The sequence below is a fragment of the Eublepharis macularius genome, chromosome 3 (assembly GCF_028583425.1).
Source record: "Eublepharis macularius isolate TG4126 chromosome 3, MPM_Emac_v1.0, whole genome shotgun sequence".
NCBI classification, from domain to species: domain Eukaryota; kingdom Metazoa; phylum Chordata; class Lepidosauria; order Squamata; family Eublepharidae; genus Eublepharis; species Eublepharis macularius.
In genome coordinates, this window is record NC_072792.1 from 49,787,176 (window position 1) to 50,075,533 (window position 288,358).

A 288,358-nucleotide genomic window follows, 5' to 3' on the forward strand; every position below is an offset into this window, starting at 1 on the left:
GCTCTAAAAATGCCTTTAGTGTGGAGTTGGATGAACCAGTAGGTTTAGCTTTGCCTTCTCTGATCTTGCCCATAATTTTAGAAGGCTTGCCGCTGCTTGGGAGTTTGAACTTGGCTGCGGCAGGGAATCAGGGCTCGGAGCAAGGCTCTCAGATGCCCACCACAGTTGCATGGCATCCTGCCCCCTCCATGCAATTCTTTACCTAAACTTTTGAAGCATTTCATATTTACTATCTCAGTAATTTTTATTACATGTAAAGTAAGTAAGAGTTCAAATGTTACCTTCAACAAAGGTAACATTAGAAGTAGGGAGGGACTACTCAGCTCTGTAGCTCATGCCTTTAATTCACTGCCCCTTGATCATAACAGCTTGATAGAAAACATTTAAGATTCTAAGTAATAAAGGCACATTGACCCATTCATACAACCTGACATAAAATCCCTTTGTTCATGACCCCAATGGTAGATAATTATAAGGATTATTACATAGATTGTCCATAAGAATTACAGTACCACCTCAGAAGCCCCCCTTCCTCTCTTTCCAACATCAACTAGACACAGTGGGTATACCTGTCCTGCACATACATACATACACTTTATAATGAGTCAAACCATTACTCTCTAAAGATCAGTCAGTACTGTGAACACTGACTGGCATTTGTTCTTCAAAGTGCATGGTGCAGGTCTTTCACATTACCTATTACCTGATACTTTAACTGGAAATTCTTGGGATTGAATCTGGGACCTTCTGTATATAAAGCAGAAGCTCTACCACTGAGCCAAGGTCTTAATCTCTCTACCATGACCTGTCCTTGCACCCAATCCACTCCTTCAAGTCAGGAGGCCCTCTGAAACTAAGGGTCTCTTTACATGTACATCAAACTTGAGATTGATTGGAGAAAACCCCAATCCAACTTCCATTTTATGGGTGACCTTTGAAATGGGGGGGGGGAGAAATCTGCACATGTGCAAACACAGAGATAGGAGGAACATTTTCATTCCCTCCGTTCCATCCTACGTGCTTTAACCAGCAGAAAAAGACTGCAGGGAGGGGGTTGTGTTACAGCTGGTTACATGCATCTGCCCTGTCGTGGATAGTATGGAAAGATCCTGGGCAGATGTGTGAAACCTGCAGTAAGACAAATAGCCCTTCCCCCATGGCTCTTCTCTGCTAGTCAAAACTCATAGGCTGGAAAGCAGGGAATTAAGATGGTCTTTTGCCTCTGTACTCACTTGGGAGCTGATCTGTCCCCCTCCCCCCCCACTGCCATAAAGGTAAGCTTCAGGTCACACATTAAACACAAGTTAAGTTGGGGTTTCCCCCAATCAAACTCGAGTTTGGTATACTTGTAAGGAGACCATATATGATTTGTTTTAGGCAGGGCTTTTTTTCTGGGGAAAGAGGGGGGAACTCTTACCAGGGGCAACTCCCAGCAGGAGGTGGTGCCCCTGTCACTAGATGTGTGCATGTGTGCAGTCCTGGGACCATGCAATGACATCACTTCTGGGAAGTGATGTCATCGTTCAGGGTGTGGCCGACACACTGGGAGAAAGAGAAAGGAAGGGAAATACAAAAAGAGAGAAAGAAAGACATGGAAAGATATGGAAAGAAGGAAAAAGGAAGGAAGGGAAGGAGAGAGGAAGGAAGGAAAGGAAGGAAAGAAAGACATGGAAAGTGGGAGGGAGGGAGGGAGAGAAGGAAAGAAAGAAGGAAAGATGAAAAGAAGGAAAGAGAAAGACAGGAAGGAAGGAAGGAAGGAAGGAAGGAAGGAAGGAAGGAAGGAAAAGACAGAAAGAAGGAAAGAGAAAGGAACGGAGGGAGGGAGGAAGGGAGGGAGGGAAGGAAAGAAATAAGGAACGAAGGAAAGACATGGAAAGAAAGAGACAGGAAGGGAGGGAGAAAGCGAGGAAGGAAGGAAAGAAAGAAAGAAGGAAAGAGAAAGGAAGAGGAGGAGGGAGGAAGGCTTCAGCTGGGAGGGGGGAAATCACCCTCCTCTCAGCTGAAGTTTAAAGCCCCTTCGGGGCTTCCCCCCACCAGCTGAAGAGCTGAAGAGCTCCTTTCCTGCAGCTCACAAGCTGGTCCGACAGTGACTACTTTGCAGAGCTTCCAGAACGTCGTTCTGGAATCTGGAGCATTCCAGAAGAAAAAAAGACCTGGGGCAATTGTACCTTGCCTTTCCAAGGCATGATAAATATAAATACATGATAAATATAATTAGCCACACCAAATACAATGGCATCACAATAATAAATAGTATCAAAACTTGCAAGTTTCCTAATTGTAACTTCAAGTTACAAAGTTAGAACTTAGAGGGGAAAAGTCTATTGCCACCTTGTCATACAAACAGCACAATTCAGTCAAATTAAAGCACTTTTTCCATAAAGGGAGATATGTTAAACACTTGTAATTTTTAAAATGTTATCAATAAAATTTAAATAACATTAGCACTTAGGTACAGTTAATACTGCAAATATATTGCTTGTAAACATTCTCTCTTCTCAAGTGCATAATTTAAACACGTCTACAGATACGTGATATTTCATGTAAGGCCTGAGAAAGGAAGTATCAGAAATCCTTTGGTCCTATGTACCTATAATAACCAGCAGGGCTTTTTTTCAGGGGGAACGCGGGGGAACGGAGTTCCGGAACCTCTTGAAAATGGTCACATGGCTGGTGGCCCCACCCCCTGATCTCCAGACAGAGGGGAGCTTAGATTGCCCTCCAAGCCGCTGAATGTGAAGGGGATTTTGGCTGTTTGAAAAGGTCTAGGATTCCTGCTCAGCATTTCTGATTGATGAATTAAGGGGTCATTGAAAATATCAAGTACAAACACGGCTTAAGTTATCTGCTCAAGGTCAACCAGGGAGTGCATGTCAAACTCATGAATCATACTTGAATAGCCCAAGGCTCATATTTTAGTACATCATCTCAGCCTAGTATCTTGAGCATCAGGACTGTCGCTTTCTGACAGTTACAGATTTAGCAAGCAATTTCAGACATCCTGTCAAAAAGAGGTAGTAGACGGGATCAGAAAGAGAAGTTGATTAAAGAACTGCATTTCCAATGTCAAAATTATAAGAGCTTTGGATCTCATAATATTGTTATACGATAGTTTTATATTTCCCAGTAGTGTATGTCTGGTGCTTGAGATGTTGCCACATGTTATTCCTTAGCAATTTTAGTCACTTGTTAAACATTGTTCATGTCATATGTAAAAATTACCCTACATGGCTCAATATAAGATGCATGCATTTGCAAGACAGGTTCTTCTTCCTGGGTGAAACAGTTGTCATGGTGTTTAACAAAATGAAGCAAGTTTGTCATTTCAGAGCCAACAGCATGTTACCATAGCAACCCTCTAGTACTGCACTCTCAGCTCCTATACTCGAGGATTCTTTGAGGAGCCAAGGAGTCCACATTAGGTAGATGATACCAAGTAATCTCACATGTTTTAAAAGCCCTGTATTTATGCTGGCCTTATCTTTCACTTGCCTCAGAGCAGAAAATATTGACCAAGCAGATTCAGATACCAGTGTCTATGAATTTATGGTGCAGTGTACATGTTCCATTCTTACAAATTCCCATAATTTCTTCCAGTGTTTCCCAGTAATAAGCACAAAGGTAACATGCTACTGAAGAAGGCTTGTCTCTTCAGCTGCAGCAATTCCGATCCAAAAGCAGAGAAGTTTTCTGGTTGTGCATGACATTTTCTCTTTGAATCCCAGCTGAAGAATTTAAGCAACGGAAATGTATATCTGGACCTGAACATATGAACTTGCTGTCAAGGCCATCGATTTATCTCCTGAGTTCATTCATTCAGTCAATCTTTAGAGATAAAAAAAAATTGGAAAGGACTAAAGCAGGTATGAAGCATAGTATTATGTTCATACAAACCAAGTTAGCTTCATCCTACCCTTATTTCCATCATCCTTATTCTCTGACCTTCATTGCCCAGCAGAGATGCATAGTATGCGCTTTTATTGGATAAAAGTCCCTGCCTTTGTCAGGTTGTGAGAAGATCAGTATAACATTTGCTCTAGGGCAAGAACAGAACACAATTGGTGTCTGACGTGCCAGCAGTCAGTAAAATTTAAGGGTCATGGAAAGGCACAAATCTGTCAGTGCTGATTTAGTTCCCAGAATAAACTGGAGTTCTACAAGGTTTTGGGGCTCAATTTATATAGCCAACAAACATAGCATATAGGATACACATACTACAACTGGAGAAGAGAGAACAATTTTTTTTCTAATAAAAGGAAACAAAGATCAGCAATAAACCATTTTCTGGTTTTGCATGAAACGTCATACTTCATATACATAATATTCTTCATACTTCATATACATAAAATTATGACAGTGAAGGCTCTCTCTCTTCAGGCTCTCAATCTTGATAACTGTAATGAAAATGAACCTTGGAGAAGGTAGGAACCCCAGATGAAAACATGCCATACGGTGATACTGCAATGCAAATTAGGATTCGAGTATTGTTGACCATTTTATAGAGATCTGTGTAGTGAATTTAATTAAGTATTTTACAGTGCAATCCTAACAGAGTGATATCCTTCTATGGATGGGCGAAAGTCTGCTTAAGATTGTGCTATTAGTCTTTTCTATGTTAACATTTTAATGGTAACGTTTACAGAAAGGATACAACAGATATAAAGCACGAAGCTGTTTCATTACCATTATTTTGTATTCACTATAATATCACATATTGCACAAAATGTTACAAAACTGCAAAATACATGAGGTAGGTTCTCTATCTGTAACTGATAAAGCATGTATTAAGATTTCAAATATGATCCTAGTGCTAAAAGTCCATACACCCCAGGGCTGAATATGTTCACTTGGAAGCGTGTCCCATAAGTTTAATTAAATCTTGTTTCTAAGTGAGTGTGTCCAGGAGTCCAGCCTAGAATGAAGAACACTTAGATCAGAAATTAAAGAATAATATAATAATAAATAGGGTTCCAGAGGCATTTTAAGGACTAATAGAATTTATTCCAGTTTAAACTTCTGTTAGAGCACCCTTCAGCAGATGAATGGAGTGTACATCCATCAGGCAGAGATACATTTATACTTAAAAAACTGCAAACAACTGAAAGACAAGGGGGGGATGTTACAAAGAGAATCCAGTTTAAAAGGAGGTCTAATCAAAAGACTAATCAATCTACTCAAAGTGAGTAAGGACTACTCCCAATTGTTATTAAAGAGACAAAGTAGGATTAACATAGAATCAGATCTAATCTAGGTGAGTGCAGGGTAAAAACTAGCTGGCAATATAACAATAAATGCTGCCTTCTTGCTGAACAGTCAGTAAGTAGCCACATAGCTTCTTTTTTCATACTTAACCTTTGCTTACTGTATTTGCAGCTGTGTTTTGCTATGTAAAACTTGATGAGAGTATATATTTCAAATTATCTGAGAAAAGAAAAACTGCAGTAGCAGACCTGAACACAGGGTGGCAGATCTGTTTCTGCATTCACGATGATACTTAATATGCTTGTCTTTTATAGCGGTCAGTATAAGCATAAAAGTCTGAATTGCCCATTTTAAACATCCACCCAGATGCTCAAATCAAATTGTTTGGGGCCAAACACTGGCCAGAGTTGGGAGGCTTTATTTCCAATCCGTTCCCTAGAAGAACCCTCTAAACACTCGGCAGCCTCAGCACATTGCTTAAGGAAATCATTAGGGATAAAGAAGCTTTCTTTCAGACGATCTTGTATGCCGCTATTGATCTTATTATGGAGGAACTGCCAATAAGCTTTCAAGGAATCAAGGAACATAGCTGGAAAACTACTTGTTAGAAAAATTCCCCCAAAGTTACCTATTATATCAATGATTATTCAGTGTATGTATCTCTATGTATTTGCTGCTACTAGCAACCTGTGGAAGGAACAGGGGAGTAGGAACAGGTGTGCTGCCATAAACCAGAAGCCATAGAGTTTGGGGTAAATCCTAGAGTTCTGCCCCTGTCACAACTCCTGTTCCAGACCCTTCACTTTTAATATTTTTAAACATCCTCAACAAGCACCTCAGGCTAGTAGGTCATGAACAGACCTTGGTATGGGTTTTAGGGGATGACGAGAACACAGGAGTAAAAGGTAATAAACACACTTAAGTTTACTAAATTTGTTAGCGTGACATTTAATGCACTCTAGTATGATAGATGACAGAAGTTACCAGGCCTGGGAGGTCCTCTATGCTTAGTATTTACAAAGTATGTCCTCTATAGGCTCAGACTGGTAAACAATAAGCTTTAACACGTCACTGCTTTTTAAAAATAGAAATAGCACCCAAACCTTGTTTAACAGCACTCTATTTTTTTAAAAAAATTTTTTTATTGGATTAGAACATTAATATTTTTACATTACATTCAATTTTCCCCCTAATTTTTCGTTTCTAACCCCCTCCCTTTCCCCCCCTTTTGTTGACTTCCAACAGCTTTCCCACCCTCTGTCCCTTTTCCCTTACTTCTATTAACTTCCTCTGTCTAAAACAAATATATATTCTTCATTATATTAAGCAGTACATCTTTAACTCTTTTACTTATTATACATCCAAACTATACTTCTTTAGATAAACAATTTATCCCATTTTCCAGTTTTGAATATTTCTATATATCATAAACCATAAAAATTTCCCACATTTAAATCAAGCAATTTGATTTGTTCTCTATATATTACCCATTTTTTCTTTTTATGGTATTTCTATATAACTCATCACATAATCGGTCGATTTAACTCTTCTATACATTCAGTTTGGTGCATATAAACCTTATCAAAAAAAGAAAATATTGTTAATTACTCTGTCCTCATGTTTAAACCATTAATTATTCTCTATTAATATTCTATCAATTAACCTTTGCATATCTATATATATCTCAATCAATTAATCTAACTGCTTATAAATTCACATTTCTCTTCCTCCCCCGGTAAAGTCACCCCTCTCTTTTATACTTTTATTGTACTTCAGTAGTTCTCAAACTGCCACAGTTTTCCTCCCACCTCCCACTTCTTCTCCAGATATTGTTTCAGCTTCTCCCAATCTGTGTTAAACTGCCCTGAGTCCAGATCTCTCAGTTTTCTTGTCATCTTGTCCATTTCAGCCATATACAGCAATTTGTAGATCCAATCTTCAATAGTTGGCACTTCTTGTACTTTCCATTTCTGCGCATACAAAAGTCTAGCTGCTGCAGTCATATAAAATATCAACGTCCTATGATGGGCTGGAATTCCCTCCAATCCCAAGTTTAGCAGCAGGAGTTCTGGGTTCTTATTTATTTGAAACTGTAAAATTTCACTCATTTCTCTTATTATTTTCCCCCAGAACTGCCTAGCTACCTCACACGACCACCACATATGATAGAGGGAGCCCTCATGCTTCCTACATTTCCAACATTTATTAGAAGTGTTCAAGTTCCCTAGCGCAATCTTCTTCGGTGTCATGTACCAACGATAGATCATTTTGTAAATGTTCTCTTTAATATTAATACATGTCGTTGTCTTCATTGTAGTTTTCCACAAGTATTCCCATGCCTCCATTGTTATTTCTTTATTGAAATTTATAGCCCATTTCACCATCTGTGTTTTAACTATCTCATCCTCTGTATACCATTTCAACAGTACTTGGTATACCTTGGATATTCTTTTCCTGTCTTCTTTAAGAAGGGTCTGCTCTAGTTCCGAGTTCTCTATTCGTATTCCCCCTTTTGCAGAGTCCGAGTTATATAAGTCTCTAATCTGTCTATACTGGAACCAATCATAATTTGGTGATAGTTCCTCTTGCGTCTTTATTCTAAGTTTAGATACTTCAATTTTAGTTATATCTTTGTATGTTAAACATTGTTGTTCATTATCAACAGCTCTCGGATCTATCACCTCGTATGGAACTACCCACAAGGGGGTTCCTTCTTGTAAGTAAATTCTGTACTTCTTCCAGATTGTATATAAACTTCTCCTTACAAAGTGATGCAGGAACATAGAGTTGACCTTTACTTTGTCGTGCCATAGGTATGCGTGCCATCCAAAAAAATTTTTGTATCCCTCTAGGGCTAATAATTTCTTATTCTTTAATAGGGGTGTGCAAGGAAAAAACTTTCGGCTTTCTTGTTTCGGGATTACCCGAAACAAGATTCTCTACCGTCATTAGCCGAAAGCCGAAACAAGAATCTCTTTCGGGATTCGGGATTCGGCATTATTTCGGCATTCTTTCGGGATTCTTTCGGGTTTTTTTGCTGGGAAAATGCCTCCGTCTTTCAGGACGCCTGGAGGAGACATTTTCCCACCAAATAAGCCCAAAATTGGTGGGGACCTTCCTCTAACCCTTCTCTAACAACTACCCAAGTTTCAGACAGATTGGACTTTGGGGGGCCATATTATGGCCCCCCAAAGCAGGTCCCCCCATCCTCCCCATAAGAAAGCAAAGGAGCAGCATATTGTTAGCATGCTGCTGCTGATCTCTCTTCATTATTTCCTATGGGGAAAAAATGAAGAGGCAGGCTTCCTTTGCCAGGGGTGGCATTTTGCATGCAAAATGCCCCCCAGCCCTCAGGGGCCCTTCTACCACCCCTCCTCCCACCCCCCACCAAGGCTCAGCCTGCTCCCACTTGGGGGGGCCATTTCATGGCCTCCCCAAGTAGGTGCTCTAATCTCTACCACTGACAGCTGGGGGAGGCTTGTGTTGCCAGGGGTGGCATTTTGCATGCAAAATGCCCCCCAACCCTCTGGGGCCCTTCTCCCACCCCTCCTCCCACCCCCCACCAAGGCTCAGCCTGCTCCCACTTGGGGGGGCCATTTCATGGCCTCCCCAAGTAGGTGCTCTCAGCCCCTAAAGTCCACCCCTCACAGCCCCACACAAACCCAGTTCCCCCACCCCAGCTGCCACACACAGACCCAAATCCCCCCAGTAGCCCCTCACAGACCCAAATCCACCCCCACCTGCCCCACACCCACCATAACCCCAGGAACAGGCTGGCCTGCCCTCCCCTTTTGGGAACCCCTAAACTCTCTTTCCCAGGGCAGTTCTGCACAGACAAGGGGTGCCACAATGGTGGCAGTGCCAAATCGTCCCTGGGAAAGAGCACCTGCCCTGGCACACAGACAACCACCCCCCTGACCCCCCCCCACCACCCGCAGAGAAGGCTGGCCAGCCTGCCCCATTGTTCCCTATGCTGGGAACCAACCTCCCATCAAAGAAGGGAACACAGACACACAATCATTAAGTTTAAAAAACCTTTATTTTCTCATTTTCAAATTACAAGTGGTCAACAAATCACAACATATTACACTTATTGTCCCTCATAGCACAACACAACACAATTAACTACACATCAGAGAATCTTAAACACAATTTTTTTTTTGAAATGGACAAACAGTAAAGTTTTGAACATTACAACAGGTCACATAGTGAGCGGGCACAACAGGGCATGGAAACAGAAGATGATCATAATAACTACCAGCCTAATACAACTCTCCCTCCATAACATGACTTAATGGGGGGGAACCACAGCAACAAAATCCCCCCCCCAACCCTCTGGGGCCCTTCTCCCACCCTTCCTCCCATCCCCCCACCAAGGCTCAGCCTGCTCCCACTTGGGGGGGCCATTTCATGGCCTCCCCAAGTGGGTGCTCTGCTCTCATCTCTACCACCGACAGCTGGGAGAGGCTTGTCTTGCCAGGGGTGGCATTTTGCATGCCAAATGCCACCCTCACCCTCAGGTGCCCTTCTCCCACCCTTCCCCCCTACCCCCCACCACATGCATTCCTTGACAATCAAGAAATCTGGAGTTAAATATAATGTGCATGTAAGTCCCTCAAAGACAGAAGCAATATGGAGGTAATGACCCATTTGATTTCCACAACCTCAGACACAATTAGGGATCCGTTTCCCCTTGGTGGGGGATCCCCCACTCTCACCTATCACCCCGAAGGGGGAAAGTCAGTGAATGAGCCTTCAAGGTACGCTCCAGGGGCTGCTGCCGTGATGTCACTGATGTCATCTGGCTGCCCTGAGAGTATGCCTGTGCTTTGCAGTGGGCTGATTTGGGCCCTACAGGCCAAAGCAGGATCCCTTGTGGCCCAAATCTGCCTGCTGTGAATTGTGCGTGCTCCCCAGCCTTGTGTGATGATCACATCACCTCCTAGAACAAACATCATCATGCCAGAGCATTGCCATTAAATGATCATGCGTGTGTGAACAGACCCTAAGTATCCTGTAGGCTTCAGTGATGGTATAGTAATGTTTTCACTCACATTATAGAGAGAGAGAGAGACAGAGAAGGGGGGGAGGCACTGAAGCTAGATTATTTCTTCTATTTTACTGTCCCCTTCCAAAGCCAGGGTGGCATTGGCACAATGCCCCCCTCCCCCCGGCCAGAGCCTTAGTACCAGTATGCATTGACAGGCCCATGCATCATAGTCCTTTTTGAGACCCAGCCAAGTTGTGCCTTTTGGAGAAAAATGTTCAAGTTGCTGGTGGGGGTATGAACAGTTTTTAGATATCCACTGTAGTGCAATGGCTAGAGAGTTGGTCTAGAATCTGGCAGACTCTGATTCTGTGCCTTGTAGGCTTGATGGATGTTCTTGGCTCAGCCTAAGTAAACAATTGTGTTGTGTTTTCCAGAGGCAGTCTAGGTGATTTTGGGGCCCTGGACAAATGTTCTGGACGGGGCCCCAGAACCAGTGCCGCCCCACCACTGGCTCCTTGCCAAGGCCAAGCAATTTTGTCACCTAGGCCCCAGATAGAGTGGGCAGGAGTGCGTTGTTTCCTTCCTCCCCCCCCTCCACCCCCTCCAACAACTAAGAAGGCCATCGGTGGAGTCACTCCAATGTGAGGCATGGAGCAGCTGTCTATTGTTAGCCTGGTTGTGATGAGGGTGAAACAAATCAAGGGAGAACAGCAATGTGTAAACCACTCTAGGTTCCCATGGGGGAGAAAACCGGGGCATAAGATAAACCTTTAATTTGGTGGGGAGGGGGTATATACATTTTATGTGTATGTGTCTGTATGTTTTATGCATTCAAATCACTTGTGGTGTACTTTAGAATTATATTGAGCTCCACAGTATCCCAAAAACCTTGTCCATGTATTGCAAACCGAAGTCAATCTACCACATCTAGGGTATTCTTCTTTTCCCTACTGCCTTCAATTTTTCTTAGCATTATTGTCTTTTCTAGTGAACCTTGTCTTCTCATGATGTGACATAAGCACTATCATCAATTGATATCTTCAAGGGAGAAAGCAGGCCTGATTTGGTCTGGATCCCACTTACATGTCTTTTTCGGAGTCCATGGTACATGTAAATTGAAACTTTCTTCCCACTTCACAGTGTGAATGCTTTTTCCTCCTATGAGCTTAGTCTAAATTTTACTGTACTGATACTGCTCATTTGGCCAAAAGGCCTGCCCTTGATCAATGCCACATTAAATACTTCATAATAAAAAAATGTTTTTAGAACCATTTAAAAGTGTCCTTAAGTGCCATACGCTGATTTAAAAAAACATAAGCTAAATGTTTGGGAACACAACCAGATATGTGAATGACTGAAATGCAGCCCAATCCCACTGCTACTTAAAATCCATTTTTGATGGAGGTCTGGATTGTCTTACATTGGTGTCATTGGGCTTGGAATCAGGAACCTGGAAGCGTTCCATGGGGGCTACAACTTTCATGCCAAGGCTAAGAGGGTGGGAACGGGATCTCTCTGGGGTGGCAAACTCTGGCCTTGGAAGTTACTGGCAATTTGGGGGTGGGACTTGTGGAAAGGAAAATCTGAGTAGGGATCTCCCCCAGAATCCATGGTCCGCATTTGCCCTCTAAAGAGATTGCCCTTGGAAGCAGCCAGTTTCTCTGTAGGGAACTACTCTCTCTAACCTGAACTCAAGCCCAACCAGGAGTTTGGCAGCCCTAGGAAAATTTCAGAAAAAGATGGCAAAGGAGGGCCAGCAACTGATGGAGGCATGGAAGCCCACACCAGGACAGTAGCAGGGGCCTACTTGGGCACAAGGGACAACCAGTGCTCTCATCCCCCATAGTCCACTCCTTACAGCCCCACACAAACCCAGTTCCCCCACCCCAGCTGCCACACACAGACCCAAATCCTCCACTCAGCCCGTCTCAGAACCAAAACCACCCTCAGCTGCCCCACACCCAGTACCCCAGGAACAGGCTGGCCAGCCTGCCCCATTGTTCCCTATGCTGGGAACCAACCTCCCATCAAAGAAGGGAACACAGACACACAATCATTAAGTTTAAAAAACCTTTATTTTCTCATTTTCAAATTACAAGTGGTCAACAAATCACAACATATTACACTTATTGTCCCTCATAGCACAACACAACACAATTAACTACACATCAGAGAATCTTAAACACAATTTTTCTTTTGAAATGGACAAACAGTAAAGTTTTGAACATTACAGCAGGTTACATAGTGAGCGGGCACAACAGGGCATGGAAACAGAAGATGATCATAACTACCAGCCTAATACAACTCTCCCTCCATAACATGACTAAATGGGGGGGGGAACCACTGCAACAGGGTCCAGCAGAACCTATGTCATTTCCTGTGGCTGTGCTTTCAGTTCAGACACACAAAGCTGAACTGGGCACTTCCAAGGCACTGGACAATGGTATTTCTGGAGCAGTTCTGCAGAGGTCTCCCCCCACCCCCACACCAGCCTCAGAATTTACCTGGGAACATCTGTGAGAGATCATCATTGGCCGGTGCCCATCCACCACTCTACCCGCATCCCCCAACCATGCAAACCCAACATTAACATCAAATTTTTTTTTTTTTAAACATGAACATTCAATCAACTTTTAAAAAACATAATCACAACATTTTTTTTTGGTTTTTTTTCCTTTTTTTTACATGAACGGAACATCAACTTTTAAAAAACATAATCACAACATTTTTTTGGGTTTTTTTTTTTATGAACATTCAATCAACTTTTAAAAAACATAATCACAACATTTTTTTTTGGTTTTTTTTCCTTTTTTTTACATGAACGGAACATCAACTTGCAAAAAACAGTACAACAATTCTTCTACAATTTTTTTTTACAAGGAGTTCATCTGATAAAAACACCTAAGCAATCCCTATCTAACCTGTTTCTCCCTCCAGTAGCAATCCATGTTTCTGGGGCATTATTTCTCATAATAAATTTGGTCCCACAGGGTATGTCTCAGTGATGGGAGATGTTTTGAATACCCTGGGGGGGGGGGCTTTCAAATTGCTGGGTGTTTTCCCTTTGCCACTGGTTCCTAACCACCCTCCCTCTACTGGCCGGTTTTAACTGTATATACAGGGTTTTATACAGGGGAGAGCGCGATTCCAAAGGATTGGACTCATAGAGGATGCAGGCCACAAGTTGGGCTCACCTCAGTCACTCTGGAAGTCCAGTCCTGAGAAATCGAAGAGGCGAGAGTTGACCTTCAGGAAGGTCAACTGCTCGACTCTCCATGGGAGAAGGCGAGTGCGATGTGGGCCGACAATGTCGCCCGCATGTGAAAAGACGCGCTCGCTCTCCACGCTCGTCGGAGGGCATGAGAGCAGCCGCTGCGCCTCGAGGGAGAGGTCCGGCCAGACCGACTCCTTCCTGGCCCAGTAGCTGAGCGGATCGGTGGAGAGCGACTCGCAGGGCTCCGCGAGGTAGTCCCTGACCATCGCCTCCGCCGGATCCTCTCTCACGGTCCTCACGACCCCAGAGGGGACGAGGGCCCACCGGAGCATCTCCATCTCCATCGGCACTCCGGTGGTGGCCTCGGGGGGGGCCTGCGCAGAGGGGGCGTCAGAGGGACCCGCACGGCAGGGCCCCTCTTGCGTCCCCCCTGTCGACAGGCGTCCCCTCTTGGCCTGCCTGCGCCTCACCCAAGAGCAGAGCCCGTCTCTGGCTTGGGTGAGGTTCCCGTCCCGCTCGGCGAAAGTGCCCTTTATGCGCGGGTCACACATGGTCGCCAACATGTATGACTCTTCCTTAGTGAGAGGAGTTAGCCTGGCAGCTATGCCCTGCTGCAGCCTTCTCACTAATGCGCGCACCGCTGGAACAAGGTCAGCACGGGGCGCGACCCGGTCTGCAAGGGTGGCCAGATTCCTCTGGAGCGTGTGCACCAGGGGAATGACCAGACCGAGGGTCGCCGTGTCTGACGAGACCGCCACAGTGAAGTCCTTGAAGGGCTTCAGGACCTCCACTGTCTGGGTGATGGTGAGCCAATCCTCCCGGTTGAACTCACCCACCTGACTCGCACCGCGGTGCTCGGAGAGCCACGCGTGGAGTGCGGCCTGCTGCTCCACCAAGCGCTCAAGCATGGCGCAGGTGGAGTTCCAGCGAGTGCTGACGTCAGTGATCAGAGCGTGCTCTGGCACACCTGTCCTGACCTGTGTCTGGCGCAGTTCGTGCGTGGCCTTCACGCTGCGCGAGAAGTGACCCGTGAGCCTCCGACATTTCTGGACAAGTAACTGGAGTTCACGGGTCCGGGTATCCACGGGTTCCTTCGAGGAGCCCAACCCCAGCGCATCTCTCACCACTAGGTGAAGCTTGTGAGCGGCACAGTAGACGCTCTCTCGGCTCACTAGATGCGCCGCTGCCCTCATGTTCTTGCCACCGTCCGTCACCATGCATCCCACGGTGGCGGGTCCCTGGCCTATCCACTCGTCCAACTGTCTCCTTAAGGTGGCAGCGATGTTCTCCGCCGTGTGGGACACGTCGAGCACCTCGGCGTGAAGCAAGGCCTTGCAGTAGCCGGCCTGGCGGTCTCGCATCCTTCCCTGTCTAGCTGTGCTAGGCACCTCCCCCCGGCCCCCACCCAGAACCGACTCGGGTTCCCACCAGTGAGCAGTAAGCGAGAGGTACGCTTGCTGCACACTTGGGCAGGTCCAGATGTCCGATGTGAAGTGCACAGTTCTCCCGGCAACCCGGGACAGCTGTGCCTTCACATGATCCCTGGCAGCCCTGTAAAACGAGGGCACCACCGATCTGCTCAACGACGTGCGAGCAGGGACGGCGTACCAGGGAAAGCAATCTTGGAGCAGCCCTGAGAAGCCGAAGTCTTCAACTACGGAATACGGTTGCCCATCCACTGCTATCATGTTGACGATGTGGCGCGTGATGCGCCTGCTCGCCCTCCGGATCCCCTCTCTGGGCACACTAGCGCCCTGCATACCAAGCATCTCCGGGAGAGAGGCTTGGCGTCCCTTTCCTGCAGGTACCCTTGGGGGGAGAGCACCAGAGGAGCCTGCCTCCTTCTGGCTAGCTGGCGGCCGTGCGGCGCCACTCGAACCCTCCTCCCGAAGAAGCACCGCCTGGTGGTGCCTCTTCATATGGTACCTCATCCCAGACGTGGAGAGATGCCACACATCTTTGCCACGGCTGACGCGCTGCCTACAATGCAGGCACAGGGCTGCTCGGGGATCCTCCGTTGTCTGGAAGTGCTTCCAGATTTCGGAGGAAAAGGGCATCCCACGCTTCCCAGGAGAAGCGCGTTCGGGACCACCCTGCGTGATCCGTGAGGATCTCACGGGCAGTTCCTCCAACATCCTCCGGGTTCCTGGGGTGAGCGGGAGCGCAGGGAAAGTCATGTGCTCCGCGCCCATCCCAGGAGACACCACATGCTGCCCCTCCTCCAGCAGCTGGCTCGCAACCACTGGAGGAGGAGGAGCCTCAGCAGCAGGCCCCTGCCCAGTGCCAGCCCCTGCCTCACGCACCCGGGTTGGGGGTGGCCCTCCAGCAGCTGCCTCAGGAAAGAGAGTCTTGCGAACCCTCTTCCTGTCACCAGAAGCCAGGCTGGTGAACGGCAGCAGCGCAGGGGAGGGCCTCCTCCGCTCAGATGGAGGGGCTGCCGCAGCAGTCCCCCTCCCCCTCCCCTCCTCCCCTCTAGATTTCTCCCTAGCCTTTCCCCCGGGTCCCCTCTCTGCTTTCCTCTCTGACATACTTTCCCCTCCCAAATTCAACCCTAACTAATCAGAAAAGATTTAGAAAACAAAGGTCAACTTTGTTTTCAAGACCTAACTAACCTGCTATAAATCTGTGTTTCTAGTGGCTCTGTGACTTGGAGATGAACAATCAAGTGCCTTTTTAAGCAACCCTATTTATGTCAGGGAACCTGAGCCTGCCAATCAGCTGAATTCCTCTGGAATTGAGCTGGCCCTAAACCCCAATAACAGGTGACAAAGCCTTAAACACTCACACACTAGTATGCCCGGGCCGGCCTGGCACCACCACGGGTGCCAGAGATGGGCAGTGGAACCCTAGTTATGGGGGCACTAATGGGAAGCCTATTGACAGCTATTACAAATTTTTTTATATATATATATATATATATATATAGAATTCGAACCTAACACTCACTCACTAATGCTTTCCCTGCTGAGTCCCTATTTAGTTTTTTAAAAAAAACTAGGCTCGGTTTCCCTAATAATTATGTTGAGGGCAATTATCCACTGATCACCTACCAACTGGCCTACCTACCTAAGAGACACTATTTAGCGGGACCGATGTATCTGTGGTATGTCGGTGTGGGGTGTGGATGTGGTGTTTTGAAGATGAGCCTCCCCCCTCCCAAGCTAGCAAGAACCCACCCCCAAGGCCACCCAAATGTGAACCCGGACTCGCTCACAGTAACACCAGTCCTGCAGTCCAGCGATGTTCAGGCGGTCTTGCAGCTGGTCCTCCTCTCCTCCACGATGCTGTCAAGAAAATTGGAAATGTTAGCAGAGTCAACACCACACGCCGCACACGCAACCCCAAAATTCAAGGCCCCGTTGCACAAGCCAAGTCAGCCCCCCCCCCTTAAAGGCTAGGGCCAACCAGCAGCAAAACAAAACACATCCACCCAGCAGAGCTTCTGGCCTGTGCAGGCCAGAAGCTGGCACACTCATTTTTTAGTCCTGTGAAACAGCAGTTCATGCCCACCCCACACTCAAACTTGAAAAATGAAACATGAAAGAAAGCAGGCACTGCGATCAATGCTGGCCCCCCTAACCCCCAAACAATATCCTCTTGCCCAACCAGAAAATGCCCCCCCCCCGGCCCAAGCCATAAAGACAGAGCCAAAGCATATGCACGCAGGTAGGCACAGCAGCAGACATAAGCTCAAAAACCAAATTTAACAACAACCCTACCAGTCCACCAGTGCAGATGTCCAGCAATGTTGATCCTCCACGCAGAGATCTGCAGGCCGATGTCAACCAAGTGCAGTCCAGTCCAGAAGAGGTCCACCAACGATAAACAACCTGAATGTGAAGCAAAACAGTGAGTGCCAGGCCAGCAAACGGGAAGGGTTACCAAAGCCGGAGCAGCAGGCCTGTGTGTGGGCCGAAGGCTGGCACAGTTGATCAGGACGGAGCCTGTTGGGAATCCTTGCAAGCAGGGGACCAGACACAGAAACGCAAGCCACACCATTCCAGATTGTGGAGCACAACTGTGAGTGCCAGGCCAGCAACCAAAAAGGGTTACCTTGGCCAAAGCAGCATACCTGTGTGTGGCCCACAGGCTGGCACAGTTGATCAGGACGGAGCCTGTTGGGAATCCTTGCAAGCAGGGGACCAGACACAGAAACGCAAGCCACACCATTCCAGATTGTGGAGCACAACTGTGAGTGCCAGGCCAGCAACCAAAAAGGGTTACCTTGGCCAAAGCAGCATACCTGTGTGTGGCCCACAGGCTGGCACAGTTGATCAGGACGGAGCCTGTTGGGAATCCTTGCAAGCAGGGGACCAGACACAGAAACGCAAGCCACACCATTCCAGATTGTGGAGCACAACTGTGAGTGCCAGGCCAGCAACCAAAAAGGGTTACCTTGGCCAAAGCAGCATACCTGTGTGTGGCCCACAGGCTGGCACAGTTGATCAGGACGGAGCCTGTTGGGAATCCTTGCAAGCAGGGGACCAGACACAGAAAAGCAAGCCACACCATTCCAGATTGTGAAGCACAACTGTGAGAGCCAGCCAGAAGAAAGGCTTCTGGCCTGTGTAGGCCCGAAGCTGGCACACTCTGGTTTTAATCTTAAAACAGTGGATCAAGCTTAAAGAAGGCAAGCACAACAACCAATGCTGAACCCCCCCCCACCATCAAAGATTGTCTGCCCAACCTGTCCCCCAGGCCATACCTGTGTGTGGCCCACAGGCTTGCACAGTTGATCAGGACGGAGCCTGTTGGGAATCCTTGCAAGCAGGGGACCAGACACAGAAAAGCAAGCCACACCATTCCAGATTGTGAAGCACAACTGTGAGAGCCAGCCAGAAGAAAGGCTTCTGGCCTGTGTAGGCCCGAAGCTGGCACACTCTTGTTTTAATCTTAAAACAGTGGATCAAGCTTAAAGAAGGCAAGCACAACAACCAATGCTGAACCCCCCCCCCCCCACCATCAAACATTGTCTGCCCAACCTGTCCCCCAGGCCATACCTGTGTGTGGCCCACAGGCTGGCACAGTTGATCAGGACGGAGCCTGTTGGGAATCCTTGCCAGCAGGGGACCAGACACAGAAAAGCAAGCCACACCATTCCAGATTGTGGAGCACAACTGTGAGAGCCAGCCAGAAGAAAGGCTTCTGGCCTGTGTAGGCCCAAAGCTGGCACACTCTTGTTTTAATCTTAAAACAGTGGATCAAGCTTAAAGAAGGCAAGCACAACAACCAATGCTGAACCCCCCCCCCCCCCACCATCAAACATTGTCTGCCCAACCTGTCCCCCAGGCCATACCTGTGTGTGGCCCACAGGCTGGCACAGTTGATCAGGACGGAGCCTGTTGGGAATCCTTGCAAGCAGGGGACCAGACACAGAAAGGCAAGCCACACCATTCCAGATTGTGAAGCACAACTGTGAGAGCCAGCCAGAAGAAAGGCTTCTGGCCTGTGTAGGCCCAAAGCTGGCACACTCTTGTTTTAATCTTAAAACAGTGGATCAAGCTTAAAGAAGGCAAGCACAACAACCAATGCTGAACCCCCCCCCCCACCATCAAACATTGTCTGCCCAACCTGTCCCCCAGGCCATACCTGTGTGTGGCCCACAGGCTGGCACAGTTGATCAGGACGGAGCCTGTTGGGAATCCTTGCAAGCAGGGGACCAGACACAGAAAGGCAAGCCACACCATTCCAGATTGTGAAGCACAACTGTGAGAGCCAGCCAGAAGAAAGGCTTCTGGCCTGTGTAGGCCCAAAGCTGGCACACTCTTGTTTTAATCTTAAAACAGTGGATCAAGCTTAAAGAAGGCAAGCACAACAACCAATGCTGAAACCCCCCCCCCACCATCAAACATTGTCTGCCCAACCTGTCCCCCAGGCCATACCTGTGTGTGGCCCACAGGCTGGCACAGTTGATCAGGACGGAGCCTGTTGGGAATCCTTGCCAGCAGGGGACCAGACACAGAAAAGCAAGCCACACCATTCCAGATTGTGGAGCACAACTGTGAGAGCCAGCCAGAAGAAAGGCTTCTGGCCTGTGTAGGCCCAAAGCTGGCACACTCTTGTTTTAATCTTAAAACAGTGGATCAAGCTTTAAGAAGGCAAGCACAACAACCAATGCTGAAACCCCCACCCCACCATCAAACATTGTCTGCCCAACCTGTCCCCCAGGCCATGCCAAGAATAAACTGCAACACCTTTTTGCAGAGGCAGGCCACAGCAGCACATTGCCCAGCATCAAAAAAATTTACAAAAATTTTAAAAAGGCCTACCAGGTGTCCTCTCAGGATGTCCAGCACAGTTGATCCTCCAGGCAGATGTCCTCCAGGCTCCAGGTGCAGTCTCTCTTCTTCTCCTCTCTCGGTCACAGCTCAGCAGCAGCAGCAACAGAAGTGTTCCAGACAGTCTTGCTCCAAATTTAAATCCCCTGCTGCAGCCTCAGCCAAAGATTTAAATCTATTGGCTGGCATGAGAATGCAGCAGTGGGATTGGTGACTCCTAAAGTCCCCAGTCCCCTGCCTTTCCCCACCCACACTCCAAGAGCCACCCTCCTCCTGCTCCCCCTCCCCTACCTGTTAGTTTTGGCGGGAATCTCTGCTGCTTTGCAAATGCAAAGTGCAATGCAATGCTTGCACCTTGCATTTGCAAGGCAAAGCAGGATTCCCTATCCTCCTTTGCAAGAGGGGTGGGGGGTGACAGAAGGAGTGAGTGATTCACTCCTTCTCCCCCCCTCCCCTCTTCTAAGAGCCTGCAGGAAGCCTTTGCTTCCAGCAGGATTTTGCTAGCCGCTTGCTAAGGCAAACGGCTAGCAAAATCAAAATGGCGATTCTCGAATGCCAAAAGAATGCCGAAAGAATCCCGAAACGTTTCGGGTTTTTCTTTCGGCAATCCCGAAACGTTTCGGCATTCCCCGAAACGTTTCGGGATTCTTGAAGAATGCCGAAACACTTTTGTTTCGGCATTCTTTCGGCATTCTGAATGCCGAAACGCACATCCCTATTCTTTAATGTCATCCACTCTTTTAACCAAACTAGGCAGATTGCATCATGATAAAGTCTCAGGTTGGGCAGTTGCATTCCGCCTCTTTCCTTTGCATCTTGTAGAACTTTTACTTTCACTCGAGGCTTCTTGCCTGCCCAAACAAAATCTGATATTTTCCTCTGCCATTTTTCAAATTGTTTAGAGTCTCTGATGATTGGTATTGTCTGTAGCAAAAACATTACTCTTGGTAACACATTCATCTTAACTGCTGCAATCCTGCCCAACCATGACAAGTTCAATCTGTTCCATTTGATCAAGTCTCTCTCTATCTGAGTCCATAATTTTTCATAATTATTCTTGAACAAATCTATATTTTTTGCAGTCAGCTCAACTCCCAAGTATTTCACCTTACTAGTTACTTCACAATCCGTTGTTTCCATTAACAATTGTTGTTTCTGCTTAGTCATGTTTTTGCATAATATCTTTGACTTCTTTTTGTTAATGAAGAAACCTGCCAAATCACCAAACTCCTTGATCTTATCTATCACTTTTGGCATGTTCTCCAATGGATCTTCTACAATTAACATTATGTCATCTGCAAATGCTCTGACCTTATATGAATAGTCCTTTATTTTTATTCCTCGTATCTCCTCATCTTGTCGTATTTGTATCATCAGGATCTCCAATACTAAAATGAACAACAATGGAGATAACGGGCAACCTTGTCTTGTTCCTTTACTAATCGTCAATTTCTTGGTCAGTTCATCATTCACTACAATTGCTGCAGTCTGGTCTCTATAAATTTCTTTAATTGCTCTGATGTATCTTTCTCCCAGTTGTAGCTTTTCCATAGTGGCAAACAAAAAATCCCAGTTTAAATTGTCAAACGCTTTTTCAGCATCTACAAAGAAGAAACCAACCTCTTTATCACAACGCTTGTCATAGTATTCAATAGCATTGATCACTGTCCTTAAGTTGCCTCTTATTTGTCTGTCTGGCAAAAAGCCTGCTTGTTCTTCCTCTATGACTTCCGAGAGCCACCCCTTCAATCTCTCCGCCAATATCTTCGCAAAAATTTTATAATCATTGTTAAGTAATGATATAGGCCTGTAATTTTTCACATTAGTCAGATCTTGGCCCTCTTTTGGGATCAATGATATATTCGCTTCACTCCAAGTGTCTGGAATCCTTTGATCCCTAAAAACTCCGTTCATCACCTCTTTTAGGAATGGTGCCAGTTCATTGGCCATTGTCTTATAAAATTTTGCCGTAAGTCCATCTGGCCCTGGCGCCTTTCCTAGATTTGCGGATTGTATTGCCTTACTTATTTCCTCATCAGTTACTTCACTGTTCAACTTATTTCTCCAAGCTTCCGAGATCTCTGGAAGTTTGGTTTTCTCCAAATATGATGCTATTGATTCTTTGTTTACTTCTTTTTTATTATACAGCTTAGCATAGAATTTATAAAAGGCTCTACTAATGGTAGTCTGCTCCAGATACGTTTTGTTTTCTTCACAGATTTTATTTATTATTTTCTTTTCCCTTTTCTTCTTCAATTGCCATGCCAAATATTTCCCAGGTTTATTAGCACCCTCAAACGCTTTTTGATTCAGTCTTTTAAGGTTCCACTCCAATTCTTTATTACTCATTGCTGTTAGCTGTTCTTGAAGAATTTTGATTTCCTGATGTATTTTCTTTTTCCCTGGTCTCTTTTTTAACTGTACTTCTTTGGCCTTTATTTTCTCCTCAATCTCTTGTCTTTTCTCCTCTTTCTTTTTCCTTGCTCTACCATTTAAGTCCATTAGTATGCCCCTTACAACCGCCTTATACGCGTCCCAAACTTTACTGGTTGGTACTTCTTTATTCACGTTATATTGTATAAAAAACTTTGTCTCTCTTCTCAATATTTCCATATTCTCACTTTCCTGTAACAAGTCCTCATTTATTCTCCAGGCTTTCCTTTTTCTCCTTTTTCCAAATTTCCACATAATTGGGTTGTGATCTGAGCCTACCATCGGCATTATTTCTGCCTCCTTAGTCCATAACGCTAAGTCCTTTGAGGCCCAGATCATATCAATTCTTGATAATGTAAGATGCCTTGCAGAATAAAAAGTAAACTGTCTGGTTTTAGGATATTCTCTCCTCCATACGTCTTCGAGAGTCTCTTGTTGAATCAACTCAAAAAAAAGCTTTGGCAATAGTCCTCTTTTCTTTTGTGCTGTTGTAGTCTTTTTGTCTAGTTCCAAATCTGTCACTCCATTGAAATCTCCAGCAAGAATTATCTGGTCATATACAAGATCGTCTAAGTGCTTCCTTAAATCCTCAAAGAAGCTTTCCTTTGCACCGTTAGGTGCATAAAGTCCGACTACCAACACTCTCTTTAAATTCCAATTACATTCCACTGCTACAAATCTAGCTTCCACATCTCTCATAACAAATTTTGGCTGCAGCTCCTCTTTTATGTACAACACCACTCCTCTTTTTTTCTTGTTGGAGGCCGCTACAAATTCTTTGCCCAATTTTCCAGATTTTAAATATTTTACATCCTGTTTTCCAATATGGGTCTCCTGCAAACAAACAATATCACATTTTTGTTTTAGTAGCCAATGAAAAATATTTTTCCTCTTATTCGGTGAGTTTAGTCCATTTACATTCCAAGATAATACTTTACACTCCATATTCATGGTTTTGTTGGTAAGTCTTTTTCATTGTCCTTAATAAATCTCTCCATCTCCCGCTCAGATCTGATGCGTTTTTTTTACCCCTCCAAACTCAAAGGACACTCCTTCCGGTAGCTCCCATCTGTACCTGATGTTCATGTCCTTCAAAGTCTGAATTAACACTCTATATTTTTTCCTGTCCAGTAACACTGATCTGGGCAATTCCTTCATTATGATAATCGTCTTGCCATCAATCTCCAATGGATCTTGAAATTGTTTTGTCACAATCCTCTCTTTCATGTTTCTAGTTGTAAACTGCACGATCACATCCCTTGGTAGTTTCCTCTGGGTTGCAATTCTCGAGTTCACACGGTACGCCACATCTAGGATAGCCACAATTTCCTCCTCCTCCTTCCCCAGGTATTCAGCCAACACCTCAGTCATCTGTTCTTGCGCTGACTTCCCTTCCACTTCTGGCAGACCACGAAAACGAAGCTGCTTCTCCATGTGTTTAGTTTCTGCAACTGACATCCTCCCCTTCACCAGTCTCATCTCTGTTTGTTGCGTGTCTATTAAATTCTCCATCGCGTCTTCTACTGTTTTGACTCTCTGCTTCGTTCCTTGTAATTCACTGCTAATCGTTTCCACGCCTTTTTTCACTTCTGACAGCTCCGACTTTACTGTCTGTGTAACTTCTTTAACCTCTTTAATAAGCTCCAATTTCGTGTCCTTAAGTTCTTTCATCATGTCTATAAGTTTTTTGTCCAAATTTTCTATTGCCGATTGCCACTCTTTTTTCGACATCGTGGGGCTTGCTTTAGCTCGCTCCCACGAATCTGCTCTCTTCCTTAGCTCCGTGGCGTATAATTAAACGTTTTCCTTTTTTTCAAATGTCCCAATCTTTGCCAAAATTATTTTTTTTGTATCCAAAATGTCGGGCGTCTTTTCTCTATGGTTTCTCTATGTTATTATAATCCAAGATGGCCTACTTCCTCTTCCGCTGAAGCCGCGACCCTTCCCCTTTCAAAAATGGCGATTCCCCACTTCCTGTCCGTCGGCAAGGGCCGCTTCCCTCCAGCCACTCTATTGTTGTTACGCACTTCCTGTCTCCCGTCTTCCCACAGCAGGTCTCGCGATGGTGTCTTTTTCCCACAGCTCCAAAACCACAGGTATTCAAAACAATAGTCCGATTTTTGTAATAACTTCTTTAAACTTAGTCTCTTTTAAAATACAACTCCTGCCGAGTCTTCACCTCCTTTTCACTAGTCTGTTGCAGTTTAAAAATCTACTTTCTTTCCTCTCTGTTTTTGTCAATCTGTCCCGTTTCAAGAGATAGCGATCTTTACCTTCTCTTCAACTTTCTCGGGTTGTAATCGCTGTTTCGATCTTAAATTCTCCTCTCGACTTCCCTCCCCGATCGAAGCTTGGGTATGTAGGTCTTATGCCAGCCGAATTGGCCCCAAAACTGCCGCAGAGATTATAGCCGACCCGTCGCAAGGTGGGACCTCAAGGATCGGGGGGAGACTCCTTGTGTAGAGCCCCCCCCTCGTCCGAGATCTAGCTCACCCTAGGGTTTTGAGCGTTCTTTGCCTGCTCCCCGCCTGAGAGCAGTCGGCCGCGGGTTATTTTCACCCCTCCGGCCGGTTTAAAATGGCAGTCTGGTCAGCTCCGCAAATGGAGCTGCGTTAGACCTCCATGAATCCCAAACCGGAAGTCCTTGTTTAACAGCACTCTAAAGTCCATATTGGACTCCCTGTGTACCCCAGCATACTTCTTATTCTTTCTCCCACCAAAATCCAAATCCCCTTTTCTCAATTGGTTTTTTTCCTCCACTACCACCCAGCGTTTCAAATCTGATTGACCCAAGCTGAATGGGCAGAATCTATTCCTGTCCATTACACCCCCAACATGATCATGTCAGGTTTTTGGCTGGAAGAAACTTGGTTGTTTTCATGCACCAATGCAACACTGGCACCCCCCCACCACACACACACGCAACAATCCCCCCCCTCACCAGAATGTGAAGCTCCAGCAGGGAAAGGTGGTAATCACTAGGAGGTCTCCTGCTATTGGGAGACCCGGACCTCCTAATCTGATTAATGGAATTATGGCCATTAAGTTGCCATTTTTGTTGATCTCGTTCTCTACCCTATTGCATCTTAGCTTTGTTGACTTTACAGAGCCCAGAGTTTTCAGCAGTGGGATCATTCACAGAATAAACAAGGTGAAACAACAGGAGAAAGAGGAAGGAAAGGAGACAGATCAGTATGCTCAGACATCCCCCTCCCCAGCTGCCATGTTAGGGGGAAACGTGATAAGGGAATCAGGCAGCCCAATCCTGGGGGGGGGGGAGTGGAAAGCGCTCAGGGAGAGGACTAAGGCTTATGCGTGTGTAACTTGCACTTACTCAGGCGTAACTCCCCCAAGGTGCGCTAATGCTGATGGGCTGCCATGCTTCGTGGATGGACGGAGGCATAAGTGTGGTACAAGTTCTTGTGCCGGCACCAGAGGGGGTGGGGTGGGGGTCAGGCCATGAGTTAGTTGGCTTCCAAAGCTGCCCCAGGCCCGAGAAAACCCCCTGCAGTGGTGGAAAGTTAAGCCATTAGAAAGGCAATATAGCCCATAGGCGCCCATTGAATGGGAAAACTCAGGCCCCCTCCTGGGGCCTAGCCCTGCGCACATGGCCCAACAGAGCATAGGATGGCAACTATCATGGGGACCAATCTGCGTGTGCCTGCATGGTGGCCAAGCCCTCCTCCGCATGCCCAACCAGCTCCCCAGGCACCCTACATAACCTCCAACTGCACTGCCCATGAACCCAGGTAAGTAGGGAGGTGGCTGGAGGCCCAGCAGCCCCCTGCCATGAGGACTTAGAGCACAAGGTGGGAGAGTGGGTGCTCACAGTGGTGGGTCACGAGTGCACTGGGGGGATTTAGTGGAAAATAGGGAGTACCGCACTCACTCAAGGGAAGAAGAGCAAAGTCCAGAATGTCTGACTAGCAACAACCACCCAAGTCCCCTTGCAGGTTATCTGACTCCAGAGTCCCAGCTTGGGAAGGGGCAAAGGAGCACTGACAGGTAAGAATGGGGGTGGTGGCTACCCGGCTCGCTGATTTGTGCCAGCTTCCCCCCTCACCTGAACCCTCCTGAAAACCAGCCTCTGCAGGTGAGGCTCACTGGTGGGGGGGGAGGGCAGCAGTAGCACCTGCCTGCCATGAAAACTGCTCTTGAAGCAGTCATTGGGGGGGGCACCAGCTACCCATTTGGGGGCTCGATTCAGACTCCCTCAGCCGGGGCTCCTCCTGGCAGAGGAGGAAGTGTGGCCACAGGTCGTGTTGACTGGGTGTTCGTAACGTCCTGTTGATGGAGGGTGCACAGCCCCTTGACTTTCCCTCACAGGATAAAACCATCCCAATGCAGAGTGCTTCCTCACCAGAGGGTCATCCATCATCTGGTTGCAGGCTGCATCTGTGACACTGGAGCTGCCGCTGCTGCTCCCAACCATGGACATCTTCCAGAACATTGCAGACTGGGCTTGGCGTTGGACTGGGCTGGGTCTCTTGCCACACATGTCTGTTTCCCTTGCAGGCAGGTTGCAAGTCGTTTGGGAGACCAAGGAGCAAGACTTCTCCTGCCCCCGGTGATCCTCCATGAGTGCCATTCAGGTTCAGCCCAGGGAGCAGTTCCCCAAGGCAGCCTGCATCTCAACCTCACCTCTGCAAGGGCAGGATGAAGGCTGGATTTTGCGGCTCTGACTGCTGCACAAACTGCCTTTGCTCTCTTTCCAGCTGAGGGACATTGGCAAGACACATGTCCAGACATCCTCTTCACTTTTTCCAGTATAATAAAATATGTGTTGAAAAACAACAAACTGCCTGTCTGTTTGCTTGCCGGTAGATGACAATAGCACCCTAGCCAACTCCCTGTAGGGATGTATTTTCACACATCCCAGAGAATGATTCCTGGCTCAGGGCTGGGATGGATGGGGTAGGCTCTGCTGCTAGAAGGAGCAGGTGTCCAGTGGTGCCTTGGGGCCCCGTCCAGCTACCCTTCCCCCTTCCCCCCTCAATGTAACTTTAGGCAGTGGAGTGGGAATTGTAGTGTGGCCCATGTATATCTGGTAGGGTGGCGGGGGGCTCCACTGAGGACTCATTCTCTGACAGACAAAGCTGCTGGCTTCTGATAAGCCAGGCAGATGACCACTACATGCAGGGGAAGGGGGGGTTGCTGCTGGGATGTGGGGGGTGTAGAGTGACATCTTAGGATCTCTGGAGTCCATCCATCTGGGGTGGATGGATCACCCTCCTTTTTGCTGTTTGCAGAGGCAGGGATGGACTTGGGAAATCTGGCATGGGGGGTGGTCGACAGCCCCTGGAGCAGTTTCTCTGGTCCCACAAGCTGTCAGTCCACTCTGGGGGGCTTCGTCTCAGGACTGGAGCATGGCTCTCAAGGTCTGATCCTCATTCACCTTGCATCTTTGTGATGCAGTGATGTGTTCAAATGGCACCACTGCAAGTCCGTGGGCGCTTGATGCTCCCTTCGCCTCCAGTGGGCCTTCTGGCTTGACTGGTTTCCAATGTGATTCCTGACATTCATTGATGAACCTGCCCCCGCCCCCCGCCTCTCCAGGACCTGTGAGTGCAGCCCTTGCCGGGTCCTGCTGCCTTTCTTGGCTCACTTTTCAGGGAGGGGGTGCATCATCCTTAGGGCAGCAGTGAGAGTGGTGATGGAGTTTGCAAGCAAGTGAAGTTTCCGCTGCCAGCCTGCCCCTTGTTGGGAACGGGCTTGGATGAGTGGGTGGGCAAGCACCCTGTCTGTACCATCAGTGTCCCATCCCCCAGGGCAGGGCTTCTTTGAGGGCAGGCACCTCTGTTAGGGTGCGGCAAGCCTGATCATGAGGATTTCCCCCTGCAGGGTAGCGTGGAAGCTGAGGATGTGAAATATGGCCCAGGAGAGGCTACACCTTCGCCTGCCACTCATGGCTCTGTCAACTGCTGCTGCCCTGCAATTGGTCGATCCTGGCGGCATTGCCTGGGCAATGATAGTGCATTCATTCCTGGCTGCGCCTTGCTAGCCTCGGCTGGCTGGCTCAACTCTCCCGTGAAAGTCCTTAGGAAGCAGACAAGTTGCGTTGCATTTATATTGACATGTGGCCGCAGGCACCAGACGGAGTCTTAGGATTGCACTCTTAATTGTTGCAGTTTTCCCCTTTTACCTCTCCCATAATGGAATGTACTATAGGACCCTTTAAGATGTTGCTAAATTGTGCAGATTTGAATCTTTCAAAAATGTGTTCTCAGCAAATGTAATGCAAATAATTCTGAGATATACTGTTGCTCCTTTGAAGGACACCAGACAATCCCATTTCCTTTCTTTCATAATAAAGGATATGTCTGAACTTGCTAGAAGAACTTTACCTCCCAGCTGCAAATTCCTTGGTTGGAATCCTGAAAACATCCTCTTCAGACAATTATTCGGAGCAAGAGTGTTTGCATGAACAATGCATGTGCTGTCTAGTTTAGTGCTTGTTGTTGTACTAACTAGTTTCCTTGCTATTTTAGTATTCTTCTAGAAGAGAAAAATGGCAATCTCCTGTGGGCCTGGATGAGGTGGAGCCATTTGGGCAACTGCAGGAAAAGGATGAATCTGCTGAGTGGCTGCTGGCTGATCCCCAGAGTTATACCTGGGTATCAGCTGTGACTGGCCTAAGGGTGAGGGAGGCCTGGGGGCCTGTAGAGGCTCTTGCAACTCAGGTACTGCCAGGGGGCATGCTACAGGGCCTGAAGATGGTGTCTGCTGCTGCAGGGCTGGTTGGGGGGGGGGACAGGACGGTGTCACCAGACAAGGGGCTAGGCATCATGCAACGCCATGTGATGTCACACGTTGCCATGACACTCTAGCAATCCCCAAGGTCACGTTTACAACTAGGAGTGACATCGCACCATTGCTACAAATCCCCCCCCCATTTTCTTCCCCTGCTGCATCAGGCAGTTGCAGGCAGCAGGATTTGCTAATATCATTCAGATATGAGCTAATGAAAATCCAAACGGAAAGTACCCCACGTATTAATATAATAATTGTAATCAATACACAATGAAATATTAACTATAGCTGACAATATTTGGAAAACCTCAGATATGCTGAAAAGAATGGAGCAGAGCAATAAGCCAGGGTTTAGCACCCTTCACTCGCACATTTTTTTATTAAACAGACTCTTACCTCTTCTTTCTGTTTGTTAATATATATTATTTTACCCACTAACTGCTGTGGCCACTCTGCAAGTGAGAATTTTAGTTGTTTATAAAACAGAGAGATTCCCCCTTCCCATCTTTCTGAAATTTGCCAGGGAGGATCAGTTGGCTGAGGGCTATAATTCCTGAGAATTTCATCCAAATTAGATGGGGAAACATTACAAATGAAAATGTGTTTCCTATTCAAACTGGTAGAAATGAGTGACTAAACTGAACTGACTAAAATTAATATATCAAGATTTTAAAAAAAGAAATAAACTGCAGTACAATAGTAGCCTTTCACCATACGTACTCACCATGTGACGCTAGTGGTACATTTGCATACCCAGTAAGCATAATTCTATTTCCTTGAAAAAAAGAGTCTCACAGGAACCACGTGAACACAAGTGTGCATATACATAAAATCCAAGTATATTGTTCATTATGGGAGCCTTGTAGGCAGTAGATTCTAGGCTCTGAATTTTAACGTATTCTTAGAATTGCTAACTCTGGTTTGGGAAATTTCCAGAGATTTGGATAGACCCTGGGGAAGATGGGGTTTGAAGAGAGACCTCAATGAGATATGATGTCACCCTCTAAAGCGGACTCTCTAGGGAAACTGATCTCTGTAGTCTGGAGATCAGTTGTGATTCTGGGAGCTCTCCAGGCCCCACCTGGAGGTTGGCAACTATAATATAGCTTTGGCCACTTTACAGATGCATTACAGCCAGAGTTGCCAGGACACCCCTGGCAACTGGCAGGGGCCACATGAGGGTGGTTGGGGGGATGAGACTTCGTGGCTACACAGCACACTCGCTATTGACATAATTATATCACTGGTGACGTGCTAACTTCACTTGTGGAAATGCCACCATCTCATTGCCAGCCCACCAGAACAGCTCTGTTATGTGGGCAAAACCTCTAAATGTGATACATACATCAATTGCATAGATGTTTTTGGAGGGAAATAATGTAAGACATCTTCAAGAGTAGTGAGGAATTTCAAGTCCCCTTGCAGAGATATAAGGGGAAGGGCATATCTCTGTGATATAAAGGGCTGGAGACTTACTTTTTGAAAAACTGAATGCTGGGGATTTAGAGAATCTGTTGCACATATTGTTATGACATTATCTGGATATAATAATATTAAATTGCTGGTTTTGAAAGAAATCAAAAAATTCCCAGTGGCTCAGAAGGGAAATGTCAATTCCTAGGGATTAGGGCAAGAAAACAACAAATTGAAATTGAACTCAGACAAGACCAAAGTGATGCTTGTTGGGAAAGCAGAGATCTTGAAGAACATTGTACTTCCCACTTTCGATGGAGTTTGTCTGACCCTCGCAGTTAAGAGCCTAGGGGTTATATTAGATCCAGCGTTATTACTAGAAAAACAAGTAAAGGCAGCAGCAAAAAATGCTTTCTACAACCTCACTCTAGCCTGGAAGATGGCTTCTTATCTTGACACAGCTGACCTGGCCACTTGGATCCATGCTATGGTAACATCAGGGCTTGACTATTGTAATGCTCTATACATAGGTCTCCCATCTAAGTTAACTAGAAGGCTACAACTAGTGCAAAATGCTGCAGCTCAACTGTCATCAGGAGTAGGGGTGTGCAAGGAAAAAACTTTCGGCTTTCTTGTTTCGGGATTACCCGAAACAAGATTCTCTACCGTTAAAGCCGAAAGCCGAAACAAGAATCTCTTTCGGGATTCGGGATTCGGGATTCTTTCGGCATTCTTTCGGCATTCTTTCGGGGGTTTTTTTGGGAAAATGCCTCCGTCTTTCAGGACACCTGGAGGAGGCATTTTCCCACCGAATAAGCCCAAAATTGGTGGGGACCTTCCTCTAACCCTTCTCTAACAACCACCCAAGTTTCAGACAGATTGGACGTTGGGGGGCCATGTTATGGCCCCCCAAAGCAGGTCCCCCCCATCCTCCCATAAGAAAGCGAAGGAGCAGCATATTGTTAGCATGCTGCTGCTGATCTTTCTTCATTATTTCCTATGGGGAAAAAATGAAGAGGCAGGCTTCCTTTGCCAGGGGTGGCATTTTGCATGCAAAATGCCCCCCAGCCCTCAGGGGCCCTTCTCCCACCCCTCCTCCCACCCCCCACCAAGGCTCAGCCTGCTCCCACTTGGGGGGGCCATTTCATGGCCTCCCCAAGTAGGTGCTCTAATCTCTACCACTGACAGCTGGGGGAGGCTTGTGTTGCCAGGGGTGGCATTTTGCATGCAAAATGCCCCCCAACCCTCTGGGGCCCTTCTCCCACCCCTCCTCCCACCCCCCACCAAGGCTCAGCCTGCTCCCACTTGGGGGGGCATTTCATGGCCTCCCCAAGTAGATGCTCTGCTCTCATCTCTACCACTGACAGCTGGGGGAGGCTTGTGTTGCCAGGGGTGGCATTTTGCATGCAAAATGCCCCCCAGCCCTCTGGGGCCCTTCTCCCACCCTTCCTCCCACCCCCCACCAAGGCTCAGACTGCTCCCACTTGGGGGGGCCATTTCATGGCATCCCCAAGTAGGTCCTCTCAGCCCCTAAAGTCCACCCCTTACAGCCCCACACAAACCCAATTCCCCCCCAGCTGCCACACACAGACCCAAATCCCCACATTAGCCCCTCACAGACCCAAATCCACCCCCACCTGCCCTACACCCATAACCCCAGGAACAGGCTGGCAAAGGCCAGCCCTCTCCCTTTGTTCCCTATGCTGGGAACTTCTAAACTCTCTTTCCCTAGGCAATTCTGCACAGCCCAGGGGTGCCACAATGGTGGGCACACTTCTGAGTGCCAGCTGGTCCCTGTGAAAGAGCACCTGAACCACAGACACCCTCCCTCAAATTCCCCCACCACCTACAGAGATGGCTGGCCAGCCAGCCCCATTGTTCCCTATGATGGGAACCAACTGCACAACAAAGAATAAAACAAGAACAACACAAAATAAAGTTTTAAAAAAATTATATTCTCCCTTCCAAAGTACAAGTAGGCAAAGCATTATGACACATTACACCAGCAGTCCCCCACACAGAAAAATTAAAACAAAACTCACTTAACATCAGAGATTCACAAAGCATGATTCCTGTCAAAAACACTTTATTTCTTGAACAGCTTTAGGTTACACAGCAGGGGGGAACACCAAAGGGCATGGCAGCACTATCTTACACAAAAATAACACAACTCGCTTCACATTAAAGAATCACCCCAAAAAATTGCTGTCAAAAGCACTTTATTTCTGTAACTGCTTTAGGAAGGCACCACAGAGCAGGAAAGCAGTGTACTACACAAAAATAACACAACTCACTTCACATCAGAGAATCACACAAACACAATTGCTGTCAAAAACGGTGAAGTGGGTTGTATTATTTTTTGCAGTACATTGCTATCATGCCCTGTTGTGCCCTCCTACTGTGTAACCTAAAGCTGTTCAAGAAATAAAGTGTTTTTGCCAGGAATTGTGTTTTTGTGATTCTCTGATGTGAAGTGAGTTGTGTTATTTTTGTGTAAGATAGTGCTGCCATGCCCTTTGGTGTTCCCCCCTGCTGTGTAACCTAAAGCTGTTCAAGAAATAAAGTGTTTTTAACAGGAATTGTGCTTTGTGATTCTCTGATGTGAAGTGAGTTGTGTTATTTTTGTGTAAGATAGTGCTGCCATGCCCTTTGGTGTTCCCCCCTGCTGTGTAACCTAAAGCTGTTCAAGAAATAAAGTGTTTTTGACAGGAATCATGCTTTGTGATTCTCTGATGTTAAGTGAGTTTTGTTTTAATTTTTCTGTGTGGGGGACTGCTGGTGTAATGTGTCATAATGCTTTGCCTACTTGTACTTTGGAAAGGAGAATATAATTTTTTTAAAACTTTATTTTGTGTTGTTCTTGTTTTATTCTTTGTTGTGCAGTTGGTTCCCATCATAGGGAACAATGGGGCTGGCTGGCCAGCCATCTCTGTAGGTGGTGGGGGAATTTGAGGGAGGGTGTCTGTGGTTCAGGTGCTCTTTCACAGGGACCAGCTGGCACTCAGAAGTGTGCCCACCATTGTGGCACCCCTGGGCTGTGCAGAATTGCCCAGGGAAAGAGAGTTTAGAAGTTCCCAGCATAGGGAACAAAGGGAGAGGGCTGGCCTTTGCCAGCCTGTTCCTGGGGTTATGGGTGTGGGGCAGGTGGGGGTGGATTTGGGTCTGTGAGGGGCTAATGTGGGGATTTGGGTCTGTGTGTGGCAGCTGGGGGGGAATTGGGTTTGTGTGGGGCTGTAAGGGGTGGACTTTAGGGGCTGAGAGGACCTACTTGGGGATGCCATGAAATGGCCCCCCCCAAGTGGGAGCAGTCTGAGCCTTGGTGGGGGGTGGGAGGAAGGGTGGGAGAAGGGCCCCAGAGGGCTGGGGGGCATTTTGCATGCAAAATGCCACCCCTGGCAACACAAGCCTCCCCCAGCTGTCAGTGGTAGAGATGAGAGCAGAGCACCTACTTGGGGAGGCCATGAAATGCCCCCCCAAGTGGGAGCAGGCTGAGCCTTGGTGGGGGGTGGGAGGAGGGGTGGGAGAAGGGCCCCAGAGGGTTGGGGGGCATTTTGCATGCAAAATGCCACCCCTGGCAACACAAGCCTCCCCCAGCTGTCAGTGGTAGAGATTAGAGCACCTACTTGGGGAGGCCATGAAATGGCCCCCCCAAGTGGGAGCAGGCTGAGCCTTGGTGGGGGGTGGGAGGAGGGGTGGGAGAAGGGCCCCTGAGGGCTGGGGGGCATTTTGCATGCAAAATGCCACCCCTGGCAAAGGAAGCCTGCCTCTTCATTTTTTCCCCATAGGAAATAATGAAGAAAGATCAGCAGCAGCATGCTAACAATATGCTGCTCCTTCGCTTTCTTATGGGAGGATGGGGGGACCTGCTTTGGGGGGCCATAACATGGCCCCCCAACGTCCAATCTGTCTGAAACTTGGGTGGTTGTTAGAGAAGGGTTAGAGGAAGGTCCCCACCAATTTTGGGCTTATTCGGTGGGAAAATGCCTCCTCCAGACGTCCTGGAAGACGGAGGCATTTTCCCATAGAAAAGCCGAAAGAAAGCCGAAAGAATCCCGAAACGTTTCGGCTTTTTTCTTTCGGCTACCCGAAACGTTTCGGCATTCCCCGAAACGTTTCGGCATTCCCCGAAAGAAGCCGAAACACTTTTGTTTCGGCATTCTTTCGGCATTCTGAATGCCGAAACGCACATCCCTAATCAGGAGTGAGCAGGAGCATGAACATCACTCCCATCCTACAGTCGCTCCATTGGCTACCCATCAGTTACCGTACTCAGTTCAAGGTATTAGATATTACTTACAAAGTTCTTCACAGCTTTGGTCCGGCATACCTATGGGACCGCCTCCCTCCCTATGTTCCTCCACGGCAGCTTCGCTCATCTGAACAGGGTCTCCTGCAGGTGCCAGGCTGCACACGACTCCACGAGTGAAGTCAGCAGCAGCTCATACACGGACTTTCTCTGTGGTGGTCCCTATCCTGTGGAATGACCTGCCTGAGGAAGTCAGAAGAGCCCCCACTCTCCTGGCTTTTCGTAAATGATACAAAACTGAACTATTAAAAAAGGCTTTTTACTCAAATGTAGACCTACTCCATAGATCTGGAACTCATAGGTCTCTCGACGGAAAACAATGGGAAAGGGATCTGGAACTTTCATTTCAGTCTCTTGTACTAGCTTGCTTCTTGTCCTTTCCAGAGCTGTATGTATCTGCATTACTTAAGATCACTTCAAAACCATTTGCTAACTCATTTCTTTCCCGCTGATATCTCTGACATAAACTATCTTTCCATTGAAGAAAATGTCACTTCATGTAATAACAACAACAGCAGCAGCATTCAATTTATATACTGCCCTTCAGGACAATGCCCACTGAGAGCAGTTTACAAAGTATGTTATTATTATCCCCCCAACAAACACCCTGTGAGGTGGGTGGGGCTGAGAGAGCTCGTAGAAGCTGTGACTGACCCAAGGTCACCCAGCTGGCTTCAAGTGGAGGAGTGGGGAATCGAACCCGATTCTCCAGATTAGAGTCCTGCTGCTCTTAACTACACTAGAGTCCTGCTGCTCTTAACTACACTAGAGTGGCTCCATTTGCTTTCATGTTACTAGGATGACCAAGTTAAGCCATGAGGTGCAGACTTCTTTACAAATGTTACCCAAAGCATCCATATGTATGGCTCTTCTAAGTTTAGAATACCTCAGAAAGGGAGTACATTGCAGAAACTGGGATGTCACATGTGTGTTTGAATCACACAGTTTTAGGTCACACAGACCCCCGGTGGGGGCGAGGGATCCCCCGCCCCCAACCTCCCACACCCGGCCCTACCTACCTGGCCAGCGGGGGGGGCGCACACCTTCCATGTGCGCCCCCCTGTGGCAATGTGCACCCCCGCGCACAGCATCCACCAGGCTCAGGCCTGTTTTGGCCTGGATTGGGGCCCCTGTGGAGTGCGGGAGCATTCCTGCGCTCCGCAGGGGCCCACAACGGATCCGATCCGCATCAAAACAGGCTCAATCCGCGCCAAAAAGAGCGCGGATTGGGCCCATTTTGGCGCGGATTGGGCCCGTTGTGGGCCCCTGCAGAGCGCAGGAATGCTCCTGTGCTCCACAGGGGCCCCAAACGGGCCCAATCCACATCAAAACGGGCCCAATCCATGCCCAAACAGGTGCGGATTGGGCCCGTTTTGGTGCAGATCGGGCCCATTGTGGGCCCCTGTGGAGCGCAGGAATGCTCCTGCGCTCCGAAGGCGCCCAAAACGGGCCCGATCCGCGCCCATTTTGGTGCGGATCGGGCCCATTTTGGGCTGCTGCGAAGTGCAGGAGCGTTCCTACACTCTGCAGCAGCCCCCAAGGCGCAATCCAGGGGCTGCGTGATGACGTCACTTCACAGGATCGGGGCCCCTGTGGAGCGCGGGAGCATTCCTGCACTCCGCAGGGGCCCACAACGGATCCGATCCACGTCAAAACAGGCTCAATCTTTGCCAAAAAGAGTGCGGATCAGGCCCATTTTGGCGCAGATTGGGCCCGTTGTGGGCCCCTGCGGAGCGCAGGAATGCTCCTGCTCTCTGAAGGAGCCCAAAACGGGCCCAATCCACACCAAAACGGGCCCGTTTTGGGCTGCTGAGAAGTGCAGGAGCATTCCTGCACTCCGCAGCAGCCCCCAACGGCGCAATCCAGGGGCTGCGTCATGACGTCACTTCACAGAAGTGATGTCATCACACTTGCAGGAGTGCGCGTACACACACACCCGCCCCCGGTAAGAGCCAGGCCCCAATCTCCTGCTGGGAGATTGAGGGGCCTGGCAACCCTACACAGTTTCCCATGGAATTGGAAGCAGGCCCAAACTCCATAACATGTTTGGTTAGAGTTCCCAGATACAATCAGGAGTTTTGACACATGACATAGGAATCACATTTAAATATACTACAGTGTATTCTTAACTGGAATTTCTGAAACATTTAAAAAATCAGGACAGTTTTCCTAATAAGATATTATGAGAGTTTATTCTTCATTGAAAATACTGTATCATTTTCACTGTTATTTCCTTTATAAATAGAACTTTCTGGGAATTCATAAAGTAAAGATTTCTAGGAACCTGTTTATCAGAAAGACATCCTAAATCCATAAGGCCTTCCAATTTGTTCCCTACAATTTTTGGGCAACAAGCAACTAACAGATGTTCTATCTTTTCAAGCTTCTTACTGTGTCAGATGATATAAATGAATATCCTTTTTAGATACAGTCAACTCTGATGACATCCTAGCAGAAGCAATACATGTTACTGCTCTTTGATCAGCATTGATGATACAGGAATTAATAGTGTTTTGAGGAAAATAAAATTTGAATTATTTGCTGTGGAGTGCTGAGGGGTAGGTTACATAATTAATTTTAAAAATAAGTGCCAATGTTCATATCTGCCAGTAAATGAAGTATTTTTTACACTTCCTGTTATGTTGGGAGGGCATGAAACAGGTTATGGTTTCTTAGAGAGGAGGAAAATGTTTTCTGGACCTGCTAAGAGAACTAGGCCTGCCAGCCTCCAAATGGGGCCTGGAGAGCTCCCGGAATTACAGCTGATCTCTAGATGACAGAGAGCAGCTCCCCTAGAGAAAGCAGCTGCTTTGGAAGGTGGACTGTATGGCAATATATCCTGCTAATGTTCCTCCCTTTCTTAAACCCTACCATCCCCGGGGCTCCGCCCCCAAATATTCACGAATTATCCAGAGTTGACAACCCTACACGAAACACTTTTCTGTACTGATGGGTTTCAAACTGGAGTATTTGGGAAATACCAAATTTTTTGCAAGCTAAAATTCAACTGAATTTTGGTTAAGCTCATAAATAAGCTCTAGGGTTGCCATTCCCCTGGTGGGGGCGGGGGATCCCCCACTCCTACTCTTCACCCCCCACACACACCACCACCACCACTCACCCCACTGGGAAGGTAAGGGGACTTGGCAACCCTAATAAGCTCAGATCATTTTGAGCTGCACCTCTCCTTTCCCAAACTTAGTTTTTATCATCAGTGGCAAGAAAGGCACAAAGGAGAAGGCCCAGTCCTTGTAAATTAATTAGGTCCAAAAATTTTATCAAGAGGAAATTCCCATTGCAAATATCCCTCGCAAATAGCTTGCCAAGGCTTAATAATGACCCAGAAGCTTTGGCAAACTACAATTCCCTGGGATCTTTAGGATGGAAATGTCTGTCAAAGATCCAAGGAACACGAAAAACAAGAAACATCTCTTTCTTTCACTTTCCCCTCATCACTACTGCATGAAGATAAATTTTGTTGAAGGGAGGTGGGTTGGGCTTGTTGGGAAAAGGGTTAAAGGTAGTTTAAATTCAGAGTTGCAATGGATCTTGAATCAATAGAGAGTCAGACACTTGTTTGCCTTTTAAGAAAAGTTTACTCTAAAGGGAAAAGGTACATGGGGTTCCTACAAAATAACGAAATATATCCCCTACATCTTGACACTATGGAGTACAAACCTAAACAGCATGAATAATGGAGATTCTTCTTCTTGAACTCAGGAGAGGAAATCACCTGACCTATTGACCAATAACAGTTTACAAACACATTTCAGTTTCCTGAGCTTTCAGATAGATAAGGCTATTGGCTCTCTGCCAGGTTTTTCTTCCAGGTCAATGCAAACAATAGAACTCTAGGTAAGCACATTAACCCCATAATGACTGAATGTCAGGCCTTGCAACCTATATTCCAACAGGGCTCATGGAAGAAGATAACTGGCTGTAGGGACAGCTTGGAGCAGTGAAGCCCAGGGAATTTTTTGAAAGAGGCAGCTCTTTAAGACAGGGCTTCCTCAAAATTATCTGGAAAAGTAGCTCAGAAAAAAACAAACCCACCCAAATGAACTGTGGAGGGGGCTGGGGCTCTTCACTCTACTTTCTTTATTACTATGCCACATATTCTTGTCTTAAAGTTCAAATTACCAGCAAAGCATTATGGAATTTATCGTGGATAGTTTTTCTATACTCTGTTGCTCTGGATGAAATATAAAAATATTTCCCACCTTTGAATGGACACCACCAAACCCCACAAAGGCATGGAATATCTCTGATTCGTGGTTTGTGGTTGTAGTTTAGTGAAGCTCTTTGACTCTACTGTATGATAAAAAAGCTGAAAAATATACGCAAAGTAAGTAGGGTGGCAGACAATCTTCCAGAAGTTTACCAATTTGCCTATTGGTCACTGACAACTGGCAGGAGGTTTTGGGCCACCCAGAGAACACCCACTACTGGCAGTCATCCCAGAAACATGCACATCATGTGCACTCCATGTGGACGTGACAATATGACTTCTGGAAATGATATCATTGTATCGACTATGGGAGTGCTCCTGTGCTTCATTTGGCCCCAAATGGGCCTATTCTCAAAGAATCAGCCCTTGTGGAATGCAGGAGCACTCCTGCGGCTGGTGTGACATCACTTCTGGAAGTGACATCATCACACAAGCGCTGAGAGTGCACACACATGTGACAAACACAAGGTAAATGCCAAGTCCTCTCCTCTCACCGGGCGGGGGCGGGGGGGATAGGGATCTGGCAACATAAAGAAGGAATTGATGCTAAAAATGGAATTCCTAATTATTTATGGATCAAGAAATCATTAAAATTATTCAAGATGGCTCCCATATTTTGAGGGACGAACTATTAAGAATTTGATTTCAATGTAGATACAGATTAAATCTCCCAATTTTGCCACTGTCATCACCAAGAGATGCTTATTATGATATTATTACAGGAAATAAAACTTATTATGTAAATTATGAATATATGATGGCTAAAGAAGGAAGAATAAAAACATGGCAAGAAATTCAAGATCAAGGAAAAAACATTTCATGGCTGATGCGTTATCAAATGGTGTCTAAACTTAAAGAACAACTATCCAAAGAACGTGGAATGTAAAATGCTGAATATAATGCATTTTAAGAAGAATAAGTATGTGGATGGGGGGGGGAGATATTCTATAGTTCATATATCCTGTTATATATATTTAGTCATTTTGATTTATATAATTATGTTGACCAGTTTTTACTTTCTGTATTTTTTTTAACATTATCTCAAATAAAAATATTTCAAAATGCAATCCTAAAAGGAAACAAATGTTTGTGTTTAATTTCCACAGCTTGCAATAGATGGCTTTTCTTTGCAGAAAGTACCTACACAGTGCTGGCAAATGTCTGCCAGCAATGGGAATATATAAAATGGTGTCATTTTTGCAAGTTGCACTCCTCTGTTCAAAGGAATTTTTTTTCAGACACCTTAACATCATAAAAATATTATGAATATATCATCACAACCATTGTTATCTTTCTGGTTTATGTTTGGAATCTGAAAGGGTTAGTATGCCCTACTCAGTTGTTCATTGCACTGTGAATATCTTGAAGAGGGCCCATCAACAGCCATTCATCACCTCTAAAGATGAAACAGCAAGCTGCCTAAAGAGAGAAAGAGTTCTCAGAATCTGCTTTCTCATAAAGGATAGTAATACAGAAAGGGAGCAGGACGCAAAGTGCAAATACGTGAGTGTAACACCTTGGCCAGCAGCTGTAGGAGTCAGGAATCATTCTCCAAATTAGGCACATGTCCAAATGTAACCCTGATAAGAAAGCCTGCTGCATATTGACTTAAAATGGGCAACAGCCAGCAAACAATGAAGGCTCACCTATTAAATAGGACTGCTTTAATCCATTGGTCCAATGGGAAAGTTGGCACCCACAAACGGTATGAATCATAACCATACATGGTTCTATCAGTCTCTCTCTTGTTTAAGATTTGGGCTAGTCTCATGTTGTAAATTAGCCTTGATTGTTGAGTGTGTCTTAAACGATAACCTGAAAGACACTTTCCTGAGAGTAAGACCTACTGAATAACATGAGATTAACTTCCAAATAGACCCTTTTAAAGGATTGCTGCTTCAATCAAACAGCATGCATGCAGTGTGATCCTAAGGAAGTCTACTCAGAGCCCTATTCTGGTCTATTCAGTGTAGCTTACTCCTAGGTCATTGTTCTTAAGATTGTACTCATAATCAACTAAACCTTGAGCACAAGATTAAAATTTTGTTACTGATTATTTAGCAGAGTTGAACAAGGAAACACTAGAAGGAACTACTGGTGTGCTGGTTATATTAATAACAAAACAACAAAATTTGATTTATATACAACTCTTCAGGACAACTTAACACCCATTGAGAGTGGTTTACAAAGTGTGTTATTATTATCCTCATGACAATCACCCTGTGAGGTGGGCGAGAGCAGAACCACAAGTGACAAAAGGCACAGATTGGACACTTGTCTGCTTCCCTCAAGTTTTGATGGGAAATGTAGGCAGCTTGGCAGAATGTTGGACAAGTGACAGTTGAAAAGTCCATTGGACAGCAGTCAGAGAGCGAAGCTGCGAGACCAGGATGCCTACATTTCCCATCAAAACTTGGGGGAAGCTGACAAGTGTCCAATCTGTGCCTTTTGTCACTTGTGGTTCTGCTTCCAAGAAGCTGTGACTGACCCAAGCCCATCCAGCTGGCTTCAAGCAGAAAAGTGGGGAATCAAACACAGCTCCCCAGATTATAGCTCTTAACCACTACAACAAACTGGCTCCAATAGGCATCTGTTCCATGTTGTATCCCAAACTGGCAGCTTTGAGGATAACGCTGTTGTGGCTTCCTTTTAAGTTGTATGAGCCACCGTATCAGTGTTCAGTTCAGTCACAGTAACTAATAAAGTTCAAAATATCACTTGACATGTCAATACTATCATACCTATGACATAACCTGAATTCAAGGGCTTCAGATTCAAACTGCAGCTTCTTGTGTTTTTGAGCATTATGTTTACATTGGTCCTCTAATCTTCAGCAGTTTCAGGGGGTTGTCACAATGGAGACATTAGTTAAGATCTGCTTGCTGGAGCTTCTTCTACTCATGCAAAGTTTGGATCTAGCTTCACATTTATCTGAGCAAATATTTTTTTGTTAAGCAAGGCCAAAAATAACCATGCTTCTGTCACTCAGATAGCTTCTAATCAGAAGGCCAAACTCTTCTGTTCTCAGGAACAAAGTATATGCCTCTTATTAATTATATATTTATATAATTATTTTTAAAAAGTGGTGTATTTTGTGTATGATACTCACTTATGTTTTTATAAGTTTGTACTGGTTATCCACTGTAAATAAATAATCAATGTTCAATGCCTCTTATAACTGGGCTGGGGAAAGGAGAAACTATAAGATTATGAGGGGAAAATTGTAGAAGAGATTTCTGCTGAGGTCACTGCGTAATATGGTTTCAGTAATTCTGCCACTTTCTTGGTCCACTGATCTGATTACTAAGGGGATGAAGGTTGTTGAAAAAGATTCCCAACAATGCAGCCCTCAGATTAATTACTTTAAAGGTGTCCCTTGGAAGATTCATTTTAAACAAACCTCCCACAGATCTTCCTCTCTGGGATTCAAGCTCCAGGCTCACTCAGAGGAAATTTAACATACATCTTGGTCTCCGTATAAAATGAAACATGCAGGCTACTACAGTCTCCATTAGCCTTGCACAGAAAAGGGTGTGTGTGTGGTGTGTGTGTGGGTGGGGGGGGGTGACTTTTCAGTCTGCATTCAGTTTTGCTATTTGAAACAAGCACTTCCATCATGAGGAGTCGGTCTCAAATACCAAGCGAAGATTAAAAGGTTAACCCCTCCTCTCCATTTCCTGATCAGCCTGAGGCAAATAGACGCTTTCAGGGTCTTCAGTAGGATTATTTGTCTTCACCTTCCTTTCCCCTTAATTCATGCTCAGCTGTTCTCAACATTCCAGGCTCCTGGAGCATATTCACTCCTCATCAAGCCTTCTTTGGGAGCCCCCTCCTCCCACTGCCCTTTTTCTTTGGGTTAATTTACAAAGTCATGTTTTTCTGCATACCAGGGATTTTTTTTTTGGTTTTAAATTTTATTTTTTATTAAAGAATTTAAAAACATATACAGATTAATAAAAGAAAAGAAAGTAAAAACTAAAGAGATACAGAAGGGGGAAAGGGGGGGAAGAAAAGAAAAAAAGAAAAGAAAAAAATATATCTAGGAAACACTTTCAATTTTTTCTATGACAGATATTGGCAAAGTTACAGAATTCGCAATTGTACTCTTTTTATCGACATAAATTTCTCAGTTTCCATAATCCCTCCTCCCTCTTTTATAATTCAAAGCCACAAATCATCAATTCATTTTTTGCACAAAGTTAATGAGGGGTTTCCATTTTGCTATAAATGTGGACAGTGTCTTCTCTCTAATTAAAGCCGTAAGTCTAGCCATCTCGGCTAACTCCATCATCTTTACAATCCATTCCTCTATTGAATGCAATATTGGGCTCTTCCATATAGTAGCCTTGCCACTGTTGTCATATATAAAAATAAGATACCATGTTTATAAGTGTCTTTTAGTCCCAACAAGAAAGCTTGTGGTTTAAACTGTATATAAATCTTCAAGATTTTCTGCATTAACGTATGAATTTGAGTCCAAAATTTTTTTGTTTGCATACCAGGGGATTCTTCTGAGTATGCGGAAACCCCTACTTTATCTATGAATCAACCAACTTTTGTCCTCTTATTACCATAACAGGAGCCATCTACTTTATTATTTGATACTGTGACAGTTTGTCAGGGAATTAGGAGAGGATTTCCATGTCAGTCTATGACCCCAAATCTTCCCTTCAGGATTCAAATTTCTCAGGGATTTCAGAGAGCCAAATTCTATTCTCCCCCTTTCCTTTTAACTGATACTTAGCACTCTCAACATTCCATTCCTTCTGAAACATTATCAAACCTCATCAGGGTTTAAAAATTGAGAGAGAGGGAATTGATTTCTGCATACCTAAGGAGTTCCTGAGTATGTAGAGACTCTTTCTTTGTGGGGTTACTTTGGGGGAGAGAAAATAATGCTGACAAACTTTGTTATTTAGTTGTCCTCACTGGAGAGGAGCACAAACCGGGAAAATTCCAAACAGTGCAGTTCATCATTTGTTGTGTTTCACGAACTACGAACTTTCATGAACTTGCCCTGGTTTGCAAACCAGTTCATTTGGTTTGTGAAAACATCACTTCTAGGTCAGCAGAAGGTCTGCAGAGAGCCCCCCCCCCCGTTGCCTAGGAAACTGATTGATCGGCGCCAGGCTGTCTGCAGTGACAAACCAAAATACGAACCAAATGAACTGGGCTAAAATTCATCATGGTTTGTGAGAAATTAGTTCCCACAAACTGCCAGTTCATGAACCATGAACTGGCCCAGGTTGTGACAAACGTTGGTTTGTATTTTGGTTCATGCCCGCCTCTAGTCCTCACCCAAGAAGGGAGAATGAGGAAGAAGAAAGGGCTAAAATGTTATTTTCCAGCACAGTGCAGAAGCATGCACATGTGCATTGCGCGTATGCCTCCCCCCGGTACCTTTCCCCCTTGCTATCCAGGTGAATAGAGGCAGGGGGCAGGGGCTAGAGGCAGGAGTCCTCTGCTCCTAGTGGAGGGCCTGCCTGTCCTAGGTCAGATTTTTTTTAAAAAATGGCTAGTTAGCCATAAATGTTATTCCTGAGAATGTCTTTTAAGAAGTTCAGTTTGATTAAATATTTCTACATAAATACTTGCTGCTGTGCATCTTGTTCATATGAAAATTGAAACAACAAGCAAGAATATAAATAATGAGATATGCAAAGACAATTTGAGAACAACAGCCCAAAGGAGGTGGACATAATTTTTTTGTTATAAATATTCTTTGTTGGGCTTTATCTGCAGTTATGGCAAAAGGAATGGAATAACTGCTGGTTTAGCTTATAACCATGCGTCACCAAAACCACAAGATACATTTTAAAATTTCCCCTTCCCCCTTCCTCTACAATTACTAATGTTCATAAATGCCCTTTTCAATGAAGTATGCAAATTTCTCAAATAGTTTTCTAGTATTTGAAAATATATTTAAACCAAAAAGAAATGCTGACTGAACATTATCAAAATATTCTAAGGAAGGGCTGGTAGATAAAAATACTTAAGTATCTGGAACTATGTTGCAGTTGGAATGTCAATGCAAGAAACTGATATGATTAGGAATTAGTTCTTGCATCAGGAATCATTTTAACAAGGTCCTTCAGGAAAGAGACTGATAGGATCTAATTGGAACTGGCTGCTTTTAATTAAATCTATGTCTCTGATAATAAAATTCCAAAACGATGGTGTGTTCAGCAAAGAATTTAGACTATCCGCAGGCTTCTATACAATGTGCAGATTTCTAGAATTCACTGGGCAGTTTTATAAAACTCCCTCATATCAGATCATATCTTTGTATATTTTAGGATCATCGTGCAGTGATTAACTATCTGGTTTTCCAAAAAAGCCAGAGCTATTACCTACTGGAGTTTTTGTATCAGCATTATATGAAAACATTGTGGGAGATATAATCTTATATTAGATATAAATATTTGCATTGCACTAGCCAAACAGTGACTATCTTGGCTATAAGTTTCCATATTGCCTGAATACCTTGCTTTAGGTGAAAAGACTGAGCCTAGTTGGAGCTGGAACTTCACACTCATGTTACTTTTCTATACTCAGCTGATTCCAGATTGTTTGCTCTTTGAGGTTCACCTACATATTAATCAAAAGACCTTGTGGAGAACCTCAAATAAATGTTCCATTTAGAATGTACAAATCACTCAACCTTTTCAAAGACAGGGAATAGTCTCTGCAGAAGCTTTATTTTTTATTTATAAGATTTTTACCCTGCCTTTATCTTGATTATCTTGATCTTGGTTCTCGGAGAGACATCTTTATCTTTAAGGATCTTATCTAGCTCCTTCACAGCTGCTCTTCCAAGTCTCAGTCTTCTTCTGAAGAAATAAGACTGAGGACCAAACTACGTGACGAATGACACAGGTTGGACACTTACCAGCTTTCCTCATGTTTTGATGAGAAATGTAGGCAGCTTGGAGGAATGTTGGACAAGTGACAGTTGAAAAGTCCATTGGACAGCAGTCAGAGAGCCAAGCTGCAAGACCAGGATGCCTACATTTCCCATCAAAACTTGAGGGAAGCTGACAAGTGTCCAACCTGTGTAAGGTGTCACTTGTAGCTTGGCCCTCAGACTTGGAAGAGCAGCTATGAGGGAGCTAAATAAGATCCTTAAAAATAAAGATGTCTCTCTGGGAACCAAGTTCAAGATAATCCAAACTATGGTACTCTCCATTGCTATGTATGGTTGTGGAAGGATAGTGAAAAAAGCTGACAGGAAGAAAATTGATTCATTTGAAATGCGGTGCTGGAGGAGAGTTTTGCGGATACCATGGACAGCCAAAAAGACAAATAAGTGGGTACTAGATCAAATCAAGCCTGAATTCTCCCTAGAAGCTAAAATGACAAGACTAAGACTGTTGTACTTTGAACACATCATGAGAAGACAAGATTCTCTGGAAAAGTCAATAATGCTGGGGAAAATGGAAGGCAGTAGGAAAAGAGAAAGACCTAAAACAAGATGGCTTGACTCAATAAAGGAATCCACATCTTCCAGTTTGCAGGACTTGAGCAAGTCTGTTAATGATAGGACATTTTGGAGGTCTTTCCTTCATAGGGTCGCCATAGGTTAGAGGCGAATGACGGCACATAACAGACACACACCCTGCCTTTATGCCCTCATAGGGCCACCAGGAAGCTAATAAATTAAAACATACAAATTAAAATCTCATCTTAAAAGCCATTAAAACCAGCACACGCAAATATATCATTAACACAATTTAAAACCAGAACATAAAATTAATATAAAAGATAAAAACAACCGTCAAAACACTGGGGAAGAAGGCAGGATTGTTGCGGGAATGCCAAGCTAAACAAAAAAACTTCATCTACTGGCAGAAGACAGCAACAGAAGAGGGCAGGTGGATGTCCCTGGGAAGAGAGCTCCAGAATCTTGGTGCCATGTCTTTGCCTTCAGCATTTACGCTGGGACAATGGGCTGGATCCAAGCTAAATTTTGTATCGGTAGAACTGAATTTTCCCGCCTCTCTCCTCCCACAACTGCCCACTGATCTTCACTACATTCTGCTTCTGGGGGATAGCAAACCCTGGAGAACAATGTGAGGAGGGCCTGCACCAGGAAGGGGGAATCCGTGGAAATTTCCAGTTTAGTCTGAGCCAACCCAGAATGGTGCTAGGAACATATTTATGGTACAGCATTTTCTTGAATGCACAGTTTTTCCTCAGTAAATGTATTCCTTGTTTAATAATAATCCCGAGCTTTGGCTTGAGGACTCAGAATAACTTCTCGCTTTCATCCATAAGCCTTTGTTCACCTGCTTTTCTGGATAAAGTTAGGAGGGTAAATGAGGGGAACGCACATGAAGCTGCCTTCTACCAAGTCAAGCTCAGCGTTGTCTACTCTGGCTGACAGCAGCCAGCTCTCAAAGATTTCAGTGAGATGTCTTTCACATCAGCCAGCCAAGCTGATGTTCTGCCACTGAGCCAAGATCTTGCAGGCAGAAAGTTCACAGCCTGTTGAAATTGGGAATGGCTGTGGTGGATCAGTGATAGAGCATCTGCCTTGCTTGCAGGAGGGTCTGGTTTTCATTCCTAACATCACCAGTTAAAAAAATCCAGTAGTAAGTGATGTGGAAGACCTCTGCCTGAAAACTTGGAGTGCCCCTGCCAGTTGGAGTAGACAGTATGGACCTTGATAGACCAATGGTCTGATTCAGTGTAAGGCAGCTGCATGTCTGAATGCCTCTTTCAAACCTCTTGGAATTAAGGACATTAACCAAAAAAACCCCCTGACCCTAGAAAAGGAACTAAATGAAGAACTTGTTTTGCCTGTTTTAAGACAAACAACTATAGTTGTACATTTTTGTAGCATTTCACAACAGAAAAAGGGAATTAAGAACTTAGACGACGCTACCCAACCTGCCTTTCTGGTTTTAAAGTACACTTTGGCTCATTACTTCATGTAGTTATCTATCCTCAAACTTTCCACATAGTTTGAATGCTACACTCAGACTTTTTTAAGGCTAAGAGTTTAATTAAATTATCCTTTGTTCCCATTCACGATATTTTTAGAACCATGTTTGGACGGTATTTAAAATATGCATGTCAGTCATCAAAATGTGGGTCTCGTATTTCAGGGGAGGCTGATCTACATGATCCTGCAAAGTACACCCCGTCCCTAACTAGATTACTTCTCTCTGCATAGTCCTTATGTGCCCTATTATATAGCATAAGCAACCGGCTTAGTCTGCGGTGATAACAATGCGTCCCAACATCCTGTTGTGATTTGTGCTCTGCTTCCAGAGGTTTTGCAGCATAAGACTTAGTACATCATACCACTGCATTCCTAAAGTTGCATCACATCCAGGAAAAAAAACAGTATGTATGTTCTATGCAACTAAAAGAAGAATGTGTGGCTGAGGCAACTGCATGTTTTCCACTGGGCGTATCATGTGTATATATATTTGCTTCTGAAAGCCAAGATGAACCACTTAGAAGCAAATATATTTGCAGTCACCTGAGATGTTAGCAACATTGTGCATTAACAGATTAGCGTGAATAAGAGTTTTTGGGGAGCAGTTTCATCTCTGATACTTCCTTGGCCACGGTCTTCATCCCACATCAGTATGTCATATTTTAATGTCTTTTTAAAATCAACATTTCACATCTCCACAATGAGATAACTCCTTGAAATATTTTGTTCCTTTCAAAACAAATTTGTACATCCTTCCAGGAGTTTGCCTGGAGCGATATGCAAACATTAGACTATGAACAACAATATGCACAATTAATATGGTAGAAAAAAATTATGAACTGCTGCCTCAACACTTCATGTATGTGAAGGAACAATAATGAGACAACACCTTGAAGATCCAATGGAAACAGCATTTTTATGTTTATTTCATATTAATAGACTAACCTTTTCCAGTGAATTCATTCCTTAAAGGTTAATATACCTGAGTTTTGCCTTGGAGATTTAGAAAGTTTGGCGTTCTTCATTCTGCTAGTTCTGAGCCCCAGCTACTTTATGTACTCATTTAAATTGATGGCACCCCAAACAACTCATTCCCAAACAAATTCAGATTTTCTTTATGTGTAGTTGTGGTGATATGGTGATCATATCTCTGGGGTATTCCAACTTTGACTATTGTTATTTTATCTGTTTTATAGCTAATGACTGCAGAGTGACTGGCACATGGACATCTTAGATAGGCCATTGGCTACAAGCTGCTAAAGAAGGGCGTACAAAGGCCAGAAATGGTTTTGTACTTTAGTTTAGGCAATAAAAGAGCATTCTTTTTGGCAGTGGGTTTGGTAGCTCTGGCTTCCCTCGTCTCTAATACCAGCTGTTGTTGCAGAAATAATAAATCTGATCTTTGCTTAGGTTATTTTCCCCAAGGGATGTTCCAGCTATATTCAGAAGTCGCCCTTATCCATAGATGCTGGACATGTCCTGTTGATTTATTGATTTGAATGAATGTTCCATTAAAAAATACTTCTTTAGAACATAGTGTTTTCCAAAGTATCCAGTGGGAGGGAGCAGCAACAGATGGAGTCATTTCTGTTTTTTGTTTTCAGAACTGTTCCAGAGCAATATCATGCATAGGAGCTGAGAAAGGAGAGTTTAAGCAAGATTATTCAAAGTCACAAATAAGATCGGTGACAGGGAAATTCACCAATGGGCCTGTAGCCTGCCAGACACACAAAAATTGACTGCTTTGTTTTCCCTACAACCAAGAAGCTTCAGAGAAGACTACAAACTATTGCCGGCATGTGCCAAGAAAGCCATTTTTTCTAACTATTTCTGGAACAGACAACTACCAACTGTCAAAGGAGGGACTAAGAAAACCAGCACTCCATTTTCCATCACTGCTGTCACTGTAAGACTTAACACAAGGAGCAATCTAAGTAGGTATGCTCGGAGGTCTCATTTTATTCAGTAGGGCTTACTCTCAGGAAAGCGTTCTTAAAATTGTAGCATTGTCAAGCTGGGACAGAAATCTAGCCTGCCAAGTTTCCATTAAGAATCACTTGCCATATGATTTCTTTTGTTCACCATGATTTTGCATTTACTTCTGAATTGATTTTTTTAAAATGATGAATATGATGTGACTTTATACTCTGTAAACCACTTCTGAACAATTTTTAGTTCTAGAGAAGAGGTGACTAAGAGATAGAATGCTTGAAATAGGCGATTGTTCTGTCATTTTCATCTTGGGGAACAGGAGATACCCTTGTCTCTTGAGTTCAACAATATTTAAAAATGCCTTTTTAGTGGGCACTGAGAGATAGGAGATCCTTGCTTGCTTGCTTGCTCATTTGTAACAGGCAATTACTATTAGTTCAATACTACTCGTCTTCTCAGGTGAGGGATGAATAAAATTTAGTCCTGCATTCCAGGAGCAAAGTGGCATTAAATATGTTTTTTTTTAATTTTTAATTTTTATTATTATAACATATGTACATAATCATACATTGAACCATATACATCTATGCATTAAATATGTTAAATAAGTAATAATAAAATGTAGCTTGGTGAATACATGCTGAAAGGAGAGAAGTCTGACGAAGCAATCTTCATCCTCAATTTACATTTAAGGAATAAGGTTTCTCCTAAATTACTCTACACTGTCAGAGCCTGGAGATTTTTCTTGGGGGTGTCCGCCAATTAGGGTTGCCAACCTCTAGTTAGTGGCTGGAGCACTCTCAGAATTACAACTGGTCTCCAGGCCACAGAGATCAGTTCACCTGGAGAAAATGGCTATTTTGGGGGTGGGCTCTATGGAATTATGCCATGCCAAGGTCTTTTCCCTCCCCAAACCCCACTTTCTCCAGGTTTCTCCCACCAGATCTTCAGTAATTTCCCAACTTGGACCTGGCAACCCTACTGCCAGTGGTAGAGCCCTTACAACAGAGCAAGTCTCCCAGTACAAGAGGGGATGGAGCAAGGCGAAGAAGGAGAAGAGCCTTGTTGGGATGCCATGCTCCCACCAGCCTCTCATCTCCTGCAAAGGAATAACATTGCATCTGCAGAAACATTCATGACGCACTTAATGAATAGCCCCGAATGACTGTTCCCACCTCCTCTCTGTCTGCACTCACAGCAACCATGGCTGGCTTCTTTACTTATGACTCAGTCATGCTGCTCAAGAGGATTCCATTTCTGCAAGCAGAATTTGCTTACTCACAGCACTATACAAATTCTCATTCAAATTAGCAATGCCCGTCCCTATGGACAAGATCCTATTAGGTTTACTTGGAACGCAAGTGAAGTAACAGTGCAGTTCTAGGCAGAGTTACACCCTTCAAAGTAATGGGCTTAGAAGGATGAAACTCTGCTTGGGATTGCAATATCAATATTCAAAAAGTTATGCTTTTCCCTGAACTGTTCCTTTAAATATTATTACTTCCCTCAACATAATAGATGCAAGTTGTTCTATACTCTGTGCTTGATTGATCACTTCCTTAGTGGCCATTGCAGTCCTGATTAGTTGCCATTTATTTTGCCTTTGCAGCCAAAGTCATTGTTTTTCAATTTCTTTTATTTTTCATGTTCATAAATGCACAATTGCAATCTTTAAAAAAAAACCCTGAACAGTTGCTGCAAAAACAAAAGCAGTAATAGGGCTTGCTGTATTTTCACACACACCCTCCCACCACTACCAGATCTGATTATGGACCATTCAGGAATGCTGCATAAATGAATTCGAAATAATTATTTTTAATTTATTTTTATTTTATGTTATTTATAATTTGACTTTCTCACTAAAACCCAAGGTGGATTACACAGTGCAAGTCAATAAGATCAAGAGTTAGGAGGACATTCACTGAACAAATACAATAGTGTATGAATTGCAGAAATTTGAAAACCAGCGTAAACCTGAACAGAGAGTTGAAATAAGCATAAGTAATTAAACACGACATCTTTATCTATGTGGAACCTACCTAGGAGGAGCATACCTACATCAACAGGCAGTTGATGTAGTATAGTCTACAGTCCCTGTCCCTTTACCAAGGCATTTCTCTGAGCTACTTCTTACAGCACAACCCTGTTACCTGAGTATAAAGCCCTCCTTAAAAATACAGTTTTGTACAGTTGTGGAAAGCTGGGAGAGCGGCTACTTTCCTGACCTCCTCAAATAGGATATTCCATAAATGTGGGGGTTACCACAGAGAAAGCTTGTACATGCAGCTGTAGATTTTGCTCAGCTGCAGGGTAGTATCTGTAGAAGGCCCTGTTCAGATGAGTAAAGTTGCTGCGGTAGAGAGGCGATGCTGCGGATCTGAGAAGCCAAGGCCAAGAAGGGCTTTGTATGTGATAGTCAAAACACTGAATTGAGTCCGGTAACATATGGGTAACCACTGGAGTGACTGTGGAATGGGAGTAATATGTATGCTCTGTCCAGATCTGATAGTAAACAAGCTGTGGCATTCTACTCCAGCTGGAGTCTCTGAGAGCAGAACCACAAGTGACAAAAGGCACAGATTGGACACTTGTCAGCTTCCCTCAAGTTTTGATGGGAAATGTAGGCCGCTTGGCGGAATGTTGGACAAGTGACAGTTGAAAAGGCGATTGAACAGCAGTCAGAGAGCAAAGCTGCGAGACCAGGATGCCTACATTTCCCATCAAAACTTGAGGGAAGCAGACAAGTGTCCAATCTGTGCCTTTTGTCACTTGTGGTTCTGCTCTATGTTGACTTTGAGGGGAGACCTACGTAGAGTGCCTTATAGTAGTCCATTCTCAATGTTACTGTGGCGTGAATCCAAATGACCAGATTAGAGATGTCAAGTTAGAGAGTCGTTTTCCAGGAAGCCGAAGCTGGTTGAAAATCATGGACAGAAGGAAGAAAATGTAAACAGACAGTAGTCTTGAGAATAGTTAATTGTGCTTTGTCCATCCATATGTGGATGACTAGTATGAGAATCAAATTTTAAGTAAAAACAAACAAGTTCTTTTATAAAGCGTGGGTGATCCATATATAATGCTAGAACGCAATGAATTTACAATGAATCTGAACTCTGTAAAAATTGAGTAAATTATTAAATAAATATCTATTCCAGAGACTAATAGTGCCATCCAAATCAGAGTCACACCCTTGTAAGTTATTTGAAGTCAGTAGGCTTTAAAATGTGTAACACTGCTTAAGATTGTGCAGTAAATGGTTAGTGTAGATACAGTCCTGCACTGTCAACACAATAAGCCAATGTGAAGTAAAAGTGAGAGTGGTGAAATAGCACTGGAGAGAACAGGGTTTAAATTTCAGTTCAGCTGTGAGTGAACTTGGGCCAGGTACCTACTGTTGGCCTAACCTACCTTGCAGGATTGTTGTGAGGATAAAATGAAAGAGAAGGGAGCCATACATGCTACTGAAACTCCATGGAAGAATAATAGTATACATAGATAGAAACCTAGATGGCCAAAGAGCACATTGTCCAAAGCCAAAGCTCTAAGCAAAATAAAAGGGCATATTGCTAACGTTTGTCTTTTCAGGTAAACATATGTGATACTGGTTTAAATATGTAGTGAGGCCTGAGTGCTGCTTGAGTGGAACCAGCTGTTGTTTAGGGTTTTCAGGAAACTCAAGAGTTATTACCATTTGAGCAGAAATCCCCAGACAAGCCTTCCAGGAAATAAACTCAAGGGTCCCATATTCTTCTGAAGGTGCTTTATCTTCCCCTCATAAATTAGGGATAGTAGCTATTTGGTAACATTTCATAGAGCTACTGTATTGCTTCGTTTTAAAAAATGCATTAGCTAAATTTAAAAGCAAGTAAGCACATTATAGGGTAATTCTTTTGGCCTCTAGAGCCACAGCGGTATAATGTGCTGGACTAGACTCTGGGAGACCCAAGTGTAAATCCTCATTCTGCCATGGAAGTCTGCTGGCTGGCCTTGGGTGAGTTACTCCCTCTCAGCCAAACCTACCTCACAAGCTTGTTGTAGAGAGGATAAAATGGAGGGAAGGAAGAATGTTGATGTAAACCACTTTGGGTCCCCACTGGGGAAAAAACTGGGGTATAAATATCTAAATAAATAAATGCACCTAGGCCCAAGCATAAATTAATTAAAGCAAACTCATGGATGTAGAAAGCTTAAGAGACCACTTGAGTGAAGCTTTCTGACATTTAAACCTTGTTTTTGTTTCTTCCAGTTATTCAGTTGCTTTGCTGTTGCAACCAACATGTAATTATATCTCAGCATGTTGCTAAATGAAAACCTGGCTACATTAATTGAGATTTAGACTGGTGGATTGTGAGGATGGATGTAGACTGATGTAATTTTAGCATGACCTCTGAACAGCAGCCATACAAGAATTTACGAACGTTGCAGCCAGCACGGGAAAGGCCAGGATGCAGTTACAAATCAGAAGCTTTTATAGAAGATCTTACAGTTTGCAGATGGAAAAAAATGCTGGAAGTAGGGCAATGGTTGTTAAAAACGTTGAACAGAAAAATTATTGATTCTCCTAAAGCACAAAAACAAACAAACAAACCACCCTACTCATAGCCATTCCATGAAATCAATAAATGATAAGCAGGTCTTTCCTTCATAGGGTTGCCATAGGTCGGAGGCGACTTGACGGCACATCGCGCACACAAACTGGTTGAAGAATGATGAAACAATGTACTTAAATTACAGAACATGTAATCAGCCTATGGAACCTCTCAGGACAGTGTGATGATAGTATAAATGGCTTCTGGCACATTTTGAAAGAAAGTTCAGTAGCGGAAAACTTCACAACACAAGCGGGCTTGCAGGCTGTGGCTCACTGGCAGAACATCTGCTTTGATTGCAGAAAGTACTAGGTCCAATCCTAAGCATCTCTAGTGTAAAGGATCGTTAGTGTTGGAAGAGGAGGATTCAGCGCTGTCCCTTTCCTCAGGTTTCAGAAGGGAAAAACCAAAGAGTTAGAAAGATAGAGAGGTCAGGGCACTCTGTTTACTGCTCTGACTATCCTTTGATATGTACACTGCTATTCTCAGGATTTCCTCCTCCTGACTTCCTCCCTCTCACCTCTTCCTGGTATTTTTCCAGGCAACACTTTCTCCTTCTCCTCCCCACATCTTGGAAGTATAGATACAGGACTTGTCCTGCCATCCATGCCCATCCTTAGAATAGATAGTTAGGATCTGTCTCTCCTCCTTTCCTGTCAGAGTATGGCATTCCTACAATAAAGAACTCTTATTTCTTTTCTAAGTATAAAGCAAATGTATGCTTTTATTTTCTCTTCTGCACACATACCAGCCAGCAGAACCAGCTCACAACCATGTTTCCTCTGCTAAACGATAGACTCTGCTAACAGCCCAAACATGGAATCCTTTAATTAAGTTTCCGGAACCAACATATGATTTATTTATCAGTTAGTTGGTGATGTAAAAGACCTCGACCTGAGACTCCAGAGAGCTACTGCAACTCAGACTAGACAACATAGACTTTTATAGAACAAATGGAACTTCATGTGCATTGTTATTTATTACATTTATATCTTATCATTCTGGCTTTGTGGACCTCAAGGTGGAAGGATAGATTCATTCTGTTAAAGAGAAAATATTGTATTTCATAACTTTTCCTTCAAAGAAGAATTCCTTTTGAGATTCTCATAATGGAATAAATCTCCATGCATCTATAGGCATTTTGGGTAGTTCACATGCAAGAATACAACTTTCTCTTTGTTTGATTAGACATGATAGCCAAAAGTGAAGGCTCCATTTTCAAACACATTATACTGATTACCTGATGTGTGCAAAGGGTAAAATGGAGTAAAAGCACTGAGCCTATTGTCAGAAGCCAGGCAATGGATTATTTGCGACAATTCCCCCAGGTATGGGTAAATTCACCTGCTCATGTGTAAAGCAGAACACAGAGGCAAGGGAGGAAAACACCGCCCCGTTCTCATTACTTAACTGTCCCAATTGCCTGGCTACTCGAAGCATTTTTTCCTTTCCTGCTCAAACTGCAAGTGAAAATGTTAATTACATCCAGAATGCTGGAGGCTTTCTCCCACCTAGTTGAAAGTTCGGAGGAAGCATACCTTGCATTAAAGGTAAGATCCCTGACATGCCAGTCAAGGAAGGACCGACTATTTAGTATACATGGAAAATTCCTGGTGGGCCACTGCCCTGGAGTGCTACTGGATGGCTGCGAACAAGCGGAGCCAAGCCTCCGCAGCTCTGTCAGCATGGCAAGGCCCAATTGGTTTGGACCGTTTGGTGGCAACAATGACTGGTGCCTGCTCACCAGCTGCCTTCTCTGGCTGATGGTGGAGTGGGAAGCAGCAACTGGTAACCTGATGAACATCGTTGGTGTCCAGTGGCGGCTCCTCCATAAGGCCAAATGGAAAGAAGAAAAAGAAAAGAAATTGTATTTAAAGCCTCAATTCTATTACATTAAAGGTTTCTGTGTGACCTAGGCTAATATCTAATTAATCCTGGTTTTCTTTTGATCATCCAGTCCCATAGCTTCTCTCTCATGTCTGAGTCCCTTGTTTCAAGATGGCGTTTCACACAGGCCTCACTGAGGCTGTCTGGTAGGGTTGCCAGGTCCCTTGGGGCCCAAACTGGGGGACGGGAAACAGGGAAGCGTGTGAGGGGAACTTGCCATGTCCATGCAAAAAGCATGCATTACTCCAGAGCCTTTGTTGTCGCATTGGGAATGGCGTCATTCCCGGTGCAACAATGAAGGGTTCCCCATACCTCCCCCCCTCACACCGGCCAGGTAAGAGGCTGGGAGCAGGGAATCTCCCATCCACCCCCACCACTGGCCTGGGAACCCTACTGTCAGAGCAAGCAGGAGGTACCTGAAGATTACAGACTCCCTTGCACTAGTTGTCAGTAAAGGGAGGGCCACTTGCTTTTTGCTTTCTGGCCCTTCTTCTGAGGGAACTCTCAAAGCTTTCAGCTAGTGATGGTGGCTGAGGCTGCCAGTGGTTGTGAGGCATGTTTTAGCCAATTTAATAAGTTGAGTGAACCTTGGGTAGGATCCGTAGGGAAGGCTCAGTTTGAACTTCTTGCTTGATTTTTCTCTCTTAGGACATGGAAGAAAAGGCTCAGTTCTAAAGATTTCCCTCCTCTCTTTGCAAGAGGCCTGGTTCCTGATGGGTGTAGTAGGCCCCAACCTAGGCTCTTATGTCCCCTCTCTCCCACCTATATACTACAGAGAAATTTGCCCAAGAATGCCAGGCAAACTTCCTGTATAAATAAAAACTGATCTGCTGCTGTTTCTTGGAGGTTTAGGGGCTGCTGTGAGGGAGGCTGGAGGCTGAATATTTACATCATCAAAGAATGTCTGCTAAAAGGTAAGATCATATCTATTGTTGTACAGTAGAAATGTGTCTGTGTGTTCTTATATTTATTTTGTAGGAAAGACTTCATGTTTGAGAACTATGGAAATTGGTACTGAGAACAGAGACTATAATAGTATTTGTATAATGTTTCTGCATGCTCAAAGTACTTCAATGGTATAAATTCATAAACCAGGATAAAAGAGTACAATATAACATTGAGTTCAGTGATATCAGGTTGGCTGCTTCTTCATCTTTTTTGGGAAGTCTGCAGTCTCAAAGGTCTGTTATAGCCTACCCTCAGAGTGCCTTGTCCGGGGTCAGCAGCCCAGCCCCCGGACTTGCTGACAGGCAGCGGCAGGGGGCAGCCGGGAGACAGCAGTTCAACCGCTCTGTCAGGCAAACAGAGCCAGAACCTGCCTACTCCAGGGGGAAGGGGCGAAAGGCCAAAGCCTCAGAAGGCTGGGGGGAGCAGGGAGAGGCCAGCTAGTCCCACCCCCCAGGGGGAAGAGAGGGGGCTAAGCAGGCTAGAGGAAAAGGGCCCAGGCAGGGGGAATAGGGACACAGCAACAGCCCAAACAGAGCCCTTACCTTCCAAGGAGGAGAAGCAGCCACTACAGCACAGAGCCACACCCTGGCTAGAGGACAGCAGCCTGGCTCAGGAGGTGCTAGGAGCCAAGCCCCTCCAGGTGGAGGTGCCACAGGCATTCTGGGGGAGGAGATGGGTAGCCCCGCCCGGCATCAAAGAACAGGCAGGCTCAGCAGCACAGAAGCCGGCTGGGGCAGCTCCTCGTGAGCAAGGCCAAGGAGACCTCAGCTGGGGATGGCTTGCATTCAATCCCACCCTGCCAGCAAGGCAGGGAAGCCAAGAGGGGATTAGTGGTAGGAGGGAAACACCTGAGGGAGAGGGAACAAGCCTAGGAGGAGGGCGGGGTGGAGAAAGGAAGCCCTATATAAGGTGGCTAGGAAGAGCTCTGAGGTGGTGGGTGTGAGTAAGGAGTGATGGTGTGGAGTGAGAGCAGAACAGTGTGAGAGTGGAGGCTTGGAGGAGAGTTCTGGGAGAAGGAGATAATGGGGGATGCAGAGGGTAAGCAGGCCAGGTTGAGCAGGCCAGCGAGTGGACTGAGAGGGAGTCTGGGTGATGTATACCGCCCCTCCTTCCACAGAGCAGGGTCCTGCAGTATCCCTGGCGCCCCTCTGATGTCAGGGCCGGCCCAGCTGGGGCCCTGCCCAGCGGCGGCAGCGACAAGCCCTGACATGCCTAACTTAATTTATAAAAATGTGAATACACATCAGAGCTATTGCGATAATGTAAAAAGTGGCAGTTGTCATTTGCTAGAGTGGCAGGTAATGGTTTTGAAAAATAGATTAAAGGGGGAAGTGTCATTGGAGGGCTTTTGTCTGGCATACAGTGGTTATCCAACTGTATGTGAGCACATACAAGAAAACTGTATATGTGTATTGAATACATGCACTACCTATAACAACAACAACCATAATAATAACATTATTATTTATATAATGATTTATATTATTTATTAAATAATTTATACTATTTATTTGATTTATATAATGCCCTTCAGGGCAACTTAATGCCCACTCAGAGCGGTTTACAAAGTATGTTATTATTACTCCCTCAGCAAAACACTCTGTGAGGTGGGTGGGGCTGAAAGAGCTCCTAGAAGCTGTGACTGACCCAAGGTCACCCAGCTGGCTTCGAATGGAAGAGTGGGGAATCAAACCCAGCTCTCCAGATTAGAGTCCCGCGCTCTTAACCACTACACCAAACTAGCTCTCTGTTGTAGTGATGGGTGCTATGTATGAGCAGAAGACATTGGCACCACTCATCCAACCTCACCAGCTGTCACTGTTGGCGTGGCTGGTGGGGCCTAAGTTAAGTGGCTCTTGTAGTGCTGACTTATAGTGTCATAGGGGCTGCTCAACTTGACTTGGCCCGGAGCCATTTTGACTTCCCAGACCACCCCAAGTGTCAATTGCGTAGGAGTCAAAAAGCTGTAGGCAGAAATGTGTTTCTCACTGAAACCAAGGGGAACATCCTCCAACTACAAAGACCTGAATATGGGTCACAATATTTAATTCTGCACAAAATTGTCTAATTAGCCATCCTATACACCCTCCTAAGTCCATTGAAGACAAGAGACTTAAAGGAGCGCAATGCTATCTAAGATTGCACTTTAAATGAACCAAATATGAACCAAATAAAAATTTCTCTGCAATTTCCTAAGCAGTAGAAGTCCAATTCTAAGTTTATTAACAGAACAAAGAGGTTGGGAGCCAGGAAAGAGGAGAACAGCCAGGCAGGTGCTATTGCAGAAATGTCAAAAGTATATTCAGGTAGGTCTGATTTACGTGGACCTTAAGGGTTTATACAGAGATCCCAAACAATCAGAATACTCCATATCTGAAATATCAAATGAACAGTAAAAGTGAGGGGAATGAGGGGGGTGGTGTATATTTCTTCCAAGTTCATTTAGGTTTCTGACTTCACATCCTAAGGACTGTGGTTCTAATTTCCTTGGGGATAGCACTATAAGTAGAAGGTGAATAAATAAACCTTGATGGTGAAAAATTAAACTGCTGGATGAAGGAAGCTGCTAGGAAGATCTCTTGAGGATGAAATACTGAGAACGAAAACTAAGATCCAAGATTACAAATTGATGAAGACAAAGCAATCTGGGGAATAAGCGTTGCTCTAATGAATTGAATTCCTCACTTCATCTTAGAAAAAGATTAATTTCCAAATTTCTCCAGCCAGGGCATGGGTTGTAACGTTTCAGTGTACATTCCCTTGCTAGCTACATTCCCTGATCCCTTGAAGTACCTATCACATACACAGCTGCTATTTTTTAAATCCACAAAATTAGATTAAAGGTTCTGCAGCATCGCAACGCAGAGTTTAATCAGCTGTGATTCTCATGAGTGGCAGGATAGTGACGTCAAAAGTCCTACAAATATCTCTTAAGCTCTCTTTCAAGATGGCAAAAATGTTATTCATCAATGGCATCAAATATAAAGACGTTCAAAAGCTACCCAGGTGAGACTGATCCTGTGTCTATGAAGCAGCAGGGGCGGGGCGGGGCGGGGTGGGGCGGGGCGATCAGCAGCTTGAACAAAAGTTCAGAGTAGATTTTTCTACTGAATACTAAGGTTGGGGCGTAACTTTACCTCTGATATTGAGAAATTCGTTTTTTTGTTATCTGATACTGATTCATTTGTCACTAGCAGCTTATCCCCGTTTGCCTTAGCTGCAAAAAAAGATTAGGGCCAAGATTGTTTCCTCAGAAACCTAACTTTTTTCATAACTATCTGGTATTTATTAACATCCAATTTTAATTGTATTTTATTTTTATTATTTTAATAACTGTATTTTATGCTTGTAAGATAGATTTCTATTTTTGCTGTCTTTAACTTTGTATTGTGACAGCCTTTGGCCATATACAATTAAACCTACTACTACTACTACTACTGAATACTAAGGAAAACTCTGAAGAAGATTTTGAGAGGTTTTTAAGGTTGAGACAGGACTTTCTTGTGGCAGTACTCACTGGTACTGTGTACCAGCGCCTTTGGGGGGGGGCTCTCCCAAGACCTGAGGAGGGGATTGGTGGAAATCACTGCAACCATATATATGAGTACTGGCACCTTTAAAAAAACAAAAAGCACTGGGTTGAGCAGAGCAGAAATGGATAGCAGTCAGTTTATACAAACAAATATTTAGGACCAAAGGGTTAGCATGACATATTGGTGAGGGCTAAAGGGTTAGTATAACATACTAATAAGAGCCAGCGTGATGTAGTGAATTAGGATTTGGGAGACTCAGGTTTGAATCCCCACTCTGCCATGGAAGTTTGCTGGATGACCTTGGGCCAGCCACACACTCTTAGCCCTAACCTGTCTCATAGGCTGTGATGATAAAATGAAAAAGGAGATCTCCATTGGGGAGAAAGGAGAGGTATAAATAAAATACATACATACATGGATGTCTGCAGGTGATGAGGGAGGCAAAGGCAGGTGGGGAAATGAGATGAGGTTGGAAATTTAAATTTAAAAATTGGGCTTTGATTGGAAAAGTGACCTCACAGGAAGAGGAGGAGTTAGAGAGCAGATCTTTGACTTGGACATGACATCACATCCCTGCTGAGCTCCCTTCCCAGGAACTGCCCCAAAATTTCCAAGAATTTTCCAAGACAAAGTTGTCAACACTAACTTTCACACAAGGCTTGAAGTAGTTCTAGCTTCAGTAGAGATTGTAGGGCAAATGTAAAAACCAGTGCTTAGAATGTTTATTCACATAAAAAGCGCCTCTCCTCTGCTTTCTCTCCCACAGTGTTACAATGTTATCAAGGGTAATTCTAAGACTCTAACAGTCCCTTTTTTTCCATAAATGGAACTTTGCTGTTGGACTTTGCTGGAAGACTACAGTCAGAAGACAGTAAACAGGGTGTGATCATGACTCAGCGGTACAGCATCTATACAATATAGTGGAGTTTGGGGCCATGGCTCAGTGGCAAAGCATCTGATTTTCATGCAGAAGGTATTAGGTTAAATCCCCAGCTTCTCTATTTAAAAGGATCAGGCAGTGGGTGACCTGAAAGAACTCAGCCTGAGATCCTCGCTGCCGGTCACAGTAGGTAGTCTTAATAGACTAATGGTCCAACTCCATATAAGGCAGTATTCTAGCAGAAGGATTTACCAGCATAGCCCCATCTCCTCAAGCCTTTTAGAGATGCTCGAGCATCTTTTTCAATGGAAATAGGACCCAGTGATGTTGATGGGACTCGCTAAGAAATCATAGCCTTAAAAGAGTTCCACTTGACCTAGAATTCAGTCCTGATCCCTGTTCCTAAGGTCTAAAGGCCAATCAATATTAATTGACAGTGGCATTGGTGCAAATGACCCACAGCAGGCGGTTTTTTCCCATTCTGGAGCTCCCTTGTGCCTACTAATTGAATGGAAGCAGTCTCCGGTTACTATGAAATTTTTGAACACATTGGCTGTTGTGGGTTTTCCGGGCTGTATTGCCGTGGGCTTTTGAACACATTCATTTGTAATATACAGCATCGTGACAATCGCCAACCCACAGGCTCAAAAGGTTAGCTACTTTATCTAGGGGCCAGATTCAAACATTCGCACCCTTTTGCCCACCCAAATGGCATTCACCAGTCTGGAAGAATGTGAGGACACACCTGGCACTTTTTAAATGTTACCTCTGTGCTGTGGAAGTGACTTCTCCACTAATTCATCAGCCTGGGCAATGATTTCATGTTCAGGGGATCTGTGGGCATTGTTGCAGCCGTTACAGCTTACAGCAGTGCCATGGCATGAACAGAAAAGCAGTTCTTGTGCCTGTATCATTTAAAAAGTACTGTTACAGTACAGTCCTAGAGCTGAGGTATACCCTTCGAAGCCCATTGACTTCAATGGATTTAGAGAATGTAATTTCATTTAGGATGTGCTTTTCATCTGCCTCCCCATGCTTGAGGAGTTAGAGGTTCACCAACCCACACCTCCACCCTTTTCTTCCCTTGTGTATGGTGGGCAGGGCACTACCTGGAATGCTGAAATCCATGTTGGTACTGAATTGTATTTTACTGGTTTTATTTGTTGTAATTTATCTATGATTGTGACCTGCCCTGAGCCTGCTTGCGGGGAGGGCAGGCTAGAAATCCAATCAATCAATCAATCAATCAATCAATCAATCAATCAATCAATCAATCAATCAATCAATCAATCTGCTTCTCAAGAGTCTATTGGAATGTGTGTTGAGTATCTATACCAGTTGTGCACCTGTCCAAGGGACAGTGATGCAGGCTGGGGTATTCACCATACAAGTCAACATACAGACACTAAACAGAAACTGAGGACTGCAGTTTATGTTGCTAAGGTCATTTCATAAAGGGGCTCAAAAGCATCTTTAGGTTCCCAAATACAAACTCCCTCCTTTAAATAAATCTTGGCACTGCAGCTCCAGTAGCTAATGGAGCAGAATGCCTGCAATTTATATAAGCACTTTCAAGATGTTTTTTAAATAAGCTGTGGTGGCAAATTGTGCAAAAAATTAAGAGTTTTAAGCAACTGAGCTATTTCTAACCAGTTATAACAATACTTTTCATATGAGGATTCTTGTTGAAACAATTTCTAGAAGCCTGATCTGATGCCTATTTACATGGATGTAAGACCCACTGTGTTCAGCTAGGTTTACTCTCAAGTAAACATACTTAAGTTTGCAGCTGTTCAGCCATTGGAAGTAAGTCCCACTGAGTTTCACTAGGCATTCTCCGAAATAAGTATGCTTAAGATTGCTGCCCAAGTGTATTATAAACTATATGGCTGAACTTTACAGGAAGCCAAGCCATCCTTTCTACTGTCAACCTGCACTCGTATTAGTGATGATTCCTTAAAAGGCAAGCTGTGCCGAGAGGCTGTAGCTCTTATCTCCGAGATTGGCTGCTTCTTTGGAGATACTGTATTTATAGCTCATCTGGCAAATGAACTCTTGATGTTCTAATTGCTAAATACATAGTTTGGGTAATCCAATAAAGCAGTGCTGTCTTTGTCTCCTCGTTTCTTGACTGGAACTCACAGCGGTTGCCCGGCAAGGTAAGAGCAAAGAGTCCCCTGCTGCCTTTTCGTGCCAGAACATGGGGGAAATGGGTTTTGGGGAGGCTTGGTATTTCTCTTCCTGCCCAAGGCACACAGCAACATGCTCAGTACTGTTTGGTTCTACTGAAAGTTCACTAGCAGAAACCAGGAGATTAAGAGTTTCTGTTGTGTTAGTTGTTTATATATTGCTGAAACGAAAATAACCTTTGCAGTTAACTCTTGTCAGTATCTTTGCTGAATGCTTGAATGACGTGGGGAGCAGTTTTGTAGTGCCATCCTCAGCAGCTTTACACCCTTCTAAGTCCATTGAAGTCAGTGGGCTTAGAAGGATGTAACTCTGTGTAGGAATGCCTTCTATTTTTTATTTTTATTTTATATTGCTCTTCTTAAATGCAATTCCTTCTCCAGCAATCAGAACAAAGAGGTTTTCCTGATTTGAAAATAATACTTCTAAAAAGAGACACTTCCCTTCTCATCGCTGAAAAATCCATTCTGTTCTATGTGGCTGTGGCAGGGAAAATAAAATAGAACCTCTGAAAAGAACTATATCTTATTTTAGAATGTTGGAACCCTAATGTATACTGTTCGTGTACGTTTGGCTACAATCTGTGCCTGCTTACTTGGGAATAAGGTTGTCCCATTGGACACAGAGTGACCCAAGTAAATAAGCCCATAATTGGGCTTTTTTTTTTTTACTACATTGGAAAGGACAAGATGTTCTTTTTTAATGTTTCTCCCTCTTTTAACAATGCATATTTAGAAACAGAGAAGTTTATAAGTGGCAACATTTCGGAATAACTTTTGGAATTTTTTTCTGACCCTTCTTTCTGATGGCCCTAGACAGTGTTTTCCAAACAGATTTCCACAGGACATTCTCAAGGGTTCCATGAGAAATCATGGAGTAACTAAATTAAAAAATTAAAATACTGTGAAAAATCCATATATTATTTATATTTATATATGAGATAGCTCTTTACAAATAAATTTTCTTGACAGTACTTTAGCAGTAACTGAATTGCACACCCTGCTATCAACTTTTTCTCACCTGTAAACATTGTCATAGGTTAATTAAAAATTAATTTGGGGATTCCTCCATGGAAAAAGGTTGGGAAATTGCCTTAGAAAGTTGTTCTGATTATATGTTCCATTAGAAGTAATGGAAGCTGTCCCAAAGAAGAAAATCTATAAGAATGTGAAGACACGCTTGGCACCTTTTAAATGTTACCTCCGTGCTGTGGAAGTGACTTCTCCACTAATTCATCTGCCTGGGCAATGATTTCATGTTAGGGGGATCTGTGGGCATTGTTGCAGCCATTACAGCTTACAGCAGCGTTCCTCCATGGAAAAAGGTTGGGAAACTGCCTTAGAAAGATGTCCTGATTATATGTTCCATTAGAAGTAATGGAAGCTGTCCCAAAGAAGAAAATCAAAGGCATGGATCTGTGGCCTATTCTTGTGACTGGAGGGGAATTCTTCATAATTGTTGCACAAAATAACACCAACAGCTGGTAAACACCCATTAAAAAGCTGAGTATTCAACAGCTGTTGATGTTATTGTGCATTGAACTGCCTTTTAAAGTTGTCTCAAGGGAACAATATTTTTCAAGCAGAGTTTGCAAAGCACGCTTGCATGGGAAAGCTAAATTGTGTAAATGAGCGTGCTTATTGCTTTGTTATAACAATAAGTATTACACTCCTGGGGCCAAGGTTTCCCGAGTGGGAAAAGATGTATTATCCCAGTTTCATGCATAAAGATTAAAACTGATTCTTTTTATAGTGGATCCAGATTTAAGCCAACTAATTTCAAAATAAAATTTTGAATTCACTAGAACTGTAGACAACTCACATATCAGGGGAGGGAACCCTACTTACATCAAACCTTTGTCTGAAAGGCTTGTAGGAGAGAAAACTGGCATGTCCGGCTGAATGGTTCTAACCAATCTCTCTCCCGAAGAGAGCTAATCACTCCACATGAAAGGCTTTCTCTGCCTTATGAAAAATCACACCTTTCTTAGTTATTTTTAAGTGAAACGAACTCCTGTTAGATGAACTATTCTGTCTCTAGGCTTGGTTTCACTTTGAGTTCCCGTGCTATAAAATCTAGATCCAGTTGAACAGAATCAATTCATCATACAGTGTTGATGGTGAGCTGAGCGAAACCTGGCTGAGCAGGTTTCACGGTTTGTGGACTTCATAAAACGAGTATGAATGACAAACGCTGCTTGCCTTCCAAAGGATCAGTCAGTTATAGTTTTGTAAAATCAGAGCCAAGCTGCAAGTGACTGGCTCTCAGAGGTCTGCACTTCATACTCCAAGTGCAAGGGGAACCACTGGGTTCACCTCAAAATTTTCTGCAAAAATTGTATATGATGTAGAAGTAAAATATGCATCTTGGAAACATGATGTGAACAGGTTTATTAGACAAACATTTCCATAGTTTTTACATTTTGCTGAGAAGCATCACTGGCTCACAGCAATTGTGCTGTGTAGGACTGTCAACAAAGAATAGTGTACTGTCATGCATTATCTTAAATCATGGTTAACTCTTTTCTTTGTACTTTTGAACGTGTGAAATAGAAAGCAGAGGAGAAGAAGTTATCATTTTCAGCCTCAGAATGCAGTCTGGTGAATTCTGTCATTGTCCGAGATCCACTAGAACAGAGGAGGAAGCTGGGATCCAAACAGCTACTTTAGACTCAACAAAGAGAGTTTTTGATGTTTTTTTTTGAAGAAATTAATTGCCCGTGTCATTTCCCCAAAGTGATTTGTCTTGCATCATGGGGAAGAATAGGAGGGCACTCAACAGTAGACATGGGCACGATCCAAAAAAAAATTCTGATCTAGCCGTTTGTGGATCTGGGCTGCCGCCGAACGCAGGTAGCCGATTCTAACCAATCAAGTTTCGTTTCCGGTCCGTAATCGGGAATCGGGGAGGCCAAAGCGGGAGGGCGCCCCTCTGTTTCCAGCGATATAGGAATGGTGGTTGGTGGCAGCAGCCACCAGGCCCGGTGGGCAGGGGGAGGCGGCAATGAGCCACCTCCCCTCAGGGAGGGAGGGGACATTCACACCCACCCACACACTTAGAGTAGAGGGGGGGGAAGTTTTTAACCCGGCAACGAGCCACCTCCCCTCAGAGAGGGGACATTCCCAGAGCCGGATCTACGTTGCCAGCGCCCAGGGCAACCGTAGTCAGGCTCTTGTGCGCATGCGCGTGCGCTCCTGGGTTGCTCCCCCCTGCCCACGCAGCAAGCCAGCTGTCCCGGTGCGCTGCGGAGCTGGCAGCAGCGGGAGTGGCTTGGAGGCTGCCCTCGCCGTTCACCTGCCCCGCAAGACAAGGGGCGGATGGCTTGCCCATGTGCCCCTTGTCCTGGGGAAAGACAAACGGCGCGGGCGGCCTCCCAGCCACTTGCACTGTCTTTTGCCTTTCCCCAGGACAAGGGGCGGCTGGCTTGCCCACGCACCCCTTGTCCAGGGGAAGACGAACGGTGCAGGCAGCCTCCCAGCCACCTGCACTGCCTTTTGCTTTTCCCGCAAGCCAGCCGCCCCTTGTCCTGGGGAAAGGCGAATGGCGTGGGTGGCCTCCCAGCCTCCCGCGCTGCCTTTTGCCTTTCCTTTGTGCCCATGGCTTCAGAACACCCCCTTTCCCCTCCCTCCCCTGGGTTGCTGCTCCGTGGTTGGAAGGAAGCCTTCTAATCAAGGAAAGCTGGGCTTCCATTTGTGTTTCGAGGGCGACAGAAGGAGGGCAAACACAGCTCATTCCCCTGACTCCGTTGCCCCGGAAATAAATTACTGGTGCCAGAGCGTCTGCAATTCCGAACAGAAACTGACCCATCCGATCAAGTCCCAAACAAGCAAACTCCCGACCGCTGGATCGGATGGCATGGACGGAACCAATTAGCTGAGTCACGATGGCGCAAATGCCAAAATCGAGGGGTTTTTGAAATCGTAATTCAGATCGGGCCCATCTCTACTCAACAGTCTAGCTGGTCTGAAGGAATATGATGGCCTTGGCCAGCTATCATGAACCATTTGTAAATGGTCTGCAGCAACTTCTAATTGGCTCTTGGAGAAATCACATAACCCAGGGAAGAAATAAATCCCTCTTTTCTCTCTGGAAATAAACCAATGGGATGGCTCTAGAATTCAAATCCAGCTGTTGGCTCTACTTCCTCCAATTAGACTTGTACTTACTCCACAATTCCACCTATGGCTTTGATGTCTAGTTCTAAACAAACTCCTTTTTAAAAATCTTGAATAAGTTATTGTTCCATTCTTTGAGCATCCAGCTCACCTCTTGACCTTGAGGAAGGAGAGGGTTGACTTTCTTTTGAGGTTCCTCACCCCTCAATTCATTACCAGATCCAATTTTAAGTGGAACAGCAATGCCTTTCTCAAATCAAATCATTCTGCTGTTGGCGGCAACTAAAGACTCCTTCTCTTTCTCTCTTTGTTTCCTCCTACCCCTTGCCAATCCCTGGAGTTTCCTAAGCCTTTCCCCTATATTACAACTGAGGACAGGCACTCTCTTTAGCATCTAATCAAGAACCGATCATCCCTATTTCTGACTGCATTCTGAAGGGAAAAATGAGGATGATTTTTGGATGAAGACTGTTGGAAAAGCGATTAAGATCTACTTTAGTATACCTTATTTTCATTAACTGTTGCGGTTAACTTTTGCTCTTAAAATTGTTTTTAGTATGCCAACTGATCATGTCACATCTAAAAACCGTTTTTTAATGGCATAGTCTAGATTTTTAACAAATAGACATTTTTTATATCTATATTCTGTGGTTATTTAATTATAGTACATCTTGGCTTACTGAAGATCACTGGATTGGATCTGAAGTACTGATTTATTTGGGTGCTCTACTTGTGTAGTTAATTTTATCTGTTCCTGTGGCATAGAAAATATAGACCTTTTTCATCTGATTGAAAATGCTTTCTGCAAATTCATACTCAAGAGGATTGGATTTTGTCCTTTGTTCCCTCCATTTTCAATAATGACAAGGGGTTTTTTTCCCAATGAAAAAAGAATACGCTAGTGCTTCTCTCCCCCCTCCTCTGAAATATGGTTCAAATGCATGCCAATCTGAGGAAAAAATGCTTTGGGGTTGCTATTTGGAGGGGGAGGGGAGTGTAAGTTTACAAGGGTTTGTGTGTGTGTGTTTATAGTTTGCTCTGTGTGTGGCAGAGCAGCAGAATGTGTATGAGAGAGAAAAAGAAAGCTTCCATGATAAACATTTTTTATGTAGCCATTTTTTCAATGGAATGATCATTTACTTGAAATTTTGCAGTGTTGATTTGAATAAACAATTCTAACTGTGAGTCATAAAAGAATGCATTTGAATTTAGAATTTAGAAAATTGCTGTATGCTGTAAGAAAATATCTGACTGACAAAAAAAATCAGGTGTCTTTGATCTGTTATCCTATAGTATTATTTTATGTGTGAACCAATGTAAGACACACAATTATTTATAAGACTGTGGTCTTTCTCTAGGACTGTCAGGTAGAACGTGATTTACTCTTGTTTATCTTCTTTCTGAGAAGCTAGACGTCTTTACAGTGCAATCCTAACAGTACCACAGGATTAAGCCCTGTTGAATAGGCCTGAGAAGGATTGTGGGTAGATCTACTTAGGAAGACTACATACTGTGTACACCTGGAGCCTCCAGGGTCAGATCGAGGGGGGCAGGGGGTAGCCTGCCCCTGGTATCGCCAAAGAGGGGGTGCTGGGCACAGCTGCCAGCCTCCGGGAGCCCACTGCGGCTTGCTGCGCGGGAGGCTGAGCACTGGGTTCGGAAGCCCTTGCCTGCCCTGCTGATGGGGCGGCTGGCTTGCTTCACGCGCAGGACCTCCCAGCCCTGCACTCAGCCACTTGCGCAGCAAGCCGGCTGCCCCAGCGCACAGAAGTGACGTCATCACCCAGTGCCGGGAGCGCATGTGTGCCGACGGCCAAAAAAGGGTTGCACCAGGTGCCGACAACCCTACATCCGGCCCTGGAAGCCTCTAAACGTGATTTAAAGCTGAAAGTAAATTTGTATGATGTGTTCTTATGTTGCACATTTTGTACTATGCTGTGTTTCAACTGACTGTTTTTTAACACAGGAATTTTATCAAAATACTGATAATTCCTAATAAATGAAGTTTACATTGAATTATCCTTTTATTTTCTATAGTGGAAGTTGTGTCTGTGAAGATTCTTATTAGATGCCTGAGCCAAAACTATGGCCACAATCCAGAGTACAGCTAAACCCATCGTTGCCATACTATGGACTTCTAAAAATGTTTTTATAGGACTGAACTCCATGAACTTTTTGTAGTACTGAACTCCATGAGTTCTGTATGAATGGAGATCTCAGTAGATTTTTTTCTGTAAAACTGAGGTACTAGGATGAGAGGCACCTGATTTCAGTCAGGATCACAGTGTGGCAGGAGGAGAGAGTTTTTAAGGTTTTCTTCTGCATCATCATGATCTGAAATAACCCTCAAAACTTCTGTTTGCTTCATTGAAGCAGACACACAGGCAGGGGCGGATCTACTTTTTTGAGGCCCTGAAGCTTGAACTGTTATGGGGACCCCTTCACAACCAGCAACAATGGGGCAACATCCAACAAGGTCCAAAGGGCCTCACTGACCTTGCAAGGACCTCAAGGCCCACATGGCAGAAAACAGGATGGTGGGATGGAGCCCTTGTGTAATGTATTGGTCGAACTGTAGCTGATAGAGAACTCAAGGCTTTGCTATCAGTGGCCACTAAATACGGGTGGCAGCAAATCAGGAGAGCCAGATAAAGACCAATCACTGAGCTGTAAATAAGTTACAATGTATGTGAGTTATGCAAACGAGGGTATTCTAAAGTACGTGTTCTCATTGGCTATAACTCTTTGGGAGGGAAAACTGGTATGTATATATATTGAGGGTTTCTGTCAGTTGTTGTTGTGTGTGGTTATACTGAATAAAGAGCTGTTGGTTTACTTCAAGTCTGAACCCACTATTTAATACTGGCGACGAGGATGGGATCTCTGATTGGGTATGCAGCCCCAATACCAGAGCGATATCACTAACAAGGTGCTTGGGTAGGCAGCCCCAAGACCTAAGCTGAAATCTTAAGCGTGAGGAATTGTCACCTCCGCCATCCGACATACGCTCGCGTCGTCCAGAAGGCAGACATGGCCGCTAAGGGCCACTTCGAACCGTTTGACTCAACAGCCGAGGACTGGGAATCCTACATTACCCGCTTCGCCTTCTACCTTGAGGCGAACAAGATTGAAGACACAGATATCGCGAGAGCAACGTTCTTCAGCGTGTGTGGGCGTTCCACGTTTGATATAGCGCGGGCACTAGTGGCGCCAGCCCAGCTTCAAACTACACCGTTCGACACAATAAAGAACAGACTCAAAGAACACTTCTCACCACAGCCATCAGAAATAGCCAGCAGACACGCGTTCTACAACCGCAACCAAGCCCAAGGGGAATCCATAGCGGCATTCGTCACAGCCCTCTGGCAGGCAGCCCGGCATTGCAATTTCCCTGACCTAGAGATGGCACTTCGGGACAGATTGGTGTGTGGGCTGCGAAATGAAAAACTCCAAAGACGACTCTTTGCGAAGAAAGAGCTGACTTTCAAAACAGCGCATGAGGAGGCACTCGCTGCTGAAGCAGCAGAACAATCCGCAAAAGAGGTCTGGCAGTCGCACACTCCCCCATCCTCCCGCAGGGCCGAACAGGTACATCAGGGGTGTGTAGAGGACGTGTCATCATCAGAGGATGACGAAGAAGAGGTCCTGAGAACTAAGTTCCACGGCAAGCAACCGGGGGGGGCGCAACAATTCAGGGCACCCCTTGCGCAAGCTGTGGAGGACCTCACTGGAGGAAGTCCTGCCGGTTCCGGGAAGCACAATGCCGAAACTGCGGAAAAATGGGACACATCGCTCGAGCCTGTCGCTCTACAAAGAACCAAGTCGGATCGCCCAAGTCCAGCCACAAGTCAGCACTGGGCTACAACAAGGCACCCAACTGCAAAAGCGACTGCCATACAGTCACTATACGCCACGCTAATGTAGCCCAGACTAGTGAGTCATCGGTGCAAGCATTACGACCTCCAAGCAGCAACAAAATAAAAGTAACCGTGAAAATCCAAAACATGCCCTGTGAAATGGAAGTCGACTCAGGGTCCGCGTTATCCATCATCTCTTCACACACCCTCAAGCTGATACGCAGAAAGTCATCCACACCTCATCTTGAATCAGCAAACATGGTGCTGAAAGACTTCCAAGGCCGCCGCGTGCCGATCATGGGCATCGGCACATTCCAAGTAAAGTACAAGGACTTTATTGGCCCACTACGATTAGTGATAGTTCAAGGCCGCCAACCTAGCTTACTCGGCCTCGACTGGTTCCGTCCTCTCGGCATCCAAATCGCAGGCGTGCAGCGGCTGCATCGTGATGAGGTAGCATCAGTATGCAGAGAGTTCTCAGCAGTCTTCGACGGGGCCCTTGGTAATTACACAGGACCGCCTGTCTCGTTTGACTTAGACCCAGCCGTGGCTCCCATCTGCCTGAAGCCTCGCAGGGTTCCATTTGCGCTCAAGCCAAAGATAGATGAGGAACTGGATCAGCTGATCAAACAGGGGATCCTGGAGCCAGTTTCTCACGCTAAATGGGAAACTCCCATAGTAACCCCACTGAAACCCAATGGAGCGGTCCGAATTTGCGCAGATTATAAATGCACAATCAACAAAGCACTACAGCAACATGCCAACCCAGTACCAGTCGTGAGCCATCTCCTGGCATCGCTTCAAGGGGGAAAGATTTTTGCCAAGCTTGATCTGGCACAGGCTTACCAACAACTACCTGTGGACGAGGCGACGGCAGAAGCCCAAACGATCGTGACACACCGAGGGGCGTTCAAGGTTAAGAGACTACAATTCGGCGTCAACGTCGCCCCAGGAATTTTCCAAGGCATCATGGAAGGACTTCTACGCGGAATTCCAGGCGTCATTCCGTACTTTGATGACGTCCTAATCGCGGGGGAGTCAGAAAGCGCACTTGCAGAGAGGCTTCGCTGTGTCCTTCGCAAACTACAGGACGCCGGCTTAAAGGTAAAGAGAGAGAAATGCCAATTCGCTGTTGAGAGTGTGGAGTTCTTGGGATTCCTCATTGACGCAGCCGGTATTCATCCCACACCAGCAAAGGTACGGGCCATTAAAAGTGCACCTCCTCCAGGATCAAAGAAGGAACTACAATCCTTCCTGGGCCTATTAAACTTCTACCACGCATTCTTGCCACATAAGGCCTCAATTGCAGAACCCCTGCACCGCCTTCTAGATTCCTCCGCCCCCTGGGGGTGGGGCAGAAGAGAAGCCGCGGCGTTTGAAGCAGTAAAAAAACTACTGTCGTCAGAGAGCGTGCTGACACACTTTGATGAGAAAAAACCACTAGTACTCGCCTGCGACGCCTCCCCATATGGTATCGGAGCCGTCTTAAGCCACAGTATGCATACCGGGCATGAAGCGCCCATCGCCTATTTTTCAAGAACCTTGTCGGCCGCAGAACGGAACTATGCCCAAATAGACAAGGAAGCTCTGGCAATCGTTGCTGGAGTGAAAAAATTCCATGATTACCTCTATGGCCGGAAGTTCCTCATCGCAACCGACCACAAACCACTCCTGGGACTACTTTCTCCAGACAAGCAAACACCTCAAATCCTTTCGCCCAGAATGCTGCGGTGGACGGTGTTCATGTCTGCCTACTCCTACGACTTACAGCACCGCCCCGGCAAAGCAATGGGACATGCCGACGCCCTGAGCCGCCTGCCACTTGCTGACCAGGGGACCGACCCATCTCCAGCTCATCACATCATGCTGCTGGAAGACTTGCCGAGTCCACCACTTAGAGCCTCCGACGTGGCGTCACACACTGCTAAGGATCGCACCCTCAGCCGCGTTCTCAACTGGGCGTGGAGGGGGTGGCCATCAGGCCAGCTGGCCGAAGAGTTTCGGCCGTTCCTCATTAGGCAGCACGAACTCTCAGTGCACAAGGGCTGTCTGCTATGGGGAAACAGAGTTGTAATCCCCAGCAAACTGAGACAACAGGTGCTGGAGGCACTACACAGCGGACACCCAGGCATAGTCCGCATGAAGGCAATGGCACGCAGCTATGTTTGGTGGCCAGGCATGGATAGGGCTATTGAGGAATGGGTCCGTACCTGTCAGCCATGCCAAGAAACACGCCCAGCTCCAGCGCAAGCCCCAGTACATCCTTGGGAGTCAGCGAGAGCACCCTGGTCGAGACTCCACATTGATTTTGCAGGGCCATTTCAGGGACAAACCTTCCTAATAGTTGTGGACTCTTATTCAAAATGGCTAGAAGTTGTTCCCGTCTCCACAATGACTACTGCTGTGGTCATTAGGGCCCTACGTCAGCTGTTTGCAACACACGGTTTGGCTGACACGGTAGTGTCAGATAACGGAACACAATTCATGTCAGCGGAGTTCCGGCAGTTCCTGGCCAACAACGGCATCAGGCAAGTCACGTCTGCTCCATTCCACCCTTCCACCAATGGGCAGGCAGAACGGATGGTGCGGACAACAAAGGACAGCCTTCGGCGAATCAGCCAAGGAGACTGGCAATCGCGATTGGCTGCGTTCCTGTTACAGCAACACGTCACGCCGCATTCTACGACAGGGCGTAGCCCCGCTGAACTACTAATGAACAGGAAGCTCACCGTGACTCTCGACAGGCTGCACCCCGACCTAGCGGATGAGGAAAGGCCCATGCCGGAAGGAGAGGTAAGGACCTTCCAGCCGGGGGATCTCGTATATGCCCGCGACTACAGCGGACGTCTGCCATGGGTGCCTGCGACCGTGGACACCACAACGGGACCAGTGTCATACGCCGTTGTCGCTGCGGATGGCAGGAAACTACGAAGACACGTGGACCAGCTACGACGCAGATGGCCGACCAGGACAACGGGAGCCGAGAGCTTACCAACGCCCAGTGAACAGGATACCATCCCTCCAGAAACGGACAGTGAAGCTATACCACAGCAGGCACCAACGGTCAGCTCACCGGCTGCAGAGGCAAGTACTACCCCCGAGAACCAAGCGGAACTAAGTAACGGGCTACCAACTGCCCAAACACCGGCTCAATTGTCGGACGCACTTTGTCCCTCGCCTCAAGTGACCTTACGAAGGTCCCAGCGGACTCGGACTACTCCCAGCCACCTGAAAGATTATATTTGTTAGGAGGTCAGTTCTGACTTAGGGGGGAGGAGTGTAATGTATTGGTCAAACTGTAGCTGATAGAGAACTCAAGGCTTTGCTATCAGTGGCCACTAAGTACGGGTGGCAGCAAATCAGGAGAGCCAGATAAAGACCAATCACTGAGCTGTAAATAAGTTACAATGTGTGTGAGTTATGCAAACGAGGGTATTCTAAAGTACGTGTTCTCATTGGCTATAACTCTTTGGGAGGGAAAACTGGTATGTATATATATTGAGGGTTTCTGTCAGTTGTTGTTGTGTGTGGTTATACTGAATAAAGAGCTGTTGGTTTACTTCAAGTCTGAACCCACTATTTAATACCTTGAAAATGGGCCATACAGTGAGCCCCTCCCCACCAGCAACGAGGTCGGGTAACCACTGTTATCTTCTTCAATGGGTTTTTTCCATGGCAGATCACCACAATTTTTAAAAAAGTTTAACCACTGTATCTCAGATTTTGATTAAAATTGCTCTACTGGGTTATCTCACATTTCAAAGTCACTTGTGTGAATAAAAATTTCCTAGGAAGTTTTCAAGCAGTAACTTGACTAATTTTCAAGAAGTAACCACCTTTGTTTTAAAAGAGCTCTAATAATTGCATAGATTACCAACATTTACCTGCAATAATCCAAAGCAGGCCTTGAAACAACGAGCTCTGTGCAGGCCTTTCCCCACCCTTACGGTGCTGTTGCTTCTTCCTGGGCCAGGCTGAACTGGTAGGCTGCTGGGAACAACCAGCCCACTTTAGGGGAAGCTACAACACTGAGCATGCTCCATTCTGAGGTCAATATTAAGTACTTCAACACATTGGCTTTTGATTCTGTCACTAAAATAGCCTTATTTTAATAACAAATACTTTTTAAAAACTTCATTAATTTTTGTTGAAAAAAATCACTTTTTATTAAAAAAGTTGCTTCAGGGGTCCTCTGGGATTAGGGGCCCTGAAGCTTAAGCGTCATTAGTTTCACAATAGATCCACCCCTGCACATGGGTAAATGATGCGCTCATAAGTCTAAGAGATGTGAAAGTTTGTAAAAGGGTCATATTTTGATACTGCACATTCTGAAACCTAAGACCTCATTAAAGTATTACCTCATCTTAACAAATATAGAAAACAAATATATTTAACTAAAAAAGAGAAAATGCACCACAAGCAGGACCAGTTGCTAAAAGGTTCCTCAAGTTCCTAGGCTCAAGACTCTTTGGAAAGTATTGTCATACGCAGTCAACTTCAGAAGTCAGAGTATTCATGGTTCCCAGAGGTCAATGGCTTTGGCATGTGGCCCAGAAGGCAGAAAGCACTGGCCCTGGTGAAAATGAAACAAGTTGGTCCTAGTGGATGGAGAAGATGAACTTGGCTGGCAGGTGATAGCCATCCCAGATTGTCCTCAGCAATGTCAAATGGTCATCTTCCCCAGTGTGATTACTATTTGAGGAGAGGTAGCAGAGAAAAGGGACTTATATGAGAGTAAACAGTTTGAAATAGTAATATTAGTTGATAACAATACAGTTTTTAGATGAGAAGAAACTTGGCATAACTTGCTGCTCCCCCCCACCAAAGGTAAAGCCTTCAGCATAATGTCAGAACAAATCAGAGCCCTGCCTAGACAAACAAAGCTCCTACATCCCAAAAGAAAAGCTCTTTTTCAACTTGACGCTTTCATTCCAGAATGGACACCCTTACTCCCACCGCTCTTTGAAGTCAGGGTAGCAGAGCACTATAGGAGCTCAGTAATAATGCTAACATTTTAGCTTTATCAGTTACACAAACATTTTAATAAAGCAAATAACTTTACTACTCCAAGAATGCAAATGAGATAGGTTTGCCTTAAATCTGCACTTCCTCATGCCCACTCAGCTATCATTTCCCCTATTGCTGTTTCCAGGTCCTGGTCCCCCCGTCCCACCCTCTTTGCTTTCCCACCCTTGCTGCCCCTGAAGTCTCTCCTTTCCTCTATCCCTCACTCACCTCTGTCCATTGCTGGGTATCATTTGGGGTTGCAACATCAACCCAAAATGCTACCCAAAGCTCTTCTTTTCCACATAATGTCTGAACATGCACAAACACTGCTGTTACTATTTTGAGATATTTTTAGTCTTACCAAATCTATTTTTAAACTTTTTGTATTTTTATACAAACCTGAGATTTCACTCAGATTTGGAGAAACAAATACGGTAGTTCTGTGTGGCCTGATTGTGCAGATGGTTTGACCTGAAAGGGAACAAGGCAGCTATTGCTGTAAGATACGTAACAGTTAAAGAAAAGACATATTAGCAGACCAAAGCAAAGTTACTCCACTTTAAGCTAATTGACTTCAATGTGCTTAGACTGGAGTAACTCTTCTTAGGATTGCAGTGTTAGTTCATCACCAGCAATGTGAGCACCATTATCCTCTGGCTTTGCAACTTAGGTGACCAGGCTGGATCACCAGTTACCCTTTCCCTTATTCTTCATATAGAGCCTTATCTGTATGTATAACATGTACGTTTATCTTCATTTAAATGCAACATGTATATATTTATGCTTATCCTTAAAAACTGGTTTTAATTTTATAAAAACAGTTGCAAAAGTAGTTGTTGTAGACTTTCCGGGCTGTATGGCTGTGGTCTTGGCATTGTAGTTCCTGACATTTCGCCAGCAGCTGTGACTGGCATCTTCAGAGGTGTAGCACCAAAAGACAGAGATCTCTCAGTGTCAATGTGTGGAGAGGATGTTCGCAGGTAATTTATATCTACTCAGGAAGGTGGGTTCGACAATATATAGTTGCAAAAGTACTCCAGGAATTAGTGACAGCATGGGCACAAGCCAAACACGGCCATTAACAATTGGCATTAGCTGCAAACCTGCATAATTTTTATCTTCAAAGTTCTTGCTGCTGCCAGATAAGCCACACTTTTCTGCATCTGAGTTCATTCTTAATTAATTACTAAATTTCAACTTTCTGCTTATAGAGGAAATATTTTGCTTGATACTAGGGCTGCCAATCCCCCGCCCGGGGTGGGGGATCCCCTGTTCCCACCTCCTCCCCCCTGACCCCACTTACCTGGCCAGCAGGGGGGGCGTGCCCCCTGGAGTCCTCCCCAGGGGCATGGCACGCCCAGGAGGTGTGGTGCACCCTGCGCTTCACCGCAGTGCACTCCCACACGTCGCAACGGGCTGAGTCAGGTCCATGAGGGGGGGCATTTAGCCCTTTGGCAAGAGCGGGAGTGCATGCCGGGCCACCCTTTGAGCCATGTGATGACATCACATACGTGAGAGAGAACATCAAACAGCACAGAGGGCGAGTGGTAGGTTCCCTGTCCCCCTGGGGGACTCAAGGGACCTGGCAACCCTACTTGATACTCAAGTAATACAGTTAACTCCAAATACCTTTTCATATGTGATACCAAGAGACCGGATTTTCTGTATCCTAGGTACATTTAGGCCACATTCCATTAAATGATTATTATGTCTCTGATATTCTGGAAAGTATTCCATATACATGCTCATAAACCTATGAACATAAACACAAACCTTTACACATAAATGTGATTCCAAGACTGACAGAATTTTTGGAATTTTTTTGTATACAAGGCTGTGTTTTGATGCTATTACATTATATTATGGTTGTCCGGGCAACATGTAAAGGTTCCTAGTTCATACTGAAATTCTTACAGTCTGTGGTGATTACAGCCAGAGCTCTTCTGCAGTGAGCTTGGACCCTTCTCCTCCCCCATCATACATGAGGGATTCTGAGAGTCTGTGAGCAGAACCACAAGTGACAAAAGGCACAGATTAGACACTTGTCAGCTTCCCTCCAGTTTTGATGGGAAATGTAGGCATCCTAGTCTTGCAGCTTGGCTCTCTGACTGCTGTCCAATGGACTTTTCAACTGTCACTTGTCCAACATTCCGCCAAGCTGCCTACATTTCCCATCAAAACTTGAGGGAAGCTGACAAGTGTCCAATCTGTGCCTTTTGTCACTTGTGGTTCTGCTCTGTCTGTCCTACTGCACCATCATCTCTAGCACATGGCATGCATTCCTCTTTGGAGCTGTAGAATCAAAGGAAAAAATGGTAGCTGGATTTGTTAAAATTATAGTTTTTCCCGCATAGTAATAATATGCAGTTGATTTAGAACTGAGTTCTGCTTCATAGGAGCAGGCTATACATGAAGTGGAGTCATGGATGGGTTCTTTTTAAAAAATATGAGAAGTACATTGTGACAGTTTTGAGCCATGGACAGCCGGGGGGGGGGGGGGTTGTATCACCTCTCCCCCTCTGAGTCTTCTTTCCCCTTCTCTGCTCAAGATCTGCCCAGCTGTTTTTCTTACCCTAAAGGACAATAGACAGCGACTACTGAGAAATGACCCTGAAACCTCCTAACCTTTGACCACTTTGGCTCGGCACAATAGGCCAATTTACAGCAGGCGATAGCAGGAGTACAAACATCATCACCCCATAACTTAACCAGGTGAAGAGACACAAGAGCAGGAGCCCAAGGGTGTGCGTGTGTCTGTGATGATGTGAGCAAATATTTACATTCTGACACATAGTTCCTGCAAGAGTTGTTTAGGCACAGTACAGAATTAAAACGTTTTCAAAAAAGGACACGTATAGGACTGAAACACTTGCTTGTTGGATTTATAAATAAAAATTAAGGACTGAACCAATAAAACAGTGACATAAGGATTGTTGGTGGGGGGGAGAGGTAAGTGTGGGGAAGATCTGCTGCCTTGGATAGTGCAGAATGCCAGCTGCACTGAGCCTCAAAGAGTTAGTGTCTCTGGTGCTTTTGTCTCCTTATATGGTAAAATGATACACAAGGATTTTCACTAGGCTGTGAAGGCAGACGCCTGTTTCCACACAACACAGACGGCGGAACAGAAATCCGGAGAGCTGCTTGCGCAGGCTGGAGGATTCCCCGGTTTGTGGCACATCTCAGCTCCTCTTCCCAGTTGCTAACGGATGGGATGCCCCATACCAACTCCAGAGAGTACCATTAACTGTGTGTAAGTAGACACCCCCTTTTTTGTCACCCTGCATCCAAGAAGAAACCATTGGAGGCTTTTCTGTAAATAACAAGGGACATGCTGTTAGGATAAGATGTGATGTTAGGTGAGGATATTAAAGAATAAGACCGGATTTGTTCAGGTTTTGTTTTTGATGGCTAATAGCTTTTGTGTGTGTGTGTGTGTGTGTGTGTGTGTGTGTGTGTGTGTGTATGCTGTGCTATAGATTAGAGCAGTAGATGTTAACCTTTTGTTTCTGCAAATGTGATATGCAGAATAGGTAGAAATAATGCTTTTACCTTCAGATAAAAAGCTCCATGGCTGAACATTATGTGTGAGGATGCATTGTTTCTATTCACCCTGCCCCCCATATGGATTTTAGTTACCCAGTGCCATAATGGATAAGCTGCCAAGAAGATCATAAATAAGCGAGAGTTTAGATTTTGGTTTCTTTACTCCTCTGTAAACACTTCCTGCTTCCTAGAGCAACAAAGGACCTCATTAATTTTTGCAGCAGCAAATGCAGAGGGGGGAAAACAGCCTTATCTGTTTGCTGTCACGCAGAGAATGGCCAAAAGAAAGGTGTCACTTAACCATGCAATATAATGCAGAGTTAGTCCAATCCAAGCCCCTTGATTTCAATGTATTTAGACTGGAGGAACTCTGCATTGGATTGCATTGTCAGATGCATGTATATGTTTTATGTCAACCTATTTTAAACAAAATGCATAGAGTTAAACATTTCTCACTTGCTTTGCATTTAATATTGATATCTGTAATGCTTCATCATACAGCTAAGAAAAGATATGCAAGTCAAGCTCAGTTTTCACGTTACATTTTATTTTCCTAGTGGGTTACTCTCTCCATCCCTCTTTCTGCCATAATGTCTGAAGTATAGTGTCTTGGGTTACTGCACATTCTGGTTAAAGACACGTTTGGGAGGTTGCTAAAATAAATGTATTATTTAACTGAGACCAAACAGTTACCATATTTATTGCCTAAAACACTTACATGGGACACCTGTTCCAGAGAACACAGGACTGGGACTGCAAGACACCCAAAGGTGATGGATAAGTACAGTTTCAATTTTTTAAAAACATATGCAATCTTTAGTCCCATTGTTCTCTATGAACTGTGGTCACACAACTCACTACATCATGCCCTTGATGTATGACAAATTAACTGTGTTTATTTCCACTACCAATCGCCTTTCAGTTTTAAAATTGCAAATTAAGATGTTTCTTAAAGTGAAAAGTTTAAACATTGAAAAAAATTAATAAGTGAACAGATGATACATTTTCAGAAACAACATGTAAAAAATGCACGTTTTAATGTTCAGTAGGGCCGATTCCAGATGACTAACCTTAAGTCGCTTCATGCCGCCCTCTTCCGGATCGCGACGGGGAAAATGCGAAATATCGCGTTTCCTCGCGCGAGTTTTCAGGTTCACAAGGTCATGATTGTGAACATACAGTACTCCTAAGGAACTTGTATTGATCTTCACCATGTTTTGGAACATTCTTTTAAGTAATTTATGCCAGTACCCCATTCTAGCCTGCTTTGGGATTCACTTCATAGAATCTATAGGCCATTCTTTGCTGAGAATTTGAAGTGCTGCTACCAAGTAGAGCATAAAATAATGAACTAAATAGACCAACGGTCTTATAATCTGGTATAAAACAACTTCAAACGTTCACCTTGTGAAGCAACATTACCTCTACTCACCCAAAGGTTCTGTTACTGGCTCCATTATAGCACTATCCTTCTGACAGAATGAACCTCCATTTTCAGGGCAACTTACATTTTATCAAGAAGAAGGGAAATTATTTTTCCTCATGGTTTACTTATAGAGGCATTTCACTTACACTGTTAGTTACAGAATGCTGAGCAGATGAATGTAACCCAAACAAGATACCAAACTCACTCACAGGTGAGTTCTCAGTCATATCAAAAAGTTAACAGTTGTTTGACCCAACTCTTGCTGCTGCTTCATCTGCCTTTCTGAAGGCAAATTAATGAGACTTGTCCAAGGCTGCAAACTGAACTATTGTTTATTTATTTTAGTGTGCATTTTATTCCTAAGAAGCTCAGGATGGCAGACACAGTTTTCTCCCTTTTCTGTTTTATCCTCAAAATACCCCTGAGAGAAAATTTCTGGCCCAAGGTCACCCAGTGAGTTTCATGGAAAGCATGGATTTGAACCCAGGCATTCCATGCCCTAGATCTAACTTTCTAACCACTTCACCACACTGTATATGGACCTTTGTAGATGATCTTCTAATATTATGTACAACAACCCATATAAATTATTATTCATCTGCCCCAGATGTACTGAAAATATTTTCTCAGGATTCATTTTGTCATAGATTTCTTACCCCCAAATAAATTCCTTCCTAGATAATTCTATCTTCAAAAATATTCCCCCAAATGACTCGTTTTCCTAGCCCTCAACAGAAGAAATAAAAACCAGAATTTTCCTCATCTCATTTATGCAAACTTTCCTTCATAAATATATGAACATTAGACTTCTAGGGTGCGAAACACAAAGACAGTTCTCAATTGGTTTCTGAACTGATGGCCGTTTTACAATGCTTGTTTGATAATAGCTTTAAAAAACAGTTTACAAACAAGGCTGAAAATGACTTCTTGGCGCTTCTGATTCTTCTGAGCTAGGGCGGTGTAAAAGAAGGTGTGCTGTAGTGGTTAAAGTGTCAGACTAGGATCCGGGAGACCCAGGTTCTAATTCCTCTCTGCTGTGGAGTGGACATTTGCTGGGTGATCTTGTGTCAGACACAATCTCAGCCTAACCTCCTTAACAATGTGAGGATAAAAAGGAGGAGAGGAGAAAGATATACACCCTCTTAAGGAAAAAGGGTAGGGTATAAACAAAGTAAAATTAAATTAAATTTTGGAAAACCCCATACATTCTTGGCAGTATGACAGTTTAGCCTTTCACGTACCCCAAATTACCCCACTTCTCTATCTCAGAGATGAGCCTCAAAGGCGTGTTGTATAAATGGAGAGCAGCCACCCATATCGATAATCTTTCTTTCCCCCCACACCCTTACTCTCTATCCGCAAGGAACAGCACAAGTGGCCATTATCTGTGGTGGTAACCCTGACCTGCATAGCCCAGGCATGCCTGATCTCATCAGATCTCAGAAGCTAAGCAGAGTTGGATTCATAATTGGATGGGAGACCTCCAAAGAAGACCAAAGTTGCTATGCAGAGGCAGGCAATGGCAAACTACCTCTCTTACCTTGAAAACTCCAGCAAAGGTTGCCATAAGTCAGCTATGACTTGATGGCACTTTCCTCCACCACCACCACCACCAAGGTGGCAGCAACCCTTGTGAGCTCCACCTGTGCACATGTACTGGCACCATCAACAGAGGCCTGGAACCTTTTAATTAGGTCCCTATGACCATCTTAAGGGAGGGGAAATCCCAGTATGACTCAGTGCATTCATTTTTATTGAAGGCAGGGGGAATCTGGGGGGTGGAACTATGTGGAGATGAGTCGGGCAGTGATCTAATCAAGTTCTATCAAGGTAGATATTCCTTATTAAAATTTATTATCAAACATTTACATTATCTTCAGTAGGTTTCAGAACTAACACCTCAAGCTCGACAGCCATTTTCTCTTTTTTGGTATTATGCTATACCAATGTCACATGGTTAATAACTGAACACTCAATAAGAGGTGGGGTTTAGTATAAGAAAATATCACTCCGATGGATTAGACCAAAGGTCCATCTACTCTAGCATGTTGATCCAAACAATGTGGCTTGATACATTTCTTCAAAAAGTTCTTGGGCAGGGTCTGAAAGCAAGAGCACTGATCTTGATGTGTCTGATACGCAGAAATACCCTAGAGATATTCTGTTTAGTTCTCGCAGCTAGTAGCCACTGAGAGATTTATCCTCCGTGAATCTGTCTAATCCTTTCCCATGTCAGGGCAAATCACTGAAAACCTGGCATGGCAAATACCAGTTCTCACCAAGTGAGTGTGCATTCTTTTGAAATATTTACCATGCAAAATATAGTTAGTAAAATCACTTTCTGGTAACTTTACCATGTTAAAATATAATGCAAGAACCAAGGCTTAATGAGTATTTATTTCCACAAGCAACTATTAACTACTGAAGGTTCTATAATAGTTTGATGGAATTCAGATATTTAATAAGAAATGGTGGAATCCCAGAAAGAAATTAGCTCCTTGCTATGGATGCTTGAGTTACGGGATAAGATGTAATGATACCTTTTGAACTGCAGTGCTGACAACTGTTCATCCCTTCATAAATTCCCACAATTACTATGCATATTTGTAGTGGTGAGTTCTGAAGAAGGTAATTACTGCTATGAATTGGGATTCAAAGAGTTTTGCAGGCGGTTCTGCATACTCAGGATGGCTTTGAGTTTATGATTCTTGGACAGCAGCACCTGTGCCACAAGGCAGACTTCTTGGATGGCAATTCATGTTCCCTGAAATGGCCATTTTTCCTCAAACCTTTTTTTAAAAAAGTGAGACAGTCCACTGTCTTTAGAAGTATACTGTAGGGGGCTACTTAATCCTTTTCCCCACTCAAAATCATCACCCACTTGGGCGCGGTGGCGCGCGCCTGTAATCCCAGTCTAAGCACGGGAGGCTGAGGCCGGCGGATCTCTTGAGGTCGGGAGTTCGGCAATGCAGTCAGCATATTACCCTCTAACTGTTTTTCTTCTAGTCAGAAAAAACCCATCTTTTCCCCAAATAGGAAAAATGCAACTTGAAAGGGCATTTTTTAATGGGGAGGTGGGGAATCCTGCCCCAAGGATAAGTGGGCAAACATGCCTTCTCACCTGCTAGTGTTCCACTCAAGAATGCAGCCTTCTGTAAAACTAGAATACAGCTGAAGTTGTACAGCATTGTGTGGAATGTGCAGTTTTCCCCTGAAATGAGATTTATGATATGTATGTATTTGTAGTCCATCTTTCTCACTGAAACACAAGGCAGATTACACAGTGTAAGTCAATGCAATCAACAGGATGAGACAGCTAATAAGTAATGTAATAGGACTGTGGTGGAGAGTGCCCTCAAGTCATAGCTGACTTATGGCGATCTTTGGTGGGGTTTTCAGGGCAAGAGACTAACAGAGGTGGGTTGCTATTGCCTGCCTTTGCAACCCTGGTCTTCACTAGAGGTCTCCCATCCAATTCCTAGCCAAGGCTGATCCTGCTTTGCTTCTGAGATCTGTTAAGATCAGGTTCACCTGGGCTATCCAGGTCAGAGCATACTATGATTATCGAAATTTGAAACAGTAAGCTAAATATGACATGTTAAACAATGTAGAAAATAGTATTGCATAAGGAGAAATACAGTGCACTTAGAGCAAGATGATGTGTACAACAAAAGATAATATGTACTATATACAGTAGTACAGGCTACACTCCCATTCCTTTTATTAGAGTATCTTCCTGAACCATTCTGTTATGACATAGCCCTGTTACCTTTATAAAAATGACCTCCTGAAAACTTCTGTTTTACACGGTTTGGCGAACACTAGAAACGTGGGTGCCTTTTTGACCTTGACGGACAGACCATTCCACAAATTATACATGATCTCCCCCAGGGGCTGGGAGGTGGGCAGCAGGGTACTTATCTGCTGTGCAAAGCACGCATGTACTCCCATGCTCCCCTGTCATGCTAGAAAATGATGGAAGAGCCGTGGGACATGCTGAAACGCAGTTCAATAAAACCTGCCCATTTGGAGGTGATTTTTACTCAACCAGGCTTCAGTGTGCACCATGGCTCCTCCGTCACTGGTGTGACTGGGGTGCACAAGAACACATGCACATGTTTCTTCCCCCCATGCCTTCCCACCTGCCGGCCAGGTCAGTGGGCTTGGGGAGACAACAGGTAGGGGTGGGAGATGGCAAGCCTATTAGACCCTCAAGAGGTCCTCAGCTTCCTGGCCATTGACTTTTTAGGACAGCATCACCTAAATAAAACAACCACATACCTTAGCCATCAGTATCTTTTACTGCAGTGCATAAATGTGAAATAATTTCTTAGGATCAAGTTAAACGAGGCCCCATTGTGGCTTTCCTCTTTCCCTTAAGAATATATCCAACGACACTTAAATTCAGCCTGTTTTTGCTTTTGCTTGGCTTACACAGGCCAAGTTTGTTAGGCTTTAATGGTATTATCTTTCTTTCTAGATGAATCACAATTTCAGTAATTTGATCTCAGATTTTTTTGTGATTTGTAGTGAAATATATTGATCATAAAATATGTTGATGAATAATTATTTACTGTATGAACTTTGACTGAAAAAATATCAGGCCCCAACATATTTACACCTTCCATGCCTTGTACATTTAGTAAGACATGTTTTTACAACTAACAACTGTAAAAATCTACAAGGAACAAAATGTTGGTTGATGGCCAACTGCAGCAAACCACAATGCCTAGAAGGGCCCCTTCCTCTTCTTATGATTGGGGCTTATTTTTTTAGCCAAGCAGGAAAAAAATTCCACCCAGATTCCTATAGTGACACTGCTGTATTCATTTCTCATGTCGCTCATGGTGGGGAGGCTATGGATAGGGTCGCCATCCCTGAGGTGGGGCCTGGAGATCTCCTGAAATTACATGCGATATCCAGGCTACAGAGATCTCAGTTCCTCAAAACGGGTGCTTTGGAGGGTAGACTCTGTGGTTTTATACCCTGCTGAGGCCCGTCCCCTTTAGGCTTGCCAGGATCCCACTATTGAGTCCTTCCCACTGCCACGCAGCTGGTCAGCTGAAGAAAAACAAAGGTGAAAAATGGGGTGTGTGCGCCAGCATCTCAGTGTGCTTATGTCACTTCCAGTTAAAGTGGAAATGATGTTTGCACATCACTGGTGACATCATTATGTCACCCATGAGTAGGGTTGCCAGGTCTGGGTTGGAAAATTCCTGGAGATTTGGGGGTGGAGCCTAGAGAGGTGGGGTTTGGGGAGTTGTCTCATTGAGGTATAATACCATAGACTCCACCTTCCAAGGCAGCCATCTTCTCCAGGGAAATTGGTCTCCATCACCTGGAGATCAGTTGTAATTCTGGGAGATCTCCAGTCACCACCTGGAGGCTGGCAACCCTACTTGTGAGGGCCTCAATGCCTCCACGAGTCTCCTGCTGGTTGCCATCCTTCTACTGGCAACCCTATTCCCCTCCCCCACCCACCCTCCACAGTCTCCACCTCAAAATCTTGGGGAATTTCCCAATCTGGCATTGGCAACCTCAGGAAAAATCCCAATCCAACATTTGAAGTTGCCTGATTCTTTCCCCCACTTTGTAATGAGTACTTGTCAGCGGAGAGTATTGGAAATAGTCATTTATATTAGTTTAGTGTAGTTCAGCAGAGTTACCTTGTCAGGGAAAGTATAAAACCAATGTACAGAAATCAATCTTCAGGCAATTAAATTGTAGAAAAGATACAACTTACATTTGTTTGTTTGTTTGTTTGTTTGTTTGTTTGTTTGTTTGTTTGTTTGTTTGTTTGTTTGTTTATACCCCGCCCTCCCCACAGATGGGCTCATTCTATTGAGGTAAATTCTATTCACTGTATTCTATTCTATTTCACACGGGTATGTGGATTAGACCTCCATGTCAGGAGAGAGATGTAGGTGTGTCCTGCACCTTTGAAAGCTCTGAGAAAGAGAATCGTTCACTAAGAAAACCGGAAGAGAAGGTGCTCAAGAGGCATTCTCAGCTTGGACATAGAGAGGTATCTTGCTAATCAGAAAAACAAAGCATACTGAGAGACACACATGCAGAACTCTGCAATGTCTGGGCATGCTGAGTCGCTCTTACAACAGCGAGAATGTCCTTGTGAAGCAGGGGTTAGGGGATAACATTAACAAGATGGGAAATGAATCCCAAAAATCCTTTTCCTCTTCCAGTTTCTGTTCCGTTTCCTTTCCTTGGCAATATATGGTACAAGTAGCCACTGTGGGGTCCCAAAATCAGTATATAAATAATTTAAAGAAATACCCACCACAGCAAAAGCATGTGCTATGAATATCGATGGGATGAATGTTACTTAACCCCTCACGCATGTAACAGTTTGCCCCTTTGCAAATACCTTCTCTCAGTTGGATTTTTTTTTCTGGATTTGGGTGGAGAAAAGAGTTAAAATGATTTAGCAAGCATTGGCAGGGAAGAATTAGTTGGGGGAGGGGGGCAGGATTCAAACTCTCCTATTGATCCATTTGTACAACAACTCCCCTGGCTTTACAGCAAAATCTCTGTTTCCTTTAGCCTGCATAATTCTGTCCTCAGCTGGAAACCACATACCCAGATAGACAGGAAAAGGAATGTTCAATACAGGAAACTATCCATCAACAAAGTAAAGCATTCCTCCCTGCAGCTGCTTTGAGCAGGGCCATGCCAAAATGGTCTGGCATTGGCAAAGTAACTGTACTCACACCAATCTATGAATTAACTCCCATTTTCTCGATTTGTCTCAATGCATAGTTGGTGTTGGGGGAAAATGTGACTCCCCGCAGCTTATGTGGTGCATAAGGGAAATAGAACATGGTGCAATGCTGGCTTTTTATGACAAGAGAATGCCCTACAATTCCCTCTTTCATTGAAAAATATTGCTCAGGAAGCATTAACAGAATTTGTTCCTTTGAAAGACAGCAGCATGCCAAACATCCAGGAACAATTGAGCAGTACTCATGGCTTTCTCCAAGGCAATAACTAGAAGTAACAGGTTCCTGGTGGGGGTGGGGGACTTAATGCCTCCAACTCCCATTTCTTGTTGCCACTCCAGTGGCTGGTGAGAGAATTTTTTTAAATAAAAAGCCATTGCACCAACAGCGCCCCCATTTCCCCGCCCACCAGACTCCCATTGGTAGGGTTGCCAACATCCAGGTGGTGCACTATAAATGATGGCTCTCCCAGTTCAGAACTTAAAGCAAAAGAAGGGAAACAAATCCCACAGGGAGAGAATGCCTTAATCACAATATTTCTTTGAGCAGTTTATAATATTTAAAGAGCCCAAGTGCTACACCATTAATAATTTCATATCAATTCTTTCATAGCAGCACACACACTGTAATGTATCGGACAACACTACACCCCCCCCCCCGGCACGGAATACAATCCAAAGCCATGCAAGGGAGGCAACCCCGGGAAACCTGAAAGATAAGCACTCAACAGAGTCTGGAAGTCTCTTATAAGTCAATTCTTCATTTCTCCTGTATTCATATAGTGCCGGTGGAGAGATGAAAATCCAAACGTTCCATGCCCGACCTGGGGCCGGCTATCAGCAATGTAGATTTCGTCCAGCAAACTTCCTCAAGGGCACAAGAACAATCCACTGCAACATAGAGATTATCTTTACAGAATGAATAAATCTATTATACAAGCCATGAATGCCATATGTTATTTTTACAGATAGTCTTACCCTGCTCAAATGAAAATCACTCCTAAAACCCGGAGGGTGATGGCAGTATCTTCATTCGCACACACCTCCATTCTGTAGACACACCTTTTTAACTTCTCCTCCCCTCATCCAATCTCGTAGTTTAAAGGGATCATCATGACCCGTTATATTTCCTTACACTCCTCACAAGAAACAACTTAAAGATAATTCGTTGTTAAGTCCCTGTGGTTGCATACTACCCAAAGTGTGGATCGATTGTGCCTCTTTACATAATAAGATCTTTTGAAGATTCCGCTGAAATCCCTTGTGCGCCACAAACAGGACAGCAACCCGAAAATCATTCTCCCGATGTTTGCATTCAATAAAATGCTGTGTGAGAGGGGCTTCGATCACTGCATTTCTCACCCTAGAAATATGTTCCAAAATACGGGCCTGGAGCGGTCTAATAGTATTACCCACATACAATTTGGGGCTTGGGCATCTGATCAGATAGACTACACCCGAGGTCTGACAGGTTGCAAAATGGTTAATGGTTAATCCCTGTGGGATTTGTTCCCCTTCTTTTGCTTTAACATCCAGATGGTGGCTGAAGATTTCCCAGAATTATAACTGATCTCCAGAGATCAGTCCCCCTGGAGGGAATGGCTATTTTTGGAGGGTGGGTTCTGTGGCATTACACCCTGATGAGGTTCCTCCCCTCTGAAACCCAACCCTCCTCAGGCTCAACCCTCAACGTCTCCAGGAATTTCACAACCCAGAGCTGGCAACCCTACCCACTGGTTGAGGGTGATGGCTGTTGACTAGCAACCCTAGCAATAACCCTTGCAGTGTTTGTAAACGTAAGAATGAATTGCATAGTCAAAATGAGCATTTCAGTGGCAGAAAGGCTTTCCTGATATTCTGTCCCTTTTTCCTATATCCGAACATCAAGGAAAAGTATGGCATGAAAAGTGCCATTAAGTTGCAGCTGACTTACGTCAATCCTGTAGGGTTTTCAGTGCAAAAGACGAGGTGGTTTCCCACTGCCTGTGTCCATATAACGATCCTGGACTTTCTTGGTGGTTTCCTATTAGTTCACTCTAGTACTAGCCAGGGCCGACCCTGCTTAGCTTCCAATATTTGATGAAACTGGGCTAGCCTGGACTATCTACATCAGGGCTAGAGAAAAGTTTATTGATAGTTGAAAGCATTCTTTTGACATCTCTAGAAACAATGTTGCATTACCTGGACCATTTGTCTGATTCAGCAGGTCTCTGCTGATGTTCTTATGGTCTCTGCATTTGGAGATGACACGAGTCTGGCAAATGTAACATGCCCGTAAGTTACAGTGAAAGATATTTGAAAAGTACACCCCAGAGTCTGATAGCTTTGCTACTTTGGCTTGGGATGTCAGAAGTGATTTCCAGAAAACCTGTTGTTGTTTAGTGATGTTCCAATGATGTATAAATCTCACCAAAAAGCAACTATTTTCTGTATGTCCCTCTAAACCTGTGATAACATACTTACTTAGAGAAATTTTTTTTTTCATATTTGTTATAAGTAGCCTGGTGTAACATTTAGGAGACAGGCCCGGATGAAACAGCTTTGGCTATCTGCTAGAGTCGCCAGCCTCCAGGTGGTAGCTGGAGATCTCCTGGAATTACAACTGATCTTCAGGTGACAGAGATCTGTTATCCCAGAGAAAATGGTTGCCTTGGAAGATGGACTTTATGGCATTATACCCTGCCGAGGCCCCTCTCCTCCCCAAATCTTGCCTTCTCCAAGCTCCACCTCCAAAATCTCCTGGAATTTCCAAACCTGGATCTGGCAACCCTAGTATTATTGCTAAAGCCCTGGAACAAAAAGTTAACAAATAAATAATATAACTGGTCCTTTTTTGTGTAGTATTTCAATAATGGATCATTATAACTGGTTGCTGGTAGAGACAATGCAAATCCTTAAGGGGATGAATGTATAGGAATTGGCCAAATAGGTAGGTCCTCCTAATCATGTACAAATTCTGTTGGTAGGCCCTTTTAGGATCTTACCAAACACTAATTCAGAGGTACAACAGCAAGATGCTTGAAACTCAAGTTCAAGTGACTTCTTATTAAACATGAATATTACCTGGTTGGTTTTTCACAAATTGTTATTTGCCTTAGAGTCCACCTCACAGAATAGTTGTATATGAGTATATTATATATATATGTGTATATTAAGTAATTTGTACATCAATGTTTTGTGTTACTGCTCTGCATTTGCTCCATTGTCATTTTAATCTTTCTCTTCCTCCAAGGAGATGAAGACAACATACATGGCTGTCTCTTCTTCCATTTTATTTTCACAACAACCGCGTGAGATTAGTTGGGCTGAGAGAGAGAGAGAGAGAGAGAGAGAGAGAGAGAGAGAGAGAGAGACTGGTTCAGGGCCACCTAGTGAAATTCAGGGCTGAGAAGGGATTTTAACCTAACTCTCCCAAGCCCTAAGTCCACTATTCAGTCACACTAGCACTGCCTGGAGAGAGACTGCCAACTACCTTGTTTAGATAATGACAATCTTCATTCCTTTCTTGCTTGCATGGATTTGTAATTTTGAATGGAAAATGGATTCCGGTATTCTCAGAAGAAATACATGAAGTTCTGAGAAACAATGATATATTGTGTTTGTGCCAAGTACTGGTAGCAGAGACGAAATTAATATATTCCTGGTAGCTCCATTTGCTAGACTATAACAAACAGAGACATTGTAAATCTTTGCATTTCTGTCTTTGAAGTAATAACAAAAATGCTTACTTCCTGTATGGATTTATGTCAACAGAAATTTCAGATACAAATCTTCATATCCTTCATGAAAGGAAACAAATGGATTATAAAATTGCACAGGGGCACAAACTTCAGTCTGATATGCATGCTGTCTGATGTGTAACTAAAAGCCCTGAACGACAACCAAATTCTTATATGGAATGGAGTGCTAGCATATCATCAACTATTTTCCCCAAAGGGAAATACAAAAAGAAGTTTCTAGACTACGGAGCGCAATAAACTTGCAGTTTTCAGTTCTCGGAGGAAACTGGTCCCTGACCCATATGTCCCCTGTGATATTTGATCCTAAGGTGTTAAATTGACCATTTGCTCTTGAAGGTTTTTTTGGCTCTGGTTTTGATCTATTTTTTAAACAAGTTCCATTTAGTGAGTAGATCCTTAGTTGTAAACTATGATATAATAAAAACCAAAAATGCATTCATTGTCTGGACTCTCATCATATTAACACATTCTTACTTGATTAGAGATGCAAAAGAGAATTATTTGCATGTGGTTTCCTAGACTTGTTTTTTTGCCCAAGCTAAAAGAATATTGCCATGGATTTTCTATATTCTCTTTTTGTTTTATTATGCTATTGGGAATATTGTGGGAGTTGAATGTATGACAGGTTACGTGATTTAATATTTTACTGCAATACTTCACAAAAAATCTTACAGCACTGGAAATTTTTCCTTAAAGTAATTAAATAATTGGGAATAGTTGGGTAAGCTTACAATGACAGCCAAGTTTAGCATGCAGAAAGAGCCTTTCCAGGACTGTCCTATTTCTCATTATGGGTGGGGAAATTGCATATTTTAGTGTTTCCCCCACCCGATAAAACCTTTCTGTACATGACTAGCTAGCTTCCAAGCAACAAGAGTTTTGGCCTAACTCCTTCCCTTAGTACACTGTTTCTTAGTATAACGGGGGGTTATGACATGGGGTAGCATGTGACTCCCCAAAATTGTTTATTTATTTACCTCATTTATATCCTATCTCCCCAGTGGGACCCAAAGTGGCTTACATTGTTATATCATCTATTCCATTTTATCCTCACAACAGGAAAGATATCAAAAGTTCGATTTTCAGCATATTTGAAATAGTGAGAACAGAAATAACAGGAAGGCAAAGAGAGGACAGGATAAAGAAATATCAGGCAGGCAGGACTGGATAAAGGAGGAAAGTTCAAGGGCAGGAGCTGCACTGGCTGCATACGTTCTGCTTATGGGTGAAGATCAGCTATTGACTCAGAGTGGGACCACAAGTGACGCCTGACACAGGTTGGACACTTGCCAGCTTCCCTCAAGTTTTGATGGGAAATGGAGGCAGCTTGGCGGAATGTTGGACAAGTGAGAGTTGAAAAGTCCATTGGACAGCAGTCAGAGAGCCAAGCTGCAAGACCAGGATGCCTACATTTCCCATCAAAACTTGAGGGAAGCTGACAAGTGTCCAACCTGTGTCAGGCGTCACTTGTGGTCCCGCTCTCTGAGCCAGACTTACAAGGGAATAACAGGATTCTGGTTCTCAACCCTGTATGTCCCCTGTGATGCTAATGAGAGTCCCATTTGCAAGAGAAAATCTACCTGCCAGAGACGGAGAGTGCTCTGTCTCTGCACGTTCCCTCCCCCATGTGATTCTCCTTACAAATGTAAATGAGATTAAAACCAAAATTGAAAATCAATAACCAATAGAGTGTTGGACTCTATTGCTACCCAGAATTGTGTATGTATAAAGTGCTATGCAGTCAACTTATGGCAATCCCTCATAGGTTCAAGGGAAGAGATGAACAGAAGTGGTTTGCCATTGCCTGCCTCTGCGTAGCAACGCTGGTGTTCTCCCATCCAAGTATTAACCAGGGCTGACCCTGCTTAGCTTCCAGGATCAGATATGGTTGAGCTAACCTGGGCCATCCCAGAACCACCTAAGTTCAAAATGCAATGAAGCACAGTGGAGGTGCAAGCAAGCCACTAATCTACCTTTTTCTGAAGTTGAAAACCTTATGCGAGCTCATTTTAGGGATGGAACAGTAAGTTACAAATATAAAAATAGTAATAATACTTCACCAAAAGCATGCTTAGCAAAATAACCCCAACCCATACATTTTCTCTATTGATATTTAAGGGAACACTATTGTAACCTGAAGCTGCTTGTTTTCTTGTTGTTAACAGGCCAGCAGAGGCTTCGATGTCAAAATGACAGAACGCTTTGACTGCCACTACTGCAAAGAGTCCTTGTTTGGCAAGAAGTACATCTTACGGGAGGAGAGCCCCTACTGCATTAAGTGCTATGAGAGCCTGTACTCCAACACCTGTGAGGAATGTAAAAAGCCAATTGGCTGTGATTGTAAGGTACCCTGGTCATACATTTCATTAATTCCTGCATAAATTTTCTGCATCATTCCCATGTTCTTTAAATGGTATCCTAAGGGCTCTGCAAAAAAGAGGGGATGGGGGTGGCTCTGGAAAACAAATGTTACTGAACAGTATGAACTCTGGGAATACATCTCCTGCCCTAATGGAGCTAACCTTCTTGTACAGACTAGACCGTGTGTTGTGTGTACTGAAGGGCAAGAGATCAATTTGTCCAGAAGAACATGGATTAAACTGCTTCTGGACCATGAAGTTCTCACACCAGACAAGAAGCTGGCCAAGCATATGTCATGCACAAAATTTCCCTTCCCGCTCATAGTAGACTTAGCCTGATTTAAATACACAGTAATGAATACACTTTCAGACATGTAAGGTTAAAATTGTCCGTGAACTTAAAAAAATCACAACAATAAAGCTCCATATTACTGTCATTTCTTCAATAACAAAGTGGTGTTTGTACAAAAACTTTATTTTCCTGACAATCCTGATAGTTTGAGTGGATAATGAAATCAAAGTATAATATAAAGATATTGTTTACAATATCTTTGAGATGCCCCTCAAGATCTTGTTCCTATAGGACAGGGTCCAATAGGAATAGGATTTCAGGGGAAATTTGACCTGAGGAGAGAAGGGGAGGAGGCAGATCATGATCCATGGAAGATCTTGGCGGGCCTGAGTGTCTTCCGACAGAGTTCCACCAGGTTGAGGCCAGGACCAAAAACACCCATATGAACCATTTTAAATTCTGTAGAAATCTGCCACATGGAATACTTTGGGCAGCGATGTGGGCTGCAGCATCTTAATTGGCCCAGATGTCACTGGGCAAACACTGCAGTATACATCCAGTTTGTTATCTCCAATTTCTGTGAAGAACATTGCTATCAGTCTGTGTATGCATGTGCTTGCAAATATATACATGCAAAAATGTTTTCCTAACCCTTCAAGAGGGGAAAAACCTACAATCTCCTGGCCTATAAAGGGAATCACATACTTCATCTGTCCCTGTAGAAAGTCTTGTTTAAGTGAAAGATCAGATAACTTTACTCCCCAAATCCATCAATCCAGGTTGAAAAGTTCAGTCAATTAATTCTTCACTGCTTGCCTTGAGATCTGTTGAAGATTGGCCAGGCTCAGAGATTCTTGAATGTTGACATGTACTAAGTGCCAAAGGGATTAAAAGGCTTTTGTCAAAAATAAATCCTGTAAAAATATTACTACCCCTATTTCTGTTTGAGACTTTGGATTCACTTCTGGATTTTTAAAATTTATGCTTCTAGTTGCAACTCTGAAATGGACTGTGTTATGCCGTCTCCCTTAGTGTTCCCAAATTATTTTTGCTGCCAACAAAGGCCTTACAAGTGACACTAGACACGTGTTTTTTTTTTAACATGTTGGAGTTGCAATTTTACCTGGGAACGTTAAAGTTGAAAACAGCTTTAGGTCCCTAGTACAGGGAGGCAGGGGACTGGAAGAGCTTTTCGAAGACATTTTTAAAAGACAGAGCCAAAAGAGATTGATGGGGGAAGAGGGATTTTGCAATTGTTTTCTTGCTATCTCAACAGAGAGATAAACTACCAGTTCTTCCTCTTACCTGCCTCCACACACTAAGAACAGAGTCCTGCATTCCTCTCTCACTGTCCTCTTCTAGTGGACACTGCCTGTATGTATTCATTATAGCTTAAGTTGACAGCATCACCTTTGGGTCTTCAGAGAATGTCCACACAGAATGGAAGTAGCAGCTGCCATCACAGAGGATTTCTTTAATAATTGCCCTCTCCCCAAACATATTGCAGCCATTTTGTGGTGGCACCCACTACATTTTCTCAAAATTCTAAAAGTGCTAATAGGCTCAACAAGATTGTGCTAATATACTTTTCTTGACAAAAGTCTTTTATTTATATTATTTATATTCTGCCTTTCTCACTGAGGCTCTAGGTGGATTACAAGTGTGAGTCAGTACAGTCAATTTCAAATACATTTTAATAACATTTAATAGGTATATACATACAAATTTGCAAAGATTTAAAACCAGCAGAAATCCAATGAAGAGTTGAAGAGATACTGAAACAGATCATAAGCCATTCTAAGACTGACATATTAAACAACATAGGAACTACCCAGTAAGATCATACACACAGCAATAGAAGAAAAATCTATAGACACTCCCTATCCCTGTGTAAGAGGGTTTATTTCAGAGTACTCTGTGTGCCAATTCAAACCCCCTTTCAACCAATAACCTCCCACAGAACTGACATCAAAACAGTGATATATAAAGAAAAATGATTATCTAAAACTCAGACACATATTGCCTCTTTTAGGCTCATATGTGTAAGACCAGTTACATCAGAGAATCTTATATATCCTTAGCACTAATTGTTTACAGAATAAAAGATTTAAAAGGTTAATATGAACATTCGATCAGAATGACACAAAATGACGCATTTCCCAGAATGCATGGCACCTGACAAGCTTGAGTGACAAATGAATTATACAAACATCTGAAAAGTTGGAGCTATATTTCTGTTATACTTCTGGGAAGAAGCTCATTCAAAGTTAAATCTAACACCCTGTAGCTGTTAGAATTAGAACTGACATCCACCTGCTTAGATTTGAATAATTCTAGGCAGACATGGCATGTCCCAGGAGTGCTTTTAAGGCCACCTTTTGTTCAGTTTTAATGCCAATAACTTCAAAGAACAATTGCTGGACCCTGAGTTTTTCATAGCACCTTAATTCTAATAATAGGATCACAGTGTATAGCATTATAAACACAGAATTAAAGAAATCAGATAATTTTTGAAGACTATTTAAATGTTTAATAATTTATTAAATTTTTAACAAAACCAAGCTTGTTCTTCCCTATAAAAAGACTCATTTGACACAATTGGTCAAATGTATTACCTTCTGACTGAACATATAACAAGCTTTAAATATTTCTGGATTCTCTTCCATGAACAGTTCCTTTGGAATCAACAGTTTAGTTGCCTTTAAAATATAGAATAAAAATCACTTTCAGGCCATATAATTTTTTCACAGAATAAAGGTGGTATTTTGGCTTCCCCAGCTACTAAGCTTTTCAAATAACATAGTCCTAAGAACACTTTCCTGGGAGTTAGCCCCATTAGACTTACTTGAGTAGATCTGCTTAGTATTGGTTCCCACATTATCTGTACTGCTAATTTCTGGAGCCCAGAAAACTAGAGATCTAGAGTAATCCAAAATTACTTCCTTCAATTGTTTTTGAACTTTCCTTGAAGAACTCCAACTGCTGTGTTGAAAATTAAACCTACTTTGCACTACAGCATGAATGATCATGTGTTTTTGCTTATAACTGCAAATAGATTTTATAACACACACACGATGAAACAATGTCTCTCTAACAGACTGAACATGTAGTGTAAAAATTTGATATTTATTTATGAAATTGTTTAGGATAATCTGGCAAATGTACAATGTAGTATCACTTCTAAATCCACTGAAGTCAATGGGTTAAGAAGGATGTATTTCTGCCTAGGATTGCACTGTTAGAATCTGTGCTATTTAGGATAATAATTAGTTCCTCCCCCAATTGTCTTTTGACTCTCAAACTGCTTTACAAATCATTCACATTCCTGCTTTTCTGTATAGCCCTGCATTATTAAGATCAATCATATTCAAATGCAAGATTTAATATCTGATCTGCGCCAAAAAAAATCTTTACAAGAATGTGGTTTTAGACCATGGTTTCTGCTTACTTAGAAAGCACTCTAAAAATCCATATATATTTTATGTTATAGTCTATATACTCCCAGAGCTGTTTATGAAAGAAAGCCTGGATTGTTACTCTAAACTGAGAGGAAAAGTTAAGATTTATCTGTTGCATTGTTCTATGTTAACCACTTAGTACAATTAATTATGTCAGATTTTGCCTAAATGGAGTTTAGCTCCCTGTTGTTGCTGATTGCACCTTTAAATTACTGGGTCTGTAGAATGTGGGGACCTTGGCTTTGAAGAAATGATTTTGATTGACTGACTTGTGAAGTTGAACTTGTCCCTCTTTACTGTCAACTATGTCCAATACACAGATGTGTAAACTACAGCAGGTTTTAAAAATTCCAACAAAGGCAACAGGAAAAGCTTTCCATAAGTAATAGGTATGCAGTTCTGGTTACAATGTAATGTTTAACATGATAAATAGCACATTTCAAGTATTTATGGTCTTCATATACATTGTCTTAGTAAATCATTCTAGTAGTTCAGGCAGTTCATTAAGCGTGCTTTGTGGTTTGGGATTTCTACAGGATCTGTCCTATAAGGACCGACATTGGCATGAAACCTGTTTCCACTGCTTCCAGTGCAAGAACTCACTGGTCGACAAACCTTTTGCTGCTAAAGAAGAGAACCTACTCTGTACTGAATGCTACTCCAATGAGTACTCTTCCAAATGTAGTGAGTGCAAGAAGACCATCATGCCAGGTTAGGACTTGAATGCTTTGGGCCAAGGGTGGGCTTCAGGAATCCGAAATGAAAGACTGGAAAATTTTAATCGAGGTTTCCAAAAAGAACAACACCAGAGCCTTTTGGAACTTAGTGTCAGAAAGTTTTGACAGGCAAGTACCATTGATTTATTGCATATCAGCCAACACCTGGGAGGACCACTTCTGTAAGATATTTAACATGCAGGTGGCAGATAACTATGAAATGACTGAAGAAGAATTTAGTTTATCAACATGGCCACCAGTGTTATCTGAGGTAGTGCTGATATTGATAAAACACTTGAAAGAGCATAACGCTCCAGGGATTGATCTGATACCAGCTGAAATATTTAAGAGCAATCCAGAATGGTGGAGCGCTTTGGTAGCACCTGTATTTTCCAGAATTAACCTGACGGGTAAAATTCCAGTGACATGGAAACGTGCTGTTAACCCTAGTAATTACAGGCCAATTAGTTTACTACCAGTAATCTGTAAATGATATACATCCTACCTGTATTACAAGTTAACTGATTGGATTTATTCCAAATCAGTGATAGGTCTAGAGCAAGCAGGTTTCATCCAGGGAGCATCATCTATTGACCACTGTATTGTTCTACACCATCTAGCTGGAAAATGTACTTGCTATACCACAGGAAATTTATGTGCTGCCTTTGTGGATTTGGAATCTGCCTTTGATTAAATCCCCAGGACTCGTTTGTGGCAAAAACAAATGAAAACCACAATTGATCGTAGATTGATATGCTGATTCAGATGCTATGTGATGATCCAATTGGTCAGGTTAGATGCGAGCCAGAGGGACAACTTTCAAGGACATTTATGATGAGATCTGGTGTTAAGCAGGGATGTCTAATGGCTCCACTCCTTTTTAACCTATATCTGAATGATCTGGTACCTGCTCTTAAACAAGATAAATTCTATCTGCCAATTTTGAGAGCTCTAGAAATTCCTATACTACTCTATGCTGACAATGCAGTTTTAATATCACAATCTCCTATGGGGCTTCAAAGAAAATACAATCTTTTCTCAACTATTATCGGGAGCATGGCCTGACAATTAATGTTGCTAAGTTGAAGATTCTTGTTTTTACAAAAAAGGAAGAGATTGCAAAAATAAATGGAGATTAGACGACAACAAACTGGAGCAGGTCAGATCTTTCAAGTATCTTGGAGTAACTTTTGATGATTACTTACCCTGGAAGCACCAGTGTAAGGCTGTTATAGCATCAGCTGCTTCTTCCAGGGCAGCAATAAAATGGAAAAGGTGGACAATATCTTCCAGCTGCAATTACATTTTTTAACACCAAAATGATACCCCAAATACTACATGGAGCAGCAGTTTGGATTCATAAAACAGATGAAACAATAGATTGACCACTAATACCGTTTTACGCCAGATATGTAGAATAGCAAATTATGTGGCAGTTACTGACTTCAGATTTGAATTCAGCCAACATCCTATCAAAACCAGAACTTGGATTCTGGCTCTGAAAAATGAAGCTTAAAATAATTTTATGAGGAGAATAATAGCTCACCATTTGCATGAAGTGTGATAGTGTGTGGAGCTAAGCAATCAAAGGAAAACGGAATGTTATACAATGTTCAGAGGATGTAATCACTGCTCTAGGATGGCCTTCAGCTCATAAAACCATCAAGAAACTAATTATGAAGAGAGACATCTGTAGAGCTAGGAGAGTTTGTTCTTCCTCTATATGGGGATTCCCCCAAGTTTTACAATTCCAATGTATTTATTTGGCTTAACAGTTCCAAAATACAGACAAGCAATTATGCTCACAATAAATGCACTAACTTCTGCAGTCTCTGAAGGCCGAATTTTGAGTATTCCTTTTTTAAACAGATATTGCAGCTGTGGTTTGGGTGCTATCAAATTTGTAACTCATGTTTTATTTGAATGTCCCTAATACAAGAAGGCAAGACAGAAATGGATTAAACCTCTGACATTATACTGGACAGGGTTTACCATAGATATTTTAGTTCCTAAACTGTTAGCAGACTCAGGAGTAGAAAATTACTCATTTTAACCAAATGTTTAGTCCAGACCATAAGAATTTGGCAATTTATAAGAAATCAGTCATTTTATAGTTTACATATTAACCCTCTCTGGTCTGAATTCTTCCTTTCTTCCTCATATTTTAGTTATGATGATTCTTTCTTCTGACTCATAGGTAGACATGGGCGATGAACAGAAAAAAACGAACATGGTGTTCATTATTCGTTGCCATCCACGAACAATGAACATTGATGAACATGATCCTTTTCACAAACATGTTCATTGTTTGTTGTTCATGGGGGCCAGCAGGCTCTCCTCCAGCCACCAAGATCCCTACTGCACCACTCCCAAAAACCCTACCTGAGCAGGCAGCAGGAAATGTACCAATAATAAATAATAGCTTGGCCCCAGAGCCTGGCAGCAGCCCTGGAACTTGAAGGGCTAGATCCCTACAGCACCACTCCCAGAAACCCTACCTGAGCAGGCAGCAGGAAAGGTACCAATAATAAATAATAGCTTGGCCCTAGAGCCTGGCAGCAGCCTGAAACCTGAAGGGGTAGATCTCTATCCCACCACACACCAAGAAAATTCAAGCTCCAATGCACTCACCCTGTCTCTCTAACAGCAGCTTTCTCTCCCTGAAAACCAGAGCTGGATCCCCCTCCCCCCGGGTCTTTTCCTCTGTAACAAATTTGGGAGCTCCAGTCCACACTTGGAAGGAAGACCTGCCTATCAAGCTAAATTGGACTTAGATTGGGGTTTCCAGGGCAACAGCAGGAGTTCAGACAGAGTTCAGACAATCCCTGCCTAAGTTGCCAAGGGAATTGGTTGCAGGTGCCAGACTGTCTGGCTTGACAAACAGCAATGAACGAGGCTTGCAATGACCACCTGTTCATTTCGAATGGGGCCTCACGAACAGCTTGTTCGCGAACAGCAGATTGGGCTGTTTGTGGGTTTTTTAAATTCGTATTGCTGGTTCCGGCCCATCTCTACTCATAGGTCAGAAGAAAGAAAGAAAGAAAGAAAGAAAGAAAGAAAGAAGAAAGAAAGAAAGAAAGAAAGAAAGAAAGAAAGAAAGAAAGAAAGAAAGAAAGAAAGAAAGAAAGAAAGAAAGAAAGAAAGAAAGAAAGAAAGAAAGAAAGAAAGAAAGGCTTCCAATAGCCTCCTCCATATTGGAGATATTAATTAATGCAGACAAAATCAGATTAGCTTTTACTGAGGCTGATTCACATTCACATGCACTTTTGCAAGTGAATGTAGTATCTGAAGAAGTGAGCTGTGGCTCACGAAAGTTATACCTATCACATATTTTGTTAGTCTTATAGGTGCTACTGGACTCTTGCTCTTTTCTGTTGCTACAGACAGACTATCTTGATCTACTTGTACTTTTGTAGCTGCAGAAGAAACACGGAAACATAGCCTGCTAATCTGGATGCACATGAGTGAGAGTATGGTTGTGCCTTGTGTAAACTTGCACAGGAGAGCTCCGCAGAACTGTCTTGCTTCTTGCAAGACCAACAGGAGAGACAGAGGTGGCAAAGAGAAAGTAGGACGACTCAGAAGCTTCTAGATGAAACAAAGAGAGGCATTGCACAAATCCACAGTCTGCTTCTAACATAAAGAGAAAAATAGCACATGCACACACTTCTATTCCAACAGTCCAAAGCCTTCTGGAACCAATGGGATGCGCTTCTGTGATTCTGTACCCTCCAACATTGCACAGAAGAAAATGGTAACATGCCCCAAGTCACATACCAAAGATTCTTGATCAAGCTCCTCTCTCAAATCCATATTGCTAAAGTCTCTACTCTGCTGCTATGTGCTTATTTAATTATGAAAATGCGTATGTTGTCTCCATCAAGAGACCTGCTTGAGGCAGTTGGTGCTGTATTCTTTTACTGTGCAATACCCCTCTTAGGAACCCCAAAAGATGACAATGTTAGCAATCCATTCTAATAACATTTAAACAAGACAAACCCCAAAGGCTAACAACAGGCACAAAAGAGAACTGTGATTTACAGAATAATTTATCATAGCTTACTGAAATATAACTTACTTGAGGCAGACAATATTCTCCATAGCTTTTTAAAAGAAGTGTTTTAGTATCAAAGACTATTTTTAAAATTAAGGAACACTTGTACACTGCTAGAAGAAGTAGAAGAAGTGGCTGAACTTGAGAGTACATTTGGCATCATAAGAATCTAAAGCTGCCCTACCCCCAATCAGCTTGCTCATCATCTTATCACTGTTTCATTCTCATCGTGACTAGAAAGCCTTTACAGTGTATTATCAATACCTAGAACGATAACAGAATGCAAATAGTTAAGTAACCTCCCCAAAGGGCAAGAAATAAACCCTTTCTGAAGCATTAATTGTGAATAGAGTTGATTCACTCAGGTTTTGCTGTCCCCAAGCTGCCCTCTTGACATCCTGAATCATGGCTTCAAAGCAATGGACCAATTAAACATGCTTTGATCTTGGTTACTGAAGAGGATGAAATGACTTAGAGATGCGACTGTTTTAACTGGCAGACTCTGATTGCAGGGCTGAATTTTTTAAAAAAGGTTTTTAGGACAGGAAATGAGTGTGTCACCAGCTGGTGATCCCTGGTGAGAAAAAAATGCATTTTGAATTGGCCTTCATCTCAATAATCTTCAGGTTAATTTTTACACTTGATGAGCTGTGACATTAAAATTAGAGGGCCTTTGGTTCCATAATAGGAAAATGTAAACTACATTATGCAAACATATTCAAAGCAGATGGCAAGTCACAGACAGTTCTGCAACTGATATGGGATCTTTGATTTTCCTTCTCCCATTCCACATAATGGCAAACATCCTAGGTTGTATATAGATGTCACATTAAAATGCTTACTGTGAATCACAAAGACATGATTGAGGGCTTAAATCAAACTGCACACCCTGCAGAAATGAGAGGAAACTAAACATTGTATCAAAAACTTGTACTAGACAACTTGATACTAGGTAATGTGAAAGACCTCCACCTGAGACCCTGGAAAGCAACTGCCAGTTTGAATAGACAATACTGACCTTGGTGTCTTCCACACTGGGATGGGATTTGTTGGTTTCCCCCATTACAGGTGCGACTGCAGGTAAAGCACAACAACAGGATTTCCATCTGGCAGGTTTCCCCACAGTTTCACTGCTCCAGTTCCCCAGAAGTGGTCACCCCCCCCCCACACCTCCTCTGTACCACCAGGGCTTTTGCAATTAAAAAAAAATCAGCATACCATACATATATTGTTATAATGATGTAGCATTGTAATAATAGGTGCAGCAGATTCTCTGAATTCTCAACCTTCATTTAAAAACAAAAAGTTTCTAGTCCCTTCTAGGGTTGCCAGGTTCCCGGTGGGAGGGAGGAACCTGGCACTTACCTCGTGCCGGAAGTGTGATCGTGTGCTCTGACACCTGTGCAATGACGTCGCTCCTGGAAGTGACATCGTGGTGCCAGCCACAGGAGCACTTCAGTGCTGCGTGCAGGGCTGATTTGACCCATTTGTGACCCAAATCGGCCCTAAATGAAGTGCAGGAATGCGCCTGTGGCTGGCACAATGGTGTCACTTCTGGGGGTGATGTTGTTGCGTCCCTTGGAAGCATATGCGCTGCACATGCTCTTAGTGTGCCTGCTGGTTGTGGGTGACCTCTGGGGGCTTTCCATTTCCTGCCGATCTCTGGCTTATTGGCAGGCAAGTGTGCAAACCCCAGGAGTTTGCCTACCACCAGCAAGCATGTAGGAAACCTAGTCTCTTTCCTTGCAAAGACACATCTTTTCCTTATATCTCTACAAGGGAAAAGGTTAGAGACTTTTTATAAAAATGAAATTTGAGGATTCAGGGAACCTGCTACGCCTATTTGTTGTTACAACACTATACTGATATAATGATATTCAGGTGCCATTTTTTAAAAATAAAAAACCTGTGGTAGCAGGGGGAAGAAATGGCTGCTGCTGGGACAGGATCAGGGAAAATGGCTGTCATCTAGGCCAGAAAATCCAAATTTACCCACCCACACAGTAACCATCTAGGTTTTACTGCAATCTTTCCCAAATCGTCTGAGCAAAGCAGGTTTGAAAAGATTGAAGAAAAGCTACAGAAACCCCTGGAGGTTGATGAATGTACCACAGTGCTTTAGGATAGCAGGGGAAAATGCACTTCCCCAAAAAATTTATTTGTGGCAGATAACCCACATGGAAGACCCTGCGGGGACTGGTGGTCTGATTCACTATAAGGCAGCTTCATGTGTACATAAGCATCCCCCACGAGGTGAGTTAGTTGTTGTCCAGGCTCGAGCTATTATTATAAAGATCCTACCACCCAGCTGGTAAGAAGAGCTTTTCCATCTCCTTCCCTGAGAAACACTCATTTTTCCCTGATGGACTGAACCGGTCTTGATATGAATAAGAAACCCAAGGGCACGATGTGGATGCAACATTAACTCTTTAGTCGTATGCAGTTACTTTAGTCTAAGTGTACTGAAGTCAATGGGTTTAAATTGTAGAAACTCTACATAGGACTGCACTGCATTGTCTTTTCCAAAGCTGCACAGGGTGACTGTGGTCTAAAGGGTGTAGGAAGAACATTATACTCTACCAGATAAACTGCACGGGGGTTTAATAAATTATTAAAAATATACACAAAGATGCTTTGAGATCCATCTACAGCAACAGCAATGGATGCATGTAGCAGCAGCAGCAATGCACCTTCACTACCTGATAGCCAGTGGGCATGTTATAAATGGGCAGCCACTGCATATGCCTTCCCCAGGGAGAAACTGAGATTTGCTGCAGCATCCCCAGTCTGTGTTCCTTTCTCACTGGGACGGCAAGCCAATACCTGGAGTGGTGGGCAGGCAGAGATGTTGGGTAGTATTCTGTTTTAGGTTAGAGAAGCCTTACTCAAAGTTGTGGCTCTTCCTCCAGTGAAAGAGACACTTAAGATCAAGTCTCCTTAGGCTGGAAGAATGCTTTAAACTTTGCTAAGTGGAGTGGTTAGGAAGGATACAGGCCTTTGTCATAATCTCTCACAAGGGGAGCCCAAATAGGATGCAGTGAAATCCTACTATGACAATGAGATAGAATATTAGCACTCAAAGACCTTCACTGATCCTGATCAATCACCAGTCATGCTGTTTAATAAAATGTCTTTTCAAGGAATGATATTTTATCTCTGCCTAATCCAAAAAAAAAGAACATTCACATGCATTAAATGTAGCACAAATGTGTCTTTATTAATTAACGCAGCACACTAATAAACCGGTAAACTCCAAGAAGGCATTTTAAAATGTCATAAAGCAAGATCATTGTGTGTTGCTAACACCCTCGCTACATTGAATAACGGGGAAGTTGGATTTGCTCAGTAGTAATGAGTGTTTGATGAGAAGGGATTGAGGAAGAACTGAGTTCCCTATCTGAGTCTCTATACCCCTTGAGGAATGCTGGGAGTAGCTGCTGAATCTATTCTCCATTGTAACTGTAGGGTAGAAAGGAAAAGACAAGACTGGCAGTTTTCTGGGATGGTATTTTGCTCCAGTGGGAGCATTTTAATTTATAAAACTTCTTATCTACATAATATCATTGTCAAGGGTAGGGGTGTCCCATGAGCATGGATTCTAACATCATACTTCCGACACACATTTTTCTTCTTAGCGCTGTTTGGGTATCCCCTTTATGGGTAGATTCCCACCATCTCAAGATTTTTTCCTGTCCCTCTGGCTCATTTTCTCCTGACTCCCAACTCTTCTATTACAGCTGAACACTGTATCAACAACACCCTGGAGGATGGTGATGGGACAGACTGTTGAGAGGGAAACCCACATGGTGTGAACGATTGTTCTTAGGAAGTAGATGCATAGAGAGGCAAACAGGAGATTGTCTTCCACTGGAAGTCAAAGTAGTGGGCAACAAAAATAGCAATGGAGACATGGGGAAAAGCACATTTGATAAAATGTGCCTACGAGTGTGGGAAATACATGAAAGGTACGGAGCAAGCTAAAGGTATTAGCAAAACAGAACTAGATTTCAAAAAGTGGTCACAAAAAGCCAGACTGATCCTCCATCTCTTGAGTTATGCCATAAAAAATTAGGAACTGTGGGGAGAAATAAAAGTAAACCAGAACTTGGAGAAAGGCCACATTAAAGAGGATCCTATTAGGCCCTCAAGTATTATTTTATAGCTGGTTCTAATAAGAGAGATTTTTGGATCATTCCAGCATTAACTCTACCATAAAGCTCATGTATTTCAAAAATAAGGCATCCCAGGGTCTGAGGGCAGTGGGAGAGGTATAGCATGATGTTACTGTCTCAGCTGTCTCAACCCAAACTTCTGATAACAGCCCAAGTTCTCATCACATATTAATAGAAAGATGGAGTGTGAATTTTAGCTATCCCCCCTATAGGAGCCTGAAAAAATAAGCTAAATCTAATTAGTAAGCCATGCAAGTACAAAGCATGAAAGCTGGAATTTTATTCTGTGGTCCTCTCTTAGGAACTCGCAAGATGGAATATAAAGGAAGTAGCTGGCATGAGACCTGCTTTATCTGCCATCGATGCCAACAGCCAATAGGAACGAAGAGTTTCATTCCCAAAGACAATCAGAATTTCTGTGTGCCATGCTATGAGAAGCAGTTCGCCATGCAGTGTGTCCAGTGCAAGAAGGTATTATTGTCTCTTGCCTTTTGTGATGTATTTTTAATACTGCTTTACACTGAAATGTGAACGAGGCAGCCAAAGGACAACACTCCCAATTCAGAAACATGTGACATTTTAGATTGGTCCAGTTCTGCAGAGGCAATATTTAAGATACTGCAGACTGCTGAAATGATGACCATATTGCACATTTCATCTACTTGAAATCAACTAGTTCTGTTATAGTGAAGGGGTCATCACAGAAGTCACCAGCCAAAAAGATACTTAATCCATATAAACCCGAGCAAAGCCAGAACTGGGATGAGAATGATGAAAGAAAGTGCATGGCCATGGGAAAAATTAAATAAGATTGTAAAAGGAGTGCTTTTTGACTACAGCATGGCAGATCATCTCCATTTGAGAACAGATCAAGGGCTCCCACCCTCCAGGTTTCAGACATGGGATTCTGCAGACCCTTTCTCTATCTGTTTTTGAATAGATGTAAAAACAAGCCAACACCCTGCCCCAAGAAGTTCAAATTGGTGTACTTGGTTTTCCCCTTTCCATTTTATCCATCCAATAACCCTGTGAGGTAGGTTAGGCTGAGGGACAGAGCTACTGTCCCAAGATCATCCAGTGAGCAAATCAGAAAGGGGTTTTAAACACGATTCCCTTTAGTTCTGCTCTGACACTGTTATACTACACCAATTTAGTAAAAGCTCTCAGTAATTTTTTATAGCGATATGATGTTTTTTACAGGACAATCAAAATGCTACAACACCGTGTGCAAGCTTTGTTCAGTATTTATTGCATGCCATTTTGGCTGGTTCTAATAAAAGGTACCACTTTGCTTTTGGATTTTGATTTAGACCAAAGTGGCTCCCTGCAACTTGCTCTCAGTAAGCAAGCCTTTCAATATTGAATGTATGCAAGAGCAGGCCTTCGGACTTTGCTGGGCACGTGCCTCCTTGCTGCAACCTGAAGCGGCATTTCTGTGAACAAACTTGTTTATAAATGGAAACTAAAATGCTTATCTTGCAAGAGCATGAGGCAACCTTGGTGGCCATAATGAAGCTGAAAAGGTGGGGTTATAAGTGCTATAAATAAATAATATCTCTCACATGAAATATCACCATTTCTTCTTTCTTAAAATTTGTTACGTCAAAGAATGGACTCACAACAAATCAGCAGAGTTTTTCTAGACAATTCTTTTCTTCTACTGCTAATTAACAGCCCATCACCACAGGAGGAATTACTTACCGGGAGCAGCCATGGCATAAGGAGTGTTTTGTGTGCACTGGATGCAAGAAACAGCTGTCTGGGCAACGCTTTACTTCCCGGGATGAGTTTGCGTATTGTCTGAACTGCTTCTGCAGCCTCTATGCTAAAAAATGTGCAGGATGCACCAATCCAATAAGTGGTAAGTACCTTGGTTACTATTCTTGAAAACAGACAGACTTAAACCCATCCTGCTTACCAACTCTACCAAAAAAATTGCAAACCATTTCAGGGTAGAGTTTGGTGCATACAACCAAGTGTTGTCGTTCACCTTGTGCATAACAGAGCTTCAGTTACAACCAGAGCAACCCAGAACACACATTGTTGCAGAATACATCAACAATACAGAGATTAAAAAAAAAACAAATGGGAAAACATTGCAAATATTTACTGAATCCAAACAAGCGTAAGCAGAAACAGCACTAGTGGTTTTCTCCTGCATAAGGGTTTGTACTTCACTGTAACAGAAAAGTTTCTGCTTGTATAAGACCCAACAAGCAGATCACCATCTTTGGGTGCTTCCCTTTTCTGGTGCGGTGTTCCCAGGCGAGGTGCCAAACAGCTCTTCTGGAAGCAAAAGGTACCTGGGGACCCAACTTTTCACACATATATGTGCTACTTCTTGAAAAAAGTTGACTGCCTGAAGAAATAAAGGGGTGGATCCTATGAAGTGTGAATGGAAAGAGTTCATGCAATGCTTCTCTTCCACTTTGCTCTTTATCCTTCCCCACTGAAAAGCTGCTCCTGTGGGTCAGGGAGTTTGGAAAGACAGGGATAAAACACTGGAATCAGCAGCAGGGAAAAAATGGGGGGGGCGCTCCCCCCTGATCCTTGCACTTTCTTTTTACCTTCTTCTGTTTCACAGAAGATCTAATGGAATACAGGAAAAGGTCCACAGAGATATGCTGAGGTTTAACATTTCCAATGCTTGGATTCTGACCTGAAGCAGGAGGATGTTGGGCGGGGGGGCGGGGGGGGGGCAAAGGCTGCTGTGAGGGTAGGTACGGAAATTGCCTTGCTCTAGAACAACTCTGTTCATGCTAAATCTAAGGCCAGTACCTGCATCCATGGAACACGCCTCATCAAAAACTACTATTGGGAATCTCTCCCAAATCACTGCAGCTGTTTCTTTCCCCATCATCTGCTTTTACAGGGCTTGGAGGAACCAAGTACATCTCCTTTGAGGAACGCCAATGGCATAACGATTGCTTCAACTGTACGAAGTGCTCCCTGTCCTTAGTGGGACGCGGCTTCCTCACAGAGAGGGATGACATCCTGTGCCCCGAGTGCGGGAAAGATATTTAAGACTTCAAAATGGAATAAAAATAAGCTGCATATGTTTTCTAAAACGAATACTGTGTGTATGAGCTTTGACAGATGTGAGAAATGTAGTGTCTTGTTTTTCAACATCATATACTCTCAGCAATTAACTTTTTATTTTCTAGCTTGTGAAAATGCACTGGAGGAGGAGAGGGGGAGATCAGGTGATTTCGACATCTGCTGTTATGCCATACATTTAATTTATAAACCAAGATCAGCCAAATCACCAAGTGTTCAGATGTTACTAAAAAGAAATTTCTTTTTCAGAACGTTTCATCCTAATATTAAATATGATTTTTGAAGCGAGGGCTTTGTAAAGGATTACATAAAACACTTTTTAATGTTGCTAGATTGAGGGACATATTTATGATGTGCGAGTTGGCAAACGTGCAAGTGATTCTATGTCAGGTATGTAGAGGATACCATTAATAGAAAAATTTGTGTCACACCTTAAAGTAAGGAATTAAAGCTGCAATTCTATGTATACTAACACTGGAGTAGGTTCATTAAATTTAGTGGGACTTGCTCTCAAGTAAAGGTATACAGGATCAGTTTCAGATAGATATACATAATACGAATTATTTGCACATATCACAAGACCATTGTACAAAGTACATTCAGCAACCAGTTTTTGAAATTTCATTGCACCTTGTATTTTATTAAGTAATAAATTTCTAACACAAACCTGCTGTATTTTGGTCAACTTTTGATATCTTAAAATTCACATTTAATATTAACATTCTGGATATGTTTGGATATAAACCCTTTGATCTTGAAGTGATGACATGATATAAAATGGCAGGTGGACTACGCAAAAATCACACGGTCTTGAAACCTAACACTCCGAAAATCTTCTTGGTCTCTAAGGTGCCACTGGACTCAAATAAGGTGGCTAAGATAGACCTTGTTGCCAGCTCCACCTAATTAAATCAAGTTTTATCACATCCTGAGTAAAGTAATGAAACTTTTCCCCTGCTCCCTCGTTTGTGTTTGTTGTTAACTTCCGTACATTGAAGTATCTTGACTAGTCCTGCCTGACTTCTGGATTTTTTTCTTTGGACAAATTTGGCTACCTGCAACCTCCAAGAAAAAGGGAGAAATCAACAGCTATCCAATACCAACAGCTTTGCAAGACCATTAACAAAAATTAACAAAAAGCACTGTATAGCTACACAAATATTTTGGTTATTCACCAAATGTTAACAATTTTCCTTACTCTTCTGAAAGATTTAAGAATATGGAATACTACCAAATACGGCCCAAGTTAAAATATTCCAGCCTGAAATAGTACTCCACCCCCACCAAGTTGTTCATGACAGGAGGGCATTTGGTGCTGTAGAAGAAGGGAGAAAAAAAGTTGCAGCTCATGAATTAAAATCCTTCTTTCTCTGGCAACGTGCCTGCGGAATGAAACTCAGGGAATGGATAACAAGCCTTTCCCTCTATGGGTAATGAAGGGAGAACTATACATGCCTGAAATTAACGCTGTCACATACAACCATAGTTTTGGACAGCAAGTTCTTTCTTTCCTAGCTAATGAATAACGTACTCAGGAGTAGTATCTGCTATTCTTGTTTGGACCTCTCACAAAGTAGTCAGCCTCTGCAGTCAGATGATTGTTCCAAACCTGGAAAAGACATTAATATGGCTAAACACACTTGGCACTCACATTTCAAGTCGTCCAAATTTATTGTCAACTTGTCCAATTTATCCAGACATTTTAGCTCAGCATTTCAAAATATGGGATTGGTTCCAAAAGGCAAAACAAAACAAACCCTAAAGGAATGTAACTTGGTATGTGCACCCAATGTGGTTTTGGGCTTTCTTGAATGGCAGCTCCTGAAACTGAGATAATCAAAAAGAGATATTATTCAACATGATGGCCTGCTGTGTGAAGTAGAAACAAAATCTCTGAGCACATCTTAATAGTTCTTTGGATCCTAGCCGTAGTTTTAATTTCTCATATCTCAGTCATGGAACATTTACAGAGACTGTGCTAATCTGCCAGTCATAAAATACATTTCAATTTGCTCAAAATGGTATAGAAAAATCTCAAGTGTTAATAATAACAGCTTGGAGTCTGCCTAGATTTCTGCAGATTCAAGGAGAAGAGATTTTTGCTAACCTCTCCCTCATTCAGAGACTTCCAATCCCCACAAGCTATTCCTGGGGATTCTGCAGGAGGAATTTGGGGGGGGGGGAGAATCAGCAAAGGTCTTCCTTGTACCTATGGAAATCTAGGCAGGATCCAACGCAATGTTAACTTTATCAGGCAAGAGAGCATTTTCTGGGAAGAACTACGGAAACCTTTCTGGATGTATGCTAGTTTCAACACGATGATATTTAATATTTATATTAACCACTACAGCATTTAAACACAAGACTTTTGAAAAATGTACACAAAATAGAAGATCAAGCAAAGTGATGTCTGCATCCAAGATGAATATGAAACACTGAGGCAGTAGATCTGCTTCAAATTATACTTATTTTCCTACAAATTATACTTATCAGAAGACATTGAACACATAACTACTGTTGCAAAGACTTGGGTAATGAACAAAGGTGCAGTCATGCAAGGACAATGTCAACTTGGTTTAAGGCGCATGCCTTGGTTTAAGGCGCACCAGAAATCTCTCACCAACTACTAAAGAATTGTTTCTGTATAAACACAACACACAACTTCAGCATAGTTCTTTAAAAATTCAAGGCAATGCAGTCACACGGATCACATAGGTTCATTTATCAAGCTAATATGTTCTGTTACCCATACATTATGAGAATGCATTTAATTCCCAGGTTGGAAATTTATGAAAGCTTAACTACACTGATCAATGAATATAATAAATAACATGATGGATTCCTCTGTCAGTCAAACTGCTTTGTATTAGTGATCAGCTTCATATTGGCCTCATTAGCATTCACTGCCTCTACTCCAAGCACTCATGTGTTGCACTTCAAATGCCAGTATCACAGTTGCCACCCAGGAAGATATTTACTTACTTCCCATCTGGGCCTACAAGATCTTCTAACGATTGGTCTCCAGACAGCGCAAAATATGGGAACTTTAACAGATAAAATGCTTTACAAGTCCATAATATGTATTACATCACCTGCATAAAACCTCCCCCCCCAACCATTCAGTTGTCACCATTATAACATGATGCCTATATACTTGGCAGTAGGGATGTGCTCTTCGGGTTTTGGCTCTAAGTTTTTAACCCGGATTGGGCCCAATTCGGGATGTTTGGCATTGCCAAATCAGCCTCAGCATTGCTGAAGCGATTTGAGAATGCCAAAGGAAAGCTTACTGAAGCGCTTTGGAATGCTTCATTAAGCGGAAGTAGTCTTTCCCTTGCTGTTCCTAAGGAACGCCAAGAGGAAACAGTGCTTCCACTGCTAGTGGGGCTTTCTAAGTGACTGGGGTGGCCTACCCCTACCAGTCCCCTCAAGATCCCCCAAGTTTCAGGGAGCTTGGACTTCAGTGGCCATGTTATGACCCTCCCCCAAAGAAGGTGCCCCTATCCACCACTGATTTCCATTATTCCCTATGGGGAAAATTTGCGGTGGGGATTCCTAGGTTGGTGGAGTGCCCCTGCAGGGGACCCTCTCCTAACCCTCTTCTCATGACACCCCCCCCAAGTTTTAGGTAGATTGGACTTCGGGGGGACATATACCCCCCAAAGAAGGTGCCCCTATCCACCACTTATCTCCATTGTTCCCTATGAGGACCAACCTTCACACCAGAGAATCACACTAAGAAAAATTTAGGGATACCTTCTTTGGGAGGTCCTAACATGCCCCCGAAGTCCAATTTCCCTGAAACTTGGGGAGTCTTGAGAGGACAGTAGATCCCCTGCTAATTTGGTGCATTTTACTTAAAAATGCCACCCCCAGCTACCTAGAAACCCCCTCCCCCCATTTTCCCCTAGGGAATAATGGAGATCGGCAGTGGATAGGAGCACCTTCTTCGGGGGCCATAATTTGGCTTCCCAAAGTCCAATCTTTCTGAAACTTGGACAGCCATGAGAGGAAGGTTAGGAGAAGATCCCCTGCAGGTTTGGTACATTTTCCTTAAAATTGCCACCCCTAGCCACCTAAGAATCTCCCCAATTTTCATCATAGAGAATAATGGAGGTCAACAGGGGCACCTTCTTTGAGGGGGCCATAACATGCCCCCCCAGTCCAATCTCCCTGAAACTTGGAGGGGGGGGGATCGTGAGAGGATGGTTAGCAGAGGGTTCCTTGCAAATTTGGATAAGGGAAGAAAATGGACCCCCAGGCCCCCAGATACCTGGAAGCGGCATTTCTCATTGGAAACAATGACCAAATCTCCCCTAATAATCCTGAAGCTGTTTAAATATGTGAATCCAAAGTGGTTCTTTAGGGTGCACCCCTATTTGGCAGGACTCTGACAGGTTCTTGCTATATTGAATTATCTGACCATATAAATGAAAGGAGCTTTTAGATGGCTGTAGCTCACAACTATATCGTGACCCTCATCACTAGAAATATGTCCGTAGCGGTTATGGGGTGAAAAGACCAATGTATTTTACAAATTTTGTACTCATGTTTAGGGCTCAGGTTATGCCATTTACAAAAAGGGATACTTGAAAGCCCCTGCTGGAACAAGGATTATGCTAGAAATAACCCGGTTGTGATTTATTAAAAGTATCTGTATGTACAGGCACATTTAACTATAAATGCACATATGAGCACGCAGACACATAATTCCCAAACGAATTAACCTCAAAGGCAAACAAAATTACAAAGATGATCTATACAATTTATGAGATTACTTTTAACTCAAATTTATTTAAGTTAGATAAGAGTACTAAAAAGACAGCTATTTAGATACAAAACGCACAATATTAAAACTGCTGTACCAAAGTACAAAACTCGCACAAGTATTCAATCATCCAGCCCAAATACACTTCAAACATATCATTTTTAAGTCCTCAGAATGGAGACGATCCAACTTAATGAGTCCCCCATGATATCAACAAGAGAGTTAAACAACATACTTAACTTTCCCGTTGCAAGAAATGACACTTAAGTTTAGTTAGTTTTGGCTGTTTTTGCTCTTTATTTTTATAAGTAAGTTGAAGATTCTTACGACAAACCAATTCTATTTAAAAAGATGTGAATGGTTTCAAATTGACACATCTAGAAACTAAACTGCCACAAAATATTCCACTGAGAGGTTGCCAGCATCTTCAGAGCATCTGAGTAAATAAACTTTTACATTTCCATCCAATGGCTGCCAGGATGTAATGATGTTTATGGGAATATGATTATAACACATCCAGTTTAGAAAGTTTTTACAACATACAAGGAGAATCCATGGAGTTTCAAAGAAATCCGTGTTTGCTCACAGAAAGGAAAGAGGGAAGATTTGTTTGCAAACTTCCACTACTTATTCCCAGTACGAGTCTCCCTCTCATTCCAAATATGTGTCTTCCACATATGTATTATGTAATATACTTATACATGTACTGTTTTAAAGCACAGTATTAACTCACACCCTACATTTCTCTCTGAAACATTTTATATACTACATACAGCCTACTAGACAGTGCTTTCTTCTGTTTATCTCCAATGATAAAAGAAATCCATTTATCGCTAATGACAACAAAAACTTCAATTTGAAGCAAAGACATCACATAGTTCAGCTGCTTTCCCTAAATCTGTTCAAAGCAATAACAGTCTCATAGGAGGCTGAACAATTCCCAGATGTCATCTAAATACTGGATACTAACACCCAAGGATTTGAATTATTTTTCTATTCCGTATCCTAAGGCCTATCAACAGAATTGCTTTGTATAAATCCAGTCAGTTGCCATGGGAAGTCCAGCGGAACACGGAAGCACTATCTTCCACATTTCCAAATACACATGTACAGGAATTTGTATATACTGAAATCACTGCTGCTGTACAGTTGAGTGTGAATGGTTATATAACCACACAGATTTTCCATATGATGTCATGCAGGGCTGACCTATAGTGCACTTGACAATTCCAAATGAAGACTGGTAGAACAATCTTGTTGTCCCCAAACCAACCATTAGAAGGGAAGTAAATAAATCAAGGTGCAATACAGGAAATACTCTTAAAATGACTGGAGAGAAGATAGTTCTGCTTTATATTGTGTAGCTGTTAACATTATGAAGAAATCCACTGCAATCTGCAACCCTGGTTAAATATGATTTAAGAGTTCAAAAATATTATTTACATCCCAAGCACCTTATGGATTCACGGCCATGTTACATGCTGGATCTTCTTTTTTGCTTCAGTAGGTCGTAGACCATTCTAGAGAGGGAAAGAATGAAATAATATTGGATTTGGTATATTTAACCATTTAAGCAGACATCTTATGACACAAAGCATGGTTTGTGTTGCCATCTTGTGGCTAAAGTCAAAATATAATCTAGCTGCAAGTAAAAGAAAAAAGTCTAATCCGGATCCTAATCTGAACACTGGAATATTTAGATTCTATAGAGAGTGAGAAATCTACTGAAAATATTGATAGATATGCTTATATCTCCAATGTAAGTGATTTAATTCTACTTTGAGGTCTCTTTTTAATAAAGTTTATCTTCCAAAAAACAAGGAAAGCAAAGTCAAAAGAAACCTGCCATACTTCCAAATAATGGCTTGGGGCCGCGGGCTGAATGCACTTCTGTCCATGGGGTCACCCCCTTCTTCTGGTCCCTTCAGTGAGGCTCCTGGGGGGCAGGTGAACCCCAGGAAGAAGCATGAGTGGAAAGTCAGAGGACTGCAGCTAGAATTGGTAAAAATCCACTAGAGGATGGAAATTCTCAGCAGAACCCAAACCACTAACTCTAACATTTCATAAAACTGGCATAGAGATAGCCCAATCTTGGAAACTAAGTAGGGCTGGCCATGGTCAGTATTTGGATAGAAGACCACCAAGGAATGCCAGGGTTGCTATGCAGAGGCAAACTACCTCTGAATGTCTCTTGCCTTGAAAACCCTATGGGGTTGCCATAAGTCAGCTGTGACTTTCCAACATGTTTCTGAGCATGCGCGCACACACACAAGATGATTCCAAGGGAAAGCATCAATTTTAATGCCTATTTACCTATTTAGACTGATAATAAAGTTGTACAGGGGAGCCTGCAAAAATTGTAGGGAGACTCAAGGGAGTCGTGATGGAGTCCCAACTCCCGCTCCAGCTTTGCTGTTACCAGGCCTGGCATGGATCCCAGGCTCAGCTGTTTGGGACACCCTTTCCCTTTCCTTAGCTGCTACTTTTGGGTAGATGGGTGTGTAGGGGCTTGCAGGGATAGTGTGCTGGCCAGGGGCAGCTCAGAGATGTGGTGTGCAGCTGCCAGGCTTGCAGGGGCTTGATCACATGGCTGCCAGGATGGAGAGAGGCAAGGCTTACTTCCAGAACAGGCCGTACTCCTTTAGCAGCAGCAGCATGACCCGAGCCAGGCATTTTTAAAATCAGCCAGGTTGTTGGAGTTCCCAGCTACCATGCATTTCCTGTAGGACTGTCCAGTCTCTCATGGGGGTGGAGGCAGCGGCTGCCTCAACAACCCTGTGTTCTCCTCACTCAACACTCCACCTGGACCGTGTGACTGCCTGGCTTCCTCAGAAACACGCACAAACATGTGGTACACTGTTTTGGGGGAGAAACTTCCCCCGCAATTCACTGCCCCATACCATTCGGGGGGGGGGGGAGATTTCCCAAACCTCAGCCCAGGCTGCTGCTACGGAAAGGGTAAAGATTTCTTTTGGAAACTCATTTAATTGATTCCAGCCTGTCAGAATCAAGGAAGCAATGTACAGAAGCCTACAGTGAACTTGTTCATACAACTTTTGACATATGTCACAATGAAAAACAGCACAAGTCTTCTAGAGTATATATGTTTTTTAAAGTTATAGAACGTTGAGAATATACTTACTGCTGCATCTGATTCTTCTTTTGGAGCAGTTCTCTTTAATTTTACAACAGTAGGTCCTGTAGCAGGCACTAAAGGTGTCATCTTCTGACTAGACGTCATATTGCTCTTATTAATTATAATATTGTTCTTCTTGGCCTCATTAACGTCCTGTGATAAAATAGAGGCTGATGCACTTGTAGACGAATCTGAAGGATCTGAAAGTCTTCTACAAGTAGTACTGGTGCTTCCAGATATAAGTAATTTTAGACGATCAACAGCTCCATTCTCTGTCTTCCTTATTTTTATACTTGTGCTTGTTGAACTACCATCAAACACAATGAGAGGCCGTTTCCTTAGATTCTCCACAGCAGCCGAGCTGAACAAAGACATTGAATGCATCTTAGGAAAATATTATAGATCACAAATAAGACCTATAAAGAAATATACTCTCACACCAAGCTTCTCCACATAATACTTGGAATCATTCCACTGATTTCAGTGGAACTTTCCTCAAGTTTTTGTCCTTAGACGGGAATCCTATATTTGCAGAGAATTAATCTAATACCACATGGCAATACTAGTCTAATTATCAGATACTCACTTATTTCAAATTTATCTCACTGTAATGAGAGCTGTGAAAATATCAAAGTATTCATTTCAAAAACATTCTTTGTATATGATCTTCATCAGTAAATAGATCAATTAGTGCTGAACCACCATATTTCACCTGCCTAATTATTTTAGCTCCAGAGTCATAGCTATGTTAGTCTATTGTAGCAAAAATCAACAACATTCTTATGGCACCTTAAAGGCTAACAACAACCTAAGCTTTCATGAACTACAGCCAACCTCATTAGATGGACCACAGTTCATCATAATGAGAGCTATTTTAGGCTTCACAGAATGCGTGAGGGATTGCTCCATCTGAAGTTTCATTAAGAATTCAACCCCCCCCCCCCAATAAACTGGACCTGCCTCCTCCCTCTATTTCTGCATTCAGACATTACACAATAAAACAGTACACTTAAAAAGAACCTGCTATTTATAGAGATAGATGATTAACAGCCAGAACAAATAGTGAAAGCAAAAAGACCCCAACCTAGAATACAGCTAAATTTTATGGATTTAAATTCAAGTTCAATAGAACCAGTTCTCTCCCTCCAGCAAAACAGCTTCATTCAGCTGATCTCCAGACCATTTTGAAGACTGTATGTTGCCTGTTGCACATTCCTGTCTTGTGTTAAGATCCCTAAGCTCTTCTTCCACATTGGTGCTGGCTCAGCTTGTTACAATCTGGACTCTGGGGAAAAGCCAGAACTGTGTTCAAGGGGCTTTTTCAGAATCCCTTACAAATGACTGTATCCCTATCCTAAACGTGATTGAGCCATCTCCCCATTCTGTTTATTGGCAAGCAGACCTGTCTACATTAATTTCTCCTGCTTCATATTGAGTTACAATGTATTTGTGATGCTACTACTGCATGCGGAAGGAGGTATAGTAGCAGTGAAACATGTAATTTATATAGGACGTCAGAGATTTTAAAAATGTTTACTCAGCTCATCAGCAGCAGACAGATATTCTGCTCTCCTTGTGCAAATGTATTACACAAACAGCCCCACTAAGGAACAGAGGCACACTCAAGTGATCTGATCTCAATGGGCAATTCTCTCCTACTGACTTCAAACTGTCCTTACTAATAATCTCTTAGGGCTACGACGTTACGACTGGTTATGCGACAAAAACAGCCTAGGTCACCATGGTGAATGACTTGAGATGGCCAGGATTGCGACTGTTGATTCTCCTGGACCTCTTGGCAGCTTTTGATACCATCGATCATGGTATCTTTCCAGGCTTGTTTGGGATGTACTGTTCTGCAGTGGTTCCGATCCTACTTGGAGGGTATATTTCATAAGGGGGAGGTGACAGACTGCTGCTTAGCTCCTTGCCCTTTGGTCTATGGGGTCCTGCAAAGTTCCATCTTATTCCCTATGCTCTTTCAACATCTTCATGAAACTTCTGGGTGAGGTTATCAGATTTGAACTGGGTTATTACCAATATGTGGATGACTCTCTGTTTAATCTTGTTCTTCCAGCTGATACAAGGGAGGCTGAAGAAACACGGAACCAGTGCCTAGAGGCAGGTTTCGAGTGGATGTGAGCTAATAAACCAAAGCATAACCCCAAGAAGATGGAAGCGCTACCGGTGAGTGAAAAGTCTGACCCGGGATTTAAAGTATCACCTGTTCTAGCTGCGGCTGCACTCCCCTTGAATGGACAAGTCCAGAATTTGGGGGTGTCCTTGGACCCGGCCTACTATTGAACAAGCAGGTGGCAGCTGTTACCAGGAGTGCCTTTTACCAGCTTCATCCAGTCAGCCACTTTTTTGCGCAGAAAAGATCTGGCTGCTGTGCTGCATGCCCTGGTTACATTTAGATTAGATTACCACAATGCGCTCTTCATGGGGCTGCCCTTGAGAAGTATTTGGAAACTTCAATTGGTGCAGAATGCTGCAGGCAGGGTTTTGACTGGACTGGGTCATAGGGACCATATCAGTCCATTCTTGGCCCATCTACACTGGCTTTAAATTCATTTCCAGGTACAATTCAAGGTACTGGGGCTGCCCTTCAAAGCCCTATATTGTTTGGGACTAAACATACCTGAAGGACCACCTACTCCCTTATGAACCTACCTGACCACTGTGGACATCTTCCAAGGCCCTGCTTTGGGTGCCCCCCCCCCACATTCTCAGATTAGGAAGATGGTGATCCAGGAGAGGCCCTTCTAAGTCATGGTGCCAAAACTCTGGAGTTCTCTCCCCAGGGATATTTGTCTGTCACCTTCTATTGCCATCTTCCACCAGGGGGTGAAGACTTTTTTGTTTCACTTGGTATTCCCTCAATGACCCCTCCTTCAAGCCCAATGTTTTGTTTTAAATGTTTTAATTATGGTTTTTTGGTCTTGTTTTTTTTAATTATGTGTTGTTATTTAGTTTTAATTGTTTTAAAATGTGGTTTTATTATGTATGTTTTAATTTTTTAGCCACCTTGGCAGCCCTCATTATGGCAGAAAAGTGGGATTAATATTGTGTTAAATAAAATAAATAAAACTTATTTATCACTGGGAGATACAAATAAAATACTTTCTGAAAGATTTCAGAGAAAATTCAAGAGCAACAACCAAAAAAGAATTACCTCTCACTGACATATTTCAACACCTTCTGACTTCTTTTCTTTTCCATCACTTTCCCCCATCTTGAGTTAGGCAAGTTCCGCTGAGGCAAGGGTATAACATGTTGAACATAAAGATCAGTAAGGCCTTCTTTACTGACCTTCACTTCTTCTTCAACTGGTATATTTTTCTGTTAAAAAAGCAGTCACATCTACAATGTTATATGAGTGAAAATCTCTTAACTGCAATAAATAAAAATATTTTCCCATGTTCATAAAAAAGTGAAGATTTTCATTAAAATAAAAAGGAATGCAGAAAGAATTGTTGACAAATTTTCTTCTCAAATGTTCGCTGTACCTATTCCACTTTCTCTTTTGGGACACAGAATTAACTTCACCCACAAAGGTACATTTCATCCTCCTTAAGGTTTATTAGATGAAAGCTATATGTAGAAACTTGGATTTGCCTCTTTGCCAAATTTAGTGGCTTCTGGGAACTGACAGAGGGCCTAACTAGGTAAAAGATATACTACATACAGGTAAAAGATATACTATATACATAGAGAAAATTAATTATAACTTTATACAGGAGAAAACCACCGGAGTTCAGAGGACATATCTAATTCATATATTATATACCATGGGTGGCCAAACAGTGGCTCGGGAGCCACATGTGGCTCTTCTAAACATACTGTGTGGCTCCCGGAGGTCTCTGAGTATCGCCATGGCCATACATTTTATTTATTTCCCTCCCTTTCCTTCCATGTCTTTCCCTCCTTTTCCTTCCTTCTTTCCATGTCTTTCATATTTTCAATAAAAATGTTGTGGTTGCTAGTTCTGACTCAGAAAATACCTGGGGACTTTGGGGGTGAAGCCTAGCAAGGATGTGACATCACTTTTGTGTTGTCACTTCCAAGTCAAAGGTCAGGTGATTGTTCTTTCCAAGCTCCACCCCTTCCAATGATGTCACTTCCAGCATACTGCAGCAAAACCCCACCCCTTCTTGTGATGTCACTTTTAGGACACTGTCCCAAACCCGCCTCTTCATCTTTAGTTACTTCAATGCATCATGTCTTGCAGCTCTCAAACATCTGACGTTTATTCTATGTTGATCTTACATTAAGCAAGTTTGACCACCCGTTATATACTCTAACTTTACCATAATATAAAAGGATATTGCACTGCTACATCCCTATGAACATAAAGGCTTCAGTAGCATGCTGCTGTTCTTAAACACTTCTTTGAAAGTAAATATGCTGGTTTTTTTTTAAAGAAACTGGCCTAATCCTAGCCTCACATGTAGATATATACCAGTCAAGTAGTTTTCTTGGCAAAAATATAAAATAATACAGAAAACTTAAGTTGATTAAGTTCTTCATGTCATGCTGTTGTTAATATAAACCATACTAAGACAGGACAAGATCAAAAACGGTGGCAACTCAAATAGATTTCACTGGAGAAGAGAGATTCAGACCTGGGACTCCCAGATCTAGTCGGACACTCTAACCACCACACTACATTGGTTCTCTCTACACTAGTGAAAGCTGCTTTGGGTCCCCATTAGGGAGAAATGCAGGGTATAAATGAAGCAAATTAATAAACACAGCAAAGATTCTAGAGCTGAAGATTTCCCAACTTTGGCAATGTACAGACTTCTTCACAATTACATCTTTTGCTGATGTTGTAAGCACACACTTAAGAAGTTTAAACATACTTATCTGTAAATACAGGTATGTTAGTGGAACATGTGTTAAGTAGTCAGTGAACCCTCTCCTTTCACAAAAATCCTATATAACATACAACACACCCCTGAAGAACTGTCCTAACAGAAGGGCTTCTGACAAGTTCTTGAGTTGCCAATTATTTAAACAGCACCTACTTCATTGTCTTTCAATAGTATCTTGATATGCAGACACGTGCAGGTGAGAACATTTACTTCTATGCCATAAGAATGTAAGAAGCAGCCCTGTGGGAGCAAAGCCTTCTGGCCGAGCAGTATTCTACATCCCACATGGTCCAAACAGACACACTGGAAAGACCCAAAAGCTGGGGTACAAAGGCCCTTGTTGCTACAACTAACTCACAGGCATACTGCTTCTGGACATGAGAGTTCCATTTAACCACCACTTTAGTGGAGCTCATGCCTGTGTAATTCCATTTTTTAAAAAAAAACTGTTAAAAGGGTAGCAAAAAAAGCTTCAAGCCTGCCACTCTTAGTGGATTAGGCTAACTCCAGGGGAGTCTTCCACAAAATTCCCTCAAGTCAGCTGGCCTGGCAACCAAAGGGCGCCCCTGAAAATAAGTGCAGCGCCATTACCCTTTGAGAAATGGCACTTTATCCTACTGAAGCCTCTGAGGGTCCAAAACTCGCAACACCTCAGGTGGGCCAGAATATGGCCCCAAACGACATCTCAGATTGCCCCAGGTTGGGGGGGGGGGGCAGGAGCACTAGCCCCGCCCCTTTCACAGAGCGCGCAGGCGCCTGCGCAAAGGAGAGCCCCCACTCACTGCATCGTGTCGCTACCTGCTCCAGCGTAAGCAGCAAAAATTCCTGCGAGAGCAGCTCCGGGTGCAGCAAAAGGTCCATGTCCGCGCGCGCTCGGCTGCCGCTGCCATTGCTACCTCCTTCCCTCACAGATTGCTCAAGGACCCCGCGCGCCGCCATCTTCCCGAGCACAAACCTGATTGGCTGCTTGAGCATTCCTTTTTTGACGTCACGTCGGGGCTTACTTCCGATCACTTCGGAATTCTTGCGACAGGGAGCTTGGGAAGAGGGCGGGGTGAACGAGGGAGAAAGAAGTCGAAGGCGCGCGTGTAAGTGACGTAGAGGAGAGGCGGTGTTTCTCGGTTAAATAGGGCGGGCTTACTGGTCGCACATGCGTTGTTAGGATCTAGTCGGAGTGTCTATTCTATGTGCTTTTGGGGAGGTTTCCCTTGAGGATCTGAGTATGGAGAACATACTGAGCAGAACTGCTTCTTGAATCCTGCACATAAAAAGTTGGGTTTTTTCCTCTTAATAAAGTTAACCACACTGCACTGATCCCACCCAGAATTATACACCCACGTGGAAAATGTAAGCCTTAATTCGTCTTAAAACTGGTGCGTTCCAGATTCAAATCTCCAGTCAGCCATTAAGATCTTCCAGTTACTCTCTCTCAGTCTAACCTACCTCACAGAGTTGTAAGGATAAAAAGAGGGAACGTGCTTATTTCCACTGGACTGTTAGAAGAAGAGAATAAAGATGCAGTTTGAAAACATCTTTGTGAATACATGACAGTATTTAGACAACTGGAGGGAAAGTTGTACTGTTTAACTTCCGCAGTTTGTATGATGATGCTGTATACATACAGGCTTAGGGACGAGGTGAATAATGAAATTACATTTTCTGAGTTGTTTGTACAACATTCTTAGGTAACTGGGAAACTACTGCATGACCGGTTCCTGAAACACCTGATTAACACTTAAGATTACATCCAGCAAATCCTAAACGGAGCCAATCCCTTCTAAGCACACTGACTTCAGTTGACTTTGAAGGGTGTAACTGATTAGTGACCTAGTATTCGCCCATGCCTGTTTATTTGTGCTATTTGCATCTGCTGTCATGATGGCTTTTATAAGATACTGCATGAAAAGGGATGGCACAGCTCCTTACAAGCATCTGAGATCTTTTCATATCTCCAGAATGTAATGAGAAATATTTCTGAATCTAACAAGTGGCTTCTTTCAAGAATCTGTACATGTTATGCTGGTGATTAATGGAACCAAGTAAAGTTTTATTTATTTAATTAAAACAGTTATATGCTGTTTTTCCACCCAAAATAGAGTTCCCAAGGCAGCAAACAATAAAAACATATAGACTTAAAAAGCAAACATGCACACAATTGGAAGGAGGGCCAATAAGAGTTTACTGCAGGGGACACCAAATGAAACATAAAAATGTTCACCTGGTGGCAGAAGAAAATGACAGAGGGAGACGAGAATATCTCTGGGGAGCCAGTTCCAAATTTTATATTGTAAGCTGCCTTGAGCACCTTTGGAGGAAAGGCAGCTAATAAATTTTCAAATAAATGAAAATTTTGGTGCCATGACCAAGAAGGCCCTTTCTGAAGTTGCCATCCATCTAGCCTCAGATTGGAGGAGTGGCCTGGAAGAGAAGCATTGGAGTGTGGATAGAGAGGCAGGCAGACAGACAGATAGAACAAAGGTTAATTGTACCTAACTCCACATAAAAGACGTCAAAGAACATCAATTAGCAGGTCGTATAATGAGGTTTACAGTATCACCCTAAGCAGTTATACCCTTTTAAGCCTATTGGCTTCAGTGGATTTAGAAGGCTGCAGTTTTGTTTAGGATGGCATTAATAGACTCCACAAGTTATTCATGGTGCTGTTGGATCCGAATTAATGGGAATGGGGGCACAGGCGTATTTTGATTAGGTCAGAGGTGCAAAACAGCTGCTTATTTTCTTGATTTCGTCCTTATCAAGTCAAAGTGTACAGGATAAAACATCTTTGTGAACGAGTACCTGGATGCAGTGTTCAGCATGCAATGGCCATGCTTGTGTTTCATCTGGTTGCTGTGGACTGTTAATGCGCAACCCAGTTCACAGAAAAGTTTATGTGAATAACCAAACCATTTGCTTCTGCTTGTCTTAGGTAATTTTTAAATTGTCTCCAGGATGTGTAAAGGCTGACGCATGCTAACAAAACCATAAATGTTTTAGTCTTTGATCTCTGAAGCCTAATTACAAATTGGTTGTTCACTATTATGCATAGAAATAAATTCCAACTTTGTTTCCAGCATCAGATTTAAAATGGGAGTTCCCACGGCTATAAATCTTAGCCCAGAAAATCAAACTTGAACACATGAAATCATCATGTATTACTCAGACTAGAATAGAATGAAGCTATACATTTTATTGTTTGTATATAGATTTTATATTTGTGTGTGGACCATGCTGTTAAGTTGATGTTGGTTGTAATAAATGTTGGTTGTAATAAATGTGATGAATGAATGAATACATGAACTTATAGGACACTCACTGGTTACAGGTCTCATTTTTTCTGTCCTGCAGAGGACACTAGACACACAACACATACTCACAAATAATTAACGAAGAAACTTTGCTGTACCGGTTAGTGATATTTGAGTGCTTTCTGATCTTATGTGACTAACAGTGCAATCCTAAACAGAGTTACTCCAGTCTAAACCCATTGTCTTCAATGGGTTTAAACTGGAGTAACTCTTCCTAGAATTGCACTGGAAGTCATTCTGGAGTAACTGAATTTGTACTAAATCAGCATAATGCATTTCCTGTTGTGGCTTTTGCAGAATTCTAAATCTGGACTATTTGCTCCTAAGCTGTTTTCTTAATAAAGCCTGCTTTTTTTGTTTCTTTGTGGTTCTTTGGACTTTCAAGCTTATTCTCATCCCATCCATTACAGTCTTAATCACTGCTAGAAGACGGACTGCAGAGATACACTGTTCTGATGACATCTGGTTACATCAGCAACAGCAATTCATTGAACCTTTGCTTGGGTTGGGTGAACACTGGAATATTTCTGTAAAACATGGTGCGTGTGTTGCGATCTAATGCACTCTAGTTAATACAGCCCTGATACCTCATTTCTTTGTTTCTTCCTTTCCACCAACCAAAGGATGCACACCATTCAAATTACTAACAATGCAACAATAAATACCATTTGCATGGACCTACCACTGATTTCAACTGCTTTAAACTTGTATATGTCTTTACACTTGTGTATGTGTTTACCTTATGGTATTGTATTGAAATGTACTTACTTGATCCTGATTGTATTAACCTCATACTGTGTAACCCGCCTTGAGTGTCAGTGAGAAAGACGGACTATAAATGACATAAATAAATTAGAAGATGTAAGAGCTGTTGATATCAACGGCACTTCCTCATAGTTTAGGATTTGGTATATGAAGCACCTGCAGAACGCCTTTCCTTTACGCAACAGTGCTTTTATTTTTTAGAAGATTCACTGCAACTATCAACATATTCCTTCTGAATACAACGCCACCCTATGCAGTTACTGCGGTCACAATAGACTTTATGGTCTGCTGCCATTTCTCTTTCACGCACGACTGTTTTAGGGTAAAAGGATTCCAGAAGCACCAAGCCGGCGTAGGGCCGTGAATGTCACACTCAATGCGCCTCGGGCTCCGGCTGCAGTCTGCACAGGCACGCCTCGCTGCCCGAGGAGGAAGGGGAGGCGGAAAAGGCTCCCTCGACAGCCGCCCTGCCTCGCCTCGCCTCTCCCCGGTGGATTTCCCGCCTGCCCTTTCCCTGCCCGGCCTCCCTTCCCCTCCCTCCGCCAGTTACCAGGAGGAGCCTGGCAGCGAATGGCGCCTGCCTTGTGACCGGAAGGGCCGGGGAGCCGCCCCCGGAGGAAGCCTCGGCTGCGCTGGCTCGCAACGGTGGCGGGAGAGCGGCGGAGACGGCCGGGCCTGAAGCGAGCCGGACCGGTCGGCCTTGCCTGGACCGAGGCGCTGGCTGATGAGCGGGTGAGTGTGGAGGGTGGGGCGGCAGCGTCCCTCTCCCCCTTCTCCTCCACCCCTGCCAGCCTAGGCCCCGGCTGTCCTCCCTCCGTGCCCCTGCCAAGGGGCAGCAGTCCGATGTTCTGCCCACCTCGGGGTGGGCGTGGCGGCGTGGCTTCGCCGGGGCTGGGGATGCCCAGCCCGGCTCGACTGGGGCTGCTGTGGAGAGGCAGCCATGTCAGGCCCCCTTCTCTGAGAAGAGCGGGGTGTGGGGGGCTTGGAACGGGAAGAAGGGTGGAGGGCTCGCCTGTGTGTGGAGCAGCCGCAGCCTCCTTCTGAGGAGGCGGGGAGGGGTTACCTGTCAGCGAGGCCTGTGCCATGTCCTCCATTAAGACCGACCAAGAGGACACAGAGTCATGGGCTAAATTCCAGATTTTGGGAGAGGAGGAAAAATAGCGTTTGTGTGGATGTGGTGGAGAAGCTTATATGATACGGTGTGGTAATCTATGTTTTGGGATATATATCTCCATCTCCTTTGAATATATTGCGCTATAGCAATCATGTAACTGGAGGATTTGAATCCAATGGCACTTCAGAGACCAACGAGATTTTCAGGGTATAACGGGGTATAAACTTTCGAGTTTAGATACATAACTGGATCTGTCTGGGTGGACAGGAGAATATAGTCACAGATGGTCACTATAGTGCAATGATAGAGCAGTATCCAAATAGTCTGTGGGTGCCTGGGATATACAGGATGTTCATGTGCTCCTCTATAGAAAACTAGAAAGCACAGTTTTAACCTAGCTCTCTCTGAGAAACCTACAGTGCACTGTATTGAAAGCCTTTTTAAGCCCACAGGATTTAGGTTTGCATTGCTCCTTTTTTATCATAGAGGGTGTGTGTATGTATGAATGAGCTTTCATTTATGAGGGTACTTAGAACTGTGTATCTGAAATTCATGTTTACTAATCCAGTTTTGAGACAGAAAGCCAGGGTAGTGATGTCTCTGTCTATAAAATAAAATAGTCACAACTTGCCTTTCTTACCATAAAAGAAGGTCCATGGCATCTATTAAGACGCAAGATGAGTAAATCTGGGTACAGCTCCCCAGAAACATTTAATAGCATTATAGGTGAATAGCATCTTCTCAGACTAAAGTAACAAAAAATATAAGAACAATTATAGTGCAGTTCTAAGCAGAGTTACTCTGGTCTAAGCCCATTGATTTCAGTGGGCTTAGACTGGAGTAACTGTTTAGGATTGCACTATCAGTCTTCTTGGAATACCGTTCTAATTTCAAAGGGGCTGCTGGAGAAAGAAAAACCTAATCTTGTTGAGACAAAAATGCAAACATTGGAAATGCTGTTAATACACCACCTTTGGAAATTTGAGTTGTCCCTAAAACTTCATAGTACTTTGAGTGTCATAGTCTTACACCTTGATTCAACATGTACTTAGGTTCTGTCCTGTGTTATGTTGCTGAATCTTTATAATGGTTCCTGTTGTTGTGAAGAAGTTGTGTAACCTAAAAAGAATAAGACTGTGTGCAGTTTCATTGTGGACAGAGAAAATTCAGTTGACTTAACAAACAGATGTGTTATGTTTTGCAATTTTTGATTAAACTACTTTGTTACTGGTGTGAGTGTTGTAATACTTAGTTGTTGTGGCTTCATGTTGCTGGCACTGTTCTTATTTAAGACTGGGTAGTGCTTTATTCTATTGGATAACAGAATAAAGGAAAGCATAATCAAGATCATATAAGTTACTCTTAGATATCTAATTTTGAAGTCATTTTAGAAAAATATTTTGCAAACATAAAAACGTTTGATACGTTGAAATTTTAAAAATGCAAATGCCTGGACCTTATTAAACTTCATTTACAAGTATATACAATTGTAGATATGGTACAGCAAGTTTCTGTACTCTAAGGTACCTTATTTATTGTTAGTTAGGAAAACGGCGAAAGAATAAGAGTTGGAAACAGAAAACAGAAACACTCAACACTATAGTAAACAAAAGTAGTATTATGTAGATTTGCAGTCAACTTTACATGTAATCAGCATTACCGAAGGAAAGACCTTCAACGTGTATTTATAGTGAGATTTGTGGTATTCATCACATGGATAATTTTGTCATGTGTCTTACTAATAGCTCAGTGAAACAGGGCTACCCACCTACATGGCACCACATATTCAGGGATTTTACAAGTTTAAAGAGAGAGCTTGGTCTGTGTAAAAATAAAAACAGTCCAACCAGGGCTGAGCATGTTCATTGAACTCTAGGACCACAGAGTGTTGAGAGCATTTGAGTGTTAGTTGAGGAAGGGGAAGGAAGGGAAGGGTGATTTTGGGATTTTTGAGTCCCTAAGAACTTATAGTATACTTGAGTGGGGAAGTTAGTTAGTAATGGCAGGTATCTCCTGACCCTGATTTACCCCCTGTAAACTTTCTATTTTATGGGTTTAGTTAACTAGGATCGGAGGACTTATCACTCACCCAAGAACTTTTTCAGCTGAGAAGGGGATAGAGCCTCTAAGAATCTATAATATCCTGGAACAGGTGGTGAAATTAGGATTTAGGTTGCATGCATCATCTTAATTCTCCTCCCCCCTGCCATTCCTCTCTAAGATGTGGGGAAAGGAAAAAATACCCCACGCTGCAGTTGTACTATTAAACATTTTCCTGATCCACCCACAGAGCTACAGGGCAGTTGTGCCATAGAGCTAGACTTCTACGTTCAGGTGAACAGGAAGCTGTTCCTCTAGTTCTAGGATCTGGTGCTGTGATGATAGGAAGGAACATTTTCTGATCATTTCATGCATATTCAGACATTTCTTGTGGACTTCCCCATTTGTTTTCCATAATATGGAAATTGATGACTGAGTGCTTATAGGTAGGACTGAGCATGCTTATTGCCTTCAAAGGAATCGTGAATATTCCGAGCTATTGAGCATCAGTAGAAATGGAGGTGGGTTTGGAAAAGAAAATTAGCCTATCCAGTACCTTAATAACAGATCATTGAGCAGGAGATTTGGGTGGGTGAATGGGTTGGTGAGGGGGATTTACCTAGACATACATGCTTAGCTCACAAAGGCTGTAGTAGTTTGCAGCTGTCTTATCTATGACTGAATATGATCACAATTTGGAAATTTCATCAATATGCCAGCACTTTATGCTGCTAAAGCTATGAAATAAGTTTAGATTAGGTAAAAAGGTCAGTAATGCATATATTTCTGTTTTATCCAAAATATGCATAATTTTCCAGGGAGGGGAGAATTTTTATGGCTTCAAAATTTCTGGTAACTTGCATTTATAATAAAAAATATCATGCATTTATGTGGCATGTTTCAAATGCTTAAAGTGTTTCATAAACATGATTAAAGTAATGCTTCCAATAGCCCCATAAGGTAGGTGGTTATTGTTATTTTTAATGTATTGCATGTCTGCTTTGACTGAAAAATAGTGGCTTGCTTAGAGCTCATGGCTGTGATATATGTAAATTGGGGGTGTTATGGATTGGGGAGTGGGTTCCTTCCTCTCCCTGATCCTGGGTAATTCAGTAGTGTGCCACCATCCCAGCCACAAACTAGGCTTTCCCCTTCCAGCTGCTGGGGAGAGCTGGTTAGCTAACTAGCATGTAAATGAGAACGGACACAACTTTTATCATAACCAAGGAAGGTTTACTACAGCAAACTACAAAAAGAGAAAGAGGACTCAAGTAAGGGAAAATAGGGTTGTCACCTGGGGTTTTGTAACTGTTTAAAATAAAAGAAGTATAGTTGTTCCTAATTAATTTACACAGTCAGAGTTACCACAATATATTTTATTCATCTCCTGTTTGAGATGGGCAGTCCAATGTCTAGGAAGGGGGAGAAGGCCTACCATCCATGACCATCTGTACTCTATCCTAGGAAACTGGAGCCAGCTAAATGGCTGTTTGCTCTTTTTGTACTCCCCCCCACACACACACACACACAAGGGGAAAAGGAGTCCCCTCCTCTGAAACCAGCCTCTTCCCTAGGTCTTCATGGCTAGGTGGCCCTCTGGTCATGCATCTCAGGTAGGACTTGTCTCACGGGTCTCTGGTTTTTATGACAGAGGCAGAAGGCTAAAACAACACACAATACATTTATCCCAAGTGTGTGACTTTTTTTCAGCATCTGGTGAGAGGTGCGGAGGGAAAGCACATGGCCATTCAGTTGCCCCCTTCACTCCCTGCCTCTCCAGCTTGATTATAGAAAGGCAAATTAGAGGTCAGTTTTGATATTTAAAAGGCTCAGGGCCTGATTCTCACAGGGGGCTTCTTGGATCACACTACCAGCTGAAACACTATATCAGCTCTCCATGTATATTTATTATGTCTGATTGAAGTAAGCACACACACGTTATGTTTTGGTGTGGAGTGGACAGCTGTTCAGGAGTGTGTGTGACATATATATATGCATATTGGCTTGGAGTGTGCAAGAAGTGTGACTTTGTTGCTTCTTCCCTTCTGCTGCAGCCCACAGTATCTTCCGATGTTCTGCCCCTGGGCTGTGGGACAACCAGGAACAGCATTTTGGGGTGCCTTTTGTGCTACAGCAGGAGGGGGGAAGAAAAAATGTCACCCTCTGTGGATGGAAATCTTCTCCCCACAGAAATGGTCTGATGGATTCAAGCCAATGTAAGTAAGGATAACACAGATTGTGTATTGTGGCATAACTCTTTAAAGAAATACTGAATGCAACATACACATTCAAACAATCTAGACAGTTGCTGGAAATTAATTTAGAACATGTGGTTTAAGGATACATATACTCTTTGGCAGTAAGGCTATATATAACTGTAGTAAATAAAAAAAATTGCAAGCTTACATAGAAGCAACAAAGTCTCATTGAAATCAATCATATGTTGAATTTTTCCAAGTAAGAGTTGGTGTTACGTATGCAAGTAATAAGTAAAACACCAGATGTTGGCCTGCGTCTTAGGGGTTTTTTTTAGCTGCTGAGATTTATCTGTTCAGACTGTACAGCCATCATTGACTCACTCAGGTGGTGTTACTCCAACAAGTACTTGAACCAGAAAAGTTTATTTACTTACTTCATTTATAGTCTGCCTTTTTTCTCTGAGATGTAAGGAGCATTGCAAAATTAAAAGCAGTGCAATAAAACTACCCATTTTTTCAGTCATTAGAACGGCAACCCTGTTCCTTTTATTAAAGATGCTCTCCATTTTACACATTCTTTCGGTTATTAAAAGTGGGAGTCTTCCTAAGAACGCTCAGGTATGGACCGTAGTTGTATATTGAACAAATTTGAATTTAGTTGGTTTGAGTCATAAGTGCAACGCATGTGTGGCGATACATTTCAGATTATTCATTCACAATTTACAGGCATAAGTAATCTCTCTCTCTCTCTCTCTCTCTCTCTCTCTCTCTCTCTCTCTCTCTCTCTCTCTCTCTCTCTCTCTCTCTCTCTCTCTCTCTGCGTTTCTACTGAGAGGTAACTAGTGGTGTTGATCACACCAATGTGACAGTGAAGGAAATATATTTCAGATGCTCTCTCTTCTTCATTACACCCACTATAGAAGTGTTACAAACATTAAACAAGGAGACTGAACTCTTTAAGTTTCTTGAATCAAATCAGAGACTTTGAGATTCAGTTTGGGAACCCGGATCCAGACCCCCCGATAAATTTGGGTAAATCGGAGAAACATGGCTTCAGCCTCTGGCCGGCTCCTTCCTGGCCTTCTTTCACGTTTTTTCCCAAGAGGGGAGTGGGAGGAGGGAGGCAGAGGGAGGAGAGACGGGCTTTGGTTTGGATGGAATTCTCTGTTTTGACATGATTTTCTGGTTTGATGTTGGTCCCCTTGATTCACTTTGGTTCTGGGGAGATTCTATCCATTCCCTTGCTTCAGTGTGGTTCTGTTGGGCTTCCTAATGCATGTAGGAGTGTGCCTTTGGCCACTGGCAGCCTTGTCCCTGGGTGTTTTGGACTGAGAGCCTGCTTGGAAATGCTTTCCCCATAGGAAACAACGGAGAGTGGCTGGAGGGCTCCTTCTTCCGGGGCCCATAGAACTGGGTCCGGAGTCCAATTTTCCTGACTTTAGAGGACAGTTAGGCTCTCTGCAAAATTGTTGGAATTTGCTTGAAAAGTGATTCCCCCCCCCCAGCCCTCCACATAGTCCCCCAGATAGTTTTCCCCATAGAGGATAATGGCTGAATAAATCTGGGATTCTCTGATCTTTCTTAACTGGATCAGAGAATCTTTCCTGGATTTCAGGAATCCTGGAGGTTTTTTTGTGGGACGGTGCACACCCCTAGTTGGAACCACATGTTGCATATTGCACTGTTTTCTCCTAGACAGGAAAATTCAGGAAGTGAAGGATTATAATAGTCCAGTAGATAACAGCCTGGATCCAGTTTGTGAGAGTAGCTTTAGATGATAATGAAATACCTGCTAGCACTTCAGTATTAGAACACTCATCTACTAAAGTGCAGAAATCTGTGCAAAGTCTCTCTTTCTCTTTGTTTTAATGCACCCTTCTCATGTTTTTTATGATCTGATTAAACCACTGTGACTTTTATATCCATATTATTTTTTCCAGTAAACTGCTAAATAGTTATGGGGAGTAATCCTGACCAGATCTACTCAGAAGTAAGTGTCATGTTGTTCAGGAAAGTGCCTTTAAGATTGAAGCCATAATATGTAATTAATTTGTGCACATACTAGATGAAAACAGGAAAGCATTTGCTATAGTTAGCAAGTCATAAGGCTGCTGCTTATATGGATGACATGTTATTCTGGGCAAAAAGTTCAGACCAATATGTACGTATGTATGAAAGGGGAATGTGGTGCAATTTGATCACTCTGGTGTTTGGAGACTGCAAAAAGCTCCGTTGTTATAAGGTATAGTTTGCAATTCATTGATGGCTCAGAATAGCAGCAGCAATATGTTTATCATGCACAGGCAATATCTAGCAGCAGCTCAAGAGCAATAAAGTGCAACATGCATTGGGACCCCTTATGAACTTCTGCTTTTTTGTTTTTGGGAAATGTTAGTGAACGGAAGGCCTGGACTGATTCATTTTAAATGTCATTTTTGTTACTGTGTGGCTGAGAGTAAAGATGTTCCTTCTCTCTTTTTACTTAGCAGACCATCTGGAAAGCGCAATGAGTGTCAAGGCCTTCAAACTGGTCCCTGCTGTTGAGCGGGAGATGCTAATGGGTGAGAAAACTCGTATCAATATTGAATGCATCGAATGCTGCGGAAAGAACCTTTACATCGGAACCAATGATGGTTCTATTTATCACTTCCTCTTGGAAGAAAGAAATTCTCCATCCGAAAAAACAAGTTTTTCTGTTACCAAGCAGCTACATAAATACTTGAGTGTGAGGAAGGCTGTGGGTGAGTTGAAAGCCGCTTCTGCGCTGAACAGACTCCTGGTGCTTTGCGACAGTACCATAACACTAGTGAACATGATGAACCTCGAACCCATCCCCACAGGGGCTCGAATCAAGGGAGCTGTGACGTTCACATTGAATGAGAACCCTGTAAATGGGGACCCGTTCTGTGTTGAGGTGTGTATCGTGTCAGTCAAACGGAGGACCATCCAGCTGTTCTTGGTATACGAGGACAGAGTCCAGATTGTGAAGGAGGTTTTTACTCAGGAGCAGCCCTGTGCTGTGGCTGTGGACGGCCACTACTTGTGTCTTGCCCTCACCACCCAGTACATTATATTGAATTACAATACTGGAGCCTCCCAAGATCTGTTTCCTTACTCTAGTGAAGAGAGACGACCAATTGTGAAAAGAATAGGCAGAGAAGAATTCCTGTTGGCTGGACCCGGTGGATTAGGTGAGGCTGAATGTGCATTGCATTGCATTTGAAGGGATCTTTTTGGCCTCATCTGTCTTTGGCAGTGGTGGGGGGAGGCACGTTTCTTCATGACTGATCAAAGCTTTTTTCAGTCAGATTGGGTCCTTTGTGCAAAAGTCTACGAAGCAAAGCATGACATCTCACCTCCACATAATGGATAAGCAGAACAAACGTTTCTGTTAAATATGTCAAGGGCAATGCTTTGTACGTTGGATCAGAATGCTAGTCATACTCCATCTCATGAGTAGTTGACTGAAGGAGGACTTGGCGTAATTTGAATGCTGCTATGACTTGGTTGACTCTAGAGCTAAAGTTGTGAAAAGAGATATATGCCTGGGCGTTTCTGCTACGAGAGAAAATCCTTGACCTTGATACTCTAGGCTGGCTTTATTGAAATGACCCTGGGGTGTATGTGGGACAGACTGCTTGAAATTCCTCACTTGTGTGGAGTTGAAGCTTACTTGATAATTCAGGCCTTCAGCAGCCGCCTGTTTCTGGCCTGCAGTATGTCTCTACTTGTTCACAGGTTGTAGAAATAAAGCTGTCTCTATCAGCAATGCCATTCATAAACATTTATAAAAAATTCTGGGTGGAAAATTAGATTCTTTGTTGAACTTTACTTATACTCTCTGGATGTTTGGTTTGTAAGATTAAATACATGTAAGGTCTTCAGTTGCCCCTGAAAAAAGAGCAATGACACATTGAGTAAACAGGCCAGTTACTGAGGTGAGAGTCCACTGTTGTCCTCCTACTTTGTATTAGGAAACTGAACCTGCTGTTTTTATGGTGAGCATCAGAAGCTGAGAACAAACAAGGAAAGGCCATTGTGGTCTTGCTAATGATCTTCCAGAGTTATTGAATTGGCTGCTACCAGAAATGGAACAGTAAATTAATTTATAAGTTACTTATCAGATCGTTTACAGTATATGTGGCTTTGATTAAGGTAGTCATAAGAAACTTGTAGCATGTTTCTGAGCTGCTGTGCAGCTTCATTTTTTCCTGTTCTTTACCTTCATTTTACTGATTATGATGTTGGCATCTGCTATTTATTTGCCCCAGAATATAATTAGCAAATTAAAATGTTGCCTTCATTTAATGACTTGACAAGCGAAGAGAATCATATTTGGGTTTGAAGAATCTACCATTTTTCAAGCTGAATGCATAGATGATATTTTCCACACATTAGTTGGGAAGACAAAGGACTTTAAATGTGGTTTGTTTGTTCGTTTTTACTTCCTTTTCAGGACTACCACATAGCTGGCTTCAGAGTGAAATTGGATAGAGCTTTCCTTCCATTGGTTAGAACAGGCAATGAAAGCACAGAACATGTCTTTTATTGGTTATTCCTGTATGGCCATGCATCTTAAACTTTTTGAAGAGTAATCTTCTTCTAAATTTACTGTACTTTTCAGAATCCACTTGCAAAGTCCTCCCTCCTGGTCTTGCAAGTCACCTGCAATAGAATCTCCACCCATTTTTGGGTCCTGATCCACAGTTTGAGAGCACTTTTGTTTGATACTGATGGTCTGTCCTCTATTGTGTGTGTCAGTAACCAGAAAGGCTCAGTTTTTTGGGGGGGAAAATCTTTTCATTCTAACAATAAGAGGGTTTTTATTAAATTGCTAGGTGTTTTAGACATAAGAGAAATCATTCCCCCTTTTCATCCTGCACTGAATCTCTGTAATATACAATCTGATCCATTTGATAATTTGACAGCCAGGTAGGTAATCAGCTAGCTATTCGATAACAACGTTCTCATTCATTATTCATGTTTAAAAAATTGCAGGTATGTTTGCAACTGTTGATGGCATTTCTCAGCGTGCTCCTGTCCACTGGTCGGAAAATGTGATTGGGGCTGCCCTCTGCTTTCCATATGTAGTTGCTCTGGATGAGGAGTTCATTACAGTTCATAGCATGCTGGACCAGCAGCAAAAGCAGACTCTGGCCTTTAAGGATGGTCACATCCTGCAAGACTTTGAAGGTATGATCAAGTTAGCCTTGGGCTGTGGCATAGGGAGAACACCTCAGTCTTAGTTTGATTTTAATCTGGAAATGCTAATGAAAATAGAGACTTACTTCTATGCTGTTTTTTTTTTAAATTCACACTTGAATGATTCATGTTATATTCTATAGCAGCTGCTAATCTGGGTGGACGCAGGACACCTACTATAAGAATCTCACTGCCTGAGTTTTTTACTGTGTATTTTCGGGACAGTCATAAGAGAACTCACAGTAAAATAGTAATTATGAGGTCTTGCAAATTTACATCGCAATAACTATTATGTAATGTGTAGTTTACGGAATTTGGCAGATGGTTTTATGTACTTGGAATGGGGGCAGGATGAGGAATCCTGTACCGTACTGTATATTGTAAGGGCAGGAGGCCCTATCTTCCATTGGAAAAAACACGCACAATTTTTAAATCACATTTTGTTGCCATCCTGATTTATGGTAAAGCACAGTTGATTAGGGCACTCTCAGATAAAAATTATTATTATTTTAAATTTTAATCCCTGATTGATTTTCTGTGTGAGACAAGAAAAAATGAACTGATGATTTGTGGATTCGATTTCTAAGAAGATAAATCTGGGAAAACTAAATAGAAGGGGGGCATTATTGAAAAGGTAAATTTTGGAGATATAATGTTTGTAAAGATATAAGTGTTGTAGAGAAAATGGAAAATGACTTCTTGTACATGTATTACTTTTCTGTTTTTTTCTTTAATTTTTGTCCTTTTTCTCTCTCTTCTTCATTTCTTTTTCTTTTCTTTCTCCTTTCTCTTACTTTTTTATTGGGATTTTAAACTTACCAATAAGATTAAAAGTAAGGATAGCAGAAATTTGAAAACAAGCAGAAATCTGATACAAAGCTGCAAAAAAGACTGAAAAAAGCGCAAGAAGACAGTTAAACAATGTGGAACTTTCCAGTAGGAGAATACTTACAGCAACAGACAGTACACAGTAGTATACCTATCCCTTTACCAATAAATCTCTCTGAACCATTTCTTTACAGCAAAGCTCTATTACCTGTGTAAGAAGACCTTCCTGAATAATTAAGTTTTGCACAGTTTGTAGAAAGCCAGGAGAGTGGGAGCTTTCCTGACCTCTTCAGACAGACCAGTCCATAAGTTGGGAGGGGCACTACAGAGAATGCACATGTATAGACAGCTCTTGATTTTACCCAGCCTGCAGAAGCTGCTGTGTGGAGCATAGAGGGAGAGGAGATCTTGCAGATAGGAAGGAACAAGGCCATGAAGGGCTTTGTATGTGATAGCCAGATGGACGGCCAGTGGAGTGACTGCAGAATGGGAGTGCTCCATCTAGCACATGCTCCATCTAGTGTTCTGCACCAACTGGAGTCTCCAACTTTACTTTGAGGGGAGACCTATGTAGAGTGCATTACATCAAGTCTCAGTGTTACCGTGCCATGGATCCAAGTGACTGGATTGGCTGTGTCAATGTAGGGGGCCATCTTTCAGACTAGACTGAGTTTATAGAAAGCATTTTTAGAGCTGTGTTACCTTTTCTAGCAGCAGTGCTGGATCCAGTATAACCCTCTCGGCTCTTAACCGAGTCTGCAAGGGTCAACTGAACCCCACTGATAGTGGGCAGCACAGTGTCCTTCAATTTCTCCACCTTCCCAGCTAGCATCACTTCTGTCTTGTCTGGGTTCAGTTTCAGTTTGTTTGCTTTCAGCTGACTACTGCTATCAGGCAGTGATTTAAAACTTCTACTGCATCACCAAGGGATTTGGAGAGAGAGAGCTGAGTGTCATCTGCATATTGATAACATTCAATTCCATAACTATGAATGAGTTCTCCTAAAGTCCTTACATAAAGTTGAATAACATGGGAGATAGGATTGTGCCCTCTGGAGCCCTGTAAGATAATTCTCACACTGAATATAGCTGGTCTTCACCAGCAGCAACCCTTTGATTCTGTGAGGAATGAGTTACACCAATCCAAAGCACATCCTCTTCTATTTCCTTCTGCCTACAAATGCCACAACAGGATGGCATGATCTACTGTGACAAAGGCTGCAGATATCTCTAGGAGGAGCAACAAAGAAGCATGGCCTTTGACTACATTCAGGTGGAAGTCATCCACTAAAACCACCAAAGCCATAGCCCAGCCTGAAAGCAAACTGAAAAGGGTCCAGAGCAGCACAGGAGTTATCCAAGGCGACTGTAGTTGGTCTGCTGTTGCTGTCTCAATCACTTTGCCTAGAAAGGGCAGATTAGAGATAATTAGCCACCTCATTTTTGTCTAGGGTTTTTTTTTTCAGTAGTGAGTGGATCACTGCTTCTTTGAGTGGTTGGGGAAGGCACCTTGACTTAGTGACTGATTTTTGATAGATATCAGGGGTTCATTTGTGCAGTATTTACATGATTTTAGCAGCCAATGTGGGCAAGGGTCCAGAGTACAAATAGTGGCCTTCGCAGATGACAGGTTCCTGTCAATATCCATCACTGTAACTGAGTCGAAACAGTCCATAAGTAGACCAAATTGAATTTGCAGTGATATATTTTACACTTGAAAATGTTCTTCAATTTAGGCATCTCAATAACTTTTATATTTTAATTTATTTAGCACTTCTCTGTTTTGGTATGAAATGTAAATTGGCATGTTTCTTTTTTTAATAATCTAGGCAAAGTTATTGTGGCGACCAGTAAAGGGGTATACATCTTGGTGCCGCTACCATTGGAAAGACAGATTCAGGATCTTTTGGCCAGCCACAGAGTCGAAGAAGCTCTGGTGTTAGCAAAGGGTGCTCGAAGAAATATTCCAAAAGAAAAATTTCAGGTCTGTCAAGTATTTTTAAATATATAAAACTGGCAGAGTAGAAAGCAAGCTGTGAAGGTGTAAAGATCTTATTGGAGATGCCTCTGAGAATCAGAGCCCGGAAATGTTGGTAATACAAAAGAGATCCTGTTCATAGTGTGGCTAGCAGGATGCATTCCAATGAGTCAGCTGATGAGCTGAGACTGGAGAGTGCAGTTAAGGAAAGAGACTGGAGAAACTTGAGAGAGGTGAGCAACTAAGAGCCAGTGATGTAGAGCGGTTAGAGTATCAGACTAGGATCTGGGAAACCCAGGTTCAAGTTCCCACTCTGCTATGGAAGCTTGCTTGGTAACATTGGGCTAGTCACACACTCGCTGCCTACCCTACCTCTCAAGGTTGTTGTAGGGATTAAATGGAGGAGAGGAGAACAATATGAGCAGCTTTGGGTCCCCATTTGGAAGAAACGCTGGGCATAAATTAAGTAAATAAGTATAAAAAATAAACCCTGAGCTGTGCTTCCTTCAAATAGTGCATAGTGATGCCACTTAGGTGAGAAACAAAGAATGGAAGCTCCTGTCATCTAATGCTGATCTGAATGTTACTGCCTGGAAGTCAGTCCCAGTGATTTTCAACAAGCCTTGCTTAGAAGACAGTAATCACGCAAGTTCAAGAGAAGATGATAATGAATATTTATCGATTGTTCAGTGTGCTTCGTGCCTGTAAAGTTCTGTCACATCACAGCCGATTTTTATGGCAGCTGCTCCTGGGGTTTAAGGCAAGAGGCAAGAGGTAAACCGAGGTGGTTTGCCATTGACTGCATTCATATAGCGACCCTGGTCTTCCTTGGAGGTCTTCCATCCAAGTACTATCAGAGCCGACCCTGCTTAGCTTCTAAGATCTGAACAGGTGGGCCATCCATGTCATGCTATATCATAATCCTGCAAAATAAGCTTATGTCTCTGTCCCCTCTCCCCCACAGAGGTTTTTCTATGGTTTAGGGCTAACCTGCACAGTTTTTCTCCAGACTTCCTTACATCCTTGCTTTCCATTTGTATTTTTTCCTTTGGTTTTCCCATTGTTTCTTCTCAGATCAAATGGCAAAAAAGGACATGAGAAAAAACCCAGAGAAAAATTGCTGTAGGTTAGTACCCAAACAGCAAGAAAACTTCTGTATGAACAGACCTTCAGTTGTACATGCAAGGCTTAGTGTAGGGCCTGAGCTCACAGAGTGGGTTTGTGGTTGAAGGGCAGCTACTTGGGGGCTTTCAGGCTAGAGATTCGCTCTGCGACCCCATGCTAAATTCAAGCTATCATGTATATTCCTTTAGTATTCCTCCAAAAAGTCTCCTGATCAACAGTTCTTGATTAAGCCGTTCAACTTGTTAAATGCTTTGTACTCCTCTGTCTTTCCTGAACTTTTTAATACCACAGTGCAGTTCTGGAAATCCTTCAGGTGCGGTTTTGAACAATTCTGTGTTAATTTTTTCATTCTTGTATAGAAGCAACAGTCTAGGAAATGTAACTGAATCTGATGTTCTGCTTGTATAGAAATTCTTTTGTTTTTGATGTTAACTTTCTCATTAGCTACTGCCTGATCCTATTCAGAGACAAATCCAATTCAGTCTAATGAGATATACTTCCTGGTAAGGCTGTTCAGGATTGTAGCATATAACTTCTTCACAGGCTGTACTGCCCTCATGTGGAAACAACCAATTCTTCCTATAAGAATTTATAAATGGAAACACTGGACTGGAGCAGGCCGAGGCTCTGAAATATACCTCTCCTCAAATTTAAAGATATTTTACATATGTCCACTGTGAAGTCAATTTCTATTTATTGGATTAAAATTATGAGTATGATGGTAGATTTGCTAATAGTTTTGTCTAAAAATGGTTTATGTTGCTCTGGTCAACCTTTTGGAGTTAAACTTGCTCGTGTGGATTCTCTTTAGAATACTTGGCTAGACTTGAATGTTTAGCATGAAGAACAGACTTTAAAAGGAGAACATGTTTATTCATTAGGATCTGTTTCTCCCGACTGAAGTAAAAACAGTAGCATACACGCTGCCTAAGTATAAGCATGGATTGGAGAATTATTTGATAGTTGTTTGAAACATTTGTTTAATAGTAGTACTCATTTGAGCAGTTCAGCCATTTCCTTCTTCAGTGTTGGATAGGAATGATCTTCGTTCACCTTACCAGTCTAAAGATTTTGTGGACGATGCAGTCCATTATCTGAGTATCCCATGAATGGAAAGGTTAGATTTAGATTTCTCTATTCCTTTTTGAAAGGTTATAAAATTAAAAAGGTTGATCCAGCAGAAATCAGCAAGGCTTCTGGCAAATAAAGATATTACTATGGCTGCATAGGCTCTGGCTGTTACAAGAGCCCAATGAAACTGTGTTGATAAGAATATTGTCTCTACAAAGAAAATTGGAATATAAGTGATATAAAAATAAGTCTGGATGCCTGTTTTGAATTTTTTCTGCCCTCCAGCTCAACAAATTAAGTTAGTTTTAATTATAATTGCTTAGAAAAGGTGTGTGTGTTTGTGTTATGTACAATCAAGTCACCTTCGATCTCTGGCAGCTCTATGAATGAAATTCCAACAAAACATCCTGTAATTAACAGACTTGTTCAAATCTTGCGAACTAGAGGACGTGACTTCCTTTATTGCGTCAAGCCATCTCATGCTGGATCTTCCTCTTTTCCTACTGCCTTTCACTTTTCTCAGCATTATTGACTTTTCCAGAGGGTCTTGTCTTCTCGTAATGTGACCAAAGTACGTAAAGAATCTTATTGTGGAAATGATGATAAAATGACTGCACTAAACCTAGCCTAGATATCTCTTGATGTTTCCATTCAGTTTTGTTCTTCTCAGAGTCTATGCAAATCTTTGTGTAGGGAGAGGCAGCATAATATAGGGATTGGGTGTCAGAGTGATCTGGGAAAACTGGGTCCAGATCCCCACTCTGCCATAAAACTCCCTGGGCAACCTTGGGTGAGTTGTACGTTCTCATCCTAGGTAGTTGTGAGAGTAAAACGGGAAAGGAAGAACAAGCAGCTCCTTGGTGGAAGGGCAGAACAAAAGTATACCAGATACTAACTTTCTCTTTTTAGAACTGTGTATTTTTTCCTCTGCTCACGACCTGAGTTCGATCCCGGCAGAAGCCAGGTTCAGGTAGCCAGCTCAAGGTTGACTCAGTCTTCCATCCTTCCGAGGTTGGTAAAATGAGTACCCAGTTTCCTGGGGGTAAAGTGTAGATGACTGGGGAAGGGCAATGGCAAACCACCCCATAACAGAAGTCTGCCAAGAAAACATTGTGATGCGACGTCCCCTCATGGGTCAGTAATGACTCAGTGCTTGCACAGGGGACTACCTTTACCTTTTTATTTTTTCCTTAATTAATGCTCTCTATGCATTCCTAAATTTTATGCATAGTCTTGAAATGGGTGGTGCTGAGACCTCGGGAGTTGGGAAGTGGAGATAGAAAAGCAGATCACTAAAGGTTCTGTTTAAATTCGTCAAATGAAGACATCCAGACAAAAATTATAAAGATTACACTACTGTGAATCCACAATGCATCTTGGCTCAGAGCACTTGTAAATTGAGTTTAGCTTCCAAGTAAATTCTGTTTCATGGATGACAAGCTTTTGGAAGGGATTTCTGTGTAGAGATAACTTGCATACCAGCAGTGTTTATGTATCATAGTTTTTACATTTTGCAGTGTGTATGTGCAAAGAAACCATGACCAATTTACTGCTTTCCATCACATGCATATGCTGCAAAATACAGGTGTGCACCTGTTTTAGACATGCAGGGCATTTGCTGCTTCATGTATGGAATTTCTTTCTCTGTAGGTTTGAAGCTGTGATCCTGGATATGCTTCTGTAAATTGCTTGAGACACCTGTAGCAATTTTCATTGCAGGCATACTTCTATACTTTTGTAGCTTACGACAGACTGAATGGAGGCTGCTGGGCAGATCGGCTTTGCAGTGTCAACTAGGTCTTTTATCATCTTCCAGCTCTTTGATTCTGCACGCTGTATAAAGCAATACAGGCGGAGAGTAAATTAAAAGCTGGATTGAAACTAATTAGCTATTGAACTGAAGTGCATTCCATGCATGAAGACTGTAATACATGGTTGCTTCTTCATGTAAACATGCCTGCCTTCTTATTTTCCTTTGCAGGTAATGTACAAGCGAATCCTGCAACAAGCAGGCTTTATACAGTTTGCACAGCTTCAGTTCCTAGAAGCGAAAGAACTTTTCAGGTAATCCTTAACTGGTGATGGTGAGCTCCTTTTGACCTGATTTAGAATCAGCTCAGTTTTGGAAGCTTCTTCAGCAAACATTCAGAAAAAAAGCGTTCGTTTTCTGCGCATTCTTTCCCAGCTCCCAGTGCATACAAACTGCTGGTGCCCAGCACTATAATTCCCTATGATACAGTGTGCACAACTGATACAGTGTGCACAATTAAAATTGCAGTAGGCCTGGATGCCATAACTTTATGGCTTATACATTTTCCTCAGTGTCCATGCATTACAATATATGTTGAATAAATTAACATTCCCAGTTTTAAAAAGTGTGTATTTAGAGATTAACATTAAAAACCTCAGCACATGTGCCTTTTAAGAAGCTGGTGTTGGGTGCCTGATCTTTGAACATTTGACATTCAACACGGCATAAAAACTTTCAGAGCAAATAATGTGCTGTTGAATTGTAAACACAGCACCATGAGATGAACATATTCATATTCTGCACCAGGGAGTTACAAACTTCAGCACTGCCTCTGAACATAAGTTGTGATTGTTGTGTGCACATACAGAATCCATTGTGCAAAGGCTCAGTAGCCTCTAGTCCGTATTTCTTTTGCATCCCTTTTCTTGCCAGTCATGGACCCTACATCATCTGGTTCACATTATACTACTCTTGGATTTCACATCACTCCTTTTACATGGCCACATAGGCATACACTCGTACAAACACAAAGAGGCACTTGAAAATGTTTAAAATACTTTTGAAAAATCAAGTACAACAGAAAAAACACTGTCTTGTGTGAGAATCATCTCGTTCTGTTTGAACTGCAGTGGGCTTTTCCAGTTTTTGATTCATAATGGTACTACTACCTGTTATGGAAACTCCCAGTGAATTTCCTGTTTTGTTCTCCTTGATTAAGTTATGTCTTATTCTTTGAGATCCATACATGGCATGGTAATTGATTATCCTGGCAGAAGTGGTTTCTCAAATTTTACTTGTATTGTAACATTTCTTATGATAAAGTTTTGTTTTAAGTTCAATTAGGACAGTGATAGAGTTGCCCAGTTATTTTATAGCCTGCATAAAATTTTGTGTGTGTGTGTGTGTGTGTGTGTGTGTGTGTGTGTGGTGTGCGCCTCTTGTATACTTTTTCTTTCTCTTTGCTTCATTTAGTTTGACACTGTAATTGCAGAAGCGGCCAGCTCGATGTCCGGGAGCTGATCTCTCTCTATCCCTTCCTGTTGCCTGCCTCCTCTTCCTTCATGCGGTCCCATCCTCCTCTCCATGAATATGCCGACTTAAACCAGCTGACCCAAGGGGACCACGAGAAGATGGCCAAATGCAAACGGTTTCTTATGAGCTACTTGAATGAAGTGCGCAGCACTGATGTTGCAAACGGCTACAAGGAAGATGTTGATACGGCTTTATTGAAACTTTATGCAGAAGCCAATCATGAGAGCCTTCTAGACTTGCTGGTCTCGGAGAATTTCTGTCTTCTCACAGATAGTGCTGCTTGGCTTGAAAAGCACAAAAAGTAAGTGTGTTGCCTGCGTTAATGATCCTTACTTTTTGGGGGAATCTCCTAGTGTTTTGTGACTTGCCCCAGCCCCAGTGGTAGCTGTTCTATAGTTGTCCAATCCTCTTGTGACACACATCTTGGCAGCCATTTTTAGTGGTGCCAACTACATGTTCTAAAATGTCAAAAGTGCCTACTGGATCAACAAGATTAGAGATCCCTGGCCTTCACCTGGTTGGATCAAGCCAACTTTTCTGCTGGTGAAAAAAGGAGGAGGGATCACTTTGATCACATTAAAAGACTATATTGAGGATTGTGGAACCTGCATGGACAAAAACCATGTGGGACAGGAGCTGTAGTAAAGATAAGAATTGGGCAAGACAAAGTGAAAAAACGGGCTGGACCCAACCTTTTATAAATTTCCTACCCTTAGAGCCTCACTGAAAGCTAGTGTGGTGTAGTGGTTAGAGTGTCAGTCTAGGAGCTGGAAATCCCCACTCTGTCATAGAAGCTTGTGGAGTAATCTTGGGCCAGCCACACACACACACACAGCCTAAAACCTAGCTCATAGGATTGTTGGGAGTATAAAATGGAGGAGAGGAGAACTATAGAAGGCACTTTGGATCCCTGTTGGGGGAAAAGGTGGGATTTAAATGAAGTAAATAAATAATTTTTGTGTGTGTTGATAAATTCTAAATAGTAATTCTCAGCATTTGCTGTTTCATGTCACTTTTTGTACAGGTATTTTGCACTTGGACTTCTATATCATTCAAATGGTCAAGATGCTGCGGCACTGCAGGTGAGACTGAAGCCATGCCTCTCATAACTCAAAGCATGGTGTTATTGTCTTCCGACCCACACACAAAACACTCTTAGCTGTTGCTTCAGTTCCAGATGTGTCCACTGGAATTAGCCATGTGCTTGTTTTTAAAGTCCATAATACTCGATAAACATAGTTGCTTAAGCTAAAACACACGGCTGTTTCTGTCCAGGTAAGGTGGATAAGCTAATCGAAATGAATGGAATCAGTCCTCTTTTTATGTTCTTCCCCTTGGTCAGTTTTAAAACTTCCTTGATCTTTCGGCATATAGATACCCAAACGCATCAGTTTAGCTCAGCCATGCTACTTGCATGCTACTTGACCCTGCCAGCCCTCTGATTTGTGTCTCTCCTTGTGTTGGTCATTGTCTGTCCTATCTTTATATTTTCATTCATGTTTATGGTATGGTAGGAGAACCAGGCCTGGGGCATGAAGTTTTTCTGTGTTCCTCTTCGTTCTGCAGTGTAATAGTTTCCTTTTTACATACCTCCTTTAAACTGCAGGAGGCTCCAGTTATGCTATCCTGTTGTATGGATTTAAAACAGTAGTAGCTTGGGGCCCTCAACACCCTTGAATTCAGCTTTGTAGCCAGGAATTGAGAGTGGTCTTTCTAAGTCAGTATGTAACAGCAGACATTTACATTCTGATAACAATAAGTGCTCAAGTGCTTGTCTCCAATTCTTTGCATTCGCTGATCCTGATAACAAAAACTGAATAGAATACATCCTGTATGTTTTTCCTCCTACCTCTGTAGTTAAAATACCTTAAAAAGGAGAGTGCCTTTCCTTCCTCCCCATCACCTGTACACGCTTTCCTTCTTGGTACAGGTAAGCCCGCTTGATTCTGGCTTACTGAAGCCACACGTAACAAGCGACGGTTGTTCAGCCTGGTTTCAAGAGGGTCTCCTGTATATATATTTGGTTGGCCTTTTTGTTGGAGAGATCTAAGACCAAGTGACTTAGAAAGGATGTAACTCTGCTAAGGATTGCAGCATAAACCTGAATATAGAATATTTGGCGACTGTTTCACTAAATATAGAAATGCCTTATATTGAATGACATTTCTTTGCAGTTTCCAACTTGTCCTGTGGATTGGAACAAAACTTCCTCATGAACGTTCTTGCAGGTTGCAAAGAGGTTGGGGGAAGCTACTCTCCCCCACATGCATTCCAAGAAGAGTTGGGATACGCACATGAATGGCCTAAATGTTGGAATACTATTCCATTTTAATTTTTATCACATCTGTTGTATGCTTCAGTTCAAGTCTAACCGACTAAAGCTGTTTGGAGACAATGGTCCATGTAGCCCTCAGTGAGAGTGGAGCTAGGCATTATGTTCAGCAGGGGAGCTGTCAAAACTGACAGCCCTCCCTACATTTAGGCACACTAGCTAAAAACTCTGAGCAGAGAAACTTGCGCTTTTAGGATGGCACAACTTGAGTCAGTGTCTTTAAACATTGGGTCCCACCTATTGAACATATCTGGTTCTCCACCAAGAGTTCTGTTGTCGATGGAAGGGAAGTAACTCCCTTCAGCACAGCAACTGGCAAACCCTTTCCGTTGGCTTTTACTGAGTCTGTGAAGGTTGGGTAAACTTAGGTTGACTGACGTATTTGATGAAAAACAGTATTACACACCTGCTTTAAAGTATGTGAATTGTCAAAGAGTGATACTGATACTTTTTCTTCTTCTCTCCTTCAGTTATGGATAAAAATTGTCAATGGAGATGTTCAGGATTCTACACGCACGGACCTCTATGAGTACATAGTGGATTTCCTTACTTCTTGCTCAGACCATGAACTGGTCTGGAAGTATGCCGAATGGTTGTTACAGCGAAATGAGGAGGTTTGTAACCGGATTCTTGAGAAATGGTTTGGAAACTGCTGTTGCTTGGATACTTGGTCCTGCACCATCTTGCTCTTCTCTTATTTCTTAAATGTTTCAGTCCATTCATACACAGCTCTAGCATCTTGTTGTCAGGACAGAAGTGAGGTAATACTACCAGTTGTGGAATCATGAATAGTCAGTAGATTGTCCACCAGATGGTAGGGACATTTGTGGAGAGGTTGTCCCAAAAAGGAGCTATAGACTCCACTTCCAGTAATTAGTGTTGAATTAAAAAGAGACTGTGGTTCAAATCTTCATTCGTGCAGCTCACAAAATGGCCTTTGGGCAATCTCTTTCGGTGTAATTTCAGAGTTGTTGAGAGAGTAAAGATGGAAATCCATGTATACTGTCTTGAGCTCCTTGGTGACAAGGTGGGGTAAAAATGTAATGGATAATCCCTTCAGCAAATTGAGAAATATGAGACAAAAAGTGCTAACTGGGCACCATCAGCTTGTGTATGTGATGTTTGTCACTTACACAGATATGATCTTTAATTCCTGAAATGTCTCGTTTCAGATTGGTGTACATGTTTTTACCAGAAGGCCGCAGGAAGAAGAACAGGAGAACAGCTTTAATCCAGATGATGTCATGAGCTGCCTTAACAAATACCCCAAATCACTAGTAAAATATTTAGAGTTTTTAGTTCTAGAAAGAAGAATACAGGTAATTTCTTTTTTCTTGGTGGTTTCTATAGAATACAAAAAGATGTTGTTGTGTGGAGCTTTCATACTGGTCTGATGTTTTACGTAGCTCAAAGGCCGGGTTGTTCTCTAGACTATGGAAGAAGCTTTGGCAAGCCTGGACATCTGTGGATAATGTGTCTTCCTCCTGTTAGTTCATTCAGACTTCCAGTACTCTGTTACTAAAGGGAGGAGGCTGGCAATAGTAAAGTTTTCAGGTAACGTTGTACATAGAAAGGAAACAAAAATGACATTTATAATTTATGTTATAACAGTATTTGCTTTTGGAGAAAGTAGCCCAGGCATAGCAAAATAGTCCATATCTTGTGCACATGTTCATTTTTTGTATTACTGTCTTTACTTTGGTTGCGAGTATTCTTTTTGTTGACATTCTTAGTGACATTGCCTTTGATGATTTGGAATTAATGGATTGCCTGTTTAATTCTGGCAGAAGGAAAAGTACCACACTCACCTAGCGGTGCTGTATCTAGAAAAAGTGCTACACCTGAAATCATTGGAGACAGAAAGGAGTGAAGAACTGGTTGATACACAGGCGAAGCTACAAAGTCTTCTGCGGAAATCTGACCTTTATAGAGCATACTTTATTTTAGGTAAGATAACCGAGTTTCACCTGCTCTGTACAGAAATGTACATGGATTTGCAGGCCATGTAGCAGTGGGATAATTTTAAATGGTTTGTATCAATGCTCTTTTCTGCTACATTTTCATTGATTCCCATTTTAAAATGATTAGTTCAGCATAGTGTACACAGCAGTTTCCTATATAATGTGGGCCCGGTGGCCACTACCAAACAATAATTAACATTTGCCTGAATCCCACAGTCCTTTGACTTCTTACTGAAATAGAAGGGTAATAGAAATTAGGTATCCTACATGATATGTTTTGGGGTCAAACATAGATCTGCATCCTACTGCACAGAGGTGACTGCAATCTCATTCTGTCACCTGAAAACTTTTCTAGGTACAGTTTTTCTACAGCTCCTTGTGACCTATAGCACATTATAGAGAGATGCAACTGGGAGGAGGGAATCAGCAAATACTTTGCCAGTATATGCACGGAAGTGTTTTTTTCTTATGTTGTGGGCTATTTGAGTTCTGCTTGTTGTATTTCTTTGTCTAACAAAACACCCAGAATTCTACATGCAGCTTACAAACTGCCAAGAAGGGGAAAAACTTTATCACAATTAACCTTTTCAGTTAGCTGTTAGTTTCTGGTTGTTCTTTTATTTATGATGGCTGGCTTACGGGAAGAGTTTAAAGTTCTTCTTCTTTGCATTGACCAGAACTTTGCTTAAAATCTGTTTCCATTTGGCAGATAAAATCAGTGGCTCAGATCTTCATATGGAGTGTGCAATATTGTATGGGAAACTGGAAGAGCACGACAAAGCTTTACATATCCTTGTCCATGTATTGAAGGACTTTGCTGCTGCCGAGGACTATTGTGTGTGGAATTCTGAAAACAAAGGCATTCCTTACCGACGGAAGCTGTTCCATATGCTGCTTATGGCATATCTAAATTCCAGCTCAGCCGAACGTGAACTGGTCATGGCAGCTGTGGATCTCCTAAACAGTCATGCGGCTGATTTTGATGCTGCCCTTGTTTTGCAGCTTCTCCCTGATAGCTGGTCAGTGCAGCTTCTCTCCTCATTTTTGACTGGAGCAATGAGGGAAAGTATCCATGCTCAGAGAATGTCTCAGATTGCACTAGGGCTAGCAAAAACCGAGAACTTAATTTACAAGCACGAGAAGGTGAGCATACCAGTTTTTCCATTGCATGAACATGCTGCGATGATCTCTTAATAGTCTCCATGACCTTTTGGTGCCCTGATGGAAGGACCATGTTCCAGTTTTCTGTGGCTCATATGCAAGTGATAAGCTGTTCGATGGCAGTTTCTGTTCTTCTGCTGTATATTAAGTATGCAAAAGGCAGTGAACACCACAACCCAGTGGTTCATGAAGTGAGACAGTTTAACTTGGTCGGTTAGCACCTTGCTTGGTATATTACATAGTCTACAGATTAGCTACAAAACTGCAAAAACTAGGATGTGGGGCAGAGTTTTAGTATCCAGTTGTTGGCTTGCCTCCATAGCATGGAAAGAGGATGAATCGTGCAACCCTTTTTGCTGCTTGTTGCATGTTGTATGCGGAGTAGGTCTGAGATTAAGACTGCAGAAGAAATCTTCAAAAACACGGAACAGAGATCTTGGGTAGACAGATATTAGAACACAGGACTTCTGTGCCATGCACAGCTGCTGATGCACTCCCTTGTCCACTGACAGTTACTTTAAAAAAAAAACTTTTAATGCCTACTTATCCCCATCACTTAGGTCCTTGTCCCAAATCCTATCTTGCTGATCTATTATTGCTCTACTTTTGGTCAAAAACAAGCATGTGATTTGAATATACGTACTCTCTTTCTCTGCAACACTAACTACTTTAGTAACAAGTATATATAAAGTAAACGTACCTGTTTACCGATTTTCTGTAACTAAAGTTTGCCAGAAGAATCTGGTTTTCTATCGCATTGGTTATAAAATGGCCATGCTCCAAATGAATGGAGTTTTGCACTGTGAATAGGAAAACCAGAAATTGATATCTTAGCCATGCTGGAAAGACCAAACATATACATGGCACAGGAAAACATGCCACAACCCACCCACCCCTGGTGCTCTTCTGTCAAATGTCTTATTGTTCAGGAAGTTACCAGAAGGCCTTGAGGCGGGGCATTTGTGTGTGAACATGGTGCTGATCTGTACATACAGATGTTGATGCAATTGATGTGATTGTTTGCAGAAATGTTGGGAAGAATTTCTGGGTTTGGACCAGAGTATGCGATAAACAGATCATATGGATAAATTACCATGTATTACCATCTGTTGACCAAGGGCTTATCACAACTATGTTACGCTAGACTGTATAGTACACTCCCTCTCATGGCTCATCTCAAGAATCTGCAGAATTGTTTGGGAAGAGTATTCCAGTGCGTTTGTGTGCCCCTTCCCTCTGTCTCAAGGTGTCGCAGGGGAAAGATGATGATTATTCAGTTTTGGCCAAGGGAAGATACTCCCCCAGACTACAGTACACCAAGAATAATGATGGACTTGGCAAAAAGTCTACCAGGCCAAACGCCTGTGATGGCGCATGTGTCAATTGGCAATGATATTTTTGTTTTTTCTCCTGCTTTATAGGTAAAACTAAAAGGACACACCACTGTTCTTTCAGACAGAAAACTTTGCCAGGTGTGCCAGACTCCCTTCTGTGAGCCTGCTTTTGTCAGGTATCCAAATGGCAGTGTGGTCCACACTCATTGTGCGGCGAACAGACTTGTGACTTCAAACACAAACCACCACTTCTCCAGCTCCAGCGGAAGGACATGAAATGAACTTCGAAGGGTGCCAGAGGGCTGGAGTGGTTGCTCGGTGTGGGAAACGAGGGAGAATCAGATGGATAAAAAGAACAAATGGAAGAGAAGAAATTGCCCTGGGGAATAACAGGAAGAGTCAGTGTGAAACATGGCCATTTAACCTGCTGATCCTTTTAATGAATGTAGATGGCGCAACAGAAATGACAAATCTGTTTCTATCAAGTAATAAGCAAGTACAGTAAAGATGTTAGGGAGGGGGAGGGAGACAAAATACCTTTTTAAAATTAGAACTTGCACTGAATTTGGTGATCAGCTGGCCTTGGGAGAAGAGGGGCTGATGAAGAAAGCTGATTTTGGGAGAGGTTCTGTCTCTTGAATAAATGGCATGAAACAGCACTTTCTTGAGAGTAGAGCAGACATGCAGTATGGTTCTACGTTTTGCCTACCGGGCAGCATCACAAATTTATTCTGTGCTCTTCATACTGTTGAGATTTTATGCACTTTGAGCCTCTGTACTCCATTTTTCTTTGCCATTTATTACAAACCATATGAAAGCACTGGCTTCTGGGTAATTCCTGCTCATTTTGGAAGTTAAAGGGAAACAGGACAGTGGCAGCACCATTGGGAGATGATGAGCCCCACCACTTCGTTCTGACACTAACAACAGGAAAGCCACCTGAATTCAGAGTCCTGTTATATGGAACCATAAACCATTGGTGGGAGGGGGGATGGGTTGAAGGATGATGCTTTAATAAATGTAATGATTTATTTATTATCATACAGATGTTCTGTAAATACAGTTGAATGAAATGTTTTTATATCTCAGAAGTTCTCAAGAGCAAAAATATGTAACCAGTGATTCCAGGTGTAGCTTTTGGTGTAGGTTTTTACACCTGACAACACAATTCATGATTTCCTGCAAGGGAAAAAATGGTGCCTCTGATTTGCTTTTCAGGAGTGCACCTTGGTTCATATAAAGGGGGTAATGGTGCTGTAAAGACATCAATAGTTGCATCCTGAATTGCTGATAAGCTTGATAATACTTAATAAATGCTCTATGAATTCTGAAGCTATCAGGCTGCTTTCTAACTTACCCTCTAGTGTAGCTTTACCTGCCTATGGCCTCTTCCCCATGGTGAACTTTACACTGGGCTTTCTGCATATTCAACCCATGAGGATTGGATCCACTTTATTCATCCATTTTGGCCCCATCCTGCTTCGATGCTTTAACTCTACACTTTGAGGGAGTTGAACCGAAGTGGTGTCTGTTTTTTATTTCTACACTGGAAAAATGTCTCGATTCTTCTGGCTTTGAGGACTTGTAAGTTTCCTCAGTTAATCGCTGAGGAAACTTACAAAGGTGTTTTGGTTTTTTTGCCTTTTTTTAATGGCACCAACTTTGCAACTTTGCCATTTAATTAAAAGAAATTCAGGAAAAAAAACATGATTGGTTGCTGTTCAACCATTCAAGATGCAGGGGAACAAAGAGGAGGGCAAAAAGCAGGGCCAGGCCTCACACCAAAGAAAGCATTCTGTGCTTCCAAAAATACCTGGTTTGACTTTGCTGGAAAAAAACATTGGGGTATGTGTGCAGGGAGAAAATCTGCAGAAAAGCCAGGAGAAAATAGATTCTGTGGCAGTGGCAGCCTTTATCCGTGGAATGCAAAGAAGTCTGGGAAGTAGTCTGAAGACAAATCGATGCAGTATGGGGCCAGATTTGAAGAAGCCCCGTGCAGAAAAGACCTATGTTATTTTCTGTGCCTTCTAGATAACTACCCCCCCCCCACACACACACTGAAAGCATCACTGACTGTGTGTGTGAGAACTCAATAATGGGAACTTCAGATTGTTTGCTGGTTTACATTTTTCATAAGTAACCTGCATTCTCATTCTGTGTTCAAAACAGTGTTTGGGGTGTGGGAGAGTTAACAGATGTCTTTCAAGGGTTCCAAATACCAGTCATCTGGCCTTGAAAAGATATACCCTAAAGGTGAAGAAGCACTGTAGCATCTGGTCCTGATGTAAGATTCACTTCTTTTTTAGAATTTAAGAACATTGCTTGGGGTTTTCCATTTTTATATGAAAACTTCAGATACTGCAAGCCTCTTGATGTCCTTTCAACTAAATATTGGGTCTTAATCCTTTTTTTCATTTGCTTTTTTATATACAATTGATTTGAGTAAGTATCCCAAATCAACAGGATGCACGCAGCATTTATGCTTCTACAAGCAAAGATACCTTGTATTATTGTTTTCAGAACAAATTACATTCATGCAGAATTTTTTCTGTAACAAAAGGGACACTACTACTTTGTCAGTGTGAGAGAGTACCATCTTCCAAACGCTGATACACATCTGAACCCACCCACCCCCTCTGCGAAACCCATTTCTACCAATATGCATGATACCTATGAAGTGTGATTTTTAACAGCTTGGTAGGTAGTGTAGTGTACTAACAGAGGGAAAGGGAGCCTGGAGCTGCATGTTCTACTCCTTTCTAAGCTATAACGCTGGCCCTGAACAATTCCTTGTCATCTTAATGTAGTTTCTAGGTTTCATGCAAGAATAAAATTGATTAGCCTGGCGTCTCCCACCTTGATTTCCTTGCTGCCTGGTTCCTGCACTGGTGACTAGTGTGGGTAGAGTATTTGTACAATAAAAATTAACTAGTATACATCTATAAGAAATGGTTATCAAGTTTGGCAAACACCCCACCACAATGAAGAGAAAAAATAGATTAAGAGAAAACCCTATATTATGGCAGAGATACATTTCACTGAAGATTATGGAATCAACCAACACTTGATACTGATTCTAAGGCCTAGTTCTGTTCAGACTGCAGGTAGGACAGATCCACAAAATTCATTTATTAAACTACATAAGGGGTCCTCAACATGGCACCCAAATGATGTTAGAAAGTGGGTGGAGACCAGGTGTGACTTTGGCCAGCAGGATTTCTAACTGGCCATTGATGACCAACTGTGAAGTTTAAAAAATTGCTTTGGCAGCAAATACCATCACCAATCAAGGATCTTCATTGTGCGTATGTGAGAGAATATTTTCAAACACTATTTTAAAAGACATCCTGTGCTGCAGAGCTTCTGCCTGAAACGCTGAAGAGTTACTATTACTCCCTGACATTTTGTGGTTGGCTCAGTCTCCTGTGGCAGCCATTTTGCGGTTCTGCCCACCATCCTGTCTCAGAATTCCAAGGGTACCTGCAAGCTGAAAGGGGCCGGGGACCTCTGAATTAGATTATACAGAGAAGAGGTCTGAGTTTAGCATGCTGGCTTTATAGAGGTGTGTTGATGACCTTAGGAACTAGATCTAAGGTGCTGCTTCTGTGTTCAGTTACTGGGGATCAAATGCTGTTGAACCTGAGGAAATATTTTGCCTGAACTACAAGCAGTAGAATTGGATGTTCCACTTCAGTGTATTGGATGATAATCTTCCACTGTAGAAATTCTCTACACACACACACACACCCAAAATAGCATATTAGGACAGGAAAAAAGCTTCCAGCTTAGCCCTTTCCAAATTAAAATGAAACCTATCAGTCATAGCCACCTCAGCTATTCAGATTTGGGACCCTTTCATATTGCCATTTTAATTCAGTTATTTGTTGGCACCCTAAGTTTATGTAAAGGATATGGAGACAGTAATTTCAAACAGCATTTACTTCCCTTCATGAACCAGATGTGACTCGCTGAGGTTGTTTTCAGACAGTGCTGCTTTTTCTGGCATGGGAAATGGCTAGGCCTCAACTCCCCATGGGCCACCTAGGCTTTTGCATTTTAAAAAAAATAAATCAGCACAAAAAGATCGCTGTAGCATTGTACCAGTAGGCACAGCAGGTTCCTTGAATTCCTGGCTTTCATTTTTTTAAAAAAGTCTTTGATGAAATGAAATGCTGGGAAAATGAAAACTGGAAGTTCAGAGATTCCTGCTTAGGCCTATTGTTAAAATGTTACCGCACCAATCTCTATATGCTTTTTAAAAAGAATACATTGGAAATGGGCGGGAAGATAAAGGCATCAGAAGTGCTACGGTCATTTCAAACAGTACTCCGCAGTTAATGGGAAATACACTGAAAAGCTGAGAATGGGGAAAAACCTGTTTTCAAAAACTACAGCTCACACCTACATCGCAAAAGAGATGCAAGTGGCTTTGTCAGAAAAGGTTTTTTAAAAAGTCCCTTAGCAACTGGCTGCCAAACTGGTTATATCTGAAATGGCAGGCAAAACTGACTAGCAATCAGCAGCCAAAACGGGTTCCAAAGGCTGTGTGTAAAGGGCTTTAGTAATGTAATGAGGTTTGCAGGGAGTTCGTCATGGGCCAGGGCATGCCAACCTCCTTTCTGCTCTGGTCCTGAAGGGCGTGAGATCTGAGAGGGAGGCTGCAGCAAGAGGCTATCCATGGCCTGGTGCAAACAGATGGGCATTCAGCTTCTGTTAGAAGCCCTTTTCTGCTCCAGCCATTTTTTTTCAAGCTGTACCAATATAACAATAGTAATATAAAAACTAAAAAGTGGTGGAGGAAAATGGAAATGTGGACTGGCAATATAAAACTTTAAACCTAGCTATTACATCTTATGGGCTGCTTTATAATTTAGATGCTATTCATTGACTATCCCAATCAATATATCAATTTGAAACTGTAATTTTAAAAAAATTACACTTTCAATTACCTTGCTCTGCATGAACAAGGGCTGCAACTCATGGAAGATTTCCTCACACACACCAGGCTTTGTGCATGTGGAAATGCTAAGATTACTTTTTGTTGTCTGTTTAGCAAATTATATTCCTACTGTCTATTCCAGATGCATAAGACACTGTGCAAGGTATTTCTTCCTGTACAATTTTAAAAAACAATTTCACCCATCTGGGGTACATTCTGTTCCTCTATATGCAGCTAATGCTTTTCCTTTCCACTTTCACATTGATAGATCAAAGCCCAAAACTTGGAGTGACTGTCTTTTGAACCGTTGATTATTAGTACTTATAAAACCAATAAAGAGTATTCACAGAGAGATTTTCTCTTCCATTGAGGCCCAGTGGAGTGGAGTGGTTAGAGTTTCAGACTACAAACTGGGAGGGCTCCAGTTCAAATCCCTACTGTGACACAAAAGCTTTCTTGGGTTCCACTGGAAAAGGCGTATACATAAACAACTAAACGAATTATATAGTAACAGCAAGATTTCTTATCCTAAGTTCAAAAAAAGATTTCCAATGGGGAAAAAGGATAAATTACCTGAATAGATACATGACCAAATTAACATATTATATGGGTCCCAAAATGTAGACAAAAAATGTAATGAAAACTGGAATTCATTCAAACAAAAAAGCACCATCTTGATCAATGTAAATCACATCTTAAATTTATTACAGAGCATTGTGGTACATATTATTGTGAGTAGTCTTCTACATCTATATTTGTACTGCTTCTCTCAAATTTAAAAGAACACACTTAAGTATTTGCCATACTTTTCTACCAATATGCTTGAACTGTTGTAGAGGAGCATCACCATAGTTATAAATTATTTAATCTTGCAAAATGTGTAGTAGGATGTGTGATGTGAATCATGGTTTATGAAGGATATAATAACAAAAAGAAACTTAAACAGAGAGTGCAATATAACAAAAAATTAGCTGGACTAAAATCCAGCTAATTGAAATCATTTGTGTGACTAACAAACAGATCTTATCTATACCAATTTAAAAGCAAGCAGCATCACTATCAATAGGATTTCTATCTAGGTGCTTGTGCGTTGGATTGCAAACCAAAGCGCACAGTTTAATACTCAAGGTGTCAGTCTTCAGCAATCTTAAGGAAGTATGTAGTCTCACTGAAGTAATGGCATTCAAGATTCAGTCATATGGTTTTTTTTAAAGACTACTGCCCCTGCTCCCCGCCGCAACGTTCTGGTATGACGGAAGGTCGGTTGTCAGGTTTCGTCTACAGACCTGGAACTCAGTGTAGTTTGTGTGTTTCTTTGGGAACCAATCTGTACCAAGATGTCTGTGTAACAAAGCTTCCAAGTAAACACATAACCCCCCATTCGTTTAGTTAGTCATAACTAGAGATGGGCATGAACAGCAATATGAACTAAAAAAACCCACGAACAGCCCAATCTGCTGTTTGCAAACAAGCTGTTCATGAGGTCCCATTCTAAACGAACAGGTGGTTGTTGCAAGCCTTGTTCGTTGCTGTTCGTCAAACAAGAGAGTCTGGCACCTGCAATCAATTCCCTTGGCAACTCAGGCAGGGATTGTCTGAACTCCTGCTGTTGTCCTGGAAACCCGAATCTAAGCCCAATTTAGCTTGATAGGCAGGTCTTCCTTCCAAGTGTGGACTGGAGCTCCAAATTTGTTAGAAGGGGAAAAGACCAGCGGGGAGGGGGGCTCCCAGCTCTGGCTTTCAGGGAGAGACAGCTGCTGTTAGAGAGTCAGGGTGAGTGCATTGGAGCTTGAATTTTCTTGGTGTGTGGTGGGATAGGGATCTACCCCTTCTGGTTCCAGGGCTGCTGCCAGACTCTGGGGCCAAGCTATTATTTATTATTGGTACATTTCCTGCTGCCTGATCAGGTAGGGTTTCTGGGAGTGGTGCGGTAGGGATCTTGATGGCTGGAGGAGAGCCTGCTGGCCCTCACGAACAACGAACATATTCATGACAGTATCATGTTCATCAGTGTTCGTTGTTCGTGGATGGCAACGAACAACGAACACCACATTCGGGTTTTTTTCCTGTTCATGCCCATGTCTAGTCATAACTCGCATTTGCTGAAGTACATTCATCAGCTGTTAATATCAAAAGGCATCACCTTGCTAAAGTGCATCCTTTCACTGAAAGAAATGAAATTTGGCACACTGCTCCATCTTATGTTTATTCAGAAAGGAGTCCACGAGGCCATTAAAACTTATTCCCAAGAGTTGCAGCCCGATGTATGAAACTAACCCATTTGGGCTAGATTTGTGCATAATCTCTAACTTTCAGAAGCCTCAACTTTCATTCTGGGAAGTGCATTGGCCTTAAGAAGAGGATTCTGACTTAACAAAAGTTAGCAGACGCTGGCCTGGATCTGACAACTGCCACCAAATAAGGAGTCTTGCAGCAGCGAAGGAAGTTACCTTCATTGGAGCAAACCTCCTTGCTGGGCAGAAAGGAGTCATAGGAGCCAGCCTGTATTTCATCCATGGTAATTATAATTTTCCTGCTTAGAAAAAAGAAGAAAAACAGGGTTTCTCACCTGTAACTGTTGATCGTCGAGTCTCTTCTGTGCAGACGCACATTGGGACTGCGCAGGCTCAGGCCAGCCGCGGAGAAGATTCTTTTAGCTTCTAGAAATGTGACGGGGACGTTCGGGCCCACGGCGCATGCGCGCCGGTGTTCCCGCCAATTTTGAAGTACAAGTACCCGAACATCCCCGGCATTCCCTCAGTTCACCTGAGCCGCCGGAGAAACAATGGAGTAAACCAAGCACTCACAGCGGGGCAGGCGGGAGGGAATGTGTGTCTGCACAGAAGAGACTCGACGATCAACAGTTACAGGTGAGAAACCCTGTTTATCGTCGTCGTCCTTCTGTGCAGCCCCACATTGGGAGAATAGCTAGCATCTCACCAATGGGGGCGGGTGTGAGTGTCTAGGTGAACAAAGAATGCAGAACAGCCGTGCCAACAGCGGATTCACGGCGTGCATTCACGTCTACAGAATAATGTTTAATGAAAGTGTCAGCGGTAGACCACGTTGCAGCTTGGCAGACGTCCTGGAGTGGCACTCCTCGCAGGAAGGCAGCAGAGGCAGCTTGTGCTCGAGTAGAATGAGCAGTAATCAACAACGGGCACCGGACTCCAGCTTGCTGATAACAAAGTTTAATTGCAGACACAATCCAGCGAGAGATGGACTGGGCAGAAGCTGGCGAGCCCTTGCGAGGGCCAGAGTAACACAAGAACAGGGCAGGAGACTTCCTGAAACACTTGGTGCGATGTAAATAAAACAATAAAGCACGTTTCACATCCAATGTGTGTAGAGTACGTTCCTCTGGGGAAGAGGGTGTAGGAAAAAAGGAAGGAAGGACCACCTTTTGACGCAGGTGAAATTTGGAAACCACCTTGGGCAGGAATTGCATACTAGTGTGGAGCATGACCGTACCGGGGAAGAACTGCAGGAAGGGGGGGTCACACCTCAGAGCAGACAACTCCCCAACCCGCCTGGAGGAAGTGACTGCAACCAAAAAGGCCACCTTCTGCGTGAGCAGAGGCAAGGGACAGGTAGACAGGGGCTCAAAAGGGGAGAGCATCAGACGGGAGAGCACCAGGGTCAGGCTCCACTGAGGAATAGGATGGGCCCTAGGAGGAAAGGACTTTAGTAGGCCCTTCAGGAACTGTTTGGACAGCCAATGTGCAAACACAGTCCTCCCATCAATCTGCTCATGGAAGGCAGAGATAGCAGCCATGTGCACCTTAACACTGGAGAACGCCAGGCCTTGGGAGCACAGGTCCAGGAGGTAGTCCAGAATGACAGGCAGCGGGCAAGTGAAAGGGGAAACCCCTTTGGGGGCTAACCACCTAGAGAAACGTGACCACTTCCTCTGGTAGGACAACCTGGTAGACGGTTTTCGGGCATTCAAGATCACGTTAAGCACCCTAGCAGAGAGGCCTAGTCTGGGGCGCAGAGGAGCCAGGCAGCCAGATTTAGCACTGCCACATCGTGATGCCACACCCCGTCCCTGAGTAGCAGGTCTGGGGCGTGTGGAAGCGGGAGACACCGCCCCTGCGACAGGGAGAGTAAAAGGGGGAACCAATCCTGGCGAGGCCACCGAGGGGCAAGCAGGATACAATGGGTCCGGAAGGCTCTGATCCTGGAGAGGACCTTGTGAAGGAGTGGGAAGGGCGGGAAGGCGTAAAAGGGAAGGGCGGGAAGCCCTGGAGACCAGGGTATCTGGAAGGCATCCCCCAGTGAACGATGGCCAATCCCGGCCCGGGAGCAGAACAGGGGAACCTGTGTGTTGTGGGCTGTGGCGAAGAGGTCGACAAGCAGGGTGCCCCACATGCGGAAAACCACATGGAGGTAAGCCCTGTTGAGGGACCACTCGTGTTGGGGCAAAAACACTCTGCTCAGCGCGTCTGCTGCTGTGTTGCTCTCCCCCGCAATATGAACGGCCTTGGGCAGGACGTTGTTGGTAATGGCCCAGTTCCAGAGCGTAGTCGCTTCCCTGCAGAGCTTGAGCGAGACCGTTCCTCCCTGCTTGTTGAGATAGTAACAGGCTGTGGTATTGTCCGACAGGACCTGCACCCTCTTGTTCCGAATGACATCTGCAAAAGAAGCAAGGGAGTAACGGATCGCTCTAAGCTCTAAGAGGTTAATGTGCATGTTTACCTCAAGGGAGGACCAAACACCCTGAGCAGACAGGCGCCCACAACGCCCTCCCCAGCCTAGATTGGAAGCGTCCGTAAAGACGGTGACCTCCGGCAGGAAGGGACCAAAAGGACAACCCTTGGACAAATTCTCAGGGACAGTCCACCACACCAAGGACCGCTGTATCACCCTCGGGATGGAAAACCCACGGTGTTGACTCATAGCGAGAGGGTTGAAAACCCGAACAAACCAGTTTTGCAGAGGCCGCATGTGCAGACGTGCAAAACACACCACCCCTGTGGAGGAGGCCATGAGGCCCAACAAGGTTTGAATCAGGAGGGCAGTTTGAAACCGGTTATGCACGAAGTGGCGGGCCAGGCAGGACAGCCTGCTCAAGCGGTCCGGGGGTAGATAAGCCCGGCCCAGCAGAGAGTCAAAGTGGACCCCGATGAACCTAATGCTCGTACCTGGGGACAACACAGACTTCCCCAAATTGACCACTAGCCCCAGGCCGTCTAGCACGGACAAGGTGAGGGCGATAGAGGCCCGGAGGGAATCAGAGGAGGGACCCACCAGGAGCCAATCATCCAAATATGGATAGACAAAACAGCCACTAGACCGTAAATGTGCCACCACGGTGGCCATACATTTAGTGAACACCCTGGGCGCCGAGGCCAGGCCAAAGGGCAAGGCTGTGTACTCATAGACAGCGCCTCCACAGGTAAAACGGAGATATTTTCTGTGGCCCTCAAAGATGGAAATGTGGAAGTAGGCGTCTTTGAGATCCAAAATGGCCATCCAGACGCCTGACTCCAAGAGTTCCAATACTCGGGACAGAGTAAGCATCCTAAACTTTTCCACCCTCAAGTAAGTATTAAGGGCCCGAAGGTCCAAAATGGGACGAGACCCCCCATCTTTCTTATCCACAAGAAAGTATCTTGAATAAAATCCCCAAGGGGAAGCAGAGACATCGACCACCCGGACAGCACCTTTGTTAACCAACTCCAAAACATTATTTTGTAACACAACATTACAACAAGAAGCACAACGAGGGGGGTGCGAAAGAGGGGGTGCAGTGGTAAACGATAACTTATAACCACGGGCCACAATAGAGAGGACCCAGTTATCAGTAGTAATGAGTCGCCAACGGGGCAAGAAAGGCCGTAGCCTGTCCAAGAACAAGATATTAACAGTGTCCTTGCAGGCCAACTGGGAAGCGTCGGGAAGGTCAGAGAGGTAGGAGGATAGTCGCTTCCACAAGAAGAGATTGTAGGAGCCCATTATCACTTGGAAATTGGCGATACGGAACCCCAGGGAAGCCGAAGAATACACCTTCCGACCAATGCCATCTAGCTTTCTGCCCTCCCGATCCAACGGAGCCGAAGAGGAACCGCGTCGGAACCGAGCTTGACCCTCCTCGGCCACGATGGAAGAGGGTTTCGGATGGGTGAAGAGGTAAGGGCAATCCTCCTGCTTGAGCCGATAATATTTCTCGACCTTCTTGGCCGTAGGCGGAACGGAAGCAGGGGTCTGCCAGAGCGCGAGGGCATTGTCGACGAGATCCTCGACAGGGGGGAACGCCACCGAGGCAGGAGAGCCAGAGTACAGCGGCTCCAGCAGCTTGCTCTTGGGTTTTGAGGTGGAAGAGGCGACATCCAGCTCCAGTGCCGTGGCCATCTGGACCAGCTGCTCCGCGAACACTCTGTAGTCGTCATTAGGAGACGACGAACGGAGCTCCCCCACAGCATCATCAGGGGAAGGGTCGGAAGCCGCGTCCGAGGAGTACTCTGATGGAGACGCCAGGCCCTCTTCATCCTCGGAGTCGGAGAAAACCGCCGGGGTTTGCGTCGGAACCGAAGGGCGCTCCGTCGGAACCGAGGTACAAGGCTCGGGAGCCGAAAGATGGCGATGCGGCCGAGCAGCAGGCGGAGCAAGTGGCAGAGTCGACGGCGCCGGAACCGAGGTCAAGGGCGCCGATGGGCCAGGCAGGAAGGGGGCGGACTGCTGGATCCAAGCCACGAAATCTTGCCAGGAGGCCACGTTCCCAAAGCCCGGGACAGGCTGCCAAGGAGGTAGAGCAGCAGGCACCGGAACGGATCGGTGAAACGGCGCCGGAACCGACAAGACTGGCTGCGCCGGAACGGAGACCTCCGACGGGACCGGAGCAGATGGCAAGGAGCGTTCAAACTCCTGGAACGGTTCTGAAAAACAAGGGAACGATTCATAGTCGTCCGGAACCACCGGAGGAGGCGTACGAGGAGGCGAAGGGGTGTGCAGGAGACTCCTGACGTCCTCAGCAGGAGGGGCCGATCTGGGAGGCGAACCAGCCAACGATGTCGGGGCCGGCGATAAAGCACAGCTCTTGGCTTTCGACTTGGCCTTTGCCTTTTTTGGCGGGGGCTCCGAAGAAGCCGCAGTGGCCAAGGGCTTCGAAGAAGGCTTCGACGAAGCGCGTTTCTTCGCCTTCCGACTGGACGGAACACTCATGGAACCGGAGGCAGTCGAGCCCTCCGGAACGGGCGGCCCCGTCGGATCCGAGGGGAGCGGTTCCGGCGACTTATGCGGAGCCGGCGAGGGAGCGACAGAGCTGGGCTTGCTCCCGGACGATCCAGACGGTTTGGGCGGCAGAAGGTTGGCGTTCCAAAGGAAGGCTCGGAGCCTGGCCTTGCGGTCGTTCCGCGCCTTCGGGGTGAAGGCCATGCAGAACTTACAGCGCTCCACGACGTGCCCCTCGCCCAAACAGATAAGGCACAGGTCATGACCGTCTGAGTGGGTCATTTTAGTGCCACATTGCTGGCATTTTTTAAATAGAGAGGAATGGGACATGGTGGAGGCGTGTCCCAGAAAATGAAGCGATAACTCACAAGCGACGAACAGTCCGAAGACACGAGCGACAGCTAAAGAACGGCGGCGAAAAAGGAACTGAGGGAATGCCGGGGACGTTCGGGTACTTGTACTTCAAAATTGGCGGGAACACCGGCGCGCATGCGCCATGGGCCCGAACGTCCCCGTCACATTTCTAGAAGCTAAAAGAATCTTCTCCGCGGCTGGCCTGCGCCTGCGCAGTCCCAATGTGGGGCTGCACAGAAGGACGACGACGATCATAGGATTCAATTTACTGTTAAAATATTTAACAAAAGGGTTCGATTTTCTTACTGAACGGGTAGCATGAAAAATTTCAAATTTGCTGTGCAGTCAGTACCAAAGACAGCATTGCAAAAATGGCAGTATAAAAGTAATGAGTAGGGTTGCCAACTCTGGGTTGGGAAATTCCTGGAGATTTGGGAGTGGAGGCTGGGGAGAAGGGAAGTTTGGGGCGGGGAAGGACCTCAAGAGGGTATGACGCCATGGAGTCCACCCTCCAAAGCTTCCATTTTATCCATGGAAACTGATCTCTGTCATCTGAACATCAATTGTAATTCTGAGAGATTTCTAGGCTCCACCTAGAGGCTGGCAACCCTATTAACGAGAAAAAACCATTCAGAATTTCCATTTCTTCCTAAGAATGCTCCTGGTTTAGTCCTAAACAGTAGACTGATACTCACTACAGACATATATTGTGCTTGGCCTTATTCTCCTTTTTGTTCGTCCAGGCACTTTGGGAAAGATCTTAAAGGTTTTCGGTATGAACTCTAGACAGGCCTCACGGAATTTCTTAATTCTCCAACAGTAGATGACAGGATTGAACACCGATTTGAGGTAACTCAGCCACAACACATAGGTGCTAGTGATGTAGAATGAGGAGCTATAATAGAACTGCTTGCTGAACACAGACATCAAGCTGAATACTGTGTGGGGAAGCCAGCAGAGGGAAAAGCCAACAAACAGGATGAGAATGGTTGTGAAGGCCCTGGTCTTGAAGCTCATGTCAACATTCACCTGACGAGGCTTCTGCAACCCCATCAGGCCTAGTTTTCTCACCTGACTCAAGCACATGCTCTCAGCATGGTTGTGGATTCTGACAGTATTCCGACGGACAGTATTCAGAATACAAAGGTAAGAATACAACATGATGCTGAAAGGGATGAAGAAAACAGCCACAATTAATGTCACAGCATAAGCTCTGTCTGCAGGGAACTCCGTATACCCTAGGACACATTGGGGAGCCCGGCTTGGGACTTCTACAAACGTCCATCCAACCAATGAAGGAAGAGAGATACAGAAGGAAAAGGCCCAAGAGATGGTAATCATAACTTTGGCACGATGAGGGTTCAGTTTGTCTTGTCGCTGCACAATGATAAGGAATCGGTCAACGCTAATGATCAAGAGTATAGAGACACCTTCCAAGACAAAGAACCAGTAGAGCATTGCTGACAGCCGGCAGAAGTAAGCCCCAAAGTTCCAGTCCACTGTTATGATGGTAACGGCAGTGAAAGGCATACAGAACAAAGACAGCATGATGTCAGAGAAGGCCAAAGTAGCTAAAAGCAGATTGATAGCTGAACGCATGGCTGGTTTTTGGTAGACAATGAGGCAGACAATGGCATTGCCAAAGAAGCCAATGGCAATCATGACGAGCATTATTATAGCCAACAAAATCCTGAGTGGAGGAGGCAAGGTTGTGGAACTGAAGGCTGGGAACTGGGCGCTTACATTCAGGGCAACAAAACTGTCTGTTGGAGTCTCGTTGCATGCCATCGCAGTGAAAAATGCTGACATCAGGGATGCAACCTCCCCCAAGTCTTCCTGCTAATTCTTTGACAGTTGCCATTTTTCCATCTTATCATCCACACAAACTTGGAACCAATGTTTGTAGGTCTACGAATAAATGTATATCTGAAGAACATTTTTATAAATCACAAAAGGAACCAAACTATAGAGAAGTTAGCAAAAAACAAAGTCCTTCCGCTACTGTATAGAGATGTTGGCAAAGGCACGACCAAAAGCATTCATTCAAAGACTCTCCAATCTAGAAAACAGGAGAAAAGAAATACAGTGATGCCATCCAGCAGTTCTTAATAATATGTATATAATTTTTACCTTCATAGAAAGACTCTTGCAACACACCCTAAAGTTCGGTTTACTCAGTTTACAACAGTTAGCTTGTATATGAAAGTTAATTTTAGATATATTTCTACAAGTTTGGTAATCATTTTACTCATGGCTAGGACAAACCGTGAATTGCTTGCTTAGTCCTGAGTGTTTCTAAACTCTTTCCTTGCTATAATATTAAGGTGTACAAGAAATAGTTAAAGCATGTATAAAGAGACAATAAAAACACATTGCTAAATGGTCTGCCAGTTAATCACACCTGATCAGAATTAAGGGCTGCCTCTGTCTATGGTCTACTCACCGGTCTGCATAAGCAGCTGCATGTTGATTCATTTCTGAAATGGCATTCTTGAACATGCTCATCATTCACAAGCCAATTCAACAGTGGTTCCAGTTATGACAGACGGAGAACTCAGAAGTTCGCTATGCATAACAGATGCCTGAAGAGTATATGCTGTTTTGTACATTCTGAGGGAGTGAAAATGCTACCCTTTCCCCACCCACCTTCTGGTCTAGCCGCAGTATGAAACCAGCTGTGGGATTCAGGACTACCTGAACAAGCCCTTTGTATTCAATTTGTAAGATCAAAATAGGACTATAAGGCTCTTATGGGGGAGGATCACCAGTTTATAGAACACCATCTGTCATGCCAAACCACTTACTCTAACAGTAGTTTCCTGCAGTCAAAAAGGACCATCCCCAAACAAGCAGCTGAATGGGAAGGTTATGTATGTATGTGGTTTGCAGAATCATGGTTCTAAATTATTGGTTAACAAGCTGACGTTAGCAACCATCTATAAAGTTCATACCCGCTTCCTACCATCTCGTTTCACAACACAAGAGGAGCTGCTTGCTCACACTTTACTGTGTTCTCTTCAGATGCAAGTTATACTATATATTTTACTTATACCTCCTAGTGATAGTTCTGCCAGGCAGAGAGAAGCAAGAGAGACTCAGAGCAACTTCTTATATCCAGAGTCTATGAGCACTAATCCTCTAAGTTCCACCAGGGAGCCCTGAACAATGCTGTAAAGATGCAAGAGCTTGATGATAGAGGCAGGTAGAATCTCTCTCCATGCCTCTGGCTTTCAGAGTCAGCAGTCCAGAAAGCCAGTCCGTTTTAATTTCTCTCTTAAAATACAATACACGCATTACTGAACAGGATCACCTTAATTTAGATTCAGTGTTGGGGGAGGGGTAAAAAGCACTTAAGCACCTGTTCACAAATTACAGTGAATGCATGTACAATCTGTGTACAATTTTTATAAGTCCATTGAGTAATTCTCATGTTATGTTCAATGCATGTACAGCTGAACATGTGACTGAAATCTAGGTGTTGGTCCCCCATTTCATTTATAAAGTGTAAGCATGCTGGCTCTTTCTTACAAACAGATGTTTGTAAGTAACTTGTGAATAGGCTTATAGACTTTAGATGTCACTATCTGTCCAGCATTCACTCACTTCTTGCAATGGTGCAATGGTGACTGGTAAAGAGGGCTCACCAATGAAATTATGCCTTTCTTCAGAACATTCTTTTTTAATACTCCTGAAAACCTTTTATAATCCCATTATGTTTAATATGTGCCCTGACTTGGATAGCCCAGGCAAGCCTGATCTTGTCAGATCTTGGAAGCTAAGCAGGGTCTGACTCTATTTTAATTCTCACAGTTATTACTCCTAAGTCCAATCTTGTTCTTGTGAGATTAAGATGGTAACAAAACAAGAGATGTGATCTCCTTTCCTTTGGTTCCACACAGGGCAGCGGCATATGGTACGTTACAAGTCTGTGCTAGTTTCTTCTTCTTCTGGTTCAGATGTGCTGATTCAGTGAATGTACAATCATAAGACATACCAGCAGGCAATTTAATCTCCACTGCGAGTTGCTGAGTTGACTGGTCCAGTCTGTTTTACCTAACCAATTCCCCTCATCCCCGCTCCTACTCTTTTAATTGCGAAAAATGTTACATAGCAAGAACAGAAAAAGAGAAAGCTGCTGAAGAGGCATTTGGGTAGAAAGTGCCCATCACCAGTGTTGCTATGGGAACTGCTAATTCTGTCAGGTTGTTTTCATATGAGCTGCTACTGCAGCATTTTACAATGTAGTTCACACCACCACAGAAACAAGACTGTCTGGTAGCTTTGCCCAAGAGCCTCAAAGAGTGTCACCAAGTTAGCAAGCTGATGCAGTTGCTACTCTTCCCCCATCTCTTTCATGCTTTTAGATCTGGGTCATTATTCCAGACTCTGTAGAGCAGGAAACTGCCAACAATGATGGAAGGAAATTAAGAGAAATTGCCGCCCTGACAGAATGCAACACATTCAACATGAGAGGTGAGAACATGCAATAACATAATCTTTACATCAAAGAGAAGTCACCTGACCAGGGCTTTTTTTCTGGGAAAAGAGGTGGTGGAACTCAGTGGGTTGCCCTAGGAGAAAATGGTGGTGGAACTCAGTGGGTTGCCCACTTGAAAATGGTCACATGGCTGGTGGCCCCGCCCCCTGATCTCCAGACAGAGGGGAGTTTAGATTGCCCTCCGCGCCGCTCAGCCATGTGGAGGGCAATCGAAACTCCCCTCTGTCTGGAGATCAGGGGGCGGGGCCACCAGCCATGTGACCATTTTCAAGAGGTTCCGGAACTCCGTTCCCCTGCGTTCCCCCTGAAAAAAAGCCCTGCATCTGACACAAGGGCAAGATAGTTCAGATGTTGTCACTATTACTTTTTACTGGGGCCACCGAGAGCTACCACAGGCCGAAAGCGAGTAGTTCCATCTTCACCTACAGAAGATGCTTGATTAGAACACATATGTTCAGTTCCCCACTGGCAGCCTATCAGGATCACAGGGCATGCTGCATTCTGCAACCCATTTCCCCTTTCTTGGCAACCCTGTATTTGTCAGAACTCACCAGTTCATTTCAGCAACAGAAAAATGCCAGACCTCAAATCTCCTTGAAAGCACTGGGGTGGATCCTACACTTACCCAATCACCTCAGAGCAAAGTCTGAAGCCTTCCTCCAGCTAACGGAGCCTTTCTCCAACTTAAGTGGCTCTGCTACTGGAGGAAAGCTCCTTGGAGGACGGCTGGATTCCCCCGTTTGTCCCTAACCCAGATATAGGCAGCTAGTCTGTGATTAAGGAAATGTCGAGAACAATATTTAGACACTCACTGGGTTGGGAAATGCCACTGGCATTGTTGATTGCTGAGTTTGGAGACAGTGTGCCAAGCTCTATCAGAGTCAACGAAGACTTATTTGCCAAAATTAAGTCAGCAGGAAATATAAGTTTAAACGTACTCCACCCACCATCAAGTAAATTTAAAGAACTGGTGAGGGATAAAATGCCAACGAGAATATCACAAGCCCAATTCCACTGGAAACAGGCCACTGAGGTTTTATGCAACAGGTTGCATATGTTATTTTGGTCATTCTTCCAAGGACTTTTTGGGCTGGGCCAGTATTACTAATTTAAACATCACAGGTAAATGTGTGAAGCTGTCAGTGACTACAGTTGTTTGCACTTTTATATGGCATGAATAACATTCCTAGGACTTACTCTGAAGCAAGCAAGCACATGATTGAACTTCACAGCACTATAAATGCATTTATTGTTCAGCTGAGATTCTGAAAAAGATAATTTCAACTTCAATTGCATTTTTAATCCATTAAGATATATGTGTGCAAAGTGCCATCAAGTTGCAGCTGACTTATGGTGACCCCCCATCCCCAAATAGGGTTTTCAAGGCAAGAGAAAAATATAGGTGGTTTGCCATTGCCTGTCTCTGCATAGCAACTCTGGACTCCCTTGGTGGTCTCTAATCCAAGTACTTATCAGGGCTAATCCTTCTTAGATTGAGATCTGACGAGATTGGGCTAGCCTGGGCCATCTAGGTTAAAGCACTGCAATATACTTACTCTCTAGTAAGTATATTGTAGTGAATACAGAGCGTAGTAAGTACACAGACAAGAATTCCCATCACTGGCCCATCTCTTTACAAAGTCTGTCAGTTCTTTTCCATCATAAAGATCTCTTGGTCTTTCCATAACAATGCTGTGACAGAATGCACTTTAAAGAAGGTTTCCTAAGTGCAACACTCAGAGAGCTGGAAGGAGTTAACAATTGCCTATAATGAGAGCTTGACTGACAGGCCTCTCTCTGCCAGTCAGAACCAGCCTTCAGGATGACAGTTTGTTGCTGACAGGATTTTAAGTAGAGTTGGTGAGTGAGTCTGACAGCGAAGGTCAGACAGGTCTCCCTGGCATGACGGAAAAGAAATCTTTGGCCCTAACTGTAACATCATTGTCTTGAGGGAGGATTCTAGTGAAGAATTCCAAGTATGAAAGCCAGCACAAGCTGAAACCTGTTTACACAGCCATGATAGAACTGGGGGGAGGGGAGGTGTTTCTAGCAAAGAGTGATTGGATAGTAAGTGGAGACTCCTGTTCAAGCCAAGTGAAGAGGGATTATATTTTCTTAGATGAAGAAGATTAATTCTTGCCCAGTGACTAAAGGGGGTTTGTCTCTGAAAAGGACCCTGGGTCTGTTGTAAAGTGAAAACTGTCAGGAAACCTGAATTGAAAAAGGGAACTCTGTGAAGTTGCTGTAACCAAAGTATTAAACAAAACACCTCTCTCTATTTAAGAACTAAGAATAATAAACTATGCTTCAAGAAAACTACTTTGTGACTTAACGAGTATTCTGTTCTACCAAAAATTTTTACCTCAGCTCTTTCATTCTCTGACTGCCCTTATTCCATCCTCGCCTGTTCAATAAAGTTGTTTATTTTGAACATTATCAGTCTCCAGTGTCACTTCCAACACCGAGAAAGAGAGCTCCTGCTTTTTCCTCATCAAGTTTCTGAGCGGGACTAAAAAGCCAAAATTAAAACTGCTTATCAGGGTAACTTTAAAACCACAAATAGAGTCATGCTACTTGGGGCTGCTCAACCAAAGCAGACAAACTTGGATTTTGGTGGAAAAATCTGCCTCAGAAGCAGGGAGTGAAGGCGGGTGTGTGTGTGTCTCTCATAAATGTTTTAGGAGTTTTTCCTGAAACGATACATTTGAGAGGGAAGCAAGTAGAAGGATGCTGGCCCTTTAACTTGTCCTCCTTTTAACCAGCTATCTGTCAGGCTTGGTTACAACGATGACAAATTGTACCTTTTAAAAAATTGACACAGCAGAGATACATGGGCAATATTTAAATGAATCACTTAACCTGTCAGTTCGAAATGTTTCCTGTTTGAAATGAAACATTAGTCTTTAAATAAATGCGTTCTGTTAAACATTAAACAAAAGGAATGCTTTCAACTTAAACCTTGTGATAAGGACCATCTGTAATCCATGAAACATCACTGCAAGGTAAGCATGTTGCAAATGGCACTGGACTGTAGGCAAGCCCCTTAACCAGAGTCCCGATCAGGTGGTTGGCTCTGATCACAGATAAGGCAACAGCATCTGTATTCTTCTGAATCTCTCCAATCCAGTCTCACTTTTAAGGAAGAGATTGATGACAACCCATGGTAAATTAGTGAGTGATCTCTCTTAACAAACAGGCAGAAACAATAGTTCATGAGAACGAAATTTAAATTGACGCCCCCTAAATAAATATTAAAGAGGAGTATGCTTTGGCAGTATTAACTGATATTCTAAGCACACTATAGGGTAGGACCCCAGAAAACCTTCAGACTCTCATTAGGATTATTGCATTATTATTCCACCCGTCCTCCAATGATCCCAAGGCAGCTTGCATGGGTCTCTTCCTCTATTTTCTCCTAACAACCCTATTTGTTCAGCCAGGGCTCATTTTGAGGGGGAATGTGCAGGAACACAGTTCCTGCAGTTCTCCAAAGAGGTCACATGTCAGGTGGCCCTGCCCACCTGACTTTCAGCCATTTTGGGCCTGTTTCGGCCTGGATTGGGGCCGAAACAGCCTGGATTGGATCAGTGCCGGGCGGGGGAACCCTCCCCTGCCCAGCACTGACCCGATCTAGGCAGTTTTGGCCCCAAAGGGCCCAAAATGGCCACTTTCGGTCATTTAGGGCCTCCTTTTGCCATTTTGAGCCCAATTTCGACCCTGAATGGCCAGGATTGGGTCCAAAACGGCCATGATAGGTGATGTCAGGGGGTGTGGCATATGCAAATCAGTTATGCTAATGACACACTTCTGGTGATGTCAAGGGGCATGGCATATGCTAATGAGTTATGCTGATGAGTTATGCTAATGAGTTCCTCCAGCTTTTTTTCTACAAAATGACCGGAGTTCAGCTAAGACAGAAATAGCGACCCAAGGCACCCAGCGAGCTTCAGAGCAGTGAGGATTTGATCCTAAATCTTTCTTCTCTAACACTACAGCACACTGACTCTCATTTTATATAACATGATGGATGTTTTGCTGTCACAAGAAACAAGAGGACGAGTACTTCTCCTCTCTGGAAGGAAATTTAAAAGACTTACATACTTGGCCATTCTATGGGACAAAAGATTTGGGGAACAGAGTAAGACAAGAGAATGCCAGGGAATGGAAGATGCTGCATTTATAACAATTCTTGATGAGTATGTCAGCAGTTGAGAAAGCACAAAGCCATCAAAGGGTCTGATCCCAATAACCGCTACACCTTTTACTCTTTTTGTCTTGGACTTGGCACTGCCTCAGCGCATAAAAGTCTGCAGAGTTGCGGCATTCACAACACAGCTTCATTAGCGCTGAAAATATGTTGGCATCTGAGTAAGCTGTCTTGATCAGAGCTGCAGTGTCCAGAACTTAACCCTTCCCCCCTTGTACTGTTGCTTCTATCTCGATTTGATCCTGGGGGAGCTGCTACTTCTCACAGGCAAAGTGTACAGGAAAATGTGTGTGTGGTGTATTAAGTTGATCTGTGATCAATCTCTTATGGCCCAGGCCCATGGAAATCTTCACTAGGGTTGCAGGCTTGGCCTCTGATCTCAGTGATTCCTTCTATTCAACTTGAACTAAGGAATGGTAATATGTTATTAGCAGTCAAACCCTACCCTTACACTAATAGGGAAGTTTATGAATATGGCAAAATTCATAAATCCCTTCCTTATATGCCATAAGCGCAAGAAGCTGTCTGGCTAGGCAGGACAGTTTCCAACTCCAGCTGGAGATGGAAAATTACTGAAACGTGAGACATGAGGCAGGACTGGCTAGCAGCCCCACACCCTGGAGATGTGCATAGATGTAAAGCCAAAAGGTCTTCCAGGAGTTTGTGAATTAATCACCCATTCTCTACCGAACTTCTTGCCCTTCCTCCTTCCTAATCAGAGTTAATCAGGGATGTTTTAATGCTTCCCTTCCACTAATCGTAGGTCATCACTTTTCTTACCTATAGTTATACCCAGGAAGGCATAATCAAACCTTTCCAATTTTATTGTCTCACCTTCAAAAACAGCCATTAAGCTATTGTTTTGGAGGCAGAGACGTCCAGGATATGTTTTGCTCTATAATTGGACTTCCTAGCCATATGCTGTGTGTGTGTGTTCTTGGGACCCTGAGCCTTCTGGCCACGAAGCGCTGGTTGCTCCGCTGCTACTCTCTATGGACATCCTCTATCTTCTAGACTGGTAAATATCATCTGACCCTGTACTCCTCTCCCCTTTTCTCTGTTTTCTAGTTATCTCTGTGCGCATGTTGTGTGTATTTTCTCCTGTGTTTGTTTTTGCTATCCCTTTAATAAAACCGTTCCTGTTGAAAACCTGCCTGATTCTTTCAAAGAATTCTCCAAGGGATCAATCCTGGTATACATTGGTGGAGATCCTGCTAGTTACCTTTTCTCACTGCTTCTCCTTGTATGTGAATTCCTCCAACTCACATGGAGAACCCCCCCCCCCCATTTAGGGTAACAATGCCTTCAGATATTTCTCTTAAGGGGCGGCAGAAAAGGGTTTTGTTGGGCTTGGGTGAGCTTCCTGAGTTAACAGAGGGTGGAGAAGGCAAGCCTATTTTTATGTGAAAAGAAATCACCATTTTGATGCTGGGACAGGGAGAGAAACTGCGAGCCCTGTTGTGAGCTGACTCGTATGTATGTGCAGAATCTCTCTCTCTCTCTGGAATCTGACATAGGGTACTGGAGCTGCAGCCCTGGTGTCTCTTTGTCTTCGCCTGTGCTGCATCCTAGTATCTGAAACTAAAGTAAATCCTACAGTAGCAACATTAATCTCCAGTGTGCACTCTGCTCTGAAGGGAACATATCTGGGCAAACAACATTGCTCCTGTGACTTCTTCCCACTCAGAGGAGAGTGGAACATGCATAACATTGTATAATGCAGTCATGCATGCACATGTGAACCAGACTGGAATGATTTCAAGTAAATGTGTGCATGTATCTTTCAATGCTTGGTGTGAGATAGGTGAAGAGTGGGGGAGAAAGAGAGGGATGAGTGAGTGATATGATTGGTTGATGACTGGGAGTGTGGGCGGAGTGAATGCAGTTTGAGACTGAGAGCCAAGCAACAAGTGACGCCTTACACAGGTTGCACACTTGTCAGCTTCCCTCAAGTTTTGATGGGAAATGTAGGCGTCCTGGTTTTACAGCTTGGCTCTCCATTACAGCTGCAAGACCAGGATGCCTACATTTCCCACCAAAACTTGAGGGAAGCTGACAAGTGTCCAACCTGTGTCATGCGTCACTTGTAGCTTGGCTCTGAGAGTAGAAAAAAAGAACATTCAGTCAAAGAGAAAGCAGGCAAGCTGTGTACAGCCTGAGTAACTTTAAGCACGTCTGTGAGAAATATTGAGTTAAAGAAAGAGGCTGTGTGTGAAGCCTTAGATCTGTGTAAATGAGTTTAAATGAAGTAACTTCAAGAACTGAGAACTACTTTTATGAAACCGATAAGCTTCTTGACAAAATAAGAGTTTATTTTGTTTTGTTATATCCCAGAGTGGCTGTCATTACTATATCCCATTCCTATCCTCAGGGCCACATAGAACCACGAAAGAGCCTGATGCTTAGGCACGTTACCAAAGGGAAAATTTAAATAAAATATTTCGGAATATAATATTCCTGGTGGCAACAATCTACCCAGAGGGTGTAAAGGAAATATTAAAGGCAAAATCTACCCTAGAGAAGAAAGGGGTCATAACACAGACCCTGGACAGACTGTACTCCAATCCAATTTTCAATCAAGCAGGCAAATGACCCTCAAACCTCTAACAAACGAGGGTGCAACCTGTGTGTGTGTGTGGAAAGAAGTTCCAGTGAAAATAGTCAATAAATGCTTCCTTCTCACCTCCTCTCCCTCCACCCTGAAGATGGGGGTGTAATCTAAGTAGCCTAAGGTTGCCGTGGGGAAGCCTGCACACATTTCAATGTGATTTTGTGTGACTCCTCAACATTCAAGAAATGTTGGAAAAGGTGTTTTCAGGATTGACCCAAAGTTAGAAGACACTTTATGGAGCAATCCGTATTAAAAGTGTGTCAAAAACAGCTGTTCCATCATAATTCAAGAGAGGCTCGGTTATTTTATAACAGGGAAGGGGAGGATAAAAAGCTATAAGCACCAAAAAGATTTCTCAACACTCTGAAAAATCTGGTCTGTAAATAGTTTTAAAGTGATGCATTGAGTTAAAGAACATTTAAACAAATACTAAACGAAGCAGCAAACACCTCCACTTTCAGATAATGCCATTTTCCTGTGATGTAAGGGGAAACTACTGTTACATACAAGCATGTATAATCTACCCCCCCCCCCCAAATACAGATCTGGGTAGGGATGGCAGATTTTCCACCGTGGGGAGGACTTTTTCACACCAAATGCTACCACAGTTGCTTCCCACTCCTGCAGGGTTCCAAATGCTTGTTTTTAAAAGCACCTGAGTCCCTTTGACATGACCTCGTTTTCCTCGCAGCCCAGCCCCAGTAATGGAGATGACAGGAGAGAAATGTTCCAGCTCACTTATGCATGTGATTGGGGCAAACTTACATTTAAAGAGATCTGTCTGCTGTCATCACAGTTACTCTAACCCTGAGAAATCTGAGCGCTTGTCGATCAGTTCTCCATGGGCAAGACTCTCAAATCATTTCTTTTGATGATGTTTAAATTTCAAGCTGGTCTCAGTGTGAAAACTTTAGATGGGCTGGGATACCTAAAACATGGCCCCGTTGAATATGAATGCTCTTCATCAAGGGTGGATGTCTGGGAAAGAGACGCCCAAGTGGCAATTTCCTGCATTCTCAGTTTGTCATTATCAAGAATATGGTATGCACTCATAGACGGTTTCTATTTGAGGTCTCTGTCCTGTCCTCTGTAAGAAGACAGTGAATGTTCGCCCTCTCCTTATGTGCTGGTATCAGAGATCAAAAGTGGTGAAACTGCACAGCCTAAAGTGAGAGTCGTCTCAATGAGCTACTTGTGAATTTTAGCTACTGGTAGGATTTTCTCTTAAGGTGGGTGATGAAAACATCTGCCCGTCAAAGCTGCCTGCTGCAAAATAGTCATATTCAGCAATACCAGCTTAGTCTATCAGCGGCATCTTCTGACAGCCATCCCCCTCCCTGTGTTCCTGTTGCACTTCCTGTCACAAACAGGACCTCAGGAAACAATGCTTCTGAACATGTGCAAAATGCCTTTGGGCTATGATTGCAGCTAGTCCAACTGGCTGTTTATTTAAGGTCTCTCAAAAGCTTACGCTGCAATAAATATAGTTAGCCTTTAATGCACCGCTTGATTTCTGTTTCACTATAAGAAAAGGAATGTTTCAAGGTATAATAGAGTACAATCTTTGCAACAGGATCAACCATGTTATCCATGAGTTGTTTCATCTCTCTTCCCTTCTTCTTGGACCTGTGGAAACAATAAGTGCACGGAGAATGCCTTTTGGCTATGTCAGTGGTCAGTCAAGGACACCAATTTCTGGAGGGAAGGGGGCCAAGGATTTCAGTTGCTTCTGCTGCTGAGCATGTTGTATCGTGCGCACATTCAACAGTAGTGAGCTGCAATAGCTGTACAATCTGACAAGTGGCTGTTTTTGTTACTGTAACATTCCTTCAAGTCAATATAGGAATATGTTCCGGGAGGAGGGGCATGAGTTGCAATTTATGTAAAACTTGGGACTATTTGAAGAACTTCAGGACGTACCTACTGAAGAAAGGTTGACAGATGGGCAATTTGCCTAAAGCGACCATCTGAGTTTAAATCTTCCCTCGCTGATGAACTTGAAGACCTCTCCGCTCAAATTTTTGGCCACTACACCAGGAAGATGCATCTCTTTCACCTGTCTTCTGAATGAAACTTACGGGAACATTAGTTCGCTCGATTTGTAGAAGCGTTTCTCCTAGATTGACTGTTTGGTTGACATAATTTTTACCAACAATCCTATTGAAATGACCGCAAGGGAAAAGGAACCACAGCTTCGAAACCTTGTTGTGGCGTTGGCTATCTACTCGTATGCTAAACATGACAAAGCGTGCATTTCGGCAGATCATGAGAGGGCAAGAAGGGATGAGCAGGCTCTGGGCTCTCGTGTGGCGGTTTCTTATATGCCCAGGGTAATGCCAATTGCCACTTTGCGGCCAGGAAGGAATATTCCTCCAGGCCAGATCAGCCAGAGATCCTGGAGGCTTTTTGCCTTCCTCTGGGCATAAGGCAGGGGACATAGCTGTGAATTTCCTGCATTGGGCAGGGGGCTGGACTAGATGACTCTTTAGGTCCCTTCCACCTCTTATGTTTCTAAGTGGCGTTTGAAAAAGCCGTAACGAGACTGGCAGAAACTTAACAACTGTTACACAGTTACATAACGGGGGTGGTGGCGGTAGTCCCTTTCCTGCAGCTCTCTGGATGCTGCGTTTTACATATAATCAATGCAGCATACCGCCTTCTTCCACCCCGCACCGCACACCGTGCCTTGGGTTAGAAACGAGGGCGGGGGGGGGGGGGAGGAATGCACGCCGAGAGGAGATCTGCACACCGAAGTATACACCCCGCAGACAGACGCTGTTGCATCTACATGCCAGGCCGCTCCTGCAAGGGCATTCAGACAAGCTTGATGCCTCACTTCAGAGTTCAATTTAGGCCAAAAAGCCACCACAGGAAAGAGTGGCAGCAGGTGCCTCAATTGCCACCCCCACCTCCCCAGCCAGGCAGCCGAGCAGCATCCCAGCCGCTTACCTTCAAGCGAGCAGCATCTGCAGAGGCTGCACAGCCACGCAATGTGGCGGCGGCGGCGGCAGCCCTCCGTGCCCTGCCCGAGCGCCGCCGGCGCGCCTCTTCGTTCCGCTGCAACCCGCAAGGTCCTTCGGCGCCGAGCGCCCGGCGAGAACTTGCGCGAAGCGCGCCCCCTGCAGGCGTTTCCCTAGCCGTAGACAGCGAGGGAGGAGAGGCGCCGAGGCTGCCGCCCGGGTGCTAATTGGCTGAAAACCCGCCTCGAAGTCGCACTTTCCGCCTTTCTCCTTCGCGGCGTTTCTGAACAGCCAGCTGTTGGCGGGCGCTCTGGCTCCTGCCGAAAGTTTATTAATGTTAAAAAGGCTTGTCCCTTTTGCCAAAAGGTACGAAAATTAAAATACTTGCTTCCCCTTCCCTGGTTGGGTCGTTAGGCGTCATAAACGTCAGGCTTGAACCTAAGGTTGCCAGGTTGGGAAATTTCTGGAGATTTGGGGGTGCAACCCGAGGAAAGCAGAGTATAATGCCTTGGAATTCATCCTCCAAAGCAGCCCTTTTCTCCAGAGTAACTGCTCTCTCGTGGTCCGGCTATCAGTTGAAATCCTGGGAGAGCTCCAGGACCCATCTGGAGCTTGGCAACCCTAGCTGAAAGCCTGTATTCAGAATGGGCTGGAGTTCAGCAGGAGAGACGTCTGCCCAAAGGCCTCTGCTTCATTTAACCCTCGAGTCTCTTTTCTGGACCGGCGTTCAGATATTGAAAAATGTAATGATTACAAAGAAAGTATCTTTGGAACATGTAGGATGTGTCTTTCCTTACCTAGTGAGTAATCTCATGCAACTGGGCTAAAGGGTAATCTTGCCAAGGCAGTAAGACACAACTGTCACACTGTTCAAAGACTTTTTAGACCTCTTTCCAAAAATATTGTTGTGAGCATACCTCCAAGCTAAAAGCACACAAATACTAAGGCAGTCTTGCTGTAGCGTCACAACAATTCTTCCTCCTGAGATATCCTGCGGGTCAGCTAGGTCTCAGGTAGACGAGAAGGGTCAGTGAGCAAAGTAAATCCTCTTGCTTTGGTTATTATTAAGATTAAAACTTGGATTAGCTTCTTCCCAGAAGTTTAACAAAAATATGGCTCCAACTTTTCAGGTGTTTGTATAAATCGTCACTCAAGCTTGTTGGGTGCCATACATTCTGGGAAATGCGTCATTTTGCATCATTCTGAAGGGGGGGGGTCTGTATTAACCTTTTTGATCTTTTATTCTGTAAACAATTAGTGTTAAGGTATGTAAGATGCTTGGATGTAACTGGTCTTAACACAGATCAGCTAAAGAGAGGCAATGTGTGTCTGGGTTCTGTTTGCAAACAATAAAAACCCATTTCTCTTTATAGATCACTGCTTCAGTGTCTTCTTTGTGAGGTTATTGGCTGAAGGGTGTGTGGGGGGGGGGTGAATTGGCACGCAGAGTACTCCAAAATAAATCCCCTTTCACACAGTCTTGCATTACACATTTCACTGGAAAGTAGCAGTCCGCTTACAACTGCCTTTCTTCAGTGTCTCAACACACAAACACTGGAAGTGGGATGGACTGGGAAACCTGAAAAAGAATCTTTACTGCTTGTGCCTTCGGCGAATTTTTGCACTCAGCTTCCATCCTTGCTAATACAAACTTCATAAATAACAATGGAACATATTAAATAATTATGCAATGAAATCTTTCCATGCTCCAAAGCTTGCCTGCTTCTTGTTTGGTTGCCTGTTATCTAATTACATAGAATGAACTGAAAGACCTTCAGTAAACAAACACCACTAAATTTCTCTGGCTGTGATTTGAACAGAATGGGGCAGCACCTTAATGTCTTGCAGCAGCAGGGCAAGTTACAGGGCAGCTTCTGCTCCACTGCTCAAAAAACATGTTAAAACGTTGCTAGAGTCCCCTGGCCCTTCTGGGCCTAAGATCCATTAAGATGCAAACCATGACATTAGAGGTGCGTAAGCAGAAGTGGAACCAGGCTTATGGTCTAAACAGTGGGAAGGCCAGGATCAGGCGTAGCAGCCCCAAACACAAAAACCATAAACAGGAACTACAAACTGAACACCAGAATGTGTACCATAGTGAGGAGCAAGCCAAAGCTTGAGAGCCTGGGAGAAATCCTTTCTACCAAGTGGTCCCAGCGTTACTGTCCTACTGCCCGTCAGCATGTTTGCAAAGAGAAGCATGAAGTGGGTGCCCTTGCTCTTTACACATGCACACGAGCAACAGGTCTTTCCAAAAGACAGCGCACACACGCTCCAGAAGGGCCCCATGACCCAGCAGTGGGGGCCACTGGCCCAGATGCTGGAGAACAAAGAAGAGCTGCTGCCGTCTCTGTGCCCTGCCAGCATCCACTGGAACCTTTGGGGTGGTCTTCTTAGAGCTCAGATGAAACGCAAGTTCTACAATAGCATTCAAGAAGGAATTAACCACACAGCAGCATCCTCACACAGGTTCTTAGGTCAGAACTCAGTTACCAAAACCTGTTAAGATCAAAGCTGCTTGGTAATAGCAGGCAACACCAAGGACTCTGGCAGGACATAGCCCACTTGCACATCACAATGCCAGTTTGACCACTGCAGGCACATTGTTTCTTTACTACAAGGATCTGGAAAGGCAGTAGAAGCTGCAGTTCAGGAATCTCCAACATGGTACCAAATGGTTTTAGAAAGTAGACACGAGCCAGGAGGGGATCCTGATCGGCAGGGATTTAAATTAGCTACTGGATATGATTGACTCTGCAAATTAAACTGTTTTGGTGACAGCTGCCACCCATGTTGGTATTATTCTTTTATTTTCCCCCGTTTTTATTCCTGCACTTGGGCTTCCTGTGAGTGCGGCTGATCCAATTCTAGTCATTTTGTGGTTGAAATTCTGAGTGGTGGGATACAAAGGTGCCCACAGGCTTAAGAAGGCTAGGAACCCGTTCTGGCTGGTTCTCACCTTTGGCCGAGGCTCATGCTTTTCTCCTTCACTCTCAATCCCCACGATCATCGATGCCAAGTAAATGTATTTTACATGTTCAACACGGCACACTTTCTTGCTAATCCTTTCAACAAGACTGTATGGGGCACTTTAACCATATAGAGCTGCTGCTGAGATAACCAGGGATAGCAGCAAGTCACTGAGTGAATGCAGCAAAAGTGAGATCTGGATTGGGAACCTCCAAGCTTGCACACCAGGAGTCTGGAACTAAAGTCTGCTCTTACCTTGCGTTGTAAAAGGGCAAGACGCTCATTTTCTTGTGCAAGATGGTAGAAGAGAGAAGGGTACAGTAGGCAGGGGTGTGAGTGCGGTGATGGGAGGAGAAACTAAGCCTTCCACATACCCAGCCATTTCTGCCATTTGGAAAGAGCGCAGTTTTGACCAGTAAGTAAGTACATTTCTGCTCAAATTACAACCGAGAGATTTTAAATTAAACCAAACTTAGATCCAGGTTCAAAGACTCACTGGGTGACCTTTGGCCAGTCTCCCTTTCACTATATTGCTGAAGGACAGAATGCTACCCTCAGCTCCTTGGAAACAGCGAAATAAAAATAAAAATTATACTGCCCACTGTGAGATGAAGAAAGGCTGACACATGTAATTGTGCTTGGGTAAATACTTTCAGCACAAGTTAAGTAACTGATGTGGAAGGCTTTCCTCTTTCCTCCTTTTTCTACTGTTATACTTGAAAAATAGCAAAATGAATTAATGGGGCTACAGAAACGAATTACATCTGCAGAAAATTCAGGACAACCATCACAGCACACCGCGTAGATACTTTTAAACATAAAAACCGAAATTAATTCCTCCCATTCTTCCTGGCATTATCATCTTCATAAGGCATAATAGATTTCTAATTATACTTTGGAGTAAAAGGCAAGCTTCGAGAACATTTCAGAGTAGGAAAAAGGGTACACTGCAGGGAACAAAAGCCCCTGGATTAAATATAAGCAGGGCAGTAGCACAATTCAAAAGATGCTTAAATAATTGTTTATTAAACCTCACAGAAGAGATGTTTTTGTCAATGTAAACATCTCTTCACGCTTAAGCAACAGGCGTAATCTGCACAGGGAGAACCACAGAAAGCCTGTGGGGTTTTATATCATCTGAAGAGACAATCCAGAATGAGTGGCTGGAACAAATCCCTCCAAGAGTGAATGTTTTTCTTCAAGCATCACATCAGATGTGATTCTAAAGTCACACATATGTTAGGGTCATTTAACTTGAACACAGCCCAAACCCATTAATTGTATGCAGAAATAATTTGTGGTTCTCTCCATCAAGTATTTCTTAACATACTCTGCTCTCAGCACAAGCTCCTGCATCTGCATCATGGGGGTAGTACTGACACACCTGGCAGAGCTGTTGGAAGAACTGCAAGATAATAGATGTGAAGTGCTTTGGAGCATGCGCTATATTTTGGTTACCTTCATCTTTGCAGAATATATTTCTTGTGGTGCAAAATGAAGATGACGCAGTGATCAGGTACATTGTTCTAGTCCAGCCAAAATTTGCAATACAGATACACTGGTTGCTTCAGATTATAAGGTAAGGTATTGGTATGATTGGTCTTTTAAGAAGCAGTTGCTTTTCTCATGACTATTGATAAGCGAACGTCACAGCACTCTCTGCCTTTTACAGGAACGACAGAAATAAAGGTAGATTCCCCAACAAGCCACCGTGATGGGAAAGCTGTTTTTAGCATATTCTGTCCTCATCCCATTGTTTTGCTGTTCTCAGTAAGATCCTATGATGAATCAATACAAAAAACTAGAAGTGGCTGGTATGGCTGGTATGGCTGGTTAGACCATCAGGATGGGAGTGGAAAGAATCAGGGTCAAAACCTGATCTTTCAGGTCTTTTCCAGCAAAGTCTACAGCATAGGGTTGCTGTGAAGATAAAATAGGGGGGAGAACCACCATCTATGCTGCCTGAAGAGTAGAATGAAAATGTAATAAAATCAATAACTGCACACTGCCTGAATTCAGCATGTGCAACTCACAATTAACAATGCAACCTCTGCAAATTTTTATATACTCACACAGATGTTGCATGAAGCATATCTTAAAAGAGACATTTCCTTCCCAGGAGAACAAGAAACAATGCATGCTTCTTCTAAGATGGAGCCCACAACTTTGGTGGGAGGGACAAGAACTCGTATTTAAAATAATGTTAACTGCCAAAAAAGTAACCAAAGAAACATTTTTGGATCCAACAATGAGGCCACCGTTTCAAAGTACACATACAATTGCATCGAACCTTACTGTACATCTTAATGCTTTCCTTTGCCAAACCAGATTTTATTACAGACTGCAAACAGCTCCATCTTGTGGTGAAAAGGTTATACTAAACAAAATTGTTTCATGTATTGTCTAAGGCTTTCACGGATGGAGAACGATGGTTGTTGTAGGTTTTCCGGGCTGTATTGCCGTGGTCTTGGCATTGTAGTTCCTGACGTTTCGCCAGCAGCTGTGGCTGGCATCTTCAGAGGTGTAGCACCAAAAGACAGAAATCTCTCAGTGTCAGTGACACTGTGACACTGAGAGATCTCTGTCTTTTGGTGCTACACCTCTGAAGATGCCAGCCACGGCTGCTGGTGAAATGTCAGGAACTACAATGCCAAGACCACGGCAATACAGCCCGGAAAACCCACAACAACCAAAATTGTTTCAATTTATTTCATGAACATTTTAAGGGTATTTTTGTAGGTAAATTAAAAAGCAAATTGTTTACTTTTGAAGGGTGTACAAAACATGTCACTGAAGGAAAATAACTACAAAAGAGGCCATGTAAGCTGGCAAAACTAAAATAGTAAATATTTCAAGGGCTGCACAAAGAGACTAATGATTCTTCATTTTCAGTGATGCTAGTATAATATGTAGCTATGATAAGCCGTTATCTTTAATCCTTACATGCTTCGCATTTGAGGGTGATTAACAGAACACAGGTAGGTCTCATTTTTAAAGAAGATTCAGAGGCTTAAGTCGAAGCTGCATAATCATGGTTCCTGCTCTCTCTCTCTCATTGAATGTTGGCCTTGGGGTTTCTGTAGATCCGGGAAAGAGCTTTAAAGAGGCTGCTCACAAGCTGTTCCTATTGGTCTTGACACATCTGCTGCCAGTTTTCCAGACCCCTCCATGTGCAGCTGCCCCCCAAGACCTTTACTAGGGTTAGCTCCTACTGCTTTTGTTCTTTTCCTACTTGGCAGAAACACCATTTTGCCACCAGTAACTTCATTGCCACCAACTGATTAGTAGGTAATTGTGCTTTGTGACTGATCCACAGGTTGAGTATTAGAGAAAACACCATATATATATATATATATATAAACAATTTAATCCTCAGATTCAGCGCTTTTTCCAAGTAAATTTTCTGCGGGCTCCCTCTTGTCCGGGCTTCTTTCGTTCTCTCACCCGAGGATCAACTGTCAGGAGACCAGCTGCAGGGGACAGAAGGTATGCAGTTCAGATATAGCACTTCGGTATGTTACTCAGAATGACAGATAAACTGCAGGCACAAGTAAGGAAATTTTTCAAGGTGAACGCCATTGAAGACTGAGGAAACAAGGGACCAGAAGAATGTTAATATTTCACGTTTTCAGTATAAGATCTGGGAGGTTCCCTAGCTGGACTCCGTTTTAAGAAATTCATTAGCCTGTAAACTAACTGGAGCCAAAGATTCTTGACACAGTCAATTTGTTCATATACCGAAATACTTAGTATGTGTCTCATCTCTATGGGATATCTATGATCTATGGGATAATCTTCTGGAGTTTAGTAGTTCGCTAAAGGAATCTGTCCTTGCCCACAAAAGTACAAACAGGAGGCTTGCATACATATCGTCCTTGTATTTTTAGAAACAAGGTATAGCTTACAGCTCCCTACTACCAGATTAGTGCTGCCAGAGCATCTTTCTTCTAACTTGCACAATGTATCACACACATCAATAATTTCCTAAAATGTCTACAATTTGAAAATCCCCCCCCCCCGTAATCTGATACATTTATTGCAAATATACTGAATAGCATTGCTTCAGGAATGCAAGCGATAACTACCATCAGATTCCCTTTCCCTTTTCACATTCATACCAACCTTGCCTCATGCACTCCACTTCATCTTCTGTAACAAAACTACATAATGCTCTTGCAGTAGCTAAGCGGATTGCACCAGCTTGTGCTGATCTCCCGCTCTCAGAGACAGAGCAGACCATGTCGTGTTTTCCCAACCGATCGAGGAACTGAAATGGGAACATCAGCTGCTCCCTGAAAAACATTATTTATATGTAAATAAAAATACATTAATACTACTATTGACTCTCTCATGTATTCCAGCTGAAATAAGAGCAATGCAAGAATAAACCACAGATTGGGCCCTACCTAAAATTTCTACATGTGCAAGGGGGATTTTTACTAAATCCACAACCCCATTACAGGCCTCCATGCTACTCCTAGGGGTACCCTATCCCTTAGGGGTAGCATTGGGGGGAGGGCATTTGAGGCTGCAGAAGGAGGCAGAGAAATTGCACATCTGTTGACAAAAGGACATTTTAGGTGGGATCCAAGTCTACAGATGTTTGTCCATGGAACACATTCAGATCCCAACAACTATTATAAAATTAATAGCTATGAGGAAATAAATCTTTCTGAAAAGACCTCTTATTCCCGAGGAACAAAATTACCCATATTTTTTCTTATCAAGTACAAGATGTATCAGAGTAAAATTAAAAACCAGTCTCTAGAAAGTGTGAGCAAATATTCAGAAATGCTTTGCAGTGTGGGCTGAGGGTAGCTTAGGCGCCATTTGGAGTGGAGAAGGGCTGTGGACTGAGAAAAACGTTTACTGAGATAAAGCACTCATGCCAATGCTACGCACTTAAAAAAATCTAAATGGATCAATCTAGAGATAAACAGACATGCTACCAGGCACAGCGGCCTCTTTAAATGTTTGTAACAGTGACAATAAGAGAGACTGCATTAGTAAAAATATAAGAAACATGAATGTCATATGTAGATTGCTAAAGCATTTTCTAACACAAACTAATGTCCAAGGAAAGAAAAGACCAAAGTGATTCCCCAGAAAACATAAGCAGGCCACAGAACATGCCTCCACAAATTGTTATCAGCAACCCAGACACCAGCCTTGTACTGTGCTCCAATCCCATCCTGTTTTTGCAACTTTAGACAAGCAGGAAAGCCAGGAGTTTATCATGATGCTGGTAGGCTGCCATAGACAGCTGGTGGCTCATAGACTGTGCTGATCTCCCTCACAAGGAGACACAAGGAACTGAGGTTCCTTTCAGGTTAAACTAGGTGTCCCCACAGTCAATTCCGAACAGCCCTCTATAGTGGCTAGAGTGTCAGATTAGGTTCTGGGTGACTCAGGTTCAATTCCCCACTCTGCCATGGAAACTTCTTGGGTTACCTTGGGTCTGTTAAACACTCTCAGTATACCTACATCAAAGGGTTGTTGTGACAGGGAAAATAGAAGAACAATGTAAGCTGCTTTGGGTTCCCATTGGTGAAGAAAGGCAGAGCATAAATGAAGTAAAATTAAAAAAAAAAATTAGCATGAATTTTACCTGAGAATATGCTGGGAAAAGACCTCCACAAGGGTCACTCAGGAAAGGAAATTGCACTTTCTAAGCAACTCAATATAGTAATGGTTGTTGTGGATTGTGACACTGAGAGATCTCTGTCTTTTGGTGCTACACCTCTGAAGATGCCAGCCACAGCTGCTGGCGAAACGTCAGGAACTACAATGCCAAGACCATGGCTATACAGCCCGGAAAACCCACAACAAAACAGAGTTGCGCTTACCGTAACTACTGTTCATTGACGTCTTCTGTGCACACACACATGGGACTGCGCCTACGCAGGCCTGCCGACCGGATTTTTCTTTTCTAGCTAACGTCCACTAGGGGGCGCACGTCTGATCCAATGCACATGTGCGGCCGTTTCCCGCCCGAGCGACATTGGGCGACGTTGCCCCCTTCCCCTCAGTTTCTCCTTTGCCGCCGAATGCCTTCACATTATCTGGAAGAACACAGCAGGGTAGGAGGGAGGGTTGTGTGTCTGCACAGAAGACGTCAATGAACAGTAGTTACGGTAAGCGCAACTCTGTTTTCACTGTCCGTCTTCTGTGCAGCCCCACATGGGAGACTCACAAGCCACTTACCCAGGAGGCGGGCACGTGTTCTCACTGAAAAAGAGACTGAAGCACTGCTTGACCGACAGCAGCCTCTTTCCTTTCCCACACATCTAGTGCATAATGCTTAGCAAACGTGTCAGAAGACGACGACGTTGCAGCCCTGCAGATGTCCTGCAAGGGCCCGCCCCTAAGGAAGGCCGCAGAGGCAGCTTGCGTTCTGGTGGAATGAGCTTTTACTTCCAAAGGGCAAGGTAACTTAGCGTGCGAGTAGCAGGCCCTAACAGTCTGAGTAACCCAGCAAGAAATTGATTGAGCTGAAGCAGCTTTTCCCTTCCTGGGCCCATAATAGCACACAAACAGTTGTTTGGCACACCTAAACTGTGAAGTACGTTGAAGGTAAAATAAAATGGCCCTTCTCACATCCAAGGAATGTAAGGCCCTTTCAGAGTTATCGGAAGGGTCAGGAAAAAAAAAAGGCAGGACAATGTCTTGCGAGGTATGAAATTGAGTGGAGACTTTGGGTCTAAAGCGAAGGTCAGGTCTCAGAACTACTTTATTTTGATGGACCTTCAAAAAGGGCGGATCCCACCTTAGGGCCGCCAACTCGCTAACTCTGCGGGCAGATGTAATGGCGATCAAGAAAGCAACTTTCCAGAACAACCATTTTAATTCACAAGTAGCCAGTGGTTCGAAGGGCGATTTCATAAGCCCCGCCAACACTACTTGCAGTGACCACGATAGCCCTGCGAAGAACGATATTGGAAACGACCCTTGGTGAACGGCCTGGTTGGGAGAATACCTTAGGAGCGGGCCATGAGCCGGTCTTTACGTTTTTGCGACAGGTATTCATCCGTCTTGGATGACACGAAACAAAGTGGAGAATTTGCCTTTCGAAGGTCTATCTCTGTTCTCATCCACTTCTGGACCACCCGAGGTGGAGCGTCGGGCAGGTCACCATCATCATCAGTGGAGTGGTACAACGGAGGTAACAGGCGCGGTGATGGAGTCGAGGGCTTCTCCCAGAGCACCTCATCCGTTTGGACCGAAGCCGACTACCTGTGCTTTGATTTCTTTTTTGCCTTCTTCTCGCCCTTGGCGGCTGAAGTCTGATCGGCGCCTTGGTTCCGGTCCATCGGAACCGGCGATGTCAAGGTGGGCAACGGATCCGATGCCTTCGGCTCCGACCGGGCACTCGTCTTCAGAACGAGGCTAGTGCGCACCGATTCTGTAAGCTTCGGAGCCGACGACATCGACTCCGATATCGGATCCGACGGCTTGGGAACCGATCCAGCCGGAATGTTCGGATCCGATGAAGTCCTCGGCACCTTCGGCGCCGGTGTGGCAGGCGGTTCCGACCTCGTCGGAGACCTGGAACGGTGCCACTTCCGAGTTGGATCCGACATCGGGGCCAAATGTTTGCGACCCGACGTGGAGCTCGCAGCTTCCTTCGGATCCGAGGTCGGAGATGGGGCTTGTCGGGGCCGATCTGGCGAGCGAGAACGTGAGGTGGAAGCGGCGCTCCGGACAGATCCCATCATCGAGGGGGTTTCAGCCGTACCACTAGCCAGTGGTGGCCCCCCCGGGGTATCAGGGGCTCCCGAAGCCCGCATAGCCCTTCTCCACAGTAGGGCATTCAATCTGTTTGCCCTCTCAGCTCTGGCCTTCGGGGTGAACCGTTGGCAATGCTCACATTTTTCGACAATGTATCCTTCACCCAAGCACTCGAGGCAAACGGAGTGACCATCCGTCCTCGTCATCTTCGTCGAACAACGCTTAAACAACGACTTCTCCGACATCCTTGGACAGAAGGTAGAAGACAGAACGATCTCTCTCACAAAAAAGTTTCCTCTCACAGTGGACAGCTAGATCTTTACCGGTCGGCAGCAAAGAAGAAACTGAGGGGAAGGGGGCGACGTCGCCCAATGTCGCTCGGGCGGGAAACGGCCGCGCATGCGCATTGGATCGGACGTGCACCCCCTAGTGGATGTTAGCTAGAAAAGAAAAATCCGGTCGGCAGGCCTGCGCAGGCGCAGTCCCATGTGGGGCTGCACAGAAGACGGACAGTGAACCATCGTTTCCTGCCGTGAAAGCCTTCGACAATATATCAATATAGTAAACTGGAGACCTGTGATTAGCAAGTATGTGACCTTTTAAACTTTCCTCAGTATAGGCCTGTAAGTGTGTTATCAATACTGTAGGGTTACATTTCTATTGCAGTATCAATATAATTGTGTATTTATACATTTGTGCTTATTTGCTCTGCCATGCTATAGAAATGTAATGACGGGGACAACGAATATGCCACCTGCTCTATTCAAGCGCACTACATATACAGAAGTGCTCATACTGAAAAGGAGAAGTTCCAGGGGACGGAAGCTCACAAAGCATTACATGCCGGTAAGTTGCAGAAAGAGGGATTCATTCAGCAGAACTATGTTATGCAAATCTCACTGCTGTGAAGCTGGAGAGACTGGTGGTGAGGACATAACGTATGAGACTGTGGAGTAAACAAGCTGGAGACTGAAAACTAGTGAGAAGGAAGCAGTGACAACGCAGGGGGGATTTTGAGTCTACTGACTGGCAAGAGGCTCAGATCCAACTGCTATCTGTGACTGCTCCTAGCATGTTCAACAGTATCCTCCACATTTTTATGACCTTTGTGTGAACAATGAACAGTTTTGCTAATGTCAGTGATGAATGGTGATGCATACACATCACTGTAGCTCTACAGCATCACAAAATTGGGAACAAGACCAAAAAAATAACTATAGTGTCCGTGTTATCAGTAAGCTTACAATTTTTTGTTTTTAAAGTCTAGAAACAGATGAAAAACAAACTTTTATACACTTACCTGTCCTGCAACACAGGGAAGAAAAGGATATAATGATCTCCGTTTACAGTAATTTTTCCACTTCCACCATCATAAATTGTAACAGTTGCTCGGGCTGTCTTTCTTTGTCCTTGAAAACGCACACACACAGATTGTATATTCATTTTTCTTTGCATTTCAGATATTATATATAGCAAACTAGTGATGGGAAAAATACTAGCAAAGATGGATATTCTCAAAAGATTTACACCAAGATTGTCATATAACATCCTTTCCAGGAGAAGTGGGGCCAAGGTTGCAGTTACTTTTCTAAGCATATTTCTTGCTTGAGGACTAGAAAAGGACAAAAATGAGCAATCTCATCATGGAACCAGATGTTGACCCCAAGGCTAAAGTGGTCCCAGGCTGGGGAAGTATCAAATTGTCAGCCTTCTAACAAGTCTCTTGCCTTTTAGCACATCTGATTCAGCTCTTGGGGAAAGGGTGGTAATAATGAATGTGTTCTCACAGCCAACAGACGGGGGCAGTTACTAGTTTTAAGTATGGGACAGTGACCAGTAAGTGCACAAATCTGCAGCTGCTAGAAAACTCAATGGTATGAGCCGAGAGCCTTGCCTACTCATACCAAGGCAGAGATACTCATATCTTTCTACAATCACAAAAATCTCTCACCCTTCTCACAAGTAGTTGTATAAAAAACAGCCGTGAATGGGTTTTACTAGTCAAAAAGCAAGAAGTGTAAAAGTGGCTCAGCCTCTTTGGAAAAAATGCTATATAATGAACAACATTTTACACAGCTGCCATTGCTATGAAACTTCCCTTTTTTCCCCCACCAGAGGGAAGCATACTCTGAGAATTCAAAATGGCAGCCAGCATCTTAAACAGAGATAAACTGAATTTCCATCAAACAGATTTCCTCAGAGATGCATGATACGCAGAATTTTGCATCATGAGTGATCCAAAAAATTGTTGAACTGGAGCCATTTCACATAGTGTTTGCATGCCTTGTTCCGTTTTCAAACTGTAAGATTCAGTATGAAGAAGAAGTGAACTTTGGGACCAGCTTAGTAGTGAGAGTTTAGAAACTATTGTTAATTATGAGGATACACATTAGCACATACTTTGTAAAAAGTAATATATGCTCACAAAAAGCCATGTATAGCAGCCACTCCAGGAAGGAGTTTTCTGCTCATACAGGGAATCCTTCCTTGAATGGAAAAGCATTTTTGGAAGCAATTTGTATCTATGTACTTTAAAACTGTATCTTTTTTTGTCTATGTCATAAAATGTGTAGATTACTAAAATCTTTAATCTTTAAATGACACATGTTTTCTAGCAAATATCTTCATGCGTTTTAATCTGGTATGAAAACAAAGCTTCTAAATGTTGCGAAGGTAATGCATGATTACTCTTAATATAAACAGCACCAAAACCGATGTTCTTAAATCTTAGCCAAGAAGAATAAATCCTTTTATGACTCTGAGAATCTATTCTATTAAAAATTGGGTTGCTTAATAGTTTACAATCCAAGCAAGGGTTTCTGATCATTACCAACTATAATTAAGAAGCTAGGTGTAGCAGTTAACCCCAAAGTTCTGCCTGTCTCCAGGGCTCTGATCCAATCCTGGGGATTCTGCCTCAAGCAAACCCCAGAGACTGATCAGCCAATCAGAGCCCCTGAAGCTCCACTGGACTGGAGGGGGATGAGTCACTTCAGCTTAAAAAGGGGAGCGTTAATATATTTTCCTTCAGATAGGGAGACTGTGGCATAAACTGAGTCAGACTTTTCTTCTGGGTTAAATTAGGATTTGGGGTGCCAGGACAGGGTAGAATTCTTGTTTTTAACAAAGTAAACAAGCATCACCAAAATCTCACTGTTTTATACTGGCTCTAATGGCAGGTTTTCTAGAAGTTAATAGTGTGGCCTGGAACCTGACAACAGCGATTATTTCCCGAGGGGCTCTATCTAGAGGAAAAGGAATTATTTTTCTCCCATCAGCTTTTGTGTGTGTGTTACACACACAAAAGGAGCTGCGTGGCACAGAGTAGTAAGCTCTGCTCATGATCTGAGTTCAATCCTGGCAGAAGCCAAGTTAAGGCAGCTGGCTCAAGGTTGACTTAACCTTCCATCCTTCCGAAGTTGGTAAAATGAGTACCCAGTTTCCTGGGGTAAAGTGTAGATGACTGGGGAAGGCAATGACAAACTACCCCGTAACAAAAAGTCTGCCAAGAAAATGTCGTGATGCGACATCCCTCCATGGGTCAGTAATAACTCAGTGCTTGCCTACCTTTACCTTTACCAATTCAGGCTCAGATCGAACAAGGTAACTCCTAGTGGGGAAAACATAACCTCTGGGGAGTAAACTTGTGAGCTGGTAATATATTTGTGCCAGAGAGCCAGTCTGGTATAGTGGTTAAGTGCACGGGACTCTAATCTGGAGAACCGGGTTTGATTCCCCACTCCTCCCCCTGAAGCCAGCTGGGTGGCCTTGGGTCAGTCACAGCTTCTAGGAGCTCTCTCAGCCCCACCCACCTCACAAAGTGTTTGTTGCTGTGGGAATAATAACAACATACTTTGTAAACAGCTGAGTGGGTGTTAAGTCATCCTGAAGGGCGGTATATAAATCGAATGTTGTTATTGTTGTTGTTATTATATATATTCCACACTATAACATTGCCTGTTTCTACAACTGACTTCCTGTAAATAAATCTCTGGTTGTTCTGTTCCAACTGTGTGTCTAGTCAAAATAACTGTGGGAAAGGGATTTCTAATAACCTCACTATCAAGTACCACATTATTAGGGTCACAAATAAAAGCTCTTTACGGAACATAAAGCTACATGCTATCTAGCAAATAAAAGCTTCTGTCTCCCCTTTTTATGGATATTGTGGTGGGTTGGGTACACAGAAGGAAAGGAGAGGCCAGAGTATGTGACTAATAAGACTGCATTCAGTCTAAAGAGGCACTTTACCATTGAGCTCTTTCCACACTGTTCTGCCTTCTAATCTTTTCCGCATCGCAACAAGGTGGCACCACAATTTAAAAAACAGTGGGAGCTAAAGGTGGCAGTTACAATATGTGTGACAGACACTAACTGTCACATAACCTAAATGATCTGGCAAAGAAACAATATCCGCATTTCTGTGGGAAAGGCGGTCTGTAAAGGAAGTAAATAAAAATACTCCTGCAACTATATCCACAATATAGTAAGTCAGAACTTGCAAGAGGAAAAGTAGCCTAAGCAGGTATTTATCAACTAATTTCTAATTAAAACCTAATCAGAACTAAATCCTGATCTAGGTATGTTTACTTAGAAATCAGTTTTACTAATTTGAATGAGATTACTTCTTAATAAGTATCTCAAGGATTACAGTGCAAGAGTCCATGTGTGTCATTTTTATAGATACCTGTCACCTTTTGAAATAACTGTCAGCCCATCATAAAAAACAAGCAATGGATCCTTATGCAACAGTCAAATATCAATGTTTCTAATTCTCAACATGATCAAATCTGTGGATACTTAAACTACAAAAATTAGGGCCATGAAAAACAGTGTTTCACTTACTGTAACTGTTGTTCACCTAGGTCTTCCATGCAGGACCCCTAAAGGGACTGCGCATGTGCAGGCCTGCCGATTTTGGATTTCCAAAGCTCAAAAACGCCAGGGGGCGCTCTTGTCTCTCAGCGCACATGCGCAGCCATCTTCCCGCCGAAAACAGCCCCTTAAGAGGCGGAGCACCCCCCACATACCCTCAGTCCTCTTTTGCCGCCCTACAGCAAGATAAGTACCAAGAGAGTTAGCGGGGAAGGAGGGAGGGCATGTGTGCCTGCACAGAAGACCTAGATGAACAACAGTTACAGTAAGTGAAACACTGTTTTTCATCTACGGTCTTCCTGTGCATTCCCACATGGCAAGATTACAAAGTTTAATACCTGGGTGGTGTCACAGGTTTGTTACAGAAATATCGACTGCAGAACTGCCGTGCCCACCGCTGTCTCCTTTCTATCTAGGATATCCAGGGCGTAGTGTTTTACAAACGTCTCAGCCGAGGCCCACGTTGGCGCTCTGCAGATGTCGTGAAGAGGGACACCTTTCAGAAGAGCCGCTGACAATGCTTGGGACCTGGTAGAGTTGACGCAAAGCTTTCTAGCAGCTTACTGGCTAGCAGGTTAGATGCAGCAGAGACCACACCAAGTAAGGTGAACTATATACAGATTTATTTACAGAGATATATATACACAGTCCAATAGCCTTTACAAATCAGAGCGACAAAGTGCTTCGCCAAACTCTGATACCTATGCAGGCACACAATACACTGTATATAGAATACATTTATACAACTTACATCCAATCAGCATTTACCTTTGCACTCAGCACATCTGGCTGATGCAACCTTGCAACCTTGGACGATCATATGACTTAGCTGTCATTTAGATTAGAATGATCTGACATTGTCTGAATCATGCCAGTTATTTTCACACTCTGACAAGAGTGGGCATGCACCTCCAAAGGACACTGTAGGTTAGCAGCATTATAACACGTCAATATCGTCTGCACTACCCACCGAGATATAGTCTGGGAAGTTGCTTTCCTACCCTTCTTGTGTCCTGCAAAACACAAAAACAAGTTCGCATCTATTCTAAAGGGGTTCACTCTGTCCAAATAAAAGAGAATTGCCCTACAGATATCCGAAGAGTGCAGGGCTTTTTCTGCCTCCGGGGTATGCGTACAAAAGAAAACTGGTAAAGTTAATTCTTGTGAAAGGTGAAAACTAGATAGCACCTTTGGTAAAAATTAGACTTTAGGTCTAAGAACTACTTTTTCATTATGGATCATCAAGTAAGGGGGTTCACAGGACAATGCAGCTAATTCCCGCCCCCCCCCCCCAGCTGAAATGATTGCTACCAAAAAGGCAACCTTCATGGACAGAAAGCATAAGGGGCATGCGGCCAGGGGCTGAAAAGGTCTGGACATCAACCGTGTTAAAACCAAGGGCAATGACTACTGTGGAACAATGGCCCTCACAGGGGGAAACCCTTTTAAAAACAACTTATGCGCACAATGGGAGAAAACCGACTTCTGGTCTACAGGAGGGTGAAAAGCGAGATAGCCGCTAGGTACACCTTTACAGAACTGTTAGCCAACCCCTTCTGCTTGATTTCCCATAGAAAGTCAAGAATTTCAGGTAGAGAAGAAAGGAAAGGATCTGATCCCCCCTGCTGACACTAAACAGTAAATTTGTCCCACTTTAGCGCATAAGACTGTCTGGTGGACAGTTGTCAAGCATTCTGTAACACACGAGTCACTGCTGTGGCGAAGGAAAAACCTGTCTGATCAGCGAAGCTGTCAGTCTGAGTTTCTTGATGTTGTGGAGGACCCCCCTCCAGGACAAGAGATCCAGAACCATCGGAAGACTGTGCGACTGAGTCTGAAGTTGCAGGAGGGTATGGAACCACGGTTGACGCAGCCAAAACGGGGCTATCAAGATGACAGATGTCCTGTCCCTCTGGATTTTGCTGAGGACTCTGGCCAGAAGTGGAAACGGAGGAAATGCATAAAACAGGTGACCCAACCACCCGAGTTGAAATGCATCCTCACGAGACTTTAGGACTACGCCTCCTGTGGAACAGGTCCTGGGTCTTGCAATTCTCTTCTGATGCGAAGAGATCTATGTTTGGGAACCTCCACTCGGAGAAGACAGGGAGAACGTACTTGTCCTGAAGGGACCATTTGTGATTGTCCCTGTGGAGCTTGCTCAGATGGTCTGTCATTGAATTCTCCACCCCAGGGATATGCACTGCCTGAAGCCACACCAAATGTTCTATGGCACACATCCAAAGTTTTACTGCCTCGGTGCAAAGAGACACTGACGCTGTGCCACCCTGTTTGTTTATATAGAACATCGCTGTCATATTGTCCGTCAGGATCTGGATGGACTTGTTCCGCATGGCATCTGATAAGGAGATCAGTGCATATAAAACTGCCCTTAACTCAAGTAGGTTAATATGTTCATTGCATTCCGAATCAGACCACACACGGTGGGCATATGACCCCTCACAATGAGCCCCCTAGCCTAACAGTGAGGCATCCGTAGTGACGGAGAGGTGAGGCTGCCTGTAACCGAACTCAACTCCTCTGAACAGGTTAGAATCATCCAACCACCATTCTAAGGAGTTCACCACTCTCCTAGGAACTGATAGTCATCTACTTTGAGAATCTCGTTCAGGAGAAAAAGAAGAATTGAACCACATTTGTAATGGCCTCATAAACAGTCTAGCCAGAGGTATAACTGCTGTAGTAGAAGCCATACACCCCAATAAACTCTGAAGAAATCTAACAGATTGGAAATGGCATTTCTTTAATCTGCCAATGAGAGTCTTAATATTAGAAGCTCTCTCCTCGGGTAAGAAGCCTACATTTCTGACACCATCACGAATGATTCCAATAAATTGGAGGGATTTAAAAGGAGTCAGTTTCGATTTCTTTTGATTAATGAAGTGCTAGGGTGAGGGAAACCTGTCTATTGACATCCTCTGGTGAAGCATCTACCAGTAACCAATCGTCCAGGTATGGGAAGATACAACATCCCTGGAGTCTCAAGTGTGCTACTACCACTGCCATATATTTTGTAAAAACCCTCGGGGCAGTAGCCAATCCAAAAGGTAAAACCCTGTATTGAAACACAGGTCTGTTATACGTAAAACGGAGAAATTTTTTATGCTCTGAAAAAAATCGAGATTTGAAAGTGAGCGTTCTTCAGGTCAAGGACTGCAAACCAGGGATGTAAAGGTAACAGAGTTAAGACCACTTGCAAAGTGACCATTTTGAATATATGAACCCTAATTAGTTTGTTCAGGTTCCTGAGATCTAAAGGGGTCTTAGACCCCCCCCCCATCTTTTTTCTCAACCATAAACAAGTTAGAGTAAAACCCCAACCAAGAGGATGTATTTGGGACTTCCTCAATAGCCCCTTTGTCCAACAGTGCAGAAAGTTCTGACAATACCTCAGTTTGAGGAGGTTCAGAAGACAGGGAGACATAAGTAGGGTAATTCCAGAAACTCAACTTTACAACCCAACTGAACTATAGACATAACCCAAACATCAGAGGAAATAGAACGCCATTCGCCCCAGAATGCACTCAACCTGACTCCGAAGAACGGGTCAGGGCCCTGTAAGACCTATAATACGGCCTGGAGGACTGTTGTGGAGCTTGATGGAGTACCCCATACGAACGAGCAGTCAGATGATCCGTCCTTTTCTTGGAAAGGTATTCATCTGTCTTTTCAGAGAACAGCATAGTTCCTTTGAAGGGGAGATCCTCTACCCTGTTCCTAGTGTCAGGCGGGAGCACGGTCATTCGTAACCACACGTAGCAGTGTAGGACCACTGCAGAGAGCAACGATCTAGCAGAAGTGTCTGCCATACTCCTGTTGGCGGGAAAGGCGGGTCACTTCTTCTTGTATTACCCTGAAGAAGATCTTCTGATCCTCAGGGACCTTAGGGATGAAGGTCACCTCGTTCTTCCATAGCAGAAGTTGATATGGGGCCATCATTGCCACATAATTCGCTTTTATATCAAATGCAGCCGAGGTGTAAAATTTTCTCCCCATCGTGTCCATTTTCCTGCTATCTTTATCGGCAGGAGCTGACATTGACCCTTGTTTGGGTCTTGCCTGCATTTCCTCCATCCCTAATGAAGATGGAGGGGGATGAGCAGAAAGGAATGGATGGGCATCATCTTTCAAACGGTAGAGATTCTCTACCTTCCAGTTGGTAGCCAGTGCAGATGCAGGCTTCAAATTCAACGCTTTCCAGAGGTCAACAAAGCCAATGATCAAAGGGAAGGCTACAGTAGGCATGGAGCCCGAGTAAATATGTTGTAATATTTTGTCCGTAAACTTGGACTCTGCTTTGGCCATGCGCTGGAGGAGTTCGTTATATGCCCTAAAATCATCGGTGGGCAATGCATCCTCCGAAGGGCCAATTTCTCTATCCAGAGAGTCGGACAGGGGGGAGTCACTATGCCGTGTACGGCTCCTCGGAAACTTGACCTCAGATGGATGTGGTGTTCGCCTCGAGTCATCGTAGGAATAGGCCTGCAGGGAAGGAGACCTAGATTCCCTCCTGTATGGGCGGTCGGAAAAAGATGAGCCCTCTCTACGGTAGTAGGAGATGGCTGGATCATCACTAAGCTGGTCTTCCCTTTACCGGCTCCTGTATGAATGGGGGCTATATTGGTGGCTGGACTGGCCCTGTTGGCTCCCAGATGACATGGGTGACCTTGATTCATGTGAAGTTGATCTAGGGCGTCCCAATGGAGTGGGAGGTTTCTCGATCAATATTACATCCTCCTCCTGACTCGCTCCCCGAAGGGAACTCCGAGGTGAATGATGGTCTCCAGACCCTCCATGTCTTTTTTCTGGTGGGTCAGAACCGACTGTCTCAGGCGGAACTGAAGGGGGAGCAGAGATAATACTTTCTAGCACAGCTTTATCGTGCTTCAATGAGTGCTTTCGCTTCGTTCATTTCTTCTCCAGGTTGGGTTCCCCTGACTTCAACATCCAAGGTGGTTCCGAGGGCCTCGGATCCGAAGAGGGAGCCTCCTGAGAAGATGTCGGGGTGGTTCTCAGAACCGAAGGTGTTCGACTCCGGGGAACCTTCGGATCTGGAGTTCCTCAAGGAAAGGCTGAGATGGCGGTCGACGTCGAGGGCAGTCGACTCTGAGAAATCTTTGGAACCGAAGGCCTCCAATTGGAGACCGCTAGTTCCGACGAGCTCTGTGCTGAGGTGACGAGCGACTCAGTGGGTCTCGATTCCGACTGACTCGGCGAAGGGCGGGAACGTGGAGTCCTGGAGCTCACTGATCCCGGGCCAGGTCGGAAGGTGGAACCAGATGAGGCAGATGGTGGTGCCGTTGCCAGTGAGTCTGTAGCTGCCATCGCACGCTTCCAGAGAGATGCCTGTAAACGACCCGCCCGTTCAGCCCTGGCCTTAGATGTAAAGGCGCGGCAGTGCTTGCACACCTGAGTGTTATGGGTTTCCCCTAGGCAGCACAAACAACTCGAGTGGCCATCTGACCTTGTCATTTTTCGACTGCAGGTCTCACATCTTTTGAAAAGAGCTGTTTCTGACATCGCGACGACAGAAGAGCTGGAAACCTCAACTACCGGTGGCGAAAGAGAAACTGAGGGTATGTGGGGGGCGCTCTGCCTCTTAAGGGGCCATTTTCGGTGGGAAGACAGCTGCGCATGTGTGCTGAGAGGCAAGAGCGGTCCCCGGCGTTTTAGAGCTTTGGAAATCTCCAGAATCGGCAGGCCTGCACGTGGGCAGTCCCCCCATGTGCGACTGCACAGGAAGAGCGTAGATCAACAGACCTTTCTACAAACCTGAAAAACGCCTCATGTTTGCAGAACATATATATATACATATATATATATAGGTTTCATAAACTGGAGGTTAACCTTGCGAAATAATAGAAGCAGTGCCTGTATCTTTAAAAATAAATTCCCTCAGTGGCCATCTCTAGACAATTCCAACAATATTGTCAGTCTTCAAGTCTCACTTTCTGTCAGTAAAAGCAGGGGGAGGGCCTTCCCAGGGCTCTTTTGATGTCTGAAAGAGGACTCATTGGAGCCAGGCCTGGTAGCAGCCACAGTCAATTTGCGATCATGCAACTTGCATGTCTCACCAAGGCCTGGCTGTTTACTACTGTCAAAAGCAACCACCTCACAAAATGAAGTGTGGTGCAGTGGTTAGCATTTCAGACTAGGATCTGGGAGACCCTGGATTGAATCCCCACTCTGCCATGGAAACTCACTGGATGACCTCCAGTCATCTCACTCTCTCAGCCCAACCTACTTCTCAAGGGTGTTAGTTGTTCTAAGAATAAGATGGAGGATAAGAGAATGATGAATTCTGACTTCCCACTGTGGAGAAAGACGGGGTATAAATGTGGTAAATAAATAATAAATATAGCTGAAGATGGAGGGTAAAAAATGACAAGTTGCTTGGTGGGTGGGAGGAGTCTAGGAAGCAGAGAAAGGTAAGGATATGTGGGGTATCAAGAGGCAGAAAAGAAGGGGTGGTACCATATGAAGTAATAGACCCGAGAGCTGTTTATAATGAACAACAATGTTTAACTTATAAAGAGATAACGTCGATGGAACATAGAATATTAAAAATAAAGACACAAGAAGAGTTATCTCCTCAATATGGATGGTTTCAATATAGGCAAATCAGGGATCTTTACAACTCAGACTGTTTAAGTGGAGGAATAAGACTGAATAACTCGGAGCTAGAAGAAGTGATTTTACAAGAAGGTAAAAAAGACATTTCGAAAATATATAATACACTTCTAAAATGGCATACGGAAGACGAGACAGTCAAATTCCAGATGGTGAAATGGGCAATAAATTTTCATAAAGAAATAACAATGGAATCATGGGAATATTTGTGGAAAAATACTTTGAAGACTTCAACTTGTACCAATATTAAAGAGAATGTTTATAAAATGATGTATAGGTGGTATTTAACGCCTAAGAAGATTGCGCTTGGAAATGCAAATATGTCAGATAAATGCTGGAAATGTAAAAAACACGAAGGATCATTGTATCATATGTGGTGGACTTGTGAGGTAGCTAAGCAATACTGGGGAGATATAATTAAAATAATTAATGAGGTGTTGCAAACCCAAATAAATTAAGAACCCAGAATTGCTGCTACTGAACTTGGGAATGGAAGATGTTCCAAAGCAGCATAGAACATTGCTATTTTATATGATTACAGCAGCAAGACTTTTGTACGCACAGAAATGGAAAGTGCAAGAAATACCAACTATAGAAGATTGGATTTACAAATTGTTGTACATGGCAGAAATGGACAAAATGACAAGAAAATTGAAAGATCTTGATCCAGGAGAATACATTGCAGACTGGGAGAAGCTGAAACAATATCTAGAAAAAAATGGGATGTGAAAGGAGAACTGTGGCAGTTTGAGAATTATTAATATGTGATTTTATAAAGGGGAGAGAGAAGTAACTTTACCATTAATGGGGAAATTTAGTTATTAACTAATCTAAGCTAATATTAGTAATAAAAAATTGTATTAAAATAGATAGTTTAAACAGTGAAATGTAGATTGATATATTAGAAAATTGGAGATATAGAAGAATTTGAATATGCTTAGAATAAGTGATACAATATATATAAGATTTAGAAAAACTATAGTTAAGAGTAATTTAAATAATAAGATGGGTTAGGGGTTGGAAAGCTGTTGGAAGTCAATAAGGAGGGGGGGAAAGGGTGGGGGCTGATATAATTTAGATAAGACGGGGAATTTCTGTATTTAATAATACTCTATGTACTCACCAATAAAAATTTTTTTAAAAAAGAGGCAGAAAAGAAGGAACTGCAGGGGAATATGAGGTGCCTCCTGAAAGTTCCTTGTGGCTTCCCCACCATGCAAGTGGGCCTGGCATAGCCCAGCAGCTAGAACTGTGCAGAATTTTGCCAGGGAGAGGCTGCCAGGGAGAGAGACGGAGGGAAACCTGACTATAGAGGGGCAGATAGAGGTAAGTTGGTTGGTGGGTGAGAAAAAGAGAAGGAAGAGGGGAAAGGGGGAGGGGCTAGTTGGATTTTCAGGGAAGGGAAAGAGTGGGGCAGGGGAAAGAGATGCTCCCCACTTCGGGACTATCCCCCACTTGTATGTTATTATTATCAAACAGATACAGCAGCATTGAGTAGAATACACTACCTAGTGCATAACTGCCACAAAACTAAATGTCATGCAATGGATAGCCAGGCCAACACTGGAGCTCATTTGACATTTCAGTCCCTAAATACTTCCCTAGCCCCATTAGGAAAAAACAAAAACAAATTACCTTCTGCAGTGCTGAAGGCCACTCCTTGCTCATCATATTTCAAGGGTTCAATTATATAGTTTTTGGATTGTACAGGTAATTGCTTGCGGAATTTTAGCACATAATCTTCTTCGATGCCAGAGCATGGCAATGTCACTAATCTTTCGAGCAGTTTAATACACTGCAAATACTGGAGACAATAAAAATTCATTAAGGGGTGGGGGTGCAAGTGTAATTGCATTTGCCAACAACATCTATTTTTACATGCTTGATCTTTTTGGTTCTGCTTTATTGATAACTTTGACAGGATGACACTTCTGAATTTGCATGCTGCTTTCAAAACAACATGCAGATGTATCATTTTCTATGCGAATAAAGATACTTCACTGTTTTTTTTCTAGAACAAATGAATCTGCTGTTCACAATATAACCAACACCTTTGTAACACAGGATTATGAAGTTCATCTTAATTTTAAAAGAAGTATTTAGTGGATCTTGAAATAGAATGTATTTTGAAAAATGGCAAGGGGTAAAACTTTCCAATTCATTTCCAGTAAGTTGATACGCACATTTAAATGGAAATAATTTTATTTTCCTAAATGCCACTTCTGAGGTGATTATATTTCATAATACATAGAGAAATAGTATGTCTATTCCATTGGTTGTTCAGTTGGAGTTAATGTTTACGATTTCCTTTAAAAACCAAACAATCAAGCTTTTCAAAAATTCAAGAGATACTTGACTTAAAGGGCAACCTCTTGAAATAAATTATCCTTTGCTTCTGTGTGCTTTTTACCTCCATCTTGAACATGTGATTAGAAAGTAAAACGCCTCACTGATAATATCTATTACGAAGTCTTATTTCAATGCCTTGTGGGCCCCCCTGGCAACAAGAAATTAAAGAGGTAGTTTTTGGTATAAATCCTTCCTCACAATGGCAAATATTTTTTGAGAAGATGGAAATCCACCTTGCACATTGACAAAGTGAAAAGAACCACCCACTAAACACTGATTTAGCAGCAAAGGAAAAATCATACATCGTACACAAGCCATAATGCCATAGAGAATATAACATTCTTGACTATGGTTGTTGTGGACTGGCATTGTAGTTCCTGACGTTTCGTGACACTGAGAGATCTCTGTCTTTTGGTGCTACACCTCTGAAGATGCCAGTCACAGCTGCTGGCGAAACGTCAGGACCTACAATGCCAAACCACGGCTATACAGCCCGGAAAATCCACAACAACCATCGTTCTCCGGCCGTGAAAGCCTTCGACAATATATTCTTGACTATGTTTCCCTTAACAGACAAGATCTTGAGTGTATGTGGGGGGTGGGGGTGGTCTTTTTAATGGCATTCAATGTGTTCTCTCAGAAAGACAGTCCAAATGTCTTGTTATTTGTTATAAAACTATATGGTTATGAGGAGAGTGGCCAAAAGACATCCTGGACAGAGAGACAGAAAAGGAGTAGGCTAAGAAGAAGAAAAACCCTAGCTCACCAGGAGGATCACCTGAGATAAGCTGCAGAGGAAGCAACCCAATCTGCATTTGCTGGGCAGGAAAGTGAGGATGGATAGTTGCTTGTGGTTGCTAAAAATAACTGAAGTGGAAAATAAGATGGGCTTCAGGGCAGGAGACAGCCAAAGGTGGGAAGAAGCTGGAAATATCAGGGAACAGAGGATATGCCAGTACTCAAATGAGAGAAACCAGAAGAGAAGTATTTTCTAGGTTCACAGTAGCAGAGAGAATCTTAGATTGAACTGGTGCTACAGCCAGATAGCAGAAGAATTTTGAAATTAATAGGATGGGACATTTTATACTTCTTACACAGGAAAATGAAATTATTGCCACTCCTTTCCATTAATTGAGGCGTCATGCTCCAGAGAACAGGGTTGTGAGATCTAACCCAGTGTACACATAAAATCAATGTGCTCTTTCTCTGTGACGTGATTACAAAAGAAGTGGCTCTCTGTTGAAATGGGAAGGTTACAGGATGCCCATACATGTATTTTATTGGAAAGGGAAGTGTAGAGGGTTGGTTGTTTTTAAAAAAAATATTTTCTCTTAGTAAATGTTAATATCTGTAACCAGATTTTATACAAAACTTATTTGATGATTTATTATTATGGACATCTTGAGACATTGGTCCTATATTATTATGGACAACTTAAGGAACTCATGAAGTTTAGGTGAAAGGAATCAACTGGTCTGTGTGTATAAACATGCACATACATATATGGAGTACACATGAAAACATGAATAATCCCTGTCTCCAAGGAGGACATATTTTAATGAATTTTTAAAACCACTAGTAGCTGTTCCATTAGGATACAGGGTTCATTAAATAAAGGAGATTAATTACTCACATCTTGATCTGACAGTTTTTCTACTATCATTTCTTCCAATTCCTCTTTAATCAGCCATCTGCTGCCAATCAGGTTGCTGTTTAAAATATCACATGTATTCTCTTTTTAACTAATCATGCAATTAGAGTTAGATTGCAAAGGACCACACATACAGTCACACTTCATTTAGAAATATACTTTTTGCTCTGAAAATCAAAGTTACACTTAGTAACTTAATATCCTAAAACACAAAACAAAAAAGTAGTAGCTGTTAACATTATAATTTAATAGACCAAGAGATATTTTTCTAGACAGCATTTAAGACTCATCTTCAACAGCTTTCTAAGACAGAAAGCATTAAATGTTTGTACTTGTAACGCAATGAAATCTGGTACATAAGTTTTCAACAGAAACAAGACTACAACCATAAAACCAAAGACGTATGAGATTGCAAAACCATGTTGAGATCTGGTTTGATGCAAGGCAGGCTAGTTGTTGGTTTATTCAAGCACAGTTACTGACTCGCTTAGAGGACTTGCCACATTTTTAAAACAAAGATTCCAAGGCCTTGTGAAGGCAAGCCTATGAAGCTAGTGTGCTTCATAGATCTTGTATGCATCTAACATTGGGAGAGGAATGATGAACACCCTCCAGATCTGATGCTATTCTCTCTTTATTCCATCCTTCTCTGACTTCCCTGTTCTGAAAGCCTTGACCATTCTTTTCAGTATCTTCCAACTTAATCATCAAGGACTTCAGGATTCATGCTGCCTGTCAGTCCCAGAGCCTTCCCACTCTCTTCTGATTTCTGTTACCCTTTAGCCTGCAGTTCATTATTGTACTAATATACTGTTCTCTGAGAGACGCATCTTGAACCCTCCATTTTAACAATCACCTTTTTTCAACTAGTCCTCTTTAAACCTTTGTCCTAAGGTAATCTCACTCTTTGGTGAAGCCAAGGCAATCAGTTTTTAATACCTAATGCAACTTATTTGGTATTTTTGAGTTCCAGCTATGTGGTCATTTGGCTAAGGACAGATGCAAAACAGGCCTTCCAACATAAAAATGGTGTGAAGGCTTTAAAATTCTGCAGCAGTGGGCAATTTCTCTCAATTCCACTTCTGCTCCTGGGACTAGAAGGAGTCAAATCCTAATATTGTTATAGGAGTGTGAGAAGAAGCTGACAGAAACCTGAGTTATAAGAGAGACTTTAACAGAGCAAAATAAAGATTGAACAAAGTAAATTCTGAAGAAAGGATATGAGAGAGGAGTGATTGTGAAATGAAAGACTGTGACACCTCAGTTGGAAGTTATTAACATACTCTTATTTACTGAAGAATAGTTTCTAAACATCCTGAAATCAATACGCTTCTTTAACAAATAAAATTTTATTTTGTTTAATGTTGAACCTAGAGTTATATGCTATTACCATACAACAGCTGCATCCTCAGGACCACATAGTTCAACCAAGGAGTCTTAAGAGCTTGGGCACAATACTATGGGAAAGGTTAATAATCGGGTTGGAATTAAATTCCTGATGGCAGCATTACATACCCAGAGGGAGAGAGAAATAACAAGAAAGTTAAAGACACACCATATCTAACCACACAAAAGAGAGTTGTCATGAAAATTATGTTTACAGGTTTTCCAGGAAAATGGTACCCCATAGAATGATGTACTTTTAATCGTATTAAAAATGCACCTGCTTCACATTCCCTCTCTGCAACACTATCAATACTATCATTACGTTCTCAAAGGCAACTTACAAGCAGTTTTTGATCTCTGGAATTAATCCTCGAGCATGCATTTGATCTTGGTGTTCCTGAATACGCAGTAATTTACCATACATTTCCTAGAACAAATAGGAAGAGTACAAGGGAGAGAACCAGTTATTTCCAAGCACCAAACAGAATCCAACTGTAAGGAAACAGTATTGTGGCAAAGGTGACTTCTTATCTGAATTACTAATTGATCTAGAACACATTTTATGTATCTTCTGCCAAAAAACCCACTGTAAAGCAATCTGAAGTTGAATAACCACGAATGGATTCTTTTTTAGAAAATGCACTTCCAAATGCAAAATATAACCAAACTGGTAATGATTTTCCCTATTTTAATCCAAACATACTACTGTGAACATATGGAACTCTCTTACTGTAACAGACTACTGATCTATCTAACTTAGTGTTGTCCATTTTGGCTGGCAATGGCTTTCCAGAAATTCAACGAGAGAACAGTCATTCCCAAATGGAGATCCCAGGAACTGACACTGGGTGTTTGCAAAGTATTATCCACCACTGAGTCACTCACGGCTTCTTTCCGCTGGAACCATGTGAGACAGACCTCTTTTTGAATTACATTCAAGTTATATATTGTTGTGTGACTGTGAGTACCTAAATTAATCTTGTCCAGAGAAATATGTAAGTTCACATATGGGGTTAGACCTTATATTTAGCAGAATGGAATCATAAAATTTTGCACCAGAGAAAAGGACATCTCAGCAGAAAGAAGTTTTAGGTTAGGTCATAATCCATTTTACTTAAACAAGACTGATAAAATACGTCCCAATGTCTGAAAGAAACAGCACGGTTATTTTCTTCTCTTTTGGCCTGCCACTGAACTTTCTCAAACTAGCAACTCACACATCACATTTTTTTCTTATCTAGGAATAAAATTTGAATTGCAACTGTTACATTTGCCTTCTACCTCTTGCAATATATTCAATAAACTTTTCTTTGCCTCCTTTTTAAAAGTGCAAACGAACAAAAATTAGTATGGTTACCACCAGATGAGGGACAGAGATGAACTGGTCATTTTTTAGGGTCTCCAAGCTCTATAAATAAAATGTTTTATCCTTTCAGTTGTAACAAGTAAACGGTGATCATGGTTGATACAGGCTGTCATCATCTGCTTTGTTCTTAAAAGTGCATCACACCCATTCATTCTATCAAACATTAATACCTCAATGTTTTTAAAAAGCTGGACACAGACACACAGAGCCAGCCAAGCAGCACTGCATGCACAGTGAGCTTTGGGAGCAATAAGGAAGAATGGGTTATCCCAATTGTTGTCTGAACAAAATGTGGTAAACACACTTACAAAGTGATATTGCTACTCAAGTGATATACAGCCAGACTACTGAATTTACAAACCAATTGTTTTCTCTGAATCCAAGAGTTTATTTTCAAGCTAGTTAAAAAGCCCACAATCCATATTCAAGTATTTCTAAGATTCTGCCCCCCCCCGCCCCCGCAATTTCTTGTACACTAGTGTCCCTTGTTGAATAATGGAAACTATTGGGCAAAAGATTTTCCAGGTCTCAGTGACACGGTCCAATTAATATCATACAAGGGGGACTGAGACCTGGTTTGTGAAAAGATGAACCTAAGAAACTGATTCAAATAACACGATTTCCCCTTCACTGTAAAAAAAGCCAAAAGATAGGTAATTTCATTTCTTGCCTAATAAAATTTCTTTAGAATTTGAAATCCTAGAAAAGGACACAATTTCTAATGGATGTTTTCTCTGGAAAGGCTGACCCAGAATCCGGGAAATCCCCCAAAGCTATTTAAGAACTTTGCACCTTTTTTGCAAGGTTCTTCATTCTCAAGAATGGTAATTTAGGACATGCAGAAAGAAAGGAGCATGCTGCCCCAATTTTAAGCAACTTTTTAAGCAATTTTAAGCAAGATTCAGAAAGCTTCAGAGAATGGAATCACGACAATTTATTCCATGATGGTTTTAAAGGCGTTAAGACTTGACTGCTACTTCCATTAGCATTATATATTAGCTACTTTCTGCCTCAGAATACATTTTGAAATTTTTAGTTTATTCAAATTGTTGTGGTTGCACTTTTGCAAACTGTGGATAAATTTTGAGAATGATTGTCCAAATTCTCCTGATAAGAGCCCAGCCATTTTCAAGTTTCTATCTTCATCATGTGTATAGATTTGCCTAGGACAAAGTAGCAATAACAATACAATCTTATAGGAGCAGAAGACAGTGCCTAGAAGGGGAGTTTCTTTTTATCTTTGCCACATCTACTTCTTCTTTTGTAAGTTGCAGATACATTACAATTAAAATAGGTTTTCTCTGAAAAATATACCAGAAGACAATGTTTAAGAAGTTTTACCTAATAATTCCCCCCCCATTTTTATTTTTTCTCCATTTCTCCAACACCTTGGTGGTTCTTAAATTTATAAATGTGTATAGCAATAAAGGTGGGCATGTTCAAATCATCTGCAGGACAAGATAATGATACAGGCAATCTTGCAAAGCTATAGGAATCTGCAAAGATCACCTGGCAAACATTCACATCTAAAACATTTTAAAAAAAACTTTTCTGTTTTCAAAACACACAGCTGATGTTCTTCAGAAGCAAAACATGTCTGTATCCCTTACAATTGTCAGCTATTATACAGTAGATTTTATAAGAGATTTGTAATCTCTCTCTCTATATATATATATCATCATACTTCAGGAGGACTGTACCCTTGATTTTGTCAATTAACAAGATAAGCAGATTTAAATAATGCAGGAATTATAGGGCTGAATGTTTGAAGCACATCCTGGAAGAACAACCATGCATTTTAAAGCTAGCTTTCTTGCTATGGATTTCTTTTGGGAGTGGGTGTGTGGGAGAATGAAGAAGTTTGTACATGAGCAATATCTAAAATTCACTAGATACGAAATTCTATGTTACTCTTTCTTGGAAATAGCATACTTATATTGGTATATTTTAAATTTTGTTTAACATTCTAAGTTAGATGACTGTTGGGAAATGGAAAAGTGTGAAGAGATCCACTAATATGTTACATACAACTGGACATAGTCAGCATGGAAATGTGTCACCTTTCCCACATTATTTTAAGTAGGTCATTCATACTACTTCCATACCAGAAGTGTGCACAATATTTAAAGCCTTCTTAGACAAGCTTGAGGAATTGAATGGTTAAATCTTCTCAGTATGCATTTGATTCAAATGTAACTTCTGGATCAAACTTCTGGATTTTGTGTTCCCCAAACAAAACCATGTTCAACAAGGAGAGAGATAAATGTAGAAAAAGGTAATAGAAAAGGCACTGAAGTTATAATAAACCTTAATATTCAAGCCATATCTGAAAAGGACTTGAAGATGGATGTTAGTCTGTGCGGGCATTACAAGGATATCTAACGAAAGATATTATAGTTACCTGTCAAAATGGCACAGATTAGTTGCCTCAACAGGAATTCATAAAAACTGATAAGTCAGCAAGGAAATATACATTTAGGCAAAACTTCATTAATTTTTAATATGTTATAAATTATAGAAGGCTGTGTAAGACACACACAAAAATTATGTACAATTTTCCATTTACCTTTTTATGTAGAACTTTGGCCCCAATCAAGCTTTTGTCTAATTTTTATACATGTTTAATAATATTCTCTGTATTCCTATTTTAGATTTCCTTCAGAATATTAGAAATTTTATTTCACAAAACTATTTACACCATTATTTTTAATGAAGAAATTTACAAATATCATAAAAATTACATATGTTTGTCAAATGGCTTTCACGTGAGGAAGGCTTAACCAAGTGGGAAATGGAGCAATTCCTGGAGAAAGGTTCCATCTCAGGAAAATTTTACATACCTTTTTTAAAGGCAACCAATAAAGTTGCACTCCTTGTAAAAAAATTAATTTCTTCATTATGATGGAATGCAACAAAACATCTTGCCCTTGGGTTGCTCCATTTCAGCCAAAACAAATGCAAATAGCCTGTCAGATGACAGCTGCTTTGATAAGGCTCCTTTACAAGACCTGCATGCTTTACTTTTTTCCCGTGAAACTTGGGATGAAAGGCAGAAGGCAGGAAGAGAATTAATGTAGCATACAGTCTAAAGGCAATGCTACAACCGTGATTAAGTAGAAAAGCTAAAAGGCACAGATTTTCCACAGCCTCTCTGCGTGCAACCCATCCGTGTAACAAGTTGACAGGCCTAGCGCGTCAGCTCCATCATCCCCTCCGACAGCTAAAACGCAGCGCTGCATCCCTTTTCAGAGAAAATTTGCGTCTGCACCATGAAGCGTTGTACATTATTTCTTAGCACTGCAGGGGGCTCAAGTCCATATGGAACCTTCACAAATATTACCACAGATCAAACCAGCGGCGTTTCGAGGCAGATTTGACATACCTATTTAAATGAACAGTAGGGGTCCTCAGGCTGCCTCAGGCTCTGCAGTAGAAAACCTCTCTAGAAAGCCTACACTGCAGCTCCATTACTCAGCAAAGACACACTCTACATTTATCATTCATTTCATTTCTGCCAGGGCAAGAAGCTCATTTGCCCAAGGTCAACCAAAAGAAAAAATAATTCTTCTCTTCTCTCTCTACAGAAATAAATGTACCTGACAAGTGGGGATTTTGTCCCTTTGGGTGTGTACAGCACAAACACACACCAGATCATTCTTGAAAAAAAAAACAGTAAAGCTTATCTTTTTATAGAAGTCCAATAAATGTGACTGCAGCTTTTTTCAGTAAATAGATAATGAGGGGAACAGATTTTGATACTGTCACCATACAAAAAAAAGTTATTAGTACAAACATGGGCACTTAATTTTTCTGATTATTAGTATACATTTCAGTCTGACAGAAAGCTAACAATTTTTCTCTAAAGGTCTTCAAACAATACATACGGTGCAAACTGCATGAAAATGTTATTTATTTCAAGAACACACATTTGGAGTTTTTAACCTTAGTAACAAAACACATTATAGGGTTATGTAAGGCCTGCTTTTCTGGCTGTTTCTCTCAACAGCTGGCAGCCAATAAAGTATACTGGATGTGAATGTGAATATTTGATAGTTAGAATTACAAACAGCGATAGAAAATTTTTCCAAGAATCCCTGAACCTTACTGTGCAGTGTTCATCTTGTACAGCCTATTTTGCTGCTGGCCAACTATACAAAACCTTAAATGTTATCCACTTGTGTATTTCCTTCAGTACCCAATTAGTGACTGGAGGCAGTCTTGTACTTGTCTGTCAGTCTCTTTTTAAAATCTCATGGAAAAATTGACATCATACTGAATCAGCACAGTAGCCCAAGAATAAGGCTAGGAACAGTCTATGATATAGCAAAAAACCAAATCTGAGGGGGGAAAGTTCACTGGCTGCACAGTCCTGTAGTGTGCTACTTGGGAAAGGCAAGGGAGGACAAGCTCAGGGTGACAAAGTACAGAAATTAGTTGACAAAGGCCTAATAGAAACGTTCTTCCTCCACTTTCAGACTAAGATTGTCTGGCTGGATTCAGAAAACTAAAAGACTGGACTAAAAGACGGAACTAAAAGATCTGCAGGGCGTGTAAAACGGAAATGTTCTGCCGGGCCTTTGGCTGAGTGCCAGCAGGTGTCCTCCTTCCAAGACCACCACTTTTTCTGGGGCTGCCCTCGGCCATCTGCTGTGCCCGTATACGGACTCCCAATATTTGTTTAAATAGCCGGCTCCTGGACTATTTTAATGACTTTTTAAAAATTATTGCTTTTATGGTTTTTTTGACTTTTAATGTATTTTTTTAATGTTGTTAGCTGCCCTGAGCCCATCTGTGGGGAGGGTGGAGTATAAATAAAATAAAATAAATAAATAAAACAGTGCCTCCACCAGATGGGAGGGTTGGCAAAATCGAACAAGTGGTTACTAGCAGCCACTCTAATTCAGGATGCAGAAAGCTGGTTGCACTTTAATTAAGTCATATGATAAATAGCTACAAATGAGACAGAATAAGCTCCTGGCTACAGGCACCAAACATCCTAAAATGATTGCTTTAATGTTCTATAGGAAAATAAACACAGAAAATGTTCTATGCTCCTACAGAGTCCCGAGAAGGAAGTCCTTGGTCAGAAATAAGGAACTGGTGAAATTGGTTGGCCTTTTTGTGTGTGGAACTCTCTTCCTGCCCACATCATCTTCTGCTTAGAGTCTCTTTTCCATTCTTTTTCTCTTTGTGTAGCATTTTAAAAACAAACCTCTGCACTCCATAACAAGCCTTTCATTAGACGTTTCTTTGAAAACATTTAAAATAGATTTTGAATTTAACTCCAGTCTTGTTGCTGAACTTTCACTTATCATAACTGAAATCTTTGAAACGATATAGATATAGTAAACTAGAAGACAAACTATAGTTTAAAAGGAAACAAGATAGTAATTTCTTAAACTGCTAACTAGTTTTCCCTAGGAACAACATAATGACCTAGGAATATACATTATACCAAAGTAATTTTATTTTGAACCATGAAAAAAAAATCACAACTTACATGCATTAATGCATAATATGCCTGCTTGCCAGTGTAAAAAAGGAAGTGAAATGGACGACCATTCTCATCCCACTGGATTGCTAAAGAAAAGATATTAAAATTATAATAATTATAAATATCTAGAATAAGCTACAGCCCTCAACACCTTCCTTATATAGGACTAAAAATTCCACTTGAGGGTTTTTCACCACTCACCATTCAGTGGTTTGCACATCGAAACCTCAACAGATAATTTATCCCACTACTTAATAATACTTAAAGGTTAACAGACCTGACTGATATGTGATCTAACCTTCTCATTCTTCACTTTCAGCTTATTACCAATCAACCAAGACTTAGAGATGATTTAAGCACATATTTTTGCATGTGACAATTACCACATCTTCATTCCTCCTGTAACTTTGTTGCCTGTTACGCTTTTGAAAATGTACATGAGGTTCCCCCACTCTGAACTTTCCCCCAATCTTGTCAATCACTGCCAGAGGGAGAAGACTGTCCACCCTCCTAGCCCCACAGTACTTAATGGTGGAGAGAGATGAAACATTTGCATAAGATTTACAACTCAAAACAAGCTAAAGGAATGTGGGAGAAGGAGAAGAAACAAAGGCAATGCCTTTTAAAGTGCTCTTTCTTTCTAAGAATAGGAGCCAAGAAGTCAGATCCGGTCCACGAATGCAGGAACAGGAAGAGGAACAATTCTAAAGTGATGAATGGACCATACCAATTCAGACTGCAGGTGACAGATCTTTAAATATTCCTATGCATATAAGGTATAGACAGTATCCAGTAACTGCAGGTTGAAGTGGCATGGTCATTCTATCACCTCATAGTTCTTTCATCTCATTCAGCTGCATGAGTAAGCCAGATTCCAGATCCACTTATTTAAGTGGGACTTGATTCTAAATACACCTGCTTTAGATATTGGGAATGCAGCCTTAAAATGGCACCAACTGCAAATCTACATGTAGAGATACAGCAGCATAGACGGCAGGTTTTTAGAATATAGGTTTTTTAGAAATGTAACACTCTCAAGGTAAGATTTCACAGTATTCTAAATGCCAAATTTGGGATCTGTAAGGTAAGATGCAGAAAAAACTGTCATTCAAGATATTATTATTAGTAACTCCCCTTAGGATTGCACTATAAAATACCACTGTTTTTATGTCACCTGCTCTAACTGCCTAGTATAGATCATGATATTTTCATTAGTTTCCTTATTAAAGAAAAAAGAAGGGAATATAAAAATCGTATGTGTGTACACAGATATCCCAAAACTGCACTTTAACACATTATTGGTCTCCACTTACCGCTTTGCTTTGGAAATATTTCAGTAGGATGCTGTTTAAAAATGTAATAAAATAAAGTTAGTGCACTGATAAAACACATCTGTCTTGATATCAACAGCACTGAATATGGTTCTTACCTTCATTACAGGTCTAGCCCGCTTGTCAAACAGACCAGATGGAAAGAGGTAGGCAATGGCTTTCTGCAAGCAGATATTTCATTAGTTATAACTTCCATTTTATAAAGTGTTAAAAAATAAAATTCTCAAAATATTTAGCATGTCCAGAAACTTTAATATCAAATTTAAATTCTAACCCACACAATTCACTGATGTACAAGGATGGCTAAGAGGCAAGATGTAAGCTATATAATCTTTTGCTACTTATCAACCCTGGTAACATTTAACATCAGCGTTAGTTCTTACACTTTATGAACTCCACGTGCTTAGACCTTCTACTAGCACAGCTACGCATGTAAAAGATTCGCCCTCACTGTACTTACATTTCCTTCCATTAGCACTACTATATGCATATAAAGCTGAATGGGCTTTCAAGACAGGCTTACAATGCTTTGCCAGAAAAGAACAGACTTACTCCTATTATCTTTTCCTCAAGTCCTTAAATCTACTACTTATTGTGATGCCTTTGATATTAGATTCCATCCTTCTACTAAAACAACTAGTAACCTCTCACTAAAGAGCTCAGGGCAGCACATGGTTCTTTCCTCTATTTTTATTTCCTCTATTTCCTCTATTCTTTCCTCTGTATTTTCTTTCCTCACAAGCACCCTGTGCGTGTGACTGGCCAAGGTCACACAGTGAGTTTAATGGCTGATTGGGGGACATGAATTCTGGCATGGGGCTGGCAGGGAATTGGTGAGTGGGAAGAAGGAAGCAGAGAAATGGGAGAGGGTATGTGGCTGCCAGGAGGAGAGAGAAAATACTGTGGAAAGGGGCTGCAGAGAACCCCTGCAAAGCCCTGTGGATTCCCTGCTTGTAATAATATAATAAAACTTCCATATAGCTGTTTAACAATCTCAGCTTATCTTACTGTTAAGAATGAACATCTTATATGTTAATTCATACACACACACTTATACTATAAATACTTTATAAACATTTCTGTTGCACTAATGTTGCACTTTATAAACATTTCTGTTGCCTTCCTTTAATACCAAATGCCTTCCAGGGGTGCAAAGAGACTTGCCTCTGGCAGAAGGCCACATTCTGCTGGCAGAAAGCTCCCTGCCAGCAGAAGTCTTCACCACTACTGAAAAAGAAGCTGTTGATCCTATCCTTGGCTGCCATCTTTTTATTCATTTAAAAAGTTATACATAGTCCTTTACAACATAGTGGGCCCAAAGGCCAAAAAGTCATTAGGCAATTTCTCTCATGAATATCTTACGAGTTTTTGAGAAATGAGAGAAACCTTATCATTCAAAGTTACAGAAAGAAGGAACAAGTGTACCTTGAGTCCAAGGAGATAATAGTTTAAATAAATGAATTAAATCAAGATGGATTCAATGGATTTCCAAATTCATCGCAAATATTTTACCTTAGTAGCAAATCCCACTAATTTTTAATAGAATATACTTTCAAGTCAACAGCACTAACTCAGACAGCTCGTCAACCATACAGAAACTTTGATGTTCATAGAAGTTATTCCACTTAAGTTCAATGGTTGAGATCCTTCACGTGTTCATTACAATGCCAGGTATACTTGGAATGTAAAAAAGGTATCATGATGTGTGGAGACTCCGTATGTGTATCACAATGCATAGAGAACACTGGGGTGATCAGAATGTAGTTTTAAGATTAGCACATTAGATATGTTGAACTGGATAAATAGCTAAATAGTCATGAATTACATTTCCAGTTAATTATTTTAAACTGTGTAAGAACACCATACTTGATGAAGCTGGTTGGAACCTGGTCCATTCATGGGTGGTGGAAAACCACCTGGGATATCTAGGTATGCTGCCTTGATATTCAAAAGACAGGCAAGGTACAAACGTAATAAATAAATGGAATTCAGCATATTATGAACATTATTCAAGATTAAACATATTATGAGCCTGACCCTTGAACTCTTACATAGAAATATATGCTGGACAAATACTTTTTTTTGCATGCACAATGTTGAAAAATAAATTTCAAGTCTGCAGTTAGTATTTTCCTCTCTGAAGAATAGCATTTCATTGCTAGTTACATTAAATCAAGGCTATTACGTGCTGATAATGTATTTTCTGTAGACACAGATTGGTTTGTCAATGTTGTCAACCCACTTAATATGCGCAAAGTGTATAAAGACTTCACCTATTACTTTATTAATACCCTATTGGCATTCTAAACAGAAATTCTGAGAATTCAGCAGCAAACAAAAAGGATTAGCTTGATTTTATGAAATGGTACTTTATTTCTCTTAGCACTTGACGAATTCCCATTTGTTAGTCAATGGGGATATTGTACATAAACCACACAGAGTAGGTGAACATCCATTTGTGAACAAATGGGGATTAATTATAATAACAATAGGAAAACCCACTGTGAGCCAATGGATATTAAATACCATAAAAAATAACATATGAAAAGAATATATTATCAAATACTGGGACTAAGTATGTGTACTTATTAAGAAGTCTCTTCTTTACTAGCCTGCTTGACTTGATTCAAACATTAATCTCAGCTATGAAAGCAAAAAGTCCATAACTGTAACAAAATAGGTTATTTTTTGTGTACATCCTAAGCAGACACAAAACAAGACTATCAGCCTAATCCTATGCATGTTTATTCAGAAGTACTTCTGAATAAACTTACTTCTAGGTAAGTGTGTCTAGGACTGTAACCTAAGGCAACTATGAAGCCATGGATTAAGAACATTCTGTTTACATTAGACTTTTAAAAGGCAACCCTGGTTCCTTCTTGGAGCTCTAGCCATACTGCCAAAATGGAATCTACTTTGAATCTCCTTGAAAACCTTATCTGCAAGCAAACTACTATAGTTCACTTTAAGCATGCACTTCAAGCAACTTTTAATAGTATACTGTATTAAACATTCACAGTTGCAAAGTTTTCTATTGGTGGATGCAGGCTTCAAGTTTTATTTTGAGTTGTGGCATATTCATGGCCAGCACTCTCTTTCGTCTAGGTTGGCAAGACAAGAAAATCTACAGTTGCTGTCCTATAAAAGTTTAACATGCAGTGCCGTCTTGAGGAACCTGGTAGCAGCCACCACCAGCATCAACCCTTGCATCAGGATAATGATAACATAGATGTTCTTGCATGGCTCTTTTTTACCCTCATACCTGAGGCCTAAACAATGTTACATTTTATTTTCCACCTTTCTTCCATCATGGCACTCCCTGCTGTGTATAGTTTCAGGTGGTCTTCCATCCACACATAGGAAAGATCCAGACCAAGTTAGCCTCTCAATCGCTCAAAAATTTGACATTTTTGAGATGACAAAAGCCACAGCAGCTTCCAAAGGGCACCTCTGCATGTACAGGACAGCTCTGAAATAGGTAAACCATAAATTCAGGACAACTTCAAATGTCAAATTTGATGCCATTCCAGTAACTGCCATCAGATGAAATAAGAGTAAAACCCATGCTGCTTAAGTGCAAGACTGTGCCAAATGTGAATCTTTAGACTGCGGCCCAGTATTGAGAAAATGCTGGAAATCCTACGTAACAGGGCCAGATGTTCAAAAACACATTCCTGCCTATTACTGCCACCAAGATACTCAAGATCATGCTGCTCCCGGGAGATAGTGGATTCTGAAAAACAACTGAGTGGGAGGGGAGAATCAGTGGAATCATTTAGTCTGGTTCCAACTCATATGATATTGAGGTAACATGGAGCTTCCTAAAATTTTGCAGGGAAGAGTCAGGCCTATATGCCTATGTAGGTTTCCACATCAGCACCACTTATCATAGACATAAGAGACGCCCTGCCAAGAAAAGGCAAGTGATTCCGGGAAATCTGCATGGTTAACAACTACAACAGGGAGTCCTCAACATGCATAAGCAGTTGTTTGGCAGCAACCACGTAGCCAAGATATGAATAGGGCCTCAGACTTACCATGAACCAATTCTTTGTTAGGTAGGAAAGGAATCTCAAAATGTGTTAGCTATTGTATTTTGTCACTTGCAAGGGGAGAAAGTGTTATGGATAAACTCTCATATATTCAGAACCAAATCTGGAAAGTACTTATTACATTAACATTAAATCATTAGCAGAGAAATAAGCATTCTTGTCCATTATTTCAAATAATATTAATGGTACATTCCAACAACCCTTGAAATTCAACCCTGTGGTTCAAATACACCTTTATGGAAACTGGCATATGCTACATAGTATAGCATTGCTTAAAAAGAAGCTACGGGGCTTCAAGAAATTGTTTTAATACAGATAACCAGCACAGATATGTGATGCTTTTAGCAAATATGTATATGCAGTATGTGCGCTATGATTTGCATTTTATTTTAAAGACTGTGTACAGAAAGAGAATACGCTAGCAATAAGATTTTTAGGAAAGCTCGGTATGTCAGAATTTGAGATGTTTCCCAGCTCTTTTTACTGGGGTATCACAGATAAAACATTCTCTTCCAAAGCTAGGGTTTTTCAAGTTAATGCTCTTATTCCTAGACTTAGACTTTCTTTAAACCAACCTATGGTGTACTTTGGCATTAAACAACATAAGATATCCTAAATCTTCACTAGTAGTGAACCTGTAACATATACAATTAATATGCTCTTGCTGGAAAGAAAGCTCTCTTTTTCTTTTTAATCAATATGCTTTAGGCCACAACATTTTTTGGAAGAGAACAATCTCCCACTACCCTTGGCAAAAGGCATTTGTCAATGGGACCAGTTTCTTAAAAACATTTGTTTTACATTTAACTATTAGACAAGTCATCTGCATGTCAATATCAACCAAGACCTTTGGCCTACTCCTTCCTCTGAAGAGCCCCAGTGCCAACATATTAATTCAATATAGTAGCAGCATTTACTTTTCTTGGTAAGTCTGAATAAGAAAGTTTTCGAATTAGACTGACAAAGATGAAGCAGGAAACTGTCACTGCATTTAATAGATAGTAAAATTATTATTATAAGTAGGCTGGGAGTACTTTGAGGGTAATGTCCTACATGTCAAGTGATCTGCTTGTTCAAAAACTAAGGCAAATTGTTTATTCCATACGTTAAAAGTGAAATCGCAAAATAAAAGGATTACATTCTCAACTCAGGGAAAAGCTCTAGGTCAGGACTGCAATCTCTATTAATTAGGTATCCCAGCTGGGCAGCGGGTATGCAGCTGTTAACTTGATCAATGACTTACCTAAATGTCATCTCTACTGATTCGCTTATAAATTACTAGCAAGTGAGACTAATGTACAGGTGCTAATTTATTTAAACTGTTCTCTACACTTCTACATAGCTTTATAAACTGCATCTGGCACCTAATGTTAGCTGTCAGTTGTACTTAGACATGCCTGTCCTAACGACTCTGTTCATTAGAAATGAGCACAAATTATGAAATATTGTGAAAAATGATACATCAAATGGAATGGGCAAAGCGAATCAATTAGAGAAACTTCATACTGCATATTCACACATAGGAGAATAAAACATCCTGATTTCAGAGCACGGTCTATAATACCAATTAAAAAGCAATTGGAAGACTTCTGCGGAGTTATATATCAATTTGCTGGGTTCCCCCCACCCTTCCCCAAGACACACACTTGTAATTTACAGCTTAACTTTATTTCTTAAAAAATAAAATCACTAGTAAAAAGCTCCTGAAAAAAGTGCTGACAGACTGCTAACATATTTCCTCATATAACTTGTTTTAAAACATACACATCCAAAATGTCAGGAAGAAAAAGAACCCTAGGATGTCTATTCTGCACGTGCTGATTAACAGTAGACGACAGGAGATGCGTAAGCACTCATCAGAAGGAATTATTACCATTCCAAGTGTAAAGCCTGATAATTCTGCTGCCAGTGCTAAGCAGCTTTTATATTTTTATAACAGAAATTTAATTATGCATAACAGACACTGTTATACAGCCTAAGTATTTACAACACCTTGATGTTATGTGAGCAAATTGAACAAGCATTATAAATACTGTGCTTTGCTAAGTAAAATGTTGCTCTTTGTTGTCTTCATCTTTTTACACATATAAGATAAAAACGTTGAACTGGTCTTACACCTGAAACCTGTAGGGAGAAAATGAGACTGTACAGGATATAACCCATTTTCTTGATGAGTGGGGTGCTAATGTACTAGGAAGGCTGCAATAAGAAAGGCTTGAGCTGCTGCTAGCACACTAAATTTTGATGGCTAATCTAATCTTACTGTTTTTGCAACCACCTGGCTGGGGACCAGGACTGACCCAGTCTACTTTCTCCTGCTCCACAATATTAAAACACATTGTGTTCCTGAGGTTCTGTTCCAGTAGAACAAGCCTTTCTGACCTTCCATAGATTAAGATTTTTTTAAAAGTACGAGTATCAGAGTTAAGCCGAACTGCCACAGACAGGAAACTAGCCACTTATTTTAAGGTTAATAATACTAACCATAGCAACATTCGCTAAAAATGGTCAATGAACAGATGTAAAATGGAGGTAGGGGAGCCATTTCTTGCAGAAAAGGGTAGATGAAAGCGGATGATAACTCAGTCTAATGTTCATGCTTTGCCTCCACTTGGTTTGGTTTGAAACCAAAACATAAGATTTGCCAAGAGGAAAGCAACTGGAGAGGATCAATTTTGGGGATAAGCATAGGCAAATATAAAACACCCCTTTCTAACACACATGCAGTGCCACAATCATATCTAATTATGCACCTAGACAGGGGGAATGTGCTACTATGAAATTCACAGTGATGCTGATTTTCTTTCAGCATGTTCAGGTGTGCGCCAAATGTACAGCAGGACTCCCAAAAACTTCAAAGAGAAAAAAATTACCTAGATGAGCGACAAGCAGAAAAGTATACAGACACATGAAAATGAATGGGATAGGGCCTAAGCAAATGAGCGATTTGACTCTAAAGGAAGTGTTATAAATAAGACTATTCAAGATATAAGCCTTTTATTTTTAATTCCTCAGCATTTCAGTGTATATAAACAAACTATGAAAAATTATTATTGCCTGACTGATGCATATACTGCTTTGATTTTACCTATTCCTACCACTCAAATGGCAACCACTGGATCAGTATTTTAGAGTTCACTGTTAACAGCACATGCTGCATAGTGTCTGGCCTTCCCTGCATTCATCTACTATCCTCCCCGTCTTCACCAATCAGGTCCCTACATGCAGCAATTCAAAGCTTTTCCATCCCACCTATGAGTTATTCCACCTTCCTTGTCCAGGGTCAATCCACATCTTTGCAGTACTGTCAGTGCAAGGGTATGCAAACCCAATTTCAGTTTACATCTGACTTCTGTATCATATCTTACTAAGAATAAGAGAGAAATTAGGCTAGAGCAATGCTCAAACTTGACAGACCTTACTTCTGATGAAACATGCAGACCTAATAAAAATCAGTGGGCTCAAACATGAGCCCACTCAAACACAGATATAGCTTAAAGTAATGGAATGCTTTCTATAAGCTTTTGAACACCAATACTGATGCTCCAGTGTGCACCTTTACAATAAAACTATCTGAGAGTAATGCAACTGCATAAGAAGATGGCCTCATGCTGACGCACACAGTACAGTGGTCAGAACTCAAACCAGATTCATAAATTGCCAAGTGATATTCAGAGTCTTTTCCTTTAAAGCTTTCAGCTATAGCCCACAGAACTAAACACAAGTTTTGCCATGGCTTTCTGAAAAGCAGAAAAAGGAAACCAGACAGGAGGCATACTGAAAAACACAAAACAAACATCAGGATGCAAGTCTAACATTCTGTTTCCAGCAGTGCAAGCTAGACATGTTGGTGAGCTCAAGGTATAAAGGCAATGCACACCCCCTGTGCAGAGTACTGCATCTTTATCATACATCATCCTTCCTCTAAGGAGTTCACAGTGACACCAATGGATGGGATTATCCAATATTTTGCTTTATAACAACCCTGTGAGGTAGGTTAGGTTGGGTAGGTGATTGGCCAAGGCTACCCATGAGCTTCACAGCTTGAACCCAAGACCAATACTCTCCTCCTTCTACCAGACAGGCTACATATCTCAGACACTGACATATGATGCTTTATCATACAGGGTACCAAAAAGGACAATGATGGGAGGAATGGAGAGTGTGCCTTTCAACATATTAGAAAAACCACACATGTTGTTGAAGAACAAGTCATGTCAGACAGGTTCCTGTCTTTGGAAGTTAAGCAGACTGTTACTCAGAAAGCCTTTCCTGCAGTTGTGCCCCAGATATCAAACTCCAGCCTGACACTATTTTAGGTGCTGAACTGTCTACCTTCTTCCCCCAAGGCTTTGGTAATCAGCATTTTTAAAAAATTGCTGCTTTATTATTTCTTGTGTGTTCTCAGAGACTAGTTTCGATTTCTCTTAATTAATACTGGTTGCTCTGAATTGTTGTTAGCTTCTGTTTTCACTTTGTAATTGCTTTTATGGTGGTTATTTTATAGAATTCTCTTAAGCCGCTTGATTGCTATATAATAATAAACACACTGGAGTAAGTCCCAGAGGGACTTATTCCCAGGTACAATCGCACAGAATTGCAGACCATGTTGAAAAAGGTCACTGACAATGCTAGTCGTGGTAGTATCATACATGAACCCCAGTATAAGTATACTCAGCAGGTCAAATTACGGGTAAATGCTTCCAAATGCTATATAAACTTTGATAGTGGTTCTTACGACCTCAGATCAAGGGGATTATCCATTAGTAGTTTTAAAAAGAACCTGCTGTGCTTTAGCAAGGTATAGTATAGAGCACTGCACTGTGATGTCTGACCTCGCACAGTAGTAGGGGTAGAATCTCTATTCAGAGCCACAGTTGCAATGTTTTCTATGTATAGTAGTGTTCTCTCGTATTCTGACAGTTCGATTAAAATTCACAGAGAGCAGAGGGGCTCATGCTGAAGCAAAGAGCTTTCAATTCTGAAACCCTACAGTAAATTACTTCTCCAACTGAGCAACCATACTTACATCAATATCCTCTTGGGTAAAAGTTTCTGGATCTTCTCCCATCATGTTGGCTAAATGTCTCTTTCCTATGTTGAACTCTTCAATCTGTTTTTTAATAAAAGCTTCTGTGTACTTTCCAGGTCCTGAAGTGGCAACATTGTTCCTCTGCACTGCTGTAGTACTGCTGCAGATTAGTCTTGATGTCTAGAATAAGGGAAAACAAAGGAATATTTAAACAAACTGCATTATCAAAATGAAAACATGAACAAGGCTTGCCCATTAGCACAGAAACGAAGGTGACAGAACTGTTGAGAAACCTGTCAATCTGCACAGATCTTCCAACAGTGTACAAAACCGTAATGACACACTGTCCCACAGGTTGGGCGTAGACCAGAAAAAATCCAAATCTCTACTCACAGAGTTTACTGAGTAGCTTTTGGTAAATTCTCTCCCAGCCAAACCTATCTCACAGGGCTGCAGAGCTCAAACCACAAGGGGGAAAAAAGAAAGGCCTACCAGTACAATACAGTTTTAGACTTTTTTCATAAGAGAATTCACTCAGAAATTTGTGTTAAACTGTACTGAACCTCTGAGATTTGAGCTTATATGAATGGAATGAAACTTCACTGCCTCCCTTCTGAAGCACAGTTCAAGAAGCAAATATGATACATAAAAGTGTAACAAGAATACGTTATTGTTCTGTAAATATGTGCCATCTGTCCTTAATTTCTTTATAGACTGTTATTTCCTAACAAATTACATGTCTAGAGCCAGCATTTCCTAATGTAGCCAGAAAACAGGTATTACTACACAGGTCAACATAAGCACTTTTAAGAAATAAACCACAGTTCATGTGCACTACCCATCAGTCAGATAATTGGGTAAAACAAACTTGTTGGATAAAAGTAACATTCTTTTTCCATGGCCAAATTCCTCATTTTATTGGTAAGAATCACTCAAATAGAATGACCTTGTTTAGTCTTACATCTGAAAAAAAATCTTATTTTCCATACTGTTGTCCTATTGCTTAACTACCGTAAGAGATCAATGACCTTCCGTCTTTCAGCTAGAAACATGAAATATGCCACTTCCATCCTCCCTCCTGTTGGCATTGGTTTAGTTGAATATTTCATGAAAAAAATGCAAACGGAGTAAGCACGTGCAAGAATCAGTATATTTTGGCAGTACAGAGCTGTAAAGTATTTCAATTTCATATACAGAAAAAAACCCACTTGTTCTTCCCTTTAGGAACTGCTTCCACCAGTATCCATTTCATTGGTGTCAAAGAACAGTAAGACATACAAGATGAACTGCACAATCCATCCCAGAAATGAGACCTGGTACCCTAAATTTGCTTCTCTTCCATCTTTACTGTTATGTACCATGTCTACTAGATTGTAAAATGCTATTCTGTATTATAAATCACTCGGATAGAAAATAAATGTATTAAATAAATAGATAAGTGTATAGGCAATATTTTAGTGCTGTGATTATAACATTTGGCTTTTCACAAATCTGGGAAGCTTTCTGACTAGAATAGTAGAGAAAGGAAGATAGATGTACACCACTTAGGGAAGGTATAGAACCCCCCGCCCACAGACCCCCAATGTATCAGACTTCTACCCATCTAAGTCTTCAGAGCATGGCAATTTTCTAACTTTTCACTGATAAAACCCAAGATTTCTAGAGAGATCAAACCTCAAGCTAACAGCCTAGATACAATTGTCAGTGAACAATATGGGACTTATTTCTAAGTAAGCTTGCTTAAGGATGGAATCTTAGCTCCTTGTTCTGCACACATGTATCTTGTATCTTGGCAAACTTTTCAACAGCTTCTTAAAATTTCAGATAGCAAGAAACCAATCCTTCCCATAGCCCCTGGTTCAGTTGCATATTGACTAAGAAGCCTCATTTGAAATTTCTGGTTTGGAGGCTGACATTTTTGGCTGAACAATGTATTCCCTCCCTCTTAAAACCCTAGTACAATTGCCATCAATGCCTACTAGCGAACACAATCCCTGCTTGAAACAATGGTCCAAGAGACAGTTATCTTCTGGCTTTTGTGGAAGACTATAAGATACGGCTAGACAGATTTGTTTTTCTTTTAACCAAGATAATCAGTGGGGAAGACAACTGTAATTTCAATCAAGCACTCTGCCAAAGGAACAGAAGAATCACTGGCAAAGCAGTAATGGCTCAAGCTTGGCAAAAAGCCATCTTTATGCACTACTTTATTTGTTCCTGTGTTCATATTAACAAAGCTTCTCAGCAGTCTAATTATTCCATAAACAGATTACTGGAGTTGTCTCCCTGGAAAGAAACAAGCCTCTCTCACACACATACAAAAACGCCACCCAGCAGAAGTTGGGGAGTACAAACTTGCAAGTCTACTCAGCAGGCAATAAAAAGCAGCAGTTTAAAGGGGAGCCCAGTTAGCTGTCAATTTTTAAAGCTACAACTTGAACATCTTTTATTTCCATTTCAATTTCAGACTCCTCTTGATCCCCATAGGAAAGTCGATGTAATGTTTACTAGCAAATGTGTTCCTCAGACACAGACTATTGAGGGTGGAACTCTTCCTACTAATAATAATTCTGATACAAAAATTCATCCCTGGATCAATTCTATTATTCCTTACTCCACTATTAAAGCTCACAATATTAGGCTAACTCCAGCTGGAAACACTCAGCCGTCCTCTGACTATTCCACCCCAACCATAATAGTTGCTTCATTTACAAACAGAGCACAGATGAAGGCAAAGGGGTTACAGATAGAAGTGTGCGCTTCGGGTTTCTGATTCGGATAAAATACCCGAATCAGACCCTATTTGTAAAGATTCAGGATTCCTGAATTGGGGCCAGCATGGTGGCCCTGATTCGGAAATCCCGAATCAAAAGTTTCCCCAAAGCATTTGGGTTGCTTTGGAAAGCTTCGGGGTGAGTTTAAAGGGCTCCTTTTCTGCCGCTTGCAACCAGAAGGTCCCTTTAAACTATCAGCTGGCAGGGGGGAGGTCCCCCCGCTGCCTGACAGCTGATAGTTTAAAGGGCCCCTCTTTTCTGCCACTTACAAGTGGCAGGGCCCTTTAAACACCCCAAATACCTGAATCCAAAGTGGCTTGCCGCTTCGGGTTTTGGGTATTTCTGAATGTTTTTCCTGCTTCAGGTAAACCCAAATGTTTTCTGGGTGCACACCCCTAGTTACAACTCTATTTTGCTGCTCCAGATCCCCAAAGAGATTGATCCTGTACCAGAGTGTTTCAGCAAACTCACAGCTATAGTATCACAATGCTTAAATAGCTAGGTTGCAATGCAGCACTTTGCTCATTCAAAACTTACTACTGCCATGAACTCACCAGGTGGCCACTCCTCTCAGGCCCAGCCCCCCTGCTCCATGGTAAGAACACCTCTGACTTTGTTCACCACTCTGAGTGGGCACTAATCTGTCCAGAACAGCAGTATACAAATGAGCTATTACATTGTTTTATTATGTAATATTATTATATATCTTCAAAATCAAGCTGATCATTTCTTTATGTATTCCTTTTCTTCAGCTGGCCAGCATCGCTTTTCCAGGCTCTAAAGGATAGTTAAGCTATCAGGATGCTACTCCTTACCCATTTAAGAAATATCAGCCAAATATTTCGAGTCATTAACCTACCAAAGGAACTGCGAGACTGCAACAGGTTTAAGAGCACCATAACCAGAATGTGGAGAACCTGATAGGCTGTGTGAAGGATGTTACATCGATTTCCTCCCCTCCCTGCCTGTTCATGTATTTAGTCTTAATGGTATTATAATTTATAATTTGTTTGTCATGTTAGATGAGTATGTATATGTATTGTCTTGTCATGGTCCATCGGTCTGTGCAATAAACATACATTCATTAATACAATTTTATGTCCTATATCAGACATCAGTCAACATCTGCTAGGCCTGTGGTTATTACAAAGGAGGAAACAAATTATGTTCAGAGTGCTAGTTTAAAAGTTCCTGCACTTCCAAATTCAGAGTTTTTAATTTATAAATTTAATGTTCACTAGACTGAGCACAGCTCTAACATTTCACGTATTGAGTAAGTCAGAGAATATATGTACGCTTGCAAATTGCTACATTGTGTCACAGATATAACTAGTACTATAGAACAGTTGCTGGAGATGACCAAGAAAGACATACAAGATGCATTTGCACACAGAAACAGGGCTAGCCCAGGCTCATAACTAGACAGGCCACACAGTGTGTAGGGGTGTGCAGTTTGGGTTTCCAATTCAGGATAAATACCCAAATTGGACCCAATTTGTAAAGATTCAGGATTTCCAAATCTGGCCCAGCATGCTGGCCCCGATTCGGAAGTGCTGAATCACAGCTTCCCGAAGCAATTCAGGTTGCTTTGGGGCTTTCAAACCCCAGCTGGCTCCAGCTGACCTGCGGAGAATCCTGGCCAGCTGGAGTTTAAAGGTCCCTTTCCGGCCTTCAGCTGGCCCATGGAGGAGGGAGCTCTCCCCACAGGCCAGCTGGCATTTAAAGTGCCCTTTCCCTGCTGCTTGAGTGGCACAAAGGGTCCTTTCAGTGCTTCAGCTGGCTAGTGGGGGGGCATCCCCCTCACAGGCCAGCTGAAGTGCCAAAAGGGCCCTTTCCCTGGGGGGCCCTATGCTGAGGCTACCATAGTTGCTAGAGACCCATCCCTTCTCCTTCTGTTCTCTTTGAGAAGGGATGCTTGAGTCTAGTACCTGCGGTGGCGGCAACCTTAGTAGCTCCTTCTGTGGCTGCGAGTCGCCTGTCAGCTTCGGCCTGCCCTCACTGACTCTTTCCCTCCCGTCCTTTTGGCCCTACTGCTGGCCCAACTACACTTCCCAGGTAAACTTGCGGGGACCTGATACATGGGCATCTTGTGTTATTTAGCTCTGAGGTACTGCAAAACCAAAAGAACTACACCACAGAAAACAAAAGACTCCATAGACAAATCAAGTTAGTTTAGAAATTCACTTAAGACATTTTGGACAATTCTCTTTGAATTCGTTTCACTTCTTACACAAAGAAGTTCTCTTGTACGTTCTCTAAGGACAGAAAAAATAATTCAAATAAAACACTGTACAGGAGTATTTTCCATAATCCAAACTCTCAGATACATATTAAAGGGACTGAATGATTAACAGTAACTAAAAAAAGAGAAAGGAAGTGGTCTTCAAGAAAATTCTGGACACAAGTATACCATAAGGACAAGTTATCTACATGCCCTGTGCATACAGCCCACGTCACCACTCAGTAAGATTTATCATTCAAGTCCTTTGCAAATCTGCATGGTTATTATGAGGTCTTACTCATAATAGCAGGTGTTAAAAGCACCTCTAACATGTTCCTTGCCCTATTTTAACAACTGCAATGGCATCACTTCTCCTTTAACAAAGTCCTTGTGGCTGGTTCCTTTCTCAGAGAACCTTGTCGATCTCCCTGCTGCTAATGCTAACTCCACTGGCCCTGCTAACTCTGACCATAAGGAGGTAATTCTATGATCTGACAATATGCATTTTCAACAGCATCTGCTGGCTTGCATTTAAATCCCAGTATTCAGACCCTTAGCAATTAGAATCATCAGGACTACCCAAGAAAGAGTAACACAGTATCCCATCCAGTTATTAAAGCATATGATGTAAAGTAGTACTGCAGTTATGGTTTCACTAACTATAACCACTGCTGTGGCTGGTCCACTGGGAAAAATATTTTAAAAATAAGCTCACCACAGTAACAGAAATAAAATAGATATACTTGACAAGAAAGCTTTCTAGATAGATTTGTAAACATTCTAGTTGTGTTATGTAAGGTTAGATGGTATACACTAGCTAGCTGAACTTGCTTTATGTGCATCTTATTACATTAAATTGCAAGTGTGAAAGTTTGAAGTCACATATCTTTGGCAACAATTTTGAGTAATCAGTACTGCAATGTAAGGAAGTGCCCAAATGAGTAATAATCGGTTATGTTAATCTGCAATGGTTGTTTGCTCTTATGAACACAAATTACAATGTTATCCTACACCATATCCACTTCCAAAACACATTCCAACTTCACACTTCAACAAGAGCTAAAATGTTCACTATCAGTACTGTAGAAATGGATGCAAACTACTAAACAATCTATAATACTGAAATACAATTATAGAACAACAGCTTTTAAAAAGAACATTTTTTCCTTTCAACCAAACACCTAACTCTGAGAAAGAAAAAAAAGCCTTCACTGCAAACTAATGAAGTGGTCTGACAGTGTGCCTAAGTACCACAGGACATTTCCAGAACCCTATAATGACATTTTGGAAGAGCCAGTCCCGTCCCCACCACTCCATGTTTGAGAACCGTTTTTAATAAATTTTTCAAGAAGTTAGTTTTAGGTTTGTATTCGTTAAGAATTATCATAAGAGACATTGACTTGTTTCATTGTTGGTGGTGTTCTTTCTTTTTAAAATTATTTTATTTTATTTAAACAAAAGGGGGTACAGAAAGAAAGTGGGTAAGAAGGGGAGGAAAGTCAAGATGAATATATGACTATGTGCTACAAAGGTTACTAAAATATTGATTTCAAAACCCAAAGCCTTTATTAATATTAGAGATTAATATAATTATAATTAAGCTTAACTAGTATATTTTCCCATCTGTACTACACAAACAAAATTAAAGCCTATTCCTGCTTATTATTTAATATTAATAATAATAATAATAAAAAGACCTTGTTATTTCATTATTACTCCATGCTATCTTTTTTCTTTTTAACAATAACAATTATTGGCAATATCGCTACTTGTTTCTTGGTATAACTGATTACCATGACCTTTAGTATAAATATGAAATACTATAAAAGATTTTAACCTATTTATATTCCTTATCTTGAACAAAAAGAAATTCTTATATCCCTTCTGCATCTCTTTGCCTTATGCTTATACTTTACTTTTCAATAAACGTGTTAACTTTATACCAATATATCCAAATTATACAATCTGATTTACCAATTATTTACCTAAACTACCTATTATTTTTATATAATTAACTATCTTCAAATCAAATTATAAAATATCAATATACAATTGCTTTCCAATTTACAGAATTAAAACCTCATATAAATTTTATTCATTATAAACAAAATATCTTCCCCATTTCTCTTCAAATTTGTTGATAGGTCTTCTATTGATATAATTCGTCAACTTTGCCATCACCGCATATTCTGACATTTTATCCTTCCAAATTTCTCTAGTGGGGTGTTCTTCTTTCCATTTGCTTGCCATTACTATTCTTGCTGCCATCAGTTCATGCAATGTTCTATCGATGTTATCTGGTATTATTCCCAACAACATGATCTGGGGTTTCATGGCAAAATTAACTCTTAAAATCTTCTGAATCTCAGCTTGTATATCTTTTCATTTTTTTTTTTACTTTTTTTGCATGTTCACCACATATGAAAGGAGCCATCTGCTCCTTTACACTTCCAGCACAATCCTACATATTCCTTGTCCATTTTTTCATTATCTTTTGGTGTAATATACCATCTAAAAAACATCTTATACCAATTTTTCCTAAGTGCCTGGCAGACTAGTCCTTAGGGTTTTTGATCCAGTCTGTAATCCAAACCAAACCAGCTGCTTCGTAATATAATTTCATATTTGGGACTGCCAATCTACTTCTTTCATCTTGCAATACCTTAAATCTTACTCTTGACGGTGTTCTTTCAAAGTTGATTTCAGAAGTTCTTCCTTCACCAACGTCTCCTTTCTTTGCTGAAGATGGAGTGGTTGCAGAAGCTGTTTGGAGTGGAAGTGTGCACCAAAAAACCCAAGGAAATTCAAATCAAGTTTTCTACTGAATCTGTGAAAAAAATTGGAATGCCCTGAATTCCAAACTGGTCCTCTAATTCAGTTCAAGTATTTCCGAAAAATTCAGTAATATTCAGACATTATTCCCTAAGGGAAAATTGATCTGGGGCTATCCAGTGAGTTGGAAGAGGGTTATTTTTCAACCAAATCTCACCAAATTTGGAGGGAACCTACTCCTGACTTTCCTCTAAAGACCCCTCTCCAGTTTCAGGAAGACTGGACCCTGTGAGCCAATTTTATTGGCTCCCAAAGCTTATCCCAGCCACTTCATTTTTTCCTATGGGAAAAAAGTCAAAGTTGACTTCCGCTGCAGAAACACACTGGGGCAAGGCTGTCATGTCCAAGGCACATTCCCAAATGCAAGCTGAGCTTATACCACAGAAAGCCCAAGAGAACCAAACTGAAGAACAGGAATGGAATCCATCCAGAACCAAAGTGAAGCAAGGGAACCAACATCACATCAGAGAATTACATCAATTTCACTAAAACCAAACTAAAGCAAGGGACACTTTTGCAACTTAGCTCAACAGAAGCAAATAAAAGCAAACAGAACATCCAAATTTCACTGTATTAGCCCAAGTACAGTATTTTAATTCAAATTCCAAACTGAACTGCACACCCCAAGACTAGATCGCCATGCCTTCTTTCCAGTTATTCTAATGAAGAAAAACCTCCCCATGTCAACCGTTCTATGCTAACCCACTACAGAACCAGTAGTGCTGGTCAGGATATCTCAAAAGGCACTTACAGGGGGCCAGGACAGATGACAGAGAACTACCATGTATATACAAGGCAATAGGTCCCTCTTTCTCCCAGCAGACAGCTGGACCAACAATTTTTTTTTACTTCTTAGTACCACCAGCATGTAGGTTTTCCTGCAGAGTTTAGATTGTCTTCCATTATCCTCTCGGAACCAGAACACAAAACCTTACAAAAGACTTTCTCAGACTCTTCATTGGACTCCTTTTCTGGGCTTCCTTTGTCAGACAGCTCCTCGCCTACTGGCTTCTGAGCTGAGAAGTAAATGAGTCCTTGGAAAGAACAACAATAAGATCATCTTATTCTCATCTTGGGAATAACATCCCCATTTACTGGACAGCGTAGTCTTTCATTGAAATGTTTAAAGGAAGGAAGGTGTCTGGAAGAATCAATTGTCTGAGTTCCTTTCTGCTTTTAAAGGAAAATAGCATTTGGTAGATAAGGCAGGCACCCACATCATCACGTGCTTCAAATCTTTTAGCCAGTGACTTTATTTTGAATTCATTTTGTACCAGTAGTGGTAACATTTCTCCTGTTTACCACTCTTAATATTTCCTTGTAGGACTGCCATATATTAGTATGTCTCCATTTACTGGGTGCAACCCAAGTGACTGTATAATTTTCAAACTATAACTTCAGCACTCAAAGCTGGCTGCATGTGAACTCTATTGTGAAAAATGTGGAATTCCAGCAACTTACTTTTTGTATAATCTCTAGCCCCTACAGAATCTAAGTGTTTTAAAACGGTTAGTGCCTTTGATAGGTTTTAGAAGTATGACTGAAGTAGCCATAACCAAGCTATCAACACCTGTGCTCGTGTTTAGGAATGCTGTCACTATCAAGCTCTTGGCCTGTTTTGGTAATTTTATGGTTGTTTTCAGAAGAACATTTTTTACTTTGTGAACTGCCCTTAACAGATGTCTGGAAAGGCAACGTAATTTTTCCAGATAAATATCACAGTGATATTTATAGTGCACAGAACGTGAAGCAGCCCAAGATTTCCAACAATATTCATGATGTTTGGATCATGGTTAGATGTCACATTCTCCAATTTTAGCCCAACTGGAGTAAGTCATTTCCTGACCATCCCAGTCATGTATAGCAGAGACAGAAGGTGAGACAAATACAGGTTTGCTGCCTCTCTGCAGCATGTGAGTCCACATTTTAGCAATCCACTGATAAAAAGTGGATGGAAATAACTTTCAACTGAAGCATAATCATCTCTGCAAAAGACAGGTATTATTCAACATAAAAGAGGATAGTAGATTCATTGCAAGCACACTCTGAGGCCATGGGGTGTGTTGGGTGCCACTGTCAATTCCTTGTTATTTTCTCCACGGTAGAGTACTGTGTGGAGCTATCCACTGGTGAAGTGATAGAGCAGATGCTGCTTCAGGAATTACATACAAAGGAAATGCTCCTTTGGGAACTAAATACAATGAGAAATGATGCCAAATGGAAAAGGTCCTACTCTTATCAGGCATCCTTGATTCTAAATCTGAGCCCCTGCCATTTTCAGATGATGCAACTGAGTAATCAGAGGACAACAATAAACAGCAGTAACTTCCCTTAACTGTATGTAGGTGCTGGGTCTGAAATAACATAGCTAACTGTGGCAGCTTGCCTTTTTGGCCTCCTAGAAGTATTGCTCAGGAAAAGCAACTAAACAGGAGGTAGATGGTATGGCAGAAGATTCCGTGCTGATCTCCTTCTCAGCAGCAGTGAGCAGTGAAGTTACTTCCTCCTGTTCAGTCATTTCCTGTTCAACGTTACACATGTCCTGTTGTTGAGATTCCTCCTGGACAAGCATTTTGTGTACAGACATATCATCTGCTCTGCAAAGCATCTCCACAGTAGTAAAACTACTGCGTCAGGCACTCCAGTGTGGAACAGCTGTCACTCTTCTACCAATTGTGTTTTCCTCATTCAGCTAGACATTCCACAGAAGCAGAAAAAAGTACGTAATTGTGGGTACTATTAGAAGTGAAAACTTGAATTTGACCACGTGCAATCAAGGGTCTGATTACACATTACAAAAAATGCCATTTCCACTTAATCTTCATAATTGCATGACTGCTCCACCCCATCTCCTGTATCTTGCTCTGTTTACAGTTCTTAGTGTCTGACTGCTGACCACAGCTGACACTGTTTTTGTTTAAAATTTTACATATTGCATTTAAGTTAACATCTATGTTACTTATTTTTAAAGTTATGCCCTGAATATCAAACAGATTCAGAAAATCTAGCAATACAGCACTGAGAGCAGAAGTCAGATACAAGGTTACAGTTGCATATCGAAGTCCTTTAAAAAGTTTTTATAGGTGCTTAAAATAATGATTAGATAATTTTTGACAAACTTGAAATGAAGTGTTTCCTTGAGCCAATAAGAGACTGCCTGTCACATTTGAAAACATACTTTGTGAAAAAAAACCAAACACAATTTTTGAACCTTTTCCTCCTCCTTTCCGCTGAAAGGAAAAAAGCTCATAAGAAATGAGCTGAAATTCGGAAGTTCCTTCTTGTCATAGAGAGAGAAAAATGTTTTTTTTGAGGTGGAAATGAAAGATATGCTGGGAAGATTGCCGAAGACATACATTTTTTGTTTACAGGGAGGTGTGACTTCTCTTCATGCTATCTTACAGGGTCAGAAAATAAATACAAACTTGTGAAAACAACCAGATAACACAAGCATTCTGTCAAGTGTAACCAGACTGTAATCCTCTGATACGTCAGTAGAACATTCATGAATAGTAACAGAAGAATTTAAAATTAAAAAGTGACCAACTACTCCATCATACATCCCTAGCCAGCATTCATAGCTCTGCCCAGTTCTATTCATATCCAAGATGCTTGCCACACCACTCACCAAAAGTTACTTTGAATTTAGATGGTTTTTAAAAAGGTTCCCTAGCACCTTTCCCTGAACATCCACATGCAAATACCATTTACTCACCTCATCAAACTTTCTAGATGGTAACAGCTGCACAGGTGCTTTTCAAGGCTCCACAAATCACAGAAGCTAAAGTCACCAAATGCACTGTATTTGGCTGGTAGACAGATTAAGATGTCTTCAAGGCTGTACTGTCAGTAAATCAAATGACGACTATACACCTATCTACAGTTGACCCCGCACAGAATATGAATAGTAGAAAATGGGAGGAAAGTTAGGTGTGCCTTCTCTTAAGCAGAACTGATACCAGTATGCTTGTGAACAAAGCACTGAAAATTAGGAAATGTGAAGGTTGGGGATGTGCCCTCTTTCGGAAAGTACAATCTGGCAAATATTTTCTCCTTTAGAACAAATGAGATATTTTTAAAATGATATTTTAATCAATTAAAATATGCAGTATAAAGATTTTCATGTAAAACAATCTATAGCATTAAATAATTCCTGTATACAGACATATACAGTGTATGTATACAGTACCTGTCTAGAACAGGGGTGAGCAAATTGCCACATGCGGCCCGCCAAGACAGTCACCTACTGGGTGCCTGGCACCGAAAGAGCAACGCTCTGCAGCTTTTCTCCCTCACATAGCTTGCAGCTATAGATGATATGAAATTAGCACAATAAATAAATTGAATAAAACTACCACTATTTTATTTAATTTATATTTATTGATTTTTATGATACAATTCATACCTTTTCTGAAATGCAAAGTTAACTAATGAATACAATCATTTTAAAAGGTGCGGCCCTCCGCTAACATCCGCTCCCACAAAGTGGCCCCCGAGCCAAAACAATTGCCCACCCCTGGTCTAGAAGAATGGTATATAAGCACAGTTATTATATATTTATAAGAAAACATACTATTAAAGGGTTCATTGTTTTCAGTGTTACAAAGTTTAACGTATCCAAACGTGTAATCCTGTTACGATTATATGAGACTGGTTCTGCTCAAACAATACGCTTCCTTTTGTTTACTATAAAATTTGTGTTTTCTGTTTTTCCTTTTGTTTTCTCTACTTTTCAGGTGGCAACAACTAAGATACATATGCTAATACAGCACAGGACTCAGCCGTTTCCAGCTCTTCCACTCTAGCACTGGGCGTATTCAGTTCTGCTCGTAGAAGCCTATTAGTGCCATCCTAAGCAGAGTTACAGCCTCTAAGTCCATTGAAGACAATGATCTTATATTAGGGTATATATCTGCTTAGGACAGCTAAAGCTTGTCTAAGTGACAGCTACTGAATTGGACATCTTAATTATAAAACCCCCCTCCCAAGTCATCTACAAATCTACTTGCCAGAACTAGCAAATGCTCCTGGACCTTTGTTGAAGGAGATGACTAGCACTACAAATATATTCCCTTGGCCTATACAGCAGTTCGCCAAAGAGATGACACAGGAGTCACTCACAGTTCTTACTTTTTTTTACTTTAAGAAACAGCCACAACCATCCCCACCCCCAACATTTGCTAATGAATTTAATTATACTGTGAATTAATTTAATTATACTATGTCTATCTTCATAGGGAAAGGTAAAAGAGAACGCATAAAGCCCTATCCAGTAGAGTGGATGCACTATTCATTTTATTGAAGTTAACTAGATGTATTTATTAACTACATTTGTAGCCCATATCTCCTGCAGGAAGTTCCCAGGAGTTCTTTTTTTTCATAATCCTACTTTTCAGCCACTCTCTCTCCCCTCTCCAGCAATTCACTGTCATTTACTGTCATATATTTTGCATTTATTTAGAAGATTTGTATCTCACTTTTAAGCCCAATTAGAACCACCAAGGTAATTAACAACTAAAAACAGTATTATAAAAACACAACACAAAATTAGTTAAAAACAGAACTACATTACACACATGAAAGTAGACAAGGGCCATGCTTCTTTGTTGCTCCTCCTGGATCTTTGATACAGTAGATCATGCCATCCTATTGAGACGGCTGGAGTCAGAAGTGCCTTGGACTGGAGACAGAAGTGCCAGGGGACGTGCCTTGGACTGGTTTAAATCGATGCTCATGGAATGGCCCCAAAGGGTTGCAGTTGGAGACCAGTGTGGGAATTATCTTCTGAGGTTTCACAATATGCCATCTTACATCCCATGTTATTTTACTTCTATGTAAAATTTTAAGGTGAACTCTTTCAGAGCTGTGGAATTGGTTGTTATTAATATGTGGATGATGAACCACGCAAATTCGTGGCCTGTTCTGCCTCAGGCCCAATTCAGCTCTATATCACCCTATTCAAATCACTTTGTTATGCAGTAGATGTTTTAAATCACTGCCTGATAGCTGTAGTTAATTGGCCGAAAGCAAACAAATTGAAACTGAATCCAAACAAGACAGAAGTGATGCTGGTTAAGAAGGTGGAGAAATTTAGGACACCGAGCTCCCCACTTTTTTTTTTTTTGAAAAATTTTTTATTGGGTTAGAATCCATTATTTTTACATTTACATTCAATTTTCCCCAATTTTTTCATCTCTAACCCCCTCCCTTTCCCCCCCTTTTTGTTGACTTCCAACAGCTTTCCAACCCTTTGTCCCCTTTCCCTTACTTCTATTAGATTCCTCTATCTAAAACAAATATATATTCTCCATTATTCTAAGCAGTACATCCTTAACTATTTTTAACATTGTATGCCCAGACTGTAAGTCTTTGTTTCCATCTTAGATAAACAATTTATCCCATTTTTCAATTTCAAATATTTCTATATATCATAAACCATGTAAATCATACATTCATTTATATCAAACAATTTGACTTATTCTCTATATATTACTCATTCTATCTTTTTATAATAATTCTATATATCTCTCATAACGTAGTCAATCAATTTGACTCATCTGTATCTTCAGACATTCAGTTTGGTACAAAACTTACCAAAAAAAGAAAATATTGTTAGTTAATCAATCAATCAATCCTTATATTTAATCCTTATAGTTAATTATTTTCTATCTATGTTCTGTTTGTTAACCTATATATATCTATATATATATACATATATACATATATATATATATATATATATGTCAATCTATTAATCTGACTGCTTATTAATTCACATTTATCTCTTCTCCCCCCGGTAAAGTCTCCCCCCTCTACTTCAGTAGTACTTCAGTACTTCAGTAGTTCTCAAACTGCCACAGTTTTCCTCCCACCTCCCATTTCTTCTCCAGGTGTTGTTTCAGCTTCTCCCAGTCTGTGTTGAACTGCCCTGAACTGCCCTGAGTCCAGATCTCTCAGTTTTCTTGTCATCTTATCCATTTCAGCCATATACAGCAATTTGTAAATCCAATCTTCAATAGTTGGCACTTCTTGTACTTTCCATTTTTGCGCATACAAAAGTCTAGCTGCTGCTGTCATATAAAATATCAACGTCCTGTGTTGGGCTGGAATTCCCTCCATTCCCAAGTTCAGTAGCAGGAGTTCTGGGTTCTTATTAATTTGAAATTGTAAAATTTCACTCATTTCTCTTATTATTTCCCCCCAGTACTGCCTGGCTACCTCACACGACCACCACATATGATAGAGGGAGCCCTCACGCTTCTTACATTTCCAGCATTTATTAGAAGTATTCAAATTCCCTAGCGCAATCTTCTTTGGTGTCATGTACCAACGATAGATCATTGCCTTCGACAATACATCGATAGATCATTTTGTAAATGTTCTCTTTGATATTAGTACATGTCGTTGTCTTCATTGTAGTTTTCCACAAGTATTCCCATGCCTCCATTGTTATTTCTTTATTAAAGTTTATAGCCCATTTCACCATTTGTGTTTTAACTGTCTCGTCCTCAGTATACCATTTCAGCAGTACTTGGTATACCTTGGATATTCTTTTCTTATCTTCTTTAAGAAGGGTCTGCTCTAGTTCCGAGTTCTCTATTCGTATACCTCCCTTTACAGAGTCCGAATTATATAAATCTCTGATCTGTCTATACTGGAACCAGTCGTAGTTAGGTGATAGTTCCTCTTGCGTCTTTATTCTGAGTTTGGATGCTTCAGTTTTAGTTATTTCTTTGTACGTTAAACATTGTTGTTCATTATCAACAGCTCTCGGGTCTATCACCTCATATGGAACCACCCACAAGGGAGTTCCTTCTTGTAGATAAATTCTGTACTTCTTCCAGATTATGTATAGACTTCTCCGTACAAAGTGATGCAGGAACTGTGGTCTGTGGTCTGGGGGAGCCCAGTGGCGCCTGGTGTGGACTTTCGGGGACCACAGTTCTTTTTGTCAGATGCATCTGGCAGGGAGAGCTGTGGTTATCGAAGGCTTATACTACATAGGAATTGGATGCTTTTACTGCTGCAAACTAACACGGCAAACTGACTCCACACCAAAAGGAGATGTTTACGTTTACTAGCAAAGGAATGTTTTGGTTGCCTCCCCGCTAATTGCATCCTGTCCCCTTCTGATATATGTCCCCTTCTCTCCCCTCTCCACCCTCCTCTTCTGTATTTGACCAGTTTGTATCATGCATCTGACGAAGAGAACTTGATTCTCAAAAGCTTATGCTACAATAAAATTGGTTAGTCTTAAAGGTGCTACTGGACTCTTTCTGATTTTGCTACTACAGACTAACACGGCTAACTCCTCTTGATCTATTCCAGAGTAAACTCAATAGACTTCAACCGAATTTCTTTAAACAAGGTATAAAAATGAAGATTATATATATATATATATATATATATATATATATATATATATATATATATATATATTAGTTGTTTTTATGAACATAAACCTCATTTGGAACAACACAAAAGATCTTTTATTCCTTTTTAGAGTCTTGATAGAAATCAAATACAATTATATTAATATTTAGGTGAGGATTTTCCAGCACAGGGATACTGCAAAAGGGGTCCACCACCCCACGTTCCCGTGCTAATTTTGTTCATCGTCTACTTATTAAAGGCATAAAAAGGTGCAGGGTGGGGGGGAACTAAAACGGAAACTCCAGTTCCCATCAGGCTTTTGCATTAAAACATCTTCGGTTGCCTAGGAAGCAAGGAGTCAGAACCATCACATCAAAAGTGCAGGGGAAGGTACCAACATTCTGTACTGCCCCCGCCGTTAGTCACAAAACGCGACCATTTTAGATACAATAATGACGAAAACCCGGGTGGAGGAGGGAGGGAAGACACGAGGAAGAAAATCGAGCGCGCCCAAAGCTACGAAACGCCGCGCCCTAAACAAGCGTCTTTTCCTCCTCCCCAGTGCGAGCTCTTACCTTGGATCCCACCAACGGTTTCGCAATGTTCGTCCCTGCCACGCGCCAAGCACAACCACCCGCTATCACGCGCCCCACGGCCACAGCCATATTAACTGAGGGGAGGAGAAAGCGGGCACGCTTCCCTAATCGCTGAGTACGTCGCCACACTGCGCAAGCGTCCGTACCGGGAGGAAAACGCGACGACTGATTCGCGGCAATGAAAAGGAGGCGGAGCCTGGAAAGCTCAGAGATAATTGTAGCCAACTGTTGTTTCGCGCGCATTTTTTTTTAAAGGGAGGCAGGGTAAGGTCAGGTCTCTAATATTTCCGAAGCGTGAGCAAGTTTACAAAACATCTCCTGTTTCTGACGCCCCCATGTAGTACCGTCGGAAAAAACCCTATCAATGGTCTCCAAAAGTAACGACTGGACAGGCATAAAACCACTGGACAGGCACACTAGGACAGAGGTCCTAGTATCAATGCTACTGGGTCACTTGCCCGTTTAACGTTACAAGTGTGTGTGTAGGGATATTCTTAGGCAATCAGAAAATGCTGCTTTATAGTAACGACAACTTTCAATTTATCTACCGCCCTTCAGGATGACAACACCCACTCAGAGCGGTTTACATATGCTATTATTACCCACCCTGTGGGGTGGGTGCTGATCATCCAGCCTGTGCTATTGCTGAAAAAAATCTCCCCATGCCACAAAAGAGAAACTTAGAAGACAGCTGCCTTTCCCTCAGTTTCTAGATTACTTGGTTGCTGCAGGCAACTGGTTAATACATGAGTTGGCAGTAAAGAATAAAAATTAACACCTATAGGGGCTAAAAAAATGTAAATGTACAATTAAATAAAATTTAAATACAAGTAAAACCTAATGGTAAATTCTAATTTAACAATTACATGCTGCTTGTCAGTACATTATTACAAACTTTCCACCAAGCAGTAAGACATCCCAGGGTTATCTTTATGCACTTATGAGGCATCAGATCCCCAGAGAGATAAATCTTGCATCCTAAGTGTTTCATATTCAGCAAGTACATATCTCACTTTGCCTCTCTGTTCCAAAATTCAAACCTTCACCCACTGTGAGGGATTTGTCACTCTCATTACTCAATTGAGCCCAGCTTTCTTTTCTCCATGAAGAGTTTGAGGGTTTGGCTTGAGTCTAAGCTTTCCATAGATAAACAGGTGTCCATCGTGACTAGAACAGCATTTTTCCATCTTTGCCAGGCCCGACAATTTTTCCCATATCTATCTCAATCCAACCTTGCCCCGTTGATCCATGTGATGGACAGCTCTCATTTAGACTACTGCAACCTGCTCTACATAGGACTACCCTTGAAGATGCTCTGGAGACTTCAGGTGGTGCAGAATGCAGTTGCTAGGTTGCTGACTAAGTCACCATAGTCAGTTCATGTAACACCTATTTTGAAACAGGCTTACCTGCTAGCCTTCAGATTCAATTCAAGGTGTTGGCCCGAACCTCCCCTCCTCCCGCCTGCTTTGTTCATCTTTGCAGGGCTTGCTGGTGTTCATAGCCCTGGGGTGGCATGACTTTCTTTCATCAGGAAGAGGGCCTTTACGGTTTTGGCGCCCTCTCTTTGGAATGCACTGTCAGAAGGCTCTCATGCTCAGTAGTACCTATTGATGTTTCAGAAATCCTGTAAGGCAGAACTATTCCAGCATACCTTTGCTATTTAACATTCTTTGTGAGACAGAGCAAATTGTTGTGCATTTTTATCTACCTGCAATTTTTATATTATTTGCAGGATTTTATAGGTTGGAGTTGGGAGAAGAGTGGTTTTTAATTATTTTATTTTGATTTTATTGAATATCATATTTTTTCAATATTGTAATTGTTGTGAACCTCTTTGAACTCTTAACTGAAGAAGAAGCAGTATAAAAATTGAATAAATAAAAAACATAAAAAAATAAATTCAAAAGATTTAGTGAGTCTTTGGCATGGCTGGTGAGCCACATTGTGTGAGCTTGAGATCTGATACTAGTGTAGAGAGGCCATATTTGGTTGTAAAGGTCACTGGATGGCTTTAAGATAGTCACTTTTTTGCATTGCAGGGGTATGAAATTAAAATAGGGGGGAAATGTTCCATTTATGGTTCTTTAATCTCCTTGAATGAAGAGTGAAATATAAACATTAATAAAAATAATGGATTGTGTTTACCAGGGGATGAATATCCAATTTCTAGAAGCAAGGGTAGAGAAAAGTATTTCCCAAATGATGCTTTTTAAAAAAAAAATAGTATGTAATTGTGTGTGTGTGGGGGGGGCTTTATTTGAGTCTGGACATGTTCAGTATCTGGGCTCAGCCCCAGAACAGCTGAGGTAACAAAAAGAAATGGTTATATTTTGTGTAGAGACCATTTACTTAACAATTTAATATCTTTGCATAGAACTAGGATTAGAAGGAAGGATTTCAGGTGATAGGATATGGTGTGAACCCCAGTAAATACAGAAGTGTGTACACATTAGGGTTGCCAGCTCCAAGCTGGGAAATTCCTTGAGATCTGGGGGGGGGGGGTGAAACCTGGAGAAAGTGGGGTTTGGGGAGGGAAAGGACCTTGGCATGGCAAAATTCCATAGAATCCACCCCCCAAAGTAGCCATTTTCTCCAGGTAAACTGATCTCTGTGGCCTGGAGACCAGCTGTAATTCCAGGAGATCTCCAGGCACTACCTGGAGGCTGGCAACCCTAGTACACAGAGCCTATTTATCAATTGAATATTTCAAATCCTTAAAATATCTCTGTATTCAAGGAAAGAAGGTTGTTAGTCTCTACAGTTTATAATTGACTGGTGAGTAGTAAGGTATAGTTTTAATTAGTCTTCCATTTTCAAAATAATTAGATAGGCTGTGAGAAACATGTTGATATTAATGAAAATGTGGACAGCTGAAAAGAACTCTTGGGGGTACTGATTTGGCATTAAAGGAATATAAGAGTGACACTGTAGAGATTTATTCAAAAACAGTTTAGATATCACCTTCTCCATTCTTGTTCAATTGGATCCATATTCCTACCGCGGACATCTACCCCCTCATACCCACACTTGCCCTTTTTATTTCTACTCTTAGCTGCCTATGCTTGCAGCTCATTCCTTCTCTTTTATTTTTCTCTTACCTTCTCCCACTGATGGGACATGTCAGGGAAGAGGGTGGGTTACATGGGGTTTGTTGTTATATTTACTATTCTATCTGTAAAACAATAAAAATTGTATTTAAAAAAACAGTTTAGGTATTATCTTCCAAGTTGAGGCTGTGGGTTGCTGGAGCTCTCGGACTGTATATCCAATATTTTTCTCATTTCAGATTGTTTTTTATAAAGTAGTTTCTGTATGGTATATTTGACAGCCTATCAAATTAAAGTATTTTTAATGTGCTCCATGCTTTCCCAAACAGTAAAAGGTTCTGGGGCAACTCTCCCTGGGCTGCTTTGGTTTGAATGAGAGAGCACAGGAAACTTAAGGTAGTGTTTTATTTATAGAGCATAAATGCGAAAAAGGACTAAAAAAACAGCAGATCTACTGCTCCGAATCATCCCCAGGTATAAATATCTTGCTCATCAAATGCTTCAGTCTACTCATAACTCTTTCTTCTCTTCCTCTGTTTCCAAACCCTGACTGTTGCTTTTTTGTACTCATACACATCTGTCCCCTCACCTCAGCTGCAATCACCACCTCCAAGTTCTCATGCATACTTCAAAAGCCATCAGGGATCATCTTCTAACAATTAACACCCACTAGAGACACAATCCTTTAGTTAAAAACAATAAATAGTGGCATAGCTTTCTTATTAGAAACTATTATAACTTGACAAGGTAGCGAGTGCATTTCTTTTAGATTAGATGTTAAGTGCAAAAAAGAAGGTACGAAAAAATAATTGTTTCTGGAAGTATTAGAAAAACCCAAAGTCTGTAGTCTGTGGATTTCTTAAAATTGAGACACAAGGATGTTGCATACTGATTACATAATGAGGGATGCAAGCCAGATTTTGAGATGTACTACAGGGTCCTACTTTGGAGAAGCAAAAATGAAGTATCTCACTCTGAAAATCCAAATATCTGTAGTTCATCATCAGAGTAAAAACTCTACAGAATGCACAGGTCCTCGTAAAGCTGAAAGCAGCAGGAAAAAACATGGTTGTTCTTATACTCACAAAGCTGGAGATTAAATTTACATGGTGCACTAAGCAAGAAATCAAAGCAGGAGTCCAATGGTGCTTGCAAGGCTAACAACATTTATTCCAGCATATGTTCTTGTGAGTCAGAGCTCACCATCAGATCCATATCTGATGCAAGTCAACAGAAGGTAAAATTGGGTAGCAATTGAACTCTTAGAGTCCCTTTGGAAGATAATCCTCCGCTTATAAAATCCCTTTCTTGGATGGTTAAATGGGGTATTTCTAAAAATACACAACAGTTGTAGGTGTTTGTCCATGGGGAAAACATCTAGGAAAAAATACAGCATGATTTCTTCCATGATGCCCTTTTATTAGGACCAATCAATATCACAAAGTAGCAAAGGGGGGTGGCGATGGGGGAATTGCTGAACGTTAAGCTCATACAGTAAATCTACAGCAGTAGGTACGGTAGCAACTGGTTACTCCAGTTTTGCTGTTACTGTTTTGGTAGTAACTGCTGACTTTCAATTTTTGGATAATAATGTAATTGCCTGAGCATACTAACTATACAATGGAAATAAATTGTAGTAGGAAATCTTAGTTACTCTCTGTAAATCTTTGTGGGAGTGGGAATAGTGACTCTGATAGGGGAATCCAACTGAAAATACTCTCGAATGCATAAGCTTGTGTACAATAGCTTTTGTTTGGCGTGTGTATGAAGGTATTCTGAATGTGCCAGGTGCTGGAAAGGTGGGGTGGGTTTCACTAGTTGACACTGGGGGAGTGAAAATCCATTTTCCTCCTCTGTTCCCTTGAGGCATCTATTTACTTTTACTGCTTACCACAAACGTTTTTCTCCCTGTCTATTACTGGTGAGACTTCTCTTGTGAGTAAGTAGTTTCAAGCCGACAGACTTCTAGTGAAGACAGGCACTCATTATCCTTTAAACTCTGCTACTGACTGAACTTTGCAGAGAGTGGCTAGAGTATGGCTCCTCCCCCTCTGCCCTGGCCAATCCAATTGCACAACTTATCCATCTTCCCACTGATTGGAGCAACACCAGTTGGAGAATGAGATGGAGACAGAGAAGAAGGAAAGAGGAGCAGGAAGTGGGGGGGGGATGTGACAGGTAACAAAGGAAAGAGGGTGTATAAATGGAGCAAAGTGAGACAAAGAGAAGAAGAGAGCTTCAAAAGGTCAGAATGGGTCAGGAAGCAGGGTAGCTTGGAAGCAACCAAGCAAGGACTAGGAAATACCTTGGTATGTGCCATGGCGAGGGATGCCACATTAGCAACTGCTAGACTGGTTCCCTGCCAGGAGAACCACCTGCTACTTCAAATGTGTATGAATACATGAGGAATATGTTAGATGTGTACAATGAGGTAAAATTTGTATTTCTTATATATATTCATTATACATGCACATGCTTTTATTGTTTTGAATATTTTTGACTTTTTTGTAAAATGTCAGTTCACTATTCTAAGTGGTCTGAATACCACCATTCCCAAGCACTAGTACTGACCATATCCAAAGTTCAGTTAAGAGCTGTGTGGGGGATGGTTTCATTGGGCTGATATTCAGACTTAATCCTATTAAAACACAAACCTGAAGAAAATCAAAGATGAAAGATGATTTATACTTTTGTAGTTTAGAGCCTGTCATGGCACATTTCCACATGTGTAAAAAACTGGTAGATATATGTATGAAAATGCAATAATTTTATAATATGTTGTTTTAAAATTCTTCTCAGCTTCAATATACATCTGACTCAATGCATGTCATAGAAAAAGGAATGGCATTATTATTTCCGTCTATGTTTAATATTACCAATTGTAGCCGTAAAGAAAAGCTTTTATTGGTGGGTTTGGGCTCCAAAATACTGGAAATAGGTCAGGAGTTTGTACTAGAGGTCATCAGGTTTTATCAGGAAATAATCAGTGACTGACAGCTTCCATATGCTGACCCTTGGTTTCACTGATGGTTTCAAAGATGAAATGGCTCATAGAAGAAAGCATAAAGAACTAGAAAAATAGTTTAGGCCAGGGTTTATTCCATCGTATATACTAATACCCAAGTGGCTGTGATCTGTGGATACTAAAATCCAGAGACTAAAGCCATGAATGATCAAGATAGAACTTCCTACACAGCTGAAAAATGCCCCAGGTATGTGGAAATTTGATATCTTCAGTGGTTAAAAATACCTAAAATGATAAAAGGTGCACCTGTAGGTGTAGTGTAAGGGTTAGAGTAGGATCTGGGAGACCCAGGTTTGAATCCTCATTTTGCTGTTGAAGCTCACTGGGTGACTTTGATCCAATCACATACCCTAATCTACCTCTCAGGGTTGTTGTGAGGATAATATAGAGGCAAGGAGAATGTTGCAAGTTGCTTTGTATTGCTGATGTGATAGAAGCACTGTATAAATGAGGTAAATAAATACAGATGGGGATGGCAGATAAAAGGTAAGCTGTTTAGTGGGTTTGAAGGAGAGAAAGTTGTAGGGAAAGGTGAGCATATGGAGGCTGCCAGGAGGAGGGGGGAAAGGAATAGTGTGGGGAAGAGGATACAGGGAAAAGTGAAGTAACCCCTGCAAATCCTTGCAGGTACCCTACCTTGCAACTGAGCCTTGCTCAGCCAGCACCGCACAATTGGGCCAAAGGCGAAATGCTGTTGCAGGAGAAAGGAAGAAATGTGAAGACAGAATGGCAGATAAAGGTGGGTGGGAAAGAGAGAAGGAAGCAGGAAAAGGGGGATAGGCTGGAGTGGCAGGGAAGAGAACGAGGACATGGCGAAGGAGGGGGAAATGAGATGCCTCCTGAACAAACAGCATTTACAGGAAACAGCATTTCCAATAGTTTTCTCTCTATTTGAAGGACTGAATAGTCGTTCTAGCCAGGTGACTCTTCTTGATTCCCATCTTTCATCTCTTCAACACTTTTCTTGATAGGCCTATTATTCTTGTCCTCATATAGGAATTTTCTCTCCTATCTTGGCAGGGCTATTTCTTTATCTTTACCTGATAATGCTTCTATTTTTGCTCAAACCAATATAGCATTTTCCTTTAAGAAACACAGCTGTGTACTTTAGTCCTAAATAAGAAATTGGCTGATTATAGCATTTTTTTCTAGTGCTATTTCAGCTCTGAACTACATTTCCCCTCCTTTCTTGCAATAATATTGTGGAGGCATTGGAACTTTAGCAGGACAGAACTGTTGTGAACAGTAGATTGTGTTTCTGGTTATCTTTCTATTATGAACTCGCAAGTAGTTGTTATCAAATAGAAAGGGGATGGCAGTGGACATGAGAGGAATCGGTAATCCTCTCTTTGAGAAACTTGAAGGTATTGGCACCCAAGCCACCCCTGGGATTTGGTAGAGTTTAAAGTTGCAATCCAAAGTTATAGACAAGACAACAGGTATTGGTCTGTATTGGTTTCTGCATGACAGAAGAAGATGGAAGGATAAAAGAAAACAGGGTGGTCCTATTTGTATATCCTCCTGAATAATGAAACTAGACTCTATTGCTTATACCTGAAAAATATGATGCTAAGAAAGTAGAGCTATTGTAGCAAATAAGTCTAACATATTTGCTTCACTATCAACATTCCAGTGCAACATTTTTGTCACGTTTATATATATTTATGTCTATAAATTAAAATATATCAGTTAAAAAAGAAAGTGATGTCAGGACTCCATCTCTGATTCATTTTTGCTAGAGTATATATTCTCCAATCCAGAGTCTCTGCAGCCAGTTGTTAGAGCTGGAACCTGGGGCCTTCAGCATGCTGGAGTTTCTGCTCACTGGGCACACATCTGCTATATCCATTTCATGGATTCCAGAAAGTGCATTGAACTTTCCTCTTGCCTTCTCTGCTTGGAACAAGCCCTGGTGACTAAACATGTCTCTTCAATAGCTTACCAGGCTTGTTTCCATTGTTAGATCATAAGATCATATCAAATCCAGTCCTGGATCATCTGACAAAGACGATAAACGTTGTAAGTGGAACCACAAATAAGTTGTTACTAATAAATAACTGGTGCACAAGGCATTTAACATTTGTGTTGTTATACTTGTATAAACTTTCCAGATCTGGTGTCCAGGCTTACTTTTCACAGTATTTGTTCTGGCAGTAGTCTTCTGCCACTTCTGTGGAGTTTCAGAACCCTTGCTCACATTGCTCCATAACTGCTACTCCAGAAAGTGGTGACTTCTGAGGCAGCATGTAGATCTTGAAAGTCAGAAAGGAAATCCAAAGTGCTGTGATGCACACATGAAGAAGCACTAGGCTACATTTACAGTAAGGTTGCCAGCCTCCAGGTGGAGCCTGGAGATCTCTCAAAATTACAACTGATCTCCAGACTACAGAGATCAGTTCCTCTAGAGAAAATGGCTGCTTTGAAAGGTGGGCTCTATTGCAGTGCACCCTGTTGAGATCCCTCTCATCCCCAAACACATCCTCCCCAGACTCTACCCTCAAATCTCCAGGAATTTCCCAGCCTGGACTTGGCAACCCTCATTTACAGCAATCGTTAGAGCATTAAATCAGAAAGAGAACACGCAAGATAGCTTTGCCCTGAAGCTCCCTACAGTTTGTTTAGCTTTGCAGTATAGACTTTTTCATTTTTTTCTAATACACAGTTCTAAATATTGGGAAATTTACTCCCATGATTTATGTATTCCAAGACAAAGCAACAGTAGGCGAACAAGGACAAATAGCTGAGACTCCAGACAATAAAATTAAAGAAGACAACATCTTCTACACAATTGACAATTGATGAAAGAGACATATTCAGAAACATCTTGAATGAAAGCTGTCAATCTTTTCTATGCAACATTTGAATACATTGCCCAGCCGTACCAGTGCAACATGCACACACACACATATATCCCTGAGTAACACAAACACAATTCATTTATTCATATACCTATTCTGTATACACAGTACATGAACATTCATAGTGTCCATACTCTGTAATATCTTGTTTCCAATTTTTCCCCAGGAACCCTCTGCTAGGGGATATGCATGTTATGTTTCTAACGCCTGTTCTATTAATCACATATATTTTAAAAGTCATGTATATTATACAGCTTTACAAGATGCTTTCCACATAGTTTGTCCTGAAATATTATACACATCTCATTGCTTAGACTGATGATATGGTTATAATTTGAGCTTACACTGGCAGAGAAATTGCTTTCTCAATGGAACTGTAAAACAGCTGATTACTTCCTCAAGCACCTCTTTAAATAAGAATCTTCCCAATAAAATGCCTTTTACAAATTCCTTTAATCCTGGAAAACAGCATTTAATCACCTTCAAGAGCTGATGCTAGAGCCGCTGAAAGGGCAAAAATGGCCATCTTTAGACTGATGCATCTCTTGAGTTTTAAAATTAATGTATTTCTGGTGCCTTGTTTTAATTAACAACCTGTAATTGAAACAGTTTGCATTCATTCTTGATTTAGGGGAAGATTATAAGATTTATATTTCAGTACCATGATGTCATTACTGATGATGTCATTCTATCTCATATGTACAAAGCTATTCCAGCTGCAAATAAATAGATTTCAGTGTTTCTCTTGCTTAGTTGTTACATTGCTGTAAATCTCTGCCCCTAGTTACATGATAATATGCTCTAATTTCACAAACCGTAAGGGCCAAAATACAATTATATTTGATTTTCTGTTGCTTTTTGTAGTCTTGTAAATGTGTTTTTACCTGTAATTTAAGAACCATTGTTTCTGGTTTATGTCTAGTTCTAGCCTAAATCATCCTCATTTATTATTTATAAGAGTGCCTATAATATTCCAGGTACTGTACAGCTGTAAAATCAAATTGGTCCTTTGCAGGTTCACAGTCTTAAAATATAAAAAGGAGGAAAATAGGGTGTTCTTTGTATTGGTTGGGTTAGACTAATAGAAAGGAGGAAAGTAAAAATAGGTCCTATATAATAGTTAACATTTGTGAGAAACATGATAAAAAGGACAGCGTTTAGAAATAGTGTAGTAAGAAAACCTTAGCTAGGAGCTGAAAAAGACAATAAAATAACTTCCAAACACAACTTGCTGATTAGGCCACAACAGAAAGAGAAGGTGAAACAAACATTTAAGGGGAAATACCATTAATTCTGCCTTTAGCATATTTGGTTTCAGCTAATAATCAGATGTCCTGGCAGAAATAGTAGTAAAAGAAGGAGAAAAGAAGAATCAGAAAGAAAGAGCTGGAAATCATAAGCAAGCATAATAAATTATAATGATACTGCAAGCCAAAAGAACAAGTGACATTTCAAAGAGAAAGGGTATAAAACTTGAAGAAAAGTTTTCTTCCTTTAAGAAATACAGCTATGTACTTTACTCCTAAAGACAAAATTGTCTGAATTTGGACTGTCACCAAATGAACCTTTAACAGAAACTTTAAAAGAATGATTTTCAGAGAGAAATGGAACCAAGAGAGAGAAAATCTCAAAAATTAAAGAAACATAAACAGAATGAAAAGCTGGGGGGGGGGGAAGGAATAACAATGGTATCCTAAACAGAATTACACTCTAAGTGGAGTTGACTTCACAGTTAAAGTTACACTCTCTAAGTAGCAGAGTTGACCTCAATATACTTAGAAGGGTGTAAAGCAAAGTTGAAAAGGAAACCTAGAAGTCAAAAGGATAAGAACTAAGATGATGATTAGTAAAGCAATCCTTAGATTCAAATTTTAATAAATGAACAAATAATTTTGAAAGTAGAGAACTAACCACCCGACGGATGGATTGAATGGGAATATAAAATAAAAATTTAATCATATTTAAGTAAGATAGGAATGAAAAGGAAAGAAGCACTAGAACTAAATAAAGTAGATTTATAGTAATAATAGGTTGATAGTAATGAAAGGTGATTGAGTGGTAGAGATGTACGGAAATGTACTGCAGAAATATGTATTAATGTGTAAGATCTGATCGATCAGAGGCTAGATTAAGCTGGAATTAAAAGTAATAAATATGGGTTAACTATGTAAGGTTTGATCGACCAGGTACTAGATTAAGCTGGGATTAAAATTAACAAAATATATTGACAGAACTGGATACACCAACAGAACAAATAAAAGGGAAAAATAAAACAGACATAACTGGAAAGGAAGATGGATTCCGCTCTATCGATGGATGGAATGAAAATATAAAACAAGAACTCAAGTATGACTTAGCAGGACACAAACTGATAGAATGAGAATGAAAATGAGTATTAGAACTAAATAAAGTAGACCTACGGTAATAATAGGAGGATAGCAGGGAAAGGAGTATATAATTATGATTGTATAGAAGAGATGGACTGAAATGTATTGTATTTACATATATTGTATGAAAAAGCTTGAGTAGTCTGTCATTAGTCTAAGTTGGAATAAAAACCAATAAAAATATATTTTAAGAAGAAGAAGAAGAGAACTAATGGAAAGAGAGAGAAAAAACCTTGAATTAGAAAATTGGTGAGATCTATTATCACCACGAACTACTGGACAAGCTACGGGGATCTGGAAGCTTCAGGTTTCTCTGAGATCAAAAAGAGGAAAGACCATACGAAAAAGGTCACATAAGGTGAATGATATGCAGAAGGACACTTTAGAAGTCCAAGTAAGGCAAAAAGATGAACTAATGCGGAACAGTGAGAGAGATTTGCTGCCAAACTAGGACTGAGAGTAATAGTATTGGCTATCAAGAGCAGGACAGAAATAAGAGATAGACACATTGTTTGAATTTCCATAGCCTAACCCCTGCAAGACATGAGGTGACTAGAGGGATGTGGAGAAACAGAGTGAAGGAAGCCTAGAAAAGTAACCAGTAAGCAATGTCTCAGGCGACCTTTTTGAGGAGTTTGACAGGAGGCATAGCCAGTCCTTGTTTCCAAGTGTCTGTGAAAACAGAATCAATGGCAATTAGCATGGCAGGAAAGGGGCAAAATTCAATTGAGGCACAAAACTGATCCGTTGCAATCTTGCCTGTCTTTTTGTGGCACTGTTTTCTTTGCTTCTTCTTGGGTGCTAAACTATACAACACGTTTAGCAATTCAGGAGCAGCCTAATAAGGAGCAGCCTAGTACAGGAGAGGCCTGCAATTCTCTATTGCAGCCCCACCTTGTGGAATGGCCTGTGTAAGGCAGACAGGGGGGCTCCCACGCTTCTGTCATTCCGCAAACTGTGTAAAATGGAATTGCTTAGCAGAGTTTTTCTGCAAAGGTACTAGGGCTATACCGTAACAGAATGGTTCAGGAAGGTAAAGGGACTGCAGACTTTGCAACTGCGATTAGGATTTATCATGTGTTTGCTGCAACCCTTTTGTTGCTATAAAGTTTTATACTCCCCACCATTGCACCTTAATGTATTTGGTTAATTTATTTTATTGTTGTTTATTGTATGTTGATTTTAGAATTATTATTTTCTTGTTTTTATTGATTTTAACTGTTGTTCACCGCCCAGAGCCCCTGAGGATGGGTGGCTTATAAATCTAATAATAATAATAATACTGATGCAGTATCATTTTTATGCATTGTATCTGCCCTTCTGTATCATGCTTAATATGCGATGATTATTTGAATTTCTGTAATCCTAGTCCCAGTACATTGCTTACTAAGTGTCTCATCATATTGATTGTAGCAATTTACACTGTGTAATCTGCTTTGAGTCAGTGAGAAAGGTGGACTATATATATAGAAAGTAAATAAATAAGGAATGAAATAAATTAAAAAATGAATATATCCTAGGCTTTCCCCAATACATTTTCAATCGAGAGAGCAAGAAATGGTTCTGAAATTTTTCAGAAACCTGCAGGCCCTGCTTGAAGATGACTTACCCAGGCCATCCTGTGTTAATGGACTGAACAGCAAGGTCTGTTACATCACCTTTTAAAGAGACCTTATTTATTACGAGTATACCATATAATATGAAGAACACACACGAACTAGGATCAGTGGTACAAATAATAGCAATTCCCTTTCAACAAACCCCTTCCCCCCCTCCTTTTTAAAAGCTTTGCTCGTACAAGATCCTTCTGTTGTTTCAGAACAGAGTATTTCAAGGGTAGGGCTTTTGGTTAGCTCATGTGTGACATGTGACTGGTGCTGATGGAATGGATGATCAGAAAAATGATGTTCTCTTTCTTGGAAGCACCCAGGTAGTTGTGATATGAATTACTTCCTGTTTTCTGAAGACAAGTACAGTACCAGATGTCTACTGCTACCGTGACAGCTATCTGCACCTGAAGGCAAAAGCTGGGGAGCTGGGAATGAATATTGTCTTTAAAGGAGGAAAAATGAGCTGGTTATCGTTCATCTTCTTGGATCCTATATACTGCTAGCCCCAAAGAATGTCGGCTGTCATCCAAACATGCCTTTAGCGAGTTTATCATTAATTGCTAAATTAAAGAAAAAGACTTGCTACTGTTTATGCGATATTGAAAGAATGTACTTGCAGCTTAACTCTTTAACAGTGCCATCTTAAACACAGTTAAACCCTTCTAAATCCTCTGAAGTGTGTGAATGGACTTGCAAGCTCCATTTCCTCAGGTCCCAAGAGATCAGAAAAGCCCTGTGGCTGTAGCAGACGCTGCCCCTTTCCCTTACTCCTGAGGGATGGTACCAACCTCTTGCTGCCACCAAGAAATTTTAAAATGTATGTCCTGCTAAATAGATTTGTTCATCTAGCACTCTTATAATATAATAATAATAACATTTGATTTATATACCGCCCTTCAGGAAAACTTATTGCCCACTCAGAGCGGTTTACAAAGTATGCCATTATTATCTCCACAACAAAACATCCTGTGAGGTGGGTGGGGCTGAGAGAGCTCCAGAGAACTGTGCCTAGCCCAAGGTCACCCAACTGGCTTCAAGTGGAGGAGTGGGGAATCAAACCCGGCTTTCCATATTAGAGTCCCGCGCTCTTAACCACTACACGAAACTGGCTCTCATGCTTGCACTGCTGTATAAAGGCTTTGCCTTGCTTTTTAAAGGTTCCACCTAGTTGCCAAATCTTCTGCTTTGCTCATACTAGCTCATACAGAAATGATCTGTTGCATCATTATGCTTTCAGAGTTTGGGGTGATGAGCTCAACCACTGCCCCACAGAACCAAATAGGATTGGGATGTTTACAGAGATCAGCCTTTAGGCACTCAATATTTTTAAAAAAGTTTAATAAACAAAAATAAAAAGAATATACACAGTCTGTTAAAGCATTGGGCTGAGCAAGGGCAAAAAGAATGGTGAAAGCATGCAGTCCTCCTACCTTACCCTCTATAATTTTAAACAATGGTTAGTTAGGATAGGCTAGTAGTTCTTGAATGTGCAGCATTTAAAAATCCATCTTTACCTTGGTGCTCAGTGCTGGGACTTCTCCCATTGTCTCCGAATACACGGGCAAGGTAAAGACATACTCTTTATTGTCTTGTGCCGATCCATAGAAAATGAACAAGAACAGAAGAGCACAAGAGAGGTTCTTCCTCGCATCCTGAGAATGTATAACCCCCCCTTGGGAGTCAATCCCACTCTGGGGCCAGTTCTGGTCTTCCTGTCCCATGAGGAAGAAATTACTATCTAACCATTTGGCTGTCCCAGTCTCTGTCCCTTTAGGTGTGACATTCATGCATGGTGTGAAATGTGAAACCTTTTATTCTTACTTAGGCAAGAGCCGTTTGCATAATAACTTTGGAATGCTCTGTGCTTAGAAGAATGATGATTCATCACAGGTAGTTTTCAAATTAATAAAATACTAACGTGGATTCTAGGATGGAGGGTATTACAAAGTGTAACTGTGCTTAGGATGGCAGCTCAGCTGTCAACCTGCAAAGAGAACTGTGATTCTTGCATGGGTTTGGGGTGCCATTTGGAACTTGCTGGACTCTGTTCGAAAGAGACATCCCTCCAATGTTTGTATCTTCCTATCAGAATGCAAGTGGGTGGTATCTGACACCTACAGCAATCAATCTGTGAGTCTACCAGCATCCAGCATAAAAACTGGTGTGACAGGGTCTTAAGAACTGGACTCGAAATTTTGCTTTTTTTCTCCTCCATTTTTGAAACATCTGCCTGATGAAGGGTTTTGTAGAAGCTGAAAGTTTATACAATGTTTTATGTCATTGGGGTTGGCCTCAGTAAAATGCTATTTAAAATATTTATTAGCCTCCTTTTCACCTTAGAGGAACTCAAGGTGGCTTACAATATAAATCAGAAACAAACATAAAAAGATATTAAAAACATGGTTTAAAAACACCAACTCATTAAAAGGTGGCTAAACAAAAAGTGGTCATAAATAAAACAGTTTGGGGCTTCAGCTGCCCCCTGAAGGGTACCAGTGAGGGGGCCAGTGCACTTTCCTTGGGAGACTGTTCCATCATTGTGGGAGTGTCACCAAAAAGTCTCTCTCTCATTTACCCACCAAATGAGCTTCTTTGGTTGACAGGACAGTCAGAAGTGTGAGAGAGAATGCTCGGGCATGGTGACACTGAGAGATCTCTGTCTTTTGGTGCTACACCACTGAAGATGCCAGTCACAGCTGCTGGCGAAACGTCAGGAACTACAATGCCAAGACCACAGCTATACAGCCCGGAAAATGCACAACAACCATTGTTCTCTGGCCGTGAAAGCCTTCGACAATAAGTCAGAAGGGCCTCTCCCTCTGATCTTAACTCCTGGGCAGGAATATATGGGAGAAGATGGTTCTTCAGTTAGCCCATGTAGGGCTTCAAAGAATAAAACCAACACCTTGAATTGGGCTCAGGAGAGGATTGATAGCCAGTGTAATTGTTGTAATACCAACTCAGATTTTAGTCTGACACTGTAGCCACTATGCCAGAGTAACTTATGCCACTTGTGCCATCCACAACTAAAACCAAAAATTACTTGGGGCTACCCTTGAAGAGTATTCAGAAGCTGCAGCTAGTGCTAGACTGCTGGTTGGAGCCGGCTACTCTTCAAGGATATGTTACCCAAATAGGAGGGTCTCCTTGTGAGTTGGGGGAATTAGCATTCAAGAAGATGCAGCGAGAGGGGTTAACGGGGGTCTCCACCAAATGTATACCAGGATTGTTCCCTTAAAGAAACTCTTAAATGAACAGGCAAATGTTCTAAAGGAAAGGCTTCTTTATTAAAAGAGCAATAAAAGGTAAACACACAGAAAATCATACATAGCATACACACAGGGCTAACTAGAAAAATGGAGGAAGAGGGAGAGAGATTCAGGATAGGGCGATATTTTCCAATCTAGGCGAGAGGGAGGATGTCTGTAGAGGCACCAGCACCAGCATCCAGCGCTTCATGGAAAGAAGAAGGAGACTCAGATACGCATCTGGGTGTGCATACGGATCCAAGGAACACACACATGGCACGTGGCTGGGGGCAGCCTAGTTATAGTGCAAAACATACCCTGGGACAGAATTACATTTTCTGCTCCGAAATCAATAGCTTTATGGCTTTTGTCCGAAGGGAAACAATAAATTGGGAAAGGCTTGATTATACATATCTGGGAGGAACTATAGGTAAGAAGGGTGCTTCATGTCCCACGATTGCCAGATGGGAAGGGCTCATCAGGTCCCAGAATAGCCCTGTTTGGGAAAGTGGGTGAGGGAAAGTACAGAAGGGCATTGATAAGATAGAGCAGAAACTTAAATGTTTCTCTTGGGCTTGGAGGGGGCAGTTAGTCAGTCTGACACACCTTCTGGCAATTTTCCAACTCCAGGTGGATTGGCATCTGTTCTGCCTGGCCAGGCACTGTGCTGTGCTGAAGGCACATGAGGGGTTTATGATAGTCCATACTCATAAACTGCCCTTTCAGTAAAGAGAACGGGTATGACTACTAACAGCCCCAAGTGATTTTTTTTTTTTTTTAGGATGGCATAAGTCACTCTAGTGCAGTGGCTACCGTGTCAAACTTAAACCCAACAGTTTAGGGTTCTAATTCCCACATAAAGCGCACTGGGTGTCCTTGGGCCAGTCCGTGTTTGCTCAGCATAAGCTGCCTCTCAAGACGGTTCTAAGGAGAAAATGGGGAAGGGAAAAACATGTATGCCCTTAGCTCTTTAGACGAGAAGTTTAAAAAATGGCACATAAAAAGAAAAAAACAGAAGAATAATTTTGTTATCATTTTTTGTAGTAAAACTAGAATAGCAACTCAATAATTATTTTCCATTTTTTGTATTTGACTGAAATGAGCTGAACAACGTGACTGAGGAACCGTGATTGAGGATACCGTGGTTGGAAGAGAAAAGATGCCTTGGGCAAGCATGGCAAGGAGGACAGAGGCACACACTGCCCCCAATCCACTACAGCTGGCATCCCCTTACATCCCCTCCCCCCTCATTGCATTGGTGTACAAGTATCAACCTGGTTAGATTCTTCCTGGCCCCCCCACAGCCTAGCAATCGCTTCCCCCCCCCCAGTTGCTGAGCTGTGGTTCAGTGTTAAAGAAAAATAGCCTTGTTAGAGGTCTGAAAGGTGGAAACCCCTGGAACTTAGCGCTGCGTGTCATGTTGTTTCTTGCCATAGACCCCTAGCAAGACCCTCTCTCACACTGGTATATTGCTCCACCTGTAAGGCTGAGGTTGAGAAGTGTGTGCCTTCTCCAACTTCCCTGCAAGATGGGCTGCTAGACTCCCTCTTTGACGCTTGCCATCACTGCTGGATATTAGCTCCCCTACCTTTAGCCCTCTCCTTGTGACAGAGAACATACTTGGGGATACAGCTGCTCCCAACAGGTATTGAGTAGTGCTGGCAAGTGGTTGAGACATGCCAGAGGAACTGAGGCAATGCTCTTTAACCAAACTATCTTTATTACGACAAAGCACAATGCTGTGATAATACAGGTACAGGACTAAGGTACAGGCTTAAGGGAAATAGAGAAACAAAGAAAGCTTAGAGGAACTTACAGCTTCTTTATATCAGCCCCAATGTGGATGCTGACTGGTGAGTGCATCATAGCCACCTGCAAGTCCATGAAGGCTTGCGCATACTCACACAATTAAAGAAAAAAGGTGTTTGTTGTCTTAGATCTTTGTATGCCATTAAAGGTATTTGAATGAAGGTATATGAATGAATGAATGAATGAATGAATGAATGAATGAATGAATGAATGAATGAATGAATGAATGAAAAAGGGACAGGGCCTTTTCTTGGTACCAAGGTAGATTGACCAATGTGGGTTTGTGGTTCTGAACCTCCAGAGCCTGCCATTCTATTGATCCAATATAAAGGCCATGAATGAGATGGAGATGTGGGCTGCAAAGGATAGCCATCCAGAGTTGCAGGTCAGTTCCAGGCTGCCTGGCTCCAAAAGGATCCTTTGTCACCATAAAGTGACTCCCTCCATTTGTCCCAGCTGCCCCAGCAGCCCTGGCTCATTCACGAATCACGATGCTGCCATTTTGAAGGCAGCACTACGCTTCCCCCCACCACCCATGGATTGGCTGCAGGCAGAATTTTCACACAGAAACTCTGCCTGAAGGTGACACATCCTTTCCCTTTTGAAGTCACAGCCTCTTGCTTCTGGCTTAAAAGAAAGTCCCAGGATCCCCACAATTCATTAGCCAAAAGAACATGACATCATGATGAATCTTCCCTCAAATGCACGGATTTTTCCACCCAGAGAAAAATCTCCATGTGGAAGCAGCTCATATCTGGGTTTTCTCTGAACAAAGTTGGCCCATGTTTGATCCTTAGAACTTGGTTCCCTATGAACTAATAATTGGCAGCCATACATGTGAATTGACTCCACTGAAATACGTTCAATTTGTAGAGAAATACAAGTTTTATTGTATTGTGTATGTGGTGGCCCATGTACACATGGAAGTCATTCGTGTTGCAGCTATCAAGTGTTTGTGTGAATCAACCCTCTGAAACAAACAAAAATTCAACTGAGGTAGTTTCTAGATAATATGTGAAACAAGGAAGTCTAACGTTATAGAAGTATGTAATGTGATTATAATAAATGACAGAAATAGCACCAAAACAAAATCTTCAAATCCTGGATATTTATATCCCTGAATATTTATATTCTTTCCAATCCTCAGATATCTAATAAAGGTAGAAGATACACTGAACGGTTGTCCACTTTATAACAATCAGATAAAGTATGTATCGAGCCCTGGCACGTATATTAGTATTTGCATTATATTCTCCCCTCAAAAAACATGATGACTTGCAAGTATCTTTTCCAAGACAGTGCTATTTCAATTTTGCACAGTTGTAGAGGAACATAGAGAACACTCTTCCTGTTCTACAAGTTGGCACCCTGCTAGCAGATTACACACATTGTAATTTGCGGGGGGAGGGGAGGGTTTTTGAATGTGTTCGTCCCTGCTCCTCCCTTGTATAAACTTAAGCACCAGATACAATGAGCCTTTATCAGTAATATGGTGCAAGAGCATCTGGAATGCTGACTGAGGGATTATTCACACTACATGGGAAGTTTCTTGATGGGGTTTTCTCTGACAGTGGTGGCCAGATGGTACATGATTTGGTTCTACCAGGGGAAATTTTTACTCTCTTTTCCCTGCTATTGTCATAAACATTAAGGCAGAGAGGGGACCACAGCTATCCTAAGAATCACAAATGGCCGCTTCTTTTGTGGACCGTTGTGATGAATCAATGAGACTTTTTACTGATATTGTCTCCTTGGCTATTACATAGTTGGTAATTAAATAGCATCTCTCTTTTTTTTGAGCAGTGAAACTGATTGTCTGTGGTCTCTAAAACGTCTATTTGGGGCACCTTCAAAAATAAGATATCTTTTCTACTGTGGGATCACTTTGGTAAACTATGCCTTCAGAACAGTTGTGTCCAAATGGGAAGTTTGTTGTAAAAGCAAGAGTTATAAGGAATCTTACGCTGCTCACTTGTTGCATGTGTTGTGAAGACTCTTTGGAACCACTGTTCTTTTGTCTGTCAGTTCAGCCTCTTCTCTGATTTCTGCATTTTGGCCTTGAATAACATCTTGAAGAATGAGTCAGCCTTGGATATTTTGATAGGAAAATGGCTCTTCTTCTCATCTTACCTGTATGAAGGGTACCATGAGCATTGGTGCTTCTGTATATCTTTGACTCTGTTGTTGCAAATTACAGTGACTAGTGTGTATCACTGGATATTCTGTTTTCCACAACTGTGGAAGGCACAGTGGCTTGGCTGATGATTGTTAGATTGATGCTGACTTCTGAAGGCAACCCATAATAGGAATGCTTGAACAGAACACCCATGGCTTCATTTCATGTTCTATGAGCTGGTAACCTATATTTTACCATGCCATTCAGCTGTTCACAGTCATGTTGAACTTGTCTGTCCAGTTATTTTTTGCACATTCGGACTGTACAGTGTATAGTGTAATTAGCAGCATTTTAGGCATACATGTTCTTGCACAGCCCAATGGGATTTCTGCTTGCCCTTGTTCCTGACAGACCTGTTATTGCTGCATGCTGTTTAGCTGCAAATTGTATAAATTAAAAGTGAGCGAATCAGTCTGTCAACCAGTGATTATAAACAAACATTCTTTTTTTAAAAAGTCTTACCATTTGGTGTTAGCTTACGTCCATGTTATCAAGGTAATGTTTTATATCCAGGTTTGTTTGGGTTTTTTTGCACAGGCTCATTTGGGTTGTAGTTTCCCCCCTTCCATTGCATTTAATTACTGATCTTGGCCATTCATTACCCTGGAGGAGAAACGATTTTACCTACTGTGCAGATGCAAAAATGGCTACAAGGCAGTAGGAAATGAAATGACACCATCTCTACTGCACAGCCACAAAGCTGTTCCACCGCTGTTGAAATAAGATGGTGACAAGGTAAAGAGATCTAAGGTGCTGCTTACAAGTAATCACAGATGTTCCAACACAATATCCTCTCCTGCAAATATCCTGCATGAATCCTAGCATCCTAATCTGTAAGAAGATAAGTTTGAAAACAAAGTAGGTTCTAAATCAGTATCTGAACATAGCAGGAGGGTTAAAATAAGGATGGAAAGAGTAGAAAAACTGAAGAGAGAAGCTGCAAGTTGGATATGAAGGAAGAGGCTGACAGCCAGAAGGGAGGGGAGTTACCCAAATAGGAGGTCTCCTTAATTGGTTGGGGGAATTAGCATTAAGGGGGCAAGAGAGAGAGGGTAGCTAGGAATCTCCACCAATATTTTGGGGGATTATTCCCTTAGAGAACTCTCAAATAAGTCAGGCAGATGTTCAACAGGAAAGGGAATTTTTATTAAAGAAAAATAAAAGGCAAACACAGAAAATCACACACAACAGCATACAAGGCTAATTAGGAAAAGCAGGGAGGAAAGTGGGAGAAAGCCGTTTCAGGGAGGGCAATAATTACTAGTCTTGAAGAGCAAGGATCAGCAGAGGCAGCAAAATGACCAGCGTTTCATGGAGAACAGACGAGTCTGAAGCGAACTTGAGGGTGTGTGTATGGATCCAGAGTGCACACACACAGCACATGGCTGGAGAGCCCAATTATAGAGCAAAACATTCCTAGGGGCAAGCGTGACATCTTGCTCTCAAAAACAATGGCTTAATGGGTTGTCCAGAGGTAGAACAATAAGTTGGGGGAGGTTGGATGATTTATTATTTTATTTATTTATATTTTCAATTTATATTCTCTCCTCCCCGCACAAGCAGACTCAGAGCGGATTACAATTTAATAAAAGCATTACAATATAAATTATATTAAAACAGTTTAAATAACAATATAACAGTATAGTATAAACTATACAGTTTATAGTATAAAAATAGACAGCAGCACACAGTAACAGGCTTCACCACCTAACTACCATTTAAAAGTTTTAAAGAAGCTAGATGGTGGATTCATCTAATGGGGAGGGATCTGGTCTCCTCTATTTGGCTGGTGTAGGCAAGCCCGGCCTCAACCATACGCCTGGCAGAACATCTCTATCTTACAGGCCCGGTGAAAGGGTAACAAATCCTGCCCGGCTCTGGTCTCATCCAACAGAGAGTTCCACCAGGTTGGAGGCAGGACTGAAAAGGCCCTGGTTCTGGTCGAAGTTAGGTGGGCCAGGGATCACCAACAGTTGTTTATTACCTGATTGTAACATCCTCTGAGGCACATATGGGGAGAGATGGTCCCGCAGATACCCTGGTCCCAGTTCACTTAGGGCTTTATAGGTTAATACCAAAACCTATCTGGGATTAACTATAGGTGAAAATATTGCTTGATGATTTGGTAAGTGCCGGATGGGAAACGCTCTCAGGTTTGTTGAATAGCTTTGATTAGGATAGCAGGGCTTTGATGGGATTAGACAAAGGTTTTCTCAGGAAACCTTATCTCAGTGTCTCTCCGGGGTCAGTCAACCGTCTTTGACTCACGTTCTGGTAGTTTTTCCAGGTTCCAATCCAGCTGGTATCCACCCTGGGCCAGGCAGCATCTTGGACTTATGAGGGGCATTTATCATATTCCATCCATAAACTGCCCTGTCAGTGTGAGGAAGGGGTTGACTGCTAACAGGGATGAGAGAGAAAAAAAACTGTTACACTATCAGCTTAGACCACATATGATCTGAACCTTCAGAGGGTGTCTGGAGGGATTCTGTCTCAGAGTCTGCCTTGTATGTTAATGGGCTAAATCATTGAATGTGTGGAGACAGAGTTTGCATCTCCAGAGTGTTAACTGAGAGACAACCTATCTCAAGAGAATATATAGGTCTCAGAGTGGGAATAAAGCACACTAGTGTTGTGAATGCTTGAGAAACAGGCTGTAGCTGCCTCAGACCTTAATTTCTGAGGGAAAATAGTGAAAGATTAGTGGTATCTGCAAAGATTCTCACTTTTACACTGTGAGAATCTTACAGTTGCAGAAAGGCCAATATTCATCTCAAGAATACAAGTTTGACTGTTAAGTGTTCTGTGACCAAGGGTCAACATCTGAAATGTTATAACTTAATGTGCCCTAGCTTTCTCAGGGATAAGGTGGATACTTGCAGGATTCCAGAGGTCAAGTGGCCTAGCAGCAGTGTCCCAACATCCCCTTTTGTAATTTATCTTCTAGGTAGGACCAAACCCATCGCAAAACAGTGCCTCTCAGTCCCAACCCAGAAAGGCAGTCCAGAAATTTTCCATGACCAATGGTATTAAAGCCTCTGAGAAGTCAAGGAGAATCAACATGGTCATGTTTCTTCTAACCAGCTCCTTTTGCAAGTCATCTACCAGGGAGATCAAGGCCATTTCAGTCCCAGAACCAGGCCTGAAATCAGTTTGGATTCATCCAGGTGTCCTTGAAGTTGTCCAGCCACCACTTGGTCAATCACCTTGCTCAGGAATGGTACCTTTTTCCAGAGTTCCAATTTTTTTTTCCTTTTGGTAGAATATATTAAACATATATACAGCATATATAATATATAAAGCGTTGGTTGTTTTAAAGTAAGAGAAGTTTAGATTTCTCTTGGGCTGCCTGCATTCTGAAGTTAGGACAAATTGATGGACCATTGTAGCTATGTATCTTCTTTAGTCAGAGGGAATGTCTACACTGGATAGGAACACAGCTTGTTTGCTGAGCTCGTATACTCTCAGAGTATCCCACTTTCTCCCCTTTCTCATGTGGAAACCTTTAATGAAAATATGCCCGTTCAAATAAACTCCAGTTCACAATGATGCCTTATGATAGCACCTGGACGAATTGAAGACAGTTTACTTACTGTGACCCAGGTTTGTGAGGAATAAGCAGACCTTAATTCGCTCGAGCGATTGTGTTGGGATGCCACGGTGAACTGGAGTGAAATCAAAATTGGAACGTTTTCATACACATAACGGAAGGAAGTTGTTGAGAACATAAAGCAAACACACACACCCAAGAGTTACTTTTCTTCTCTGATGCCAACAAACTTCTTTCTAATTTCAGTTTATCATGACATCAGAATGTTTCCAAATTTAAATTAGCCATTGTCATGCATTTGAGGAACATGCAGTTTTCAGTTCTGCGATACTTTAACTGATCTTCATGTCTTATATTTTTTTTATTGAGTTAAAGGTTTAGAGGATCTTGCAAAACTCTGACAGTGTAAAAGGAAAATACTCGAAGATAAGCCAGCAATTGTTTTGTGTGTGTAAAATGTATTGCATGCTATAGATCTCACTGTGGTTTCTGCATGCTGGTGGAAGGTCCTTGATCACTGAACAACATTAACCTTCTTCCAGATATTTTTCTGTATCATCCACTAAATGAACAATCTTGGATAGCTGGAAAAGTGCAAACCTGTTAAGGGTAAACTATGACTCTTGTGAAAAAGTAATTGAACAGGTGTGTGGCTGTTACAAACTTGTTATCTGAGGTGATTTCAGACGTGTAAGATCTGATACCTAAAGAACTCGTGTATTAACTGTACTTCTTTCCCAGCTCCTGTTCACAGAACCATCTCCTAGAAGCGCATAGTCTTCTTTGGCCAACCCTCCAGTCTGCTCAGCAAAATTTGAAACCTATTACCTGTGTAAGAAGGCCCTCCTGAATAATTTGGTTTGGCACAGTTTATGGAAAGCTAGGAAAACAGGAGGTTTCCTGACTTCTTCAGGCAGTCCATTGTTTATAAGATTAATTAGCACTTTGAATCCTGCTCAGAAGTGAGCTGTCAACCAGTGTAGAGATTTTAAAATGGACAAGATACACTGCCATATTAGTTAAAGTATCTGAATAGTTGTCAAAATGCATGGTGATACTGGATATAATCAGACAATCAATAACCAAACCTCTATACATCAGTTTTCCAACAGCCTTTCTTTTTTTCACTAGTATTTGCATACAAAGGATGGAACATGTACTGAGAAGGACTCTCGGTAAGCAAGAGTCCTTCTTCCATTTCATCTTGTCCTAGGCATGAAAATCTTCTGCATCACCAGAACATTCTTCTTCTGCTATCTAGGCAGCTACTAATATTCTGCATTTTTCACCCTCTGATAACATGATCTCTGCACCCCAAATAACTTGTCTCTGCAGCTCTCATCACTCCCCTAAGCAAATCTGCAAACCTATCTCCATTCTAGGATGCCTTCTTCCAATGGAAAAGCCACTTGAGATGGAGGAAGGCTCTAGTAGGAAATAAGCTGTTAATATGAAGATACTCATCATTGCAAGGGACACAGTTTGGATAAAGGGCTTCTCCCTAGCAGTCAGTGTAGAAGACAACCTGGTCCTAAATATTAATCATATTGTTTCACCTCAAACTATACAAAATACATTAGAATTGAAAGGCTTGAGGGGTTCTATGCCATTTATATAATTCAGGGCAGACAATAGGCAGTGATTTACCATATTGACTTCACAGCTTTCTTCTGAGGCGGTCTTGTAATATTGGACCAGAACACTATTTCCAATGTAGAATGAAAATTAAATGTTTTGTGGAACTCCTTAATTTAATATGAATTCCATTCCTGTTCATTCCATTCACTTCCACCATTAGTCTCCCAATACCAGCCATCTATCTTCACCAATGGGTTTCTTTTTTTTCTGTCCTGAAAATTCTCATTTCAATTATGACAATTTCTGTTTGTGAAATTCTGTTGGCTTCATTGGAGTTACTTATAATTGACCCAACTGCACGTGAAAGCAGGGTCCAGTAATGAAGATGCATGCTTCCCAAAGTCACTGAAAAATCACATTAATAATAAAAGGACTTCATTTTGATTATACGTTTTAGGCATTTTAAAAGGGAAATTGACCATTTGCATCCAATACATCCATAAGTACCAACTGATTCTTAAAATCAGGGCCAAAGTGAAAGTAGGTATCTTGTAAATGTCATTTGCTCTGTCTTGGATGATAAGATGGCTCTTTTCTTATCTCTCTCTTATTAAGCTACTGGTAACACTTCTCTCCATTCAAAATTAGAACAAACACAAAAGCACAGCAGTAATCTTAATTTCCAAGCCTTGTTGAAACTCTAAACACACGTATCTGACAGATACAACAAAGATTAATGAGCCATGACCAAAAGTTTGATTTTTCTGTCAAGTGTGCCGATCCGTTTTTAATAAACAGAGGAACAACATAAACTCCAGAACTTGCTCCATGCTGTTTAGTAGGTTCCTTTCTAGCTATGACTCCAGCATCCAGATCTAAAAAAAATATGCTTAACGGTCACAGAGTACCAAAAGAGTTACATCACCTGGTGCAGAGGCAGAGTAGTAGTTTTTTCTTGCCATGCAATGTCAGTTCCTCTCTTGTTTTACAAAATAGCGGTAGTGTGATTGAGTGGGTCTTGTACTCATGGGAATTCTGATGTGTTAATGGAGGTCACATGCCAACGGCTTGCCTATTGTCTTTAATGTAAGGGGCAGCTGCACACACTGACTGAGCTTAAGATGAGCACAGTGGTTTTTTCAGTATAACTGGCTTTATAATGTCTAAAATTCCACTAGAATGTTGCAAAGATGAGTTTCCCTATTATAACTATTTGTGCTTATGCCATTTGCAAACAATGGGCTTGCATACACATTTTACCTCTATACATGATAATACTCATTTGTGGTGAAATGAAAGAGTGAGTACATTTTCATTTAAAAATTAAATGTGTTTTGAACTTAAAAATACCAGCTTTTGGACCTGTGAAGTTAGCATCATCAGATTAGGCAGCCAAGTCTAGTAGCCACTGTTGACACATGCCAAAACTTGATTACTTTAACCTCCATACTTATTAATTCTTGATGAGAAACTGTCCTTCCTTCCTTCCTGGTGTTTGAAATTGACTTGTGGTTTTTAAAAGGGCAAGGTAATTTACAAAACTATGGCCTTGCTCTGCCTGCTGTCCATCTGTCTTGTCATCATCAAAGAAACTTCTGCTGCTGCTGCTAAGGCAACACATACCGTTGGTTTGCTGCCCTGCTCAAGTGGCATTACGAGAATGTGCCTATGGCAAAATATTAGATAAAAGGAGTGGGGGCGGGGGATGAAAATGCAGAGGAAAAAAATATATAGCCAGTGGCTCAAATAGTTTGAATGGTGAAGGGTTTACAGTCACTGATCATAACTCATTCCTGCCCACTTCAGTGCCAATTCCAGGATGTGGTATTTATCTTTATCCTTTTTTAGCGGGGGAGGCAGGGTTATACCAAAGTGACTAATTAATTCTAACGTAATACATAGCACTGGTGGTGGCAGGTGCTGTATGTATATGTCAATGACAGACAAATCTCATGACTCCTCTTGATGCAGTAGTAGTAGTCCAATTTTTAGTACCAAGGTAGCATCCATATTATTTTGCGCGTGTGGCTGTGAAGCTTTTGACCAGCCGTTCCGTCTGCTCAAGAGACAATGCTATCATGATCTTTGCATCGTGGCCCTCTGGAGAAAGAGTAAAGGGTCATTTTTCTGGGATGGAAAATTTCACAGGCCTAGAAATAGTTGAAGAACTGAAAAATGTTCTAGGAGATAGATGAGGGGACAAGGCAAGAAGGATGAAGAAGAAGCGGAAAAGACTGAGAGAAAGGAACTGGGAGTGGGGAGGAAGCTGCATGGTCAATAAGGCAGAAGAGACAGGGAACTTGAGTAAAGAGGGGCCCTAAGAAACCCTTATATGTCAGAAAAACTGTATGCTCATTTCTTTGCTTATTTCATTCCTATGCTGGCATTCTTCCTACGTGGCACTCAAGGTGATATACCTGGGTATGGAGGAGGTCTCTCATCCAGGCGTGGATATATCCACGTAGATTATGTAAGGTTGCTGTGTCATGAGCCATCAGACTCTAGCCTGAGAGTTTGTAATGGGGGACACGGTAAATGAAGGACTGCCTCCTCCCCCATTTATCCTACCTACAAGTTATGAGATAAAAACTAGTTTGGTATAAATAGTATATTAACTCTATAAGCTAATGCTGCTATAACTATTATATTCACTTATTTAAAATCATTACTTGTATATCATTTTTAAACTTTTAATGTACTATATTTTTAAATTGAAATCTATGAGTATGTAATATCCTGTCCTGTGTTTATGCTGGTGTAGTGGAGAGTGCCCTCAAGTCAGAGTTGACTTATGGCAATCCCTGATGGAGTTTTCATAGCAAAAGACTAACAGAGGTGGTTTGCCTGCCTCTGCAACCCTGGTTTTTGTTGGAGGTCTCCCATCCAATTACTAACCAAAGCCAACCCTGTTTAGCTTCTGAGATCTGATGAGATCAGGCTCACCTGAGCTGTCCAGGTCAGGACTTATGTTGGTCTATGACTAATAAAGAAGTACTACTACTACTACCTACAAGTCAAGATACACTTCTCAAGCTCTGCTCTTTTTGCTTCTGTTTACAGAGATAGGAATTTTTCAGAGGTTGCACTATCTTTTGAATGCCCTCCACCTGGACTCTGGGCTGATACAGACTTTGGTGGTGGAGACCGTGGTATCCTCTTATCCAAAGTCAAATGTATTGTATCCCCACTTATACTTCCACTTGCTCAATATCTTGTGCAACCAGTTTCTGGGAACTATAATATATAGGGATGAAAATACTAGAAGTTGCACAAAATCTTGTGCAAGCAGAACTGTGCTAAATCTGTTTATGTTTCTGCTTGAGCATTGCTGCATCCAAGCCCATTTTTTTAATACTGCTGAATAGTTCTTTTATATAGTTTTTATGTCCCTAGCTGGCTCTTCTTTCATTTTTAGTTTTAATATTGATAGTTGTATGTGTTTTTATGATTCTATTGTATTGTTTTTTCCTGGTAAGGTACATTGAAAAATGTATAGGCATAGACATTTTCCAAATAAATGAAGATGTTTGAGAGTCTGTTTTGCAGAGCTGGAGCAACAGCTCAATGCATGCTTTTGGAGTAAACAAATTTATGCTATGAATCCATGTGAATTTTTGTATCCCATCTTGTTCTCTAACTTGCTGGTGAGAATCATAAGCTTGGGACTTAAGCCACTGAACAATGGTCCTCAGTTTCTCCTCACTGGATTTGTTTGGAAATATTTGTGTGGTCTTTCTTTCTCTCTGTGTGTTCAGTATGGCCTGGGCCAGCTTCACAACTGATGTTTAAATTAGCTTGTATATTTCTTTTCTCTATAAACTAAATGAAAAAGCTGCATAAATCAGAATGCACATTACATTTAAAAAGAGCTTTGCATTCTATCCCATAATGTTCACTAAAGTTCATTATAAAGTAATTAGCATTGTTAGCGTCCATTATGACAGTATCCGAGCAGATCAATCCTGAACGTGTTCACAGGGAAGCAAGTCCAATTGATTGTAATTTGATCCCCTTCCCAATAAGAATGCTTATTCCCTCCCCTCATATGTACATAGCTGCACACATACAAAGGGTTTCCTATACTAATAGATTCCCTTCCCCACCAGCTACGCACAAAACTGTTTGCATATCCAGAGTGTGCCCAGTATTGCATTGCACAGAAGACAAATCAGGGTGTATCCTTGTATTCTTTTATGATTTGATAACTTAGACATTTAAGTATTATCTACAGCTAGTGTATACCTTGTGCCAACAGTGCTACATATTCAAGCCTGCAGAAATACTTAAGACTAAGACGTTCTGGGTTTTGAAGATACATTTCTTACTTTGAAACATAAGGGATTGCAAACAGGCAAGAAGAAATAATAAATAGTTTATTGCCACATTGTGGCATTCTTTGTTCTTGCTTGTATTTTCTTACATTACATTTATTCCTGAAAAATGCAGCACAAACACATTTGAGCTAATCTGAAATTAATGTTCAAGCAATTTTATACTGCTTAAATATGCAGCATTTCCTTCTCATTCTCTGCCCTTTTTCTCCACTTTCTCAAAAGATGAAAGGAAACAAAACAGAAGATTATCTCAGGGTATTTGCACCCTTAGGGATTTGCAAGAAATACCAAGATGCCATAAATCTAACTGACCACTGAATGTCACTGTTTCTCCATACTTGCAGAGGTAGAAGAGAATTTACCTGGTAATGTAAAACAGTGCTCTTAAGGTAGAGAGGTCAAGGAAGCCACATATACAGAGAACATTTTTGCCCAGACTCAAACTGTATTGAAGTCCAGAGAGTAAAGAAATTGGAGTGCATTTAGGTTTTCCTCGAATGTGGCTGTCCATAAACAAAGATAGCCCCCGGAGCTGAGGTGATGTTCCTTCACTGTCTCTACAGGCTCCTGAGTATTTGTGAGAGAAGTTCTGAGGATATCTCCTCTTGTTTTTTCACTGCTGCTCCGTGGTGTACCCACTATGCCAAACATTCCAGCAGGAACAGACAACAGACGAAGAAGCAGCAAAAGCTTTTCAGTGAACCACAGCCAGTGGACTGCTTCCTGTGGACAGTGTGCATTCACACACCACCGTCATTGCTTTCTTGGGTGCAGTCTGGCATTCAAAAGCTAATGGAAGTCTGGACAGTTGTTCTTTCCCCTGCTCTTCCTTCCTTAGCTTTGCAACATGGACTACACTTATCCTTGGAGATCTCTGCCTTGTGTTGGCTCTTAATCTTAAATATCCCTGATTATGAGGAGTGTATTTGATTCAGCTTCATTTTTAGGCTGTCTCTTGGTTATTCCAGAGGGTTCTTTTTTCTTGTAAATGAATGTCTTTCAGGCCAGCTCTGTCTCAAAATCTCTGCTAAAAACCTAGTGGTTCCATCATGTTATGTTGTTAAAACCTTTGCCGAGCTGCTTGCATCATTCTGTCAGTTCTTGTAGGGGTGATCAACACATAATGTTACATGGTTCATGATACACAACCCAGGGGACATTAAGCAGATTTGGTCTGGTTGGTGCTTGGATAGACTTCCTGAGAATCCTGTTGAAGTCTAAAATTGAGGAAACGTGGAAGAGAAATGCAGCAAATAAATAAGCACTTGTGTAAGTGTATATAATTACTGGCTGTTTGTACATGTTTGTTTGATATCCGAGTGCTTTGCCGTCTGCCTCCCCATTTCTCTGAAGAACATTTCTCCTTCTAGTTCCATGCATCCACCTTTGGATCTGCTGTAACTGTGGAAAGGGAAATGCAGTAATTCCTGGTGCTGGCCATTAATAAATCTATCTTCACATTTATGCCTGCATCACCCCTGTCCATGGCCACAGATGACATCTGCTCTCACTCCATGACGTATCTTTTTTTAAACAGCAACAACATAAGATTATGGGCTCTATTTTCAAATTTGGTTTATTTGGAATGTGTTGATCTGAATCCTACCCTTCCGTATCAGTGATCACTAACCTAAATTATGATAAACAAAATATTCTATGGTAGCTTTCTACTTATAACTTGGGTTCTTGAAAAAATATCCAGTTGGGGCCTGCCCAGCCCCCCCCTCCAAACTGCACTGAGCAATACAAAGAATTAGATGAGCCTGGAAGCAACCCATAACATTTGGAAAGGTGGAAGGTGGTTGTCTACGCCTTCCAATCATTGGAGCTGGTTATAAAGGAGACCGGTCTGGAGCAAAGCAACTCTTAATATTTTGAGTTTGTCCTGGGTTTATTCACCATTATTTCTGGAGACAATCCCCCACAGAAGTCCATAGGTTTGTTGCTGTATCATAAGCTTCAAGTATCTCAGAGGGTTCTTGATAGCAAAGTATCATTCCTGGAGTCTTTCCTTTATATATTTTCCCCTTTAATGTAAACACTGTGTGGGCACAGTTCCCTATTTTGATCTCATTGCTTCTGAGAATACAAACAGCAGGCCTTTGCATTCTTAGAAGCAATGAGATCAAAATGGGGAATTGCCCTCATGTTGCCAGTAATGCTGGCAATTCTCCGTTCTTTCCTCTCCAACTCACCATTCTACACAGCTGCTGGTGAGATTTTTTTACAGGCTTTAAAAAAAACAAACAAACAACTGGTGATCTGTATATCACTGTACTGTTTTAATGCTATAGCAATACATTTACTACCAATATATATTTATTTAAAAATGGCAAAAAGCCCATGGGCAGTGTGTGTGGAAATGGTGGATGGGAGTGGAAATGGTGCCAGATAGACGTTTTGCTGCTCAAAATTTGTTAATCGATGAGCTTCTAAGGAAAGGAAAGGAGCCAGATGTGGTGCGGGATGTGTGTGGAAAACTGAGGAAATTGCACTTCCACACTTACGCCATGACCACCATCTGACAGTAGGAGAGGAAGAGATGGGGGCGGGAGCGAAAGGTGGCCTTGCCTCTTAGAAGCACCAGAGAGAAGAAGCAGATTGGGAACCAAGAAGTTCAGAGGAATGCTTGTCTTCCACTCATACTGTGGATAATTGCTTCAGAACATTCTACTTTTAACAAAATCACCTGCTTTTGCTGCATTGACTTTGTGATCCACTTTCTGTATTGTTTATAGTACACCTGCCTCAGATAGTTTGTTGCATGCATTGCTCTCTAGTCCTGTAATCGTCATCCTTGTTCATTGGTTGTTTTTATGCTGCCTGATTGCAATATTTATGTCTTGTAATCTGCCTTGAGTCTCAGTGATAAAAGTGGACTATAAAGAAAGGAAATACAATAAATAAAATTTGAAAAGCTAATAGACAACGTTACACAGACAACTGCCACTCTTCCCCATTGCAGCACAGAAAATCACTCCATAGTATTCCCGAATAGCTATTACCTCTACAGTTTTGATCATTAGAACCAGAGATATTTTTTAGTTCACAAATGAGTTTGAATTAAAGTATTCCACATTTTTTAGCCAGTCTTTAACCATAGCCATTATATGGTGGGATAGCTAAAGAGCACTGAGGGATAAGACCCCCATATTAAGGGGGCATTACTCTTTAAGAGGCAATTGTGCCACTTCTCCAACTTTCTTTATGAGTATAAAAAACTTTAAATGTCTCAGATGCTCTCAGCATCTTGGAAAGTTGCTTCTGTGCATTTTAGTAGGAATGGAAGCCTTCCAAAAGTTGCAAGAGATCTGTAAACGTTTCCCCAAAGTTGATTACTGTATTATTACATTGTTGCTTGCATTGACATTCAGTTTTATACTTCTAGTCCTCTTGCATAGTTAATTCGAGGTCCTATAATGTATTATTTCCCCCCTTCTTTCTCTACTCTGTAATCTGCCTTGAATTTCTCTATGAAAGGCAAATTATAAATAAGCTAAAATCCTGAGAGTAAGGCCCATTACCTAAAATCAGACTTCTGGGTAGACATGCTTCGGCTTTCTGTCTCAGACTAAAGAAACAGAAGTGGGGAGAGAAAAGAAGTTGTCAGCACCAGAAGTGGTGAAATGCTCCCCCCACCCCAGCAACTCTGGTTCCTTTGTCAGTCTTACTCAGGGCTTTTTTTCAGCAGGACGTGGTGGAACGGAGTTCCGGAACCTCTTGAAAATGGTCACATGGTTGGTGGCCCAGCCCCCTGATCTCCAGACAGGGGAGTTTAGATTGCTTTCCACACTGCTCAGCGGCACGGAGGGCAATCTAAACTCCCCTCTGTCTGGAGATCAGGGGGCAGGGCCACCAGCCATGTGACCATTTTCTCTTAGGGCAACCCACCGAGTTCCACCAACTCTTTTCCCAGAAAAAAAGCCCTGGTCTTACTGCTCAATTTAAATGAGAATACTGTTTTGCTTTACGTCTGTTCGTTTTCCTGCTGTGTTATTGCTGGTTTGAAATCAGAACACTGCTGCCTTTATCTACCTTCTCTTTTTATTGCTGCTTTTATTTACTACTATTTTATTAAATGCTATGCTTCTGGGGGTAGGTGGGTTAGTTACTTTTATTGATGTTGTAATACAGAAATATATATTTATATTGACAGTGTGACATTTATATCAATAAAAAATACCTTGGATTTTTTTATTTGCTTTTTTGATGACTGTGTCCTCTTGGTCTCTGGTGCTGGAGTACACAGCTCCTATTTCTTTTTCTTTTATCCTTTTGCTTTAATGAAGCAAAGCAGCAGTTCCCTCCTAAGCACTATGTATGGAGTGGATATTTGTTGTATTTTCATTAAGGTTCCTTTATTATGTATTTCATGAATATTTATTGACCAAGATCCAGATCCAATAGCCCCCTTAAAGCCCCCCTAGATTGCCAAAGTATGAGCTTTTGAATGTCAAAGTTCCCTTCATCAGATATCAGCTTTGACTGTCAAAAGCTCATACCTTGGAAATCTAGTTGGTCTTTAATGTGTTATTGGACCCAAATCATGCTCTTGCATACCAACCCACCTGAAACTATCTTCATGAATATTTGAATCAGTTCTTTTTTTAAAAGTTCCAATTGTGTCTTTTAAAAGTTCCTACTATAATAAGGACTTGAATATTCAGCCAGACTGGTTTAGCCTGATTCTCACACTAGATTCAACCAACCTGAACTGTTACCAACACACAGAAATGCAGTAAAGATGAACACAGATGTAGGGTTGTTTCTTTTACAGCAGTGGGTCCAATGGAAGATGCTTACTGCAGTAAACAAAAATGTACATATTCCTCTCCAAATGGAAAAAATAATATTGCTTTCTTGAAGTACAACACAAATGTACCTAGTGCTGATTGGCTTTTTGCCTGTGATGTCACCAAGAAAGCCTCTAGTCTGATCCCCAGAGAAGTTTTGCACCTTTAAATATGTCCTTTTCTTTTAATTAATAAGCACACATAGATATGTGTGCTCTTGTCCCCCCCCCCTCCCAAAAAGTTGGACAGCCTGGCGGAGCATGGGATGGGATAAGGGGCAAAACTGACAATTGAACCAGCTTTTAATTTGCTGGTACGCTTCCATTTCTGGTATAAAACTGGGAGACAGCTGGGCAGACCCTATGAAGCAGGGACATGCTGTGAGCTGTTTTAACATATGCCTGTCTTCTTCTTAAGAGAATGAAGTCTAAGGTCATCTTGCATGAAGTCTATTTCCTTTGCAGAATGAGGCTTGAAATAAAGTCTTATGGTCTCTTGCGCTGTTTATACTGCAACAAAATTGTTCTCAGTTGTAGATGAAGGGATGGGGATCTTGCCTAGTGAATTCATGGCTGAGATGAGATTTCAGCCAGTGAAATAAAAGTCTCCTTGCTACTACACTAATTAAGTAATAATATCCATCTCTATTCCAAAAAGATTTCAAATTAAACTATTCTTGCTCCACTTCCTCAATTCCTTACACTCTTTCATTAGTTTTGATTCTTTCCTTTCTTGAAAGCTGCTGTAGCATAGCGGTTAAGTGGCTGGGTTGCAAATCTGCACTCTGATGGTTTGGCTCCCATAATTGCCATGAGCTCAGCCTTTTGGATAAGCCACTCCTCTCAGCCCCAGCTGTATTGTGAGGATAAGAATTCTGACTTCGTTCACTGCTCTGAGTGGGGCACTATTCTGCTGAGAAGAACTGTATATAAGAGCAGTTATTATTATTTATTAAAAATAAGGCTGGATTTCTGATACATCCCTCACTGTCTACTTATTTCTTCTGTCTTCCTTCTTCTAACCCATCACCCAGGTAAATCTTTTGTTTGCCGAATTCCTTCAAGGGATACATTTCATGAAGATAAAACTTGTGCCCACACTCACACACACACACATGCATGCATTTTATCTAAAAGTTTCCTAGAAATTCCTTTTTACAGCTTGTGAAATAGTCTTATCCAAAGCAGAAAGACAGCTGTCAGCTATTGGCGCACGCGCGCGTGTGTGTGTGTGTTAATACATATAACTGCTTTAGCAGGATTATCCTTCCTATATTATAGCAGATTTGGCAGGCCCACAAACACTTTCTACCTGTTTTAAGATCTGTAACTGTAAATTGAATGGATTACCTTTGACGCTCAGTTTGCCTGCAAGTTGCTATGAACGCCATCAACATGATTTATGTAAAGTGATTGTGATGAACTCTCTTGAGTTCATTTTGTGTAAACGGGAAAGGAACGAACACTTGTGTGTATACATTGTGTGTGCCTAGGCTCATTCCCTTCACAGGGCATGACACAACTGGCACACAATCGAAACAGTGTTGCCCCCAACGTGTGTGTTGTTTTTTCATCCTGTCCCACACTTTCCCTTTTCCGTCAGTGAATGTGTCAGCAGCTCTTCTCCTCTCAGCAGGAGGGGAAGGAAGAGAGGTAGGGAGGAAGGACCGCTACATTTCCAGCACAATGCTTTGGCTAATGAACAAAGGAGGCTAACAAACAGAAGCTGGCTTTTTCTTCTAGCAGGAGCTGAATGCCTTATTTCTGGACTGAGCTTCTGATCTCTGCTAGAACAAGGGTCAGTTCCCTGGATGGATGAATTCTGGCTGTCAGCGCCATTTAGCCACTGCAATTAGTCTTTGCATTAAACCCATTTTGTTTGCTACTTTATGATGTTACAGGGCCCTGTCCTTTTCCTTTCTGTTATCGATTATTAAAAGCTATGCTTGGTTGGCTTCATTTTTTTCCCCTTTAAAAATGGCTATTGAAGCATTTTGAGCATACTGTTTCTGTGCAGGGGTTCACAAGTTTGTGGATTCCTGGAATTAATTATTAAAATGGAAAGTGGGCTGCGCTTGCCAGAAAGCAGGGGGTTTCTTGTGAGAAGCAACTGCTCTTCTTCGCAGCATGTTGATATTTCCACCAAAAGAGAAGGCAGTAAATGCATATAAGGATGTTGGAGACAAATGGGAAATGTTTCAGTTTAGTTCAGTCATATTTAGAGCAGATGCGAATTTTTGAATATATGGTTCACCTTGGGGACATGTCAATGTTTGCTCTAAGCCTATACCAACCTTTCTTTCTCCTTTGGGGTCATAATATTTCCCTCTATATCTGTGCCATTCCATAATCCATTTATTCTACAACAATAAAAGAGACTATGTAGAGTCTATACATGAGACATCTAGGCGAGTGTTTGTCCAGTGTAGGGAGACGCAACGTTAACCAAGAAGCATAGTTTAAAAAGACAGTGCCAGTGGAGATCATCCCCCAGAGGGTTTGATAATTTCATCTTTGCCTCCCCAAAGGCTCTGTCAGTTTCACTTCTCCTGTCTAAAGCTGTGTGGGATCACAAACAGGGCAGCAAGGAATGGAAATGGGCTGGAGATGCCTTCCAGAGCCAGGCTTGGACCTGGAGAGGTGATAATGGGCTGAAGTTTCCCTTCTGGCATTTCACAGCTCCTTCACACAGCTCCAGTGTATAGCAAAGCCAGCTCTGTTTTTTAACACTACCCTTCCCGACTAACATTGCATTTCCCAACACATGTTCTTCATGTGTCTCATGCAGAAAGACTCAAAGTTTGTCTTGTTTAGTTGCCAGGCTCAGGGGGCGGCGCAAGGGAATTAATGGATGGTGCTTAGGAGATCAGTACTGCTACCTAGTGGAAACAGAGGATAACTCCTGACAGGTCTTGGGAAGGCCTTGATGCTGGCGATGGAGGTGGTAGAATCTGATAAGCTTAGATTTGCATGTGAATGTTTGCACTGCAAGTAGCAAAAACTTACAAAGCAAGACAAAAACGGCTCACTGATTCTGGCCTCTCTCCTTCAAATTGTATTCCTTCCCCTGGAGATTCCAAGAAGACTGAAGAAGAAGACACTGAATGTTCAGTTCAAACTTACCAACTACCCAAAGTAGAATTTTTTTTTAAAAAAGTTGTTTTTTTTTTTACTAAACACACACACACATTGGAGTCTGACCCCTGTTAAAGAGAATGGAAGGCAGGGAAATGATATTTATTCAAGTTTCTAAATGACCTCCACATAGTGAATACAATAGCTACATTTATGTTGATGCAGCAGTTAAAATACAGAGATATTTATTGTCAAGAGATTCTGAAATGAAGAAAACAATGTCAGAAATAAAGTATAAGGAATTAAATTGGGAAATTCACTGTAGATCCTAAATAACAGCCCTGTATAGTTGTAGTCCTGCACTATAAACAATAATCACAATTACAATTAAGTAAAATGTCACATTTATATCAAATTAGAATTGTCAAACGCATCTAGTTTTATGATTTCACTGGGGTCTGACCCCCAGTATCAGATTAAGCAGACTGCTTAGGAGGGACAAACCTGTTTTGCTCATGCTGCTTTCCCTAAAGAATCCTGGTAGGTGTATTTTTCTCTATGTGCAAAGAGGCCATTCTACATTTTTCAGAGAACCACAATTCCCAGGATCTGTACAAGAAGAAGACATAGCACTTAACCCAATTCACCTTTCTATCGTGGGCAACGTTTGGGATTAACATTAAAAAGCGAGCAAGGGCAATGCTTTTCACTGGGTTAACATGTTTTAAAACATCAGTTACATGGTTTCATTCTTCAACCTTAAATAAAAAGTGGGTTGGGAGGAGATAATAGCCATTCCATTAGGCCAATTGTTCCATGTTTTTATTTGCAGTCTCTAAATGGAGGGAGGATGTTGGAACAGATATCTTTGTTTTAAACAGGCCACTCCTAGTGTACCACTAGTTATTTTAGTGAAGCAAAGCTTGCTGTCTACTGGTATAACCAAAGCTAAAATTGCCTTCTATTGAAACCTGAATAACGTGCATATTGCAAAGTGCAAGAAGAGTGAAATGCAATTGTAAATCAGCTTTCCTGCATGTCAGTTGAGGTAGGATTGCTCCTTCCTAATGGAGAAGGTTGGAGGTGCATGCGTTTGACAATACATTTATTTATTTATATCCTGCTTGTTTCCTCAGTTGGGAACTCAGCTCAGCTGAGAACATTGTTCTCCCTTCTTCCATTTTCCCTCTTTCCATTTTCAGGCCAGGCTGAGGGAGTGCAGTGGGCCCAAAATAACCCAGCCAAGCATCCATGGTAGAAGAAGGATTCAAACCCACTTCTCCCCAGATCTTAGTCCGCCATTCTATCCACTATGCCAGTCCAGCTTTCATGCTGCTAGGCAGGTTATGGGTCTTTTGTGTTCATATCTGAAGGTTCAGGTCTTTTCTGTCTTTGGTTGGCACATCACCTGCAGCTTTTCCTTAGAAGCAAACTTTGACCATGGCAACCATGGTTCAGGTTAGATTGCTGCAAAGGCACCCCAAAGGTTGGGACTGGAGTATTCTGAGAAGATTACAACTTTGTGCCCCCTCCCATTCATTGCAGAGAAAAATGAAGTCTAGAATGAACTTGGGGGGGGGCATGGCTCATAAACTAACAGTTGTTGTGGGTCACTGAGATCTTTGCTAAGCAGCAGGCAACACCAACTGAACTGCATGGCTGGCCAACACCGAGCCACTGACTGAACTACCAGACTCTGCCTCCAGGGAGCAAACCCAGTGGCAATCTTTTGTAGCTATGCAATAGCACATTTTGACTGTGTTTGTGTATACAGCCATGTACTACAATGTAAAATAAATAATAACACTCAACTTCTAACACTTGAGTTCATAAGGATAACATATTTTAAAAATAAAAAAAAATCACTTCCATTTAATTTGGCATCCTTTAAATCTTGGTGTTCTTAGTGACCACCTAGTTTGCCTATAAAGTCAGACTGATGATGGATTACCACACCCCTGCAAACATGTGAACGTGGGCATCCGGACTGACATGAGGAATTAGCTTGCTTGTTTGTGCAGAGAGGAGTGGAAACATTAATACAATGTGCTTTATATGGACAGCCTTTGAATACCGTTTGGAAACTTCAGTCAGAAAAAAGCAGCAGCTAAGCTGTTGGCCGGCATGAATATCTTATATCATGCCAGTTCAAAAAGATCAAATTTGTCTCTCAGCACAACCTAAAATGCTGGTCCTTACCTTCAAAGATCTTGATGGTCTGAAACCAGGATACAAAAAGGACTGCCTGTTCCCATATCAACCTGCCCACCAGTTAAGATCAACATCTCAAACCGTGACGTGGGTAGCAAGCAACAAGAAACTGGACTTTGCCAGTGGTGGGATTTTAACTGTGAAGCTCCCTTCCCAGAGATTAGTTTGGCTGGCATGTACTTTGCCTAGGCAAAGTAGCACCCTGCAATGTAATTAGAACGGTATAATTATGTTTAGGATCGAATTGTTAAATTTTTGGCATCAGGAGTCAACATTTTCATTTGCATTGGGTTTGTGTTCATTGCTTGGATGACCCTTTCTGGTGCTGGTGTTATTGCTAAAGCTGTTTTATTGTTCTCTTAACCAATTTGCTGAACTCCTGCTTTTATGCTTTTTAACTATGTAGCTGAAAGTGTATTTCCATGTTGCTATTTTACTCTGCTGTTTTGTTGTATCAGTTATTGTTGCTTTAGCCATTGCAATGTTTTTAATGTATTTTAATGTGTAATGTTCTTACTGTGAGCCTCCTCAGCAGAATAAGAACTGCTTTTGTTTTAGACAGATGCACACTAGCAGTAGGAAAAGGGAAATTTTATGTGTGAATTCAGTCCTCCATTTAACCTTTCTGACATTTTGATCAGAGTAATGTTCACTGCTCATTTTAAAAAATAATCTGGATTTCTTATTCTGAAATTTCCCATTTAAGTACATTTCTTATGTCAACTTTAAGAACAATATATTAACAGTGAATAAATTGAAACAAACCATCATCTAGACGTTAATTGGGGGAGGAGAATTTTAGAAATAACTCTTTACTCGATAAAGTGTAAAAGACTTAATATTCCTCATATTTTCCTGTCATTATTCCGCCCCCCCCCAATGGATAATAATGTAAACTAGGTGGTGTTCAGGGAACCTCAGTAGCTGGTACCATTTAAATGTTGTTGCCTGAAGAATTTGTCATTTTCCTATTACATGCCTTAAAAAGCTTCATCTTTTCCTCTGTTTGTTCTTGTATGCCTTCCTAAGTTTTAACCATCTGCAACGTTAGGCAAATGTTCCCTTTGCTTACATATAAAGCAAACACTGGTGTTGGTCTGAGTTTTTTTTATAATAAGGAAGCTTTCTTGTCCTTACCACTGACACACAAAGACAAATGCTCCCTCTAAATATTGAAATTTGTCACATTTCCAATGAAATTTGTCACGTTTCCTTGCAAAATGTTTCATCTTGAGAAGTAACAATGAAGTAACAGACATCTGTCAAACTTATATAGTACATGATTGCACTATAGAAACCAAGTTTTAAAACAGTATGGAAATGTTTAATAACCCACTATAATATTTGGTAGCTGGCATTTTGCAGGTGCTATTAGATGGCATGTTCCAGTAAATGTATGCCCTCACTACTCACCAGCTTCTGCTCTAATCTACACTCCACCTACAGAAAGATACCTTTTGCATCCTGTAGGTGACCCTATAGACTGGGCCTTTGTCTCCATTTTCTTGATTTTCTCTATGTTGTTAGCTGAGTAATTAGACACCCCGAATTGGTCACCCCTGGAAGCACTGAGGGCACAGGGACTGTGGAAATCTATGGTTTTTATCATAGGAGATGTGTAAAATTCCTAGAACATTGTTTGGCATCAGTCTCCCCTCTGCATTTTGCTTCCATGTCTCCATTGAGCATTAGCAGGAGCATTGATGCCAGGAGTAGGAGCTGCTATTCCAACACTTCCCAGGAGCAGAAAGCAGAACTGAACTTTATCAAACACACTGGCTCAACTAACCAACAGTATGCTCTAGGCTTCCCCTCTTGCCTCCCTGTAAATCCTTCCAGTCCATGCTTCCCTTTGACCCCTGAACTAAGAACTGAGGCTTAGTCATTAGGCCAGCTTGTCACACTATAGACCTTTTCAGATGTTATAATCATATATACTGTGAACCAACGAACTGCGCATAATTGGACCATGCTACCCACAATCCTCCCAATACTTGCAGTCCCATGTCGTATGAATGGGACCAATGCATGCATTTGCCATGTACTAGACTTAGCAGGCTTCCCACTATGGCTGGAGATCTCCTCCTGGTAAGCAACACAAGAGGACTTGTGTTACTCAACTTAATTTCTTGAAGAGAGATAATAGGTCCAAGGAAACCCTGGAGCAACTGCCTTCTTTCCTTAGATGTATGTGAAAAGGTGATGGATGTTCATTCTACACATTCTGAGATATGCACATATAATCTTATGAAAGCAAGAGTTTTAGGAGTGGTGATGTTTAAAATATATGATTTCCTGAGAGAGAACAAATAGCTAAAAAAATTGGACTGCTGTTTCCTGCAACCTTTGGAATTATTGTGTCTGTTTTTTTTTTAATTTGTGATGCCACCATCCTCAGTAGACTGAAGAAAGTACATCTTGCTGCTGAGGAAGATATCTATATTCCCATGCAGCTGAATAGACTTTCTTAAGGATGAAAGGTGGAACTAGAGCAAGAAACCAATATAAATTCCAACTGGCAGGAAATCAGCCTGTTAAAACAGGTGCGAAGGGAGCAATCTTGAGCAGGTTTACTCAGAATCCTACTCACTCTGTTCACTGGGACTTACTCCTAGGAAACTGTTGGTATGATGGTACTGTGAATGATACTTGGTTTTGTCAGTGTTACTTATTACAGGCTTATAAACTCACAACGGCTTAAGTTGGACAGTCTGCTTTTCAATGTTTTCTTTGCTTTCATCTGATGTTATTGTGGACTGAGGGGGGATGACACCTGACTTCTGCGTCGCATCCGCTCCATTTGTCTGAACAGGGCCTTCTGAAAATCCCTTCCTTCAGACAAGTCAGATGTGACACAATCCATGTTTGGTCCTTTTTAGCTGTGGCTCCTACCAGGGGGAACAACTTACTAAAGAAAGTCAGGAATGCAAAACAGAACTTTTTTAGGAGAGATTCTTTGTAAATTGCTTTTCAATATTGTTTATAGAAGTGTTATTGTTACTTATTTGTTTTATATATTTTAATCATGATTCACCTTGAGGCCTAAATGCCTTTTGAGGCCTAAATGCTGCAAAATAAATAAATATGTACATACCTTGTGTATACATACAAAGCCCTTCCCTCTCCAAAACCTGCCCTCCTCAGACTACACCCCAAAATCTCCAGGAATTTCCCAACCAGGAGCTGGCAATCCTACCTCCAACTATTTGCATGAAAATTATTTACCACAAATCTCCTGAAAACCAACATGGCTAGACTTGAGCTAGAGTCTGTTGGGCTTTGTGACTTATGGTGTCTTCTAATGGAAAGTCTGTGTGGGGAAAAGCAGACAAACCCACCTCTTTGTACTGAATAACTTACATTGCTATTTAATTTGAGTGGAAGGGGAAAAAAAGGAAATCTCTATAAGGAATAAATTATAAGTAGTTGCAAACAAGCATTAATCTCTCAATAGGCAGGTTTTCTCAGTAGGATTTAGGAAACGAATATGTATATAAAATAGAAGGGCTCTATATTCTTTCCCTTTGTATGAGCATGTCTCTGTGTTCACATTCGAGCTGTCCTTTGCCTTTGTTTTTATGCCAGTTTAGCTGCTTCTGTAAGGAAAGGCTCAATTGACTGTCATGTTTCGGATGACCTTAACTCCAGCACGTTCCAGCTAGACTCATTCACTGTTGAGATGGCGTTTATGAAACATATCCGCTCAGCCTCCACACTTTTAGCCACTGTTGCTTTTTTAGTTGTGTGAGAAAGGTTGAATTCCTGCATTAGGGCAGCTTGTTGGCCATTAAAGATCCCTTCTTTTGCAGGTGTATGAATTACAGCCAAAGGCAAAAAGAGGGGGGGGGACCTTCCATACCTTCTCTAAAGCTCTCATGGAGCTTCTGCAGGCCAGATGGTTCCAATTTGAGGCCTACACTCGGTGATGTAGCTGTATTGAGTTTCTTCCCTGAAACCAACAAAACCTGCGTTAGCATTTTGCTTGGATTAAAATATTTGTCCCTTTTTTCACAGGGCAAAGAGGGACTCCTGAAGCCACTGAAGGAAGGAAATCATTACAGAATTCTACAGAAGTAGGTCATGTGCTACAGCTGCTCATAGTTTGAGAGGAAGAAACATGGGACCTCAAACATGGAACATGACTCCTTCAAAATGCTTGAGAGCAACCCAAGAAAAACATCCTCAGAGGCTTATTTAATAAACATTATCTATAATAGTCTCAATGTGTGCTCATGTTTCTTTAGGAGTTTGCACCTCCATACCAGAGCTAACGAGATTCTCCAATGGTACATAAAATAATGTATTGAAAAGGATTTAAGAGTTTGTGTTGAAGCTAATATGATTCTTTAAGAGCTCATCATTTAATAAACCATAGAAGTAAGCTACTCTCTTTTGCCATCAAGTCTTTGAAGCTGAGTTCCTGTACAGCCTGTAACAATCAACAGAACCTGTACAAAAAGGTAGTGTTATGTACTGTGGAAAAATCTGTTATTTCTTTTCTGTTTGGCTCTAGAAAATTAATTTACAAGGATCATATACAAGCATAAATTAATTTACAAGGATCACATACACCACACCAGTGGCAGGAATCCATATCCATATCCATACTTCATTAACAATCACACACAATTTGTCGTTAAAACACTTCTGTTTTCACAGTTGCAAAATGCCTGTGGGAATTCTTACATTAGCTAGACATTTTAAGAAGACCCAGAGTGTCACTGTAGTGTCCCCCACCATAATGAATTCACGTTTTGTGAGACTTCTAAAATGTGAACCTATTTTCTTTTAAAAGTGTGACAATAAAATTTGGATGGCTCCAAACTGTGCTAATTTCAAAGCCCTGGACTCACCTTTTTCCAGAGACGTAAGATACTGTACTTGTATATGCAAGAATGACAGGACGTAGAGCCAAGCTTCACGTGACGAATGACACAGGTTGGACACTTGTCAGCTTCCCTCAAGTTTTGATGGGAAATGTAGGCATCCTGGTTTTACAGCTTGGCTCTCCATTACAGCTGCAAGACCAGGATGCCTACATTTCCCATCAAAACTTGAGGGAAGCTGACAAGTGTTCAACCTATGTCAGGCGTCACTTGTAGCTTGGCTCATAGTCAGTCCTTCACATATTCTTTGCTATGAGTTCTGAGAAGGGAAGTTTCAGAAAGTAGTATGATACCTCCCCAATCCTAAATTTCCTGACGTAAATCCCTGCTTGAATTATGTATGGGAAAAGGCAAGATGGAATAGATACGTTTGTCTTGACTGGATTTTTTAAAAATTTACTTGTTTATTTACTGCCAGTTTCTCACCTAAGTAGCACCATCATGCACTAGCTGAAGCAAGCACAGAGTTTATTATTTATTTATTTACTAAGTTAGTTCATTTATACCCCACCTTTCCTTTCAATGGGGACCTGAAGTGTCTCATATCATTCTCCTCTCCTCCATTTTATCCTCACGACCCAGTGAGGTCGGTGTCCTGGGAGGGTGGCCCCATCCCTGCATTCACCAAACGCATAAGAGATTCTAGCAGGGGGCAACCTCACACAGGCACCACTCAGGCAGGCAGCATGACCAGAAGGAAAGAAGCAGGGTGAGACTTTACAGAAATTTCAAAGCCGTGCATCAGCATAAATTTCAAAGCCGTGCAGGCCCATCACATGGCTTAGAAGGGAAGCAGGGCTCAGGCAGCAGAGTGCTCCTGCGAACAGGCCAGAGGAGAAACCAGCAGCACCTGGGGCATCCTGGGGCCTGGAAGGCAGGTGGAGCAGACTCTTAAAACCTCTGAGAAGGGCAGGGCAGGAGGGCCTGGCCAGGGAGGCCGTTGGCCAGATTCCCTTCACTCACCTTGGGCCTCCCCCTGAAGAGAGGCTGTTCAGGAGTCCAGGGATCAGCTAACCCCCAGACAACCCTTTATTAGGTGGGTCAAGCAAGAAGGGCCAGACAACTCTCAAGGAGCTCTGGGGCAGGGTGCTGCAATAATGACCTCTGCTCAGATTCTGAGACACATCCATGGCTGGACTAAGAAAAGGGGATGGGGAGGGTGCCACAGCCCTGAACTAGGGATCCCAGGTACTCCAGTGGGGGGTGGGGGATTTCCCGCTCCCACCCTCCACCCCTGTCACTACTCACCTGGCCGGCAGGGGGGAAAGGTGCAGGAACAGGCCTCCTGGGGGTGGCATGATGATGTCACTTCCCGGGAATGATGTCATCACACTGCCCTGAGAGCCCTCCTGTGCTCTGCAGTGGGTCGATTTGGGCCCCAAATTAGGCTGAGTGGCCCAAGATCACCCAACAAGCTTCCATTCAAGCCTGGGCACTAGCTCTCAGGTCTGTGTATGCTCAAACATACACATAAATTCTCTTGCAGACACAGGGAGTCCACATTCATTTCAGTGGGAAGACGACAAGCGCACAACTAAGCACACAAAGGAATGTATATGTCATTCATATCCTCCATTGAAATGAATAAGGCATGCATTGGAGCTTTTGCGTTTGGAACTCAATGCTGGGTCAGGATGCAAGGAAGCAAAAGGGAATTCTATATTTTATCTGGTGTATTCATAGAGTCTACTGCAGTCCGAAGAGAACTTGATTCTCGAAAGCTTACGCTACAATAAAATTGGTTAGTCTTAAAGGTGCTACTGGACTCTTTTTGATTTCATTACAACTTAAGTTATTGTTAGAAAGGTATAAAGATAACTTGAACTCTGTTTTTCTGACCCTTTTATGTGGTATACACAAATGAGGGGAAAGAACTTGTAAACTGGTCTTCAGGGTCTATGGTGTTGACAAGTAAACATGGAGTTTTCCATGTTGTCAGTTCAATAAAAAAACTGGATGATCAGGAAAAAGAGATGTTGTGCGCTGGGGTTGTTGCATTCTACTGTGTGGACTGCCTCTGCAATCCCTTCAGAATCCAGGTGACAATCAGCAAAGTTTCCGTGTGTCTTATTAGGTCCTCGGGTGCGATGAATAGGAGCATCTGAACACTCAATAAAAGCCCCATGTGAGCATGCCTTTTGCTTCCTAGGACAATATCATTAAAAGTTAGCCTAGCAATTACCACCTCCGTCAGGCATTTTCTCACACAATGCTGAGGCTGAAGTTACATTAAAAAAAAATAAATCAAAATGAGATCATGAGTCAAGAACTGTTTTAACTTTTTCCCTCTGGCTGTTTTCTCATTCAGAACATCCTCTTTCAAACCTGTTTTTCTCCTCCAGGGAGAAAAGTACCTTTTGAAGACTCTTGTGTGCTGTTTTTGTGTGCATGTGTGAATGCTGCCAATGTGCATTAGAAAGGGGAAGGAAGCTGTTTTTAAATTTATATCCCAGCCAAGCCAGGTTATAGATTGCATTGTAGGCATGGGCTACATTGCTTTGGGTATTTTTTGATAGAAGAAATATTCTTTAAAAGACCAAGGAACAGCAGTGGAGGGGAGCATAAAGTTACGCAAAGACTTAGGGAAACATATTTAACCCTTCCTCACCACTCTCCCCTTTC

General features: G+C 42.3%; 5 protein-coding genes across 16 annotated transcripts; 2 read left to right on the plus strand and 3 right to left on the minus strand.

Moving 5' to 3' along the window:
• Positions 1-57,061: 57,061 nt before the first annotated feature.
• FHL2 (four and a half LIM domains 2) lies at positions 57,062-110,910 on the plus strand. Of its 4 annotated transcripts, none has more exons than XM_054973579.1 (6): positions 57,062-57,080; positions 94,301-94,480; positions 98,782-98,956; positions 107,489-107,658; positions 108,862-109,048; positions 110,060-110,910. In XM_054973579.1, the coding sequence occupies exons 2-6, from the start codon at positions 94,325-94,327 to the stop codon at positions 110,209-110,211; spliced, it is 840 nt and encodes a 279-aa protein (XP_054829554.1). In that variant the 5' UTR covers positions 57,062-57,080; positions 94,301-94,324; the 3' UTR covers positions 110,212-110,910. The 4 variants fall into 4 exon arrangements, with proteins under 4 accessions (XP_054829554.1, XP_054829552.1, XP_054829553.1 ...); XM_054973577.1 differs by lacking the exon at positions 57,062-57,080 and adding an exon at positions 63,599-63,686; XM_054973578.1 differs by lacking the exon at positions 57,062-57,080 and adding an exon at positions 79,771-79,943.
• Positions 110,911-111,012: 102 nt separating this feature from the next.
• C3H2orf49 (chromosome 3 C2orf49 homolog) lies at positions 111,013-123,977 on the minus strand. Of its 3 annotated transcripts, none has more exons than XM_054973582.1 (5): positions 123,824-123,977; positions 121,324-121,490; positions 118,155-118,509; positions 116,467-116,532; positions 111,013-111,853 (listed from the first exon to the last, which is right to left on the minus strand). In XM_054973582.1, the coding sequence occupies exons 1-4, from the start codon at positions 123,962-123,964 to the stop codon at positions 116,476-116,478; spliced, it is 720 nt and encodes a 239-aa protein (XP_054829557.1). In that variant the 5' UTR covers positions 123,965-123,977; the 3' UTR covers positions 111,013-111,853; positions 116,467-116,475. The 3 variants fall into 3 exon arrangements, with proteins under 3 accessions (XP_054829557.1, XP_054829558.1, XP_054829556.1); XM_054973583.1 differs by lacking the exon at positions 111,013-111,853 and adding an exon at positions 111,872-112,071; XM_054973581.1 differs by lacking the exon at positions 111,013-111,853 and having other exon boundaries at positions 114,181-116,532.
• Positions 123,978-127,710: 3,733 nt separating this feature from the next.
• Positions 127,711-154,048, plus strand: TGFBRAP1 (transforming growth factor beta receptor associated protein 1). Of its 7 annotated transcripts, XM_054974207.1 has the most exons (14): positions 130,699-130,773; positions 132,307-132,468; positions 134,391-134,440; positions 134,937-135,641; positions 137,449-137,643; positions 140,309-140,463; positions 144,635-144,717; positions 145,896-146,237; positions 146,961-147,018; positions 148,739-148,882; positions 149,441-149,587; positions 150,056-150,215; positions 150,939-151,372; positions 152,812-154,048. In XM_054974207.1, the coding sequence occupies exons 4-14, from the start codon at positions 134,957-134,959 to the stop codon at positions 152,998-153,000; spliced, it is 2,592 nt and encodes an 863-aa protein (XP_054830182.1). In that variant the 5' UTR covers positions 130,699-130,773; positions 132,307-132,468; positions 134,391-134,440; positions 134,937-134,956; the 3' UTR covers positions 153,001-154,048. The 7 variants fall into 7 exon arrangements, with proteins under 7 accessions (XP_054830179.1, XP_054830184.1, XP_054830181.1 ...); XM_054974204.1 differs by lacking the exons at positions 130,699-130,773; positions 132,307-132,468 and adding an exon at positions 127,711-127,830; XM_054974209.1 differs by lacking the exons at positions 130,699-130,773; positions 132,307-132,468 and adding an exon at positions 127,711-127,830 and having other exon boundaries at positions 134,937-135,191.
• Positions 154,049-165,862: 11,814 nt separating this feature from the next.
• Positions 165,863-166,999, minus strand: GPR45 (G protein-coupled receptor 45). Its single transcript, XM_054974946.1, has one exon. It carries the CDS (start codon positions 166,997-166,999, stop codon positions 165,863-165,865), a length of 1,137 nt encoding a protein of 378 aa, XP_054830921.1.
• An 18,784-nt stretch (positions 167,000-185,783) lies between these two features.
• Positions 185,784-241,252, minus strand: MRPS9 (mitochondrial ribosomal protein S9). Its single transcript, XM_054973842.1, has 11 exons — positions 241,127-241,252; positions 224,349-224,531; positions 215,366-215,428; positions 215,250-215,280; positions 213,943-214,022; positions 207,418-207,503; positions 205,673-205,748; positions 203,326-203,494; positions 191,465-191,573; positions 186,559-186,728; positions 185,784-185,906 (listed from the first exon to the last, which is right to left on the minus strand). Exons 1-11 carry the CDS (start codon positions 241,214-241,216, stop codon positions 185,815-185,817), a joined length of 1,149 nt encoding a protein of 382 aa, XP_054829817.1. The 5' UTR covers positions 241,217-241,252; the 3' UTR covers positions 185,784-185,814.
• Positions 241,253-288,358: the final 47,106 nt, after the last annotated feature.

Bases quoted from the DNA above. Each gene is read 5' to 3' on its own strand.
- FHL2 (XM_054973579.1), top strand. From the start codon at position 94,325: ATGACAGAACGCTTTGACTGCCACTACTGCAAAGAGTCCTTGTTTGGC. The intron at 94,481-98,781 runs GTACCCTGGTCA...GGATTTCTACAG, and splicing joins CAATTGGCTGTGATTGTAAG to GATCTGTCCTATAAGGACCG. The intron at 109,049-110,059 runs GTAAGTACCTTG...CTGCTTTTACAG, and splicing joins ATGCACCAATCCAATAAGTG to GGCTTGGAGGAACCAAGTAC.
- TGFBRAP1 (XM_054974204.1), top strand. From the start codon at position 134,957: ATGAGTGTCAAGGCCTTCAAACTGGTCCCTGCTGTTGAGCGGGAGATG. The intron at 135,642-137,448 runs GTGAGGCTGAAT...AAAAAATTGCAG, and splicing joins GGCTGGACCCGGTGGATTAG to GTATGTTTGCAACTGTTGAT. The intron at 148,883-149,440 runs GTTTGTAACCGG...GTCTCGTTTCAG, and splicing joins TGTTACAGCGAAATGAGGAG to ATTGGTGTACATGTTTTTAC.
- GPR45 (XM_054974946.1), bottom strand. From the start codon at position 166,999: ATGTCAGCATTTTTCACTGCGATGGCATGCAACGAGACTCCAACAGAC.
- MRPS9 (XM_054973842.1), bottom strand. From the start codon at position 241,216: ATGGCTGTGGCCGTGGGGCGCGTGATAGCGGGTGGTTGTGCTTGGCGC. The intron at 215,429-224,348 runs GTAAGTATGGTT...ATCTGCTTGCAG, and splicing joins TTACCCAAGAGGATATTGAT to AAAGCCATTGCCTACCTCTT. The intron at 203,495-205,672 runs GTGAGTAATTAA...TATTGTCTCCAG, and splicing joins AAAAACTGTCAGATCAAGAT to TATTTGCAGTGTATTAAACT.
- C3H2orf49 (XM_054973582.1), bottom strand. From the start codon at position 123,964: ATGGCGGCGCGCGGGGTCCTTGAGCAATCTGTGAGGGAAGGAGGTAGC. The intron at 121,491-123,823 runs GTAGCGACACGA...CTTTTTTAACAG, and splicing joins TGCTGCTTACGCTGGAGCAG to AAAAATATACCAGTTGAAGA. The intron at 118,510-121,323 runs GTAATTCTTTTT...GTCTTTGTTCAG, and splicing joins TTGAAATATGTCAGTGAGAG to CTCGGCTGCTGTGGAGAATC.